Source organism: Centruroides vittatus, unplaced genomic scaffold (assembly GCF_030686945.1).
Source record: "Centruroides vittatus isolate TY-2023 unplaced genomic scaffold, ASM3068694v2 contig_900, whole genome shotgun sequence".
Classification (NCBI taxonomy): Eukaryota; Metazoa; Arthropoda; class Arachnida; order Scorpiones; family Buthidae; genus Centruroides; species Centruroides vittatus.
Window position 1 is genome coordinate 923967 of NW_027122591.1, and position 229735 is coordinate 1153701.

Sequence of the window (229735 nt, forward strand, 5' to 3'; positions counted from 1 at the left end):
GTGAATCGCCCCACTGTCGTGTACCTCTAAAGAAGCAAAAGGGGACCTTTCTGCTCCTGGGCTTCATACTAATCTTTCGACCGGTCTTTAACAATCTTGACTTATTTTTCGAAATAAATAATCATTAACTTTTTAATAATTGAAGATAGAAGAGAAAGAGCGAAGTCATTTATGCATAAAACAGTTGTTTCAAACACGTGAACAAAAATTACGGGATTATAATCATATATTTTGTCAAACAAAATCCTGAAATAGCTGATGTGTCGGATGCAGTTTATTTCTCATTTAAGAAAGTAATTGCAATTCTATTTTTTTTTTTTTTTTCCGTCGCATGAATCAATGTAAAATAAAATTATAAATAATAACCCTATTTTGAAACATCTAACATTTCCTGTCATACATGGCTGGGCAGACACAGGAAGTGGGATACACAACACTTGGAAATCATACACCGCGAAGCACCGAAATTTTAACAGAGAGTATTAATTAAAACTACTGGACGGCAATAATTAAAATTCACAAGTTTAGAAGAAACACTAAAATTAGAGTAAAAGTGTCTTCACAGCTCGTTTCCTTTCACTTATATATTGTAGTGAGGACTACAGTAAAGTCAATTATTTTAAGCATCTCTCCATCTCAATATGTAAAGATGTCTAAAATCTCTTTGCCGATGGCCCAATAAGAAAAATTATATTTAAATAAAACTTTAGGACGACAATAATAGACTTTCGTTTTCTTAATAATTTTCTTTATAAATTAGAAGTAAGTTCAATGCATAAGTTGGACTCAATATAATTAAAAAATTCTCTAATTTGAAACTTTATCCCTATCTTCAATGTATGATAATGTTTATCATTTTCAGGAGTCAGAAGTCAGTCATTACATTATTTATCATTAATGAATCTGTATTCATTAATATGTTTAGTTTTGAATTTCTAATTAACATCAAGTGTATTGAACTTGTTAAATAATCTCTCAAAGATTTTGATAACTTACAACTGGATCATTGAAAACAGTTCATCATTGGTTTTCAGGCAAAGCTTAGAATTACCAACATAATTTCCAATAAAACTTTTTCTATAAGAATAAACAAAAGTTTATGTGTTTAAAGTTAACAACTAAAATAATGTAATTTATATTATAATTGTAAATATGAGAATATTGGATTAACATCTAATTATTCACAATTTTTATAATTCCAGCATATTAAATCCACAGATATACATTATATACATAAATAAAGATATTTATTTTCATATGTCTAAAGTTTTAATTTTAAAATTGTAGATATGGAAAACAATGCAAGACAAAATGAATTCTGGAATCAATACATTTTATTGTGTGCATTCTTCAGTTGCAACATTAAAATTAATTAATTTAAGTTAATTACTTTCTCGGTTGTTATATACAGCATAAGGGAGGGAAGTATGGTGATCGATCAAAAAATGATTTCCCCAGACTTTTTACACTTTTGGACTCGAAACACCTTGAAACGTCGAGAAATGCAAAAAATTCGAGGGTTCTGTATGTATGGAAGCTATTGTGTGGGGAGAACGATTTTGTTCACTCTCTTTGAAGTTTAATAACTTCTGTCCTTTTTGTCGAAAATTTCTAAAATTTTGCAGGGAGCTTTATTTATGAGAGGGATTGATGCTATTAAATTTTGGTGGTTAAAGATTGACGGAGTGGGGAGATAAAGGGAGTCGTGTGTATCTCCAGTAGAGTCGACTTAATGACGATTTTACTCGTTATTTGCATTTACAATTTATAAAGTCCATCCATACCCTCAAAATTATATTTTTAACTATTAGAATGGCAAAAAGCTTAAAGTTTTTAAATAAAATATCATAACAGATGACGCCACCAAATGTCGCCGGAAAAGTTAAGCAACTCGTTATTATTTTTTTTTTGTTTAAGTGTTAATTTGGTGTATGTAATTACATTCACTATAGGGGGATTCATTTATTTTTCATGATGCAAAGTATTTTTTTTTTTTTTTGAGAAAAATTAATTAATGTTTCTTAATTATTCCATCATCATATAATTATTTTTAATATAATGCAATTACATTTTCAATTATTTAATACAAAACAGTATTGCTATTTACGTTGTGTGTGTTAATGCTATCATAGCCTGCACACTGCAAAAATTTGTTAATTTGTTAAAACTGGTGTTGAATATCAATATACTTCATATGCTATACAAAGAAAGCATTTTTCCCTTAAATTTGCCATTATAAAGATTTAGTTTTTCTCACAAAATAATTAAATTTTATATATTGTTTTAATAATTTACGACAACATAATTCAATCAGTATACATTCCAAAATACAAATCATGTTGCAATTAAATTGCAATATACTCAAGAAACAACTTACATTATTAGTAAAATTTTTAGTGAAATCAAGATAGTTTTGTCAATAAATGAAATGGCAAGATTTAAAATTACTTTTAATTTAATTTATTTATTTGTATTAAATAACAAAATAAATGACTAAAATATTTGACATTTTTAAAATATGATGACAATGCACAGAATTTCAATATGGCAAATTCATTGTACATTATAATGTAATGAAATTTATGATTCTGTACATAAGCAAATTCTTTTCTATATACATAGATGACATTATTATGACAATGTAAAGTCAAATGTTTTGAATAGCTTTTTAAAATCTGAAGCCATTTCCACTTCTTCATCTTTAGTATATTTACAAGCTTTCCAATCAGCACAATGTGGTATATTTAGTATTTCTTCACTTGCTAAAACTTCCCTGTAATATACAAAAAACACTTAATTAGAATCAATGAACCAGGCATACATAATTATTTTTTCTAATATATATGTTACCTGCCAAATTGAAGAGGAAACTGTGTTCTTATTCTATGAAATAATTTTTCACCAGATTCAAATTCAACATAGAAATATGGTTTACCAGGTGGAACAATCTAAAAAGATCAATTAAACATTACATACTTTTAATAAATACAATGGCCAGAACAATAATAATATAAAAATATTCAAAAATTAGAAGAAACTATAAATATCTTTATATTCTGTCTTGTTCCTGAGGCATCGAAAAAGGATAGGATATGAAGACATTTACAGTTTCTTCTAATTTGTAAATACTTTTATATTATACAGTATAATCTCCAAATAGTGGACACCATTGGGACAGAGCTATTTAGAGGTAAATATACTGTATGTTCTATTTGAAGGTTCTAGGGATTGTAGAAATGTTTGTTACATAGAGGTGTCCTATTCGGGAGTGTCCATTAATGGAGGTTTCACTGCATAGTGTATTTTATTAAAAATTATATAACAATGTATTTAACCTATGCAACTTATTAAATAGAGTTCAATGAAAATAGATATCAATATATATTTTACAAAGATAATTATTATTCTAATAATACCTGACTTAGTTCTGAATGTTTAGGAATTTCATCTAAATTTATATCTTTTTCATCTGCTTGAGAAAAAAAGACTGATTTAAGTCTGTCTATCATATGAAGTGGTATGGGAACAACCTGAAACAATATTCACGAGAATATAAATAACGTTACGAAAATTTATAATACTTGTTAATACTGTTATTCTTATATATAAAATGTTCTGTATAAGAATAACAAGTATTTTCTAACATTACACTTTATATTATTTAGAGAATTTTAGGTTTATACACTGAATTATTCACTGAAGCTTTTAATTTTTAAGTAATCTGGGCTAATAGATTATGATATATTGAACAATATATTATTTGATATACAGTCGAGTCCGCATAAGTCGACACCCCAAGGGGAAGTGAAAATGTGTCGAGTTATCCGATATGATGACTAAAGCATAGTTGAAAAAAACCACAATACTATAATTAGGAAAATACAGTAGTGCAATGTACCAGTACTTCTCTGACCATCCATCACTGGCACTAAAGTTGGTTTCTACTCCAAGTACCCCAGCAATTTCCATTGCCTTTTGTTTCAGTATCGGTCCCGAAACAGGAAGATTCGTTGAACGAATTTGCTTTAGCCAATGTACCAGAGCATCTTCGACATCTTTGTATGGCGACTTTCTCTGGCATTTTTGAGACAGCCGTGACAAATATCCAAGAAAAAGCTTATTAATTTCCTCTTTTTTCTTCAGGATTCTCACCAATGTTGTTTTAGAAAGATTTTTTTTTGTTTTGCAAATTCGGCTTATGAAGTTTTCTTACATTCAAATTCAGAAATAAGTTCATATTTTTCCTTCAGCGTAAGCATTGTTAGCTTTCTGATACTCATTTCTAATAGAAATATGAAATACGTGCTACAAATAACGCTTGACGTGAGAAAATGCAAAATCGGATTCTGCTGTGACGTTGATGTAGATTGTGTATTTTCTTTCTGTTTATTTGTTATTATTTTATATATATAAAAATACATAAAATGTTTATACATATTAATTAATAAAAATGCCTTTATTAATAAATAAGTTGACTCCCCTCCCGAAAAATAATTGAGTTCACACCGCACAGTGCAGTGTGAACTCATTTTTTTCAGGAGGGGAGTCGACTTATTGGACGTCTAAACGAGTGTGGGGCAGCAAAAGTATGTTGATTTATCCAGTGGCGATGAGTTAAACAGTGTCGAGTAAACCAAAGTTTTTTTTAACATTAATGCCTATGTAAGTCGGCCGGGACCACAGAAAACTGACTACTTAACCGACGATGTCAAGTTATACCTATTATGCGGACTCGACTGTATATTGAACAATATTTAAAAAGTTTTTACCTGAATCTGAAGATGAGAACTTTTATAATTTCTTTCAAAAAACACAACAGTTTTATTTTGAGAATGGAAAAACTTTTTTAAGGATTCTTTATATCTTTCTATTTCATGCAATGCATCTGGTGGAAGTTCAATAGTTGACTGATGATGGGCAATGGGAAGAATAAGTATATGATCATTTGTCAAACCACCTTTAGCTAATGCTAAGTAATTCTATTAAAAATAAATTGTTTATTATTATTTTAAATATTGACTACTTTTACAAAATAAATCATAACAAGAACATACATGATCTCCTACACTGACAACTAAATGTTTCTCCACTTCAGGACTTGCTAAACAAAACCAGCATGGTCCTTGAGGTTGATCTATAATGTTTTTAAAATATAATATCAACATTAATACTTTAGTACTTGAAAATATTTTTAATTATTAAATTTTTATCAACGTTATATATCACCAAAAATGCAATTTAATTGATTACATCCATACTGATGTAGTTAACAGATTCAAACTAAACAAAAAACTTTTTGCTTTTTCGCTGGACATTTTAACGAAATAAACGGTGATTGACCAAGTTTTGGAAACGACTACGCCTTTTTTATTTATATAAAAAACTTTTTAATAATGAATTACATTTATAAGAACAAATACAAATTTACAAGTAAATAAACCTGGATAAATCTTCAACTTAGTAATGTTATCAATAATGTTATAATATGTTAATAATGAAAGATTATTATAATTTAATCAACAGTAAAAACTAGCATATATAAATATATTTTCTAAATGAAACTGTTTAAACCAAATTGTTACCAAGCATTATATGACTCATTTTATCAAACAAACTAAATGTGATATTCAAAATTACTTTATCATTACAGAATAAGAACCGTCTTAATTCTCAAAAATTTCAATATGAAAGTATTGCATCAAAGTATATTCTACAGATAAATTTTTATAAAAAGTACTATAAAAATGAAAATTTCTTACGTTTCTTTGGACGAGGAGTATCTACATGACGATGTTTTCTTTTCTTACTATAATCATCATCATCATCAGTGTAATCCATATTATAAAAAAATTGTTGCGTTGCTTCTTTCTATAAAATTTTGTTATAAAAAAATATTTAACAATGAAATTATTATATACAATTAATGAAAGAAATTATAATTATGAAATACCTTCGGTGTGCAAATTGATTCTGGAAAATTATAAGGACTTTCAGTTACATCTAACGGTTGTTTCGTCAATTCAGTTCGTTCAATTGACGAACTTGGTTCAATAGAAAATGCATATAACCACTTAAAAGAAAAATAAAAGCATTAATAAATCTATAATTAATAGAAAATAAATATTTAAGTTAATATTGAATAAGTTACCTTCTCTTTATTTGGATTGCCAACTTTATTTAGAGCAATGAAACGAGTTACATTACAAGTAGATTCTGCTAAAACTTTATGATTTCTGTTAAAAAAAAAAAAAAAAGTAAATGCTATAAAAATAATTTTCAAAAGAGAATTCAAATTTTCATCTAAAACTATTTAGCTAAAAAGATTCAATAATCTATCTAAAAGTATACTTAGTATTACTTATTTCTGAACAGGACATTTAATTTATTAAAAATTTCAAGTTTTATATTTTTGATATTTATATAAAATCAATTTTGTAAATATTTTAATACATATAGGTGTTATATATATAAATTAAGAGCTGTCCATTAATTACATGTATGGATTTCGATCCACTTTGATTCCATCCTCCATGTTGTATACAATGATGTACTTTTGGTATGTATACAATACTTTGTGAACCACTGACACTAAAGAAATGTTTAAAAAGTAAATTTGAGAATAAAATCATAATTTCTAACTGAGAATTGCTGTGAGACAGTCTACCATAATTTTATGGATTACAAAGACATTTTACATTGAAATTGATTAAAAAAAGTTTTTTCTGAAAATATTTTCTAACTGATAGTGTCTTCACATGATTAATAATAATTCCTACAGCTCATGAGAACAAATTTGTATGCAAACAAAACCACACAAGTCTTCATAGAAAATGCCTCAATACCCCTCTCCTCAATGTGTACAATAATGTACTTTTGAAACCCCTTTAAACAGTACAAATACTTAACAGACAGCCCCTTATGTATAAATTATATATATAATTTTCACACTTGAATTTCATGTACTTTTGCAATAATTTGCAAAAGTTAATGTAATCCATTGAGAGTATAGTATTTTGCAACATGCAATAAATCAATCATCATGCAATATATTTTTGAAGAAATAATTAAATGGCAGAAATATATAAATTTCAGTATAACAACAGAAATTAATCATTTTTATAGTTTATTTATCTATGAAATATAACTTTGAACAAGGGAATTCAAAATATTTTATCTTGTTTGTTCATCATTTTTATCAAAAACTAAATAAATATTTATACAGTAATAAACAAAAAAAATAATAATAATTTACAATATTATGAGAAAAATTACAGTAAGACTGATAAAATAAAAAGCGTAGAAAAGTTAACCAACTTTTCTATGCTTTTTATTACAAATATAATTACAAATTTTTTACAAATATGAAGCAAAATTTTCATTTCTTGAAAATATTGTTTAATAAAATTTTTTAGAGGGATTAACAAAGACAAGCATTGCATTGCCTTTATTTTAAATTGTTAATTAGGTCTAATTGTAAATGTTCATAATTTTAACAATGATGAAATAATATATTATAAATTTTTTCTAAATTCCCAAAATACAGTAGAGCATCGATTATCCGACTTCAACTGGGGACTGGGGATGGTCGGATAACTGAAAAAATGGATAACCAAAAATATGAAAAAAATACATTATTAGTATAGTATATTAGTATATCGCTATTACTTCGCATTGAATTTTCATGGATGTTAATCCTAACAAAATTTTTAAAAATAATAATTGTTGCTATTGTATTGTTAAAAATGATTTCTTTATTTTGCACAAAATAAATACAAAAATAAAGAAAAAATAGAAAATTAAGCATGGTTTAAATACTGGCTTCCCATTCATGGTCAAACCAGTGTGGCCAGCAAAAACATGCAAAAATTTAACAAAAATAATATTAAAGTAGTCAAGACATAGCCAAATATTGTAGCGCCACATCACTAGCGGATGTTTGAATTTGCTGACTAGAATGCGGTCGGTTAACCAATGTGACGGTTGATCGAGGGTCGGATAATCGATGCTCTACTGTACTCCAATTCATATTTTTATATTGTTTTGCATTCAAACTGATGCCTTAGTTACAAGTGTTATATAATACTTTATGGAGATAGATCTTTATCACAGAGCATATAAAAGATTTTTAGAAAAAAATAAACTAAATAATTTTATCATTTTATAACATTTATAATTTAAAAGTTTTGATAACTAATTCTATCCCAGGAATGTAATAAGAATTTAATAATACATATATTGTTGAATTTTTTTTAACTTTATTTATTGTATTAGACTTGTATTAGCCATTAAAAATTCTACATAATTTATTTTTTAAACTCATAAATCAGAAAAACTTGATACTATTTTATTTAAAAGTTATTAGATAATTTCTGTCTAAAACTAATAAATTTCTAATAAATCTATAGTTTATTATTTGGAATAAACTGAAATTTTTAAAATAAAAAATGTAAATAAAAAGTATTGAGAACTTTTTTAACATTCAGAACATAAATATGTTTAGGCATACTAATTCTTCAAAAATACTTTATTTAAAAGTCACATATTTAAAATAATTTTCAATTAAACTTTTTGATCAATTTTAGTTTTTGGAATAATATTTACAAAAATATGATGATAAAATATTTCAAATTATTTACCATCATTTATTCTTTTAAATAAAAAATATTTATTTTTATTATTGTAAATTAACAATGTTAACAAATACAACTTTGGGCTAGTCCATTAAATATGGGTATGGTTTAAAGAGAGGACAGGTTCACAAAAAAGTATTAATACATCATTATTCAGGATAAGGAGAGAGGAGTTCAAAGGCAGCTCAAAAACTGTACATATAATAATAGCTCTTCACATAAAAGAATAACAATATTTTTTTCTTTATAAAATCAAATGCAACATTTTATTTATAAAATAAACTAAAAAATGTAGTTATTGACATTCACAAATACAGTAAACACCCATTAACTCAGACTAATAGAAGGTGAAGGTTGTCAAGTTAGCAGTGTATTTTCTCCAATGACATGGAAAATGAGGTGTGTGTGTATATATATATATATATGTTATATTAATAGTGATTAATAGGGCATTATGAATAATGACTAAAATGGGTGTGCAGTTTGATAAATATTGATTAATTTATCAAATTGACTGGTCATTATGAATACTGCTATCACCTAGTTGGGTAAAGTGATAATAATATCGCTGAGGAGTGATCATCCAACATACACTAGCCAATCAGCACTTGCATCTGAGTTGCACGTGCATATTGCATTTAGTACCAAATTTTAAATTTATGTGACCAATAGCTAATCATGTGCAACATTTTAATTTGATTTAAAAAACTCTAATTATCTCATTTAGAAATATTTATTTTTTCAAATTATTTCAAAGTATTTTAAAAAGAACCCGTAATCTTTTAAAACTAAGTACTTTTAACTATATTAATTAAACAGTAAAATTTTACCTATGTGCACCGTTATGGCAGTGGTCGTGATGTTTGTGATACAGACAGACTCCTCCCAGAGGGAAGCTGCCTGCAGGCTGCCAATTGTTTAATGTCACTAATTATTGATACATGTGTTCAAGAACTACCGTAAATCAATAACTAGTGATGTTAAACAATTAGTGACCTGCCGGTAGCTCCCCTCTGGGAGGAGTCCGTCAGGAGCACAAACAGTCACAACCACTGCCATGATGGCGTAGAGGTAAAATTTTACCAATTAAACTAATATTAACGAAAAATCAACTTACAGGAAACTTCTGGAATTTCATTTTTTTGTATAAATTATATAAAAAATTAAATGTTTTTTAGTTTATTTATTTGAGCAATTATGATTCTGATGACATTTGGAATTACATAATTTTTTTTCTTTGTAGCATTTGCATCTATTAGATTTGCAACCAATTTTGCAACAGCATCGACTATAGTCTTGGCCTCCAGTAAAATTAAAATGTCACACAAGATTAACTACTGGTTGCATAAATTTAAAATTTGATACTAAGTGCAATACACATGTGCAACTCAGATGCAAGTGCTGATTGGCTAGCATGTGTTGGATGATCACTCCTCAACGTATTATTATCACTTTGTCCGACTAGCTGATAGCAGTATTCATAATGACTGGGTATTAATCACTTGGTCCATAACATATATAGTGCAGTAATTTATTATGATCAGCTCTATACAGAAGTTTTATTGAGATTTAATAGATTTTGCTGCTGAATTTATGATTATAGGAAATTAACTCAAAAATTTCATACAAGTAGGGGTCGCAAACTGGTGGCCCACAGGCCAGATATGGCCCATTAAGACTTCATATCCAGCGCACAGCCTTTATGATTTCTTTTCTAAAAATCTTTCCTTGGTAAAACAAGGGTTTTTGTTAGCGCTCCTTTTTAAATTACAGTATGTTTCGGTTTACCGAATAATATTAAATATGGCCCGTGTCTGATATACATCTATTTGAGTGGCCCTTTGCTGTGTCTGAGTTTGAGATTCCTAGAATAAAATATACCGTATTTTACGGACTATAAGACGCTATGGACTAGAAGACGCACCTGAATTTTGGAAGCAATTTTTCGAAGAAAAAAGTGCGTCTTATAGTCCGTAAAATACGGTACATCATTGTACAGTAACTTATTAAATACAGTAATACATTGCACAATATCGCAAACACTTCTGGATATTGAAAACATTTATTAATTGTAATTTTTCTATTGTCAAGGAACTTTAAGTTAATTTGCTAATAACTATTAATTTGCTACATAACACATTATTATGATAAAAATCATAAATTATTTCTTATTATGTATACAACTGCTGTTTTACTCTAGTAAGTCCATAAGTTAATACTTAGAATAAACTATAATTTTAAAATAAAACATACCTGTATGGTAGTCGTTCATAATGTACTCCTTCTAGACCAACAAAATGATATCTAGGCTTTGTAATGTAAGCCAATTTAGAAATCATTTCTGATCCACAGTTTTCTAGATTAATTTCTTTCTAAAATAATAAATATGTATTATAATTTTAACTCAATTTTTATTATTATTTCATTGTAGTAATTAAAATTAATAAAATAAGAAGAAATAAGTGAATATTTACAAGTGTTACACCATATTTATCAATATGTTTTGGCCATTGAGATGTCAGAAGAATATCAACACCTTTTGAATTGAGACCTTCTGTGAAGTTCAATATTAAATCTTCAGCATGTTTATTTGTAAACTGATAGTTTTCACATTTATTACTATCAGTGTGAATGCCACTTAAGTATGCAATTTTAAGACCACTAGACCCAGTCAAAATACCTTTTCTACCTATAAGAAAAATTACATATATGTAAATTTAAAAAATATTTATTTTCGAATATAATAAACATAAAATATAATAATTAAATTGCTAAAGTTTGCAAATGATAATACATATATAATACTTACCAAGGTATGTAATATTGTGTGCAAGTTCACAACCATTTATATCTGGAAAAAACTGTTCATGTTCAGGCTTACAGGGTCCTAACACATATGTAGTAATTGGAGCTGTGTAATAAAAATTTATTTATATCTATATTTGTTTGTATTATAAAATTTTAATATTTAATGATCATATTAAAAAATTATATATATTGCAATTTGAAAGATGCTTTTACTATTAAATCATCAGAATGATCGGTCACTCAAAAAATTTTAAAAAGTAAATCAAATAAATTATTATTAATTACTTTTTAACATAATCAAGAAAAATAAAAGTAATATTTAATTAACATTAAACTAATTCAATATCCATTAAGTATTTTAATACACAAAGAATAGTCAGAAATAGTCATTAATTAGTTAAATTTATTATTACTGTAAACAATCTGTAATTTGTAGTTTTCTAAAATAGGTCAAAAAGTTTCATTAAACCTAAATTAAATAATTTTAAATTAAAACAAACTTTAATGTGGGACATAAATTTCACATATATGTAACTATAAAATCACGACTTTGTTTGACATAAGAACTATAGAAATAAACTTAACTTATTCAACTATAGAAAGATATTTTAATGAGAATCTTACATAAGCAAGATTTTAAATAAAGTACTTCTATTTATCAATTAAATTTTGCATTTATGCATACAATAAAATAGAAGCATTAAAAAAGCTTTTTTATTTTTTATTAATAAGTCTGAGTCTCTGTTTATTTTTTGTTTTAGCAAAACAAATCTATTAATAAAACTAATACTGAGGTGTTTTCAGGTACAATCTTGCATAAGATCAAAATATCACTTAAGTACATTAATGACAGTCATAAAACAAATAATTCTAACATTGCAACATTGCAATTATAAAGACAGAAATAAATAAACAAACTTAAACCTTACCACAACCTGTAAAGCTTATATATATATATATATATATATATATATAATTTCTTAAAACTAATATTGAAGAATTGAAGATTAAAACATATACACGTATATAATTTTCAAACCAAAAATATTTATAAAATTGTAAATAACTTAAGATTTTTATTAATTATTAAAATTACCCCAATTCTGGAGCCTCAGAGTTGATTGTCCACTTATCATAGTGACAAAACTTATTTTACTGATGATATTAGTGCTAACAATAAATCTTTCTAGTAGCATTAAATGCATTTTGTTTTATATTTAATTAAAATAAAAAACATCTTATCTCAATTGAAACTTACTGTATTTAAGCAATAAAATTTTACAAACATCTGGTTTTGATAATATATCTTGTTTGTTTGCTATTGAGGCCCTTCAAGTTAAGTTGTTGTTAATATTGTTATATATGTATATATGATAACATAGTAACAGAACTTGATCATATATAGATATATAGCAATATTAACATACACATATAATAAATGGATAATTATAATTCATTCAATTAAAACACAAATAAATTTTGCATGTAATTAAAATATCTATATTTATTAATAAAAATAAGAAATTCATTATTTTGTTTATTTTTAAGGCTGTTATTTTGTAATATAACATATTTTAAATGCACTACATTAAAATTATTTCTGAACAAATGTTCTGGAATCCCATCATTACATGTAGTCAGAACCTGAAGATAACTAGTTAAATTCAAAAACACTTGTTTTTCGAAAAATTAAATGCTGTAATTAATTATAAAGATTTTTGGTTTTTATCTAATAAAACTATAGATGATTTAATGAAAAAAAAAAAAGAATAAATAACTACATGTACTGTAAGGCAAATTCTCTTTACAAATTGTCTAATGAAACATCCACAGCAGTTTAAATAAGGAAAATGGAATATTTTGGCTAAATGCCAGAACACTGTTTATCTTAATTTGTAGACTATATGGAGTTGAAATAACTAAATAAAAATCTGTAACAATTGTACAGATGTAAGTATATTTAAATAAATTATAATTACATATATTTATATGCATATGATGTGCATAATATACTATTATGCACATCAATATAAATACTTAAACATGTGAATGTATCTTCTTCATTAATGAGAATTATTATTTCCTAGTTAATTTTTTCAAATTTATTTTAGTTATTTTGTACTATTATCAGTTATAATTATATCTGCAATGAATTACATTATCAAATGTCAAAATGCCTACCTTCAGGAAAAATTCTTTTATATTAATTGTTAGCCAAAATATGACATTTAATAATCTGATTAGTATAGAATATTCATTCTTGTTATTGATGCTAAGGATAAGGTGTTCTTCAAAATATAATAAATGAATTAATATTTATAAAATTTTGTGCTTTAAGTCATAAATTCAGAAAAAATTTTAAGACTAACACATTCATTATAAATATTTCTATTTTATACAGTCTATTCTAAAAATTTTTGATTAATGTTACCTATGGTAGCGAATGTGGCGGCTTGTCTCTGAAACAGTGGGACGCATGTTCTAACCTAATCTAACCTACTCTAATAAATTACCCTTATTCTAATAATTTGGTTGGCAATACAGGTACTCCTCACTTTACGACTGAGTTCTGTTCCAACGACTACATTGTTAAGCGAGGAGCTTGCACCAGAAATATAAGATCATTGTAAAATTATACAAATTTTGCAACAAACTTCAAATTTATTCATAAAAAGACTATTATAGTATGCTATTAGCCTATTATAGTACTATAAGATTATTATAGTACGTGCAAGCCTGTTATAGTATGCTTAGTGCGCATGTCACCATTCGCCACTGACTGACACTCAAGCTGAGAAAGGGGATTCCCCGAATTGCAGGTCCAAACTCAATTGGTCGTAAGTGCGAGTGGTCGTTAAGCAGATAGATCGTAAAGTGAGGAGTACCTGTAATTTATTAGAATAGGTTAGGTTAGGTTAGAACGTGCATCCCCACTGTTTCAGAGGTGAGCCGCCACGTTCGCTACCATAGGTAACATTAACCAGATTTTTTGTAACATTCATAAATTTATTGAGATAATTGATCTTCATCAAAGTAAATAATTCTCACACATCTTCAAAGACCAAATACATTTGATCTAAATGTCTTTGGAGTTTAAATCATATCAAATAGTCAATTTAAAAGTTTGTATCGCATTATAGTTAATGTTTATAATAATGTATTTTAATTTACCTTTGCTAATCTCTTTTTTATATAAATCCCATTGATCATTATTTTCTCCAAAGAAATTTCCTACACATACCAACATCTGAAATTATATTTATATAGATCAGTCATATATTGTTATTTAATGCTTAAACAAAAATTATTAATAAAACTATGTAAAAATTAAATTAATTCTAACTTATATTAACAGTAACAATTGATTAAACATATTTAACTAGAAATTCTCCCATCAAGCATGACAGACTACTTTCTATATGAGAACGTAGTGATTTAAAAGATATTCAAGAAGAGTGGATGATATTTCTACAAATAAAATAGCTTATACTGTCTGTCAAAACATAATTGATGTGTGATAATACATTTTAAATAACAGGCTCATTACATCATTACTTCCAACTGGATAATAGTATGTCATATGATTTATACAGAAAGTTTTCAAAGAAATTTGTTGTAAAAATGGCATAATGTGGCTATTTTTTTTAAATTTAACATTTAAATTTAATAAAGTAGGTTTAAAATTATGCCATTTGCCAAAATATTTAAAATTGTAACTTAAGGTAAATGATGTCACTGAGCTGAAATCGATAAAACCTGTTTTTATAGCTAATAGCTGATATTTCTGTAAATATGGCCTGATTGACATAGTAAACCTTCACTATACACAAATACAGACACTGTGAGAGTTTTTCTACAAAAAAACAAGAAACATCACAGCTACATAAAGCAGTATCTCTAGCAGATTCAAATAACACACCATTAAGCAATCGTCGGTTCAAAAGGCATCCATGGCAGACATATCTCTACAACCTGCCCCAGGCTTTTGTTGACAAAACTGTGTCAAACAGCTGGTTAGCTTGGGGATGCCTCTTTGAGGAGATAGAAGGATTCATGATTGACATTCAGGATCAGGTCATAAATACTAACAATTACAGAAAATACATACTCAAAGATACAACTCTCATAAATGACATATGCAGAAAATGTCACATCATGTGAGAAACTATACAACATATCACTTCAGGTTGCAAACTCTTGGCACAGACATTATTTACATAGACATAATCAAGTAGCATAGCAAATATAATACACCAAGAGCTTGCAAACAAACACAAATTATTAGACATCCATACAAACCATACTACAAATACATCCCACAGACAATATTGGAAAACAACACAAAAAATGTACTATGACAGAGTATGTATCTATGTACTGTACAATCACAGATAAAACAATTTCACACTTATTGACAAGCACAATAAAATCACATACATTATAGACATATCCATTCCAAACACTCACAATATACAAAACACATGCACTGAAGATCAGCAATTACACAGAACTCACCCAGTAAATAAGGTATCTGTGGAGGATGAATAGGGTGCTTATTGTACTTGTCATTCTCTCCTCTACAGGTGTCATAACCCCACACACTACACAAAAGCCTGGGAACATTACAATTGAATAGAAACACATACACCACACTATAGAAGGCCATACGTCATATTGTTAGAAAATTCCTGAATACAGACACATTTATTTAATTTTTGTTTTGTTTTGGTTATTATGCCTTGACTCTGGTCCAGCATGGTACATAGCAACTGCTGTCAACTGAGTATAACTCACTAAACTCAACATAATAATTAATAAATATTCAAGTTGTACATTTTTAAAATTGTTTTAATGTCAAAGTAAATAAGATCGGAATTTCCACTAATTATAAACGAATTTATTTATTCCACTTAATATTATCAATTGGTTATCATCATCATTCTCAATGTTCTTACAGTAAGTAGTTTCTACTATATTTGCTGATTGATGGATGGATGGCAATGTTGGTGTAAATATGGTACATACATAGATAATACAAAAAGTAAGGTAACAAGAGCTCTCCTGTACAAATTTTATTTCACAGGCAGATATAGTGATACAGATTATTATGGCACTGGTACATATTGTTTTCAACATAGTCACCATGCTTGTTCAAACATTTATTCCAACAATATACCATGGAATCAATGCCGGCAGAGAAGAAATCCGTGTCAAGTCCCTTCAGCTACATCATGACGGCTTGCTAAACTTCCATATTGGTTTGGAATTACCTACCAGGTGCATCTTCAATGGTCCGAAGAGATGGAAATCGCAGGGTGCCAAGTTGGGGCTGTAGGGAGGATGTTCCAGTACCTCCCACTTGAAATGCCGTAATAATTCAGTCGTGTTCTTGGCAGAATGTGGTCAGGCATTGTTGTGCAGCAACAGGATGCCTGTTGAGAGAAGTCCAGGTCATTTTCTGTGAATTGCCTCCCTTAACCACATCAGTGTATGATAATATGAGTCAGCATTCTCTGTTGCTCTCACACTATGCATTTCCACATTTGACCACGTTTCCGTGAGCTCAACCATCTTCCAAATGATATTGCGAGAGTTTGACGACATGTTTGCTCCATCTAATGCCTGTGCAATAAAGCCGTGGTCTTCTGTTGCTGCCCTAATGGGAAATTCGAACAGGAATATGACACCCATGAGAGCTCTTGTTACCTCACTTTTTGAATCAGCCTTATACTTGCCACATTGAATTTCAGATTTGAATCATCTATGTCATACATTCAAATTTTTCATAGATGATCTGTTCAGATATGATCTTATTTCTCCACTACTGGCTGCCCCCTCATGGACCTGGACAATGGCATACTGAAATGCCTTCTTAATGTCCACAAAGCAAAAAGTGTTGGAAAATATTGTTTGCAAGCTTTTTTGTTTCAAATGAATCTACAAATGCCATGAAAGGAATATCAAAGATTTCTAGATATAGTGATTTAAAAAAAGACATCTGTGCTTTCTGAATTTACATCATTTAATACTTGATTAGAAACAAAACTGAATTTCTTTGTATCATAAAAATAAATAGTTCCATATTTTTAAAATACTGAATACAAAATTCAAAATTATGTAAAATATAAATGGTACTTATCAGTTAGAGCACTGTATGTCTTGTGATATTGTGTGTTGCATTCCCATGCCACGTATGCTCTGTCATGTCATACACTGTCACATTGCTTATGAAACCATGCAGCCCAAATTGGAATATGAGTTCAAACAATGAATTTAAAGTGTAAAAATTGAAATTTAATTAAGAATTATTTGTTTCAAAAAGATTAAAAATATTTTATTCTTTTTGCATTTAAAATTGGATTAGTTATTTTTAATAATTGAATCATTTCACAAATAACCTACTGTTATCTGTTAGTACAGAAATCAATGATTTCAGGAATTTAGATTAGAGATACTGTTGAGGAGAATGATGTATTTAGTATTATTTTCAATTTGTTACAGTTGAAGAGGTTCATGTTCATTTTCTGTAGGAATTTGGTATATTACATTCTCAACATTTTTTATAGAAAGGGTAATAAAATAAAGTTATGTTAAGAGTATGAAAATCTAAGATGAAGATGTAACAAAGCAATTTATAGCTGTGTGGACTATTACATGGATGCACAGATCAACAGTTAGTTTTGTCTTTATCTTCAGATCAATTTTTGTTGTGTTAAGGAATAAGTGTCATCTAAGTTTTGCATGCAACATTTAAATGTGAACTGTTATTGTAAGTGAATGAAAGTAAGTTATTATTACAATTTAAAGTGATCAAATAAAAGATTTAATGTAACAATAATAACAAAAAGTAATTAATTGCAATATTTTAGAAAATTGCTCTTGTTAATTTGAAATAAATTTTGCTTTTGAATTTTTGAATTTGTGCTTTTTTTACTCTGATACAAGACAATACTATGCAAAGTGGTGTGACATTGAAACGAAATACATGACATAAACTGTGGGCTTTAACTGGTAAGTACCATATTGATTAATACTACTTACTTCAAAAGGTCCATTCTTTTTATTGACAGCAGTTACTCGGGAGAAAAGTTGATTGAATTTTCCCTCCACATCTCCACTCACCAAACTGAAAATCCAAAAGAAAAAATTATAAAACATATAGTTTAATTCTATTTTTTAAAATTGTTCAATGCAATTTTTAGGTATGTAGGAAATTTTACAAATAAATAAATAAACTAGAAATTAAACATTTCTTTAACATGAGGGTATTTCAATATATAAAGTAGCAAGAACTCTCATGCGAGTAAATTTCTTTATATATGTCCTGCCAGGGCAGATTATTTAGAGCACTGCTTCTTTCCAAGCCATCAGACTATGCTACCTATCAGCCATATTGTTCAACATTCATCTCCAAATGAAAATAGATTTGTGGTTTTGTGCAGTGTCTTCAATAATGGCAGGATACATGTCACAGAAGAGCAGTGACCAGGCCATCCAGTTACATCTATAATATGTGACAATGTTATCTGCATCAAATGCCTGAGAGGAGGACAGATACATGAAATTTAGTGTTATTGCTATTGTAATTGTTTGCAAGAAGTTCACAGAACACTGATCATCATCTCACTGGAAGCCATACATAACATTGGAGTATAGGAATGTATGTACTCACTGCATACCAGAGCAACTGTCAGAGCTCCGAGTTTTCATCTATTCGGTCATTACCTTTGCTTTGATTTTCACTGCCATATACGTACTTTCTTTTTTTTTTTTTTTTGAGTTAAACAAATTTTTTTAAGTTACAGGATCACAATCAACCAAACTTTTTCATGTAGGTTACACAGAACTTAGCACATGAATTTTCTAAATTAAAAAGTATTGTTTTGTCTCATTCTAAGTACACATCATTAAAGGCCTATAGTTAAATGCCATTAGCATGAATGGTTACAATAATTAAACAAGTATTTGTATTAAACATAATTCATGTTGTAAGTCACTATCATTTGTGTAAAAAAATAATTATAAAATAGATATATTTTAGTTTCATTTCAGAACTTGTTATATTATTAGCCAAAAAAATTCATGAAAATTTAAGTTTTATTTCTATTTTTCCAAATATGTTCATTGATTTTTTTGGCAATCTCAAACTATTCAACAAACACTATAATTTTTTCCTCATTCTTTTAATTTTTGATAAAAATGTGGGATAGCAAAAAGTATGTTAGTGCTATTTCTGTTTTTTTTTTTGTTTTTTTATTTGCCATTATCTATTTCATTCAAAATTTCAATTTTCCTAAAAACAAACTTTATTGAATTTTATAATTCATTTTGTACAAGATATAAAATAAACACTACAATGAAAGTTATTTACAGTAGAAGCACTGTCATATCACAAATGCACTGTCATATAACTTTTAATAAAAATTCCAAACTCTAAAAAGTAGCGATATTACCTGATGTTAGCCCAACATCGAAAGGTTTATGGTAAAATAGCATAAGTCATCAAAATCCATAATATCTCTATGCCAAATGCTAAAAAGATCACGCGATTATGCAAAAAGTAATCCAATTTTTTTATTTTTTACCCAGTCTACCCAAGTCAAACATAAAAAATGAACAAGTTTCTGATTATCTCTTTTCCGTGGGAAGAGGTTCATGTTTTTAAGGGAACAGAAATTAAAATTTGCTTTTATCTATCTGCATATCCAGAGCTATCTTCTGTTATAGTAGTTTTTCCCTTTATCCCATATTTTTAACAATGCAAACAAAACATCTCAAGGACTCCCTTTACTGAAATTTTCACTACATGCAAAATAACAGAAGGTTCAAAGAAAAAGTAAGTTTTAGTTTGCATCAAGAGAAGTTATTTTACTATGTGGTGGTGAAATTTTATTTTAAACAAACTGATAATTTTAAGAAAGTATTGTATAATCCATATAGAATTTGACCGGATCGAGAAATAGTTCACGTTAACATGATTTGTCTGTACTACATAACAAATACCATTATAATTTCAGTTGCTTCTTTGTTAATTAATATATTTGATTACCGTATTTTACGGACTATAAGACTCACTTTTTTCTTCGAAAAATTGCCTCCAAAATTCAGGTGTGTCTTATAGGTATTTTTTTTTTTTAAATTGCTTAAAAATTAAGGTGCGTCTTATAGTCCGTAGCGTCTTATAGTCCGTAAAATACGGTAATCATTATGAATTAGACTGTATTAACAATAAATAATGCACTTTGTTTACATGTTTCACAGTTTCTTTGTCATTGTTGTTATTAATTTCAAATTGCACTCAACAACATTAAATCAAAGATGTTTTGCATTTGTGAAAAATAGATATTATATTTTAAAATCACAGTTAACTTCAGAAATTCAGTATAAATCTTTGTGTCGATATTTGCAAAAATTTATTTTATTACATGTATTGAAAATTTCATTATTGTTCAAATAATACTTGAAACTGATTTCATTGGTTATACATCAATTTAAGTTGAATACGATGCAATCATTATCAATTAATTCTGTCTTGCGTAATCCGTATATCAAGGTAGTGGATTTTTCTCGACAGTCATAAAATTTTCCGTTATTAATATCAACTATCAACGACCTTTCTAATAGCGTGACTTCAATGAAACACGTGTCGCAAGATGATGAGCTTAACTGATAAACCTACAGACAAATTTACGATATTATTTATGGAATGGCTTTCTACTTATAGAAACGAAACTGAAAGTGGAAAAATTACGCAATCATCATCAGCTGATTTCTTTATAATCAAAGATTTCATAAAATAAACACAAAATACGTCACAAAGAACAATTGTATGTTCTGTACAGTACAATACAAATGTAACGTAGTGGAGACACGTGGTCTCCATAGAAATCGACATGTTTTAGTTTAAAGTATATGTTTCGTGTTTTTAAGTATACGTGACGTTTCCTTTGTATTAACAGGTATTAAAATATATTTTATAACAATATAAAATAAAATTTATATACATACATTTTTAACATTTTCTTGTTAGATGTCATTTACAATAAACGAAATTGATGTAGTACTTGCTTGCTTGCCGCCCTCTGGCGGTGAAGTTAGGCGTTAGCTACGTTAGCTATTTCGCCCCGTGTAGTTGTTTTTCCAGGTATGTGAGTGGAGTTGGTTGGAGACAATAGCGAGGTTGAGGCCGAAGTTTTAAACGCGAAAACGTGTACGTCGGACGTTCAGCGCCGCCTTCCTGTAAGCCTAGAAGTTTGACAATGGCGTTTGGAATGTCGAGCACGATTCCAGCTGACTTCCAAACGCCATTGTCAAACTTCTAGGCTTACAGGAAGGCGGCGCTGAACGTCCGACGTACACGTTTTCGCGTTTAAAACTTCGGCCTCAACCTCTCTAGTGTTTGTTGTCCGTTGGCAGACAAAATGAGGTGAAAAATATTAGATTGATTTAATAGTTGTGGGTATTTTTTGTATTCATTGAAAAAATCGATAAGGATTAAAGGCAAACGTCTTTCGGGTTTAATTGAAGGCAGTCGCTGATATTGTAAGATGATTTTTTGTAAGACGATTTTTTGTAAGACTTATTGGAGAAGATACTTCTCCTGATGTTGTCGAATTTTGAATACTCATTGAGGCGATGTGTGGTTGTGTCTGTTTCGCTTGGACAGTATTTGCAATGGTCGGTGATGCAGCTGTTGCGAGCATAAAGTGGTTCGTAAGCAAAGAGTTGGTTCTTGCGCGGTTCATGAGGACGTTGATGCGGCGGTCGGTGATGTCAGGAATAGAAATATCTGATGTGTTAGAAAGCCAAGGGTAGAGATAGTTTTCGGGGTAGGTGTTCTGTTGTTCATGTATTTCTCGTTGTCGGACTTGATGAGAGTGTTGAGGTCTTCGGGGGTTATGTAGTGGATGATGTTAGAGTTGAGGGGGTTGGTTTTGACGAGTTTCTCAGCTTGTTCGTTGATGGGAATGCCTTTGTGAGCCGGGGTCCAGATAAGTTTATTTTGAAGGTTGAGGATATGCCTTTGGTTGAGGATGGTGTTAATGATTTGAATTATGGTAGGGGACTTATCGTGTTGAGCGTGGAGAGCCTTAAGAACCGATTTCGAGTCTGAACAAATGATGGCACCTGACTTTTTGAGGGTGACATGATGGATCGCTTGAAGGATTGCATATCCTTCCGCAGTGAAAATCGTGACCTCGGGGTGGAGAGAGAAGTGGGCCGTGATGTTGTTTTTAGAGTCAACAAAAGCCCTCTGTCACGGTGGTGGTGGTTTTCGACCCGTCAGTGGCAACTATGGTGTTGATGCTTTGGCGGGCTTCCATTCCTTAACAAGGGAAGCGCCTGAATTCTTGTGTATGTTCTGAATAATGGATTGGAAGAGGGGAATCAGAAGTAGCTTTCTTGATGTAAGTGCAGTATTGTTTAATGATGCATTTATGGAAGCGGCGATCGAGGGAGGTTTTATTTGCTGCCTTGGAGTGTAACGATGTTGTTGGTAGAGATGGGGAGCCCAAGGCTGAGTTTGATGTATTGGGTTTGAATAGCCTCTAAGGTGTGAAGCTGTGTTTTTGGTAAGGGTAGCGATACTAGGGATGGTGTATGTAATGATACTACCAATGGTACTTTTTTTTGTTTTTTTGTAACACTTTCCGCCCTGTAGGCACTAAGAGGGCCTCTTATAGCAAGCCCATTATGGGTTCGGCCAGGCCCACAATGGGGCGGCCGGGTGGTGAGGGACGGGGACAGACATATCCGGATGCACCATCCCCCGAAAAATTCCTGGGATTTTTCGACCCGTCCGGATTCGAATCCCGGGTCCCCCAGGGCGGCAGGCTGCTAACCTTGACCGCTCGGCCATCCGGCCGACTACCAATGGTACTGTTAGCAATGCAGAGGAAGTCAGTAGGGTGGTCGCCTGTGTTTTTTTTGTTGCAGATTTCGAAAATGTTAAGAAGTTTTCATTTATTGTGGGTGTATTGAACGTGTGTATTTAAAGAAAGATTAGACGTGATAAAAATGCCGAGAGTTTTCGAGTTTGTTAACTTTGGGGGTGTTCTGCCCCTGGAGAATAATGTCCTGATTGTTATGGATATTGGTTGGGATGCGGAGAATAGCACATTTTTGTGGTTGGCAGCTGCACATTGATGCTGGCCCAATTCTCAAGGGAGTGGATGAAATGGGCAGTGCTGTGGCGTAAATTGAAAGGGTTGTTCTCGTGAATGATGACCGTAATGTCGTCGGCATAGACGTAGATTAGTGTGTGTTTATTTTCGAGTTTAAATATCATCATGAAGGGCGAAAAGGAACGGTAAGACCACGCTGCCTTGAGGAATACCTCTGCATTGGGTGAGTTCTGAAGAGGTATGACCTCCATTTAACCATAACCTGTCTGTTATATAAGAAACTTTTTAACCGTATGAGAGAATTGCCTTTGAAGGCTTTGGCAATGGCTTTGCGAAGAATGTGATGGTGTTTGACAGAGTCGAAAGCTTTGTGTATGTCAAGAGTGAGGATGTTGAGGAATTGACCTCTGTTGCGCAGTGTGTGTATCTGGATCATCATGTGGGTAAGGAGGTCTCTTGTCCCCTTGCCCGGGAGGCCTCCAAAGTGTTTATAGTTGAACCATTGTTGTTGATGGGCAAGGTTATGCCAATGTTTGATGACCATGGGTTCGAAGTTTCAGAGATTGTTGATGTCAAGGCAATCGGACGGTAATTGGCGACGTTCGTCGTGTCTTTACCTGATTTGCGTATGGGAATAATGATTGTTTTGTTCATTTCATTGGGAATGGTGCCTGTTGTCCAGATGTTATTGTATATGTATTGTTATTGTAAGATGTATTGTTGCCATATGTTTTCTGCTTTAATTTGCTGAATTTTGTTAGTGATGCTATTTGCGCCATCTCACATTTTTAAATAAACCGCCCAATTTCGTAATAAGTTTTGATGTTAGAAATTGTTTTAAATACTTCGAATTATTATTTAAAATAATTATTTGCATGCGAACTTTATTTTATTTGATAAAAACATACGTCATGTGGTATTACTTAGCGCGTAATTATAAATTGAAGTAAAAATTCTCTTTAAAATGAAGATTATTACACAAAAGTTTAATATGTAACGTAGAAAACGATTCGTAAATAACCTTGAATTTCTATAGTTAGACTGCAGAAATAAATTGCGTAACGCTTATTATATTTACCTTAGTGCGGCATTGTGAAAGTTTTGTTGTAATTTTAATAATTTCAACTTTTTTTTTACAGGTATTAAATTACACGTTCAAAATTAATAATAAAATTCATTATCTGGCTATATTTTAATGATAATTCATTATAAAATGTATGAAAAATTTATCTTTTCAGAATGAAATTTATTAAATATCAATATAATACTTTATAAATTTCGAATTACCGTTTCTAAATATTTACATGTCATCTAAATAGATACTGTATTTGCAACATTTTATATAAATTTACAAATATGATTACATTTCATTTATCTTCATTGAAAATAACTTTTAAAAATTACTTTAATATTGCATAGTACAAATAGCAATTATTAATAATCTGCCATACTGAAAACAGAAATATTAAAATTTCAAATAAATTATTTCCCCTAACTTAAAAATACTGTCCTAAAATATAAACTTAAAGCTTTAAAATTGTTTTTTTGTACCACACAGTTATTTTCTTTGTTTATAATATGAATACTTTCTATCAAAAAGTCCATTTGATTTGTGCAACTTTGAATATATATTTGTTTCTTCTTACATTAAACAATTTTTTTTTTTTTTTGTACATCTTGAACAAGAATTTTAATAGTTTTTTATAACCAGTTTAATATTTCAACCAGTTTTAAATTTTTAATTACTCAATAAAATTTAATCAACAATTTATGTTAACTCCTAATCTTTTTTAAAACAGATTTATGCCAGATGAGATGGAATGGCTTGCTGTGCTTGCTGCTCGGCATGGAAGTCATATGAACACTGTAATAGAAAACGTAATTATATAACTGATGACAATAGCATTAAAGACTAATAAAAAAAAAAATAAACATAATTAATTAAAGCTCAATTTTTATCAACATTACAATATTTATTAAGGTTTTATATATCTTAACTTTACTTGATATTAAATTTTATATCAAACAAAGTTGCCCATATGATTTACAAATTGGCATAATTATTTTTGGTCAAATGACTTTCATAAAATGTGTAAGATTTTTTCAGTTTAGTGTAAACAGATACACAGATCAAATTCCTCTAACTGTTAAGCAGACAATTGTAAATGTGCTAAGTGAGAAGGTTATCATGAAAAGTGTGCTAATGATAACAAATTCAAAACAATTAAGGAAGCAACAGATGTATAGAAAATCATTTACAACAATTGTATAATGTCAGATATTATTGTTATATAAGACGCATTAATATATACAGTAATGTGTGAAAAATATGTATTTGAGCCAAATTTTTGTTATGCATAGCTGATTTGAACACTGGCAAAAGTCATACACTGGGCAAAATAATTGCAGCAGCATACATTATTATTAAAGAAAACTTTTCTATTTGTAAAAAGTACATTGAAAAAATTACGTATTTTTAAAGAATTAAAGATGATGAAAAATAAACTGTCAAAATTATTCAAGAATCATGAAATTCATAATAATGAATATCAAAAATATTTCATTTGGAGAAAATAATGAAAAATAAATAAGTTTCTGAGCTGTGAAAGAGATACTCAAAATAATCTCTAAATAATAAAATATCTGAGTATTATTTAACAGTTAAATAATCTGAAAAAAATATAAAATAAATGTATTATTTTGTAAGAAAAATACATTAATCATCTGTTTCAATTTTTAAACTCAAGATTAGCATTTTGAAGCAAGTATATGTAATTGTTTAAAAGTTAAAAGATTAAAGTTTACATTTTGGAATATCTGTATCACACAAAAAGTCAATTTTAAAGAAATAACATACTTCACCTCCATTAAAATTTACTACACATTATTCTGAATTATTATTTTCAAACAATGAAACTAAATTATATTTATTTGTAACACTTCTAGTCCTTTTTTCTTTTCAGGTTTTTATTCTTTTATAGCTATATATTTTTTCGGTATTAATCCAGACTTATCATACCATATGGTATAAGTCCAGATTAATACCCAAAAATAAATTATATTTGTTAATACATTTACTTTATAAATATCCATTTTGTATGTACTTCTGTACAAGAATACAATGGAGAATGTCTCTTTTAATATCTAAATTTCATAACATATCTTCAACTGGTGACTATAAAATTTTTCTTATGTAAACATGTCTCAAAAATTCAAAATAACATTTTTAATAAAACAATTTGTGGAAAAATCTCAATTTCATTCCAATTAGAATTGATAGAAAGTCAGAATTGCATGTATATGTTTTGGAAAGTGTGCTGCCTTAATTTTCTTCAAGATTTTTATTGCTACCTTACTTAGTTTATTACTGGAAATTATCATTTTTTATTATAAATTTTTGTCTGCATTTTTTTCTAACAATTATTTAAATTTTGTATGTTATTTGTCATACCATATCTTAAATGTTTACAAAACAGAAAGCAGACTAAATGTTTCTGTATACAAATTTAACTGTTTGTGTTTTATGATCAGGAAATAATGTTTTATGCATTTTACATCTTAACATTAGTTTGTTCCTTATGTATACCCATTCTACCGTTTTAGTTACATTTTTAAAAAATGGTTAAATATTTTGAATTATTGTCATCAAGCATTGTAATTTTTTCCATTTAAAATAATGGAAATAAGCTTCTGGTTGGCATTTTTGGGAAGAATGTCTGATTTTCAAGAATAGATTACTGGTATTAAGAGATGCCAAGTTATGTAAACAAAAATCAGATGAGAAAATGTCATTCTTTTATTACAAACCATGCTTTTGTAGAAAACAGACTATATATGAATCTGTCAATTTGATAGCTATTCATTTCTTGCTAACATTTAAATATTTATAGATTTTATCTATAAGAAACATGAAAAAATAAAAAATGTGTATTTCTGAACATGTGTGCATTTGCATTTACAGCGGCATCTTGTGGCGAATAAAGTGCACAACAAGCACAATTATGTTTAATAAATTATTTTGCTTCATCTTCTTTTTGTATTTATTTTTTCATAAAATTGAAAACTTTCACTTTCTCTAATACCATGATGCTGTTTTGTAGGGATCATGAACCACTTACACATCTAAAATGTCTCACCAAAGATGAACTTTGTCTTATGGCTCAAGTTATAATTTGATAAAGAGATTAAAGGAGAAGTAAATAATCAAAAGATGAAGCTATACAAAAAACTTTGAATTCTATAAAAGAGCTGAACTGAGGAATCTGCATTCAGATATTGTGTGAGAGACAATGATTATGTGAAATGCATGTAAAGAACATACAGTTATGATCATCTCTTGTTCAGAATGCAACAATACAGACTTTGACAAAGCTGTAAAGTAGTTTCACATTAAAGTATCTTTTTATATATTTTCTTATTATTTTCAAAAATTTTAATTTGTTTAATATACTTACAAGTGTATTAATGTGTAAAACGTTCACACTTTGTTTAAAATATTGTTACTGGTTTATTAGGTTATTGCAGTGTTTATTAATTTAATGTGTAATATTTATTGAATACAACTCCATATTGTTTCCATAATTTTTGAACACTTTTTGATGTAGTGTAAATAATACACTGTATGGATATTTATAATATGTTTATAGGTATGTGAATTAATTAGGTATAATGAAAGATTTTTATTTAACTTTTAAAAATGAACATAAATAGATTTTTATTTATTCAAATAATCTGAAGAAATAATGTCAAATATCTCTTTTTAACATGTGCTAAAATTATTAACTGAGCAAATATTTAATTAATTTCTGATATTAATTTAAATGCAATGTCATTAATTTTAATTAAATTCTGATCTTAACAGCTAAAGAATACAGAGTACTTGCAACGTATTTTTATATTTAAATTGCTTTTATTAATCCTTTTGTAATCTTGCAAAGCATAAAAATCAATGAACTTATCTATGAACTAACTGTCAATTTTAAAATCTGAAAAACTACATTTTAAAAAATATTTGTTTTGCTCTAAACATCATATTTAAATAATCAAATTTAAAAAAAAAACAATTTTTTTTATCAACTATTATTTAAAAAATTGATTTTGAATATTACCTCTGCATTTAATTCCTCCTCGGATTTTATATTAAATTCAGGTAGAATAAACTAAATAAATAAATTTAAACACAATTATTGTTATTATTTTAAACACATGTACTAAATTGTTTAGATTAACTTTTTTACTTACTTTTGTCAAATTAAACAGATCCTTATATTTTGGATTGATATCAAATGGAATATCATCTAAAACTAAAAATAACAATATTTAATTATATATATTTTCATTTATGTATTCTTTTATAAAATTATTTATTTCCATACTTAATTTCAGTACAGCTGTGCTAATCCAAATCCCTTGTAATCTGAACAGCTACCATTGCCTTAACTATAAAATGTCAACTGTACACCTGCAGCTCACATGTAAAGTAAACTTAAGTTGTGTTGTGAGCATTGCTGCCCATTCTTTCCATGATCCTGTTAGACTTAACAATTCTAACCTCTATTTACTGCTATAAAGAAAAATGTTACAACAGTAAAAAGTGGTAAGTGGTCTTAAAGCATAAGGTTCACATATCCTTATTATTATACTCCCATTAATCCAAACTACCACCAGTCTAAATTAGTTCAGATTGGCATAACTGTACTGTATGTTAAACTTATTTAAGCAACAAACCTGAGCCAAGAGATCTGTAATTCTGACTATCTTTATTTGAATTGCTCCAATTAACGCTACCTTGAAAATTTTCATTTCCAGGATACACAGGATAAGGAAGAGCTCCATCAATACTAACATTTTTAATAAAATGTATGTTTTAATAAAAAAATGGCTAAAACTTAATAAGCTGAATTTATTACAGTTATTAGTATTATTATTTAGATTAGAATTTTATGTACAAATAACAATAATATATCAAGTTTACATATTGTTAAATTTTTATTTGAATAAAAAAAAATTATTAGAAATGTTTACCTTTTCTTTGGAGAACTTACACTTCCTAATTTATAACAAATCAGAAGACTATTCATTTCACTGTCAAAATGAATATATTAAGAATTAAAAAAGTTTACACACATATATATAATAAATCTGTAAGTTATTTTCATTATAATAAAATATGCTTTAAATTAATATTTTCATTTTTACCTGTTTTTAATACACATTATAAATTTACAGTAATTAAATACTAATTTCTTTTAAATATTAAAAAATTATGAATTTGTCTCTGAGATTTCCTCTATAAACTCTTAATCCTGGAAAACATAGTTCAAAATCTAATCTAAGGCAATTACACAGTATACATATAACAGAATTAATGGAATAACCAAACTTATAAATATGAATCTAATTATTAGTTGCATAGTTAAATTCTTTTGCTAGATTTAAAGGGAATTTAAAGCAAGAATTTAACAACATTAAAGCAAGTTTGATCATTGTTTTCTTCTTAATATTAAAGTTACCTATATAGTAGGTCCTCAATTAACAGAATCAAACTTAACAGACAAAAAGTTTGTCCTAAAAGAAAAATTGGGAGTTATTTACTGTATGTATGAATGTTACTGTTTGTGGGGAGCATAATTTTGTTTAAACAATGCCTACTTAATGATAAGCTTAAATAACTGTTATGCTTTATTTCTGAAATTCTTTAGGGAAGTTTGCTTATTAGGGGATTGATGCTGTTAAATTTTGGTGGTCAAAGGTCAAGTCGGTAGAGAGAGGAGGTCATGAGGTATTTCAAGTGGAGTAAGTCTCAATGAAGATTTTATTTGTTATTAATATTTACATTTTTAAAAAATAAAAACCTCATCTCTACCATCAAAATTAAGCTTTTTATCATTTTATAATAATTAATAATATAAAAAGTTTCTTAAAATAAAATCTCAGATAGTGCCATAAACAATTTTAATTCATGCTGGGAAAGTTATGCAACTCACTCCTTAATTTTTTTTTATTTGTGAATGAATCAACTAAAAGGTTGAGTCAATGACTCAACATTAGTTGTACAAACATTATTAGTTATATTGTATAGTTTTTGATGTTTGCTTAAAGTTTGCTTCTATTGTAAAATTTGTTTTTGTATTTAAAAAAAAATTTTTTTTTTGTTTTAATAAAAGAAAAAAAAATCCTGTTTTGTTACATAACTGAAGAAAAATATGTTTAAAATAATTTTTTACCCTGCTAAAGTGAATCCAGCTGGAGGTTTTTTCCATCTACTCAATACTATAACATCAGTTACAGCAATTTGAACATTATCCCTTGGCATTAATTTGTAGCATAAATGTTTCTTTCGTGTTGCTCTCTGTTCTATAAAAAAATTTAATGGAAATCATTTGTACAAACTATAAATTAATAATCAGACTACTTAATCATAATTATCACAAACAGTAAAACAGAACAAATGAGTTATCCAATATATAAATATGATGCTATGATGCTATGCTGTTTTGCTTATATTCACATCTTATCTATGTATTAGCTCGAAAAGAAACTATACTACATTAATATTATATTAAAATTTAACCATATTACATGTATTAGATTGTTACAAATGAAATGGCCATCTTTTAACAATTTAAACTTTCTGGCCTTGTAGTTCAACTTTTTTCCAAGTGAACAGTGCTGTATGTTTGCAATTGGAAGAGTACTCATAAAATATGCAAATTAAAAATATAATCTCATTTATATTGTGAGTTACACATGTTTAAGAGTACTTTTTCTGACAGCATGGAAAAAAGAAAATTGAATAATTTTCTTTTATGAGTAGAAGCAGGGACATAATGCAGCTGAAGTAACCCAAAATACTAATGAAACTTTTGTTGAAGATTCTATGAGCAGGCCACCAGGCACTGGTTCAAAACATTTCATTCCAGGAATACAATCTCTGTTTAAGATATGGTTATATTTGGAAGTGCCATATCCTGCCACACATACCGAGCAGATGGCAACAAGCTTAGTGTTGGTAGAGGCTTGTGTGGAAGGCAATAGAAAGACCCTTCTAATTAAAGAAGCTATGGCTGCATTAACATACTGTTGTGGTTGGAAAACCATGGCAGGGATTATAGGGGGAATATTACCAAATCTATGGAACACAGAAAAAAGGAACAGTTAATGCCATTCCTTTTTTCAATTTAAAAACCTGTTTGAAAAATACAATCTCAAAAATCAGAATTAAAGATCATCATCGAATCAGAATATCACCTGAATGTCTGGAAAATTGTGGAAAGGTTGAACATACTGGACATTACTCAAGCATTTCTCAACATCTAAACATGTTATGGAAGATCAAGAAACTCAACAAATGGGTACTACACAAACTCAGCGAGAGATAAGGAGCATCATTTGGAGATCTTCAGTTCTTTAATTATTCATCACAAAAATGAAAGTATTCAAATTAAATTCTTCTCTATCCATCTTATTCTCCAGACTTTTTGCCAAACAAACTTTCACTTTTTTTATACATTTGGACAGTTTTTTGGCAAAGAAAGTCTTCAAGGAAGAGGATGCAATAAAAAGTACCTTTATGACTTTTTGACTTCTCATTCTCATGATTTCTATCAAATTGGCATTAATGCATTTCTATTGCATTATGAAAAGTGTATTAACGTTAGTACATACAATTTTGATTGAATATGTAAGTTTTAACTTAAATTAATAAATTTTCTCAAAGTCAGAGGTAAAAATTGGCCATTTCATTTGCAACAACCTAATGTATTAAACATAGTAAGTTATTTTTATTTAAGGGTAACTGTATGATAAACAAGTAATGCAAGCATGAATATACAAAACAGTATAAATAATAAGACAAGTTAATTATAGAATTATAATATGAAAAAGGTTTGGTTATATATTAGATTAAAAATAATAAATGTTTAGATATTAAAGACTCTTTCTTTTTCTATTAATGAAAGGAATTAGAAAATATATAAATTCTTACCAGTATCTCGTGTGTACATTAATAGTGTAAAATCATCAGGAGGGGAATCTTTTTCTCCAATAATTGTTAGAGATTCTATAACTTCATTTGTTTGCCACTGAAATAAAAATTTTTTCTACTTTAAAATCATCATAATTTCGTTGTTTGAGTGTAAGCAAATATTTCTTATACAGGGTGTCCCAAAAGTTAAATACATTGAAAAACCAGATCATCAGTTTCTAGGTTTGTAGTTTATAGGCTTTAGTGTATCAGAAGAAAAAATTCAAAATAGCGATCATCTAGAGAAATGCATTTGAAGATCAATTAAGTGCTTAATATCTGACAAGTGACCTTAATTTTAGCTTGAATAGGAGAGAGAGATATGCATTGAGAAAGAAATGACCAATATATTAAAATATTTTTATAGTGTCAAATTTTCCTATGTATCTATCATAATTTTTAAGACACCCTTTGTTGTTTTAAATCAAATTTAAAAAATTATTAAATAATCACAATTTTACATAAAACTTTCTTTCTTCTCTCCCTAGTTTATTTTTTCATCATAAACTGAAAGCTGCTATTTTTTCAATGAAAAAGTCATTGACATTATAAAAATTCATTATAATCCACATATTTCATTAATTTGACAATATAATATTTTTACTTATAAATTATTTTATTCTCTTTTTCCATTTCTTTAATTATTTTATCATGAACTTTATATGTTTTAACTTTAATTAATCAAAAGATTTAATGTGTTTATATTCCATTTAATTTTCAGTGAGGAAAAAAAAAATCACTATCTTGCTTTTGCTATACAATAATACTTACAATTAGTGTAGCATTGAATTTTTAACATCATTCAGTATTCAGATATATTTGGCCACAAAATAACTATTAGGTATTTGGCTAAATACTAAACACACATTTGACATTTAAACTGAATACACCCACAAAGCCAAACTATTTGGCAAAATGATAACATTTCAATTTAGGGAGATAAACAGAGTCAAAAAAGGAAAAAGAAAGTTGAAACACAAAATAGAATGAAGACATTCAAAATCTCAGATATTTAAAAATATTGTGATTTATTCCTTTCCAAAACAAATATAGCTTTATTAATAAATAATATTTGCTCAAGATCATTTATAAATCATAATTTACATGATAAACTGTAACAAAAAAATATTAATGTTTCTGCATTCATAGGAAGTAAGTGATTTTTGTTGGTTGCTATAAATATTTGCAGCTTTGTTGAATGTACTGTACTTACATTCACTAAATACACAATTTTGTGAGGCTGCCATAAAGTGACAGACATCAGTGGTAAGACTTAATTTTTTAATTTTCATTACATAATAATAATTGTATATGTTTTTATTTTTAAACAATTATTATTATTGAATAGAAGATGCTGCCTTCCAACTTATTCTAAAGCTTAGAGTCTAAACCTTCTGGTTCAGGCAGTTCAAATAAATCAGCTAATATTTGCCCAAATGTTCAGTATTCAATAGTTAGAAATGCAAGAATATTTGAATTTGGCAACAGTAACAGCCAAGTAATTGTTCCTTATAAGTTGACAAAAGGCTATATCTCCAAACAACTGAAAGTCAAGTTGCACATTTATCTAATTAGTAACCTTTATTGATACTGCCCAATATCTAGCAAAAAACATTTTTAACAATTACAGAACGTTTCTCATACAGAATATTGATTGGTATTGATAAAAGATACTAATTAGATTTGATGACAGATGCACAACTTGATTTTCAATTTTTATAGAGCTATAGCCTTTTCACCTTTGAGGAGTGAACACCTTTGTGAACATACAGTTTTTGAGGGATATAATATACCAGATAGCAGAAAGCATAGAATTGGATCTTATCCTTTCTACTTTTGTTGTTTATACATGTACAGCAATTCTCATTTTTTTTTAGATAAACTGTTTGAAAAATAATTTGTTTTTACTTTAAAAAGCAAAAAATTTATATTACATTTATCCACAAGTTTCCAGAACATGTTTTTGAATTCTGCTACACAATGGCTACATTTTGGCAGCCATTAAGATATTGCTAGTCATTACAGTAGGCCTGCAATTTTTAGTTTTCCATTGGTGACATGCCTTATAAAACCAGTTCAGATAGATATTGTACAGTGGTTGGCTGCCATAATAGCCAGACAGTTATTTATATGTGGTTTAAAGCTGTATACGATACACAGAAAAACATGATGCATTGAGATTGTCCATCTATTCAACCGTTCCAGTTACATTCATTTCCACTTGATGAAAATTTAAGAAGGGAATGGGTAACCAGCTATGCATATACATCCAGCTAGATAAATAACTTTGCCATCATTAAACACCCAAGACCATACAAAATGATGATTACTTGAAAATAGGGTTTGTGATGGTTCTATTTTAAGGACACAAATTTGTAAATTGAAATTTCAACTACTTAGGTGAAATTTTAATTGATAAATTTTTCAACTGGTAAAGTTACCACTTGAAAAATAATTATAAGAGTCAAGACACTTATAATTAAGCATTTCTTGGTAATCATAGGCTTTACTTTTAATGAGGTATTCAAATATAGCTGGATATACCAAAGGTGGCCATTATCTTGTGTTATTATTCTATGATTTTATAGTACTATTTGGTGAATACAATGTCTATCTGAAAATAAATTAGAAAATACAAGTTTGTAGAATAAACTATACAAAATCCAAAAACTTTGCATTAAACTTAATTCTGCGATATTCTGTAAATATTTTGGACTACTTTATGAATTAAACAGTAATATAAATATTTCCTGAGAGATGATAATAATGGAATATTAGTAAAAATTATAAAAGCCAACTTTGCCATTTATTTTCTAGAGAGAAAAATTTTACAAATAAGATTTAGATTTTCTTAATTTTACTTTAATTTTTTTAAAAATCAGTTTTAAAAGATATTTCCCCACCACACAAGTAGCATTCTTTTTTTCCTTTATGTTAGAAAAAAAATTTAAACTTGTGTAATAATGATTGAAAATACTCTGTTTATAATTTAAAATATGAGAAACTCTTATCAATTACCAACAAAGGGATCATTATGAACAAATTTCTATTGGTTATTTCAAAATCAGCTTCATTCTCAAATGTATAGTTCTGCAGTTCCATTGTTCTTGCAGTATCTTAATGACAGTGCAATGGTAGTGCTACAGTACAGGAAAATACATAAACCATCTCTGGAAACTTGTGGATAGAAAAAATTTATTTTAAAAGACACAAATTATCATATTTTCTGTAAAGTTTATACTTATGTTCTGGCTAAAAAACTTTTATTAAATGTTTAATTAAATACATATATATTTACTTCTTGTTTTGATATACAGATGTATCGTGTAATTCTTCTGAAAAATCCATCTTTCCATAAATCAGCATCAGTATCCTGATCAAATGTCTTGTCTACCTACAATACAATTAAAAACACAAGTTCTAATTATCTAAATTATTTAATTATTAATAAATCCCGAAACCAGAATTTATTTTTATTTAAATTTGTATCAACATAATAAATGTTTAAAAACAAAATGATGTTTCTACAACAAAAATAAACATTTAAATGAAATATATTTTTTACTACAATGTTTGCAAGATGTAAAATACACAAAATAAAATCTAAAAATTAATTATTATTTTTAAATTATAGACATTTCATTAAGAATAAATATTTTACTTAAAAATTCACAAAAATATTAGAAGAAACAATATACAGGGTGTGGCAGAAAGAACATTCTGATTTGGCAGAAGCATTGCTTTGCTCATAGTAGAGGTACAGCAGTGGGCGTGGTCTCTTTTGAGTTGTTTGCATGTGCCATTTTTAGTTACTGCTATGGTGTGGAGCAGAGAGCATCGTGCTTTTGTTGTTGAAGAGTTTGTTATGAATGGTGAATCTGTGATAATGACGTAATGGGCCTTCTGAATAAGCTTTCCGCTTAAGCGTCATGATCCGGCTGCATCAACAATTTGTCATTGGGTTTCAAATTTTAGACAAACAGGTTCAGCTTTAAAAAGTCCTGGCCGCCCTAGAAGCATAATAAGACCAGAAGATGTGTCAGCTGCTAGAGCTTCCATGCAGCAGTCTCCCAAGCAATCTGCATGCAAACACACAGCAGCATTAAACATGTCTGATCGTGGTCTCCACAGACTTTTACACAGCTTGCTCCACATGCATCCCTACAAAATGATGGTCGTTCCAGAGTTGAATGATAGGGACTATCCAATCTGTAAAACTTTGTGTCAGGATATTCTGCAAAGCCTTCCCCCAACAGTGGTACTGATCTCCAGTGACAAAGCCCATTTTCATTTATTGGGGATGGTCAACAAACAGAACTTTAGGTACTGGTCTGACAATAATCCTCGAGAACTCCACTAGCAATCACTCCATAGTCCGAAAGTTACGGTTTAGTGTGCCTTAGGTGATTTCGATGTGTGGGGTCCTTATTTCTTTGAAAAGGGCATTGTTACAGTGACAGTAACATCAGAGTGCTATTGTGAATTGCTTGAGAATTTTCTCCGTCCATTAGTTAACAGTTTACTCAACGATCATGATCTGGAAGATGTATGGTTTCAGCAAGATGGTGCCACTTTGAATTCTCAGAAACTTGTTTCCGGGCCATCTTGTCTCTTTATGGGGTGAGATTGGTTGGTCACCACGTTTGCCGGATTTGGCCCCATGTGATTTTTTTCTGTGGGGCTATCTCAAATCAAAAGTGTACAACACCGACCAACAAATTTGCAAGAACTCAAGGCAGCAATTATGCAAGAAGTCACGGTGATTCCACTGGACATGATTTGCAGATCAATGCTAAATTTCCAAAAGAGACTTCAAAACTGCATTGACATTGACAGTCGCCATTTAACTGATGTACTCTTCAAAACCTAATGGATGACAATGGCATACTGTGTACTTATCAGGTATAAAAGATTTCTTTCTCTATCTTGCTTTGTATTTTTTTTTATTGTCATTCCAAATCAGAACGTTCTTTCTGCCGCACCCTGTATTAAAAATGTCTTCACATTTTGTTCTTTTTTTTTACATTTCAGGAAATTAACAGTTTTATAGTGGAGTTAATCTTTACCTTGAGGGTCTCATCTACATCAATGTGTAAAATGTTAAAAAAAAATCTCTCTGCTGATGGCATAATTATAAAAATATACTAATAAAATTTCCAGGAAAACAAGGAACTTAAAAAACAAAAATGCAAAGACATTTTTAATATATTGTCTCTCCTAACGTTTAAAAAATTTTTTTTTAAAACCTACTTATTATCCTGGCAATTTTATTAATAAATAATTTTGATTTTTAATTATGGTATCAACAGATTATAGGCATAGTAATATAAATGTAAATTACTATTAATCATCTAAGTATTTCAGATTTATTATTTGTAAGATTTTTTAAAATTAGAATAACTACTTTGATATCTTAAAAACAAACATTTTAAAGTAATAACTATTCATTTAACAAGATAAGTATTTTTCAAACAAACAATCTATACACTTGTACTGAATGGTTTAGAGATATTAAGATTTAAAAAATCCAGTATCAGTGTGTTAATTATTATTAATTACAAATGATAAACATTTTTTAATGGTAAAATTTTAGACACATGTTCATAAAGAAATTAAATCAAATGATTTTAAAAAGTTTTTTGGGTCTACTTAATAGGAATACTTACCTTTTAAGATTATTATATTTTATCAAAATATTATAATTATATCTAAATAAATTAAATTCCAAGATAATAACATATGTAATTTTAACTTCCTTACATCAAAGCATTAAAAATATTAGAATATTTTTCTCTTAACACTTAAGATTACAGAATATTATGTTTCTGATAACTTTACGATATTGAAGAGATCTCATGATGTATCTTTCCAATTTTTGTGTATCTGGCTGGAGAGATCTTGTAGCAATTAACACTTTTATCAGCATTAATTAAGTCAAATTAAAATGTAATTTTAAAAATTTGATATTTAGAAAGACAACAAATTTCAAAAAAAGTATACATATAAAATCAGTATAGTAAGGTATACATGTACAGAAAGTATACAATTAATTTAATATATTAGTTATTCAAAAAAGAAATATCATCAATGATTTCTCTTAACATACCACTTGAAATCCTGCTGGACATTTACCAGGATCTTCAACAATACAAATTGATGTCACTGGACGGTTGTCTGGCAAAGCTCTCATTAAATCTTCCATTTTGTTCTAATTTCAATAATAATTATCAGAGTTATAAAAATTCATAAAATATAATTCTGTACAATTAATAAAAATTCTTTACCATCAACAGAATAGATAATTAAATATATTCAAAATTTTTTCATGTATCAAAATTAGTGTCTAATAAATGTTTATGAAGTGTTATTTAGAAAATTTGAATTTTTAACAAATGACATTTGTTATTTACAAATGTTTTTATTATAACTTTGAAAAATTTACAAGCAGAATATCATAATTGAGGTGAACAGAAACCCTCTCTGTCTAAATGATTATTATGTAACTTCAATAACATTAATGACAGAACTTTGTAATATGTCTTAAAAAATTGAATCTCATTCTCCTTAACAAGTTCAATGGTGATATATGAAGTAATAAAGATTTCTTGTTTTCTTCTTTTTACTTGATGTTTGTTTTCATCCTTACCTATTCCATCTATGGAGTAAAGAAAAAACTTAAGTCATGTTTTTTTTTCTACTTTTACAACTAAAGGGATGAGAGGAAATGGTTTTTATTTTTTTTAAAAATGTCTATTAGTTACTCAGACCTTATATTATGCCCTTCAACTTCCTTTTATTCTGTCCTGAACTTCCTTGTTATAGTAGGCCAGTTTGTTAAAATTTTACAATTCTACATCAGTCTAGATTTAACTTGAACAGAATTAATTGTCTTAATGGCTGCCTGACTCAAAGAATATGAAAATCCTTTTATTAACATCATACTCTCCTATATCTATCTATCAGTCAACTTTTTTATTCTATCTTTCCATTTCCTTTTGAATTCTCATTCCAGCTCAATCATGAAGTCTGAATTATTTATTATGAATAATATAAAATTTTATACTAGCAATGACTCAAAGAGATGAATCTTAAGATGTAATTATTCTCAAATCTTTTATTTTCTTGTCTTATCTCAAAGAGTATAGTAAGTTTTTTAATATTGAATAATATGCAGTCTCGAACGAATTATCTCAAAGACTTAATTATGTCTGGAAATTGATCATTACATTAAATAAATATTTATAAAATTACGTAAAAATGCAAATTGTAACATATACATTATAACAAATTATTTCAGAAAATTCAGAGGAGAAAAGTTATAAAACTAATATTATGTGTCCTTTTCACATACACTGTTAAGTTAAAACCATGCAAGATGGAAAAAGTATAAGGTCAAGCAGCAATCTACAATAATTTAAAAAATGTAATACCTGTTGATCACCAATTATTAATACATTGATAATCTTTAGGTAATATCAATTATTATCCAAATCTAACAAGTTCTTAAAAATGACTCAAATATCAAAAATTCAGATATCAGAAAGTGTTTTCCATTATTTCTTATGGGAAAAAGTCTATTCATTCTCAGTTTATCCAAATAACATCAACTTATTTCTCTAATGACACTAAAACACTAAAAATCCACAATGTTAGCAGTATATTAAACATTAAAAACTCTAATTACCTTACTAACAATGATGCCATTAGATTACATGTTTGCAAGCAGTAACATAACAAACATGCTTGTTTAGTATTCATATTAGAAACTATATATGAACTGAATTTTCTTTAATATGAAGTAGACGGCAATGAAAATGTAATAACTCTGTACAATCTCTCTACACACGGGAATATAACTATATCTACTCTTCAAACCTGTTAACCAGAGTGGTTTCTTTTCTATAGTCGCAAACATTTTTGATTTCTCTCCTGGGATCTTCCTCAGGCTTTACCAAATAGGCCGTTACTGTTCGAATAAATTTTAAATGGTATTCAGAGGAAATTCACATTTAAAATTTATTCGAATGGTAATGGCCTATTCGGTAAAGCCTGAGGAACTCAGGAGAAGAATCGAAAATGTTTATGGCTATAGAAAAGAAACCACTTCAGTTAACAGGTTTGAAGAGTAGATATAGTAATAACTCTGTATATTTTATATAATTACCATATTAAAATAGAATACCAATATAAATAAAGTAGTGAATCTACTATAATAAACTGTTTAGTGTAATCCTATGAGCTTATTCTTAAACAGTATATTAAACTTCACACAAAATATTATATAACACTAGATACATACACTATCAGATGGTTTTTAATGCCATCTGACAATGTATATATTTAGAATTACACTAAAAATTTTTTTACTTTTAGTGTAATCACTTAACAGACAAGAACAAACATTGAGAAAAGCATCACTTTCTATTTTTTATTTTTACTGTACAACTTTCTCATTTTTTCATTAGATATGTTTCAAAGAGATTAATAATACAAGGATTCTTTGATTCAGATATCACGATGAACATTCATTGTAGCAGGAATTTGGATACAGTGCTTTCATATACTGAGATATAACTGTATGTAATAGACTTTATATAGACTAACAATTTATTTTAGACTTTAATTCAGTGCATTAAACAATTAAATGATGTTTATATTGCTTTCACTTGAAACAGTACAAGTTCAATAACTAAATAAGCTCAAATAAAATCAATTTTTTACTTGATAAATTTAATCAATCATATTGCTGAAATTATATAAAACAAACATTTCTAATCATGCAGTTTATATTACAATAATGAGTATTTCCTTCAACTTAAACTGGTGAAAATTTCTGTAAGCAACATAAACTAAAATACCCATAGATATTCTATAGACCAAGACTATGACCCGACTGATCAAGTACTTTCACATCAGCTGCAAACCAAGCTTTGGTCAATGCATCAGTTTTAAGTGACAGACATTTGGTGCATCTGGGAACAGATTGTCTGCCATTATGTTCTGATACTTTTTAGAATTTTTGCTCAGATAAAAATAACTGGCATAGCTCTTTGGATAGATAGCTTGGTTCAAACCATAACAAATCCTGCAACAAATTGGTTTGGAAAAATATGCCTTTTTGATACAAATGTTATACAGTAAAGTTTAAAGTTGTTAGGTCCATCATTGTTAAACTGTTTTTTGTCAAAGTGCATTATTTCATTTAATGCTAGGCTTCAGTTAAGGGTAGTTAAAACTGCATTTTCATATCTTTTTTTAACTCAAAGCCAAAGCATTTCTTATAATTCTGCTTGTATAATTTAACTGCATTTCCTTTATAATTACTGATAATCTTTTTGATATCATCACCAGCAAGACTAACTGCATGACTTCTGTCATGGCATTAATGACTATTCTCCTAGTTCATTTCTTTGTTCCACAGCAGTCTGAATCTCAAGAAATTGTTTACTACAGTTTTGAAGTAATTGAATTTTTCTTAGCAATTTCTGCTTTCCAGTCAATCTAGAATTTTTAAAGGCAAAATTTGTCTTTTCTCAATATCTATTAAATGATTTGATTTTTCTTTTTTTTTTTTTTTGCATTTAAAAACATACTTGGGAAAAGTGTAAGTACAAGCAATCATATTAAAACCCTCAATCTTATATTTTTTACAAGTAAAAAGTAATGCAAATTATAATTTATTTTTTAAAATGAAACAAATTTGTTAAAGATTAAGCAATGAACTGAATAAAATTCTAAAATAAGCTGTGCTATTTGTCACAGTTATTGAATTTTCAAATTATTGCTCTACCTTACATTTTTCACTTTTTGTTTTGAGTCCAATTGGCAATTTTCTTTCTCTAATTCTGAAAACAGAACTGAATTTTAATAATATTAAAACTTCAAAAAATATATTAAACTTTTTGAGTTAATAATATTAAATTTATTTTATTGTGTTGAGTTTGAAGAGAAAGAATCAGTGTTTGGTGATATAAGTTAAAATTATTCAGACAAATTCACAAAAATTTTTAAATCAGCAATTTCAAAATTTGAATCCACAACTGACACCTTTGACCATTTTTAATGGCTTTCATCAGACTGTTCTATAAATCAAACACTTTTTAAACATAATGGAACAAAATAGAACATAGAATTCCTATTATTTGAATCCTGAAACACAGATGATGTAAATTATGAACAAACACAGTTTAGCTAGTCTGCATGTCTCTAATCTCATGAGAACGAGAAAAACAATTTGAGATAGGTTGAGATACAGAAGTTCCTACATAGTAAACAGTAATAGGTTTGCTATTTAAAAAGGTTTCATCTTAAAGACATAGACATCTGCTCCTGCGACAGTACTTCAATCCAAGACAGTCAGCATTATCTATGGGACTGTGAATTTTTCACACAGGAGAGAGACAGACTCATGGGGCACGTGCTCCATGCCGGAAACAACTGGCCATGTCCTTACAGCAGACTCATGGAAGACCCGAACATTTATAAGCATCTCACCAAATTCCTGGAAACAACAGCAGCACTCAACCCATCATGCAACCAACAGTCTGCTAGTAATGATTGATCAGCTAGCTAACTTCTCCCCAACAATTGTTCCAGGCTTCCAACAGTTATGCTGCTCTATTGGCTGTCGCTGCACATACACAGACTGTTTCTTCATTATGTAACAGGGTAAATAGCACAGTTTTCTCTTGTGCAAATGTGCTCGTCCACTCTTGCTGTCTGTGTATCCTGTATGTGTAATACACGCTCGTCTACTGCAGTGCAGTATTATCTATATTTGTCTGTAATGTTTCTCTGTAATTCATTGTATATTTCGGACTATCACTCTGTATGCATTACTAATCTTATGTTTGTGTAACTTTTCTATACTCACGTATCATTACCCTATTCAGAGGTTTTGTACTTATCTCTGCAACTGTATTTTGTACAATGTCTATCATCAATTGTCAACTCTTTAAGCACTCACGATGTAAATTATTGTTGCTCTTGTCTGCAATGTACTACCTTCTGTAGTTACCCACTGTACTTTACTAGCTTTTCCTAGTATCTACACCACCTCTGTCTTGTCTTGCTATGCAAGCACTCGCCAGTAATTAGCGTATTTATTATGTACTTTTCTTTACCATTGTACTCTATTGTAATTATCCGGTTTTAATTGTATATTTCTTTTCACTTCCATGATAATTACTGTTGTTTAACCTGTTGTAATGCTTCCTGTAAGTGAAAGTTCACTGTACTGTGCATATCTTGTTCCTTTTATGCATGTTTTCGTTGTATCTTTATACATATGCATTTTATGTACTTGCCATTATCTGGCACACATCAATGTATTTTGGTCAATTCTTTATGTGTATTGTGTATTGTGTAGTGTTATGCTTTCTGCAATTGTGAGGCAGGTGCCATGTACTCTTACCTTTCTCCTGCACTTTGCCCCCTTTTCATCCCCTATCCTTCATTTCCCTCACTCCCGTTTCACCAACTTTTCTCTCCCAACCTCCAAGTCGTACCTATGAGTGGAACCTGGAGGCACCCCCCTTTATCAATTAAAAATGTAAAATGTAAAATAGGTTTGATTGGAGATATGGTATTGTATTAATACAATACCATAGCAATTATGGTAAATACCAGCATCAAATATTCATATTCAATATTCATTTTCAACATACCTTAACAGAAATAGTTTGTCAACAGTTTATAATGCCCAATTTTCTTTAACCAATAAGACACAAGGCAAACATGTAGCCAATCAGAAAAACAGTAATGCTAATTGCAACTATGTACTTTACTGCTACTACAATTTAGGCTATCAAAGTGTAGTCATTAAGCTTTTAATTTGTAATTGACACTTCAGCCCATAATGTAAAAATTCAATGATCTGCAACATTAAACATCTAAAACTTATTATTCTAACATTTTGTTACATTTTCCTTATTCTGTATTACTATTCTCAGATGTGTTGACATTGATTCCACTAATTTTTTCATGTAAATCAAATAAAATTGTTACCTATGCTCTTTTCAATGACTTTTTTTCAGATCATTTTTTTGAGACAGTATTTTTGGATTTTGGTTTTAAATTCTGTCCACAAATTCTTAATAATGTTTGTCACGTGACTTTAATTGAGCCTAGACAATTGACTAATTACAATGTATGTTTGGAATCATTGCTTTGGTATGCTTAGCACTCATAATTTCTATGCTTATTTTTTTCCTAAACACTTTTCAACTTCACTTGTTAGAGCATTCAGCTTAAAATTTTGACAATTTTTTGCACAATCAATGTTTCATCATGCAGTGTAAATATCTTCTTTGGGCTAAATCTTTGCTTCGGTTCAATTCATTTGTCTTTTTTATATGTCGAACAATTACTACATGCTTACTTACCATATCAGCTATATAGCAAATACTTTTGTTTTGTTCAAAATGAAATATAATCAGTTACAAACCTCTTCATTTGCAGTACGACATCCCATTTTAACATGAAATGTATTTATTGGTGAATTTGCTAAACTACGATAGATCTTCCAGTACGCAATACTCACATGAGACTCGTTGGCCTCGTTTTCGAATAAGCTTTATAAGAAATCCTTTCATTAGTTATTTTATTAGAATACATCATTTTTATTGCAAGATTAATTTTACATCATTCATCTTTACTTTTCTATCAAATCTCTCAAAACTGATTTTGTAAATAAATAAATTTACTAAAAAAAGAAACAATAATTCTCTTTGTAATTCTTATTTTGTGAACAATTAGTTTTTTCTGAGCTCATAATGTAATTTCCTGTTTCATGAATACAGTTTCATTTTCACTGTGAGCCACTATAGTTAATTTAAGACTGATTGTGTAAACTTTATCTCATGTAACTTTTACAAAATGTCTGAAAAATGAGTTAATTTGAAAAAAAAAAAATACATAAATTTTGTGTTTAAGTCAAGTAAAACAAACAATTGGATAACTTAACTGTTTAATAATGCAATCAGCTGTAAAACTTTTTTAATTAATTAACAAATTGGAAGGGTTTTAATCAAAACATTACCTTATCCTTTATAATTAATTCGCTTTAAAAAAGGATTTTATAATATTAAATTTTTGTTTCAAATGTACTTCCAACACCATTAAAATAACATTTAAGTTAGAAACCAAAATACAACTTACCCAACAGAGATGACATATGTAACTACGCCATCTACAAATTCTTATTATCTATTTTTCAATAAGTGAATATTTTTAATATGAATTTAGTTTATATAAAATAATTTTATTGTTTATAACATTAAAATATTAATATTATATTTTTACTAAAAATATTAAATTTGTAAACTAGAGAAGGGGGTAAAGTATGAATCAGATGATAAAAATAAAAAATATCCAATGCAAAAATCAGCGTGACTTTTCTTTATTTTGAAAGATACAATTACATAATCTATAGAAATATTTTTAAATAGTTGAAAAATTATTAAACATTTAAGCGATTTGGGAGAATGGTATGGAAAATCAAACAAATCCGCTTCGGTAATTCAAACAGTAAGTTATTTATTCATTTTAAACGTTATTTTGGATGCAAAAAATAGTTATTTTATCTTAAACCCATCCAAATAATATTACGATAATATATTTAATCACGCTACAAAGACAAGATTTGGGAAAAAATTGATTAGATTATACTCGATTTTGCGAAAAAATGAAGCGAATTCGGTCAAAATGGCCGATAAATGATCGTATTCGTGAATATTACTTAACTATCTTCTTACATAAAATTAATAAAATTCTAAATTATTTCAAATTTTAAGTTTGGTTTTAATTTTATTTTACTTTCAATTTAAAAAAAAAAGAAAAAGAAAAAAAGAAAAAGAAATTATTATGGTTGATCGTTTGTTATTGTCGCGAGAGAGCGTTGCAATGCGGACGATCAAAGGCAAAGACGTCGAACGAAGGAGGAGATTGGTGAGGATTAAAGATTGTGTATTTAGTTTAAAGAGGAAAAATGGAGAAGAAAAGCAAAACATTACTTGTTAGAAAAAGGAACGATTGATGCTACAAACTTAATTAACCAATATGTCGTCAAAAAATGAAAAGTCTGGTAAGTATCGTTGTTTTCTCAATGAAATGTCAATTAAGAGTTTAAATTGATTATGGAAATATATTTAATAAATTAAATCACAACAAAAAATGATTTAAATAGCGCGTGGCTCGATTAATTAATCTACTTAAAATCTAATCATTATTTTGTTCTCGTTTTAAACTAATATTTACTTGTGTGTGTGTGTGTGTGTATATTAAACATGCATTGTGTTTTGAAGAATTTCTTAAACAAATAAACCATTCATTTCTTTACTTGAAGAGTAATTGCTGCTCTATTAATAAGATTTGTATTGCAACTTTTATTTCTTAAAAAATGATGTGTGTATATGTATATATAAATTTAAAAAAAGAAATTATCAGTGTGGAAGTTTGTTCTTCAAAATGTAGAATAGTTTTCAATAATCTCTTATTAACATATACTTAAATTATTCTAATTCCGTAGAAGTAGAAGAAAAAAATAAACAAACAAACTTAGCCAAATAGACCGATTCATTTTAATAATTATTCCATGGAAGGTTGAAATGTACTTTTTTGTTTTCGATTCTTTTAAAAAAGAAAAGTAAATGCGATAAGTCCGTAAGAATATATTGTACACATAATGATATAATTTCTTGAGGGAATTGAATAAAAAGTGCTTCCTAGTTTTCTTCTTCCCTTAGGATAAATGATAGTAACATAATATCTTATTTTCCTAAATGCAATTAACATATTGAATAAAAGATTAAATTCTCTTTAGAAAAGATCATATTATTTGTTGCATGTGAAAAATTTACAATGTAATACATATAATTAAGAACATTACAATTTTTTATGATATAAATTTTTATTTTTCAGTTTATTATTTTAATATATATATATATATTTAAAAGTTATGACAAGCAAAATAATTATTTGTATCAAAAATAAAGCAGTAAATTAATTTTATATGCATGAGAAAGAGTTTATATATGATATCATAAACAGATAGTGATGTACCATCATACAGTCTATGGAAAGTTTTTTTTAATTTTTATTGCTATAATAAAATATGTATTTTTATGTTCTAGTTTAATTTGATAAATATTTAAAAATTTAGTGGGTATATTTAATTTTTAAAAAATTAATTTATAATATTTATTTCAAATGATTTAAAATGAAAATGTAGTTTTTAATATTTTAGTAGAAACTTAAAACAACAAAATGTGAAAGACAAAAAATAATAAAATGTGAAGTTATGATAAAATTAGTTTTTAATATTAAATTAAAATTGCTGGACAATTTTTTTTTATTTGTCAGATAAAATGGAATATAAATTGTCGAATTAAAATTCTATGGAAGCAAGGAAATAGTGACAATTGATGAGAAAAATTTAATGCTTTGAATGTGTTTATTTTTAATGCAAATTGATGGGTTTTAAATTCCAAACAAAATGGTAGCCAAAACAAATATTATATTGATTGCTTATATTTATTTTTAAAATGTAATTTAAATTTACATAGAAATTTAATTAAAAATTCAAATTAGAATTCATTTCCTGACATTCTTCATATATATAATTTATAAAATAAATCGTATTGTGTTTGTTTAGATTCATTAAAACTTTAATTGTAGACAAAATAAATACAATAGTAATAAATTTTAAAAGTACTACTGCATTTATGAATGTTTTCTTTATTAAAAATAAAACAGAACTTTTTTTTTCTCTTTCTTTAATATTCTCTTAGTAAATAGTTTTCCTAAATTACAAGAATTCTATTATTAAATATTTTTTATAGAGAACTTTAGAATCATTACATAAATAAAAATATAAATTTCTCATTTAAAACTCTTTTAACTGTAATTTTCTTAATTAATAAATAAAAATTTAATTGATTAAATTTAAATATTTAATAATACACTTATAACAAATTTAAATATGATTTAAATTCCAATGTTTATTTTAAACTATTTGAAAAGATTTTTTAATTAATTTTTGCTTCTATTTAAAAATTAAATGTTACAATTTATATGTCTTTAATATTTTTTTATTTTCTGATATTTTAAATTAAATTAAGTTTTTTAATAATGAATTAATGTTTTTTATTCTTTCGGAGGAAATTACATGGAAAAAAAAGCATCAGGGAGCAATTTTAGAAAGTTCTAAGATTCGGCTAATATTATTTTTATGATAAATTTAAAAGCATTAACATTTTTTCTGTTTTTATGCATTATAACTTAAAATGTAATTAAATATTTATAAATTTGAAAGCAATACGATTTAAATCTGATTAAATAAGTTTTTTTTTTTGTCTTAATACCTTCAAAACTTGTAGTTTGATGTTTAAAATTTCTAATTGTAATGAATTAGAAAATTTTAATATGCAGACATATAAATTTAAAAAGTATATCTTCAATACATTGTTTAATACATTATGCATAAGCTGATTTGATGGATAGATATGGCTTCACTCTGTAATTTGGATTCATTGATGATAAATGCTGATTGTGATATAATTTTTATTGATGGTAATCACTTATGTGGTGATGCAATGAGATTATCTGGAACCTAATAAAGTTTAAGTAATTATAAGATTTGACAATAGAAAAATTAATAGAATCTTATATTATATCTGATATACTAAATTTGCATTTATTAGAAGCTGAAGAATTTAAAATGTTACTTTGCTTTAAAACAGATAATATACTCATAATGCTCATATTAAAAAAAAAATATTTTATATTATTAATTGTTTAGATATTCAGATCTATAATTATGTAATATTTTGGATAATTTACAACCGGAACTAACATTTGCTTTAAAATAATTAATTTTCACTAATGACAAAACAGAGAATAAAATATATTAAAACATTTAGTTAATGACATTAATGCAGCAGGGACTCTCTCGATTATGAAATTAATTAAATTGTTAGGCTCCCCGATGACAGGATGGCCTGGTTGAATTGCATACTGCAGTTACACAAGTGCAGTTTGATGTGTTGTTGTGTATAATCGTCATACCTTGACCCAGAGGTCAAACTGTCTCCAATTCATTTATGTACGAGTTGATTTTTTGTTGAGTATTGAATCATATACCGTTTCTTTTATAACGTTTAGAACTTTAAATAATACACTCGATACATCCGTTTAATAGTGAATAAAAATGTTAAATATTATAATTTATATGAGAAATTTGTTAAGTTTAATTAATGGCTTTATGGTTAATTATAGAAAAAATCCCTATATGTTAATATAACCGATAAATTAACCGCAAGGTTAGTTGCTATTCAACTCTTGCACTTTTATGAACCGCTGTCCGGTTTATTAGATAAAAAAGCAGAGATAAACGCCGTAGACTGAGTTTTAACATATTAATTGCGAAATAGCTTTGTCTCGATTTTGTTTACTCGTATCTTGTAATCACTCTTCCTGACTAGATTATTCGGAGACTGTGGAATCTCAGACTGAAACATCTTAATTCTTATCGTGTTTAAAAGAAATCTGTCGCGACTATCTTTGACTCCATTCCGAAATCCTTCTTTCTATTGGATATTTGAAGATGGCACGCTCCCAGATATAACTTTTTTCTTTATATTTTTTGTATCGACCTAACTTGACCCGGGTGCTTTTTTTCCCTTCTACATAAGGCTGATGCATTCCTTTTGCACTTCCGGGAAAATTCTGTCGATATTCTCTACAAATTCATCTCATTATATATACAGTAGGTACTATATTTATATTTTAAAAATACGATTAAAAACAAACAAAAAAAAAGGGGGAGACTGCGAATATATAAATAAATGAACAAATCGCTAGCATCTTCGGGTTTTTTTTTTAGAATTAATATTTTTAACTTTCGAAAATCTTGATTCTAACGAAAGTTTAAACACTTGAATTGTTTATTCAGTTTTTTTTTTTTTCTTTTTAGTTCAGTAATACTTAACACTTTTCTCCCTCACAACGTCCCAATTTACTTAATGTCTGTAACCTTAACATATATTAAGCAATACAGTTAAAATAATTACGCAAGCAGAACTTTGCTGCTGGTTGTTTTACATTTTACAGCTATTTTGTATATTTTTGAGTATATGCTAATGCGTCACATCATCAAAACTAACCCATTTTAGGCGCCAAATATTTTTAACTGGCGCGTGATTCATCGTCACATCATAAACCGCATTTGTGTCATTGACATCGAAGTGACAATTTTTCCTTTTCGAAATTTTTACATGAAGGTGGAAACAAATTAGTCATTTAACTGAAATTCACATTTTCTAAACAATTTTCGAACGCCTAGTAGAATTATTTGATAGCGGTTATTTGACCTCATCCTAGGTCCAGAGATGTTCTAGAAGATCGGTAGTAAACTAAAAATAAATCCAGACGTCGATTTATATATAGAATGAATGAAGTGTCCTTTGACATATAATGAAAAACTTATGATAAACTCCATATATATATAATTTTTTTTTTTTTCTTCTTAAAGATATCGATTCATTTTCTAGCCTTTTGCATCTAAAAATGGATTAATAAAATTATTTACAAAATAAGGACACTTCGCGTCAATTCAACATTGCCAAACTTGGTTATATGAGTTTTTTCGAAGGTTACACCTGTACCAAAAAAAAAATGATCGGTTTATCACGATGAATGCCTTTACAAATGCTTCCCAGAATATTTTATTCTACATAAATTTAGAAATAGCATGTTTTTAATTAATTAAAATACTTGCAATTATTATTTAAAAAATTAATCTGGCGCTTATAAACAATAATATATATGCGTAAACCTGGACGTCATCCAAAATGTGTAGGCGAAGTGTAGGATTAAAGTTCTCAATACGTGACGCAAAATATGTTACCCACATGATATCTACAGCTGTATTAGTATAGTGATAGCATATCTGGTTCTCGCCGCATGTGTGATAAGTATGCGATATTTACCTTAGTTTAATCTTTAAAACGAGTTTTTTAAAATAAAATGCCTATCTTAAAAAGTTCAATTATCTAAGTTTTTACTCGTCTGCGAAATAAGGTCAGTATTGATATTTCAATCATTACTTTGAATAGTATTAACATGATTGTACAAGGTCTTTTACCACCTTATTACTTGCTGCTTGTCAATTGAGGTGATATGCGATTCTTTAACGGTATTTTCTCTGATAAGAACTTTATTGTTTTGTTGCTACATAATGATATTTTATCGCATAATTTGAATAATTTTTGCATGAATTATTCGTCCGTTTCGAAATAAATGATAGACGGGATATAAAAACGAAAATATACCAGTATAATCTATAATTATCAGTACAGTTTCAACATAAAACGGATGATCCTGTAATACTAGGAATTACTTTTTAAATAGTTTTATATATTTTAAAATTCTTTTTATTAATAAACAATTAATTATTAATTTAATATATATAATTTCATGTTATTTATTTCATAAATTTTTTAAATTAGGAATGAAGGAAAGAAATGCAAAATGTAAAATTAATATATCATTTTCTTGGGGTTTAGAAAAAAAATTCATTAATGATATGATGACTTCTTTAGAATAATAAACAATAATAATAATAAAACACTTTTTTATATAATAGGTTTTTAAATAAGTTTAAAGTTCCATCTAATGCAAAATAATAACTTCATATTAAATTAAAAATATGATAATTACATTGATTATGTTTCATTAATATTTTCTAACAAGAAATAAGACTATTTTGTCCATTGTAAGTTTATTTAATGGAAAATGCAAGAAAACTAATATGAAGAAAGTTAGAAGTAACTGACATTATTGATTAGATTAAGACAGTATAATTAATTAAACTTTCTTAATCTAGTCAGTATCATCAGTTATTTTCTTTATTAGTTTCTCTCTGCTGTATTTAAATTTAGTGTCCAAACTATATCAATACGGGGTTAAAGTTTTAAAAAAAGAAAATGAAAATATGTCATTTTTATTAAAATTTAATGGATAAATTCTTAAAAATCTTGAGGTGTCAGTTAAATAAAAATATTAAATATTTTTACTTGTACATTTAAATTATTATGATAGAAAAAAATAAAAGTAAAAATAATCAAAGTTTATTTAATATTAAAAAATTCAAGAAATTTATAATTATTTTTAGTATAAGAAATAAATTTATCTTTATCTAAATTTTTATTGAAAGTAGTAAAAAAAAATGTATGAAAATTAAAATTGATATTAAATTTAGTTTTCTTTTTCTTTTTGTGTCTTCCAAATATAGACAAAAACATGCCTTGGAGCTAATTTCAGAAATTTGTTTTATTTTCAAAACAATTTGAGTCATCAAGTTCGCAGATGTTTTAAGTACTGTAAATAAAAATATTTAAAATTAATAATGCAATTATTCATTTTTAAACACTTAAAACTCCCAATGTCATGTTTTTAAAGTTATCATCATGAAAATAAAATATTTTTGTAGAGTAACTTCATATCGGATGATTTTTCTATTCACTTTTTAATGTATATAATGTAATGTATGTAATTACTCTCTATTATAAAAAAAATTATATGTTTCAAATTTTATACATTCCAGATTATTCCGCTAACAAGATATTCTGTAGAAGCAAAGAAATTCATTAGTTAATCTTTTCTGAGAATTCCTTCTGTTCCTTGTTGAATAGATTTCATTGATTCCAATTTGGTGAATTCAAAAATGCCATTGTAATTATAGTACTTATTATGTGTTTGATATTGTAATTGATATCTATACAGCTGTCTATCGACTGCATAAATAATATAGAAATTTGAAATAAAGTTGTTATTTTGTTTCGATATAGAGACAATCAAAGAAATATTCTCATTATATGCTTATAAAATTATTGAAAATGGATATAAATAATCAGATTAAGTTTTAACTTTTGAATACGCAGTTGAAATTTTTCTCCAATTCGAATTTTCAATAATTATTGATACTAAAATTTGTTATTTTGTCATATATAGAAAATAAATATAATAATGAATCTGTTAAATAAAATTAATTTGTATAAATTTGTAAATAAATTGAATTACAAATTTCATAAAAAGGAACTAAATATTAGAGAAATTGTTAAGAAATTAGAAAACCAAAATTGTTGCAAAATTTTGAAAATATTTAATTTTCTGACTTTTCAAATGTTTTCGTACAATATATTGTTTATAAATTATCAAAACTTTTTACTTTAGCAATATAAAAAATATATTTTATAAGTAGAGAGAAACTCAAATAATTCAAGCTTATACATCTAGAGTTAGTGTAAATTTAATGCTAATAAACAATGTTATAGAACAAATCAGAAAACTCCCTGTTTATATGATATCATCTGAAATAAAAAACTTAAGTAGATTTTAATTTTCTTGGGTTGGGAAGTATGAGTCATTTAATGGAAATGCAGCTAATCATTGTTGAAAGTAAATTCACATAATTGGATTTTTTCCTTTCAAGAATAGAGATACATATACATTTCACTATCTTAAGAACCATCTGGAAGACATATGTGATATGTACATAATGGATATCATATTTCATAATAGTCATTATTATAAAGGTACTACATAGATTATATAATAAAAAATATATCAAATGTAGTGTAATAAAAAAAAATGTTTAATGTTCAGTGAGATGCTTATTAGCATTAAAGTACCTCATTATAAACTAATGCATTATCTCTAATTTATGAATATATTTTTGATATTTATTCTTATAATTATGAATATATATTATTTATAATTTTGTTGTTTTCGAATATTCTTGAATTAAAATCTGAATAGATAGAGGAACAAATACTTGTATATTCAAATCCAAATCGAAACATTCAAAAATAAAATATTAATTTAAATTAAATGAATTTTGTTAATTTTTAGTCTGTTGCCAAAAAAATTACAGAACTGTTGATTAGTCCTTTTTGTTAAATATAGAATAGAATATTCCAACAATGTCACATTGTATACTGTATCAGTAAGGTGTAACAGTTGCAAGATTTCAACTTGTGATAATGGTTAAGTTGTGATAACCACTGTTATATAGTTTTTTATTTGTCTAAAAATAATATGAAATGTAATGTAATGTCACACACGTCATATCTCTAGTGGGGTAGAACATAATTATTCTAACAATTTTTATAATTACTAAACAGAATTTTTTTGCATTCATTGTATTTATGTATTTTTTTTATAAATACATGAATTTAAATTAAAATAATAAATGTAGGATTTTAAACTTCATAAATATAACATTTGTAATTGATATTTTTAATGCAATAGAAGTTAATTAATTTGGCACCTATGGGACTGGAACAGTGCTAGATTATCAAAAATTTCAGATTATCATGCTGAACATGAACCAACATAAGAATGTCATGTTTTTGTATTTTTGCAAAATTTGATAAGTTATATGCATTCTGAAAGTTTCCAACATTTCATGTACCAGAAATGGTACTCTCCATTGATATACCTCTAGACTTCATATAAGAGGGGTCTTCAAAGTTGGAGGAGGAGCCAACATTGTTGTACATTTTGTACCAGCACACACTGATAAAAAAATATACAGCAATGTCCAATCTGACACAAATAAGATGCTTTAAACAAATGAGTCATTTTTCTCAATTATGATCGATCTCTTGACATGTAGCAGCATGCATCATCTTCACTTAAGTTTTTACTCACATTCTTTAGTATATCACATGTCCAAACAAATTCTGATTTGCAGAGTATTAGCATTCCAGATTATTATCAGGCAATTCCAGATAATCAGCTACTTTTCAAAGAGTGTCAGATCAGTGGCGTAGCTAGGGGGTGTGGTAGGTGCGGCCCGCGACAGGCTTATAGGGGCCACAAAATCAGGGAAAAAGACCCAAAAAATTTTTTTGGGGGCCCACAAATCTGGTTCCGCACCAGGCCTGGAGAACCCTAGCTACGCCACTGTGTTAGATTACCAGACATCACATGCTAGCTTAACAAATTTATGCTGTAGATTAATTTTTCTTAATGAATGTATTTGATTTGGCTGTGTAATAAACTAATCACAACATTGCTTTAAGTCTAAGATGAATCATGAGTTTGATATCAAATTTTAAGATTGTTTTTAATGGAGGGAAAATTTTTAAATAATCAATTTTATTAAATCATAAATAACGAGTTAGAAAAACAATATAAATGCCTAAGAACAGGAAATATTCAGCAACACTATTTCCATGCTCTTTATCATATAAAATAACTTTTCATTTTAATGCTGTATTATAATGTCATCTTGAAGGCATTTTAAATGTTAAAATAGAATTTAAATTAAATGCTTATTATCAATAAAATCTATTTGAACTGATGTGTATAACCATTGAGCAGTAATGCCAAGAACATCTGTTATTGATGCATAATGTATCATCTGATTTTTGTTTTGGAATTGAGATGGATTGATTATAAGGACATCTTCATTTTGAACAGAAAAAATGGATTTAAAAAAATACATCTTAGAATCAAGAAAATACAATAAAATAGTTTTGTGTAATATTGCACATTAATTTATTCTATAATTTTCAAATTACAGTATGCAAAATGATGATTTAAAAATTTTTGAATATTTGCTGATTATTTTGAAGTTGCTCTTGAATATATTTTAAAATAATTTATCATATTTTTTTAAAATTAAAATTTCAAATTTTTGAATATAATATAATCTTTTTATATTTGTCTGTAATTGTGATATTTAATAGAGAAGGACAAACTTAAGAATTAAAAACTTTCCAATATTTTAATGAACATTCCAAAAACAAAGAATATTTCATTTTAATTTTTTTTTTTTGTAAAATGTATATCATAATTTAAGAATCTGATAGGTAAATGAATAGTTGGAACAACTTCATGAAAGTAGGGATATTCTGATACCCTAAAAGCATCAATACTGGCGAGTATTGGCACTGGGTATTAAAACTGGAAATCTTGCTGCCCATCGCCGTTCAGTCTGTTGCATCGCATTCCAGTTGTTTTTTCTGCCAAGAAGGTATACCTATCCCTCATTTTTCACAGTGGATATGTTCCAAAGAATCCCACATAAAGAAAGTACAGTGCATGCTACCTGTAGAAAAATGCTCAATAGGATCCAGAACTTTGATGGAATGAAAAAATAATCAACGTACAAAGAAACATGAGGTTTTTTTATTCTAACATCATTTATTGTTGACATTATTTGTACATAACTATAGTAAACACCAGATGGCGTAGGAAACATAAAATTGACATACAGCATTCTCTGATGTACCTGTATTATTGTACTATACTTAAAAAAGGTAAATTAACTCTGATTTCAACAAAAACAGTAACTTTTTTAACAAAAATTAAATTAAAAATTTTCAAATAAACTGTTTTTATCTAGTGTAAAAAAAATTGATCATGTAAAAAGAGGATTTGTTTTCTTTGTCAACCACATTATTTCAAAATTGCATAAAAATAGACTGTGTGAAAAGAGAAATATGTGTATCGTAGTCAGTGGTGATATTCGGCGGGTTCGCACAGGTTCAGCCGAACCCGTTGTTAAAATTTTCAGTTTCCCGAACCTTGTTAAACACACGGAACATTTCTCAGTGGGTTTGTTTTTTTTTTTTTTAATATATTAAAATATGCATATTATACTCTGTAATACTACTAAACTAGAGCCTTATACCCCGTTCGTACCGAGCATTTCAATCTAGATTGTGAGCAAGGTCAGGGAGTATGTCTTGGTGCGATCTCTCTCGACCGTTTCAATCGAGGTTTAATCATGATCGATTCAAGAGAGTTCTTCAAAGTAGATCCAGTCATAAGAGAGATCTCAGAATGCCACGCGCGTGAGATAATACAAGATGGCTGTCAAACACGTGTGCCGCTATGGACAGCGAAAGAAAAAGTATAATGTATCTCGAGAGATGATGACACGTGTATTTCGAGAAGCGCCATTTCGCGGTAAAGATTACTCCTGCCTTAAAAAAAAAAAAAAGGTCGACAGCCCTAAAATATTATCGTTACCAGCCCTTCACCCATGGCTCGTTACGTTCCAAGTACGCCACTGATTGTTAGATATACGGTTGCAAGATGAATAGAAATAAATACAATATCTTAAAACGTCCATTTCGTTTGTCGGTGATTGTCAGGGAAAAATTTTCTGCTAGCGAACCCCTTGTTAAATATTTCGAATATCACCACTGATCGTAGTTATAATAAAGGCTGAATGGGCCCCAGAGCAGCAATTTATATTTTGTTGCTAATATCTGGTTCAGAAGTCAATGCATCAGTCAGTACTTCAGTTTACTTTCATAAGATGTGTTATATAGAGAAAAGAAACCCCAGATTTATACTCCTGCTAATGGAGTCTGTGGTACTACTGTATGTGAAATAGGAATAAATAAGAAATCATTGGTTAAAATATAAAACAGTGTCTTTAGATTGAAGATTCTTTATTGTATTCAAATTTTACAAATATCATGCAGATAGGTACATACAAATTATAGCTCATTTTAAACATCACTGGTGGTCCAAGTTGATTAAGAAACAAAAGTACTGCATAATGTTCAACTAAATATTTATTTATAAATAGTAGTCAGAACTCTAAGCATATATAGATTCTGGAAATGAAATTTGATATAATACATTTATTGATTTTTAGTCATTAATATGTTTTATTTGAACTGAAAATGGTGTAAAAGTCTATTTCAGTTTCTGATTTGGTTGCAAAATCTGGTTTTGGTTGGACTTTACCTGTTTGAGAAAAATATAACAATACCAGATCTGATACCTGAGAATAGAGTACTCAATATCCAAGGAAAGTATTGATATCAGCAGTATCAGGATGTCCCTATGACTTTCAGTTATAAATTTCATTTAGTGTATCTAATGTCTTTTTATATGTATTAAACAGACTTCTAAGTTTTTGTTAATAGTTTATGAATGGCTGATACTTCATTTAATCTTAAAATGTTTTAAATACATTTTACTGTTGATATTCTAAATGACATATAATTTATATAGACACAGAAATATTAATTCATTAAAAATATTCATTAATAAAATCATTATATCTTATGGAATTTATATAAAAATTTAGTAATGAATTTTTCATAAGATGTAAAATGAAAACATTTGCTAAACAATATGAAAATGAAGTGTGAAGATTTAACAAATGAAACAATTTTGGCTGGCTTCTACTTTCCATAGTCCATAACAAAGACTACTGCATAATATTTCATTAAATAAATCATTGAGTTTTCATATTTTTTTCTTAATATGTACTGTACAAGATGCAAATTCTGTAATATACAAAATTTAATTAGAAATGTAAACCATTTTATATACTGTACAAGTTTTTATTTTAATACTTTGGAATTTTTTTATAGAATTTGCATCAAACCTTTTACATTTAACCTTCAATTTGTTTACCTGTGAAATAAAATCTATTAACATATAAATTGTTTTTTGTTTAAAATTAAAATTGACCTTTCCTATGTTTTAATATTAAATAAATAAAATTGTTAAAACATGATATAAAAATGCTTGTATTTTCATATAAGTTTTCATACTGTGATTTTTATGGGCAATAAATTTAGTTGTTTTTTTAAAAAATAAATTTCAAAAAATAGTGAATTTAGAATATTTTGACAGTTTAAAGAGATTGTAATATATTTTATTTTCAATGAATATTATTATTTTGATAGCTTATTTATAAAAACAAGATAATTATTATATATTGACTTCAATTTTATATCTTAAATTTTTTTGTGTGTAATTAATTAAATATATAAATAATAATAATTGTGCTAAACATTTTCTAATAAATGTGCATGTAAATCTTATCTTATGATATAAATAATCAGATATATATTATTTAAAAAAATAAAAATTATTATATTAAAAGATTAAATGTCTTAAAAACCAAGTATCAAACTAATTTCTCAGATATCAAATAATAAATTTTAAAATAGCTGCTTAGTCTTGTTTATTTTGATTTTAGAAGTATTTATTGCATATAAGTATACTTTTTATAAAATCTATTTGTAATTTAAAATTTATTGTATAGCTATTTTAAAAGATTTATTTATGAATAGATACTGCAAGGCCAAGAGGTGGGCGTTTAGCTCGAAGAGCTAGATCTTTTAAGGAAGATTTCTTCGGAAGAATAACACAGATGAGAAGCCCATCGGGTACACGTTCTGGTTCTCCAAGTAAAACTCTTTATTCTAAATCAAGAAATAAAGGTGCTGCTAATGATTCAGAACAAGAAAATGCTAACAGTGGACCTGGAAAAGTAAATATTATACTTTTTTTATGATAACATTTATAAATATTTTTTATAATAATAATTTTAAAAATTTATATTTTATCAAAATAGCACTTTAAATAATTTCAAATTTTACAAGTAAATAATTAAAGAGAGCTTAAAACAATGAAGTAAACATTTGCTTAATTTATCATTCTAGCTAATCAAAGATTTATTTATGTAATCAAAGATTTATTTATTTTAGGTTTCCAATGATTATCTGCTAGTGTTGTTTGAAATAATAAATGTAAATGTTTGTAAAATAAAATGTTCTTCTGTATTAAAATTAATTTTTTTAAATAGTTTTTTCATGAATCATTAACCAATTTTAATTTTATAACTTGCTTATTTATCAACAAAATCTCATTTGTTATAAACAGTTGTTAGTTCTATTGTCTATCAGTCATAGGTCTGTTTGCTGATAAACAACATGTTTATAAATGTGATATAAGAATAAACGAATTCTAGGAAATTAGTTAAGTCTACTAGACACTGTCAAATATTTGATATTTTGATAAAACTGTCTGTTATGAAATGGAAAAATGATGCAGATATTTTTTTTAAAACAAATTACAAAATAAAAAATTAAATAATAGTATTTTTGATGAATTGCCTTTTTTATTTTATGATGTATGGTATTTTATATTTAATAATATAAAAGTTGATAATTTTAATATAATGTTAATAATAACAAGTTTTAGAATTTTAACAAAATCAGGTATTTTTTAAGACATTTTTTACATTAATTTTTAATTCATATTTAATTGAAGACAATGAATATGAAATATTCATAGATTATTGATAGAGACGTATTCATTTATATTGATTAAAGACGAATAGTTTGAGAAAAATATTTCGAATATATTATTCAACATGACTATTTGATTATATTAGTAAAGACAAACAGAATTATTATCGTATTAACCACAACTCAAACTGGTTGTATTTGCAAAGAATTATTATCTTTAAATAAATATCATTCGAAATGATGATAATGTTAATTGATGTGATAATGTATTTTCCAGATAGATATAAATTTTATAAATAACTGCTGTTGGTTAAGCACAGGCATTTAGAATTCAGTAGTTCAATTGTGCTAATTTGTTTCATAAGGTAAATTCATAAATTTTTGGATTAGAACTAGTCAGAAGCAAAAGTATTTTTAAGAAATTAAAAGAAAAATTAGTTTTTAATATCATTGAAACTATTTCCTTTATTGGATTTTTATCTTGCATAAAATATTAACTCAAAAGATAGTCAAAATGTTAAATAATAAAATATTTTCAAGATATTCTTAATATGTAGCTTGTTCTATCATTATATAATGACATAGTCCATTTAAAATTAAATTACCTTCTGAAGATATTCTGAAGGTTTAAAATGTTTTAATTGATTTAATGATCAGTAAGAATTTTTTCATCCATTTATTCTCTTAATCATCCTATGCATCCTGATTCTTCATTTTTTTTTTACTGTATTATTAATAATCAGATTATTTCTGATATCTTAATACATATATATTTTTCTTTATATTGCTAACTGAAGTTATAAATTTCATTTATTAGCATTAACTAAAAGTGATAACAATGAAATGGTTCATTAGATTGAACTGCTTAAGTTGTTTTGAAGATTTAGAAAGTTTTAAATTGATTTAATAATTATTGGAAATTAATTTAGGTTAGGATGTTTTAATTGTTATATATACCACTTTAAATAAATTTTAGTAGTAAATAAATAACTAATGTTTTTCCAATTCTATGTATTATTATTTACCTAATGTCAGGTTTTTAAGGTTTTTAACTATAATCTTGTTTACATATTAACAGTTGCATTTTTTTTAATTTAATAAAGAGTTATGCAATAATTTGTTTCAAATTGAAGACTTCATTATTTTATATATAAAAAAAAGATACAAATAATATACAATATATTTAATTTTTAATTTTAAAAAATAAACATATGATAGGCTTACATGAAAATGTGGAACTGTTATGTTATTTGAATTATGTAATTTTCAACAATTAAAAAAAAAAATACTTTGAAATCTGTATTACATTTAATTATTTAGATATAAAAATATATATAATTATATATTTTCAGAATGTTGCCAATTAAATGATAAATTAGAACTGTTATTAAAATTTATCTATGAATAAAATGTGAATCTGTGTTTAATTTTTTTAATCTAAAAATAAAATATAAAATTAATAAACTTGAATAGTTGATTTACCGTAATTCTCCTCTATTTTAATGAAAATACTTCCAAAGCTTTTACATCATAAGTTCTCTAATAAATATAAATTTTTGATGAATTTTTTCCATTTTGATATTGAAACTAACTCAAATTTTTTAGTTTCTTGATTATCTTAAGAATTAAAATGTAAATATAGGCACTGCTGCAAGACAGCGTAGCAGTGCCTGTATGAAAATGTAAGAACAAAACTATAAGGTCATATTTGAGCTAACAAGCATTCTGAAAATTACTTCAAATTTCATTTAGTGCTGCATTCTATGAAGCATATACTTGAAGTCCTAACTATTTAAATTATTCTTTAATGTTATCTCTCTTAATTAAGTTTTATCTATTACAATGAGTTTTAGTCTCTAATATTCATTCAATCTGTGTGTATTTCTTCACTTATATCTTTACTGCTTAATAAGTTTTTATTTTTCTCTTGTGTTATTGCCTTATCTACTATATAAGTTATTTATACTGCTCTCTAACATGTGATTTCTTTGATATCATATTTAATCAGTATATTTTTTTCTGTCATAGGATATATTTTCAAATTACTATCAGTTAACAGTTAAATTGTTAGAAATTTTAAAGAATAAATTTTCTTTTTGAATTTTACAATATATTTGTCACTGTAATTCAAATCTCCCCCAAAACTTGTTATAAAATACTGAAAAATAATCTAGTAATTGTAGAACTAAAGACCGAAACTGACTGATAAGAGTATACTTTTTAAAAACTTAATTTTAGAAAAGAAGTATTTATTCAGATGAGAAATTAACATTTTTGACAACTTTACTTGGAGGACTAGAATTCAAAAGAAAAAAAACTTATTCCTTTCTATAAAGAAGCAGAAGTGTAAAACAAAGTGTTTTATATCAGAGTAGATTATTTGATAACTGATGTGAAAATTTTACTTTTGATTTAGAAATAACGAATTGATTCAGATGAATACTTTTTAGGAAGAGAGAAAGCCTCAGAAGATTAAATTTTATGAAAGTAGTACCTAAAAGTACAGCAGAATTTGATCTGAATGTCTTGTCATGGAATTGTCAAGGAACTTTGACCACTAACTTCCTGGATTTGAATTTTTTGGAATTTTACTTTCCTGGCTGTTGTATGTAACAGATAAAGTATGGCAATGGGGGGGTCATTTTTTGACCAAAGATTTCTACACTTTTGGACTCGGGACATCTTAAAACATCTAGAAATGCAAAAAAAAAAATTGGGGGTAATTTCTGTATGTATGGATGTTAGTGTGTGTGGGACACAATTTTGTTCATCCTTTTTGAAGCTTAATAACTCCTGTGCTTTTTGTCAAAAGTTTTTGAAATTTTGCAGGTTGGTTTGTTTATTAGGAGGATTGTTGCTATTAAATTTTTGAGATTAAACATTGATGCATGGGGAGATAATGAAGGTCTTGTATATCTCCAGTAGGATCAGACCTAATGATGATTTTACTTGTTATTAGCATTTAGATTTTTATAAAAAAAAAACATCCCTAGCCTCAAAATTAAGTGTTTTGCAATTTATAATAGTTAAAAATATGAAAAGTGTTTTTTTATAAAATAATATAACAGATGGCACCACCAAAATTTTAAATGTTGCCAGGAAAGTTGAGCAACTTGTTACTGGTTTATTTTAATATTAAAACATACTAATGCTAGATTTGCTAGTGAACTAGATTTACTGTATATAGGTTCTAACACTCTAAAATTTCTTAATTCTCTGTCTTCTAGCAAACTAGTTCTTAGATATTTTTTCCTCCTATTATTAAGTTTAATAAAATTTTATGGTTTATTAATTTTTAATGGTCATTTTATAACAGATTTTCTCTCCAATTTTATATTTATGTTTTTCTTAGGTACTTCAGTTATTGATCTAATTGTATCAAAAACTTTTAATTTAATAGAGAATTTAAGTAATTTACAAGTTTTGTGTAAGTTTAGTTTCAATCATCTTCCTTGTTTTGCCCAAAACCGTTTTTGAAGATTCAGAGAATTATTAGAAACCTTCAAAGCTAGATGATTATTTGCTTAATGTTAGTTCTAGTTATGATGTAATTAAATAACTTCTTTTTTGCATTATTATTCAGCTTTGATAATCTTAATGTTAGAACTGTGATATGTTATATGAAAAAAATGTGATTTGACCATGATTGCTTGATATTAAAAAAAACTTACTAATTGTATTTTAAAAGCCTTTACGAAGGATAGAACTAAGAAAGCATTTGCAAATTATTCCAAATTAAAGAAAAGTTTTAAGTGGGAACTAGTCAATAAATTTAAAGTACAAAAATTAACTGATTCACAGCTGTTATGTAGAGTAACAAACACACCCAAACAACCTTAAAATGCAACAAAAATTTTACTAACCAGAATGTTTGATTGTTTTTTAATGACCTTCCTCGAGTAGAATACAAAATGGAATGTCAAACAGAAGTTTAAATGCTAACATTCTAGAAATGTTCCAGTTAGTAAAGTTTAGGTATGTTTGGTACAAAAATTATCATGCAATGTTGTTTCTGCTAAGAATGGAATGTGTTTTGAAGGAACATTATTTCGGTCCTCTCTTGGTAATTAATTTTGGTATGTGTACTGATAATTATAGTCCATTACTAGATGACCCAACTTATTACTCATAGAGGAACTGCACTTGTACATCTACCATCTCTACAGTCATCTAATGCAGTAAGAATTTCTTCACACAAATGTTTTCAATTTCGTACAGAACACATTTTATGGAAGAAATTTTCATTTTAAAAGCTCATATCGATAATAAATAAATAAATAAATATATATATATATATATACAAATAATAATTAAAATGTCATTCTATACTGCTTTACAGTAATGCTTCCAGTATTATGTTAATATCCTTGAAATTAATTGCCTGCTCCTTCAACATAGCTTTGTAAATGTGTCAGGCTTCTATGAATTTTATTTTAGCTTGATTCCATAGAACCAATCTAAAATAATATATGGTGCAGAGGATATAACAAATTAAATACACAGAAGCCTGGCACATTTTTGAATTATTGAAAATAAAGGTGTTGGTTACAATCTTTATTTTGTATGGAATTATTCAGCTAGTGTTGTCTAAAAAATTCCACAAGTTATATGTAGGGTTTATTGATCTAAAGAAAGCATTTAACTCTATAGATCATGACATGTTATGATGGTGACTCAACAAGTTGAGTATTTCCAACTCTTTTATTAAATCACTTAAACAGCTTTTTGAACACTAAACACATCATCAAGGATGGTTTTACCAGAACATATTCTTGGGCATTGAACAAAGGATTAATTCAGGGTAAGCCCCTGAGTGTTATTCTTTTTAATCTGTTTTCATAAATGATCTAACTTTTATACAAGTAAATAAAATGATGGGTATAGCATTATCTTCACAGATTAAGCTGAATTGTCTTTAGTTTGCAGACGAAATTATCTTGCTATTAAATTCTGTTGTTAGTCTTCAATTGAAGCTCAATATTTTAGTTGAATATTAAAAAAAAGAAAAGATTGACAATTAATGAAGATCAATCAAAGATATTGATTTTTTATAGAGGAGGAAAGCTTGGAAAAGTCAATAATCTCCATTTGTTGAGTAAAATATCAGAAATAGTGTTGAACTTTAAATATTTGGCCACTTACTTTTCTTCTTAAGATTTGTTTCCTTTCATTTTGAAAAGGTATTGCCAGATTCTAAACTGAAATTGTCATATATAATATTAATAAAAATGACAATATCTTCTGTTAAGAATTATTTCAGACTTTTAACTCATACTCAACATAACTATTAAGCTATATGTTCTCAATTTGGAATGCTAATTTTGTAGAAAAATTAGATAAGGTTCAATTATGGTTTTTTAAAAAGATTTTCCATTTAAAGCAGTCAGTTTCTGGATTATTGATAAGTTCTGAACTTGAGTAGACCACCCCTAACATTTGGCCTTATTATGAATGCTTTTTGTTGTGTTTTTGATTAAAAATTCTTGATTTACCAAAATGTGAATTTAGAAAACTAGTTTATAAGAAATTAATTATAATACAACAATTATCCTTTGTAGAGATGACTACTAATGATTAAAAACTGGTAAATATATGAAAACCCATTTTCATATATTTACCAATCTCAACTTTTTCTGTTGATTTTTACACTTGGTAAATGACAAATGTTGGTTAACAAGATAATATGCATATTAATTAGACATCTCTTTTCTTTTCTATGGACTATATACAGTAGAGAGTCATTTATCCGAATCAATTGGGGACGGGTTGTTCGGATAACCGATTATGTGGGAAAAAATATATTAACCTGTCCGATGTTGAAATTTTTCTCCATTATGTGTTGCTTCGTGTTGAATTTTCGTCGATTTTAAGCCTAACGAAAATTTTTATAATAATAATCGAGGCTATTGTATCGTTAAAAATTATTTCTTTATTTTGTACAAACAAAATAAATATATTGAAAAATATAAAAATTATACTTTAGAAGTAAATCTAGTATCAAAAAAGTTTGATTCAGCACGACACAGTCCGACTGGAAAGTGTTTGGATAACCGACGTTTCGGATAACCGGTGTTCGGATAAACGACTCTTTACTGTATTATTACTTATTATCTAATATACATAGGCTGTTTTTTTTCCAAGCTCCGATGGTCCATAAAACAAAGACAAGTGTAAATAACAAAATGAATTAATTACCAAAAGTTAGGTACAAACATGGTTACTTTTCGACATAATTACCGTGAAGATTGAGGCATTTGTCATATCTGTGGACGAGCTTTTCCATCCCCTCTTCATAGAATGTTGCTGCCAATGTTTAAAGGTGGTGAAGACTTCCACCCTTCAGACTTCCAGCCAGCTTGGAACTTTTTAATGTGTGAAAACTTCCACCTCTTTTCTGAACTGAAAACGTGGCTACCAGGGCAGAGGTTTGAGACTAATGATGATCTTCAAAACAACATTGTTAAGGCCATCTCAATTCACTGGTGGCAACATTCTATGACAAGGGGATGGAAAAGCTTGTCTACAGATATGACAAATTTCTCAATCTTCATGATGATTATGTCGAAAAGTAACCATGTTTGTAACTAACTTTTGGTAATAAATTTATTTTGTTATTTACGCTTGTCTTTGTTTTATGGACCATTGGAACTTGAACAAAAAAACCCTTGTAAATTATATAAAGACAAGCAATTATTTATTGTGACGTCGTCACAATGCCAGGCTGCAATTTTTAATTGTGTTTTAATTTAAAATGTATGCTCTCTACTTCAAATTAGTAGTGTCATGCTGGTAAGCTATCTAACTCCTTTCAAGAGAAAATTTTTGAATTGAAATAACATGACTTCTAATTTGCTCCGGAAGTCCTATATAGTTAATTGGTGCCTCCTGCTCCTAATCTTTCCATATCTGGTCTCAGCTTTCATCTATCTAATTCCATTCTTGAGATTAAGGAAAGACAGATGAATGGACAACAGTGGGAATTTATAGATCTACAATTTTTTAAATTGCAGTCTAATTAAATCTCTAGTGATAGAACTTCAGTAACTAGATATTCTTCTGCTGTTCAAAAAATAGTATAAATATTACCAAAAATACTAAATGTTCTATTTTGTAAATAAGTTGTCGAAAATATTAAGAACCATCTGTTCATTTCATGTGAACCTCTTGAATATCTAAAGGAATCTTTAATGGGACATCAATTTAACTTTTATTCTTTGCTTGATGGTAAATAGGTTCTATCATATTATACAAGGTATATAAATTCTTTAAAGACTAATTTTATTACAATAAATTGTGTTACCTAATAATTTAATTTTTTTTTTTGTGAACTTCATATAAATAGTAATTTTTACAAATAAGTATTGTTTTATGTATAAAACATACATAATGCTTCCTGTATTTATGGAATTTTTGTTTGCTTCCTTTCTTTCTTGTAAAAGTGAAAGCTAAATTAATAAAGGTTATATTTATTGCTAATCATTTCATTATACTGAATAAAATGAAACAACCTCCTAAATTTATTTTCAATCAGACAGATTCTTACGGAAAGTGATTTGATATCAGTCATTTCTAAAGATCCAAGCTGTCTAGACGAAGACAGAAATTGATGTATTAATTCACTAATCTAATTGCTTCTGAAGATGAATGAGAGAAGCAAAACCATGTAAATTTAGATAGATAGCTATCCAGTTTCAAATGTTAATCTATAGCCAATACATTCTAAGCTATAAGTTTTCATATATAAACATCCTACACCCGACAGTTATATATTAAAGTGAAACAATTGCTGGATTATATCGGGCTATATTATTACTACTGTTGCTGCATGCCATTATTGTATAGTTATAATTCATTTTATTTTAAAATATTATATTTCCCTTTCCCTCTTTTCTATTGCTATTATCTTTCCCTCTGGAATTTTCCTTCAACTCTTTCTTAACGGCATAACAGCAGGTGGTCACTTACAAACAATGGGACAGTATGCGACCCTCAGGGCAGACTATAGACCACAAGGCATTCTTAAGAGGAAACTGGACGAGAGGAGATGTGTGAAGGATGCTCTACAGCTTTTGTGGTGCCATGTGGAGAAGACAAAGAGATAGAAGAGAAGTGAAATCCCGATAGTGAAAGTACAAGAGTACTACTTCGTCCCAGTGTATTTAACTTAATAAGAGGTTTGATGAACAAAGCCAATTTTCATCTTAATTAGAAAAGGTTCATCCTTTAGATCTATTGCATCAATAGCACTGCTGATAATCTTGGGTGCCTCTCATTTTTTGTCTTCTACTTTCTTCCTTGCTCTAAATCTACCTATTCTCTTAAATTAATAGTAGTAAGTTATAAGATAGTTGTAAGATATACCTATATATTCGTATTTGCCCTTTGTAAAATATTAATCAATTAAGACTCAATTGTCACGATATTTTAATTTGTGCCTTGCTATTATTGTCGGTTATGCTATTAACATGTATTTGTATCAGGGATATTGATATTCTTATTTTACTAAACTTAGTTTCTTTGTCTAGAAAAATTTGCTCATATCTTAACACTACATTATTAATTAAATTTTAAGTAATGTGGCACTAGAGGCAGGCATTACATGCCATCTCTTGCTAAATTTAATAATAATTATTATTATTTTATTAATTTAATTATAATTATTAAATTTAGCAAGAGATTGCACCTAATTCCTGCCTCTAGTGCCAAATTACTTAGCATTTAATTAATAATAGTAGCAGTAATATAGCTCAATATAATCCAACAATTGTTTGGCTTTAATGTAAGTTTTCATTTTGATTAATTGTGGATTATTTTTGAATACTATCTTTATCTAAATAATAAATCATTTTCAAAAAATAATAATCTAAAAATTGTCTTTGAACAATAATTTTCATCATTAATATTCAGTTTTGAAAAATTTTTTCACTTGTTATCTTACATTTGTTTTGATTAAAGTAAACTTTACAGTGTGAATTTGTTTTAGAAGGAAAACTTGTGACCAAATTGGTTCAAAGTTACTTTCTATTGCTTTTTTTAGCTAACTCTGTTGTACACTTGCTATGCACTATATCATCACAATGTTCTGCAAGACAGAAGTGGAGCATTCTAGTAATGGCTCCAATATATGATAGTGTCAACCCAATTAGGGGGATATTTCCTTAGGGTATATAGTATATACCCCAGACTTCAAAGAGTGTAACCTTGTCTCAAGGAAATAAATGCATTTGACCCAGTTGACTAAATGTTTGAGCTTGGTTGGGTTGTCTTTAGCCAAGTTCAAACATTTAATAAATATGGTCAAATGCATGTTATTTCCACCATTCACTTTGTATTCTAAGAAGGGATTGGTTTTCATAACTCTGGCCATTCCATACCTAGATCCTACTTCGATACATATTTGTTGAGTCTTCAAGAAATTTGATGATATTTTGCCACTAGTGCTCCAGCCCACCTTATGTAGGATATTTTGTAATTATAGAGACGAGGTTAGACTCTATGAAAAGTCTGGAGTATATACCGTACCCTTGGGAAATCCTCTAATTTGGTTGACACTACTATACATTGGAGTCACTTCTAGAATGCTCCATTTTTGTCTTGCAAAACATCATGATGATATAGTGTGTAGCAAGTGTACAATAGAGATAGCTAAAAAAAAAAGTGATAGAAAGTAACTTTGAACTAACGTGCGAACTAAGGGAAACATGCGACCAAAGTTCGCATGTTTCCGTTCTAAAACACTGTGGGAATCTAAAAACATTATGAAATTTGTTTTTGAAAAATTAACCAGAAAAATTCTAGTACAGCGAAGTGTCAAAAATACAGACTAATTGGGATTGGACTCCATCTGAATTTTCAAATATGCATAAATTAGCATTTTACATACTGTAAATCAAGTTTAGATGTTCTAAGTCGAAGCCAGTATTTCACAGGAATGTGGGAATAGTTAAAGATTAAAAATATAATTTACAGAATTACAATACTTTTAAAAAAATCCATAATTTCCACATTAAAAAATTACAATTCTGAATGAATGTTAGAACATCTACAATGCAAGGCCACAAAAGGACAGGAACAACAAAGTTACCATTGAAATATTCCTTTTTTTTTGTTTTTAATGGCAAAATCTGAATTTTTGAGACTTCACTGTAATTCTTTTTTTGTAAATTTATATTAATCTAAATTATTATTGCATTTAAAATGAATTAATAAAGTTTTTCAAAGATAAAAATCTTGGTCTAGATAGAAAATAAATTATTAATACATACTGCTGAAGAAACTACTGTGTGCTTTTAAAGTATTATATTGTAAAATCAAACATATTGAATGGTTCAGATTATACTTTTCATGTTTAAAAATGATTTTGAATGGTGATCAATTTTTGAATTTTTACATATGATTGATCTTATAGTAGTGAAATTTTGATTTCATAGATTAATTTGAAATAATATAGACTTTTTTCTTCTGCACTGCATTGTGGTATAGTACTTTTCTAAGAAATCAATGAAAATACTAAGTAAATTTAATTCTTTGAAATAATCCTTGATACGTGAATGCTGTTGACGAGTCATCTGTTTTGTTTTATATTTTTAACCACTTTATTTCCAGTTAAAGCTAATTTATGGTGCATCCATTTTTAATTAACATTATTATACCTTTTACAGTGTTTAACTGAATGATTGTAGATGACACTGTTATAAGACTGAGTTCATTGGACTGACTTACAATTTAATAAATAGATAACTTCTATATTTTTAATACAAACATTCATGTTTTTCTTGGTAAGCATTCTCAAATAGTAAACACATCTTGTCCTTAAAGCTTGAAATAAAAGCCTTCGAATAGTAGCTGTCTATACTATTCAAGAATTTCTGAAAATTCAGGAAAACAATGTAAAATTAATAAATATAGTAGATAGGTATAGTATTTATATAACAAACAAACATTAATAGAAAAAAAATATATGTAAAATGTACAGTATAATATATAATACATATAATAGTCTAATTTAAAATTAAAATAAAATTCAGATAATTATAATTTTCTGATTATGATTCATATTCAGTTTTAAATAATTCCTATGGTTACAATTTAATAGAAACAAGTTACAAAATGAAATATTTTTATAGTAATTTTATTATAAATTTCAAAATATCATTATTATTACAAATGATATTTTTTCAATTCAAATTTGTGGGATTTGTCTTTAAATGTATATTACACTATCTGAAAATAATAAATCACAATCTTTCATATTTAAAATATGTCAATTCTGAATAATTTCCAAATCAAGATAAATTTTTATTTTAATAAAAATATTTTTCATTAATTCATAATTCTTTATAAAACAAGAAAAGAAAACACAGCTTAAAGTTGTGTATAAAAGAAAACAAAAATTTTTACAATTTTAGTTAACCACAAAATCTTGTATTAATGAATTACAATATAGATTTTACTAGATATTTTGCATAGTGAATATAGTATATACCAGGGGTGGCCAACTTTTGTGCACATAAGATCTACTTTTTATCGTAAAAATGTGTCGCGATCGACTTGTTGTCATAGGCATAGTCTAAGTGGGGAGGGGGAAGTGTGAAATACATACTATGTTTATACACTGTTTCAGTACGAAGTGCACTCATTGCTTATGAGTCGAGTCATAACTGCATGCACACAGTTGCGTTCGGTTACAAATATAATACATTAAGTCAAGACATCGCTAGCGATCGACCAAAATTGGCTTGGCGATCGACTTGTTGGCCACCCCTGGTATATACAATATTTCTTCTGCACTATCATAATAAAATATGTCTAATTGTAAGATAACATTTGATTCATATTGATTATAATCATCAATACAAATGCTATTTTTTTTAATAAAAATTTTATGCATAAAATATCTATTTTTAAAAAAAGTTCAAATTATCATGTAAAGATCATTAAATGCATTAAGTTATGAAATTTTAAGATAGTTTTTTCATATAAATGAATACATTTCTTTTAAATGTTGGACTTGTAAAATATGATTTTTAAAAACTTTTATTTTGTAATGAAACATAAATAAAATTTCTAGAAAACAAAAAATATTCAGTTAATGTTACCTATGGTAGCGAACATGGTGGCTCGTCTCTAAAACAGTGGGAACACATGTTCTAACATATTCTAATAAATTACTCCTATTCTAATAATTTGGTTGGCAATCATTATGGTAATTTATTAGAATAGGTTAGGTTAGAATGTGCGTCCACACTGTTTCAGAGACGAGTCGCCATGTTTGCTACCATAGGTAACATTAACCAAATATTCAAAGTATGAATTTATTGCGTTAAATTTTAAAAGAATCATATTAATTTTAAATTAGGACGTCGACTGTATTCTTCATCATGTTCGGCAGCTAGCAAATGCTTTAAGATATTTTCAGGATGTAGTTGAGAAAAATACATTAGAAATGTTACCCGGTTCTGCCAGTGTAGTTCTTGAAACAGTCCTTGCTATCCATTCTGTCCTTAGAAAATGTTTAGTTAATGAACAAAGGTAAGTTATCTTTTAATATTAAAAAGTTCTCTTTGGTATTTGAATTTGTTATAAACTGATTTTTACTTTTTAGTACCTTGCTACTTTCTGCAACAAACCAGGTATATCAAAGTCTTGCAAATTTAATACGATGGTCAGATAATGTTTTGCTTTATAATGAGAAAGCTCCAAATAAAGAAACAGTGCAAGATATTGTTAGAAATGTCCAAGAAGCAATTAAGGTCAGTACAGAAATACATATTTATAAATTATATTTCATTAATACTAGACTGAAAAAAAAAAATGTAATTTTTAAAATAAATGTTGGATGAAAATACTTTAGCAAAAATATCTCTAGTTTGATCATAGTGAAGTGTAGAATATTAGCATCAGTAAATATAAATTTTGAATCCTAGCAAGAATTTTATTTTGTAAATTGTGAAAGTGAGTACACTACTAATTTTCTAGTATCCCTGGTTCCAGAGCAGTGACGTAGTGTGGGTGTCAGCCGCCCGGGGTGGAGGGAAATTTCACCGTCCCCTTATTTAGGTATTATTATTATTATTTATTGTGAAATATTGCTGCCACCTGGGGCAGGCCGCCCCTGCCGCTCCCACTATGCTACGCCACTGTTCCAGAGCCTTGCTAAATTAACAGAATCACATAATAAACTGCACATTTGACCAACTTATTATGCTCAGCTCATGTTTCTAGAACAATACGAGTTATTATAAACACACTGATGTAAAAAAATTAACCGGGAAAAAAATAAATACTTATTTGTATCTTGTTAAAATACAAATTCTTAGCAATATTTCTGAAAAAAAGGAAGCAACTATTAGATCTACTAGTTTAATGTTTGTAAGAAAATTTTCATGAAGTTTGCACTTAGTCTACTTAGTGTTAGTAAAACTTCCCAATAAAGCATACACTATACACCAGACACAATGCCATTTGTGATTGAAGTGCAATTTTGTAATTCTGTTTGGAATAAAGATGTCAGACTATTAGTTGTGCCTATATTAAATAATTTTGAAATAAATTTATTAAAATTAAATTTGTATGTTTAAGAATTATATAAGGAAATATTAGTAACTATAGGTTTAAAAATTTGAAAAAAATGAGACATTAGATCATTTAAAAATATATTAATTACAATCTGAGCATTAAGGATATCAGAAAATTGATGACAAAATATGATAAAATAAAGGAAGCTTTTTCTGTGATTATATGATAAATTGTTGTTTCGTTACAGGATGTGGGAATAGCTTTTGATGAATAAACTTAAAAAAAGCAGGAAACAAGGCTAAAATTTGTAATTACTTGTTCTAAAAAAATATCAATAAATAATACATATATGATTTAATCATTTTTCAATGTCATGTTATTAGTCATTAATTTAGTGTTATACAAATTGAATAGATGTAATAATTTGAAAAAATCAGAAATATTCAAGAAGAAATTTTTATCAGTTTGCTTCTGGAGTATATTTGCTTAAATACAATATGTACAGTACATTTCTTTGAAAATCTGTCTGTCAAAAATTATATTGCATTTATACTATATTATAATTTTTCATACTCATTTAGTACATCTATTCTTGGAACCAAATATATTTTCAACATATGTATTTTTTTTCCTGTTATTTTGAAATACCGTGTTGTAATACAAAGTAATATATTCTGTTGAAATGTTAAAATATTTGGAAAATTTTAAAATGCTGCATCTTTGTATATTTTGTATAACAATTAGTTTAGTATGCCAGATAAAATTTATACAGTTGATATGGTATTGGCAAGTGATGAGAACTAAAAATACTAACAGTTAAATTGTTAACATTAATTTTTAATAATTGATTGTGCTATATTTGAGTGAAAGGATTAGAAGTCTAGAAATACACCAGGATTTTTTTAAAAACTAATAGAAATAGTATTTTCATTTTACTTTACAGACTAATATTTTTCCATAAAAAACTTGGGATGTGACATATGAAAAATTGTGTTACAAATGAAACAGTTTTAAGTAGCTTTAATATAGTAAATTCACTTAAAAGATGAAATTTATAGTCATGATGAAATATATATTGAAAGTTGATTATTACATTTTGAGAAGTATGTGCAAAAGGTGGTAGTAATAAAAATAACAAAGTTAATGAAAACAAGACAATTACAATAATCCAAAATAATGTATTTGTAGCTTTTGATATAAGAAAATTGTTGTTTGAGAATTTTAAAAAATTTTTTCTTAAAATTATTTATTTATTTATTTATTAAATTAAAATTTCAAAAGATTATAATAAATAAAACTGAATAATGAGTTAATTTTATTTATCATTCAGAATTGTTTCATATTTTATTTGTGTATTTTCCAGCATTTATTGAAGCAAATCTATATTTCTTTTATTCTAAAATGAATTCAAGTACTGTACTATATTTTGTACAGAATAACACAGGTACTTATCATGTTGTTAACATAATAATAACTATAATTTTTTTTATATATAATAGCTGAATTTCTGAAAAATATATATATTTTTTTTTCCAAAAATAGATCAACTGATAATGCAAAATTTGAATCAAAATTACTCTCAGTGCTGGAACTAACACAAATTAATCAGTTTATCTTGAAATTGTTTGTATATTTAAACTGATTTCATTGTCATTATTTTTGTAGACATTGGTGCAATTATGCATTGATAGGTTGCAGAATAAAGAGTCAAAACCTACTCAAAATACACAAAGTATTCAAAATGGAATATATTCTACAAAAAATGAAAAGTAAGATATAAAATATTACAATAATTTTTATAGGTAATTTTTATTTTTAACTAAAACTTATAAAATCTTTTTACTTTCAGCTCTCATCGAAATTCATTACCAGATATTCCATTAACACCTCGTGAAAGAGAAATATTAGAACAAACAAATTTCTCAGGTATTGGTAAAAATTCGTATCCTCATACTCAGTTACATCATTCAACATCATCAGATAGTATATTGAGTTCTGGAAATAAAAATTCAGTAAACTGTGAGCTTCCTCCACCTAAACCACCTTTACCCACTTTAAGAGATATTTCATTCTCATTGAGGTAGGTATATAATTTTTCAGTAAAATTATTTATTATTTAAAAAATTTCAAAACAATATTGCATATGCAAAAATTTAACAAATTTATTAAAACTTATTTATTCATAAGCAATTTAATGTAGCTTTTGAATTCAGGAATGAAATTTTTAACAGACTATTGCATACTATGGATGAAACTATTTTATTGTAAACAAAATTGAAATGACTGATAGTTTGTTCAGAGAACAGATTTTAATTCCTTAGCAGCTTTTTATGATGATAGTTGGTGTTAATAGTTTTTAAAATTCAATGATGTATGGATAAGTCACAAAAAAAAAGAACTACTTGATGAATATGAACTCTCATACTCCATCAGTTATGACAGTTGGCATTTTTCTTTTTCAATGGTGAAAAACAAAATTCTTACATCCACCTTTCTGCTTAAAATCAAAATAAAACATTATTTGTAGCTTGCACCAATTAACTAAAAAGAACTTTATTGTTTTAGCAGTATGAAAATTAAACAAAATATTATCTTTTAAATAAAATTAATTTTCATATTTGAAACTTTTTTAATGACAGCAGTTATTTCACAATTGACTGTTTACTAGATCAGAAGTGGCCAAATTATTAACTTCTAACCCTTGGCCATTCCAAAGGATAATATCAGAACTTTAAATTTTGTAAATCCTCAACGTTCATTTTAGAAACAGGAATAACAGCAAACTCTAAAAATTATATTGAAAATAAATATTAAATTTTGAATAAGCATAAAACAAAATAATTTTAAAATATTACCAGTCTATTGTTTTTAATGAGAACATTGTTCCTCTCAAAACTTAGCAACTCAAACTAATGAGAAATCATGTCAAAAGCAAGAACTCTCATGTTGTTTTCTTCCTACAACTGATAAATAAATTAATTTAACACTAGTTTTATATCTAATGTTGAAAACAGAATCTAAAGGTAATTTCATTTCTTGAACTACATAAAAGATCAAACTGTAATTATTTGTTTCTGGCGTGAAGAAGAGTTTGACTTTTTTGCATGGATATGCAAATATATATAGTACAAAGTATGTCATGAATATAGTGTGCAAGACTTGATGCCATATTCAAATTTCTCTGCAATAAAATCAGATGTGATTATCAGCAGATTACCAGATGTGTGCATACAACTGAAATCTTGATATTAGAATAAATTACATCATTTCTTGTATGATGATTTAGATAATTTGTAAATTAATGGAACTTTTTATATATGAACTCACCTTCCTAATCAATTGATTGTAACTGTTCAATATTAACTATTTCTAATGGTAAAAATGTATTGTTACTGAAGGATTACTATACAAATCATAAGAAATTACCTGAAGGAATGTCAGATCCAATCCATTGCTATCAATTACCCATCACAACATTAGATTATGACATTATTTATATATATATTAACATATTAATAAATGTCAATACACTTATTAATATTACATTTACATGTCATCATCATTAATAAATGTATTGACATTTATTAATGATGATGACATTGAGAGATAAGTAAAGTAGTAAATAAGCTATGTTTATTGGCTAAGAAGTGCTTTAACACTTACAATAACCTCCTATACGTCTATGAATTTTAAAATAATAAAATTCTTTTTTTCTCTTTCTCAGTAGATACTTATCCAGCTTTTGGAAAGATTAGATAACTCTCCAAAATGGATTTTAGTTACCAACAATATTAATGTAAGAGGAGAAAACTGAAGTAAGATATATGACAGAAATAGATATCCTTCTAGTACCCAATGCCACTTTTAAAATGAAACAACAGTAGAAAAAAAAAGAAACCATAAAATGTTTAAGCTTTCTGATTTGAACAGTAGATAAGAGTAGTCATGGGAATATATCTGACAAATAAAATCATAAGGAAAATTTTATTTCAAAGAAAACAAATTAACAACTGTTCAAACTGTCAAGCTTTTCATTTTATGTATCAGAATTAACTAATGAATTCAATGAGTAGAATAGAGACATGCAAATCAAACTTACATATTGAAACTCTTGATGTTTTCTCAATTAAAATGGGTTATCAGTTAATGAACATAATCCATTCAAAGACAATGTTTGCTACCCAAATTGTTCATTAACCAATTATCAATTTACCGTAGATTTTTATAAGAATTTGATTTAATAAAAAATAAATAAAAAATTAGATAATTTCTTACTGTTTTTTTTTATATACAATAACAAACAAAACACACTCCATTTTTTCAGGGATTGCACATCTTTGTTTCTCAGATGTGATTTTTGTTATTCCTTTATCTGCTTGAGTCTTTTTGATTATATCTTTCTTAGCAAAGATTGTGCCTACTGTAGACCTGGTCAAACCATACTGTCTAGCAACATCAGATATCTTCTGCCCACTCTACCTTGGCTATTATTTCTTGCTTAGTTTCTATGGTGAACACAGTTCTTGACCCTCCACTCTTTTTAGGTCCCATAATATTATCAGTTTTTTAAAATAAAAAGTTTAGAAAACCATTTACAAAAATTCAGAGAACAGAAATCAACTAGTGCAAAAAAAGTTATGTATACAATTGGGAAAGTCTCATTCCATAAACCATTCATAGATGCCAGTGAAATAAGTTTAAAAAATCTTAAACACAGCATTGCTTCTTGTGCTTGTTCTGTGAGGTGTTTGTTATCTGAACATGTGTTTGTTGTCCAAAGTACTTAATAACACCCACAAAAATCTTTTGCAAAAGTGTTCATTGTCTGATTTGTGCGCAGTCTGAACTGTTTGTTAACCACTGTAGTCTTTAACAATACTATTGATCCAGTTTTAGCCTATTAAGTAAACATTTTTGAAATTATATATGATAGCTAATAATGATAGAATAAAACTAATACATGCAAACAGGAGGTGATGACCTTTTAGTTGTTGTTATAAGCCATTATGGTAAATTGCCACATTCTGGGTATACTTGCTCAGACTACCCATGTGACTCTCAGCATATTAAAAGATAATTGTTAGCAAATAAGAATTTATAGTTATTATAGAAATAACTATAGCTATTTGTTGTGTTATTAAGTACTTTGGAAGCTTTTAAAATATTTCAATTCTATATTATATTGAAGGCTTATGTTAAATAATGTTGCAAGTGCTAAAATAGGGTTTCCACAAAAATGCACAAAACCAGAAAACTCCTAAACTACACTGGAGCAGTTGAAACAATGACTAATTTTAGTAAAAGGTGTAGGAATGACTTTGCTGCAAAAAATTGGTTTATTTTCATTGCAAAATAAACCAATTACTTTATAAAATGATAAAACATTCTGCTTAATGGAAAAAACATTGCACACATACATGTTGCATGCAGTGGTGATATTCAGTGGGTTCGCACAGGTTCGCTCAAACCCGTTGGTAAAATTTTCAGTTTCCTGAACCTTGTTAAACACATGTAACATGGTTGTTTTTTTTAAACAGTGGTTTTGTTTTTTTTTTTTTTTTTTTAAATATATTAAAATATACGTATTATACTCTGTAACACTACTAAACTAGAGCCTTATACCCCGTTCGCACCGAGCATTTCAATCTAGATTGTGAGCAAGGTCGGGGACTATGCCTTGGTGCGATCTCTCTCGACCGTTTCAATCTCGGCCGAAACGAGGTTTAATCGCGATTGATTCAAGAGAGTTCTTGAAACTAGATCCAGTCATAAGAGAGATCCCACGATCTCACGCACGCGAGATAATACAAGATGGCTGTGGAACATGTGTCGGGCTATGGACAGCGAAATAAAAAGGATATTGTATTTCGAGAGAAGATGACACCTGTCTGTTATCAGCAGTGCCATTCAGGGTGAAAAATTTCTCTGCCTAATAAAAAAAAAAAAGGGTCGACAGCACTAATATACTATTGTTACCTGGTCTTCGCCCAGGGCCCCTTACGTTCCAAATACACCACTGATTATTAGATATATCGCAAGAAAAGGTATTGTATTTATTTCTAGCCAAAACTTCCATTTTGTTTGTCGGTGATTGTTAGGGAAAAATTTTCTGCTAGCGAACCCTTTGTTAAATATTTCAAATATCACCACTGGTTGCATGCAGTGTTTTTCCATGTGATGTTTTAAAAGTTTAATATATTTTGGTTTCAAAGTGTGGTTATGCCTTTAAATACATATTTTTCTTGTAACCAATATCATGTTTCTTATTTATGGCACAGCATTTCATAAACTGCATATTTTGGGATACTTAACAAAAATATGTGCTAATGGAAAAACTTCTCTTGTGACATAATAGCTCTTGCTAGCCAAACATGAAAAGACCTTTAATGAAAGCACAGATTGTCAAATGAAAAGTTATACTTTGTTTGGATTTAGTCAGTGTTATTACTTTTATAGATCTCTGACAAAAGGACAGTATTTCCTTTTTGTCACTTTTTATTGGAAGCTGCCTACTGTATGCACGTGACAGATGGTTGTTCTAGAGTCCATTAAAGTGATTCAGAATGTGCACAACTTTATGATTCCCTTCATTAGCAGTAAGGAAAATGCATTCCATGGCTGCAACACATCGTGGGAGAGTCTTTCTTCTAATGCTTTCATTGGATGTAATATGATGCCACATTACTGAGGTAATTTTCAGACCTTTTGGCTCCACAAAAAATTTTCTAAAATACTGAGGTCCTTTATATCATCCTGAACTACCTCATGGTGATAGTTGATAGTAAGCTATTCCCTTCTATCCTTGATAATAGTGTCCCAGTCTCTTGACACAATTCATCCTGAAACAGACTTTCTCAATTTGAGTGAAGTCTCTGTCACATGGCAGAAAGTTGTGTCCTGTAGGCAGAAATTTTTGCTCTACTACAGTGCAAAACCTTCATTTTATGAGGTAAAGCTCATCACAAGCATCATTCAGTTGTTTTTGTTTGGTCCAATACAATGGTTTGACCATAAGATATGACTTTCTTTTGCTAAAGTATGATTTCAAGGAAAGAAAGTTTATATGAATGTAATAAAATTCACAATAAAAGAAGTTCTTTCTGTTGAATCCCTCTACATATAGATTCATGCAATAGGTACCTACATAGTGTTGTTCCTTGTGGCAGGCTGATTAACACAAAAATTATAACACATACTGCTGGAGGTAAACATGTCAGAATGCATGAGATGTGGCATAAATAGGACTTGCTGCATAGAAAACTATTTTTTAATTCTGTTGTGCACATTTTGTGTTATTCTTCAGTACTTTGTACTTTCATTCAGCTTTGACATGGTGTTCTTCACTTTCTTTTCATTATTTTTTCTTCATCTTGTTCAGAGTTGTCTGTTTTTAATTTCATAAAGAGCTCATCACATATGCAATGTACCAAGACTGACCAAGCTCTAGATTAAATTCAGCCTGGAAAATGTATGCTTAGAGCCGGTACTTTACTTGACACACAACTTTTATTTGCAAAAATAATTTATGTAAAATTTTTATATAAAATTATATTAAATATTTACATCAGGGTTCACATTCTTAAAATTATTATGCATTTGTGAAAGCATCAGATCAGGTAAAGTAGAACTGATCTGTAGTGGTCTTGTCAGCAATTCTCAAACTTTGAGAAAGAGGAAATACAAGCCATGATTACATCCTTTATCTTTAATGACATGAAGTCATTTCAAATTGTACCCCTCTTGTCAGTGAGATCAGTACCAAAAGTTAACTTTTGCTGTATAATCTAAAAACATCTTTAAATAACAGAAAATATGTCACACAGTTTTTACACTATTACAAATACTTCTTTCTGCTCACCATTGACATTTACACTATATATACAAAGCAAGTTATTGATGTATCAATACTTACATGAAACTGCATATTATTTTATTACTGTTTTGCATATCATCATGACAAACTTGCAAAATTGCAATCATGACAGAGACTAAACAATAATCATACCAGAAGTCGAGTTTTCACTGGGAATTTGTTTTTACCTGCCTTCTTATGATAGATATTGATTCCATTTATGCAGCAAGTAATTGTGTTTGCTGATTGTGCATCAATGTTCTAAAATCTTTGAACAGTTCCATTTTCTGAAAATGCAACATATTGTAACTAGTCTTTCTGCAGACGTTGCAGAGTTTTCAGTAAATTAACAGAAAACAGCACAGCAATAGCATGATCATGTGTGTGAATTCACATCTTGATGCCTGCAATGTTTTTCCACTCATCTTGCTTGGGAACTTTACAGCACTGATTTAATTTGCCCACTGTGTGACAATCATTCATTTCCTGTTTCCCTCTGCATTTTTGACTTCTTATGATTCCAATTTGCGGGTTGACAATGCCTTCTCTTTCCTAAATTTTGCAGCTCTGAAGAGGTGAAAGAAAGCACCTGCTCATCCACCATTTTGTATGCACATGCAATGTTTTTCCATATAGTTGATAAGTTGGAAGCATTTTTCATGGTAACCAGTTGGATTTTTTTTAGTAAAGATACCATTCTCTGCATTGTTTCACACTGCACAATTTATTATAAAAATCTCAATTTGGCTATTTTGATGCTTTCAACATTATTCAGATATTGAAGGCTCACGTCAAATAAACATGAAAATTACTGTACATTATTGAATTTATCATCTATTAATTAAACTTTTCCTTTTTTTCAAATGAGTAGATGGTCATATTTTTCATGCCTTCTTAATACATACAACAATAATAATAATATTTTATTTATATTTAAAATTTAATGGTAATAAAATAATTTTGTAACTTAAAAATTGATTAAAGTAAAGTAATAAAGTAGGAGTAAATATAATTCTTATCTTGTTTACTTTTATTTTTTTTTACAAACTTTTATTAAGTGAGTTTTTGATTATTTATTATTGTTTATTTTATTTCAGTGCTGATTCTCCTAATGCAAACAGAAGCAGTTCAGAATCAGCACCACCTCTTCCACCAAAAAAACGAGGTGTTACTACTGTCCAATATACAAGTAAAACAGAGAATCAATCTCTCTTTTCTTTTGGAAATAATAATTGTCCAAGCATAATTTCAGCAGTTACAACTAATGGAAAATTTCTTGGTCCTGATCTTAATCATTCTTGTATAGCTGACTGGACAAGTCCATTAAGTCACTCGTCAGACAGCTCAACACCTCTTAGCAAATCACTGACAAGTAGTCTAGATTCAAATCTGAATCATTCTGCAGATGACATACTTTCAGTGGGAAAAATTCAAAATGTCTTTCATAAATCACGATCCCAAGTAGATGCTTCATCCTGTGAATATGAATTTGTAACATCATCTCAAACTTACAGTTATGAATATTCATCATTCAGCTCAAAAACAGCATCTCATAATTATACTAGTAATGTGGATTCTATGTTACAAAAGTTAAATCATGTGAACACTAATGTTGAGAAAAGTGTCAGCAGTAATAATTCTAGTTTAAATTTTTCTATCAATAACAACAGTCCTTTAATACCTCCAGCTCTGCCTGTTAAACAAAGGCCAACGAGACACCGTACACTGTCTCAGTATGATAATATACCTCATTTGGTACTTGATGTTACTGATGTAAGTTTTTCCTTTACTTTAATTAAAATATTAATTACACACTAAATGAATATGAGAGATATCAATAAAATTTGTACATTGATTAATTTTATAAATTTTAATTTTTATATTTTCCCATATGTCATATATTAAATCTTGAATTAAACTGCAAGAAAACTGTTATGAGATTATAATCATCATCAATGATATTTATTGATGAATTTTTGTATGTTATATAGTCATGTGATAAGAATAAATTAAAATCAGAATTTTCATTGGATGGCATGCATAGCCCTCATTGTCCAAGAGCTCATAGTCCACAGCCTCTTTTGCATCATCAAAATTGGATTGCAGGAAATCACTCACCATCATGTCCTCATCATTCACTGACAACTGACTTTCATTCCTGTGAAGATGGAAAACCTCCTCCTTTACCACCAAAGAAAAAGAATAGTTAGTGGTGTTAATTTTTGTTATATTAAAAATATTTTTAAAAATAATTTAATTAAATTTGAAATTTTTTTAGTTATGGCATACATGCAAATGTTTGGAAGCTATTCTCAGCCAGCAGAATCTGAATTCTATAGGCATTCATTACATACCTATCAAGTTGTACAGGCCCAGTGGCAACAAGTAGAGCTATCTTTCATGCAACAGCATTCATTCACAACTAGTATAATTTCAAGTTCTGAAGATTCTGTATTTTCTGATGATCCAAGCAGTAGAAGTAGTTTAGATCGAAGCATTGGAGATGATGAACACGTATCTCCAGCTACAACACCTCCAGCTTTACCACCAAAGAAAAATAGAGTATGTTTAATTTATATTAAATAATTAAAGAATAGTACATTTTCTATATTTCAAATAATAAAAATTATATTTTTTCTGTGTTAAATGTATTATGTATTGTGTTCTTAGAGATTAATGCATTGTATTAGATATAAAATTCATATTATGATTAGGTATATTATAAAATTTTGACAACCATTTTATTAGTTTTTGATTTATTTATTATGAATTAAAGAATGTATAAGAATAAAAGTATACTAGGGCTTTTTAATACAAAATTCTGTGTGGTTAAAAATGCTAAAATTTATCGGTACATAATAGATAATTGAAATAACAACAGAGAATTGAATAAAAGTCAGATTTTTTTTCTTGGTATGTATTTTCACTTTCCAAACTAATACTAATGAAAAAATACATTAATTTTAATTAAAATCTTTATCCTTTATGATTTGTGAGGACCGAAACAAGGTCCAAAATCATATAAATTGCAGAATTCTTGTGTTTAAATTATAATGATAGATTATATAAGAGAGAGACAGGAAAAAGAACTCTTGATCTAAACAATGTGACAAAATGTAAACAGCGAGTTCCGGGACAACTCCAACACATGTTAAATCGACTTGTTAATGTCAAACTGAAAGGTTTGGTGACATTTATGCTTACATTTAACACTCTGACACAAGCACTCATAAATAGTCAATCTAGGAAAACAATTTCAGAAAAAGGGAAAAGATTTGATGGATAGAAAAACATTGCATATGATCGTTAAAGTTCCAAAATGACAGCATTTACAAACAATGGGCTAAATTATGGGCACAGGTGTTGTGGTTCTATCAACAATCTTCGAGCATAGTCAACAAAAAGGTGTCAAATAGACACCTCGAATCGGACCTCACTCATGACCGGAGTTGGTCTCTGTTTTCCCTGGGAAACAAAGGGGAGAACAATCGGGAAGCGAGGAATGGGAGGGACCAATCCAAAATGCGAATAGTGGAAGAAAAACTATAAAAATCAGAAGTTCAATGTCAAAGGACAGTCTCCTCTGGATTATGCTCACCGAGTGCTTTATATAGTGAATTGTGTTGTTGCTCAAGATGTCTCTGTGACTCTCTGATCATCCCCAACACCCAGTGACTTCATCTCATCTGCCCCAGAGTTTTAACAGAAAGGAAAGTCCTCGCCATCCCAAAGGACGATAAAGAAATGGAACTGAACTGTCACATAGATATAAGCATAAATGTCACCAAATAAACGGCTTTTTTGTTTGTAAAACACTTGTCATCAATTGCCTCCTCTGCCACATCCACATGCAAACTTCCCTTAGGTTCATCCTGACACGGGATTAACTTAACCCCACCTAACAGACGGCAACCATACTTTGGTGCCGAGGAGTGGGCTTTCAAGTTCCCTATCACCACCGGTCGGCAACTTTACAGATTTGAGATTGATTATAAGAAGAAATACTAAAACAGTTTCATTTTCACAAATACTGTCAAACCTTGAATACCATTCACTTATCTCATACAGTAGAAATTATTATAAGATTTACACACAAGTTTGAGGTTTTAGTTTGAAAATCACACAATTTGGTGATAACAATAACATTTGCAATGCAATATCTTACATTTGATAATTTAGTGATAACAAAGAATACTACTGTTTAATAGTTATGGGGAAAATCCATTCATGATCATTGTTTGGAGCTATACAAGAACAGCACTTTAAAGAAGAATGTTATATCAATGTTTGACTGTATTTGTACATTCTTTCAAATTATGTACAGCTACTGATACTGATTTATGTCTTAAATATTCATTAAAGATTTTCCAAATATACTTACATTAACTCAAAGTTTATAATAAAATTGATATTACTTTAACTTCAATATATTGTGATTATATCTAAGTATATATTTATTACAAATGAGTTCTTAGAAATGTTAAATTTTCTATTATTATTATTATTTTTTTTTTTTTTGTTTGTAATTGATGAATTGGCAAATTCACAAATATTTATTTATGAATTTTTTCTGGTCATTCATTATTAACATTAAAGTTTTTCAAAATTTCTCAATAATAGGATTTTTTCTTAGCAAATTATTAGCATAGATATCAATAACTTAACTTGAAAATGGTTTTTGATGCACTTAGTAAATCATTAATTTTAGAATATTTACTTTTATTCAACAAGTTCATCAAAAATTTCAGTTCTAGAGCCGAATTAATGGTAATTTTTTTCTTTAATATCTACAAAATATATATTTTTATTAGTTTCAACTAAAATAATTTATTATTTTATCCAATTTACTTCAGTAATTTCAATTTTGCTCGAATGCAATATGATTTCTCAATTTTCTATAACTTAGTTATTTATAAAGAAATTACTTCCTTTTAAATATTCTGCTAAAAATTATTTTCAGTAACCACTGCTATAGTATTTAAAAACTTGAAAGACCATACAATCTCAGTAATCTGTCATATATGGAACTGGAACAATGGCAGATTAAAGATATTGTTGGATTATTAGAAATAAGGTGAATTCAAATGGCACATATATGAATTTGATAGCATAGAATCAACTGTTAATGATGCAACAAAACACAAGTTGGGCTACTTATCAAATCATCTAAGTGGTTGATGTCATCTGAAATCAGTGTTCAAATTTAGTAGAAATGGAGTTTGAAATAGTGGAAAGATTTGCACAACTTGGCAGCATGAGTAATACCCAAGAGTGTACTAGTATCAAATTACTGAATGTGTTGAGCTAGCAAACAGTCAGATCACTGAGATTCTACTGTATATAATAAAATTTCTAAGTTTGTAAAATTGGATATTATTCTTATATTTAATTTAGTAAAATAAAACTAAAAATTAAAGCTTAATGCAAAATCAATATAACTAGAAATATAAAAGTAATGAGTAATAATGTATTGTAACATCTTCAATATTTTTATACGAGATTGTTTCAAAAATGATTTTAAATTAATTTTTTAGACAAGTGCTGGCATAGCTTTACCTGAAAAATCACCAGATTCTCCTGTTACACCAACAGTGAGTTCTGGCTTTGGAAATACACTCAGTCCTTCAGTAGATGAAAGCCAACTTTCTTCTGAAGGGTAAATAATAAAATGTAATAAACGAATTTATATAACAAAAGTATACTTTTAATGCATAATTATTTTCAAATTTTAGAGATTTGAGTATTGGTTGGACCTCTCCAAAGAATGACAATCACAAAGAAGAAGAAGAAGAAGAAACTGCTGAACAAAGCATATTAGATGAATTAGATGTAACTGGTTTAGTATTTAAAAATCCTGTAAGTGTTAACCAATAATAATAGAATTACATTGTAATGTTTTTAAAATTTATCAAAAGTAAAATTGTAATTTTTAATAAAAAGTTTGTTTTATTATGTCAAAAATTTTTAATTAAATGTTAAAAATTAGATTAGCTACTTTACTGTTTTTGTATACATAGTGGTGTAGACCCAAACATTGCACTAAGCTTTTGCGTCTACTATGTGATAACTGTATGATGCTTCTCTGACATGGGTGCTCAGAGCTATGCAGAGAAGCCTCATACAGTTTCACCACTCATTTTCTTGATGGCGTCCAGTGCCATAACTAGGATTTTGGACGCCTATGACCAAGAATAAAAATGGCGCGGCTTTTTAATTTTTGTTATTAAATAAAAATAAAAATGGTGGTTTATTTCTGAAATATATGTTCGTAGAAATTACAGATAATAAATACTATATAAATATAATTATAGAAGTTGTTTTGTGTTATTAATTTTGAATACATATTATTCCAAAACCTTCTCGTTGGCGCCTATGGCGGGAGCCATGTTGGCTATACCCTAGTTACGGCACTTTTCTTTTGTGTATTTTAACTGGACAAAAACATTTCGTAGTGATCTTGAGATGCTCTTTATAATTTAAATTTTTGTTTAGAGTAGTGATTTGCTTGTTGTCCTTACATTACTGTAATTGAATATGAGAGCACTAAGTTTTGGCTCTACGGAGGATTTATTGTCAATAGTGTGTGATAAGTGTTCCATAGAGCCAAAACTTGGCACTCACATATTCAATTAAATTGTTATCATCTTTTATATGATGAGAAAGGATTTACCTCCATGTGAAGAGAGTTGGGAGCATGATGTCCAAATCCCTTAATTACTTATACTCCAGTATGATTGCATATAGATATTATATAGCAGAAGCAGGGTTTCGCCTGGACAATGTTCGTGTCTACACCCTATATATTTTTAAATGTTGTTGATATTGGGTCTTATTATTTCAATATTTGTAATTTTATTTTTAAAATATTAATGTATAATGAATTATTATAAAATAATTCTTGGTTTTATATTAATTAATATATTATATATAAATCAAGACATAGTTTTGCATTATCTTTAGCTTTCCAAATTGAATGATTTGTATATTTGAATTTATTCTTAGTAGTTATTTGTTATTTTAGAAAGGATGGTTGTAATTTTTTAGCTTTATTTTTATTATAATGTAAATATTGAACAATAACATTAATTTTTAACATTATTATTAAAAAGTTATATAAAAATACTTCTTTGGTTTAATTTTGTTATTTAAAAACTTTAATTATGGTAATCCTTGACATATTTTGTTAATTGTTTCCTCAAATATACCATGTATACCGAACTTAACTCACGAATTAATTTATTTTCCACTGAATGTTAAATCATAGAGAATTCATCTAAAATAGTAATTTTTAAATTTACATTTGCTTGAATTGAATAAAAATGTGGAAAATGAGGAAATAGAATTTTAAAAATTATTAAAGAATTGTTAATTAATTAAAGATTTTAAACAAAGTACAGTATAGTTACATAAAAAATGAAAACAAATTATAAACCATAATGGTATTTTTTTGTTGAGAGGTATTTGCTATTTTAATGGTTAGTTTAAAGGAAAATGTGAAGTAAAAAATTTCAAAACCTAACTAAAATATTTATTGAGCATCACCTCCTGTTTGAGTTTCTGCATTCTTTTTTTCTTCATAAAGCAAAAATTTCTGTAAAAGCTGAAGAATTAAAACAGAAATGTTAAGAAGAAATTTTTTAGCATTTGATAAACCTTAACACAATATATTTTTTTATGCGGTATACTTTAGTTAACTTTAAGCTGGGCCAGTGGGGAAAGAGATCAATTTATTATTGCTAGCTCTGAGCTCTGTCAAACAGGCAACATTGAACTTTCCTCAGAACAAACCTTCATTAATCAAAACCATATATACTGAGGGTTATTTGTATTTTGATGCAAGTTATACAATACAAAAAGACATATGTATGTTAAAATTAAATAAGATGGAAGCCAACTTTTTATTTACATATTATTGTTTTAATTTAAAATAGTTATTTATTAAGAGATATTTACAATAAACTGTAAAAAGTTAAATTATTTTGAAAGTAATCATTTTTAAATAAAATTGTTCTGTTAAATTTTGTCAAAAGATGATAAACAACATATTAAAAAATTTACTTATTTATACATTCTATATACAGTATTATTAATTGAGATATTTCAGTCTTTTTCTTTGCCTCAATGAATTGATAAACATGATTTTAAACAATCTTTTTTATTTTAAATACTTATAACTTTTATTAAATATTTGAAATTAATTTGTATTTTAGGGAGATGATGGGCCTGATATCAGAGGAGGACACTTAGATTCCTTAATTATTCAAGCTACTAAAGCTTCTAAAAATGGTATAAACAATAAAAATTAAAAATAACAAAATTTTGAGATAATTTAAGTAGTAATATAAATACTTTTTATTAATCATTGGTAGATTTTATTTATCAAGAAGCTTTCCTCACTACTTACCGCACGTTTATAACACCTTTAGATCTTATACATAAATTGCTGTACAGGTATAATAAATTCATTCATATGTCTGATATGAGGCAGCGTGCTGCTAGGAATGCATTTGCTCTCCTGGTTAGAGTGGTGGATGATTTATGGTAATATTGAAATTCCAATTCCGAAATTAATTTTTATTTTCAGATGAAAATAAATTATAATTTTTCTTCATTTAGTGTTGGTGATGCAGATGAAGAAGTCCTTCAAGTGTTGATGGACTTCATATTTCAGTTAGTGAGTCGAGGTGACCTAGTTCTAGCTCGTGCTCTGAGAAAGAAGGTTGTGGAGAAATGTGAAGTTCGACAAAGAGCCATGACAGCTTTACCAGTTCTCTTACCTTCAATGGCTGTCACTACCCATCAAGCATCACTTCTAGATTTCAAATCTGAAACTCTAGCAGAACAAATGACATTACTAGATGCAGATCTTTTCCAAAAAATTGAGGTATAACTAAGATAAGTTTTGTTTTTATATCATATGAAGTGACATTAAATGTTTGTTTATATTTTTAGATACCTGAAGTTCTTCTTTGGGCAAAAGAGCAGAAAGAAGAATTAAGTCCTAATTTGACAACATTTACAGAACATTTCAATAAAATGTCTTATTGGTAAATAGCAGTCTTTTTAATAATAAAACATTTTGGCAAAGTATAATATTTCAGTTTTTATTTAGGGCAAGATCAAGAATTCTTGAACCAGAAGAGGCTAAAGAGCGAGAACGTTATGTTGTCAAATTTATTAAAATAATGAAATATTTACGTAAATTAAATAACTTCAATTCATACCTTTCAATTCTTTCGGCTCTTGATTCTGCACCTATACGTAGATTGGAATGGCAAAGAAATATCACAGAAGTAATAAATTTTACTTTAAATTAAAAAATTAACTTAAATTTTTCTTAATATTATGTAAATTATTTTCTTTGTATCCCAAATTATGTTGTTCTAGGGTCTGAAAGAATATTGTGCACTGATAGATAGTTCTTCTTCATTTCGTGCCTATAGACAAGCATTAGCTGACACAGAGCCTCCTTGTATTCCATATATGTAAGTTCTAAATTATAAGAGATTTAGTAAAAGTTTTTATGCTATATTTTTTAATTGTATAATATTTTAAGAATCAAAATTGTTTTTAATTCATAAATATATATTTTTCTTTTGATTAACAAACCATTATTTAAATTTGATCTTTCATTTAATTTAAGTCAGACTTAAGCTTATATTTAAGGTTAACCCTAGGTAAAATAACAAAAAATAATTCTTATGTAACATTTTAGGTCAAATCTAGTAATTCTTATTAAATTATTTTTCTTCTAGACATTTCAGTTAGAATTTTTCTGTTTATATATAGGAATGGCAGATGTACAAACTCCTCTATGTTACTCACTGTCAGATTTTCTATAAATACTTAATTGTTAATAATTACAAAAGTTAGTATTGCTTTTTATTACTTTAACACAATTTAATTTGAATGGAAACAATTATTATATAAAATATTTAAAGATAAAAAAAATTCCTAAAAATGAAATATTAGAATCAGTAAGTTTTTATATGATTTGTAAAAAACTCCAGATGAAACCAGATGAAAATTTAAACATATAAATCATACTGATTAAATTTAAAATAAAATGTTTATTTACAACTAAACAAATTGATTGATTAATTAAATTATACAGGGTGTTTCAAAAAGTAAGACATATGGAATAAAAATGTATAACAACATTTTTCTGAATTTATTACTGCTGAGTTTTATGAAAATAAGCTTCTTTTTTTTTGGATTTGACACTAAACTTTTTCTTTGTGGTTGTATGAAAGAAGAAATGTAAAAAGTTTCAGGGAGAAAACAAAAAACAACTTAAAGAATGTATTCTGCTGCAGCAATAATGTGACAGTACCAGTTGCCGGATGACAGTCAACATTCAGTTCATTGGCATGCTGAATGTTCAAAATATCCTCCTCTCGTGTGAACACATCTGCTTCATTAATAATTATCGAATATTGTTAGGCAACTTGTTTTGATAGAGTACTTTCTCTCTTGTTAACGTGGAGTATGTATTTGATTATTGTTCAACTGCTAATAATTAAAATTATCACATAACCTTTAAAACTCTGTCTTCACTAACCATAGCAAACAAGAAAATACACACACAAACAACCATTTCTATTGTCTTGTTTACCTTACCTTTTAAACACCCTGTATATTTAAAATGTAAAATACAGTTCTCTCTTCTACAGAGTAATTTCCTTCATCTAATAAAAAATTGTTTTATTTTGTGTTTATCTTGATTTGAATAAATAATTGATAAAAATATCTTCAGATATTCTTTTTTTTTTAAAAAAAATGTGTTTTAACAAAAACAGAAAAATATTTGAAATCACAAAAGTTTATTTTCAAAACTAATGAAATAAAAATGTAATGTTTAAATTTGTGAGTTGTTTCTCTAACAGTTCAATTTTGATACTAATATTTGAAATTTATAAAACTGTAATTAAATTAATTGCCTTAATAGATTTGCTTAAATGTTTCATTTTTTTTTTTTAATCAAGAATTAATTTTAATTATTACATGCAGTTATTATTTTTATAGTGGTTTAATTCTGCAAGATCTTACATTTGTTCATATTGGTAATAACGACTTCCTTCCCGACGGATACATTAATTTTTCAAAGCACTGGCAGCAATTTAACATTTTAGAGAACATGAAAAGATTTAAAAATTGGTAAGAATTTATTCTTAATGATTATATTTTTTTTTTTTTTACATAAAATTAAATTGTAAATTGCATCTTTTCATTCAGCCAATATCCATTTAAAAGAAATGAACAAATAATAGCATTTTTTAATAATTTTGACAATTATCTGTGCGAGGAATCAATGTGGCAAATTTCCGAATCGATTAAGCCAAGAGGAGGAAAGAAAAAAGATGTTTGATTTTTTTAAATTTATTACAATTCGTTAAAACAAAACACGAAAAAAAAATTATATTGCTCAGTAAAACGTAATCACGTGCCGAACATCCGTATTGTAAATCGGTAGTGTTATAACATTTTTAAAGAATCGTGTTAATAAAATTATGTTATGTAAATACTTATAGTCGCTTAATGTATATTGGAAGCAATGGCATAGTGTCAATGGAATCGTAACAGTTTTTAATATATTTAAAAAGGGAATATGTCACTGAAAGCAGCTCCTTATTTATAACTGTATGCTATCGAACGAGTGCTTACATGGTGCTTTATTTGCCATTCAAAGTTACAACAATTCTTTATATGCAATTTTTTTTTTATAGATCATGTTTTATAATAGTTATTGTTTAGTCAAATGAAAATGTGCCATTGTATTATAATTTTGAATGCAGTATTTGAAATATGAATTTTTATATAGAATTAGAATTTTTTTATGAAGATTTATTTGAGTGCCTCAAATTCGTTTTTTGCAAATCATGTGAGCATTTTGTAAGCTTGAAATTTTTTTTGTTTAAAAAGAAACAAAGCCAACACATGTTAAAGGCTATAATTTTTCAAAGAAACTTTATAGTAAGTTTTATTGTATTATATATTAATGTAAGTTTATATTAAAAGAATGCACCAAAGAGAAAAAATTACACGTGTAAATGTGTATGTGCGTGCGTGCCTGCGTATTCCAGATAAGCCATGGCAATCTATTTCTTTCTCTACTTTTAAAACCTGTCCACTACAAATTCGGCAGCTTTTAAAAAACTCCAAATGTTGAATATCGAGCAAGCTCATTTTTTAAGCTCAGGGATGAGTCTGCATTTAAAATTAAAAAAGAAAAGTTTATTTTAAATCAGCTTGGAATAAAAACAGATGTGATTTATTTACTGCCCTGTATAAACAAGGTGCATTTTATTAGATTGCTCTTCCTTTTATAACAAAATTCAAAATGTAATACGTATCGAAAAAGTGTGTTTAAGTTATTCTGTGAAAATTTTTCACGTGTATGTTATAAATGTCTTGTGATAATAAATATTTCATTTTGTGTCAGATTTTTTGGTGTTTAATATGAAACTTGACATATTTAAGTTAATAAGTATCATTTATAAATGTTTCTCATCGTGTGCTTCATTTCTGTGGAAAACATTGTCTAGTGCAGCGTTTCTCAAACTATGGGTCGAGACTCAATATTTGGTCGTGTTAAAAAATTAATGGATCGCAAAATGATACTACCTTCGCAGAAATAATTGTAATACACTGTATTTGTATTACTGAAATATACTAGAATAATAGACACATCTTGTTAAGTACTGAAAACTTACAAAATTAAGAAAAATAGTTATAATTGTCATTCAGTATTAAGATTATAGAATGCTTGTATTTGAAATTCATTTCTCTTTTGAACAACATCAAAATAGATATTTTACGAAAGATCGTAGTCACAAAGCCACTTAAGCTGCAATGGTTTTGAAAATATTTCCCTGTTTATTGTCCTACATAACAATAAATTATGCCAAAATCCATCCGTTATCTATTTATAAGTGGATCAATACATAATTTTTAAAGAAATTTTTTTGGTATACAGTGTATACAAAATGAAAAGTAATTTTAAAAAAAGAGTTCATTAAGTTTGAAAAATATTACACAAGTATTTTTATAATGTAACAGAGACCCCTGAATAATTTTGAAATTGACGATTGTAAATAAAACAGATTGTATTATTAAAAGAAAGTTAAAACAATTTCAGTTATTATTATTGAAATTTAAGTTATTTGTTACAAATCGAAATTGGCCTGAATCGCTCTTAATAGAAATGTACTCAATGTTACATTTTACACGTAGAAGTTTAATTAAATAAAAAATAATTTATTTCGTTATATAATATACAGTGACTCCAGTTTATAATATAAAATCTTTAAAAAACCTGATAAACATTTGGGTTGCGGAACCGTTACAAATATATCGCGTGAGCAAAAATTTTGAGAAACGCTCGTCTAGTGTTCGCTCTCTCCTTTAGAATTGTCCGGCAACAAACTCATCCGTCAGCAAAATCGTGATTTTATCTCCCCGCTTTAGGTTATTCCACTCCTATACCCATGGTCTGTATAAGAAGGTCAGAACACGCGTGACCTACTTCTTGAGCCGCCATTTTGGGGTATTCTGAGTCGCATGTTTTAAGCAAACTTGTACGAGCAGTCAGTTTTATACGACATTAATTAAACTAAAATTGCATAAATCCAGTGATTTCCAGTCAAAAATATAATAATAATTTCGGATGATTATGCAATTCCAATTTTATGTAACTTTTCGATCAAATAGTTTAAAAGAAACAATCATCTATATCATTTGCTGTCGTGATTAATTAAATAGGCGCTAAAACTGATGCAGTTTCAATTACGTATATAAGCACTTCGTAAAGTAATGCAATAACATAAGTTGTCCAAAATTTTATTTTAAAGCATTTACCAATACGATATTAATGCATTTAAAAAAAATAAATACAGGACTAACGTTTAATTAATGAACATTTTTGGCTTTACAAAGGCTTAAACGTCATATTTTTTTAATTACATAAAATTTAATCAAAAAGGATAATATTAAACACAATTAATTTAATGATATTTTTAAGAGTTTATCTGAGACGCAACTTCTCTCTCTGTAAACACACAAGATACAAATATAATAAAACACTATTTTCGGAGGTCAGCAGAAGTACGCATAAATGAGCTTTTGCTTCCATGCAGTTTTTTTACATTCAAAGTACTGTTCATATCTCTGGCAAAAATATGTAATCTCACTGACAGAAAAGTTGGGTGCCACGTAGCCCGTCTGCAGTTCTGCACCATTTCGCTTTCTTCTGTTTATATGCAGGAAATTAAACAATCGAACGTCGGTAGACTTACTTTTACAATTAGGTGCCACACAATAACCCATTGTTTAACGTTTTGAGTACGTATACACGTAATAATAGTCGACTCGCGCAGGAACCACGTGTAGTGAGGTCTATCGATAAGTCCCAAAATGGCCGTTGCCGCATAGAATCACGGGAACGTGTCCTGACTGTCTTAAACAGACCTTGATGTATAAAGAATCAGAAAGCGCCACCTAGTGAAAGACTAAAATGTCGTAGAATGCGTTGTGAAAGGCAAGAAATGGTAAATATGATTTGTTATTTTTCGTCTCCGGTCCAAAAGTAGGGTACCGTTTAACTCGTCGCGGTCCCCTCAGTTCAGATATATATACTCAGAATCCCGAAATTATACCGAGAGTAATATATACAACAGCTTTAAGTTTATAGTGTTTGATGTATATATGCATTTAGACCAGCGTTTAATTACTAAAAGTAGGGTACCGTTTTAAAATCTTCAACCAAATTAACGTAGTGCAGTATGCTTTGTTGTTGCTTTTCAGCCTCCTATGATTTTGATCCCGTGGCACTCAACAATGTGGAAGAATCAGAAATCGTAGTAGATGATGACAACGACGAAGAAAGAGATTGATTTGATAGGCACGACCCGCTGCTTGGTCTTGAATCCGAGGAAATATTAATAGCACTAACATCTTAAAATAAAGAATACAATCTGATGCATATCTGAACAGCTTTATAAGGAGAGTAACTGTCTCCTTTATAAACAAGTCACATAACAAATAACACAACATTAATTTCTTTTACATAAAATAACGTATTAATATTAGTTTTAACTACAAAACAATTAAATATTGTAAAACCTAACAACGGTGGCTCGGCCGAATTCATAGCGGGCTTGAAAAAAGCCTCTCTCTCAGTACCCTTGAGGCGAAAGAGTGTTAAGGAAAGCAGCTGTAACCCACAGCATGATGCTTGTAAAGCAGTTAGTCGATCTATTTTTTGATTAGATTGATCATCCCGCGTAAAGCGGGATTCCAAAAATTGCCTATAGGCTCATTGTAATGTTCCCCTCCACGGTAATCTTTAGTAAAAGGCGAAAGATTATCACGAGAGAATGAAGGGAAACCTGAGCTCGAAATAAGAATTTTTTGCCCAGGAGACTACTTAGGACCGATGCTTTCGTCTCTCTGGTGTCGTCGTAGTTACGTTTCTCTCTTTGCAAAAGTTTTAAACCATTTGTCAAATCGTAAAGCCGTTCGAAATAATCCGTCGAGTTACCGAATATTTCTTACAGACGTCAAACAATAGGTATTTTAACTATTTTTTTACGGCGTTAAGTAGGAATATTTTAGTAACTTCTGCACAGATGGCGCTAGTCGTCTATAAAACGGCGCGAAGGACGCTCAGTCGTTATATTTGTAACGCTTTTGTATTTTATTTAAAAATTACAAGCGAACGATTAAAAAAAAAAATACTCTACGAAACGTCCACAAAATATTATTTTTTAATTGGATTAAATACCTTTATTTTTACGATTGCGTCGTTTCTACCGGATTGATGTTATTTGGCCGAATTAATCAAATTCTCACATAAACCTATGATAAATCGATGATCGGATAGCGAACAAAGTCTTGGAACGGATTATGTTCGTTAACCGATCACTCACTCACTGCATGTCGAAAACTCTCATTTTAAGAGTATATGCAAAATCGTGAGAATTATGCAATAAATGATCTTGACCAGACGGACTTTAATTTGAAATTCAAAAGATGAAATAGAGAAAACATAATGTAAACAAGAAATTAAACACGAAAATAAATCAAATAAAATGAATATCTCTAAGTAATATGAATAAATAAAAACGAAAACAATACTAGTAATAATTAAGTTCAACAATTTTGTTTATCAAGTATTGTTTAAGTACAAAATATCACATTTTCTTTGGTGTCAAGATAATAAAAAAATAAACAAATAGCATTATTGATGTCGCGGGTCGTATCTTTGACATGCCCGTCTTAGCGGAAACGTCTAGAAATTAAAACGACCGTAGGTTCTTCAGATAGATGGTCGACTCCTCAAAACATATCGGTAATTTAACCAAATTATTGATCATTTTTGAAGCATCGTTCCAGTTCCTCTTAGCCAAAATTCCACAAATAAAAGCGAGGTTGAGGCCGAAGTTTTAAACGCGAAAACGTGTACGTCGGACGTTCGGCGCCGCTTTCCTGTAAGCCTAGAAGTTTGACAATGGTGTTTGGAAAGTCAGTGGAATCATTCTCGACATTCCAGACGCCATTGTCAAACTCCTATGCTTACAGGAAAGCGGCGCCGAACGTCCGACGTACACGCTTTCGCGTTTAAAACTTCGGCCTCAATCTCGCTAAAATTACATGACGAGAGTACGTTTCCTTAAGTAGTACTTATTCTCAATCATAATTAAGAGTAAAGTAATTTCTGCGCTCTTTTGATAGAAAAAAATGATTCACTTTTTTGTGCCTTGGCAGGGGAGAGTTTTGAAGATTTTTAATAGGATTTCATTCTGCGAATGGCTATAAAATTCCTGCGGTTTTCTTAATAGCGTAAGAGCAATAATTAAGTTACAACTTACAAATTAAGTCTAAACAATAGAAGAATTTGAGTTTATTCGGGAAAATTAAAGAATTTTTATAATCATTATTATTATTATTATTATTTAATTCCTCCTTTCGATTTTTGCTTAAAATTTTTTCAAGTTTCGAAACTTTCCGGACTTTTACATATTTCTCCTCTCAAGTATTTATCGCAACAAGCTAAATAAACGAAATGATAATATTAGAATGAAATATTTAATTTTTGAAAACCGACAATTTTTACTTACAGCAACAAAATAATTGATCGTCTCTTTCATAAGCATCGTTATCTTGGAGTATTTGACCACACGAACAACAATTTGCACAGTTTCTATGCCAAACCTTTAGAGAAGTGACATTGTTAAGATTATATTTAGCTGTCTATTTTATTTTATTTTTATTATTATAGTTTCTTACAGAATACGCTGTAATTAATCTGTCTGCACGGTATACTTTGCATTTACATTTATAGCATATATCTTCGTAATATAAGGTAGTCGAACATCCGGAATCTATATATCCCAGTGAATAATCGTCTTGATTGGATCGATCCTCTAGAAGGCTCCTATCTTTGTCCAGTGGTTTCCTATCAAAATATTTGAACGTGCATTTAAATTCTCCATATTGAAAATTTAAATGCACGTGTAGAGAAATATATTCGTACCACTCTGAAGTGGTTGGAGATGTTTTACGCTCTTTCTTCTTCATACGCTCTTTTACCGTAACGACTGTTGGTGGTATGCCGTATCCGAAACCACTTGGACCGAATATCAAAGGATAGCAGAATTTGCAATAAATTTCATCTTTGTGAACGGTTAATAGAGAGCTGTCAAGTGGGCGTCTACATTTTGGGTTTGCTGCAAAACAAAGTAAATACTTTTATTGCTTCGCTCATCTATCCTTAATAAATACGGTCAAAAAAACTTTCATGAAAGGTAAATAAAGTAATACGAAAATTATACACTGTATAGGCCTTATTGTAAATTAGAAAATATTTGTAACAGTATATAATTTTTGTATTTATTTACCATTTATGAAAGTTTTTTACGGGTGGGCACTAAGAAGCTAACATCCTAAATCGCTCGGCCATCGGCCCATCGTAATAAATTGCTGTATATTCACCTCGTTTTTCCGTGTCGTCCGAAAAAACACCCAGTTAACTCGGACAACCTCCATCCACTATAGGACGGAATTTGCGAGGGTTTACTATAAATAATTGACACTGCTTGACTGTATTATATTTTAACGCAATGTAATGTTTGTAGAGACATAAATCTTAAACCGAAGCATTTTATAATGAACGTCGTTAAAGTTTTCATATTTGCTGAACGGTTATTCGAATCGAATCTTTGGTGACTTTAAATTCTTACCACAAGTATAGCAGATGGTATGCCAGGCTATACCATCCGAACGCTTTTCTTCGTTGAAGAAAACTTTCTTTTTGCATCTTCCGCAAAGTGTAACGGTGCCTGTAACGTGGAGAGCTTCCTCCGCCATTGTCGCTTCTTCTTTATTTTTTCTGTAATCTGCATAATAATATTGTATATTTATATAATCTCTCTCTATCTATATACTATATTGTGTGGTTGTAATTAAATACAGAAAAAAACCGGCCAAAAATATTGCTACATTTTAAAAAATCCTATACGCTAAATGAGAATAGAAACAAAAGTTTCGTTAAAATGGGACGACGGTTTACCGAGTTATCGTTGTTTTTTCTTTTTAAATATACGTTATTCTGATGATGGAATGTTTGCGTTGTAGAACGTTTTTAATTTCATGTTTGAAAATTTGTACGGAAACGTTCTATTTAAATATTTACGTCACTCCGCCGACGGAATGTTCCCGTAGAATACTTTTTACTTTTAATTTATACCTCGGGTTCGATGGAACGGTTGTACTACCCGACGAAAGAAGTAAGTGACCCAATGGTCACGGGTAGTCAAGTATCACATAAAGCTACGAAAATTAATTGTAGCTGCCAAATCACAGGAATTATCCTTTTTGTAATATTACTAAATGCCGGAAAATGACTAAGAATGTTTACAAATACAGGTAGGCCTCCTACAACGCGGTACCTTTACAACGCGTTTTCGCTCCAACGCGGTTGGAAAAATGCGGAAATTTTCTTACAACGCGGTTTTGGGTATTTAGAAACGAATTATCTTTCACATAATAGAAAAATCGTAACGGGTCACATAAGTGCAGTGGAACTTGATGGAACAAGCTCAGATCTTGAAATAAGGCGAGTCAAACATTCTCGAACAACTAAAATAAGTGACGATGAGGACTGAATTTGAGCATAACATTATGTTTCTTTTTGATTTTGACTTGAAATCATAATCTTTTTAGTTTTTATATGATGTTGAATTTTATTTAAGCTTTTTATGTACATAAATTTAAAAAATGATGAAAATGTTACACCATAAAAGGCAGTTTTTCTCTTTTTAGAACTGAATCCCAGTTTTTGTATTAAGTTGGTGTCTCCTATAACGCGATTTGCCACAACGCGGTATTTTCAAGGAACGTATCTACCGCGTCGTAGGAGGCCTACCTGTAATATTCTTCGTTTGCTTAAAATTCGTAAATTCCTTAATGTTTTATATGGATTATTGAAACTTTTTATTGTTATATTACAACACGAACCTTTTAACACAATAGAAAAGTATTTTACAATTATTTTATTTACTTATTACGAGGTATCGGATATTTTATTTGAAACTCGATGAAAACGAAAAATTTTACTCTGTTCTATTTTTGTGTGTTGGGCCTACACAGAATATTTTAATGGAATAAACAGTTTATTCTCTAAAGAACTTTGAGATATTGAAAAACAGATTAACATTATCTCGTGATATAAAAATAGAAAATAATTCTATTTAAATAGCAATATCGGCCTATAATTCCGTGAAGAATCCGAATTAAATTCAGTCCTAGTCCATAATTTATCATGGGCATCGGCAAAAAATTTTCCAGGGGGGCAAAGCTTGGAGACAAATAATTACATCAATAAAGTTTTTATTTAATTATTTAATTTTTTGTGGTGTTTTCACGTGTATTGCATCAACGCATCCCATGATCGAGTGCGTGAGATTACGATTATAATTTGTGAAATTTTTAACTCGATCTCAGAAAGGGGTAAGTGTCCCGTTTGTCTCCCTCTGCGGACGATTATGAATTGTGTAGATTTATATGTTGTTGTTCATCTTTCACTCGTGTTGGCCGACTCGATTGCTGGTTAAGCTCACTTGTAATGGATAAAATTAGGTCTACTAAAAGCTTTAACATACTGATGCATTAACTAATAAACCAATAGCGATTAAACTTATTGTGTTAACTGTGTGTTATTGTTAAGGTCCGGATTTTTGGGTGCCGCACCCACTAGATTTTTGAAAGGGGCAGAATGTAAAAAGACAAACTAAGTTGGTTTTAGTGCAGTAGGCCCATTCATCGCCAAATTGTTTAGCACCAAAATGCACCCAAATTGTAAACCTGCTTCCAAAACAGTGACTAGCACCCAAACTATATATTTTGCACCCAGCTTCCCCCTTTTTTACATTTTCAAAGAATATGTCGACAATTATCTCTCTCTCTCTCTCTTTTTTTTTTTTTTTTTGGTGGTTTTTATTCATTCACTTGAGGGGGAAAAACAAATCGCAGACCAGACCACGTATGCTGAGGGGGAAAAAAATACGATAATTAGCTTACTCTCTTCTTTTGTTGGGAGAAAAGGGGGTAAAGCGAAATTTTCTGGACTAAACAAGCCTTAGGGTTGTTTTAAGAATGTAAACAGATTCACTGAAAATCTGCAACACGTGTTTTCTTTTCTAAGAAAAGAACAATCTAGAAAATTCTGTGTTGAGGCCACCTTACCCTGACTTGTGAGCGCAACAGTTCCAATTTCCTTTGTTCGGTGTCGGCGACATTAGAAAATGGAAAAATTGTCCGCATCTAAACTGATCATTTTAGCAAATAAGTTTAAAGATGAAGGCGTATGCACAGACGGAAAATTTCTTTGCTGTTCCATTTGCGATTATGTGATTTCGATTGATGCGAAACACCAAGAAACGAAAATCAGGCGACACGTAAGTTTGGAAAAGCATAGAGAAGGCAAGCAAAAAAGGAGGAATTTCGAGCATATATTTATAGGGGCACCTGGACGTTGTTGGAGACAATCCTGTAATGTTTATACTGGAAGAAACAACGGATTCCACAAAACGGTAAGTGCTGAACGTTCTTGTCGCACCACTGACCAGGTGCCATGTACGACCAATGTTGTTCAAAATGTACTAACTTGAAAATACGAACTCAACGAAATCTAACATCTGGTCATCCGTTGGGAGTCTCGGATAAACAGTGTGGTATTCTACTGCGAGAACTTCGAGAAAATTAATGTGTTTATCAACGAACTTCCTCCCGGTGATTCTGCGGCCGTCAACAGTGTCCAGAAACTGGTCGCCGATCCAGTAGTGACCATAGAGCTCTACTCCGTGCATTCGTACAAGTTATTGGTTGATAAAATCAACGAGCTGGAAAGACGTGAACTGAAATGCGGGTATGTTGTAAGTCAGGTTTTGATATACTGGACGGTTTTGCCCTGGACAAACTCAAATCTATTTATCAAATTTATCAAAAAATCCCAATTTGAAGAATATTCTGGATTGCACTGAACTAGAATTCTGAGTACAACTGAAACATGTCCCCTTAGTCTCCGTCGACGTAAAAAAATCTTTTTACTTATATAAAGACATTCTATCCTCCAAACGAGAAAACTTCACTTTTAAGAACATTGAAATGGTTACTGTTGTAAATTACAATGCTCATCTTTATGTCTAAATTGCAATAAACAACTATGTAGTTTGTAAATATAGTACATTTTGTCTTAATAATACAGCATTTAAAAGTACCCAAACTGAGACCCAAAACGGAGGGAAAAAAGCACCCAAACGAGCACCCAATCCATTCTAAAACTGCACCCAAAAATCCGGACCTTAGTTACTGTACGAACGCGAAAAAAAGTTAAACTGTGTATTTTTTTTCGCATTCGTCAATATTTAGTCAATTGAAACGAGCAATTATTGTGACATCGTCACAATACCGGGATGCAATTTTTAATCATATTTTTAATTTATTTAATTTAAAATGTGTACTCTCCACTTCAAATTAGTATTACGTACTGGCTTCCCCTGTACGTCATACTTTTCCCTTTAACAATAGTGTCGTGCCTGTAATCTAACACCTTACAGGGGAAAATTTTTGAATTGAACATGACTTTCGGTTTTCATCGGAAGTTCATATATAGTTAATCGGGGCTTCCTGTCCCTAAGGTTTCCATATCCGATCTCGTCTTTCATTTATCAACTCTGTTCTCGAGATTAAGGAAAGACGGGCGGACGGACGGACGACAGTGGGAATTTAAAGATCTATAATTTTTTTTCACGTTACAGCCCAATTATTGTTACATCGACTTAAAGAAATTGTTACTTACTTTAAAAATAGAGAACTAAGGACTTAAGCAAGTTTTCTCCATTAATAATCAGTGAAATAATTTCGTAAATACAGTATTTTAGATATTTTCATTATTGCTTTTTAATAATGAAAATCTATTTGTTTCTTAATTTTGACGTAATTAAGAAACACGTCATGAAATCACATTCAAATGGAATTAAGTATCACGTCGTCATTTTGCACAAAATATAATTTGTTAGCGTGATGTAAAATTAATTATAAGCTAATAAAGTATTGATACGTGCTTACTTTGTTATATTCAGTTTATGTAAATCATCACAATGAAACTAGATTATAACTACTGTATATAAAATAGGAAAATTAAAAATAAATGATTTTCTCAGATACAGTAATTGCATTGCGTTACAAGTAACTTATTTATAGTTTATGAAACTTTAAATGCGCAGTGCTTGATGTGTGCGAAACACAGAAATGAGTTTCTAGAACTTAATGGGACCAGGAATCCTGAAAGATCCCTGATCCCATCGAGTTCGGATAATCGAGTTTTCACGTAGACCTATATCGTAAAATTGGACAGACAAACAGTAACAAATCAGAGATTTATAATTCACCGAATGATTGCATTATTATAGGTTTCTTTGAATCTCATTTTCCTGTATTTCACCTTCCCAAATGTCATAGCACAAATTATATTTGATGATTAACATAATTTAAAGAATTTATAAGAAAGTACTGTACATTATCGCGCAGCGGAGAGAGAGACAGACAGATATAATATTATACATTGTTAGAGTGTCTTACAGGTAAATGGGCCGTCAGTCAGTCTACTCTGTTCGCCTTTATCGTAAATAAATCGTTTACGATAAAGTTTACCCTTTAATTATCGTACAACCCTGCGTTATACAATATGCAAAAAGCTGAAGTCGAAGTGAAAAGCCTGCATGAGGTACTTGCGGAAGAAACGTCGGCAATTATCTTGAAATCTTATTATTTAAACTCGGTTACTTTATACTAGGAAAAATGGAGCTCGATTTTACTGTAATTATTTAACTAACAGTACTTATTTAAATTAATAAAACTTAAATATTTTTTTGCTAAATCGTTTTTAAAAAATGTGTAGTAATAATAATAACAATAATTTTATTTCTAATTTATACTTTATTTCTTACATTACTGTCTGCAATACTCCAGTTCATTTTACCAGTGTTTAATAGTCTTTTATCTACCTCTTCAGTTAGATCTATTATAATCATAGTGTAAGAGGTCTGTGATAATTTTTACAGAAGTTTAGTAACATTTAATTATGTTATAAAATGTTTCTATGATTTGTTTTTCATTCTTTATGATATGGCTTTCGTTGTTAAATATAAATTTTAAAGAAATAAGAGCAAAAATTTTGTTTTTCTAACGTTTATGATACTATCCTTTTACTAGCTACTAGAAAAAAACTTAATATTTGACAATTAAAATTTTCTAGATCTAGGAGCAAATCCCTAGACCTGGCAACATTGACGGGATATCACACATTTTAATTTTACGAGTGAACTTTAAACTAAAAATAACGCTTATCGCCGATATAGATAATGTACAGAAAATATTAAAAGATAAGAGACATAACGCTATTACCAAAGGCGTGAATAACAACATGAGACATAACGCAATTTCCAACACCTAAGGTTTGGATATTTCAATTAAATAAAATGGACTATTTCACCGCTGTTCTTTTGTTTTCTTTCTTACTTCGAGTATCTTTGAGTGGTAAGTTTATTATATCTATTCATATATATGAGAGAGAATTTATCAAAAATTTAATTATCATCTTTTGACATTTCTACTTTCATTTTGTTTTTACAGCGTTTAAAAATTAAAATTAAAGCAATTTTTTCAAGCTTTTAGCAATATCTCATAGTTATATATATATATTTAACATAAAATTTATGTAGAAGGATGCAAATTAACTATAAAATAAGTATTTATAGAAGTGATTTATTGAATATAAGTTTTTACTGTTCGTTTATTTTTTTCAGTCAGTACTTTCAGCACTTTAAAAATATCACCAATATAATTCAAACATTAGAAACTTTATTCATTTGAAAGCATGAGTTAGAATTTATGATCTATTCGATTGGTATGCATTTTCTACTGTAATTGTATAAATACTGTACCCTTTAATTGGCCATTTCGTTGCAGTAGCCTATACAGAATCTCTCTAAAATACATCAAAGGTGATGTTATTAAAAGTGCGATTTACGATGGCTCAATGATCGTTTCTTGGAATCAAATCAGGTTTTAAAAATAAAAGGTTTACTACCTTTACAGGATGATCATAATTAAAGTTTTCCTATTCACAGCACTGTGAATAGGAAACATTAATTATGGCCACACTGTAGATAATCTAAGGATATCATATGTATTTTATATAAATATCTTAGATATATTCTTATAAAGTAAGAAAGCTTGTTCAAAAATAATACTTTATACCATTTTGTGGATGCATTCTTTTTGATATTACTCATTACAGCTTTTTATATAAATTAGTGACTTTAACGATAGCAAAACGTTCACGAGTAATGAATTAATAACGATATTCTATGCCCATTTATTTTATAGTGAAGTGATGCCCAACCCGTATTGGTCACTTATCTCTTTATTATCACCGAATATAAGTAACATCTAGTAGTAAATATATTAACTAAATAAATGACTAATGGAAAATATAGACAAAAAACTTGACAGATGACGTGTTACAAACATTTTTAAAAAATCAGGCACGATTAATGTAACTTTTTGATCAATTTATGAAGCTTGTAACTTATATGTTCACATTAATTCTCATTAGATCCGCCATCGCATGACAGCGATATGGTGTCATTTTACGACTATATAAATAATTAAAATCTATTTTAAACAATTACATAACAAGCTATCGTCGTTTCTGTTAATAAAGGATGATTTTGCTTCCTCTGAAACTAAAAATGCGCATAGAAAATAATGATACAGTGCATGAAATGAATTCATAAAACTTGTGGAGAGTACTAAAAAGAATAACATCTTTTATTGTCTCAAAATATGATCTTACAAACGAATAAATACATTATTTCATTATTAAATAATGTAATTGTTTGCGCAAAATAATCAAATATGTCAAGTTACAATTTTCAATATTAACTGGCGTACTGGTTAGTATCAAATAGAGAATATAAGATAAAACAACCCGAGTAATACATTTTTAGCCACTCTCCCGTAATTAGAATTAAAATTATGAAGATTTTACAAATAAAATAGGTGTACACGTTCAATAAATGTTAAACATTATACGTATTATATACATTAGTAATAATAAACACAAAATTCAATATGTAAGTAATTATTTGTCGTTGTATAATAAGTTATTTATCTTTTCCTGCTAAAAAGAGAGTCTTATAAACATCAAAATCACAATATAAAAATAATGAACTAATCAGATATTTTTCAGTTTTACATGAATAAAGTACTGCAGATGTAAGCCATTTCTCATGTACTACAAATTAAAACCGATTTATCAACACTGGATTGTGTAATCGATATCTGTGTAGCCTACTAGATCGAATGGGCTACTACTTCCTGGACTCTCGATACGTCATATACTATCGATCAACGACCATCTACTAGACCGAGTTAGCACATCATCTCTATCCCCACGAACACCCCCTTCCAGAATGAGTAATGGATGGGGGGGGAGAAAAAAACATATCCTGATTCGAATTATCCACAAGCAACTATTACAACATTCTTATATTTCCCTAGTGCAGTGGTTCTCAAAGCGGGTGCCGCAAGTACGCCACAAGGGTGCCGCGAAATTTTTAAATAATTAAATTAAAATTACTTAAAATAATGGAATTAAAGTATTAAATTAAATAAATAATTAAAACAATTATAAAAAATGAATATTGGTTTTTTTCTACTAATCTTGTTACGTCGCCACTTGTCTCGGTGACTCGGTAATTGGCGATACGTAAATACTAGAAAAAAAACGAACTAGTTACTAGTTGTCTGTTCTTCTGTTCCTGCAGCGAGTAGAAGTGCAATATAAATGCGTTGAATGCAGTAATTGTTTTTATTATTGTTATATATTCAGACAATAACGAAAAAGCATCATATAAAAATATTTTTCTTCTTTACAACAAGAAAAAATAAATTATTAACTTGTAATTAAATTTTATAATAAAATATTGAAGTTAATTATGCCGTTCAATATCGTGAATAATTTTTTCATTAAAAAAAGAAAACGTGAAGATTCTAATGATCAAGAAGTAGTTACTGGTAGCAAAGCTAAGGAATCAATTAGCACTAGTAAATCATCAAAAATTGTGAGCTCATTTTATCACCAGATACCTTTATAATAATAACTTTTGTTTTGAATGTTTTTGTGTTGTTTGGAAATAAACTTACTTACTTTAAAAAACTTTTATTTTTTTCAAAGACTTTTCATCTTTCATATCTTTACTAACCGTAAAAAAGCAAAAAAAGAATAAAATAAAATAATAATAATAATAATAATAGGGGTGCCGTGAATTTTGTTTAATAATTTCAGTGTGCAACCAGACAAAAAAGTTTGAGAAACACTGCCCTAGTGAAATAAGATGGAACAAATTATTAGTAAATTACAGGAGATAAACCAGGTATATATCGGTTTGATTAATATAATTTAATTAATTTTGTGTTTTACTACATTATTATATAAGTATTATATTATTTGTATAACAATAAAATATAACAGTGACCAATCAGTGATCAGCATGCCCTATGACTTGTCGGATGTTATGCGACTTTGCAGGAGGTTTCTGCTTGGTTGAGCGGTTATCCAATAGAGATCCAATGCCAACTGATTAATTGAACAGATACGCAATCGCTGATTGATTAAAGATGGCACCAGTAATTATATAAGAGACCTGTAATTAGCTGTTTCCTGATTAACTAAGACTGATTATCCGCCATCGGTGATCTAGGATTCGTGAAGAGAGTTATCCAGTTAAAGATATCGAGGATAGAAACATTCGGAATTGATTGATTAAAAGTCGCAGACATATCCCATAACACGGAATAGAGATTGGCTGTAAAGCGGTTGGAAAAAATAAGACAAGCAATAATATATATTTTTAATGTCCGAATGCACCACTGTATATGCTAATGTATGAAAAAACCAACAAAAAACAGGATGTAGTTAGTATATACATACGAGTAGGCTACCATAAGTCATAGATGGAGTTGCTCATCGATTTCAGCTGCTTTCTTTAGACGTTACTACCAGCGCTAGATTGTGTCGATAGACAACAGAGTTGGAGAATGTTTGGAGATTTATATGCCAGGTATCATTGAAAATTTGAACATAGCAGAGAAAATGAGCATGTGCTATGTGAAGAAGTGTGTATATAAACTAGATCTGTATCATAAACCGTTGGAGAACGGGAAAAATGAGTAAGTAGTGAATAGTTACCCTATGTGCACAAACAATGTGGAACAGTCTAGTTAATACAAGGGAAGTATTGTAGAAAGAAATTTGTAAAATGTTTTAACATGTTGCTGTTTACACGTTCTAAACACAGTACACAAATTATTTATAACACGACAACAACACTATTTGTAATTTATTTTCAACACTAGTGAGTAACATTCTGGCACTCCACAAGCGAGTAACACTCAGGCACCCGACAATTAATTAATAAAGGCACAACACTGATTCTTTGCCAGCCACACAGCCACACACTCCGGTCAGCACTGCCCGGCCACACCAAAGGGAAAGCACAATTTTTCCCTCTCTAGGCAGGAAGATCTCTCCCCGCATTCCCAAGTCTATAGTTACACAACACACCTGACACGTGTGACAGAGCTGTGGACTATACATCAACACTACGTAACATAAACACACGTGTTACAATTTTGTTAAATTGAATATCGAACTTAACAGAATTATTTATAAGAATTTACAGAAAACTTGTGCAGACCCAGAAACAGAGTACGGTATACCCAAGTCTGAAGAAATCTGCAACTTTTTGCACCACATTGCATCCAAAAAAGTTTGTAATAAAAATTTGCAAATAAGTTTTAGTACTTGCCGTAAAATCCGTTATTGAGCCATGGTCTTCTTAACGTTACCAAGTTACACAAACAACGTCTTTATTTGAATGTTTCGAATGTTTGAAAAGTTAATAAAAATACTTCGAATTTTTATTATTAACTTTCCAAAACCTCTGGAGCTACCCATTGAGTGGGAGGATTATTCTTAAAGGGATTCGTGTTTGCAATTCTGGGACTGTGACTCGATTGACGTCAATTCTTTTTAATTTAGTAGATGAAGTTAATAAAGAAAAGTCGTTCAGAATAAAATTTGGCAAGGCATATCAAACTATAGATGATTTAGTAGCTCACTTTAATGAGAAATGTTATGACAAAATCGGAGCAAACGTAAAAGTGAAATAATCATAAATGATTAATTAGCAGTGTTTAGGACTATTATTAATTGTAATAATGGTTACGCTATATAGCCAGGTAAATTTAGGCACACATAGGAACTCGTGATTGATTTACGGGAGGATGGAAGTTCCCATTACTGTTAATACTTCAACTTAATCTTAGTAAAGAAAACTAACATTAAGTTGAAGTTATCTAAAGTAGGAGAATATGAACATATAACGCAAATAAAGATTAAGAAAATGGAATTTTCGAAGTTATTATATAAAACTAATTATAAATCTCATATATGTGATTGCGCCCAATGATTACATATTTATTAGAAATTCTACCGTCAAGCGAGAAGGAATAATTTTTAATGAGAAAGTAGAGATTGAAGAATAGAGAAGAGCTTCAAGTCGAGCTTGACGTTGTGATGCTGTTTCTGCAGCCCTTGACAAAGCCATTCTTATTCGATGTTGATCAAGTCGGACTTCACGGGCTTCGGGGGGTCTCGGTTGTTCTTATTCTTTTAGATCTAGAATTTACCTGACTAATTTTCATCTTACGCTTTCTTCTAGGCATTTTTTTCCGACAAAATAACGAGTCTTTTTAATTCCACGTCGATAAAACAAAGATGAGTCGTACGTACAGTACATTAATTAGATGAGCGATAACACTACATTAAATCGTTACTTCCGATTGGATAATACATCACGTGGTCACTATGGAAAGATTGAAAAAAAAAATTGGTTATAGAAGTGACACGATTCAGCTATCATTTTTTAAAGTTTAAATTTAATGAAGTAAGTTTAAAATATGCCATTTGCCAAAAATATGTAAAAATGCAACTTAAAGAAAACTTCCTCGTCAAGCACGAACATCACCCGGTCACTGCACGTCACTGAAACGTAAGGGCGAACACCGATCCGAAATCGATAAAACGTTTATTGGTTAATGTTACCTTAGGTAGCCAAGATGGCGGCTCGTCTCTAATTCCAGCAAGGAAACAGTGGGATGCACGTTCTAACCTAACCTAACCTATTCTAATAAATTACCATAATTATTACCAACCAAATTATTAGAATAGGTTCGGTTAGGTTAGAACGTGCATCCCACTGTTTCCTTGCTGGAATTAGAGACGAGCCGCCATCTTAGCTACCTAAGGTAACATTAACCCGTTTATTCTATAGCTAATATTTTCGCAAAATAAGAAGCTTGTACTTTCTGTCAGAACGTAAAACGAATAAAATCAAAATTTCATCTGGATTGGACAAAAATTGTAAGAGTTATAAGGAATTCACACACATACACACCCACTCAACGGCTTTTATATTAATAATTGTCAACTGTAAATATTTAAGTGACAAGTATTTGTTTTCAATCGTCTGACATAATGAAACATTTGCATAATTTTCAGTCGTAAGTTACATACCGAATGAACTTTATAGAGATAGTAAATTTTATAAGCGAATTTTCTCTATTTTTCATGAGTAACTTTTAATTAAACAGGCCAGAAATGATATCATTTGTTAATAATTTTGAAAATAAATCAAATTTAATGTAATTGAGTTTCAGATTGTTTTTTTCAAAATTATTCAAACAAATTTAAAATATAATGGATATTCTGAAAGAAAAATGGGATTGATAAAGAATATATCGTGAATGAGAAAAGAATCCCGTCGTAAATGCATCAAAAATAATTTTAAAATAAACTTAAGCTAAGTAAAATGGTATTTGAATAAGTAGGAAGGTCATTCATCTAAATTTAACAGCTGATAAATCAATGAATACGTTACGAAAGAGTTAAGTCAGTCAAGTCCCTTTATTGAATTTATCAGAAATATAAATGACTCAATTAAACTTCACAAGAACAAAGATTTGTGTAGGATGCTCGACTATAAAAAGATATTTAACCTTTATGTCAATTGTTCAGAAATGAAATAAATAAATTGAATCGCACTGACCGAGTTTAATTGAAACGAAGGTTAAACTTCTAAGATCGGTGACAACCGATGCTTCGCTATTGTACAAATACGACATTCATTCTGCAGAAAATGACAAAAATATTAAACATTTAACGAAAAATATCAAATTGATTCATCACATGATTTAAATCTCAGATTTATTACATTCGATTTTACCTTATGCAATTCATTTGCATTCCATTATTTCATTTAATGTAAATGTGATTTTAAGAAAGTTAGGCAACTGCTTAGGTAGGTTTAGTTTCAGGAATTTATCGTCTCAAAAGATAATCTTAAATAAACCAGCAGAGTTACTCAACTTTCCCGGCAACATTTAAAATTTTGGTGGCGCCATCTGTTACCATATTTTATTTAAAAACTATTTATATTTTTAATTATTATAAAACTGCAAAAAGCTTAATTTTGAGGGTAGGGATGGGTTTTATAAATTGTAAATGCTAATAACGAGTAAAATCGCCATTAAGTCCGACCCTACTGGAGATACACACGACCCTCATTATCTGCTATTCCCTCGACCTTTAAAATCACCAAAATTTAACAGCATTAATCCCTCTAATAAGCAAACCTTCCTGCAAAATTTCAGAAATTTTCGACAAAAATCACAGGAATTATTAAGCTTCAAACAGAATGAACAAAATCGTGCTTCCCCACTCACACACACTAACATCCATACATGCAGAAATTACTCCCGAATTTGTTTGTATTTCTCGACGTTTCAAGATGTCCGAAATCCAAAAATATAAAAATCTTGGGGGGGTCATTTTTTGATCGATCTTCATACTTTTCCTTTTACATATAACAGCCGGAAAAGCTGTTATATAACAGTATTACTTCTTTTTCAGCTGTTATGTATAACAAGGGAAGTATTGCAATCATATCAAATTTGACCCTCCAAGTATTTTTGCAAATCTCCATGTTTTGAAACTTCCCGAACCCATAAAAGTAAATAAAATATTTCGTGGACGTTTGCGGGATCTATTTCGTTTAATATCTCAGGATGGAGTAATGATTAAGAAACGAAATTTGGCACGGTAGCTTCTATACAAGGGGGATTGATACTATTAAAATCTTAGTGGTTAAATGTCGAAGGAGTGGAAAGATAGAGGTATCTTGTTTCTTATCTCGAAAGAGATCGGGCTTAATGAAGATTTTACTCGTTATAAACATTTACAATTTTTATGAAACTCATTATTATCCTCAAAATCAAGCTTTTTGTCATTCGATAATAATTAAAAATTTAAAAAGTTTTTATAAAATTTCATAACAAATGATGCACATAGTTTTATTTATTACAATTAAAAATATACAGTAAAAGTTATTTTCTAAACAAAATCTCACAACAGCCGGGAAAGTTACGCAACTCGTTGCTGGATTTTTTAATCACCATCATCTTAATTGACCGAATTTTCCAATAATTAGTAGAATTAAAGCAACTGTATACCTTTATTCATTCTTCCAGTTCACTCTATAGTATCAAAACTTCCTCCTTATGCTGGAAATTTTATTTTTCCTTTGTCCTGATTAGTGTTTTCCACCTAAAGCAGTCTTTGTTTTCTCCAGGCCTTGTAGTTCTCCTTCCATTTCAAGAATGCATAATTTTCTTCCAGTAGGAACATAATTCGGATCTTTATTCAAAGTTGCTTTTTACCCTCAGAAGGATGTCATCGTAAACAATATATGGAGTATCTTAGGTTGTATATTGCCACCTCGTTGTTTCTCTGTAATCCACTGGAGCTTTTTAACTGTAAGCTATACTACTACTGTATAACTGTGCAATTTGACATTTAGACGTCGTTTTCAGTTACTGAATATATTGTAATTTTCCATTTTATATAATGTTGCTATATTTCAACGTAGGGTTTTGCATATAGGCTAAGCTAACACAAGCTACAGTTTAGCACTTCGATACAAAGCTGTAGTTTAGAACATCGTGCTTTTAAATATATGAAGAAGGGCTTTTTACGTTATAGGTTAGAGTCACAAGTTTAAATCCATATGCACGCACCGTACATTGGGCACTCAGGACATGTGCCCACTTTTCGTCTGGGTTGTCCTTTTCCTAATCCCAATGGGGACCTCAAATTTCATTATCAACAAATAATAGAAAATTCATGACTTCTAGAAAGCCTATTCTGAATACTGTATAAAAAACAAAGGAACGATATTTGTCTATTGTCCGTACAACTTCATCATGTTGACCAAAACCACATTCCCGGTTTTCAAGGCAAGTTAGCCCCTAGTGCAATCAGCACCATCTTATGGGAGCGCTGATTTGACGCTGAATCATAGAGTTTGAAGCTCCTTGCATAATGTACGATGCCTTTTTTTTACAGCTTGTGTCCCCCTTTTCGATAGTCTTCGGGCGCTGCTGGTACGCATCATTGAACTTAATGACAGTAGACCTATATAGTTTCTAACTTTTCTAAACATTTACTTTGTGCAAAAAATAGTAAGAAATACGAACAAAAAATACAATAGATTGATCAATACAAGTTACTATAATATAGAATATTCTGAACTATAATAGTTTAGAGAGAGATCTTGATATAGAGAAATGGACATTTTTCTTTCAGGCTAAATAATTAAAAAATTTGTTTATTATTTTAAAAGAAGAATTAAATTTGTAGGAAACAAATTTTCAATTATTTAGTCTAAAAGAAAGATGTTCACTTTTTTTTCGTTTTTGTCCTAAATATTCTATACTTTTCGAAATTTAAAAAAAAAAAATGATTACGTATGCATCGTGTCATCTTATGACATACATTAAAAATATATGTCATGCGATCTTGGAACGTCCAAAAACACTTCAAGATAACTCCTCTTTGGGAAAAGTGTGTTATTTTATTTATTGCCTATTAGCCGTATACTATTTATTAAAGTATATTAATAAAATAATTATTTTATATTAATATTCAATTCAAATTCATATTTCGTTTATTACTTAATTCAGATTAAAAATACCTAAAAATAACTGCAATTTTATAAGTTATTAGACCACACGGCTTGCAGTGCCGAAGTTCCATAGTGATGAACCTTGGTACAAAGTTTCTGTAGAAATGTTCTTCGTGTCCTTAAACATCACCATACGAAATGTGGTTCCATTTGAACAGTTAAATATTTCTCTAGACAGCATTGAACAGGGGTATCTTAATTACGATCATCCAGTATGTGAAATGTTTTAATTGTTTTTTTCGTTCTGTTCATTTTGTGATTTGCTGGATTGTATCCAAAATAAGCAAAAATTTAATACAGCAGTTAATCATTGGAAAACTTATTTATTTAAGAAGATGTCAAATAAATCACAGGTAAGCATAAAATTCGCAAAATTAAATTTTTAAGGGTTAAATTTGTTAACTCGATTAAATTCAATAAGCGAAAAAACAATTTAAAAACAAGTACAATATTTTAAATATTTCAAAACGTACGAGGTAAGTGTATATTGTAAAAAGTTTATTAAATACAATATCAATATCCTATTATTAATTATTATAGAATGGCACAAAGCTTAATTTTGAGGATAGAGATGAGTTTTATAAAAAAAAAAAAAAAATTGTAAATGCTAATAACGAGTAAAATATTCATTAAGTCCTATTCCATTCGAGATATAACACGCATCCCCCTTTATCTCCCCTCCCCGTCTACCTTTAACCACCAAAATTGAATAGCATCAATCGCCCTATATGAACCACCCTGCAAAATTTCTGAAATTTTCGACAAAAATCACAGGAGTTATTAAGCTTCAAACAGGGTGAACAGAATCGTGCCTACCACACATACTAACATCCATGCATACAGAAATTTCCCCGAATTTGTTTGCATTTCTCGACGTTTCAAATTCACCTGAATCCATAAATGCAACGAGGGTCCATTTAAATGTAAAAAATGTGAATCCATGACAAACCTATATATAACTTTTAAACTAAAAATGTATAAACAATCAATTCCGGTTTCATTGCACGAATAATTTACAACAATTACAATATTCTTTCTTAAAATACCAGAGGTCATTCATTCTACCTGCACTGAAGATGAAAATATTTTAAAACCGAAGTTAGAAAACAACAGATACAAACCGAACTCGGTCACATACTGGCGTATAATTCCATCTTCTAAACGAGAATCTGTTAGGATCGAAATGACCGTTAAATACATTGATATTGACAATGAAGCAGGAGATTATCTTCTTATTGGATCATCATCTAAGAATTATGGTAAAACAAACTTATTTCCTATTTTCTTTGTATCAAATATCCATAAACACTCAAAGAAGCTTAACTGTTAATATAGGTAATGAAAGCGACATTTTTGGAGGTCCTCCGCCTTTATTCCTAACAGAAAAATCGAAAAACAAGAAGTTATTAATAGCAACAGAATCGGGCAACACAGCTTATGTTGTTTTAATTAGTAAACAAAATCCTAAAAGAAATGCTAGAGGTTTTGAAATATCGTATCAATGTACCGGTAAGTTTGCTACAGTAAAACAAAATACAATTTAAATACTTACTACAAGCAAGTGATTTCTATTTTTCAGGTGTATCTGTTCCAGAAGAAGAAACTGAACCACCTAAATACGACCTGTGGAATAATGCTATTCCTCTCTGTGTTAAAGTTTCTTTAAATATTTCAGAGGTAAATATTACATACTAGAGATTAAACTGTAACGTAAATATAGTGAATAGAATAAGGCAACGCAATACACATGGACGATCATCCAAGGGGGAGTCCTCCCGAGAATACTTCCAATGGATAATTTTTGCTTCCAAATAATAACCACGTTTAAAAAATGATTGTAATAGATAATTATATAAAATTACTTTTATGATATCAGTCTGCCTGAACCGAGTGTTTTATATATGAAATCGTTCTTACTTTTTAAAATTGTATTATTTTCGGAAAATTTAAGATAAATACAAATGTTTTTCTTTATAATCTGAAACCGTGCTTCGTACTTTGTTGCTTCAAACACAATTGAGTATTACAAATTAAGGCATTTAGTTTTCCCTACATAAAAGGCTTGTATGAAGAAATTAATAAACAAACCAAAAAAATTAATATAAAATTAGGTTAATGTTACCCTAGGTGCCAAGATGGCGGCTCATCTCTGATTCCAGCAAGAAAACAGTGTGACACACGTTTCTAATTGCCTCGGCCTAACCGGTCATCAAGGTGTTAGCCTACCGCTGTGATGAACCCAGGACTGAATCCGGATGAGAAACCACAAATTTTTCGGTGGTTCTTCTGTCCCGGATAAGCCCGTCAATGCCCAAATGGATAAAACCACTGAACACTGGTAGTTGGTCACCGGCTTGCAGTGTTGAATTTTCTAGGTTTTCTTCATAAATCTAATCCCTAGTTTCCCATAAAAAGTATTCTCGGGAGCCATCCTCTTTGGCAAAGCGCCGATGTGTTGCATTGCCTTATCTCATAAATCGTAATTTGTTGTGAATACGTCGGGTTCTGTCTGTCACCATCCGTGCCAACTGTGGGCCTGGCCGAACCCGTAATGAAAAAGGCTCTTAGTGTGCACGGAGTAGAGTCAAAAATGGAAAAAATGTATAATTATGTTCATTATTATGAAATGTATATAATATTTTGAGTAGTATACCTATTATGAGTAGTATCGTTAAGCTAACGAATACGATAAAAACCAGTTTCTACCGGGACCACGTGATTCGCGTTTAATCAACTGTGAAAATGCTATTCCGAGCCGCACGTTTCGTTTTCGGTGCCGATAGCCACGTGCGATAACTAAGCTTTTGTTATCGGTCACTCTCGAGCTGCCGTTAGGAACGTAACGAAAGTGAAAACAACATGGCGTCTTTTCGTGTAAGAATGATTTTACTTCACGAGCAATTGGAGAGAGGGGACAGCAGTAACACCGATTAAGTTTAATACTCTTTCTTCAACTTCAGTTAATTTTTGATTAACTGAAGGCCCACCTCCTTTGAAACGTTGATTTTTTTTTATTTGTGAGGCTTTACTTTTAATGTTTGCTTTCCAGTCACTCCATGTTTATGCAAATAACATTTACATTTAATAAGATGTATTGCATTTGACATTTAATCATAATACTAATTCTAATTTGGTTATAAGGTTTATAGAAGTAGAACTTGTGGCAAAATTAAGTTTGTCATTTTATTCTTAATGAATGAATTAAAAAATACATTAATTACATGAAGTTATATAGAAATATACAAAGAAACTTAGACATACTTTGTATAATTGTAAAATGTTAGCATTATGTAATAATAGAAATCTTTATTTTGTAGATTTTATCTAAGTTTAATGTCGGCTTTAATTCATTAGTTTTAGTAAAAAAAAAAAAAAAAATACATTCTATATACGTAACTTAACAGTAAACTATACACTATACATAAATGACTGTCACATAAATTATAATTTTTAAAAACAAATATTTGCTTAACGGATGGGCTGACAAAATAGACCCAGACATTTTAAAACAAAACAAAACTATATCACTAGCGCTAGTACACAACAATGCTAAAAGCACGTGCTTCGCTTAGAAAATGGCGGGTTGCAGTCACGTGACAAAATACAATGTTAACTAAACTGTGATTGGTTAAAGCGTAATAGCTATCGATAGCATGGAACCCAGACGAATCTCGACCGACTACCCGTAGCGAAACCCACTTACCGTGGAGCACAGAATAGCGATTTGTCTTAGGTTCGTTAACTACCTTTCGCTAAGGGGACTTATCGAATGTCCCGTGTATCGCTCTCGTTCAGTTATCGGAAGAGCTCAGAATAGGTCCCCAGGTGCGTCAAGTGAAATGTCCGTTATTCGAAACGCATTTTCCCATAGAAATACATGTTAAAACATCTAATTCGTTCCGCAGCATAAAATAACCGTACTGTATCATAAAAAAAAATGAACATGGGGTGCGTTCTTTTATTCCTCCGCGTAACTCTGCGCGAACGACATACGTTAAAAAATTCCTGGGAACGCGTTCCCAAATTCCGGTGAGAGTGCACGCCGTCGAACGGCAAAAACGGCCGCTTGTAGCAGTAGTTTACGGTGGAAAGCAACATGGCGTCCTCCATGGCTAAGATAGTTTCGTTTCCGGGTCCATTGTGGTTTTATGAATGAGAATTTAGAAATTGTGAATGCGCGAGTTAGCGCACGCGGTGATGTGTCTTTACGAATTTTCTTTCGAGGCTATTTTGAATGCTCTTTTAACAAATAATCCAATTTATGGTTAAATTGGGACCCTTCTCTTGCCTTTTAAAGCTCATATTTAAGAATTATAGATTCCTCCATCACGATACTATTGATAGTGCGGGCGCCGCCTTCTTTCTTTCTTTCACCGTCGTTCCTAAATGCCTACAAACAGCAGCGCACTCCCGTAGTGGCGGAGACGCAGAGCGACCGCTATTAAAGAACACACCCATGGAGCAGTCACCAATTATGCCGGAAAGTCAGTTGTTCGCAGCCAGTCCGTTGCTCGAGTCACGTAACGGCCAAACAGACAGTCCGTTGTTCGCAGCGTCCGTTATTCGAGGCGTACGTTATACGAGGTACCACTGTATTTAAATAAACAATTTTAATTACTAAGTAAACTTGTCGCTGAAGCGAATGTTTCTCGAACTTTCTCACAAGTCGTTTTCATATATAAATACTACTAAATAACCGCAAAAGTTCGGTTTCCCCCATTGTTAGTTATTGGTATATCTTATTGTATTTTATTGTTTATTAAGTTAGTGCAAAAAAAAAAAAAAAAACTGTAGAACTGGTTAGGAAAAAGGCATTTACTGGTATTAAAAATCCTGAAATTTTGTTACAATACACTGTTTCCTGTATAGTAAAATACAAATTACTCAATAACAAAATTATGATTCCATCATAAGAGAGAAAGCTCTATTAGGAGAGAATAACCAAAGAAATAGAAGACCATCCCTACCTTTTTCTAACAGAAACAATACGGTGCTTGTTTTCTATGACGTTAACGCCTTCCATTAAAAGATAATTCAGTAATAAACTAACAGCGAATATCAGTATGGATCCTCTCTATTAGTTCATTATATAATTATCTTTTAATGATGCATAAATCAGTCTTACACAAAATAAGTATTTCGGCCTCTATTAACAAATTGAATAAATTTATATTTAGGCAAATTGATTACATAGATAATGGTTATTACGTTAATCTCAAGCTAAGAAAACAAAATGACGTTATATTAAAGTTTTCACTTAAAAAGCGCGTTTTTATCCATTCTTTATAGTTTTTTTTCATAACAAGAATGCTGCTTTTTTAATGTCCAAAATTCTTTACAGCTATTTCAAGCCGCCAACTAAATGTAAGAGATTTTGAAGCTCACTTATTAATAGCAAAAAAAGTAATTTGAATAGTTATTTAAAATAGCTATAGTGCGTTGTTAAATGCCTAAGTTATGTCGTACACGTGAAGAAATGTAGATCACGTGCGTGGTGGTAGACACTTGGACCTCCAATGTTTTATTCAATAGTTAATTTTGAATGTATAAAGTTTATTTCATGTTCGTTAAAGTAAAACATAATAAACTCGAAATTTTTAACATCCTGCTTACGAATAATAGCGTCAAAGTGAAGCATGCACTGTACTGTACAGTAATAACACAGTCACGTGAGAAAATATAAACGTTACAAATGTATTCGAAGCTTTATAGTTTTTACGAAATACAGTAGAGCATCGATTATCCGACCCCCGATTAACCGACCGCGTTCTAGTCGGCAAATTCAAATGTCCGCTAGTGATGTGGCGCTACAATATTTGGTTGTCTTGGCTATTTTAATATTATTTTTGTTAAATTTTTGCATGTTTTAGCTGGCAGCACTGGCTCGACTATGAAAGGGAGGCTAGTATTTAAACCAGGCCTAATACACTATACTTATAATGTATTTTTTCATACTTTTCGGTTATCCGACCAACCCCAGTCCCCAATTAAGTCGGATAATCGATGCTCTACTGTATACACGTTAAGACAATTAAATTGGAATGCGTAATATTGTACAACGCAAAAGATTTTAATAATAGATTACACGATACCATCACTGGGCACGTGACTTACCAAAAATTGCTAAAATCGTTAATAATTCGATGTCCTCCAAATATAGGCTATTTAAATTTTTTATAGTTTTCACCACATCTAGAGGTCGCAAGTTTTAATGTCGGACCTCATTTGCCGAATTTTATCAATAGGAAGTGTGTGAACTAAGTGACTTTGTTCGCTTTTAAATACTATACGGTATATAGATACGTATACAAAAAATGACCTGAAAGTAACTTCTTTTGTTTCCTTTGAATAAAGCTATCGGTTGTTATTTTTTGAGTCTTAATTCAAATTATAGACGAAAAGAACTTTCAATGTGCTCCTGTCTCCTGCTTGTCGTGTCATACTGTAAACTTCTTCTACGCGAATGACGTAATGATAGGGTATGTCGTCGTAAAAAATTTTGCTTCCGGGACACCCGAGAAGATTGGGTACAACTCTAATAATTTACCTGTAATAACACATTCTACAATGTTTTTTTAAAAACTCTTCAATGTTTAAAAGCAATGTTTTAAAAAGAGAGGTGTATAGGTATATTATTTTATCAATTTCTCTATTTTGTTTTGTGGAGTTAATCGATTTGAAAAATATACGGATCATATGTAGCTGAAAAATAATCTCAACAAGTAAACTAGTCGATTTATTTTATTCAGCTAGTTTTTCCCACGAAACAATTTCTTTTGTCATTATATTATGGTGTTGAGACAGACACTGTAGCATAAAATTATATTAAATAATAGCAGATTTTTGCAGTGTTGAATTACAAAAGTTTTAGAAGGTAGTCTTTCCTTTAAATATATTTTAAATAATCTATATAAATAAAAATGTAAATGTTCATTTGTTCAAAATCTCAAATCTCCGAAAGTTCTTCACCGATTGCTTTGAAATTTTGACATAACGTTGCATTCGAATACGCGCATTTTTATATGCCTACTATTATATATACAGATGTCACACGAAATTCCTCCCCGCGGGGGAGAGGGACAGGATTAAGGCTTACCGTGAATAACTCTGCTTCTATTATACTATTTTAGATGCGGGTTTTTTTTTGCGTTTTTGATTGCGTTTTAATAGGGTAAGTCACGAGAATGTACACTAAGAAGGGATTTTTCAAATTTCTCCCCCCATCGGGAGAGAGGGAAAGGGTTAAGGCTTATCCTAAAGAACTCAGCTTCTACTGTACTATTTTAGATGCAATTTTTTTTATTTTTAACTGCGTTTTAGTAGGGTACCACGTGGGGATGAAAGAAGTGCATGTCTTAACAATGGAAGTGTTAAGAGACGTGCAAGATTTACCACGCGGTTTTTTGCGTTTTTGCGGGAAATCGAAGATATTTTTAGATCCATCTAAAAATTCTCTAATTAGTCTGAAAACAGGGGGACCTAATTCTTGCATTCTGTAAAAACGGGTAAAATTGGCTTTAATGTAATAATCTTAATCTTCGTTATCGTTACTTTTTGCCCGAGCAACGCCGGGCTTATCTGCTATTAGTAAATAATTTTCTACGAAAATGCTATCAATTATATTAATACAACATTGTAAATCATCTTCATGCCAACTTTGTCTCGTCATAAATCATCTCTTGCAGTATTAAAATTGATCTGTAATTATCATCTGTTTATATTTATCTATTTTATATTTTGATAAAATAACGAACAAGTAGCCAATTAAAATGAAAATTTTGATCAATTTAAAGTATTTTCCCATCAAATAGAATTTCGTTAGAGAGCGTTCTCATTATGACTTTTTATTTAACTTGATTTAACTATTGATCTATATCATATTAAAGTTTTTATTTTCTTATTAATCTAATATACTTTATGCTACTAATGATATAAATATATTAAACACCACTTTTTGTGCTTATAGAATAATTTAAATATTTTAACGAAGCATTAATGTTTTAAATACAGTATTTTATATTCTATTTTCAAAAGTTTAAAAAAATTAACATTGTTATTATTTCTAATGACAAAATAAAATTCAATAAAAAGGATGTGGTGAAAGGCCACACTTGATTAGTGCCGTGTTTTTTTTTTTTTTTTTGCTTAAACATTTTCTTAAAATTGACTTTCACTCCAAATTCCACCGAGAAAACTTTGCTCATTTACTTACGTTTTTACTCCTTTTTATCGTCTAAATCTATCCCAAAGGAGGCCCACCGGTGGCCAAGCTGTTCCGTTTCCTGAACACTGTAGTGGGTTCGCGCCTCGCCAGGACGGGCTGGCCACGGAGTTTTCCGGGTTTTCTCCGTGTCTGTAACGCCTGAATAGGGGCCAGTTACCCTTAAAAAGACCTCCCGGAAGGCATTCTTCCTAGGCAGATCGCCCAAGTGTTGCGTTGCCGTAACTTAACTAAACAAACAAACTATCCCAACGATCTTCTACTGTAGATCGCAAAATCTTAATAATTTTGATAAATTTTTACATCTTGTTCTCCCTGATTTTAAGATTTGTTACCTGTTTCTATTTTATTTATTTATTTTTGTTTAAGGGATGTTATTTGTTTTTATGATATATGTTTTTGTAGGGGGCAGAAATCAAATATCCATCCAGCCTTCTCCTGTAAATTTAATGAAATAAAAATAAAATTTAAAAAATATGTTATATAGTTGACTATAATCTTTCATTTTGATCTCTAACGAACAAAACACAAAAAGAAAAAAAATTAATGTTAATTTTGAACATTTTTAAACAAGTTATCTTTTCTTAAGATCAATGATGATAAACTTAATTTTTTCCTGAATTTTTTTCTTAGAAAACTAAAATATTTTAAATTTTAATCGTCTTTCTCTGCTACCTTTGAACGTTTTGATAATTAATATATTATAAATAACTCTTATTATTATATTTTAAATTCATATAAAGCGGTTCAAGAACAGCGGAGAATGATGGACTTCTGTATATTTATTTAAATCATTCTTCATTCAGTTGCAATTCGTGCTAGAATACACTTACGGGTATATTAAAATTGCCTCATTCTCAAATTTCACGAAAATTTCCAATTTATTTAAACAAAACGTTACAATACAATTTTTTTCTAAAAACAATAAAAAGAAGTGAAGTGAGAGTATATATTAATTATATTGTGAAAATAATGTAGTTACAATTTTTACAATAGTTTTTACCGATTTTCTCCAATTAAAAAAATTCAAAAACCATCAATCGATCTTCGATTCTTAACTCTAAAACTAAGAATAATTGAATACGAATTGTAAAACGACTAAAATAAATTACCGTATTGAATTGTTATGGTAAAAAAAATATCGGATAGTAAAATGTCTGATATTGTATCTTAATTATCATAATTAATTAAAATGTATTCAAAAAATAATTAAGAAAAGTATCCAAATATAAAATAGACTGTTAATGTTACCTATGGTTCCAAAATGGCGGCTCGTGTCTGATTCAAGGAAACAGAAGAAAGAAAACAGTGAGGACACACGTTCTAACCTAACCTATTCTAATAGGTTTCTATTCTAATTTGGTTGGTAATATTATTAGAATAATTATGGTAATTTATCACAATAGTTTTTAAAAAAAAGAAAAAATGCAGATGCTACTGAAAAAAAGTGACTTGTGTCACTTTAAAAACCCGAAAACATATCAATTAACAGGAAATGTCAGCATGTTCGTTGTCAACTTACGTACTTCAGATCATAAATTTGAAGTTTACAGATCTTTCTCCCTGTATCCCTAATCATAAGAACACAATAAAACAAATATATCTTTTTTTGTTGTATGTTGTATTTTATAATCAGAAAACTATGTTAAAATATTGATCATTGCATATATTGCTAAATAAAATAAATAAAAGTATTTAAATTATATGGAAAATTATACTTTAATTTTTTATAACGTAAAATAAATTTTACATCTTAATCTATACTTTCTATAATTCAAAAATGTTTAAATGAATTATTTATTTAAAAAAATAATAATATTCTAGACATGTACAAATATCGGAATAACAGTTGAGTTTAATCAATACTAGATATAACGTACCGTATAAAATTTCGAAAGGTTAAAAATTTAATGTATTAAATTAGATATATTAATTTTTACAACAAACAAAATGCCTGTAACTTATTACACACAGATGATGGTTGATTTTATAAATATAAACAATTAACTAAATATTACACTGTATGTTATTAGTTTAAGGCATTGTCTGAAATAGCATAACAGTAAGAAAGAAAACAAAATTCTCTCACTCTAAACCAAATATAAATTGATATAAAGGATAATTAAAATGATATACGAAGAAAGGTGAATCGAAGCAAATTAATTTTAATTTTAAAGTATTCATTTGCTTTATTTTTTTAACCTGTTTATAACTATTGTCCACTTTATATCACACTTTCATTATTTCCCTCTCGATCAGCAACGAACAAGTTCTTAGAATATCAAGTTTATTAGCCTATAATATTTTATTTTAATGGATTAATTAAATATTCTAGATTTACCTGAATTTGATATAAATTTTAATAATTATTACATTTCAATCAAGGAAGAAGTGAAAAATGATGTAGTGTCGGGTATTATAACGTTAGCAGAACAATACATCAAGAAGAAAAGCAATCGTGCTACTATCAGATTTATTAGGTAATTTTTAATTTATCTAAATCCATAAAGCTTATTTATAAGATTTATACAATCTTTGTTAATCAGTGTCTTTAATATTTAAACATTTCGACTATTATATAGAGAAACCGCTATAAATATTTATACTTATGCAAAAAGAAACGATGGTTCGTTTTATTTTCTTTTTACCATTACTCATCCGAACGATGAAACCAAACCTTTATTTACCTCTGACCAGTTGAGAAAAATATTATACAATCAAGATTATGACAGCTATCATGTAAGTAATTTCATTGTCCTAAATTTAAATATATATATATATATATATATATATATATATTTTAAAAACTTAACGGTACGATTTTAGTTCAAGGATTGCAGAGAAATATTTCAGGATAAAACAGAAATGTATTTTATATACGCAACAATTCCATTTTTCTTCGTTTTCTTTCTATTCGTATGGTGGTGGAGATATAATCAATTTTGGAATTCGTAAGTATTCTAGATAGGTTAGCTATTATTTAATAGCTAACCTAACAGTTAAATTGTAATTCATACTGAATTGTTAAATATCTATAATGTAGACGATTCAAAACAGAAGAAGAAATAAAAAATGATACACCGATAACGCTAAATATTGAAATGTATCCAACTCAAATGAATAATCCCGTTTATCAACCCGATTCTCCTACAAGCATTTGTCAGTATGGAAAAGAATCCGCTTTTTCTTTCTCAAAACCTAGTTTTGTAAAGAAAGAAGCCCAACGAACAGGTAAAAATTTTCGTTGTTACTTAGAAAAATGCAAAATTGATTAAATGTAATTAATTTTTAATTTGTAGAATCTAACGATTCCTGGTCTGAACAGTCGGCTCGGAATAGAAAGATCAGTCGTAAAAAGTTCGTCTCTTTCGCAGTTCCTCAAATAGATGATGATGATGATGATAATGATGACGACGACGACGACATGTGAGCAAAAACTATATTACCATATTTAACATAGGTTATATTATTTATTAATGTAGATTGCTTTATTTCAGAGAGAAGAATAATGTTTCGGATACAACTTTAAAAACATCACCACCAAAACTTGAGGATACAAAATTATGAAACATTGGTTTTAATTTCTTTTAATAAGTTGTACATAAATAAAGATAATAATATCATATAGAGAAATCTGTCGTCGGTCCAGTTTATTTTAATTAATATAACTTAATTTAATCATCAGGAAAATTGAGAAGTTTAACAGAAAAAACAATTGATTACAGTCAATATATGTTCTAAAGCTTTCCAATAGATCATTAACGATGTACTGTACAGTACATACAAGCAAAATAATGACAATTGAAAAAAAAACTATGCCGACGTCAGAAAATCACTTGATAGCATTACACATTTTAAACATTTCCATTAAAAGACTAGAGGAGAAATAATCCAAATTATGTACAGTACTGTACATATTCAATAAAATAAATATTTCTTCTTTTGTAGTTTTCAACAAATAAATTTTAATCTAAATTCTGGGTGAGGGGAAAAAAATACTTTCGTACAACTTGGTATAAACCCTTATTAAATTAATCAAATCAATTAACTAAAAATAATTCTCATATCGCCGTTATGTATATACTTTATTACATTTCATTTATTGTGACATTTCTAAATTATTTATTAAATCAATAAATTTGAAATTATTTTTGTTTCGAATCCTCTTAAGTATAACAACTTCAGAAGATAAAGAAAGACGAAATTTGTTAAAATTTCGTTCTTATATTTGACTTTACATTAACAGATAGCAGTTTTAAATTTACAAGGAACTCCTCACTTCATGGAAGAAAAATTAAAAATAGAGTTTTCTTTGTTGTTTTTACTGTTTTACTTGTTTTTATTGAGAATGGAAACCAGTTAAAAAAGTAAAATAAACTTGAATAATTTTCAGGATTTTTTGAAATACTTTATACGATAGATTTCCAAGAAGTTACGCGTGTTTCTCAAGGTGACTTAAATCATAAAACATCTCTAATCGGATTTTACGTTCGCTAAAATAAATTTGTATGGGAAAAAACACCCGAAACAGTAATTTTCCGTAAGCTTTGTAATTCTATTAATCGCTTAGTTTATGTCTCATTTAAAAAAAAAAAAATACAGTAATAATAATGAATAAAAATGCTATTGTTTATAAACTGTATTGGAAAGGATTTATTTGCTTAATATCACACTTTTAGATCTATTTCTACTTTAAAATTTACGACTTGAATACGTATTTTTACTTTTATCTACTAAAATAAATCATTTTATATCTAAATTTTAACAAAAAATTAAAATTAAATTCACGGTCATTTTATTTTTAACTATTTCTATTAACCATAGACATCTTACAACTGATAAAACTATAGGTACAATTTTTAAAATTTAATAAAATAAATAAAATAACGTTTATAATTTTAAACTTTAAAAAACAAGCAGCTTATTGGTGTGTCGAAGAATGACGTAATGTTATCGATTAATCTATTGGTTGTATATTTAAGATGATGCGCGATTGGTCGGAAAACTCGATGATGTCATTGGGGTGGTAAGCGCGAATCCACATGTATTTATTTAATAAATGCCCGAATCAGATGTTAAACGGAACTAACTGATACTTTCTGCTACAGCTAATTTAAATTATGGAAATAAAAAAATGTAAACGAAAACTAAAGAGAAGCAGAAGCACAAAGTATGAATATAGAAAACTGCGATTAATAATTCCGTCCTTAAAGAGTTCAAAAAACATTTCAAAGGTAAATTTGTATTTATAATTTTTTAAATATTTAATATTTTTTCAATTTGTAATTTAAATTATCGTAACAGTTAACAACTTAGTTAATTAAGAAAAATTTTAATAATAAAATAAAATAAAAAGAAGAAAAATTTTATTTAAATTAGCTCATATTACAAATATATTTTATATATTTATGCAGACTATGATAATTGAAGAAACTATAAAATACATCGATCATCTGCACAAAGAACTGATTAATAAATTATGTAAAAGTAAGTTTAAATGATAAAAATCTTTTAAAATATATTAAATTGTATTATTTTCTTCTTATATATTTTCATTTTATCAAAATAACAAAGTGAATGCTATGAAAATTATACTTTAAATATATATATATATATTATAATATTTAAGTCCTATTTGTAAGTCTTTACTGTAAAGAAAAAGCAAAATATTTTGAGTTTTTTGAAACACTAATTTAACAAGATACTAATGAAAACTGATTTAAAAATTTATCATAGCTTATTTAGGCTTATATATATAAGCTTTATATCTTGTACAGGCATTGTAACTAAATCATGTATATTTCTATATTATATATACACACACACATTAATGCACTCAGGAATTTTTTGGTGGTGCATGCTTTTATACAAACATACATGTATTTAAAAAAAAAAAAATGTATACATTCAATTTGCTTTAATATGTATATTAGAGAAAATTGAATATCAATTAGAATTTATTGAATATTTTATGTTGATTTATATTATTATTTTCAACATAATTATTCATAAGTAGCTTAAATTTAACAATTAAAATACGCTATAAAACATACTTTCTAAGTCAGTCCAGGCTCCCTTCCCTGGGTACGTCAGTGATATACACATGTATTGTACACACGAATTTGAAGAAACTGCATGAAATTTTTACACTAATTCTTGTTGAATATATCTACGATGTTTACAAGTTAGATTTTCACAAAATAAAATTGATTTTTCCCTTCATCGTGTTACATTGGGGTGAAATGTTTTTCTCTGTAATTTACATATTAAGCATTTGCGTAGCGCGTACACAAACTGTTAAAATTTTAAGTAAATTTCCGAATTTCCCCCTAATATTTATATTAAAAAATTTCTACTTGATATAAACCTTAACTAAAATTTTCTATTAAAAATTTAACAACAAACCTTTTTAATATAGAAAAATTATAGCCTAAATTTATCACTGAAAAGTAACTCAATAGACTTGTCTAGTTATAAATTATGCATTCATTCTTTTATTCGGAATAAATCGAAGAAGCACGTGCCAATATTCACTCGCAAAATGTCACAGCCAGTGTAGCATTAAAAGGATGTGGAAAAGAATGAAGTCGGCTATCACTTTCCATTCAACTCTTATTGATAACAGCGGGTGGTAAAGCAAGATGAGGGCAAGCCCCGTGAGAACCACAGTTCTTCTAACCCCTGGCCTTTCATTGTTCTATATACTTCAATCCCATATGTTCCGTGACAATCGAGAATAAATGAAGTTCTCGTGTGAATGTTTATCAAATAGGGAGCTCACTCAATAAAAATCAAAGAGGCTCCGAAGCTTTCTAACAATAAATTGATGATGTGTAGCATTCTTACAACAGAGTAACAGACTTGTTAATCGGATTATTATTTATATGTTACTTCTATGCGATTAACTTTTATATAATTAAATACCTTATTTAATTTTTTAGTTACGTATTAAAAATTATGACAAATATTTATATTTATTATTATGTAAATTAATTTTTATATTTACTTATTTTATAGATTTGAATTCTGACGAGATGGAAAGACTGTTACATGCAATGATTAATATTAAACAGCCTATAAAAATTTGATTTAAAAATTGTAGCAAGTTTTAAATATTGTAAAATTAATCATTTTATGCTCTGTTTTTTTTGTAATAAAAATTTGTAATATTGTAAATGTTCATAATTAATTTGAGGTAAATAAATGTATTCTTTAGATAGTTAAATCTTGATAATGTTGTTTAGTCTTTCATTACAATTGTTTATATTTAATAAATCCACATTAATATTAACTTTTCATAATCTAAAAATGTATCTTATACATATTAGTAAAAATTAATTTGGTTAATGTTACCTTAGGTGCCAAGATGGCGGCTCGTCTCTGATTCCAGCAAGGAAACAGTGGGGACGCACGTTCTAACCTAACCTAACCTAACCTAACCTATTCTAATAATTTGGTTGCTAATAATTATGGTAATTTATTAGAATAGGTTAGGTTAGGTTAGAGCGTGCGTCCCACTGTTTCCTTGCTGGAATCAGAGACGAGCCGCCATCTTGGCACCAAGGGTTACATTAACCCATTTTTAAGAAGCTGAACAATATTCAACGATAAAATTTTTATTTAATCAGATTTATTTATGCTACTAATTACTATATGGTATATATATTTAAAATATATGCTTTCCACCTCAAATTAGTGGTGGCTTGCCCCTATAAATCATATTTTTCCTTTAACAATATAGTGGTGCTGGTCATCTATCTAACTCATTTCAGGGGAAAATTTTTGAATTGAAATAACCTGACTTTCAGTTTACACCAGAAATTTGTATATAATTAGTTGGGGCCTCCTGCCCGTAAGGTTTCAATATCCCGTGTTTCATCTAACTCTGTTCTCGAGATTAAGAAAGGACAGACAGAAACAGTGGGAATTTATGGGTCTACAATTTTTTTTTTTTTTTTTTTTTTTTTCAAATTGCAGCCCAATAAATATGTAAACAGTAGAATCGTAATTTAGAAAATACTTTAAAAAGAATCATTTGGGGTTACATTTTCAAATTTATTCTCAGTGTAAGATTATACCGTAGACTTCGTTTATTGTGATCATTGGGATTAGTCTAAACTGATGGTAACAGATTTATAACGTTACGCTAAGTAAATAAGACTGCAATTCAAAAAATTCTAATTTCATTGATTCTAATATTGTTTGTCCGCTACCAACTTTAACAAGAGCTAACGTAATCCTAGCAATTTAAACTATTGTATTGCGAACAAATAACTATTTAAAGCGATTTAACTTTAGAAAAGGAAAAATTAGCTAAGACTGATAATGATCGCATATCGTCAGTCGCATGAAAAGGTGAATAGCACAAAAAGAACTTAAGGCCTATTACCCAAAGATGATGACAATAACTGAATACTGATTAGGCCCTATAACAGGAGTTCCCCAACCTTTTTCGTGTATGGGCCCCCCTCATTTAAGAAACTTTTTCCCGTCGATTCCCTTCAATATTATATACATTATACAATATTAGCCCTTTATATAAAATATATACCGTATGAAACAGTCTCTTACGTAATTTTTAAAAGGCATCTTCCTTTATTTATTTGAGAGCAAAAAATGGGTAATATTTTCAATATTTAAATTTTTTTTTTAACAAAGTTTCGTCGACCCTAATTGATTAATCAATCAATCATTCAAATATTAAAATTATGACAAATATTTATATTTATTATTACTGTAACATACTACGTAGTATGTTACAGTACATTACACAATACATTATACAAGTACAATACATGTGTACCTAGGTAGTCCAAGATGGCGGCTCGCCTCTGAAACAGTGGGGACGCACGTACTAACCTAACCTATTCTAATAATTTAGTTGGCAATAATTATGGTAATTTATTAATATAGGTTAGGTTAGTACGTGCGTCCCCACTGTTTCAGAGACGAGCCGCCATCTTGGACTACCTAGGTATACATTAACCCTTGTATAATGTTAAAATATAACAAATTCAACTTACATTGCTTTTTTTCAAATACTGGTTTAACAGGATAGCCATTTTTTATCATATACTTTTTAGTCGTTCATGGAACTTTATTAATTTGGAAAATAAGTTTTTTATCAACTACGAATTCGGAAATATACCAATTTAAATGTTTTCACGATGTTCCACGTTGAACTTATGCCTTTTCCATGTATTTGTCGGTATACCAGCATCACGCTTACATTTGTTATTTTGTCACACCTCATCTTCATTTTGGATTTTTTCACTGTAAATCTAACTTCATTTTATGATTTTTTTATGAAATCTTAGAGAATATAGTATACCATATTCCTTTAGAATACGAACACCAGCTTCGGACGTAGGTAAATTCTAAATGCTGGATGAATAATTCATTGTCCGCAAATTGTTCCATCAACACAAATTCTCAAATCAAAGACTAATTTGCATATTAAAGCGTAATATTAAACACTGTGTAATACGTTTTATTTCTTAAGAGGTAATTATTCTGATTTGATTAAAAAATATATATTTTTAATATTATTGAAACATTAATTATATCTTTGATTTGTGCGAAATTTACTTACTTTGTGCACCCGTCTGCATTATTTTCGTAAGCGACATGATAAAGCGCGGCGGATACATCAGAATCAGATGCGACACACGCCGCGACGCGACATGCGGGAAAATAACTCAAAAGTATCAAATATTCATTATACATTAAACTTTTTCAATTCAATAAAAGAAGTTAATTAATTGATTTGAGAAATTAATTATGCTCGTTTAAGTTAAATAATGGCGTGAAATTCTCCATAGTATCGCGTCGCTAATGGATTACGAAGTAAATTTTTCGCTAATTATTGAAGTGGATAATTTTTAGCTAAGTAAAGGAGAAAATTCATTGTTGTTGTTATTTTTTATGGATTAAAATACAGAAACTATTAGGCTACATGTAATTAGTAATATTAAATAATCTTATAAAAATTCCCTAAGAGGAAATTAAATTTTCAAGATTAACATTAACATTATCAAAACTCAAATTTTTATTTATCAGATCCCAAATAAGGTTATGTTAAACCCCGCGAAAAATTTAATATTAGAAACTATAAACATTACCCTACATATATGTAGGCTGTACAACTTTCTTTGAATTAGAACTAGTGAAACAACTTAGACAATTATGTGTTATCAATCAGTTTAAATATTTCATTTTCTAAGAAACAATTTCTTATTAATTTTTGTCTGTTCTGCAAATTTCCGAACACAAGAATTTTTTTAAACAAAAGTAAAAACTCCAACTTAACTCTTAAATTTAATCCGTTTATTAGGCCTATTATATTTATTAAATGATAACCTACCTTTAATAATATTTTAGTAGTAAGAATAGGCAAATATAAACAAATAGTAGCGAGAATCAGCATTATTTTTTAAAAATTTTTATTCATTATTATTAAACAAATATCCCGAAATATAATTTAAGAATGTTAATAATGGAAGTTTGAATATCCATAAAGTATTTTTGTTTTGTATGAAACGTTTATAAAAAAATTTTAATTGAATTTAATTTGTTATAGATTTATATAATGCATAAATTATATTACAATTATCTCAACAATTCTTTTAAATTATTGAGATAATTGTATTTAACAATAGTCTACAGTGTAACCTACAGTGTATAACAATAACGTTTAAAATGAGAATACTACTTACAGAAAGTGAGAGAAGAATTATTGGTTTTTGCATATTATTTTTACATATTATTATGTGTTTTGTTTATTCTATAATTCTACTTAATCGCCATAATCAAATCGAATACGTGGAAATGAATTCTCTCATTGGTTTAAACCTTAAAGATACAGAAATTTTCGCTACAACTCTAACACACATCAGCATTATTTTACATTTATCGGGAGCTTTGATAAGTTCAAATTATAGTAACGCGTGGAACAGATGGATATTTCTAAATTATTTTGGCTATTGGATCCTATTTTATTTTATGTTCTTCATGAGCGAAGTTGTGTTTTTACTTATACTAACCTCACACTTTTGGGAGTTGAAGCCTCCGTGGAAATTCGATATAATCTCATCAATGAAACAATATAGATTATCTGAAGATATAAAAGTCATGTTAGATAAATTACAGATTAATTTGAAGTGTTGTGGTGGTAAAGGATTCGGAGATTGGATGGATATAGCTTGGATTCCTCGACAAGTTATCATTCAAAGAACTGGCATCGAGTAAGATATCTTGATACTATTTTTAACATTTAACTGTATTATTTGTAAAATATGTTTTCAGAAACAAGTTAACGGCTGAATGGGTACCTGAAAGTTGCTGTAATTTAACATTTGATGGTCCATGCTATCCAAAATTTGTTTTTAAAGAAAGAAAAGGAATACTAATGCACTATGATACTATAGAAATGTTCAATAGTAAAGGTTGTAATGATGTTTTACCGCAATATCTACTTCTTCTTACGAAGAAAATAATATGGTTTATAGTAGTGATAATGACAATACAGGTAATTTTAAATAAAAATTAGTGAAAGGAATAATTCAATATTTTATTGGATTAATAGAACGATAATTTATATTTGAACAGTTATTCATTTTTATATTATCTCGATACTTACTGACATCGGGAAGGGAAGCTCATAAAACTGATGATCCTACGAAATCTCATATCGGATGGGTTTTCTTTTATGGTGATCCTGTGATATATTTCAAGGAAAGGTTAGAAGGAAATAGAAAAAGAAATCGTTCCGAGAAAACTGTAAGGAAACGAAAAGGAAAAACAAATCCCGAACACATTAAAAGAACGGATGAAAATCGGGATAATTTAGTATCGATATATTCCGAAGAAGAAAGAGAACGTCTTATACATTCTAACAAAGACAGCGGATAAATTAAACAATAAAGTATAAATAATTGTGGTATATAAATTATTAACAATATAATTATGAGAAATCATTAACTCAGAATTGAAAAAAAAACAGTTTAATGTAATGTAGTAGGTTATATTATAAATAGGCGTATACAGTACACACATATTTCTGCTAACGGAATCAAATTTTTCAACTCATTAAAAATACATTTATTTATATTATTACTAAATTAAAACATTCCCACAACCGAATTCTCGAAGCATTCTTAGTCAACTTAATATAGGCTATTATATCATTTCATACAGAATATATTTTGGGCTAAAAGAATGCTGCAAATGTAAATAAATATAAAATCATTTCAGAATTTACAATTTATATTAGGGAGTATTTAAAAAAAATAAATAAATTGAACACAAATAATACGGTTTGAATTATAATTGGGCTGTAATTTGAAAAAAACTGTAGACCTATAAATTCCCACTGTCGTCCGTCCGTCTGTCCTTCCTTAATCTCGAGAACGGAATTAGATAGATGAGAAGACGAAACCAGATATAGAAACCTTGGAGGCAGAAGTCCCCGATTAACTATATATGAACTTCTGATGAAAACCGGAAGGCATGTTACTTCGATTCTATGAAAGGAGTGCAGGCTCGACGCTATTGTTAAAGGAAAAATATGATGTTCAGAGGTAAGCCAGTATTAATTTGAGGTGGAGAACATAGATTTTAAATTAAAAAAATTAAACATTGCAGCCCGGCATTGTGACGATGTCACAATAAATAATTGCTCATTAGTCTAGTAAAATTTGCATTAATTTTAGTCATTCAATAATATAAAATTATACTATAACCCTTTCAAGATGATGATGATAAGTTTACATCCCAAACATTGGTTAGTAAGAAATTTATATAAGCCTATATAGTCGATCCCTAAGTACGACTGCCGAAAGAAATGAATTAAAAATTAAAATTAATCAAGAAATTCAACATTTATTGAATTTCTAACTTTCGGATCAACTGATTAATTAACAGATCAGTTAAAATTTACGGATATTAGAGAAGCACGAGATGTAGTGAACTTTTTACCTTCTAATCTAAATGGAGAAGCATATTTCAACTTAGGCCTACGTTAACATATAGACCTATTTTGGATACAGAATGGGAAAACCCTTAAGGGAAAATATTTTGGAAAAAATTATTTACATATACACTTTCAAGCTTAATGTTTATAATATGTTATATATAGAAATTAAGTGAAGAATCAGATTTATTTAATTAAAAACCAAACAATTTTAATTGACAATTTATCGTGCAAAAATTATACAGTCTTTTTACTGTGAATCTTATAAAATGACCACAAATAATAAATGTCTTATATTTATTTTAATTTTTTAAACTAATTTATATACTATATTTCAACTATTATATTTCAAATATTATATATATATTTTGTAAATAAGGTAAAATTAGAAATTTTGGGTACTCCTACCTGGCATCGTCAGAAAAATGTTTGCTCTACCATCTGATAGATATTTACATTGTTCTCAGTCAGTATGATTTTTGATTTCTTTTAATGTTGTTCTCCATTGAAATGTCAGTGAATTTTTAAAAATAAAATATTATAATTAATTAATTAAAGCACCATCTTTGTATAATTCGATTAACACAGTTATTAAGCATACAAGTGAATTACAAACATCACAACAAACGTGTAATTAAATGGCAATACCTGTATATAAGATTATGCGCGACCTTGGGAATCCTGCTCCATTATTACCATTATGTTTTCAGTTCGATTTCATTTTGGAACTTCATTCTAAACTGGGTACATCTATATATATTACTAAGTATATTTTTTTAATATCAGATATGATTTTCAGATAAATTATCTAAAGAATATGTTATGGAGAATGGTATAGCTAGAACTGAAAAAAAAAAAAAAAATAATAATAATAAAATAAAGGGAATTTTGTAACCTATAATAATCTTATTTATTCTTCGATAATTTTCTAATTGAAATATATATATATATTTTTTTTCTGTGTTCTAGTCATATACTTAGTTAATAACTATAGCAAAGCTACATAAAAATTACTTTATGGATTTCGTTCAACATCTTGAAACTTTCCACAGATACTGTAATATGTTTATATGCAAGAGCGAATCCTAACCAAAATTTTTGTGCATGCTGAAAGTTATAATAAGAATAATAGGCCTAACTCTAGCACTAAACAATAGGCAAAAAGTTATTTGGTGTGAATAAAAAAAAGTATGGACTATTATAAAGTCCATTATATCTACACATGAAATATAATGAAAAAGTATTAAAAATTTATTTGTTTGCTGAGGAAAACCTCCACACAAGCATCGCACTGACTTAAAACGGCTAGCCGACAGCTGTCAATGTAAAAGCAAACACAATTGATAAAAGAGTTTACGCGTTAGGATAAATTATTATTGGCATATTTGTTCTCGTATAAAAAGTATATTGACAGTCAAAACTTTCTCTTAATTTAAGCATGTGGTGCAGGCTAAGCAAGCCTAGAGAATTCGTTCCTGTTTATATGAATATTTACGAACAACTGTGTATCTATAAAAATTGTGTATAACACGAAACAAACACTTATATGATTAAACATGTGACTTCAAATTTTACTTAATCTGGTATATTAAGGTCTACTAGTGAAGCGGTTGCTTGTGTCTATCAAAATCAACCACGTGTATTCAATATCTGTTAAGAATCTTTCCGGTGTTTTATATGACAGCAACGGGTTTGAGTAAGCAGCATGGCTAAAATCTATAAATGTCTATACAGTCAGTTAATAGAGTAGAAAGACTCTTAACTATAAATAGCAGAACGCAAAATTTCCACTAATTACAAGCATATTTTCGACAGGGTTTCGTTAATTTGTTATATAATTTCTGCAACAGATGGCAGGAGTTAGCCAAATGTTCAGATAAAAAGATCTAAATTTGCTACACATTCATTTTTAATAAGAAAATTAAAAAAAAATTTTATCTTATTTAAATTAGTTGGTTTTAAAAAAATTGATTACTTATATCAAATTTATTAAAACGAGAACTTTATATGTTATATGAACATTATTTTATTTTTATTTTTATTTTTTTCTTATAAAACTTTATTCAAATTAGTTTCATTTGCAATTCATATTGATTGCATATCTTGTTAACAAGGACAAAATATTTATTTAAATATTACACAATCTCAAAATATTTAATGCATTTTCTATCATTTAATTTGTTTTTTTTTTACTTTTTAAAAAATTTTGTATGCCTGCATCCAATTATAAAAAGTCAAAAATCAAAAAAATAATTGCGTTTCTTTCTTATTAAGTAAAATTTAACATTCGCTAGAGCTGTTAAGAAACTCATAAACAAGGTATTTTACTCAATAGAACCATACATGCCAACACGTCATTTTCCGAGAATTTCGTTCTAAAGTATTTTTTAAGTGTAGGCACATTCTCTTGTAATGCCATTCTCATTAAATAAGAAACAAGAACTTACTTAAGATTAGAAAATTTTTTATGTTTAAACCGTTAACTCTTAAGTTAATATTTAAAAATTATTTCTAAAGCAGGCTATAATTTCACAATGATAAATGACTCTCACGCACAATTTTCATAATTTGGAACAAATAACCTGCGATTTTATCATTTAATTTCCTTAAATAAACGTTTCTTTGTGCTTTTATTTAACCCATTTTTACATTTTAAAATCTATTTAAACGATATAATAAACGTAAATTAATTTTTTAAGTAATAATTTTATCATATTATCTATTTAGAACATATTAATTCGTTGCTTAACTAAACAATTACAGCTAATTATGGAACTTAATCAATATTATTCAAAAATAATTAACTGCTAATAGAAACAATACTACATTTAACATTAAACTGTAGCAAATTCTATTATCAGCAACTTCATTTTTACTCAACAATATTCTAGTTAACCTTGGACGTGTAGTCGATGTGGTAAAACACGAATGCCTACGAGATCCAGTTTGTTTGCAAATTAATAAAAAATAATAAAAAAATAAAAAGAAAGAGAGAGAATTTTGAACTTCTGGCTCACGATTATTTCCGGATCATAAGCTAATTTTGGTAATTAAAAAAATATAAAAAGTTATCTTTTTTAATTGAGATGTTCTCGTATGTCCGAGTTAGGTAATGTGTAAAGAGGATTTGAAAATATTTAAAGAAAGAAAAAAAAAACTGTTATGTCATGTCAGTAACATGATTCTTACAATAACACGATTAGAGTTAACTCGGCACGACAAGCATTTCAAGAAACTAAAAGAAATGAGAGAGAATGTATTGATATTGTAGACGATCATTTAGCACTATCCTATTATTTTTTAAATTAAAAAAAAAAACCTATATAATTCGATTAAAATTGATAGAAGTAATAAAGAAACTAAATAAACAGTATTATTTTCAGTTAGAAAAAGTATATATATAACATCGAATTTCTGTTAAATAGCTCTGGAATGTCTAAAGAATTTCACAGTTCAATAGACGTCATAGGAATGTTGATCCATGATTGAAGATTTTAAAAATTCTTCTGGCAGAAGAAAACTTTTACAACTTTCTTCTATCAAAAAAAAATATTTTATGTATTTTATTTTACTTTTATCGAGTTTAAAAATAATCTCGTGATTAATATATTCATATTTATTTTTCATAAATTATTTTAAAAATTACCAACATATCTGCAATACAAACTCTAGTTTAGAGATAAATCTGAAATGATAATATAATGTATCATATTCATAACAAAATCAAAATGCTATCAGTTTTCAAATAAAATTTTTAAAATTTTTTCTGAATATAAAATATAAACAAAATATTTATATTCTTTTGAATATCTTAAAAATAATAATAATAAGCGCATATAAGAATATATGAAAAGATAATTATTTTATACAACATATAGGATTTTAAGAGAGATTTTATCTATAATTAATTTGTTAGTTTAAGTATACGTTAAATTATATTTTATGATACATAATATAGACCTACAGAAATGCATTTTAAAAGAAAGGGGGGAAAAACGAAACACTTATAGATAACTTTTTAATATTTATATTATAATTTTAAGCTATTTGTCATTGGCGAGTCATATCCCATTACGGGGTAAAAATCTTACTCAGTTCTCTTAGAATTTGTCTGTATTTTCAATCTTGTTTGCAGCCTTATCCAGGTACTGTATATACTATTGCACTGTACCTTGTTTGCAGCCTTATCCAGGTACTGTATATACTATTGTACTGTACCTTATCCAGCCTTATCCAGGTACTGTATATACTATTGCACTGTACCTTGTTTGCAGCCTTATCCAGGTACTGTACTTTATATCAAGATGTATATACTATACATCTTGATATACTATTTACTTCCTGTCTTATGACTAATCAATGTGTCGTTATTGTAATTTGTAATTATCTTAAGCTAATTTTTACGAGAATAAATGTAAATAAATGAGAAAAAAGTAAATTACCATTTTTAAAAAGAAACTATTAAAATAAATAATAAATTTGGAACGAAATTAAAGTGACATTATTGCATCAATATATACATTATATTCAATGAATGTAATGGGGGTAATAATTTTCAATCCTTTCTCGTATTCTGAAGATTCAAAATAACAAGTTATAGATTTATTTTTTCTTTATAAATTACGATTAATTTTAGAATTATTTTAAAAAATTATAAACTATAATTTTAGTAATGCGAGCCATTACATATATTTAATTCTGAATAATCAGATATAAAAACGATAGTAATCTTTCTGGAAATTGTTTCGAAAATTGTAATAGTTACAAGCAGATTATTTTAAATTACAAAATACATTTTGAATTCTTTACGAATTATTAACATTCCTTTTTTTTTAATCTTTATTTGAGAAATAAAGATTTATATCAGAGTTTAGTATCTTATCCTAGATCAAATGAATTTCCTTTAGTTAAAAATGGCAAGTTAAAAACCAAATATTGCATCAATGCAATTTAATATCATTGACTTAGGATTTAAAAAACATTTAACATCACACGAATAAGAGTGACATCATCCTAGCGAATAAATTACAAAAACTATCATTAATAATTTATTATTTATTAACTTAATTTAAATTCTTAATTAGGTAATTTAATTTAAAACATTTAAATGCAATTTTGTTATTAATAAAAATGACGTTTAAAATCTTCGAATAGCGTATAAAATTATTATTAAATTTAGAAACTGAAATTAAATTTTTGATTAAAAAAAAAATTAAAAAAAAATGAATAGATTTTACTGATTTTAATTCTTATTTTCTTTTTATTTTAAAGTTTACTATGGGGACAAACATATCTTTGTGAACCCATAGGCAAAGTTATTTCTAGAATTAATCTTATCACAGTCAAGGTGGAGAATGTGACACCCACAGATGAATGTAAATCATGTTCAGACTGAGTGGGTAAGCCGTGTCTGATTTGTTACGTTTCACAGTTGTTCCTAAGATCTAATTACTTCCACTCAAACGGAAAAATTAATTTATGCATTTAAAACTATATAAGAGCAACGCATTCAAACTTATCGAATATAAAAAAATTAAATCACGTGATCTGCCTTTTTATAAGTGAATTTTTACATCTTAAATTTTGATAAACAGCAGAACATATTCAAGTGGGAAGTATTAGAGGGTGTTAAAATGGGAGTGGCGTAAATGAAAATTCTTATAAAAATATTATCTAGTATTTTTTTTATTTTTATTTTAAGTTGATTTTAATCTAGAATTTTATTTCGCTACCGTAACTTTTTATAATAATTTAATGACGTTTCTATCGAGTTATATTTCTATAAATCACTTTAAAATATTTGAAAATACAATTTTACACGAGAGAATTTATTTTTTCTGCTTTATTAACGCTTTTAAATAGGTTAGATTCAAGTAGAGCATGATAATAAACGAATAATAAGCTTTATCGATCATCTACGTTTCTTTCTTATTAGGGCATTTCATTTTAATGGAAGAAAATAAACTGTTACTATCAGTTTAAAGTTAAAAAAAATTAGAGATAATTTTGTCAATAAAATTTCAGGTAATTTTCCTCCCTTTTCTTGCCTTTTTTAAAAAAAAGAAAATTAAAGCAGAATAATAATTATAGTTATTTGTAATCACATTATTATATTTAATTGCAGAATTATGATCAATTAATATTTAAATTCAAAAAATTAAATAGGTTACACTAAAAAAGTGATAAGAATAAAATTTTATTGTTAGCAAAGAGGCTATGATTAAGTTATCATTCACTTTATGTTAGGTTAAAAAAAATTAATATTTTAATGTTTTATGTATAAGTTTCTCCTATTATATCACCATATAATGAATATTAATAATCAAATTTTTTAAATAAATAAATAAAAAAAACAGACAGAATTTTGATTGATTTATCGTGTTTCACAGATTTAATTGCAATTCCAATATGTTCTTAATAATTCAGCCTTGGAATAAAATAAGAAGACACCGTTTGATAAATTAAAAATTGAAAATTCTTGATACGATATCGATAGTCTCTTGTCGCTTTTAAAGATAATTTATGCTAAACATTATCAATATTATACAATATATTATAACGTCTAAAAAAATAAAATAATAAAAATTCATTATTTAAGCTGTTTTATAAAAAAAAATTAAATTAAAATATAAAATAATTTGAAGTTGAAAAATATATAATAAATTCATATTAGTATGCTTTATCTCTTCGAGTTTTCATGCTTCTGATTTTGTTTTTTATTTTAATGATTGTTGAAAATATTTAAAAATAGAATAAATAAAAGATCAAGAGATTATATTTAGAAGAAAAGTAAAAAAAAAAAAAATTATGCTGATCAAATGAAAACGTTCATTAAGACATCTCTTTCAATTAATATGCCGACAGCTAAGAAAAAGTTTTCTATTGTTTAAATACTGTCTCGTCTTATTATAAAAAAACTAATAAATAAATAAATAAATATTTTATATTACAATGTTTAAAATAATGAATTGAGCATAAATTATGTTATCTTTTCTGAAGTTAAATAAAATTTCCAATAATTAGACTTATCTGTTTATAAAGAATGTATTTTATGTTTCAAGTGGTTCCTGCGACAATTAAAAATTAAAATCAAATAAGTAATAAACAAAACTGTAACTCAAAACTTGCTTAGGAAAGTGTAAAATTATCTGCTTTGAAGTTTCGTGCTAATGCGTTACGATCGATGCAACAATATTATTGATATATATATATTTTTTCTTTAAAGATCGATTAGTAGTTGTGCAATATAACTACGTTGATCAAATAACTACCAACGAAATAAAAATATTGCCCGGAGAAAAATTCGATCGAAACGAAAATCTAAAAAGAAAAGGCGTTTCGCCATATTTGGCCTAGGTTTAACATATTAAAAAATAAATAAAAGCTTAATTAATTACGTAGGCGGTAAAATCTAGAACGAAAATATAATAAAATTTACATTAAAAAACTAAATATTTTATAACGTAGCGTGCTTTTCGACGTTCTCGTATCATTTCGAAGGTCGTTGGAAATTAAATAAATGTTAAGAAAAAATAAGTAAAAATTATCTGTTAAAATACGTTTACGATTTTATTTTAACATATCGATAACTGCAAATGCTCCAAATAAACAAAGAAAGTTTAACAGATGTTATTCGAATTGTCTGCTTATACTAGCAGATGGCACGGAGTTGACCTCTTAGCCGATCTGGTTACTAAAGAGAAAGACTGTAGCTTAGCGATAATTATGTTAACACTTTTAGAGATATTTTTTAGCAAACAATTCGAGTAAACACTTCTTTATTTAAAAGCCTCAATTGCGCAATTACGCTATGTAAAAATTACAATAGGCATGTGTTTATAATCCAATATTTATTAGGTGCGTTATTCGCTGTTGTACTGTACGTAGGATCGTAAAACGTAGGAAAATGTAAAATAAAAAAATTGGAGTTGAACGAAATTACATAATTGCCGATAGCGATGTAAATAATGTGCGACTGCTCACCCACCTACTTCTGAACAACCTACTGAGCTTGCGAAGGAAGAAAACTTGTTTTTGTGCGGAAGGCTGAAAGGAAAGTATTCTCATAACGTAAATAAGCTTTAACTTATCAGAAAAAAATATATATATTATATATATACGAATACGAAGTACTTAAGCTATTAAGAGCGTCAAGTTTAGTGTTTACGAAAATTCAGACTTTAAAAAATAAGAAATAAAAAAAATAATAATCTACGGTAGTTAAAACTAATAAAATTTGTCGAATAATAAATAATACGCCATTTTAAAAATATAATTTAAAAAAAAAATTAATTTTGTGTATGACGAAAATTTGATTAATAGTTTAGTCATATTCGAATATTGTATAGCACGCGCTTTAACAGAAGAAAGACGTCTATTGGTTAGATTTCTCTGTATTTCTTACACAAATTGTAATAACTGTTTTAATTGGTCGATTCCACCTATCGCCATTTTGTGGGTGATATCGTCTGTAAGCGAAACGCGAGTCGAACGGTTTATTAAACGTCTTTACTTTACGGTGGACGTTTATAATATGGCTTATCAAGGTCCCGCTTACGGATTAAGTCGAGAATGCCAATTAAAGGTAAGTTTTACTGATAAAACAGCGGATAAATTAAGTTTGTCTAGAAATCTTGCAGGTGGTTGCCGAGTGTGCGACAAACATCGTTTGGGCGTCACCTTTTCACATGGCGATGCCGTTTCTCAAGAATAGCGAATTAAATGCAAAATAATATTATTTAAAAGTGCTCTAGACGTATTTAACGTGCGGAATTTTCTAGAATGTGAAACTCTCGGTTTTCCTTTTTTTTCCGGAATTTTCTAGAATGTGAGACTCTCCCGTTTTCCTTTTTTTCCCGTTTTGCCGTGATCCATTTAATAATTTCCTTGATGTCTTCTCTTGAATGATTGTGAAAGAGTTGAAAATTAATCGAATGATTTCCCTTTCTTTACTAAAAGCAATTGTTTTTAATGAGGTTACTTGGTTATTTAATATTTCGTTGATTATTCTGTTTTTTTTCCCTCCCTACATTTTGTATTGTATAAGACACTACTTTTTTGATACTTCAAATATGTGTATTCTGCAATATCATGTGTCAATTTTTAAAATATATAATTTTTTGTTTATGCAATTTTTGGTTTCAAAATATATTTTTTTCGTTTCATATAATTGATTTCGAAAATTTTTAAACATTTCCAACTAAATTTTATATCAGTTTTTGTTATTTTTACAGTATCAGGTAAAGATGTTATAATTTCACACATCATCAAATCAGTTAAGTGATTTGGTAACACTTTATTCACTTCAAAACAAAAAAAAAATTGTGTTGGATCAGTTACATAAACTTCTAATTTTAAAATATGTGTAAATTATAAATCTTTAATATTATTTATTAATCTTTTTAAATACTATATGCTGTTAGTTCTGAAATAACTGATAAGCTATGAAGCTTTGTTGGATGTTAAATTATGACCAGTGAAAAAATCTTGTTGGAAAACAGTCTTGCTGTTCTCAACTTTTTATTTTTTATTTTTTTTAGTCTAGTAAAAATCTTTAATGCAAATTTTTCCATGTAAATAAAGTTACTTACAGTTTTAGGCAAAAAAAAAAAACTACTGATTTGTGGATATGTTTTGGAAGAATGTAAAAACAATTGAAGCAAAGACAATTGAATAAAAGATTTAAATAAAGGTTTAATTATATTTCAGATTCTTATTTTTTGTAGTACTTGAAGTTAAACTTGTGTTATTTAATACCAATAACATTACTAATAATTAATCTTATAATGACTCAGTTTCTAGCATTTTTAATATAATGTATAAATTTTTAAAGTATTGCTTTTTCTTTATACTAAATTTTCAATAAACATATTGCTAATATAATATAATAGTAAGTTACTAACATATACTGTAATATAATTTGTTACGTTAATGAAGATGTTTGATATTTGTGTGTGTACATTTTTTTAAAATTACATTATTTATAAACTATATTTTTTATACATGAAATTTTATAAGTCTACATGCATCAAAATGTTGTGTTGAAAAATTCAGATGTATATATGTTGTTTGAAGAATTAGAAAATAAAATCTTTAATATTAAAAATTGCCAGCTGAACTATTGCAGAATTTTTATAGTTTAGATCTGTATTACCCAAATTATGACCCTAGGCTAAATCTGGCCCACAAACATATATATCACTTATGAATGATAGGACTATTTCTATCTTTTGTATGTATGGAATATAAAAAATATTTGAAGCCCACCAATTGAAAAGTTTAAACACCATTGGTTCAGATTTTTTTTCTTCTTACTATTTCCACCTTGTAGGTAGCTGATTGGTAAAGGACAGGGCCTACTATATCCAGGACAGATCATCTATTAAAATTCCTGGGTCAAATCCATATGAACCCCAAGTTACCAGAGCAGCAGAACTGGTGCTTTTACTGCCTTGGCCATTCAGCCAATTATAGTTGATCAGTCATGAGCAACCCCTGGCCTGCAATGTTCTAAATATATGGCCCCAGGATTTTGGTAACAATTTTATTTTTCTGTTTCTATCTTGTGGCAGTATGCAATTCTAATTAAGCTGATTAGTCATGATGATGAACATTTAAACTAAACTTAACTAGTGAAAAGATGATGATAAATTATATTACTAGTTTGCATATCATTAGCTTATATTATTTAGTGTAATGGCAGTTTGGTACTTGGCAGACATAAAGCCAGTAGCCTATGAAGTTTTTCTTGTGGCCCTCATCCAGAAAAGGTTACTCATCATTAGTTTAGATTAATAGTTTTCAAAATATAGTAGCATTTATTAAAGTCAGATTTCAGAAATGCTGAGACATGTTTGGAAAAATGTATTTGATATCTTTTTAATAATTAAATATACAATAAAATAAAAATATTTCAAATTATTCTCAGGCAGAAGCTTTTTTCCTACTTGTTAAATATTTAAATGCATGAACATAACAAAGAATAAATATAAGATGAATAATTCTGTAAAAAAACTTGAGCATTTTTTCTCCCCTTTTTTAATTAATGAAATTGTAAATATAGTTTTATTAAACTTGCATGTTTACAAGTATAGAGATATAGTATTCCAAAACTAGGAATGATAAGTATAAAAAAGATTAAAACAATAATGTAAACATATATATATTAATAAAAACTTTACATAGATATTATTTTTTTTAATGTAAATTGAAATAAAATGTTTATCCTGTTTAAATATTTAATTATAAAATTACTATCAATATTATATGCACACTTATCAAAATTAGCAAGTCTTAATTAATTGAATTTTTATAGAGTTAATCTTTTTGGATAAATATAATTTTTATTTGTATGATATAATACTTGATACTGAAATAAATCAAGCATGATTATTGAAACTAAAATCAAATTTAATTTTTTGATTTACGTTAGTATCACTTAAGTATTGTGTGTTCATTCAACCAATGTATTTAATTGCATTTTACAGAGCTTGTCATTTTGTCTTGGTCAAATTTTATATTTAATCAAGATTTGATATGACATGACTTTTACTTCTGAATTTCATTTGTAATATGAAATTCTGAATTTTATATTAAATGAAACTTATATTTAATTTTAGTCATTTGTTTATTGAATAAAAAACAATTTTATGTAATATGCCATAAACCATACCAATTAAGATTTTTATAGATGAGTTCAAAGCTTGGTCTTATAGTCTGGCTATAGTACTGATCCAGCTGGAACTTCAGAAACAAGCCTTTTCCTCCAAATCCAATTATATCTCAGCTGTAACATTTAACACCATTTAAATTAAATCTAAAAATGAGTATGATTACCTCAAAATATACATTCTTGTGATTTGAAATTATACAAATACATAAGTTTGAATTCATAATTCAGTAAAAGCTACATTTCTAAATGCCAAGAGGAAAAACTATACTTTCTTGCATACTTTTCTATTAAGTTACTTCAAAATACTTCCATCTATTATTGATGTGATAAATATGATCTATTCATTTTATATTTATTCTAATTTGTAAAATTAAAGTGTTGAGCATTATTGTTAAATATTTTTGTATATTAGAATATCTTGGTAAAAATCAACTAAAAAGATAATTTTTTATAAAGAAAAAATTTTTCTTCATTTTCAGTTTACTAGAACATATATTTTAAAATAGTTTAAAGTTAAATGTTTAGTTAAAGATCTCTTAAATAATAAAATATTAAAATATCTTAAAAATTGTTTTAAAGATGAAACTGTTGTTAAAGTAATGTATCCTACAAACAAAAAATAAAAAGAAATACAAGCAAACAAAAGAAATAATAATTTTCCCATTTAAAATATTTTCTTTGGGTATGTTATATTTTAAAAAATCTTAATGTATGAAGTAAATATTAGTAAAGATGTTTAAAACAAAAATGCAAGGATTTCTATATTAGTGGCCATAGTAAAATAAAAATTACTTATGAAACTTTCATTTCTTTCTGTAATTAACAGTCCATATCTGTGATAGTATTGTCTCACACAAAAGACCTTAGTAGACTTTTTACTTATAAATGTAGTCACAGAATATTGAAAGATTCAAGTGGAATTTAATATTGCTTTCTTAGCTTCATTGCCATACTTTCCCTATACTAAAACTGTCTTGTCCATTAACTTAATATTTAGGTTCAAAATTTTATTAAAATACATATAACTTTCATATAACTATTTTTATTTCTACTTGTCTAATATTTGATTCTTTCCAGAAAGGACTGTTTTTCTGTTATAGTTGTCTAAGTTTTTTTGTTTTTTTCTTTTTTCTTAATAAACAACCATTGAGCACTTGTTTGGGCCTATAGGTAGAATAAGCCCTTTTTGCTGTGTTTTATTTGAACAAATGAAATGCTAGACTGTTTCTTTATTAATTAAACACACTTTTAAAGAATTTTAGTTTTTGTCAATAAAAATAAAATTAATTTATAGGGATAGTATTACTATGGTCTCCCATGGTTTTTCTGGAATCCAGGCTTAAAAATTCCCAGCTCTTTCTTTTCTTTAAGAATTCTTTGTTTATCAAAAGTACAGTAAAATCTTGAAAGAATAAGCTTCAGAAGAATGGTATACTTTAAATATTTTTTAGAATCCACAAATTGAAGAAACCAAATTCCTAGTTATTATTTTATTACAGTGCCATTAAAATCACTTGGATAAAAATGAAAGAATTAAATAAAAAAGTTTTTTCAAATTTTAGGAAATGAATAACATATCAAAGTATCTTTTTAAATAGAACAATCAAAAATATAGTTTTTAAAAACTAAAAAAAAGATACTGAATAACTGATTCTGTTTTATTAAATACTTTTTTAATCTAAAAAAATTTTGAAAATATATTTTTTTTTTTATATTGTATGTATTGAGTAATTGTTTGCTAATTGTTATTTGTACTAATAATCATCACTTGACAATTAATTGGAATATTTACTGTGATTTTTGGAGTAAATAATCATTTCATCAGAAAAACATTACACATTATTTAAATTTAAAATTATTAAATTAACATTTAACAAGTGATTGTTTAAAGAAACAATGACTTTATTAATAATAATTCAGAATAATCATGGTGACACATTTTGTTCTGTTAGAAATTGCTGGCTTTTTGTATTTTCAACCTAAATTTTTATTTTAAGTGATGATCTGTATCAATAAATTTTTAGATATTTTTTTAAGAAATAAGCTTCAGTGTTATTCACGCCCAATTATTACATCTGATTAATTTTCAGTACTACCTGTTTATTTTTGAAAGCAATTTTTTTGTTCTAAACAAGTAGTTTTTATTACCTTGACAATTATTTCACATTATTATATTAACTACATTGTACTTAAATGTATGATGTGTGGAAATAATTGTGACATAAGTCAATTGATTAATGATGGAAAAATGCAACAGCCAGAAATATTAATTGTCTTGCTGATTTGTTCAAAATGACATCAGTATAGAACTGCAAAGAAAAGTCTATAACTATCACATATAATCCATATTCCATGTTAAAAAGATTAAACATTATCTTGAATTAAAGTCGAGAAACTTAAGAGGGGACAGCATGATGTTAGGGTTACCGATTTTGATCAAACTAGGTGAGGTTGTTTTAAGTAACTGACTTAAAACAACTTGACTTGTTACTTAAAACAGAGGATTTTATTACCATTTATTGTACATTTGTAGTTTTCTAAAAATAAATCAGTTTTTCTCTCTGACAATATAATAAAGTTAAAAATTATTATTTTGAATGAAAAAAGAATACATTGATACCACTGAGATCCGAAACACAAAACTTGCGATTATGAAACTGGCACACCCCCACCAAGTCACCAACCACTCTACAAATGATAGAAATTCTAAAGGTTTTAAGTGACTTGCAATTTTTAACTTCAGTTTTCTCCTTTAATTTTGAGTATTACACCTTACTGCTTGGCACATATTAGTTGTTAGGGATGAACTATAACTTCACCAAGTTTGATCAAAGTTGGTGACCCCAATGTCTTGCTGTCTCCTTGTTAGACAAATAGTTAGCATAATGAAAATTTATCATAATAAAGTAATTAGAAAATTATCACAGTATGTTATTTGGATGACATTGAGCAGTGGGCAGTTCATTTCAAAATTGGTAGTTAGTAACTCTAGCTATTACAGATGATAGGTGTTGTTTTTTTTTCCTGTATTTTTACTTTTTCTATCCTTGGCATTAAGGACTATTGTTCATGTTCACTATGGATTGTCAGACCAACAATGGGAGTGAAGAAAAAAGTGATGAGGGAAGGGGATTTTAATTATCTGGATTAGATCCTGGGTCCCTGAGCAGTTAGTTGTGTTTGTAATCCAAGGGATAGGTGGTGCCAGGGGAATTAAAAGAGCAGAGGAAGAGAGTGCAAAGCACACAAGTATTTTTAATTTAAGAATCCCAAGTAGCTGATGAACATAGTTACAACAGTTTTTAAATTAATTACATAGATAATTATGCAGTCTCCTCCTTAGCATTTTGCATGTTAAGCAAACAAGCTTGCTAGATGGACAGGATGCTAACTAAATGAAAGACCCTGATTTTCCTTTGGACCTATTATGTGATTATAAAAAACACTAATTTCTTTATTGCAGTAATATGATCATATTGCACATTTGCTAGTATAGTGAATAAACCAATAGGGTTTGACCAATGGCAATGAGGAAAAAGCGATAAAACAATCAAAAAATAAAGCACTTTTATATATGAATTTGAATGTATGATTGCTAAAATTAATAACAGAGAGGGGCAAATATCACTTTTCTCAAATTCAAGTATTTAACCAGACCTCAAAAACTTAAATACCTGATTACTTAGTGAACTTAATTTTAGTTCATCTAAGTATTTATGTAATTATCTAAAATAAGTTATAAATTTGTTGTTTAACTTTATTAATTTACTAATATATTAAAATAAATAAAACAAGTAAAAAGAAACAATTTTAGTAAATTTTAAGAAATGAAACTTCAAGCTTTTAATTTTGAGTATAAAGTATCTTTTTCTTTTTTACGTACAGCGATACCTTGATTTTTGTCTGAAAACAATTGGCGAAATCCGAAACCGATGAAAACGGAGGCAATTATTTTCATATAAATCAATGTAAATCCAATTAATTCATTCTAGACACTCCAAAATACATACCAAAAACACATTTTATAGAGAATTAATATAGTGCTAAATACTAAAAGCAAAAAAAGAAATTAACATAAAAGACTAATTAGCATAAAGATAAAAGCATTAAGATTAAAGATAAGATAATTAGCATTACGACGAAAGCAGTGGAATTGTTCGGCTAGATACTTGGGGTAATGTTTTGTCTCGTAGAAGCTAGTTGGACATGAGCTACTAGCCTATATCACCCCGTGGTAAAGTGTTATATAATTGTCATTAATAGTAGTTGTATGTGTTTATGATGGTCTTACAGAAGGGAATAATGCCTTCTGGGAAATTCATTTAAGGGTAACTGGCCCCTATTTGGGTGTTACAGATGTGGAGAAAACCCAGAAAACTTTGCGTGGCCAGCCCACCCTGGTGAAGCGCAAACCCATGACCAAACTCCCAGTGTTCATGGAATGGAACTGTTGGCCAACGGTGGGCTGTTGCGGGGTTATATTCACGCAACAAGAAATAACGCCACACTGTGCTGGAAAACGCATGGGTCACTCTTTGTTTCACAAAATTAGCAGCGAGGTCACTTGAGCATGCTAATGAAGTCTGAGGCAATTGACGAAAACCGAGACAAATTTTTCACAGAAAAAAATCGACGAAAACTGAGGTATTACTGTATTCTTATCTCAATTACAATAGATTAACAAATAACTGTTCTCATTCTCACCTCCTGCAGATTTTTATTTATGAAAACAAGAATTCAAAACATTCAGGATTTAATCTACTTCTCTTCACAAATAAAACCAGATCTAAAGAGGTACTGTCTGTATGCAATAGCAGATACAAAGGATATTATGGACACAAAATAGAATTAAAATTTATTTGTTTGAACATCAAAATGTTCCTAGGAACATTTGCTGGTAAATATTGTTTATCGTTGTTGTTGTGCACATGTTAATAAAAGGTACTTTAATTATTCAAATATTTTTAATTTATTATGTTAGCCCTTTTCTGAGTACTTCTGGATGTGCCACTGCAACTGTAAGCAATGGCATGATATTGTTATTTGTAATACAGTAAGTCCTCTACTTGCGAACTTAATCTGTTCGTAGTGGTCGTTCGCAAGTCGAAAAGTTCGTAATTCGAAAAGACGATGTTTGGCGCAAAAACTCAAATACAACGTTGTTTTTACAATTATGCAATGTTTAGGCTACTTGAATAATGTTGAATTAAGATTGTTAAAGGGAAGTATAAATTCAAATCAATCACTAGTACAGTACATTATTTATTAAAATTACTCACTTAAAACAACTACAAATGTACATATGTATGTACTGTAAACGTTTTAACGTAAAACTTCAAAAATAAACTTGACTATACATAAAAAAATAACCAACTGCACTTTAACCTGCCAACTGTCGGCTTTGTTCGTAAGTTGAATGTTCGTAAGTAGAGGACTTCCTGTATTCAAATTAATTTTTTTACATTATTAATAATCGAGATTGAGTCTCAAATATTTCCTAGTATTAGAGTATTCATGAATAATATTTACTCATCTCAGGTAGTAACCAAGCTTGATCAAGGATGATGTACAAGATTGGATCCAAAAAGAGGTTACAAGGGTAATAAAAAGTTACTTGGACTATGAACCCAAAGTTGAGTTTTAATTAAACACTTGGCTTTATTTCCATCTTTATTTAAAGCCAAGTGTTTAATTAAAACTCAACTTTGGGTTCATAGTCCAACAATCAACAAAACACTCTTTCAAAGAAGAAATAAAAAATTACTTATTAATAATAGACAGAAAATACAAAAGGAATCAAGAGGCATACTTCCCAATCACTTTTCCACATAATCACTAAATCCTATTTAGGCATTTATCTGAATGCAGGACCAACTTGTATAATCCGGCTTGGTATAAATCATGCCCTGCCCGTTGAGCCAGTTCTCGGCAGCTGTTTTCACATCACTGAAGAGAACCTTGTTTCAGATAAGTGTTCCTTCATTTTTGGAAAAGAAATAGTCACTGGGTGCCAAATCTGGTCTGTATGGGGGGGGTAGCTCCAGACTTCCCAATTGAACTTTTGCAGCAATTGTTGAATCTTGCAAGCAGTATGGGCCTGGCATTGTCTTGCAGGAGGATGACACCATCACTCAATATGCCAGGGTGTTTGCATCAGATGCCCATAAGAAATGAATCACAGCTCGCACCTCCAAGCAAGACCACTTTTCTAAACGTCTTACCATTTCAATCACTCTGACGCATCAGCGAACTTGCACTACCTACCTGCACAACCTATGTAAGACAACTAGTACCATCTGTCACCACTTTGGGGAAAAAATATTCCCTTCACATTAATTACTTTTCAAATGCTGCTGCTTGTAACTTTTTTTTTTTTTTAAATCTACCTATGTATGAAATTATTCAAAAACAAATTAAATATCTGTTGGTTTTAGTTTTTATTTCTGGTTTAAATATTTACATATTTTAATTGGTAGATACTGAGCAAAACTATTATTATAAAAGATAGAAACTAAAAATGCTGTTATCTTTATAAAATTTCAGTTTTTTTAATGTAAACATTTTTTAAAAATAATAAGTTATTGATTGTTCATTTGTTAATTGGCTAACTTGATAATCATTCCATTCTTACTATCTACAGATAGCAATATTCTAAAATTAAAAAGTACAAATGCTTTCTTTTAAATGTTTCATTTTTATCATCATTCATCGAAAGTCTACATTATGTATTTTTATAAAAATTCTTGAAATAACCAAAAAGTAGCATCATTCCATTCTTTCAAGACTTTGTTGTACTGTACAATGTACAAATTTTTTTTTTAAGGTTAGGTAACTCTTTCTTCTAATCTTATCAAATGTAACAGTATTTGGTAATAAAATAATGTTGCTGCATATTGCTTACTGTATCTTACAGTATTACTATGATTCCTTAACATCTTGGTTAACAATTTCTCCCTCTAATCTCTCAATAGGCATTTTTAAATTCCTCTTACCCTCCATCTGTATTTGCTACTTGAATTCTTTTGTTATCTTATATACTAATCTTTGTATATTCTCATTGGAAGCCTATAATAATCTGTTAGTTCATTGATATTCTGATTTAATACAAAAATTTATTTTTGAATTAAATCAGAATATCAAAGAGTTGAACATTATTGTAAATTTATTTTTAATGGAATATAAGAAAAGTATGATTATTGTTTCTTTCCCATTATAACTAAGATCTGTAAGAATTAACTGTATCTGTGAAATTTTCCTTTAGTCTTTTATGACAGCAGGAATTAATACTGAGTTGCTCAAAGGATCTGAGGAAATGTCAAAATTGATCAATATCTCATTGATCTCTGTAGAAGATTATATTCTTTATAATTTTCTGTTAATCCTAATCTTGAAACTAATTGTTTTACTAACTTTCAGTAATCTGCAACTCTTTTGAAAATGTTTCTACATCTCTTGAAACCATATCCTGCTATACAGAGCATCTGAACTGATAACATAGGTCAGCAACCTTGTAAATTGTTTACTGTGAGATATCTATACTGTATAGAGTGCAGATACAAACTATGTAGCACAGTATTTTTTTTATTGATGATCTTCTACTTTTGTTTGACAGGATTAATTAATTGGAACTTAATAATTGCATAAGGAAACTTTTTTATTGTTATATAAAGGATATAAAACTTATGACCAGACATGTTACTTTGATTAAAGGAAGGAAATGTGGAATTGAAAAGTAGAATGAAACAAATATGGGGGAAATAAAGCTTGGAAATATAGCAAAGTTTAAAAGAATTAATTTATACAAACTTGTAATAAGAGAGACTTTTATCACAATGACTAAATAGACAAAATAGCTTAGGAAATACAAATGTAAATAGAATGATAAAAAGAATGAATTGAAAAAGTAATACTAAATAAAAGGCAGTGGTAATCTAAATGTGCTGCTATAATTGTAGAAAAAATTATTATACTTATTTTATATAAAATGTTGATTCTATTAGTGAAAGATATCATATTCCAAGAATTTTTTATTTTTTCCCTCTCTCTTAAGATTGATTTCTTAAAATGGACACCATAACATGTATTATGTTTTTTGTCTTAAAAAGTAGTCATTAATTACAATTTTTTGTATTTAAAATGTAGTTTTCATTTACATATTTTGTCTCTTTGTAATTTGCTCTTCTCACATAGAAGAATGCTAGTGCCTGATCTACCTAATGAAGCCCAAAGTCTATCTTTGTGTATATCACTGTATAAAAATAAAAAAAACTTAAATTATAACTTTAGGAATTGTTTAAATAATTCAGATCATATGCTACCTTATCTTACTTAAAAATTAGCATATCTAATTTCTTATTCAAAATTAATTCTGAAATTTTTTTTTAAGATTTGAAATAATACTATTAATGTAGGGAAAAAGACAAGGCAAGCTCAAACTATAACAACAATTTATTTAAAAAAATTGAGTGTACAAACTTTGCAGTTGGCAAATCAATAAAATTCTCCCTCTCCTCTTTTTAACTGTTTTCATAGCATAGCATTTTTCCCTGTTCACGGGGAAAAAATGCTATGACAGCAAAACTCTTGTTTATTCTATCCAAAGATGCTGGAAACTGTCAATTTCACATCAGTTACATTTTTTTAGTTTTAATGTAAACATTACATAAGTACAATTAAATTTCTAAATATAATAAAATATTTTTCTTTCCATCTTATTTTATATTGCATTGTAATATAGATTGAAAAATTTTGATCTAGTTGAGATATGATGTGAATTCAAAGGTAATAAACAAAGTATTTAAACAATTAATCTCATCTGAACATGCTACAAAACAGTGACTATAAACTTTTGAATTTGCATTACCGTTACAGATTAACCCAATAGTACTACTAACTGTAAGTCCCCTTTTAATTTTACAAGAACTTCAATGCAACACAATATATAACAAGCAATTATTTATTGTGGCATTGTCATAATGCCAGGCTACAGTTTTTAATTATATTTTTAGTTTATTTAATTTAAAATACAGGTACTCCTCACTTTACAACCTATCTGCTTAACGACCACTCTCACTTACGACCAATCAAGTTTCGACCCGCAATTCGGGGAATCCCCTTTCTCAGCTTGAGTGTCAGTCAGTGCCGTATGGTGACATGCGCACTAAGTGTACTATAATAGGCTTGTGCCTACTATAATAGCCTTATAGTATTATAATAGGCTAATAGCATACTATAATAGTCTTTTTATGAATAAATTTGAAGTTTGTTGCATAATTTGTATAATTTTACAACGATCCTATATTTCCAGTGCAAGCTCCTCTCTTATCGACCAATTCGCTTAATGATGTGGTCATCAGAACGGAACTCTGTTGTAAAGTGAGGAGTACCTGTATGTACTCTCCACCTCAAATTATTACTGGCTTACCCCTGTACATAATACTTTTCCTTTAACCAATGGAGTTGTGTCAGTCCATCTATTAACTGCTTTCAGGGGAAGTTTTGAATTGAAATAATGTGACTTCTGGTTTGCATTGGAAGTTGGTATATAGTTGATTGGGGCCTCCTGTCCCTAAGGTTTCCATATCTGGTTTCATTTTTTATCTATCTAACTCTGTTCTCGAAATTAAGGAAAGACATATGGATGGACAACAATGGGAATTTATGGGTTAGTTGCAGCCAAATCACTTAAATTATCTGCACAAATATTTGCCTACTACTTACCTATACCTAATTATTTTCACTGATGATAATTAATTTCTAGAGAGTTAACAGGTTGTTAGGAAAAAGAATTATGAAATATTTTAATGTTTTTAAGATTTAATATTTGCAAAGTTAATAGTTATTTTGAAAGTTTAAGCAAGAAACAAGAGAGCTTTTTTTTATTATTTTGTTTTCATGTATTGAATACTAATCATTCCTGCAAATATTGAAATACATTCTAATGAATTTTGTCATTTCAGATTTCATCTATACTATATAAATTATAAAAATAGAATATTAGATCAAATGTTTAACAGTAGTTTAGTGCTAAAAATATACAAGATTTACATTTACATTTATGATTAATTCCATGAATAATACTACAAATAATGCAAATTCTATCAAATATTTATGGTTAAAAAATATTATGTTATTCATTTTTCAAGTTAAAATTTATTAAATGTAAGTAGTTATAAGAAATAAAATATTAAGTAATAATGATTTTAATTTCATCCAAAAAGTTAAATTAAGCATATTATAATTTGATATCAAATCTGAATATCTGAAATTTGATTTATTTTGAAGCTATAAATTTAACATAAAATTTTGCATTTTTTTTTAATTTTCAAAAATGTTTATGTAGAAAGTTTTTTAAAGTGTTATTTTTTTTATTGAAAAATGATGATAGGTGATTTCCTTAAACCCTCATTTTTTAAATTAGTCTTGTTTAATATGAAAACTGATACTTTACATTTCCCATAAAATTTTTATTTCATTTTTAAGATAAGTGCATTTTTTAAATCTAAAATAGAAAAAAAAAATAAATTACAAGCATAAATTTCACTCCTTCAAATTTTAATTCTTTATCTTTAAAAATTAGAATAGTTGATTATTTCTATTTATAAACATTAAAAGTTTCAGTTGAGACAACTAATCTCTAATTGCCTTGAGAATAATTAATAATGAAGTAAAATTACAGTATTAAAAATTATTATAAATTGTTTTGTATTTTCTGAAATTTGAACTTTTTCAATATAACAATTTGTCCCATAATTGTTTCTCTCAAATTAAGTAATATGAAATTGAATAATAATAAAAAACTTAAATTAATTAATTTATGTTTTGAGTGATTATTAATGATGTTTTTAGTATAAAAAATATTATTTTTAATGCTTGTTGTACTAGATTAAAATACCGTTTTTACATTTTGAAAATCAAAAATACAGTTTATATAAATGTAAGAAAAATTTTCTACTTTCTAATTTATATTAAAGCACTATGTTCACTAATGTGGCATTTAATCCACTTGGTCTGTTTCTTTTTATTCTTACTATTTTAACTGAGTTTCACCTTCTGGTCCCTTACTTTGAGGTTTATTAGCTATATTTTTTAATTTTTATGTCTGAATTTGACTAGATAATTTTATGTGCAGAATTTTGTATAATGCAAAAAAGATGACAAACTGATAGATTTGGTGATTTGAAGTTTTGTGAAGTTTGAATTTTTGAACTTTTTATTTCTTGAATTTTTTTTTTCTAATTGGACCCATTTTATATGATAATGGTTTGTTGTATGTTATTTAAACCAGCCAATATTAAATGATAAATATTCATTTAATCCATAAAAATAATGTATTGAATAAAACTGTTTTTCTTTTTGTACATTTATTTTTCTACTATTTTGAATAAAAAATGTTTTAATAGTTGTTTTTATTATATAGGCCCAAGCAAAATTTGATATGCAGCAAGCTCTACAAGCACTTGAGTGGATAAAGAATGTTACAAATTTAGATATTGAACCTCCTAATCCAGAAAAAGGATTTAAAGATCAACTTGATTTTGCAGACTGTTTGAAAGATGGAATTGTTTTGTGCACGTAAGTTTCTGTACAGTAGAAAAGCATAGATATCCAAAAGAATTGGGTCAGGACAATTTTAAATAACCAAAGTATTTGTTTTTGTTAATGCCAAATGATTGCTTGATTACATTTCTAATTACTGATGTGAGTAATTAGTGTGGTTATATCTAAATAAATAGTTCTGAAAGTGAAGATTGAACAGAAGTCCAGGTAGCATAATTGGCAATGCATCTGCAATCCACAGCAAATAGGAGTTATGTTCCACTTCAGACCAATTTTTTCTTCCAGAACCTTCTAAGTTAATTATTAAATATTAATTTAATTATAAGTATTAAATTTATTAAGTAATTGTGCCTAATGCATACCTCTAGGCCAAATTACTTTATACTTAATTATTAACAGTAGCATTACTATAGCCCAATGTAATCTGGCAATTGTTTGGCATTAAACTAAATGTTTATATTTGTATATTTATTTTTAGATAACTAATCACATTTAGTAAGGAAAGAATAAATGATATTTTTTCTTAAGGTATTTTAATTTTAGTAAGATGATAAAAGATTAAGGCATAGAAATTTAAATACATAAGAGTGATAAAAAATAATGAAAAATCAGTCTAATTTATCAAAAAAAAATAAAAGCATAGGTCTTTCATTGCAATCTACATTATTCTTTTTAATTCTTCAATTTCATTTTAAAACTAAGCAATATTAAAATTTTTCAAATTGTCTGTTAAAATTGACAATAAAATTTTAAAGATTTATAACATAACATAAAAATTTTATTGAAAATATTAATCAAAACAATTTTGTATAGCTGAGTAATAGAAAATTTGTGATAGTTGCCATTTAGTTAGCCTAACTTGTCATCATATTTATATAAAATTAACAATAAACAGGCAGAAACAGATTTTATAATCTTAGTTTTGACTGCATATTTAATTTTAATGTAAGAAAAATTTTTAGGTAAATGCTGGAATTCTGATTATCAAAAAAGACAATAATTTTAAATTACACATGATATGTAGTCTTCTTGCTTCAATATATTTTGATAATTGAAATCTTATTATACATTTCAAAAATCCACTGATGTAACATAACACACATTTTTTTTTTTTTTTGAAATGTGTGTTATGTTACATCTGATTTCAGTATAAACATTTATAAAAATTTAACTAGGAAAAAACAAAATACTGTGTTTAGATTTTGGATGTCTTTTTGTTTAAATATTAAAAAAATTGATTAAATAGAATTAGTAATTCAATATTAATCTATTTTATAACAAATATTTTAACATCAGAAATATTCAAGATATCTAATATGCTGACTTAAACTGAAGACACTTATTAAACAAAAATTATAGCAATTTTAAGTTGTGAAATTTTTTTACAGGTTAATAAATAAATTAATGCCAGGAGCTGTATCAAAAATAAACACAATGAAAGCCCCATTTAAGCAGGTATGATGTAAAACTTTAAAATATTTTATGAAGTATTTATTAAGTAATTCAAAAATACTGTTATATTTATTTAAAATTTATTAACTTTCAAAAAGTTCATTAAAAAAATAATTTTTTGATAAGTTGCAAGTATTTGTATGTGTCTCTCAACAGGTAATGACAGATTTGAACTGTAGATGATTTTTGTTGTGCTATTTTTTTTTACCATTAATATTTGACATCTGACATACTTTGTTTAAGCATGTCAGAAGGGGGAAAGTAGAGTGATATACAGTTGCAGAATACATCACTGATTGTTATTGTTGAAATATTTTATGAAAAAATCTTTAGTAATGATGCAAAAAAACTTGCATGCTTTTTAATAAGAATTATGTGCTCAATACCAAAGGAATCCAAAAGTTAATTGCAAAATTTAGTGAACCAGTTCTATGGAAGATAAACTAGTGCTCATTGATCCACAGAATGGATGCTCTGCCAAGAATATTGAAGTGATTCAGTTGACTCAAATACTTCTTAAAGTATTCAAATAATTTTTTCAGAAATAGCCTGTTATGCAAAAATATCTTGCAAAACTTTATCCAAAGAAAATGCATATATATCAAAGAAGCAGCTATTTAACTGATGTCATATTTCATGTGTATTTTTAAATTACTCAAAATACTTTTTGAATAACTTAAAAAACTAAAAAAAAACTATCTACTGTATCACTTATTGAGACACTACATTTGTGTATGTGTATAAATATTTTAAACATGTAATACACAAATAATTATTAAAAGGAATTTTTCTTAATAATAATATTATTATACAGTACTTACATTCTTCAAAATTCATAAAATTTTAGAAAAATCTGTGTACACTCGCATGCATACATGCTATTATTCTGTGTGTGTTTTATAGGATATTGCATTATAATTTATTTCATTATGACTAAAATTTTATCTATTTTTAAATATATTTATTAAATTATTTGCTTTTTAAAAATTGTTAACATGTGCATAGGCATATATTTACAATTTTTACTGGAATGATGGTTATATCAAAAATTAAATATAAATAAGAAAATATAATAAAACAAAAATATCTTTCATCCAAATTGTATTTTTATACTCTGTATGCACTCAATTAGAACTATAGGCTCAAATAAATCCATATCCAGGACTGTTGAGAGAGAGGGAGCTAGGGATTTTGCTTCTAACCTGGAGAGAACTTAAGAGTCAATAGTGATTTCAAATCATATAAATTAATGTTATTTTACTAACAGAAAATAAAATCTTTAAGACTGCTTTTTGTTAATAAACATTCTAATCTTTTATTTATTCAAAAGACAAATGCCAAACAGGCCTACTCTATCCCTGGGCTCCATACAAGCTCTAGACAACCCTGCCTATATTCCAATTGAATTTTTAAGAAGTAATAAACCTGCTGTACCAGAATAAATCTACATGTGGGTTTATTGGAATCACATTTTCTAGGCTTTGGATTATTGCAAACAGATTACACAAAATTTTGTGTAAATTATTGCATCACATTTCTTGTCATCTGTGTTACTTTTTAGAATTATTTTTGGATGACCCCCTGTGGCCAGTCACACCAACACATATCAAAAATTAATTATAAAGAAAAAAAAAATTAAATTCAAATTAGCTTTACAGGATTGAATAAACCCATACCTCAAACAGATTTTTTAAAAAGTAGACTCACATTAAGTCTAATCAAGTATGTACAGCATATGCATCATATGCCTAAAAATTTATGTACAATCCAATTTCTGATGTTCTCTTAAATGATACTGGAAACTGACTAATAAATTTTGAATAATTTATGTTTATTATTTATTAATAAGTAAAATACAACAGACAAAACATATATGCAATTGTTCTATTGTCTTTAATGTATTTATATATTTTCAGAGAGAGAATTTAGAAATGTTCTTAAAAGGTTGTATCAAATATGGTTTAAAGTCTCATGATTTATTTCAAGTGAATGATTTATATGAAAGAAAAAATCTGTATATGGTAAGATTCTTTTTTAATAAATGTACTACTATTTATAAAGAAATGATGTTATAATGTAATTTGATTTTATTAAAGAATTATGTCGAGTGTGTATGTGTGTGCACAAACCATAAAGTTTTCAGTTTAAAGTACATTAAATAGACAATGCTAGTTCAGTCATCTATACTCATAAATTGTAAACTTCATGACAGGCTCATTAAAAATTAGTTAAAAGAAAACAAAAAAAAACTGTTTTATTATCGAATGTAAAATGTTGATAATACAGTTAAGATATGATTCATTTCTGATATTATTTTTGTAACAATAAACAGGTGTTGTTTTATTATTATGATTTCAATATTAATTTTAATGGAATAATTTTAATAAATATACAGGATATTTCACATAGTGTTTAGTCAATTGCTCAAAATATCAATTTTTTTTTGATTAGAAGGCTAAGAATAACTGTTTAATATTTCCAAAAGGGTCTTTTTAATAAAACAACTTCTCTCAGAATCACTGGAAAGGATAATATACAGTATATGGTTTCCCTCAGAGACCACAGATTCCAACGTGATCTAGTATACATTGGATCCATGAAGCACTCACTAAGCAAAAGAATATACGAGCACGGGTATGATATTGCCAACCAAAGGCATACCACCATCGTAGCCGCTTATGCCACGGACCCCAAAATACAAGCCAGCCTCCATACGTTCAAATTAGTGAAAATGTCACATCAGGTTGAGCACCTTTGCAACCTGGAAGCTTTAGAATTATGCTAAGCTGGACTGGCCGACAACTTATTAACATAAAGGATACTGCTGATGTTTCTTATGCATGGAGGTGGTAATATGAGAAAAACTAGCAACATTAGATACCTATTCTACACCATTAAGTACGTCTTATTATTTATTTGTTGTGGTGTATGGATGTTTTATCACTATGATAGCACATACAGCTAAAAATTATCTTCTAACTTTTAAATGTTTGGAATTTTAAAATAATTTAAACACAGTGTTTGATGTGTTCCATATTTGAATTGTACTGGTCAAAAGCCTGAGGAAGACCATGATTATGGTTGAAAACATTAGTTTTAATTAAAATTTGTCATTAGTGGGATATAATAAGGTTCTCGTGAGTTGGTCTTTTTAATATTGTAAATAAAAAGCCTCTCCCATTCTCCCCTTCTGAGTGGAACAGGGGCAACTTTGAAATTTAAGTGAAACCACCAATTTTTTAATTTTGTTTAAAATTAAACTATTTTTGAAAATGTTTTTTACAAAACAAAAAAAGAACATTTTCAGTGTTAATTTTAGCACACACATCGCTTAGTCTTTGTTTCATATCTTGAATCGTTGTTGTTGGACAAAATTTGATCCTTATGAAACTCCACAGACTTTGCATTTAATATTATCTTTCAAAACACCAATAAATATAATGATTTTTAAAAGTTATTAGCATTTTCTTGAATAAAACATTTTCAGAGTTTAAGAGAATCCATTGGGGTTCTATTTTTGAAATTTCATTTCACAGGTTTTTTTAATGCTGTAAACATATTAAACTTTTATTACTATTAATTCTTTGTTTGTATCAGAAGCATATTTTCCAAGTTATTGATTTTGTAACAACTTATGAGAAACATTCTCTATATTCATCTGTTGTATTAATTATTGCTTACCACAAACTTATAAATGATTACTAATCCAATCAGCAATAAGACAGTAAACAAAATTTTAAACAACCTGTTTTTATATTAATAAATTAAACTGGATAGATATGGTTACAGATGAAATGAATAATAATTATTCCTTACATAATGAATTTATTCTTAACATTCATATGTTATGTTCATAAAGTGTTGTTATTTATTTTGCCAATTCAAGCAAATATGTTAGCTAGCTGATATTATGCATAAATATGTATATTTTTTTTCAACAATGTTTACTTGATTTATTAAGTTATGTAATAATTTTAAATCTATCTGAATAATAATAATAACAACAATAATGATGATTATATCATGACAGGTTTAAATTTTGCACATTCCAAAAAAAGTTCAAGATTTAATTAAACATTTTTTTGTTTAACAAACAAACATTATTAATCTTTACTATTAATCTTTACAAAAGTTACATTAAGAATTATTTGGATTACAATAAAACTGCTGTAAGAGTCAATTATTTAATAAAAATGTATGTGCAATAAAGTTCCTATTGGTTCACTAGTTCTGTTTTCCCTCATTACTGTATAAAAGCAATTGCATGTTTATTTTTAATTATATTATTAGTAATGAAAATTTCCAATTAAATTTTTAACTGAAGAAAGTAATTCATTTAAAATTAACTAGATTAATTATTAATACATACATGTATGTAGTATTAATAATTAATCTAGTTACTTTTAATTAATTAATGTTTAATTAGATCTGAATTATTATTATTATTATTATTATGTGCAAATTTAAACTTGTTGTACTTGGTTATTGTAGGAAATAGTAACACCTATATATAAGTGGAGTCAAAATGTTCCAGAACAACTTGAAATATTCTGTGTATGTTGAAACCAGAGGCACTCCACTGCTATTTAGACACTTGTTCTAATGAGACACCTGATGTCTAATATCTTTCTCGTAGAATTTGTATGATTGCTGTTGGACCAATTGTTACTCCTTTACCATATTGTCCAATTCAAATTCCTGTCCATTCAGTTTAGTTTTTTCTCATTGTGCCAAATGTGAAAATCGCATGATAACAGGTCAGGGCTGTACGAAAGATGGACAACACTTCCCACTTTCCAATAACATTTTACCAATAGACTGTTCAATATAGGGTCATGCATTGTTATGCAGGAGTATCACTCCCATCAGTAAGGAGGTTCGGATGTTTTGATTTGATGCTCTATACAGGACTTTGAATATCTTGCAGTAACATTCTGCATCGATAATGGACCTTCTGAAAAAAATTTAAGTGGTCCTTGGTGGTAAAAAAAATTAACATAACCTTTCACTTGCTTTGTTGAGAGGCTTTCAGCTTTTCCTGTGACCAGTGATAGGTTTGCAAGCAATAAGATTCATTGCCTGTGATGATCCTTGACAAGAACTATTATCTTTCTGCATCATGATGCTAAAACAGATGCTTCTAAAATCAAAACTATCCACACTTTTTCCAGCAAATGGATTCATTCCTTAAACAAACATACAAACATTCAGTTTTCAATTTAATCTATAAATCTGCCTCAGATTTAGTTTCAAACTATGCAGTTCTGAAATTCCAAATTGGAATGTTTCAAACATTTGATGATGGTAGTACAATACTTTAAAACATTTATTAAATATCAAGTACAGAAAGATATATTTGAAAGTGCATTGTGTATATTAATGAAATACAGAGCAAATAAAATAAAATAAAAAATATATATAAATATATATATAAATGCGAATAAACGTGAACAATGATCTAAAAACGTGCCTAAGTCTTTTCATGCATAATCTCTGTAGTATCATTATTGCATATATTGGTCTTTTGTTTCTTGGGGTTATCAAAGAAAGAAGCAATAGCTAGGGATTCTGAGTCCTTATGGTTAATAAAAGCATTTTTCAATGTGGCTTTGAATGTCTCCAATGTTTTAAGCCAGGAATGGGCAACCTTTTTTCTATGTAAGGGCCGCATTTTAAAACTTGAACTGATGCAGGCCGCATACAAGAGAAAAGAGGAAAAAAATATTGGTAAATCACAATTATTTATTTATATAATTATAAATTAGCATATGTATACTTAATTTAGCTTCTAGAACTGATGTAAACGTAATATATCGGAAATATTTGGTTAAATATTCGTCACTGTTAGTTTTAAATTAGTTTTGATGTGTCTGTTACCTGGTTTCTTGTTTTAATTTTTACTGAATTCATTGCAGAAAAACTATTCACATACATGAGTTGTAGAAATAACATTTGAATTTTTGCTGCATACTTCCTTAAGCTGGGAAATTGATATATTAATTCACATTTTATGCAATGCGGGCCACAAAAAAATAATGCGACCCGGGGGCCATGGGTTGCCCATCCCTGTTTTAAGCAGTGTTTGTTGTAGGCCAGTTTTATTTTTTTTTTTTTCTTTGTTTAGATTTGTGGACACCCTGGGCTCTATGGCATGTTGAGCAAAGTTGTTGGTTTATTGTTAGCTATGTCATATTTGTGTTCATTTAGTCTGCATTTTAAAGATCTAATTATTGATCTAATTTATATTATTTGGTGATTAAATTTTTCATTCACTATTGGGATTAAGTACACACTTGGTGTGTTGTCTGTTTCATCCCTACTCTTGAGTAGCAGTTTGTAGATTGTGGCATTCCTACAATGCATAATCTGGCATTTAAATTTATCAATTTGTTTATAAATCAGTTCAAGTCTTATGATCAAAATCTATAATTATTTGCTTAGTTGTTGGAAGATGAGGTTTACACTGGTGATCCTTGGGTGTAGATGCTTAATATATTTGTATTCCATTTTTTATGCCCAGTTTTGTATTAGTTTTCTATTCTATTCATGTGTTATGGTTATTTTTTTCCTATATGTTTTGGGTTCTTTCATAGTGTTTGTGATGTCTGAACAGTGTATATATGTTTTTCTGACTAGTACTCTGAAATCCACAATTTTATAAGCAAATGGGTCATGTGAATGGGAAGGTATGAATAACAGTTGATAATTTGATTTGTAGAACACCCACACAGTATTAACACATTCGTTTTGGAGAATCATAGTTATCAAGGAAGTTGGCTTCTGTATTACTGCATTGCTCAAAATTTATAATTAGACCACGGGTTATTAAAGTATCTAAGACCGTATTGCTGTCTGGTTTTGATTTCCATATATATTGTTGATATATCTGTTGTAAAGGATAATTTCTGATAAGAAATCCCTTAAAACTTTATTTTCAAGCTGTCTAAATATCAATTCACATAAGTCCCCTGAAAGGGCTTATGTGAATTGGTATTTAGACTCCTGAACTTCTGAGGCAGGTTTATAAATTAAACCAAAAACATATGTATGTTCATTTAATGACTAAATCATTTGCTGGAAAAAAATGTTAATGGTTTTGATTTTGGAACAGATCTGTTCCAGTTTTGTTATTGGGTTTTAGATTAAAGCATTCTCATTTATATATATATTATGTATTGTTTAATTATTTTGTTATTAATTGCATCTTATATTGTAGGTGGTTAACTGTTTGTTTGCTCTTGGAGGCTTGGTAAGTAACATATTTAGTATTTTATATAATTTATCTATCAAATACAAAACTAATTTTATTATTTGTACATCAAAGGCTCAAAAGAATGGATATAATGGTCCAACAATTGGTGTAAAAGTGTCAGATGAGAATAGAAGAAGTTTTGATAAACAAACATTGGAACTTGGAAAGACAATTATTAGTCTTCAATCAGGAAGTAACAAAGGTGCATCTCAGGCAGGAATGACTCCTTATGGTGCAGGAAGACAAATCATCCCAGATAGCAGATGAAAGTATTTCACAAAGCAAAAATAAATTTTCAGTTTATAAAATTCATAATGTGTACAAGATTATCATACATACTCTGCATCAACAGTGAAGAAACTTCATTTTGTAAAAAGAAATTTGCTTTAACTTATTTTGAATCAATTCCTATACCACTTTCAGTTATCAGGTTGTGCCATGAAAAGTGGTGGTTGCCATAAATCTTTCTTAACTAACAGAGGTAGCTATTATTTTGCTTTTGGAATATCACTATTTTTTATGACATTTTATTGATGCCAAATTGTTAATTTTGTACTTTTTCCTTAGTGAAGTGCCTTAATCAATTTAGCTCTTAGGAAACCTTGCAAAAAATACATAAATATATTATATATATATATACAATACAGTTAAATGTATTGGTTAAAAATGGTAAATAAATTTTATCCATTTATAATTTTTACATTTGATGTGTCAGTGTATGAATGAAATTCAGTTCAAATACAGTATTAATTTATTGTTAACAATGATTTTAAATAGCATTAATTGATAACAAGTAGTTTGAGACTAATAAGATTAACAATCGAAATGATTATCTGGAAAAAAATAGAGAATAACAATGTTAGTGTTCTGGTGGTACTGATCTTCCACCTAGAGATAAAAATAAAATGACGCTGCTTTTAGTAATGCTTCTGCCATGACATCTTTATACTAATCTTTTTATTCATTTTAAGATTTCAAAATTTTCCTTTGAAAAATAAACAGTTTGCTTTCTAAAATATTTATAAAGTAAGAGAGAGTCAATTCTTGTTTAAGTAATCTAGATCAGTGTTTCTCAAACTTTTTGGACCGCGACCCCCCCCTTATGCACTAAAAAATTTCAAAGGACCCCCAAAGAATAAGTGTGTGTCAAAAAACATCCCGGAGGAAGGGGGTTAGGCTGGTATTTAAATATTTATATTATGTTTATTATTTATATGTGCAATTTATATAAGTAAAAATTATTTTATATATTTTTTATTTCTATTATTTTTAAACATGAATCCATAGTAAATTTATAAAATATTCGAAAAAATTGATCTGGCATCAATTTTTCAGCGACCCCCCCAAATATATTTCACGACCCCCACTTTGAGAATCACTGATCTAGATGATTACAGAACAAAAAATTTCAAAAATTATTTAAAATTATTATTTCTATATATATTGAGAAATGAAAATTTTAGATAAACTTTAATATATACAGTCGAGTACAGGTATAACTAGACACTGTCTGTTAAGTAATCAGTTTTCTGTGGTCTCGGCCGACTTACATAGGCATTAATGTTAAAAAAAAACTCTGGTTTACTCGACACCATTTAACTCGTCACCCCTGGATAAATCGACATACTTTTGCTGTCCTCCACACACTTTTTTTTTCTCAGGAGGGGAGTCGACTTATTAAGGCATTTTTATTAATATGTATATATTAACCTTTTATGTATTTTTGTATATAAAACAACAACAGATAAACAAAAAGAAAATATACAATCTATATCAACATCACAGCAGAATCCGATTTTGCATTTTCTCACCTCGTGTTATTTGTAGCACGTTTCCTATTTCTGTTAGAAATGAGTATCCGAAAGCTAACAATGCTTATGCTGAAGGAAAATACGAACTTGTGTCTGAATTTGAATGTAAGAAAACTTTGCAAGCCGAATTTGCAAAACAAAAAAACCTTCAAGAACAACATTGGTGGGAATTCTGAAGAAAACAGAGGAAATTGGGAAACTTTTTCTTGGATTTTCGTCATGGCTGTCTCAAATGCCAGAGAAAGTTGCCATACAAAGATGTCAAAGATGCTCTGGTACATTGGCTAAAGCAGATTCGTTCATCGAATCTTCCTGTTTCAGGACCGATACTGAAACAAAAGGCAATGGAAATTGCTGGGGTACTTGGAGTAGAAACCAACTTTAGTGCCAGTGATGGATGGTCAGAGAGGTACTGGTACATTGCACTACTGTATTTTCCTAATTGTAGTTTTGTGGTTTTTTTTCAGCTTTAGTCATCTTATCGGATAACTCGACACATTTCCACTTGCCCTTGGGGTGTAGACTTATGCAGAGTTGACTATATATATTAATGTAGAATAGAATCTCTATGGTAATTGTCTTCAAACTATTGATAACATTAAGGGTAAGTGTAGTGAAAAATCTAGTTTTATTAACTCTGACATTTTAAAAACACAAGTTAAAAAAATAGAATAATAATAAATCTTTTAAGTTATAATTATCAGTTATTATAATGGTAATTCATCCAGTCTATAATTGAAATAACAAATGCTAGCAATTCAAACTACGGTACTGCAAGCAAATTGCAGTTAAAGCAATAAATGCTTAATGTTTAAAGCACTAGTGTTTTCTATAAGAACCGATTAGTCCTAAGCAATGCTTGCCTTGTAAAATACCTTTTATTTCATAAATTGTTTTTCTATAGCTGTAGATACATTTTGAGATCATCTCTGCTATGGTTGGTAAATAGTCATAAATAACAGGATAATCCCAATTAAGAGGTTCCACGTCTAAAGCGAAACTGTTAATACACTACCTTTTTATGAATTACAGCACAAGAAAACTTTTAAAAGATATCAAAAACAAATCATTTTTAATACATGTTGTTATTTAACTTCAATGTGAGACAAACTTTTTATATTAAAATATAACTATAATAACACATAATTTTATTCGTATTATACGTATTAGCTGTATAATAAATGATTTTAAAAATTGTTCTTTACACCTTAATGAATTTAATTATATATAAAAAGAGACTTACAGTTAAAACTAATATACTGTTCCACATAAACCTTTTGTATTTGTAATTTTTAATCCAAAATGTCTGGCTGCCGTTTTATCCAAGATAGCACTGGTCCACATTGCCTCGGATAATCAAGATTCTACTGTAATATTTTTATGTAACTATGTAAAAAAGGCCAATTTCCTACTTTAAATATCGTAGTTAAATAATAATTTTAAGCGCTAGATGTGAATACAATAAGGTTCTCACCTTATTTGATTGCTAATTCATAAGTAGTATAGAAATACGACACAACACAATAGTATAAATGAAAAATTTAATTAGGAAAAATATCTTTGGAAAACTTCCTAGTTTTTCCATTTTCCTTTGCAGATACCAGGACCCTTTCTCTCCCTTCTGGGCATGCCACTGATTTTAATAACAAACAGTTGATTGTTAAGTAGATCACGACGGTTGAATAAATGGTAGAGATTGCTGGGTGGCCGAGCAGTTGGTGTCAGCCTAGAAGTCTGAGGGTTCCAGGAATTAATCTGAACGGGTCAAAAACCTTAGGAATTTTCGGACCGGTTCATCCCAGATATTCGAGCTTTCGTCCCTCATCACTCAACTGCTCCATTATGGACTTGGCCAAGTCACAATAGATTTGAAAAAGGCCCTCTGCCTACAGAGCAAAAAAGAACCTAAAATAAGAGGATTCTACTTTTATTTCAGTTTATAACATTTTGTTAACAATGAGCAGCAAATTGAAAGTTTGAAGAATTTCTTAAGAAACCAGTTCACTTGATTTTATGCTTGTTGATTTTTTTTAAAACTAAAATTAAATTCATTTAAGGAAAGTTTATGCTCTATTAGACTAGACTTATTATTATTAGAGTTTTGTTATGGCGTGTTGGAACCGGCTCGAGGGAGCCGGTTGTTAAAATTCTTCAATAATGGATAGATAGTAAAAAATAAACAGTGTTTTACATATTAATTACAAGCAATGACATTTATTAGATAAATACACTTGACTCTACGAAGAATTAACTTCACCGTGGAAGGAAGGTGAAAATTAGATCGATAAAATAAAGTTTTGAAATTCAAACTAAATATAAATGATTTCAGAGCTGTTGTAGATAACACTGGAGAGGGGAAAATGCATCAGTTCCTGAAACAATAAAAAAAGCTAGAAAAATAATCGATGTCCTAGCAATTAATAGCGCAGACTCAGTTTCGGTTCAATGAATGTATTATGTACAGTACAGTACAGTACAAAAATAATTGTTGAACAAATATCTGAATTTATGACAGCCAATTTACTAGGAAAAGATTGGGACGCTTTAACTTTTATAAAATCGTGGCTAAATACAAACCATAGATTGGCCACACACTAGAATACACTATAAATCGGAAAAGAATTTGGAACTTCTGTTTTTGTTTTTTTGTTTTTTTTCTATTAACTCCTTCCTCCCGCTCTTTTCCGCGTCGCGAAACCTGCAGTCCGATCGTCCGGTTAAAAATTTACCAACAAACACTCGACCCAGATTTAAACCCGAATCCCCGGAGTGAGTCTGACGTCTTTACCGACTCGGACGTACAGTACAGTACTAACAATAGCAAATTCGAAAATTTATTTCAAATTTTACACGTTAACGTGTAGAAAAATCAAAAACATATTCTATTTTTAATTTCACAAGGAAATAATGATTTAAAACCTGGATAGTGTTGAATAAAGTGGATGTGTCAATAGTTCCAGGTTTTAAATCATCATTTCCTTGTGAAATTAAAAATAGAAGTTAAAACAAAATAAATAAAGTGTATTATAATGAATGTGTTTTTTTTTTAAATCTGTTTTCAGTACAATTAATCGTTATGTCTTAAATATGATATATAGAATTATAATTTAATGGTGAAAGAAGAAATGCTTTTCATTAAATTATTAACGTGTTGCTTATTAAATAATTATTGCATATGCTAAAATTCAATATCATCAACAAGTTAATGCATTATATTTTTAAAAAAGTGACGTTGGCGTTACGAATATTTTGAAATTAATTTATTCGATTCACGTCATTTGTTCCAGAGCGCGTAATGTAATTCTTTTTTCTGTTCAGAGAAAATCGAAAATTAAAAATGGGTAAAGAAAATTTTCTTAAAACTCCGTATGGAATATTCAGATCTATGGAACTGGTTAGTATCAGTTGTGATTACAGTAATTATTTTCTATACAAAATTTACAATTAATGTTTATTACATGTTCGTTTCTTGCTTACTTTTCGCATATAGAATTTTAATTTTCAAATTAAATTTTGGAGATAAATCTAAATATTGAAATGCTTTGGAATAATTGTTTCGGCTCCTTCGCCTGTAGGCACTAAGAGCCTTTTTTTTTTAACAGCCCGTCGTGGGCACAATGGAGTGATGGGATTGAGGGAAGGATATATACGAGAAGACTACCCATGAAAATTCCTGAAGTTGCTCTCCCGAATTCGATTTCAGGTCTCCTGGACCTGCGGGCTGAATCATCCGGCTACTTTTGAATTATTATAATTCCAATTTTCAATTTATTAAATCGATAGACAATTCAAATTGTCTTAACAGAATTTGATTTGGGGTTTTTATTCTGTCATTTCTTTAAGAGTCTGTTGGGTTTTGTTCTTAAATCAAACTTCTATAGCAACTTCTTGTAAGGTACAAATATACATAACCCCCAATTGTGCAATATACGTAACTGTTATTCTCGAATCCTTACGGGCAACATCAGGAATTTTTCTTGGCCTGTCCAAAATATGTCAGGCCCCATCCCCTACCACCCGGCCGCCCCATTATAGGCCTGGCCGAACTCAGGACGAGTATGATTAAAAAAAAAAAAAAAGGTCCTCTTAGCGCACAAAGGGCAAACAGAAAAAAATGGAAAAAAAAGAGATATTCTTGTCTTCATTACTTTAAAAATATTCTGTAGACATTCGCAATTGGTGGTGCTGTTTCAACTGAAGAAACAAAATATTGTGGTGATACATTCCAGATCCGATTCTTTGAATTTGTTTGCATTTCTAGTTTGATATATATTGCAATATTTTTTATAATTTTATTCTTTCGCCTCTACGAACGACTTCAGAAATATTTTAAGATACCAATTTTCGTAAGTATATTCCTAAATAATACAGTATATAAAAGAAGAGGGTACTTACATAAGAGTTATAGTCGCATTTCTATCTTTACAGTTACTTGTAAGCGATCTGATATTTACAGTACTGTATGCAGTATCCAGTGCTTTTATAATTATTAACATAATTATATGTCCAGAATTAACTGCAGCGAGAAGTGTTACGTCTGTAAGTTGTTATATAAATTAAATTATTTTTTGGTATATTTTTAATTTAGTAATTTAATTAATGCATATTTTACAGGTACTCGGAATATTGAATGTTGTATTTTTCTTCTTCTCCACTGCAAGTGATTTTCGTTGGGTTAAATCTGATATTCCGCCATTTTGAACAGTTTATAATGCATCAAAACTGTCTAATTTACATGTAAATCTGTAAAACAAAATCTTGAGTGCTTACTCTTAGTTTTTAAAATATGCGTTTTTCTGCTTTGTTACAATAATTTTAATATATTTATAATTATTATATTAAAATATATTTTTAAAAAGTTAAAAAATGCTTTTATTTGTAATGTTTTTCGATTGGGAGTGGGGCCATCAGTGGTGGATCAAGCAATCGGGGCCCCAAGCACAACATAGTATTTAGAACAAGGAGTCTCAAAACTAAAGTAATGCTAGCAAACCAATTTTTTAAATTTAAAAAAATAATCATTAATCGTTTCTTAAAAATAAATCTCTAAATATCTACATGAAGATTGTATCTGTGCCTGAGGTTCGCAATGTTAAATAATGTTCAAATTCCACCATTCCTAAGTCTTCAAATCCCTTTCCATCTTCGTAATCTTTTTTGAGAATTAAAAAACGCGTCTTTTTTTTTTTACAAGAGTTCAGGAATTTCACTCATCTAATCCCCACATATTATATACAGTAGAGAACCGAAAATCGTAATCAATTGGGGACTGGAGTTGTTCAGATTAGTGATTTGTTCCGATTACCGATTAGGCACGAATAAATACATTAACCTGTCCGATGTTCAAATTTTTCTCCGTTGCGTGTCGCTTCGTGTTGAATTTTCGTCGATTTTAAGCCTAACGAAAATTTTTATAATAATAATCGAGGCTATCGTATCGTTAAAAATTATTTCTGCATTTTGTACAAACAAAATAAATATATTAGAAGTAAATTTAGTATCAAAAGCGTTCGATTCAGCACGACAATCCGACTGAAAATCGTTCCGATTACCAGCGATTCCGATTAACGAGTCTCTACTGTAAATGTAAAATACAGTAAGACACCACTTAACGCAGGGGATGCGTTCCTAGACGACAAATCGTTAATCGAAACAGCATTTTAAGACCGAGTAAATACGAAAAGGGGACACGCGACCAAAATAAATTGTTATGCAAATTAATATAAAAACATGTTAAACAACACACAAACGTTCATTTTTTGTGATGTGGAAGGATAAATCAGTTAATTCTTGTCAAGCGAAGTCGATATTGCCTGTAGCATCCATGCTGTTACATTCCAAAATTGCACCAAACACTAGATTTAAGTACAGCGCTACGACGAATTACCTTATGGCGATTGGGAATATAATATATACGAATCAATGAAATGCCGCAATACCTCTAATCGGCGTAAATTTTGAGCTTTTTAGGCTTCGAGCAGACCGCGTTATTTCGAATCAGCGTTAAGCGGGGTCTTACTGTATATTGTAAAAAATTGCATAATTTTATATAAAATTTAAACGTGGGATAGTAAATAGTTATTAATCACTTAAAATATACTTTATTATAATTAGATTTTTATGCAGTGATTATCAAAATAACTTTTTTGGTTTTTTGATTACAATATTATGAATTTTGTGTAGGTTTTGACACGAAATGATTTGAATTCAATACTTTGTATTACTACTTCCGGAAATAAAATTAGAATTAAACACCCGTGCCTTTAATTCTGCGTTGCATATAACATTAATTTCTGTAAAAAAAATATATGAAGTCTGAATTATGTTCAATAATTGCTTATTTTCTCGAGCAATGGCTTATAACAATTTTTTTACTTTCCAAAGTTTCTCGTAATGTTTAAATACGAATTTCGGCACTAGACATTTATAACGATGTCGTCTACAGAAATTTAATCTGATACTCATAAATTCCATCACCTAATTTAGTTTTCAGCTATAGGCTGATCTCAAAACAGTAATAGTATTAACAGATAAGGAGTCTACTCGATATTGTTAAAGGAAAAGTATGATGTACAGTACAGGGGCAAGACACTACTAATTTGAAGTGGAGAGCATGTATTTTAAATTAAATATGAATAAAACTTGCAGTCCAGTCACAATATATAATTCATTTTGATATATTTTCTTTCAAACTCCTCTTTTTCTGAGTTCAGAATATGTAAATACTAGATAAAAAGGTATTTTAATTAATTAAAGCCTACGGAATGTTAGATATAACATCACTAACATATCTGATGAATTTCAAACCAAAACAATTGTTTGTTGCTATATTTCATTTCATAGACATTTTAAATATTTTCTGGGAAAATTCACCCAACAACTTTTGTACTATAATTCATGGAAAAACAGATACCAATGTTATAACAGATAATGTAATGATAAAACTCTTCTCTGAAAACTATTTGAATTGTATCAAAAGGTGTAAAAAAAATAAAGAAAATTAAATACTAAATGATAAAAATAAAGAGACACTAATTCAAAATGTCATTTTATTTTATTCAAACTTTACTCCTGAAAATAAAAAAAATACACATTAATAAATTAGAGTTGAGTTGAATACACTAAACACATGGTAATAGTATACTCACTTCTGGAACTTCGAGCTCCTTGGCTTTGATTTTCTCAATAAGATCGTGAGGATGGCTACCATCTATCGTGCATCCGACGGACTGGCAGGTACCCAAGATTTCCTTCACCGTGCCGGCCAGATCTTTGGCCATGGAACGTGGTCTCATAGTACGAGCAATGGTAACGATGTCGTCAAAAGCAAGATTTCCATTGTGTTTTACTGCAAGATAAATTTTATCCACATTTTAGAATATTTTGTTACATGGTATATGTTACAAACCACACATGATAAAAGCCATTGTGCATACCATGTTTAACTTTCTTTCTGTCTCTTGGAGGTTCCTTCAGAGCTCTGATGATGAGTGAAGCAGCACTAGGAACAACTTCGATCTGAGCTTGTCTGTTCTGAATAATCAACTTGACTGTGATTTTCAAACCTTTCCAATCTGCAGTGGCCTTGGCAATGTCATCTCCAACTTTTTTTGGTGACTAAGTAGAAAACATTTCAATTTTAAGTACAAAATTAAGTACAATTGAATCAATAATAAAAAAAAAATCGGATGCCCTCAGATCTCATAATCTTCAATCAATGGGACACATCCGTTACTAGCCATTACTAATGCCGCCACAAAAAGTGAGGAAACGGATAAATAGATTGAGACAAAGATGTAAAAGTGGGGAAATTAGGATTAGAGTGAAGCAGCACTTTCACAGTGTTCACGGTCTCCCTCAAGATTTAGTTGTAATCATTGGGCATCAAAATATTTAATTTATGTACATTCATTAATAATAGGTGAAAAAACTAAGTTATATTGATGTAACTATCTTCAAATACAGGTAAACTTCACTTAAATGAATTCTTTTCTTGGAAATATTTCATTAACCTTTGCAATAGCAAGGTATTTTCTTTTGCATAAACTACCAACAAAGGGGAGGGAGCATTTTGTGACCATCTTTGAAAAATAACTATAGTCTGTATTTTTTGCATGAAATAATGTCAGACTGAATGATAAACATTTTTGCAGCCAAGAACATATATTTACTTACCAATTTAAATCAAAATACAAACAATACTATTAGTGTATTCCTAAAAAATTGCTCTGTCAGTACATCAATGAGCAAACCAACAATGTTAATAAATGCAGTTAACTAATAGTGACTCATAAGCACTCTCAATAAGAAACAACAGCCTAAAAACAATCATTTACAATACTACCAGCTGAGAGCATATGTTTAAACATTACTTGTATCTTGTACAAAGGGAATACTTTGCAAAGAAACTGCAACATTCAAATCACACAATCATAAAGAATATACTTAAGCTCACAGTATTTCACAAAGCAAAAATATTTTGGGCCGATGCCCGAAACACGCGATGTAAAAACGCTCCAACCAAATAAAAGATGAAAATTTGCCAAGTGTTTTAAATCTACTGTCACTGCATTGTGTCTTCACAAGAATTGTAAGTGAAGCATTTTTTCGTAATAAATAAAGTTTGGTAACTTTTTAACAACCCTTGTATTCATGACGAAAGGGAACAAGGACGCAACAGAAGACATTGTTGAACGAGTTCACCAAGTGATTAGAAAAAAAAATGGTTTACCATAAGTGAGTTGTGTGTGAAATTTCCTGAAGTTTCAAGATCATCTGTTTATGGGATCGTAACAGACCACCTACACTACAAAAAAACCATGTGCTCGATGGACTTCAAAGATGTCTGATGACCACAAAAGTTTCCGAATGGCAGCAGCGCTGACATTGCTCACCCATTATAAGACTTGGATTTAATATGCCACTCCTGAAACTAAACAACAGTCATGACAATGGATGCACTCAATCTTGCCAAACAACCTTCAACAACAGGAAGGTTATAACTATTGTGTTTTGGGACCAAAAAGATGTGTTACATGTTAAGTTTTTGGAATTGGGGACTACGATCGACGAGGCTGTTTATTGTAAGACTTTACGACAACTGTGGAGAGCCATTCAGAACAAAAGAACAGACATGCTGACTTCTGGAATTCTTCTGATTCACAACAATGTCTGACCTCACAGTGCTGCTGTAACCTGACAGCTTCTTCAACAATTTCAATGCAAACTTTTTGAACACCCAGCATATAGTCCTGATATAACACCAAGTGATTTCCACCTCTTTCCCGAACTGAAAAAAGAGCTAGGAGGGCAGAGGTTCAAAACTAATGATGTTTCATGAAGAGGAGATTCATGGAATATCATTAGTCTTCAAAACAATGTTAAAGCCCATCAAGTCACTGGCAGCAACGTTCCATGAAGAGGAGATTGGAAAGCTTGTCCACAGATATGACAAAATGCCTCAATCTTCATGGCTATTATGTTAAAAAGTAACCTAACTTTTGGTAATAAATTCATTTTGTTATTTACACTTGTCTTTCTTTTATGGACCATCGAAGGTTAAAACAAAAACCACCCCTGTATTTTAGTACAGTAAAACAATATCAATTTATTCCACAGACAGAACAGAGACAACCTTAATTTTTCATTTTCATCGCACAAAATGTAGATAAATTGCCTAAAAGTAAATTCTACCCAAATTTATAATTAACACTAAATAACATTAAGTCCTCATCTTAGATGCTTGTAACAATACATTAAATATAAATGTTCAAATATAAGAATACGTGCAAGACTTAAGGTAAAATTTTATCTATGTGCACAGTCATGGTGGCAGTCATGACTGTTTGTGCTCCTGATGGACTCCTCCTGGAGGGGAGCCGTCGACTGTTTAACGTCACTAGTTATTAATGTGTTCAAGAACTACCATGAATCAATAACTAGTGGCATTAAACAATCAGTGGCCTGCTGGCGGCTCCCCTCTGGGAGGAGTCCATCGGGAGCATCACAGTGCACATAGGTAAAATTCTACCATAAAAATTTCAGAAACTCATCAATTTTGATTAAAAAAACCACATAAAATTTTTCAGAAATGTGTTAAAAATCAGGATTATATTTAAAATTGATCATTTTACAGAATTTGTGAGATTTTACCTGTATTTCCAAATTATAAAATTGCTTAACTTCCTACATGTTACTGTATAATCAATGAAAACGTGACAATTATTCCTGTTTCACATTTCATTGTTTCAACATAACAGTATTTCATGTAGATACGTGTAAAATTGAAAACAACTTTACATTTAACTATAATACCGAAACAAAGAATACATTACTATGGCTAACGAGAAACTCATTGTTATTAAAACTTGAAACACTTACCAATCCTAAAGGACCGACTTTGGGTGCAAGAGATGACGTGGCACCAACTTCTCCACCCACTACTCTCAAATAAACTAAATAATGGGTTAAAAATTTATTAATATTTTGTATAAATTATATTCTGTACGAAAAATTGCATATTTGTAATAATTACAAATACAATTATTATTATTCATAAAAATAACATAGCGTAAATGTACCACGTGGTAAGGTAATTTTCTAGAAGATTAACGTATAAAAGCAATAAACGTTATATATAACAGATATTATTATAAATTAGTTTTAAAAACAAACAAAATTGGCCATTATTTACAAAAGCTAACATTTTCTTACCGAATTTCCGAGTAATGGATTATGGCGGCTCCATTCTTCTTCATAATAACGAGTTATTTATATAGTTTAAAACCTAACTTACCGATTTTAGTTTCGGTTGGATCAAATTTTGGTGGCATTTTAAAGATGAAAATGGATTGCAGTTGATAGTGTTGGATGAGTCTTGTTAGACACGACCAAAAGAGTTGCACCCCAACTGCTACTTACGTAAGCGGGACGCACAATGCGCATTTACTCTCGCTACCGTATGTCGATAATTCGTTATAGCACAAAAGTAGCCAATGTCTAAAAATAATTTATAATTTTTTTAAAAATACCTTTTCAATAACAATAAATAATTTTATAATTAAAAAATATACATTTCGAATATTAAAATGAGTAAAATCTTTTGTATTATAAGAAATTCAATTTCAGAAATATAATTTTTGTAACGTTTAATATGAAAATGAGAAATTTTAATTATTTTTATTTATTTTATTTTACTTCTTTAAACAATAATTTCTCTCCTCAAAAATAAAACATAAAGATATTTAGTTTCTAAATAATTAGAATAAAAACAAAGTTTAAACAGAATAAAATACCTACAATACAAAGGTCACTCTCGATATTATTTAGAAATTAATTAAAATTGATCCCTCTCGATAATAATAAGAATAACACGTATAAAAAATTACAAAAAATGTGGCAAGAATAATACACGATAAATTTTTTAAAAACAAAATTTAATTCTGAAAGCATTATGTTAGAAACTTTTTTCATATCTCTTAAAATTTCGGCCAGGACCGAAATAGGGGTGGGTCGAGTGGTGCCTGACAAATCTGAATCAAATCATTCACAAAAATTTTCGATCGAACTTAAAAGTCAATTCCCAGATCGATAGATTGTGCATTATCCTATCGTACATTAGGCCACCATCCTTCACCACCCGGCCGTCCGGGTGGTGAAGGATTGTGGGCCTGGTCGAACCCATAATGGGCTTGCCATAAGAGGCCTTCTTAGTGTCCACAGGGCGGAGAGAAAAAATTATATCGACACACAAATAATTTTAATGAGTAATTCTGATTAAAACCTGAAGAGCTATCATCATCTACCCAGTGATTCTACGGCCGGATGGCCGAGCGGTCAAGGTGGCAGCCTACCGCTCTGGGGGACCCGGGATCGAATCCGAACGGGTCGAATAATCTCCAGGAATTTTTCGGGGGGTGGTCCGTTCGGATATGTCGGGCCCCGTCCCTCACCACCCGGTCGCCCCATTGTGGGCCTGGCCGAACCCAAATGGGCTTTCTAAAAGAGGCCCTCTTAGTGCCCACGGGGTGGAAAGAGTTAAAAAAAACCCAGTGATTCTAACCTTTTTTTCATGGTACACTTTAAAAATTTTGCGGCACACACGGTTACTTCGGTAAGTACCGCAGGACAACCGGTGACGTCATAACAGTGATTTTTAAACGCAGTTGGTTATTTAGGTCACGTTTTATAGATAGTTACCGGTAACACTGGTTACAATTTCCAAACACGCCATAGGTAGGTAGAACTAATTGAACTACTTGTCTGATGTCGCTTATGTATAGGTATTTGCAGTGGCGGCACACTTCGAAAATCACAGTGGTCGTGGATCACTGATCTACGCCATTAAAAGTAATTATACGCAACAAGCGATATAAATTTGTTTAAACCAAACGATAAACTATTTTTATTTTGAAATGATCTATCCGAAGTTTGGATTGCAAACTTTACTCTATTAATTAAAAATAACGAATGATGTACTGTACAACAAATGAACTAGATCAAAAAGTACAACAATCCCTTGATTAACGCGGTTAATTAAAATACGGTATCTATGTTAAGTAAGACAACTGGTAGAGCCACGTAAATTAAAACTTCTGCCGCGTAGGTATAAAGGGATTGCCACAATTAATTTCATCCATTAATCAAATCCCGCGTTATGAAAAACTGTGTTAAGCAAGAGATACTTATCTATTTTGTTCCTTTTTTTTTTATTCTTTTTGCCCGACGGCACTAAAACGACTTTTTCTTCAGGGCCCAAAATACCTTTGTTCCGGCCACAATGAGAGCAATCACAAGGGACAGAGCCCAAACTATAGAGGACAAATCACCCTATGAAAAATTATAATATAAAGGACCTACATTTGAATTTAAGTTGTCAGAATGGCAGTCAGGTATTTTTGCTGCCTGAATTAGCTAGATGTTCCAGTAGCTAAAAGTAGCCTTTAAAAAAAATTTCTGAGTGCAAATTGCCATAATCTCGAAATTATTTTTGAATTGATATTCAAGTCTTTTAACACGTGGTTGTGTTTCCCTCTAACTTTCCATTTTGTTTGATCAGCTAATCATATACAATATACTACATTATTGGGCTGCAATATGAAAAAACTGTAGACCTATAAATTTCTATTGTCCTCCGTGCCTCTGTCTTTCCTTAATCTCAAGAATGGAATAAGATAGATGAAATCAGAGACCAAATATGGAAACCTTAGGAGCAGGAGGCTCGATTGACTACATATGAACTTCTGGTTTGTACTGGAAGTCATGTTATTTCAATTCAAAACTTTTCCTCTGAAAGCAGTTAATAGATGATCGGTATGACTCTATTGTTTAAAAAAGTATGATGTACTGTACAGAGGCAAGATATTACTAATTTGAGGTTTTAGGCCCTTTACCACTCTGAGAGCACAAAAAGGCCAGTCACTAATTTGAGATGGAAAGCATATATTTGGAATGAAATAAATTTAAAATTACAGCCCGGCATTGTGACAATCTCACAATGAATGATCGCTCATTAATGATTTATATTACGGTATAGAGATACTTTCTACAAGCGACAGAAATTGCACTTCTCATTCTTTTTTCATTTTAACCACTTGTCATCTTTAACTGCAGCAAAGACTGTAAAGTAAGAAATTGTATTGTGAGCAAATAAATGTTAATTGTTTTGACTAACATTTAAAGTACTGGTTAAGATCAATAACAATAACTGATGATAACTATGTCAATTACACATTAAAGCTGATATTGTGAAAAGACAGCTACTTACCTGATGAGAATAACAACCAAAGTTTGGTTACAATAAGAAAAGCTTTTATATTGTATTTTATCTTATATTTACATGCTAATTTTGATAACATTAAAAAAATGATAACAATATCCATAATTACAATAGTTATAGTCTACTGCATTTATTGATAAAATACAATATAGACCTATTTGAAAAAATAAATCTGATTATTGCCAATTCATTAGACAAGGTTAAAAACATTTGAATGAACTAGTTCAGTATCCAAAATATTTAAATATTACTGATTATTATAAATTAAGATGTTAAATACTTAAAAATTAAAAAGACATAAAACAAATTTCAACTCTGTTTATTATTCATATAACATCTTTCTGAAACCCAATATAAACATTTCACACTAATATTTATACATATATTACACACAATTTAATATCCATCTATTAATGTCTGCTTATGAATAATTTAGTAATTGTTTTTTTTTTCTATGAGTTTAAAATAGGAAATGAATTTCCTAGATTATTTCAAAATTATCTGGAAATTTAAATCAATGAATTCCATACAAAAATCTCATGCTAATTTATAATAATAATATAGTTATTATAGAGGTTAGGAGTGCTTAAAATTTATATTCTAAAGCTAATATTTAGAAATGTACAGTTTATATTTATGTCATGATAACAAATTCAATGAAAACATATAACATGAGTAACTAAACAACATATCTTTAATTAATAATAAATATAACTCGTATTTTTGAAAAATCTTTTGATTTTTCTATTTATGGCTCTTTTAAACAGTTTAATTTCTTATTTGGTATCATTTATTCACAGAATTTGAATATAAATGAACAATTAACAATATAGAGTAAATTATATTCATAAAATTCTTGGAATGATAAATTAAATTGAATTGACCAGATGATTTTTAAATGGAATAACTTGCTTGACGATTCATGAAGTATTGATGTACAGATACAGCCAAAGAAACTGCAAAAAAAAATAAAAATAGAAGTTATTATTAATGAAAAATCAAATTTAAACTTAATTTTATCAATTTGCTTAATAAATGTTTATTTGTAAAAATCAACAAATTAATTTAAAAAAGTACATAAACATAATATACAATACACACACAAACACACAAATGAGCAATTATTTATTGTAACGTCGTCACAATGCAGGGCTGCAACTTTTAATCATATTTTTAATTTATTTAATTTAAAATACTGTATATGCTCTCCACTTTAAATTAGTAGTGGTTTGTCCTTGTAAATCATCCTTTTCCTTTAACAAAAGAGTCGTGACAATCATCTATTAACTGCTTCCAGGGGATAAGTTTTGAATCGAAACAACGTGACTTCTGGTGCAAACTGGAAGTTCATATATAGTTAATCGGGGCCGCCTGCTCCTAAGGTTTCCACATCTAATCTCAGCTTTCATCTAGCTCTGTTCTTGAGATTAAGGAAAGACAGACAGATGGACAGAAAACAGTGAGAATTTATAAGTCTACAATTTTTTCAAATTGCAGCCCAACATATTTATCATAATTAAAGTACTCCAATACTATTTTACCATCTAAATGCAATGAAATCTAGTATGGTAAAATTTTAGGCCCTCTAGTATCTACACAGCAGTGTTGAAAAATGAAAAAGTTACAAACAATTTATCAATTCATTGTCATTTCTTAAACAATTTTAAAAGTATGATATTTGCTTTAACTAGAGATATTAGAAAAACTGATTTTAGAGATTCTTGTTCTCAAGGTTTAAGTGTTTGGGAATCCTGTTTAGATAGTTGGGAAAGATTAAGTAAATGAAATTTCTATTTTATTAAAGTTTTGAACCTATTAGTTTTATTTATTTTCATTATAACTTTTTAACATTGTCATTTTCACTATACTTTATTATAACAAAATTTCATTTTAACAAGTGTATTTTCATGATTCCACACTTTCATTACACTCATATTTTACTGTAATCACTTTATATTTTTAAATTTAAAATTAAAAAAAAATTCAAACTTTTTTATTTTTCAAAACACTCTTTTAAAATAATTAATAAATATAACTATTCTTAAAACTTTTATAGTACAACAATAAACTTACTTATATATAGACAGGCAGCTACCCAACAATTATATGCAGCTTGTTTATAAAGGTTATCAGCATTTAGTAGTAATTCATTTCGTGTGGTATGGTTTTTTTCGTCAATAGCCAAATCTTCAACAAAAGCTACACTTTTACAATACAGAAATATTCCCATAAGCACCTGAAATTGTTAGACATATTATATTTAATATTATGTATATTTTGACATTTTCTTCTTTTTAACAAAGTACAATAAAAGTTTTTTTCAAAGATTTTATCACTGCAAGATATATTTGTATTTTATTAGATTTGTAGCTTGTAGGTCATGTCAACACAAATAAAAATCTAGAAGAAACCAGAGGTGGATTCAGGCATGGTCTTTATTGGCTCCATTTCAATCAAAGGGACCCCATCACAGTCAAAAAATAAAAACAATTTAAATTAAAAATTTAAGTAAACAGTAAATTATACAAAATTTTTTTTGTACTTAGATAAAGTTTAAATAGTTGGTTTGCAACTCTAGTGGATTTTAATAAAATATCAAATATCAATGTTGTAAATGACAGTAAATAGTAAATATGACTCTCTTCTCTCACTTCTGTTGGTAGTCAGTAAAATCAAAATATGCTTTTCCACTTGTCAATTACGTAAACGATGTGGCAAGTCTTGCTCCTATCAAGCATGTTCGCTTAGCATAGCTCTCACCATTTGACATTTGAGGTTATGTATAGTACAGTGTAGTTAAATATTAAATAGTCATTTGTTTGGCAAAGTGTACTGTTCAGGTGCTTCATTTCTTCACTGGTACATCTTGGCAAAGTTTCCTAAACACTAAATAAATATAAGTTAAATCACGCTCCAAAAATCTTTTGTCAGCATGTGCATTTCTTCAAAATAAGCCATAATAAAAGTAACAGGACACCATTTATTTGAAGTAAGCGATAGGCATTAGTAAACAGTGTAAGCTATAAGCTTACATACTTGACAATAACAACTAATCTAATATGGTGGCAGATTGTTTTTTACATTTTTTTAAAATTTCTTTTCACATTAAATAAATACCTAAAAAAGTGTCTGGTAAAAAATATAAAAACAGAGCTGAAAAACAAAAATACAATTAAATAGAGAAAAATAAAGAAGTATATGTGCCAAAATTTCAAACTTTTTATATTGGAAAATAAAAATGAGAATCTAAACGATATAGATGCAGTAATAAGTGAAAAAGAGAATAACTTAACTGAAGAGAAACAGTAAAAACAACAAAATGTATATAACAATAACAAAGAATTACTAAAACTAAAACCACAACCAAGAACCTCTAAAATCAATGTTGACGTTGACAGACATTCAGTACGAGACAAATATATAAGACCTAGATGATGACCAGCTCTCTGAAGTCTGTGCTGTTTTGCAAGAAAAGAGTGATAAAGAGGTAGAAGAGGATTCTGAAAATGCACAGTTGCTTCCTAAATATGTTGATGTAGGTTTATGGCCTACACAGCTAAATGATAATTTTATTAATCACTGTCTCTCACATGAAATGACTCATTTCTGAAATAAAGATCCAAAAAAACATATATCAAGTTTCAATAAGTAATTATAAAAAATGGTCAATTACTGGAAAGATCTCGGTTGTGCAATTCTACCAGTATGAAAATTGTTTTTTGTCTAAAATCCCTTTTCAATACATAACTGGATTCTCTGACTTGAAACATATAGGACCTTGTTTAGAAAGTCATGAAAATTCTAATGAACGTAATAAATTGTTGTTAGTATGGTTAACATATAAAGTCTGTTGTTGACAGGCAGTTGCAGGAGCAACTAAGACAGGATACAGAATATTACCCACAATGTCCTAAAATGTGTTATTGCAGTGATGAAATATTTAAGTGTAAGGGGCTTAGCATTTAAAGGTCATGAGGAAATATTTGGCTCTCTGCACAATGATAATTTCATGGGGACTCTGGAATTACTAGTAGAGTTTGATCCATTCAAATGCAAACATATCAAACAATGAGAATTGCAACCAAAGCTTTTCACTTTGTACTAATCAAAAACAGTTTACAAAATAATGAATTACCACATCTACTTGACTTAAATACTGGTTAACTTAATACACACTCACTTCGTTTAACCTTAATATCCGGTACTTCTTGATCGTCCAAACGAACGTTTTCGTCCTCTCCGAGGACTGCCTCAGGTTATTCGAACAAAAGAATACATTAGAGCAGGATTCCAATTTTTTGAATTAATTTCTCGAGAAACTTTCAAAATATTTTGAAAGTTTCTCGAGAAATTAATTCAAAAAATTGGAATCCTGCTCTAATGTATTCTTTTGTTCGAATAACCTGAGGCAGTCCTCGGAGAGGACGAAAACGTTCGTTTGGACGATCAAGAAGTACCGGATATTAAGGTTAAACGAAGTGAGTGTGAAATAATGAATAATAGAGATTATGAGAAAACAAGTAATAAGAAGAATTATAGCTGAAATAAATAGTGATGGACCAACTAGCTAATACTGTAGTATGATATTGTTTTGAGGGAAAAGTGTATGAAAGATGCGTATCTTTCATCAAAATTAGTTATCTTCATTAAATTCCTTACTAGAATTTCTAAAAAAAAATAAACAGCCACTGGATAATTGTAGAGGACAGTCTTTTGACAATGCTAAAAATAAGTTTGGCCAATACAATGGTGTGCAAGCACATCTCAAACAAACAAATAAATGCACTGATTATGTGCCATGCACTGTGCATTTCCTAAATCTACTTGGTGGAGAAGCAGTTAAGAAAGTTTTCATGATAGAAACCATTTGAGCTAAAATATTATAATCTAAATATTTCATTTTTTAAAACATTAATTAAATTTTAAAAGTACATTACTTTTTAAAAGTATTGTTCAATTTTAAGGATTCTTAATAAAAATTTTTAATGTGTTGTTTAGTTTGTTCACTTATTGAATCTATCAACCAATGAGGATGGAACCTTTCACTACACTAAAAATATATTTTCATATAGACCTAGTTAACTAAATATTGGCTATTCATGAATATTTTGCATCCCTTCCAGTACAGTGTTTTTCAGAAAACATTTCATTTATCCATTAGCAGACAGCATTACCAATAACCTATTAGTTACTGTGACTAAGGAGATAAACAATTTGACATATTGTTTCTATTAAGTTAACAAAACTGGAATATGCGAGGGTATAAAAATACTCAAAGGGTGTGACTATGCTGATGTAAGCGAGCGAGAACATGTGGCGAAAAGAGGCAAGACGCAATAAATATCAAACCCAGTCAGATATGTGCGAGAACCAGAAATTTTCTCTCGAATGCAAGATTTCTTGCTTCTCACTTGTGCACAGTTTTCCTTTGCGAGAACTATATCGCTCACAACCTCTCACTCACTACTATATTCGCATCTGCATAGTTGCACCCTTATTCCTCTTAGGTTAATGTTACCTTAGGTAGCCAAGATGACGGCTCGTCTCTGATTCCAGCAAGGAAACAGTGGGACGCACGTTCTAACCTAACTTAACCTATTCTAATAATTTGGTTGCTAATAATTATGGTAATTTATTAGAACAGGTTAGGTTAGGTTAGAAATTGCGTCCCACTGTTTCCTTGCTGGAATCAGAGACGAGCAGCCATCTTGGCTACCTAAGGTAACATTAACCAAAAAGAAAGTCTTTTCGTCAATACATTAAGTATAAAATGTACTGTACAGTACCAGAAAATTTAAAAATGTCGCATATTTAGTCTATCATTTAATGAAGGACGGTTTCTACACTAACATGAAGCTCAATCATCTATTCATTTCTGTATAATTTGTAATTCAATCATAAGCGATATAACTAAATTACTTAAGATTGTATTTCATTTGTAAATCATATTATATTATGTTTTTAATCATTTCAAATAATTTTTAGGTTAAGTTCTTTAACTTTCTTATTGAAATTTGAAATGACTTACCAACATTATTATTCCCCAGATGCTTAAAACTGAACAACAGACAGATAATTTCGGTCCGCATATTCTAAACAGAGCCATATTTTGTTATATTTTTTGAAATGCAATAGATTACGAAAATTTTATTATAAAAGAGCCGATATACACAGAAGCACCTGACTTTAAAGCGCCACCTAACGTATTTAATATATATTTTATATATTTGTTTATATTTATTTTTAAATTGCTTTAATCTAAGTTATTTCTGTCAATTCTGTAATGATTAATAAGGAATCAACTCTAATACATGCTTTACGAAAATAAAAATAATTAATTTTTTTATTTTTTGACTTTCTCTGCCATGGTTCATCTACGCCCGCAATGTGGCGATCGAATGGTGTAGGACGGAGCTCGATATTTCTGGGATTGATCGTCCAGGAGAAATTCCTTGGGTTTTCCTCCCGGATTCGATCCATGGTTCCCTAAAGCGGCAGGTTAAGGCCTTTACCGTATAAGCCGGAGGTGGGCAAGCAAGAGTTCAGTGGGAGCCGAAATGTAGGTTTTGCAAAATGCATGGGAGCCGCAGTTCTGTACTGTCGTGGCGGATGGTATGGTAAGGCTGGAAAGGATCAAGGTCATAGAATATATTCTAGGACCTTGGGGAAGGATAGCACTTTCAGCAAGAGCAGCATTTGCCCATGCCTGGTATAAGCCATCCAGCCAGCTATAATTTTCTGCACAACGTAGACAGAACCACTCGTACCATGCTTAAAAAAATTTTTAAAAAAGAGAGAGAGAGAGATGAGAAATAATACTCCTACTCTAATCACTCATTATAAATCACAAGGATCCAAATTTGATTCAAAGTTGCTCAATCATTCCGTTAAGAATAAGAATTGAAAAAAAAAAACTTTGAAATAATGTTTTCTAAACTTCACTAACTGAAGTAAATGATACGTTACAATGAGAATAAATTAAAATTGGTTAGATATAGAAGAGATACAGTAGTACCTGGTTAATTGGAATCGGTCGAGGAAAAAAATTCGGATTTCTAGTTAAAGAGTTTTGAGTTATGGAAGTTTGGCTAAAAATCAAGATTTTGTGGGTTTATTGGTTTATTGGTGATTCATAATAAACTATCCGTGTGATATTTCTATGGGTCTTACTAAATTAGGCAAGTGTTCCTAATGTAGTGGTCATTCAGTGTAGAATAATAATGGTATATAACCCAATGAATAAGATAAGATAGTTGGAAATTGAAAAGTCCCGAAAACATTTGAAGTCATAGCACGTAAATAAATTGAATGCTAGTCTTATGCATTTACATGCTATTTGATGCTCAAATATGCAACATAAGCCTCTTGTTATCGTTGGATAGCAAAACACCAGTACAGTATTAGCCTCCCGAAAGCATTCAAGACCCCCAAATAATCGTGAAAAAATGCATTTTTCAAAGTTTCGAAGTTAATTCATCTGATGATCACATCTTAGATTTTTTTCTGTAATATTTAATAAAACTTGATTACGATTATAAAATTAAGTCTGAGTACATTTTATCAGCATTTATTAATATTGCCAAAATTGATAAATCGTATTCTGAATGTCAGTAAGATTACCATAGCAATTGCATTTGCCAATTCGAATGAACTAGCAGTGAATCTTGATCATAGTTATCTACGTTTTATTAAATGATTATTTGAAAATTACTACAAGTTTCGGCTGAGAATATTATGGTTATCACCATGAATTTTTATATTAGAGGTGCTACTTTATCGATGGCAGCGTGTTATCTTGTAGTTAATTCCATTGTAGTCAAATTCTGTAGACGCGTAAGCACGATGCGAGCATAATTCCCAACAGACGCGCTACATGTCTGTGGGGAATTATGTTGACAAAGGTCGCGTTTCTTTATGCAGCGCTCGAGAAGCGCTTTACAGCGAACACACTGAAACTGGTCTCTAATTGGCCAACACTGTTTGCGACGTCATTTCGCTACACTCTCGCTGCAGAAACGCGGCCAAAGTGATCAGTCAGACTCCTCCCTTTTACCTCCTTGGAGGCCTCCACTTACTGTTCACAAAGGAAGAAATTCCAACGAAACAAATTTATATAATTACTTTCGTTAAAATATAGATTATTTTATTTAATAATATATTCTAAAATTGTTTCATTAATTATTTTAGAACTAATACAAAAAAATCAAATAACGAATTAAAAAAAATTTCACATGTGTAATACACGAAAGGCGCCATCTATCAATAAGATTTCATTGACTAAAGTAGAGGTGTAAGCACGAGAAGAAAAATAATCAAGAATTATAGTAATTACATCTTGTTATAATTATCATGGCTGTCAGAAGTAAATGACATTTGCTTAATTAAGTAAGCAAAATAAAATTATTTGCGTAGTAAGTTTCTGTTGAATACAGTCGAAGGAGTGGTCTCGCGCTTGTCAAAAATGGTCGATCGATTGGGTAAGCTTTTATTTATTAATCTTTAACTTGGTCTCACTTTCTATAATTCTCATCTAACTTAATTAAAGTTCCTTACAAAAGACATGTCTTTCCTGTTAAAGTACTTCTAAGCACAGTATGCTTGCCTAGTTTTCTAGGAATTAAAATCGTGTATAATCCTGGTAATCATGCACATGGTTGAATCTGTAAATATCTATCAAAACTACTGAAAATTACGATGCCAGATGAATTTATGGAAATTAATTCATTAAACTTTTAAATAAACAAGTAAGTAAAGTTGTAAAAAGATTAAATTAATATTTAAATAAAATATACATAGATTTAAAAAATGATCTTAAAAAAGATGGGTGTTTTTATTTATTGTATAATTAGTGTTCATATTGTAAACATCCTTATTAAAGTGATTTGAATAAAGAAACATTATACTGTATATGCCATGTCTTAAGAATTCTTTGTTTACAAAAATATAATTTTACAATAAATTGAATTGTGTTTTCTCAATTATATATTGAGACAAATATTTCTATTAGAGTAGTAGATTTAATAAAATTCAACTTTTGTAATGATTTTTAAAATTTATACTTATTAGGCTTTTGTTTACATGATTATATAAAACTGTGCTGTCTTTTAGCATTTGTTGTGCTGCCTGTTCATATCAAATATCAACAGTTATACATCCTTTATTCTACAAATATTTTATTATCAGTAGTGATATTGAAGTGTGATAATAAATTAAAACATTAAAACAATAAATACAACTTTACCAAAAACTGGAACTGTACTTGTAGAGTCGAAATAACACCTAAATTCAAACTTTTCAGCAAATAAAAGTAAAATTTCAAAGTTCGAACGTTTTCGGCCACTAATTTTATCGGCCCTCTTCAGGAAATATAAAATGGAAAAAACCGTTCTATAAATAGAATGTAGCTGCCTTGTAAATTTTTAAAAGATCAAAAACGGCTGTGACGTATTGTGTATGACATATATTATGAGTCTAGATAGTATTTCCATGCATTTGATACATGAATGACATATGAGTTGATGCGGGTTCCACTCCTGCTTGCCCTGTAGGTCTCAACCGCTTCTAAGATTCTAAAATATTGGTCGAAAACCTTGTGTATTAGCTTGGCCAGGTCCCAACGGGAAAAACCTCCGGATCGCTGGTGTAACGTGCTAAAGCAGTATTGATGTTTCCTTTTAGTACGTCGTATTTGTGACTCTTTAGTCTGGCTTGCAGCGATCTGTACGTTGATCCTAAGTATGAAAGTATTCTGTCAAACCTCTCGTCATGTAGTGGGATGTGGTAAATCCTCAGCACCGTCCTTCGCGTTAGACAGAAGGCGGAAAACACTGGGTTTTCTTCTGTACGTAACGAGTACGTTTAAATCATTTGCAATCCTTCTACATATGCGAAGCAGCAACAGTTCATAGTTTAGGACTACCCGATTTGTTTCTGCTTTGTTAACATTGCTAGATGACTGAACCAGATATTTGGATGCTAGACTGTCGATAAAAATGTGGCCATATCCATGGTTGGATGCTACCTATTTGAGATGCTCCAGTTCCTTGTTGGTATCTGACAATTCTGTAAAATGGGAGTAGGCTCTGGCTACTAGTGCACAGAATGCAGATGCCTTATATGATTATGGGTCCACTGAATTGGCAGGTATGAATAGACCGGCATAAGTAACTATGCGGTAAATTGTGGTGTTGAACTTGTTACCAGTAACTTGAATCTTGATGTCTAAGAAATTAATGATATTACAGCATCCAAATATCTGGCTCAGTCATCTAGTAATGTTAACAAAGCAGAAGCAAATCGGGTAGTCCTAAACTATGAACTGTTGCTGCTTCGCATATGTAGAAGGATTGCAAATGATTTAAACGTACTCGTTACGTACAGAAGAAAACCCAGTGTTTTCCGCCTTCTGTCTAACGCGAAGGACGGTGCTGAGGATTTACCACATCCCACTACATGACGAGAGGTTTGACAGAATACTTTCATACTTAGGATCAACGTACAGATCGCTGCAAGCCAGACTAAAGGGTCACAAATACGACGTACTAAAAGGAAACATCAATACTGCTTTAGCACGTTACACCAGCGATCCGGAGGTTTTTCCCGTTGGGACCTGGCCAAGCTAATACACAAGGTTTTCGACCAATATTTTAGAATCTTAGAAGCGGTTGAGACCTACAGGGCAAGCAGGAGTGGAACCCGCATCAACTCATATGTCATTCATGTATCAAATGCATGGAAATACTATCTAGACTCATAATATATGTCATACACAATACGTCACAGCCGTTTTTGATCTTTTAAAAATTTACAAGGCAGCTACATTCTATTTATAGAACGGTTTTTTCCATTTTATATTTCCTATATTTTATATTTCCTTTCCATTTTATATTTCCAGGAAATATAAAATTAGTGGCCGAAAACGTTCGAACTTTGAAATTTTACTTTTATTTGCTGAAAAGTTTGAATTCAGATGTTATTTTCAACTCTAAAACATTAAAATAACTCAAAATGAAATGTGCTGTCTTACAGAGCATTTATATGTAACACTAGACAATATGAGTTTTATTTGTACTTTATTAGGTGGACTGTATTTGTTTTTTTTCTTTTTAAGCTTATTGTTAAAATAATTTCCAAATTTGGCTATCACATCACATTCTTGGGAAATCGTCTATAATAATAATATATTTGTATATATATAAGTTCTAAAAGGAATGCAAAATGTTGGCTGACTATTGCTGGACATTGATTTCAGAAACCCAAAAGTGCTGAATATAAACAAAAATTGGCAAGAAAAATGATTTAAATCTTAATATACATTTGTATCTATTTTATTAATAATATGCAAGTTGGCTTTTATTTTCTTATCCTGATGTAATAGAAATTTTTTTTTTCTTAGTGTAATCATGAGAAATAAGATAAAATGAAATTATGTACAAAAGATCAAGAAAAATTAAGAAAGTTCAAATTTGTTGTCTACTGTAATTAATCCTTACTTGTAATAGAAATGTCATTTGGTATGTGATTATTATAGTTTGAATCTACAAATCTTGTAGCCCTAATGAAAAATTTGATACATCATCGTTATTAATATAGGATATGAAATATTAATTTGTCATTATTATAATAATTTGTTCCATTCCATAAATTAGTTTGCTCTAAAATGTTTTTTCTTTTATTTAGTTGTTATTTTTGTGAAATTACTTTTACAGTCTGAAATATTTTTGCATTATATGTTTATTTATGTAAGTTACTTATTCTTCAAGGAAAGATATCTGTTTAAAATAAATTTTGGCACTTAGTCAAAAAATACTTTACCCTATATAAAAAAAAATTAATTACATTTAATAGTTTTAGAACACAATAGATATATATTATTTTTACAATCTATATGTTTATACAATTTTTCTTATCATAGTTTAATCAAATTACAAAAGTTGCAAATTGTCATCTAGTGACCAAAGAATTTAACACACAATAATATTATTAAATAATGTAATTAAAAGAAATTTACTTGATACTTGAAATACTTTGTCTAGTTAGTCATAAGTACAAATTTACAAGATTTACATCATTTTAGTAAGATGGGGGTATGGCAGTCCTTTCTTCAGTTCTATTTTACAAAACAACATAACACTAAACAAAAAAAATATTACATAAAGCAGTTGAGAATAGTATAATTTTAATAATTGGAACTAATTTGAAAATATATATGTTAAACACACTTTGTAGTAATATAGTAGCAAAATGTACTGAAAATAATTGAACAGAATCTCTCTATAATCTTTTGAAAACACTGACAAAATTTTTTTTATTAAACTAATGTTTCTATTCAATTTGGAAGATACATAATAATTGGCAGATTTTTCATGAAAAAATTAATTTTCTGAATTTTTCGAGAATGTAAACATTACATTAACTTAGCATATACTGAAATCATGTTAAACTGTTATTTTTAATATCAGAGACATTAAGCTCTATTAGTCAGCAATTTTATTAATTACTATTTTTTAATCATTTATTTATTATAATGATCACTCAAAAAAATAATAAAAAATATATAGATTAATTTTGCCTTGATTGTTAAGTGATAATTTTTAAAATTAATAAAAAGTGAAGTAATATCTGATGTTAGAAATAGCCTTGATCACTTTGTACTTTCTATCAATCTTTACTTCTATTGAACTTAGATGTTTATGGATAAAATTTTGCATGCAACACAATTTTTTTTTTATTACGAATTACTATGAACCGATATCCAAAAGTCAAAAGTACCATTTAATTGAATTAATCAATGCATCATTAACAGTAGGTGACCTTTCAGTTTCACCTACATTTATCTAAATGCTAATTTTTAGAGTAAATATGAATAATTTTCTTGTATCGTATTGATTTAACTAAATAAAGAATATTAAGCTAAATGTCAAATTTTATTAATTGAATGCAGTTTAATAATTTTATTAATATATAAGGTAATATAAAATAATAATTTGCCAAAAACTGTTGATTATTTATATACTATAATACCCCGAACTTACACGATAGGTGGGACCGAGCGATAATCACGTAAGCTGAATTTGCATAAGTCGACGTATAATTTTGCATATAAATGCATACAAATTATTTTTAATTGGGGCCGGAGACTAAAGAAAACAATAATTAGGAAAAAATGTTTAATAAAATCTTAGATAATACATATGTATAACAAATTATATTATTAAAATCGTAAACTGAAGTTATTTTGATGTAGAAGGCTTCATAAAATCTAACAAATTTGTCTGATGGCTCAAAGATTGTTTTTTTTTCTCTTGCAAAATTTCCTTGTAGCATGCTAATAATTTTTTATTTCTCGTTTTGTAGAAATGCGCTCTGCATTGGAGTCTATATTTTCTAAAATTTGTAACCCCTTTTCATTTTTGTATCAAAATCTTTAATAATGTTAACTTTATATTCCAAAGATAAAGTTTTTCTTTTCTTGTTTGATGCAGAAGAATCAGTTCTACTTTGTTTGGATGACATAGTAGTCTTTCAAGTTTCCGTAGATATAACAAACACAGAAATAAATAACACAAAATAAATTTGTAGCTACACGTCGATTCTATGCGACACATTCGAACATGTAAGCTGAATAATTTTATTTAATGTACATATTCATAAATTTAATTGTTTTCACTGGAAACTTGCTAGCACTGTCTTCCTCTTCCTAGTCTTTCAATATCTGGATTCAAAGACTGAGAGCATTCTTCATTATTGCAGATAGATGTTTATCAGTTAATTTTGATCTGTAAGCTGTCTTATTTAATTTCAAAGCATCGTGGCTGTGGGTGATGAAAAATCACATCGGGGGACTGCTAGTTTGACATCTCTGGTTTAGAGCATCAAGAAAAGGGAAAAGGCAGCATCACAAAAATTTTTCATTAACAATTCTACCATGGACTATATAGAAATCATGCAAATGATATAGCAGAACCAGGGGCCCTACAATAGATGAAAAAATTAAACCAGTTTTTGGTATCATTCATTTTGAAAAATAAATTTTTTTTTATTACTGTTTGTATTCTGAATTTCATATATAGTATATGGAGGGCACAAAATCTTTTAAGTGCTTAGGGTCTCTAAAAGTTTTTATCCAGCCCTGGAAATAGCATAAATTATTTCATATACTAGTTTATTCCATGTTTTCTAATATTTGGTTGCCATAATTTGTATCCTTTCTTCTCTCTCAAATAAAATTTTTGAAAATATTGTGTTAAAAAGATATTTGGTTTGGCTACTTCATTTATATACAGTGAAGTGTCAAAAATCCAGACCAATTGGGCCAGACTCTATCTGAATTTTCAAATGAACTGTATAGTACATGTAAATTAACAATTTTAAGTACTGTAAACCCCAAATATAGTGTAATTCAAGTTTAGAATGCTCTAAGTTTAAACCAGTATTTCACAAGGAATGTAGGAATACTTACAAAAATTCAAATTATAATTTACAGAATCACTATGTTTAAACAAAAAATACACTAGCCATAATTTCAAAATTAAAAAATTACAAATTCTAAATGAGAACATCAATAAAGGAGTTGCCATTGAAAGATTTAATATCTATTTTTTGATAGTTCAATCTGGATTTTTCACATCTAGATTTTTGACACTTTACTGTATTTACAAATTTTTGCACAGATTAAAACTGTTTCATACATTTGAAGTACTTATAGTTACTTTTATAATTGTATAATAATATCATTTAATTCAAGATTTATAAAATAGGAACATTTTAATTTAACATTTACAGCTTCTATGTATAACCTTAATATGAAAGTTTTGCTTTTATTCCATATGGAATAACAACAAAACTCTGCATTTAAGTTATAACTTAAGTAGCTATGTTTGATGAAGAGTGGATACAGATAAAGAATTAATGATAATTGGAGAAAATGACAGAAATATTTGATTACTTCATAAAAAGTAGCAAAATTATAGCTAACATAAGAAAGAAATTAAGATGAACATAAAAAGGAAGAAATTAGAAAATGAAGCTATTACAATCTGCTTGAACCCATCAATACTAATTTAATACTAATTATGCTATGATCACAGGTTTTCTTGACACAAGATTAGTGAAATTGTATTCTTCCAAAAGGAACATCAAACTGGCCATCTTTAAATTATCCACTATTTATTGTCTTGTTAGAAATAAAAAAGATGCAATAGATTTAAAACAAGGAGTTTAAAAATTCCTTTAAAATATAAAGGTTATTATTGAAAACATTACTAAATAGGATAGGCTTGTTTTTAATTTTTTAGATCTAGGATCAAAGAATATCTAACAGATTTGAAAAAGGATAGAATTAATATTATCTTAACAGAGGACGCACTGAACAAGAATATCAAAATTAAATGGAATGAGGCTTCATTGATAGAAAAACAGTTTTAAATCAGAACTGGTAAGGAATTTAACTTGCTTTTGTGATATCAAAAGACTTAATACTAAACAAGAAAAAAAGATTCATTGATGAATCTCTGGTTTAGAGTTCTACGTACAAATCAAGAATAATGGATGAGGCATAAACTACATCTGTTAATGCACTAATGAAACATTTACTTTTCTGGTATTAACTAAAGGTATAAAGTTGGGGTCACACTTAAAAAAAACACCTTTGAAAACATAAACTGAAAACCAAATCCAGAAAAATTTTATGTCCACGCATAAAATTTCTGGAAAATCAAGTCAAGAGGTGCTCAGTGGAAATTTTTTCTGGTCACGTAAAATGTAGATGTTGACCAATCAGATCCCTGGGAGTGATAATGTGTTTACAACATCACAGATATTGCTGCCGTGCTGCCTGAGACTGAAAATGAGAAACTGCGTGAACTGCCCAGCTGCCATTTTGACACCTCCACTGATAGTTACGTTGCTGCTTCAAAATCATGGAAGCTCAAAGAAAAAAAATCAAATGAAAACCATGAAAGAATCCATGTTTAGCTTGAATTGGCAGAATTCGGAATGAATATAGATGTAGCACTGCTAGTAATGTGAACTGGCACTAGATGGTTGAGAAGTTTATTTTTTTTATTCTGTTTTTTTTTTTTACCTGCAAAACACTGAATTCACACTGAACTGAAAATTTCCATTACAGTTCAGTGAACTTTTTTCTGTAAGTGTGACACCAGCTTAACTGAAGAATACTGTTATTTTAACTCCAGAAAATTGATAAATCAAGACTTCAGTGTTTTTTAAAATGTTTTAAACTTTGAAGAATCAAGTGTTTGCTCTGATATTTTATAATTAATATATTGTAAATAGAAAATTAAATAAATTGTAATTAGTCTGTATTAGGATCATTAGGCCTTGAATTTTAAGGAAATGTTATATATTTTTTCTATGAGTGATTGAACTCCTGGCTTCACAAAGACATGTTTCAGGTCATGTGGAGTATAAATGAAAGATTTTTATAGATCTTATAAAGTCATATTTTGGCCAAAATTTTGAAATAGGTTTTTTTAAAACCAAAATATGGTATAATGTCTTTTTTTTGTAATTGTTTGGGGATTTTGTAGCCTTTTCCCATTACATTTTGAAATTGTCAGGTTTTTTTTGAATTCTGTTCAATGTTGCCATGTCACACTACCATCACTGTATGCACTCCTTGATAAACAAACTAATACGTGTTTGCTTGGGATTGTATCCATTTAAAGGAGTTGTCCTTAAATTTTAACCCCTATTTTCTGAGTAATAGTAGAATGGTCTGAAAAAAACCATATGTTTGAATTACTCTATAGTTGAAGGTTGAATCTGACTTTGCTTACTAGGAGAAGAAAATCTATTCTTCTTAAAATGGAACATTTATTACAGTACTACTTTTTATTGTTTATTCTAAAAAATGTAAAAATCAACCATAATTAGGCTGCAATTTGAAAAAATTGTAGACCTATAAATTTCTATTGTCATCCGTTCACCTTTCCTTAATCTCGATAATGGAGTTAGATAGATGAAAGATGACACTAGATATGGAAACCTTAGAGGTAGGAGTCTTGATTAACTTTGAATTATTATATCTGTTACAACTATATATGAAGTGCTGATGCAAACCATTGGTCATGTTATTTCAATTCAAAAGTTTCCACTGAAAGCAGTTAATAGATTATTGGCTTGACTTTATTGCTAATAGGAAAAGTATGATGTTCAGGAGCAAGACACTACTAATTTGAATTGGAGAGCATATATTTTAAATTAATTAAAGATATGATTAAAACTTGCAGCCAGGCATTGTGACAATGTCACAATAAATAATTGCTTGTTGAAAATATGGTTATTTCTTGGGGATTGTGAAGATAACTAACAGTTTGATTTAACAAATTCTGATAAAATTTGTGCTTTATTGCATGAAAATTAATGTTATGACAATGGACAAGACAACTGCAAAATTTACTTTAACATGGATTTTGTTTTATTAGTATTTGTTTTATGGTGAGTCAACTGTAATTTTAAAATTGCATAAAGTATCAGTATTTGTCATATGTTATATGACAAATACTGATACTTTATGCAATGCTGATACTATATGCAATATCATTTAGGATATTGTTAAATGACCACCTTTATCTATATTATTGGAGTCATCATATGATAATAAATAGCATGGCTTGTGGAGCTTGAGCCCACCCAATAATTTGGACTCACAGAATAATTCATATCCTTGTAATTTAGAGCCATTTGTACAGTTGTGTACTTCTGCAATATTAGCAAGATTGTCCTGCCATTCGTTTTATTGAGTCATGTGGCTAATTTTAATGTGCACAATGGCCCACAATAAAAATTTTTAGATCTGGAAGAAATCTGTGATGAATTTATAAGAAAAATTGTAGCTAGGAGAAACACATTTGCAACATAATGTTCTTTAATGATGATTGATCAATAATATAATCATTCTTAGGACATTAGTAGAGGTTTTAAAGCTTTAATATCCTAATTTAGTAAAATAGAGGTGCAAAGTTACAGGTACATTTTAATTTGTGAATTTGTAAACCACAAATGATAGAAAACACAGAGGAAAATTGCTTATCATTTGGAAACCATGCAAGCCACTGAAGACATGCTTGAAGTTTAGGATTCTGCAGTATTGTTTCTATATGTAATAGGACTTTTTAAGTCAAACTGGTTACAGAATATAAAAGTGTTATTTTATTGTTTTCAGCTGGAAAATTATAGCATACTAACACTGACAATAATTTAAAATCATTCTTTGTATTAAAATAATTTAAATTCTATAAATTAACTACTTTTTCAACATTAAATTTGTGAAGAAATAAAATTAGAAATTAAAAAGTAAATTTAAATAATAAGCAGAAATATTTATGTATATGATGCCATCTTTACATTTAAAGTTTAATTTTACAATGTTTAAATCTGATATAAATAACTTTATTTGTATTTTATAATTTAAATGAATATTTGGCATAAAAGTAAAATTTTTACTAGTTAATAAATAAATAAAAATAGAATGCATTCCTACAGAATATTTTTATATGCATTTTATTATATCCTAATAAAATATCTGATATTGAAATAATATGAGAAAATATTAATAAATGAAACATAGTTATAGAAGATGTCTAAAAACTTTATATACATATAGTTTACAAATGATATTTAAATTTATTTTTACTTTTAATGTATCCTATATTATAGCAAAATTTTTTGAAAATAATATCTACTTTTTGATACTTTCTTTGAATCATTCTTCTAATTGACAATAGATATCATTAATTAAATAAAATAGCTCATTGCTGTCTATTGAAAGTCTTTCAGTTCATTCTCATTTATTAACTTCATACTGTTACATTCACTAGTTATTAACAACAAATTTCTTTCAGTTTATATACTTTCTTAGAAATGTTTATAATAATTTATTTAGTTTATATTATCATGGAAGGTTTTTAAATAGACTTTTGTTTTATCTGTTACTAGATTAAAACAAAAGAATTATTATATCTGTCTTAATAAAAATTCGGAATTATTAGTATATAATAGAATTAGTTATACAGACATTATTAATAAATTATCACTTGTGATGTTATGTAATTATTATTATAGAAAATATTGACGGATATGATTGTTACAGTACTGTTCTTTATTTCAGATAATAAATTACAATATTTTTATTTTGCTATATTGTTTATCAAATTATAATTCTAATATGTTTGAAAGTATGTTGTTTAAAAGCTTACTAATTTCCTTATATTAACTTAATTATATAAATTTTAAAATTATTTTGACTTTGAATGTGTCCTTGTGATAACATAAATTATACAGGTGATTTGATCCAGAAATTAAATATTATATATAGAGTAGTGTATACATTTGATTTTTTTTTTTCATAGAAAAATTATTCTACGTTGACAAATAAAGAATGCTGTATTTAAATGAAAAATAAAGAGTTTTAAGTTAAAAATTCATATTTAAATATACAGTTATTTATAAATATTAAAATAACAATATTACTTTGTGCAATTATAAATTAATTAGTAATAAAATAACATGGATTATTTAAATTAATATAGATAACTTTTAATTAAATAGGCTATGAATGTTATTCAACAGAATATAAAATTTATTGAAAGTATATATAAATAACAATTTTATATAGTTTTGATGCTATACATCTTCAATTCAAAAATAAAAAATGTGATTAAATAATGTTAATTTTAAAGCAACTAATTAAATTTGTTCTGAAAATATTAATATAATAAATTCTAAATAGATCAACTTAAGTTTAAAAATTTGATGTTTTATTTAAAATTTTCACATCTTGCATTTTCCAGCAATATTTTATTAAAAACAAACATTTTCAGCCTAGCTTATCAGCCTTCCTCAGGTTCTACACATTCAAACTGAACAGTTTACTGAGTTGTATGAACAAATGAAAAGAAGTCAAAAACATTCATTTAAATAATTAAAGAATTGCTGAAAAAAGTATTTAAGGTGTTGTCAAGTTGAATAATTGGAATATTTTTAATAAAAAGTATAAAGTTTTTTAATTTATGTTATAAAGTGTAAAAAATTTTGTTTTAGGTTAGGTTGTTGTTTATATAACAATAACCATGCCTAAAACATAACATATTTTTTATATATATATTATGATACAGTGGGTGATTGGTTAACGAACATAATCTGTTTCAAGACTTTGTTCGCTATCTGAATTGTTCGTTAACCAATTCCAATTTACCATAGGTTTTTATGGGAATTTGATTAATTCATTCTGGAGACTCCAAAAAATAAAACAATATATACTTTCTTACTACGTTTGTTTATATGTAATAGTAAAAATACATATATACTTAGTCTTGGATTTTTATTAGTCATGTTTTTTCCATTTGTGAGGTTAAAGAATATGTCTAATGTTGATTGCTTTACTCTCTTCTTCAGGAGTTTTCAGAAGTAATTAACAGCATTGTAATTGTAGAGATCCCCAAGCCTATTAACCTCATTTTGGTTTGGATGCCATTTGGATGACCGTTGTTTTGACATCCTCCCACTTCTTCAATAGCAGATGTCAGCATTGGTCCTCTTTAATCTTTGTCTTTTTCAAAAGAAAACACATGTCGCTGAGTTTCTGGTGTTCTTGGAGTTCTTCTGTCGTCACATCAGTTTCAGGTTCCATTATGAGCTCTTCAATGTTCTTTATTTCTCAGATGTGATTTTTGTTACTCCTTTAGCTGCTTGAGTCTTCTTGATATATCTTTCATAGCTAAGATTGTGCCTACTGTAGACCTGTTCAAGCCACACTGCCTAGCAACATCAGACATCTTGTGGCCACTCTACCTTGGCTATTATCTCTTGCTTGGTTTCTATGGTGAGCACAGTTCTTGACATTCCACTCTTTTTAGGCTCCATAATAATATCAGTTTCTTTTTTAAATAAAACGTTCAGAAAAGCACTTACAAAAATTCAGAAAACAGAAATCAACTAGTGCACAAAAAATTATTTAAATGCAAGGCCCATATGAAGTTCGAAATTTGGTACTAAAAAGTTAACAAATATCTGATGGGACAGTTAAACTCTCCCCTTTCGTAAATAAAAACCAATGCAAAACTTAATGAGTACCTGCCCGACAATCTCGTGAAGACTATAAAAAATTATTTGTCAGAAAGGTAAACAAAAAGCAGGAATTACATGGAAGAGTTTCAAAATTCGGAGAAATACTATCCAATTGGTATCGGGTTGAGCATCGATATTGACGTCTTCAGCACTCTGAAAGTTTCGAATTTTAACCTGAAGACAAGGGAAGACCAATCAGTATTCACTATTGTACAGATTACAATGCATGTGTGGAGTTCCAAGTTTTTACATTGGAGAAACTAAATGGAAGTTAAAGGTCAGACTATCAGAATGTCTCCCTGCGGTACAATTAAAAGTTAATACTTCTCCGGTATTTTTACATTGTAATGCTGATAATTGTCAAATTAATATTAATAGAGTAAAAATTGTATACAAAGAAAAAAATATGGTTAAAAGAAGACTTAAAGAACATTTTACAATAGTTATGCAAAGTAACTCTGTAAATCTGAATAATGGCATGGTGCCAGTCGAATGCTGGGTAAATCTTGTCGGGTATATAAGTTGTAATCATGGAGTGAGAAACTAATAATGGATATTTATCATAGTTGGCAATTTGAACTGTATTGTGTATTTAAAAGTAAGCTCTACTGAGGAGGCCAGTTTACTGGTGAAATTGGACTTAAACGGCATTTGTGATCGTCTTCTACATTTGGAGATAAGCGTGGAGTAATAAAAGGTGTTTTTCTCTCTACAAAAAACTGGTTTTTTAGCCTTTTTAATTCTAATTCTATTTCATTTTTAGTAAATGTTTTAGAGTTGAGAAATCATTAGTCCTCCATAAGTCAGAAAGGAAGGAAAATTTGAATTTTCATGTACTTGCTTATAGTACAATTAAGTAAGATAAATAAATTCTGACTCCATTGTTTTAAATAATTTATTTATTTTTATAGTATTCACTATTTTATGTCACTTCTTTTTCTGTTTGTTCTGTGAAGTGTTGTCCAAATATAAAAATTTTTCGCAAAAGTGTTTGTTATCCGATTTGTTCGGACAGTTCGTTAACTGATTACCCACTGTATATCAGGGATGTAACTAGAAATTTCTGAGTGTGGGTCACTGATAGCTTTCTTACACACAGTACAGGTAGATAGATTATGTAAAAACATTAGTTCCAAGATCACTAGCAGCATATTATTGTGCAAGAAGCTGCCACGTCAGAAAGGCTTACATGTCCTATGCAAATCAGTAATGTACATGACAATGCTGAATAAAAACAAATAAATAAATGGTAGAACAAGAACAGGTATTAAATTTTATTCTTTATTTTATGGCTGTTTATGTAGCCTAGTATTTGAGTCTGATGTGCTTGTTTTCTGTTTCACCCAGTAATCAACTGCTTTGTGAATTTTTTTATGTTTACTTTTAAACTTGTATGAGGAAAGCAATGGGGGTTGACAGGAGTGAGGGGTGGGAAATGCTATCCCTTGCCACCCCATGTGGCTGCATCCCTGATATACATATATATATATACAGTAGAGCATCGATTATCGACCCCCGATTAACCGACCACATTCTAGTCGGCAAATTCAAATATCCACTAGCGATGTGGCGCTACAATATTTGGTTGTCTTGGTTACTTTAATATTATTTTTGTTAAATTTTTGCGTGTTTTAGCTGGCAGCACTGGCTCGATCATGAAAGGGAGGCTAGAATTTAAACCAGGCCTAATACACTACACTAATAATGTATTTTTTCATACTTTTCGGTTATCTGACTTTTCAGTTATCTGACCAACCTCAGTCCCCAATTAAGTTGGATAATCGATGCTCTACTGTATATTAATTTTGTTCATGTTCCATTTTATCTTCCATCAAAATGAAAAAGAAATTAACAAATTGTAGATTATTACCATATTAAAAGTTCTCTAAAATAGAAAATGTGCTACACATATTAACATAAATGTGTTTACCAAATACAATATAAAAAAAATTAAAAAAAACATGCAAATTTTTTGTTGAATTTGTTTTATATATGTAATTTGAACTTTTCACTAATATGAACCACTCCATATAGCAATTAATTCAGATTAGCCAGAGTTTATTGCTGTATATAAAATTTATATATTAATTAATTAAAAATAATTTGATTAGCACATTTTCCAGTTTAAATGTCTTTAATTACAGACATTTACGGATTTAAAATATAGAAAGTATTTTGTTAATTTAAAATTTTCTGGTGTTAAAGCAATTATTCATGTTATAAGAATGTAAAATGTTTGGATGAATTTTTGTAACATTTTTTATATTATACAAATACAAATAAATGATGATGACTTCAAAATTTTTACAATAAAATTTCAAAAAATTTTATTATGATGTAAAGTTTTATAAATATTTTTTTCCAGTTAATAGTGAAGCCAATGCTCAACGAATTGCAATAGTTGAAAGTTGTTTTGGAAGTTCTGGACAAGTAAGATATTTATTTTAATTTTTACATTGAAATTTTTTATAATTCATATAGTTTTATTAATGTAATATAAATGGATAATAATATAAATTATATTTATAATATGCAAGTTCTATTTTATTTAAATTAGTGGTGTTTTGATTGTTTATTTATGTGTTAATACAGTAAAATTCATTTATTGTAATCATTTTGGGACTTGCCTATATTGATAACAGTAACTGAATGATAAAATTATGCATAGCAAGTAAATAAGACTACAGTTAATGGAAATTTTGGTTTTATTGATTCTGACATTAAAACAACTAAAAATATGTATAATTTAAAGATGATCTGCAAATAGTGAAAAAATGCTTTTCATACAGTTGTTGGTTTTAAAATATTCAAATTATTTTAATAATTACAAAATAATGTTCTGGGTCAAATACATTTTCTAATAATTCAGTGGATTATGTATGTCCAAAAAAATTGTGAAAAAAATTAGAAGCAGCAAGATAAATTCACAACGTTGAGTTTTTTAATCTGGATGCCTTTCTCACTCATCAGTTCCTTACAGGACTTCATATCATCAGGTCTGTGCCATAAAGTATTATGTTGCTTTTCTTCTAACTGATAAGTCAGTGAAGTTACAGAAACAACAAAAATTTTCAATGGAAACTTCTTATGAAGGGAAGTTGCCATTGAAAAATTCAGGTTAGTAAAATGTAAATATTGAATTTTTTTATACAGTCTCAAATTTTCTGATTTTTCTGTAAAATTGCTTAAAATTGGACATATGACCATCTGTCAGACACCTGACAACATATGACAGACATGGAAAAGTTTAAATAATGATTTCTTATAAAGTACTGCTCATTGGCACAAGTTACTATGCATTATTGGAAGGGTGTATAACAACATATTAAAATTTCAACAAAATTCAGGATGTTAACGCTTGGATGAAGACATCCAAGCATTGACATCCTGAATTTTAGATGTCTCCATTCAAGTTTTGATTTACATTTTAACTAATCCAATTACATCTATTTTAGCTGTGCTATATATGTGAACTGTGCAAGCACAACAGAATGTACAAATTACATGTAGAATGTAAAAGTTGATAAGAATAAGGAACAGAAAATTCAAAGCAGACTAAAGGTTAAAATTCATTAAAAAAAAAACTAGAAATTATATATAAATGTCAATTTACTTACAATTTGGCATTTATATGTAAAATTTTATCATAAAGTATTAGAAATTTAAGAAATATAATTTATTACATAATGCAATCTTAAACATAACTTATATTTAGCTTTTTGATCTGAGTTTAGTTTGATAAAAATTTCAATAAAATGCAATAGCTTATTATTTGTATTAAAAGAATAAGATTATTTAATTCTAATAATTAAGAAAATATAGTTATTTAAAAAGTATTAATTATAAAAAATTTTTAAATTTTATGAAGCCATTAGCAATACCTGGAAGAGTATTAATTGGTGATGGTGTTTTAACAAAAATGTGTAGGAAGAAACCAAAACCAAGACAGTTTTTTTTGTTCAATGACATATTAGTTTATGGCAATATTATTATTGCAAAGAAAAAAGTAAGTTTTCATTATCAGTTGCTTTTTAGAAAAGTATTAAGGAAAATTTTTAAAATTAATGTTTAGTTGTTTTTTTGAATGTTTAGTGTAACCTAAATTTTTATTTACATCAATAATAAAAAATGTTTAAAAAATGTGAAACTCTTAAACATTAAATGAATATCAATTCTAAATGTTACATATTATATTAAATTATTTCAATCATGACAATGGATGACTTGATAATTATAACATTTATTTTCTTATATGTGTTGTTCATTTATTACCAGAATTAAACCTATTTTCTATACTATGGCAACTCAAAAATTTCAAAAATAATTTACTCAGAGACCTGCTACTTTATTAATTTATTGTTCTATGACATACTTCAGCTCTTGTTCTCATCTGATTAAAAAGTTCATAAAGTTACATATAGCAATAATTTTTGTGCAGGTTTGTTAAATTTTTTCAAATATATTTACTGAATATATTTGTCTTTGTATTTCATATAGTGAAACATAAAATGTTTCACTATATGAAATAGGTAATAATGTTAATTGTTGACATTTTGCCAACAGTAACTTTAGTAGCATATTTTTTTTCTTTTTTATAGTGATTGTTGAGTGACCTTAGGCTATTCTATACAATTGTTACTGGCCATCTTTATAAGTTGAAAGTTGCTATGAAATAATTGCTTACTCATAGTAATATTAATCCTTTGTCTACACTTTCTTCTAAAAAAAAATTTTAATGAAGTTATTGACACACTGAACTTGAAAACATTCCTTTAGATATTACTAAAATTAACATTAATCATTCTTTGAATTACGGATTTGTTACTTAATTATAAATTTAAGTAACAATTGAATAATTATAATTAAATATATATATATATATCAACCTATTAACAGATAGTAATATATAGGATCTTTCAACAAGAGGTGTCATTTTAAATCAACAGAAAAATGCAATATTTTCGTGAAAAGTGGCGATATTTTTATTTTAATCCAAAGTACACACACTGAGGTTAGTAATGGAACACAATATCTGCGAAATGTTCGCCTCGGCTCTTCTTACAAACGGTCATTCTTTTGATGAAATTTTTCATCACGTTTTTGCATAATAGCGGCTGTATTTTGCCAATAGCAGCTGTAATTTGAGTGCTTTAATCGTTGCTGGAGCATTGGCGTAGTCTTTATCTTTAATATAGCCCCAAAGAAAAAAGTCTAATGATGTTAAATTGCATGATCTCGGCAGCGAATTGAAGTCTCCATTTCAAGAAATCACACATCCAGGAAATTTTTTATTCAATAGAGCCATTGTTTCACAAGCTGTGTGGCAGGTGGCGCTGTCCTGCTGAAAATAAACATTGTCCGCATCCATAGCATCAATTTTAGGCCAAAAAAAGTCAGTCAGCATCGTTCGGTAACACAATCCATTCACTGTAATGGTCGAACCAGCAGCATTTTCGAAAAAGTATGGCCCAATTACACTGCCAGCCCAAAAACTGCACCAAACTGTCACTCGTTGTGGTTGGAGAGGTTGTTTGACTATTTCCCTTGGGTTTTTGGAGCCTCAGATGCGACAGTTTTGCTTGTTTATGTACCCAGACAGATGAAAATGAGCCTCATCACTCAGAATAATTTTGTTTAAAAAATTATGATCTTGTTCATGCATTTCCAGCACCCAATCAGCGAATGTACGGCATTGTGCGTGATCTACTGGCTTCAATTCTTGTGTCAACTGCAACTTATAAGCATGTAGGCCAAGATCTTTATGCAAAATGCGGTGCAAACTGGCTTGTGATATCCCCAATTCCTGTGATCGTCTCAAAATGGACAAACCTCGGTTTTCAGCCACACTCTCAGCTACAGCAGCAATATTTGCAGCTGACCTTGCTGGACGAGCACGAGTTAGTGTCTTCACATCACTTACTTGTCCAAGACGTTCAAATTTATTGATTAAATTCACTATAGCTGTGCGAGAAGGCACTTGATGAAGACCAAAGCAGTATGAACTTTATGAACTGTCTCCGCAATATTTTCACCATTTTTGTAGTGAATTTTCACTATTTCAATGCATTGTGCGAGCGTATATCGATCCATAACTGAAAACCTCCTAGTTTTTACTTGCCAAATGTCACCACAATGACACCTATTGTTGAAAGACCCGTTATAACAGCTTTAATGTTTAAAGAATGCTTAAATTTATTTATTATTTGTTTTCAGACATTTAAATTTAAAGAATTAATATAAATTACTTAATTATTAAAATTATTTGTAAAATTTACAAATGAGATATCATTTTCTAGAAGGAAATAGTTATGTAATGTTTTAAACATTCTCAAATTTAATTTTTATATTAAGAACACTAAATATATATGCAGTAAGTGTCGTTTATTTGAAAGCCGATCAACCGAAATGTTGGTTAACCGAAAGCTTTCCAGTCGGACTGTGTCGTGCTGAATCAAACATTTTTGATACTAGATTAACTTCTAAAGTATAATTTTTTTGTTTTTATATTTTTTTATATATTTATTTTGTTTATACAAAATAAAGAAATAATTTTTAACAATACAATAGCCACAATTATTATTATAAAAATTTTCATTAGGCTTAAAATCGATGAAAATTCAATGCAAAATGACTTGCAGCAGAGAAAAATTTCAACATGGGATAGGTTAATATATTTTTTGTACATAATTGGTTATTCGAACAACCTCAGTACCCAATTGATTCAGATAAATGGTGCTCTACTGTATTTTATTTCTAAATTTATCTTGTTACAATTCTATTTTTACTTATTATTACAGGATAACTTTAGAAATAAATTATAGTTAAATATGAGAGGAGTCCACACTAACATTTATAAATAAAGAAAATATTTAATATATTCCACAAAAATTACATACTTTTGTTTATTTTTCAACATAATTACCCTATATTTGCCCATAATTCTGGTCTATACTCTACATGTCAAATCAAACCAAACTGTGGTTGGCACAGTGGAATTGGGAGGTCCTGCAATATTCTCCTTATAGTCCAAATTTAGCCCCCCATTGGATTTTCATTTATTCAGGCCTTTAAAGAAATTTTTGGCATGGAAACACGTTGCAGATCAGGAGGAATTGGAAGACCCTGTTCTGGACTACTTCAAGCAACTTGACAAGCAACAGTACTGTGAATGGATATTCAAACTGGTATCATGCTGGGATAAATGTCTCAACGTTTATTGCAATTATGTCAAGAAATAAGCAAAATTATGTAGTTTTTGTGGAATGTATTAAATACTTTCTTTATATATAAATGTTAGTGTAATTTTGGCCTGTACCTTTAATGTTGGACTCTCCACATATATATTGCATGTGTATGTAAATATAAACACTAAGTTATTAAATATTTGAAGAGTGGGTGTAAAAGATGGTAAATATCATTTCTATTAGTACATTATAATGTGTGATAACAACTAAACAGCAATGTACACTCATTGCCATAAAAATTAGCACACCAAGATGGAGTTGTCAGAATTGAAGAAATTGTAACAGTGATATAAGTGATTACAAAATGAAAGCAAGAGGATTATTTATTACAGGAAAAACTACAAATGAAAGGAAGTTCTAGTACCCTGTTGGGCCACCTCTAGTGTGAATACACAATGTGTTACAGATAGGCATGGAGGCACACAGGTGCTGTATAATGTCCTGCAGCATCTCAGTCCACAGTTGCTGTAAGCAGTCCTCTAGTTCAGTCAAACTCCTAGGCTGTCCAACTTGGCATTCCAGGTGATCCCAAACATGTTCTATTGGTGATAGATCAGGGGACCAGGCAGGCTAGGAGGTGTTGCAATGTGGTGGAGGCAGTTCTGTGACATCCTTGCTATGTGTGATCAAGCATTGTTCTGTTGGAAAATGGCTCTTGGGACCCTGCCATGAGAGGCAACACATGTGGCTGCAGGATGTCACTAAGATACTGCTTAAGATACTGGGCTGTCATGATCCCTTGGATCACTGCTGTTTTATGTGATAGTACCCCAGATTATCACACCAAATGCAGGGAGGTGTGCTACTCCAAAGCATAAGCAGGATTGAGGAATTCACTACAGGGCCTTCAGACATAAACATGACCATTGTCAGTGCCCAAACTGAATTTGTTGCTGTAGATGACCTGGTTTCATTCTGTTGCAGTCCAATCTGTTTGGAGCAACAGCACTCTAAACAGAGGAAATGGTGGGTCACTGTCAATAGCAGCACACATAATAGCCACTGCAATACCAAATGTTCCTCATCCAGATGCCTCAAAATGGATGGACAGACAAGTGGTATTGTCTGTCCAAACCATTTTGAGGCACCTTGGTCTGTAATTATGGCACCACCTGTCTAGATAGCAGACAATATGATTGGTTGTGTATGCGCTTGTTGGAGGACCAGGCAGTCCTCTCAGCTAGTGGTCTGCCAAGGGTGTCCTGAGTCTGGGTGCCATGTGTGCAAGCTCTTTCTTGGCTACTGGCCCCATCACCTCACAGTGTTCTCAGAACAACCTAGGTGTTGGGCTATTTGGCAAGATGACCATCTGGCTTCTCTCAACCCAATAAACCTTGCCCTCTCAAATTTAGTAAGTTGCTCCTATAGACTTTGATTGCAGTGTAACAGCATCTCTAGTGATACAGTGTCCCTCTGCAACAGGTAAACTACAGACAGGATGCTGTTGCAGGCTTTTTTTAAAGATCAAGAGGGGTGCACTCCATCTGCTGGAATTATGCGATGAGCCAAGCACATCTAATCATTACCATATCTGCTTGAGACTTATCTGCATGCTAAGTTCCACAGCAGTATGACACTCCTCCTTGGTGTGCTAATTTTTATGGTGATGAGGGTATTTCAAATTAAATAGTTTATGTAATTTTCAATTATAACATGCACTTTATTTTGATTAAAGAAAACAAAGCAAAAAACTTCATAAGACATTTAATTTTTTTATTTTCTCTGAATTTTCATTAATTATTTTTACACCTGAACTTTTTTTGTTAATTATCAGAATGCATTACATATGTAACAGTTTGATATAAATGTTCAAAAATAAATAAATATTTATTTACTTTTGCATTTACATCTATACTTTAAAATTGTGTAACATGAATAAAATTGTGGATATATTTCTTTTAAATGCTAGAAGATAAATCTGCTATTTATGTATATATAAATATATACATTATTTAATAAAATATTATGATATATTTCAGTATAACAAACAACACATCATACCTCTTGAAGAAGTAAAATTGGAAAATTTAGATGATGATGGAGGTATGTATTTTATTCTCTATATTTATTCTCTATATAATTCATTAAGAAAAAATGTTTAGATTTTCAAAAATTTTTTATGATTGAAGAATATTTTGTTTTATAAAATCATACACTGGCGTGCAAAACTTAAGCAACGATTGGTTTTTTTTTGCTGTAACTTCAAAAGAAGTCACCTGGAGACATGAAATTCAGAATACAGAGACAGTATTTTGTACTTAAAGGATGAAGAAAGCATACTAGTGCAAAAATGAATAGAATGCATACTGTATGGAATCAAACAGAAAAGGCTTTATTGAAAGAGTTGCATTGGTACACGAAAGAGTTGCACGCCCTCATGTCACCTGTGATGTCTTCTTTCTGACATTTGTATATGAATCCCCTTCCTACTGAATCGGGTGTTCATTGTACTGCTTGCAACAAGCTCTTTTCTACAATTTCATAGCTGTCTGCTTAAAAATTACATCATTGCTTAAGTTTTGCACACCAGTGTATTTCTAGTATAGGAAATATCAAAAATAAAGACTCTAACATATTTATAAAAAAAACTGTTCAACAAATTCATTCTTATAAATAAAATTTGATTATCCTTACTTTTTTCCATTTATGTAAATCTCAATGTGAATAAATTGTTGCTTATCTAATAGTTCTAAGTTTTTTTATACGTTCACCCTTATTTAATCTTTTCTTTATCTACACCAAATTTTATAACTTGAGTAATCATTCAGAGTCTAACAGATTTGGTAATTTTATTTTATTAAAAGCATGAAAATAACTTGAAACAATATTATTATTCAACTATAAAAATGTTTTCTAAACAATTTTTGTACAAAAAGTAATAAATGAAATTATTTACAAATTCAAATTTATTTGCATTGTTGACAAGACTATGTCTTGTTTATAAAACTGTACTGCTAGTTGGCTTACCAGCTTAGAGATATGAAGGAGTACAGTACATGTCAGGAGTTGCAATTTGGCACAGAGTATTAAGTGCCCAAATCATGCGCGCATAAAAAAAACCAGACTTGTAGGTACTTGGGACCAAGAACCAAGTCAAAATAAAATAAAAAATGGCGACATTCTCTACAAATAGGCAGTAGTGTGAGATTTGTGCATGCATTACTTGTTGGAAAGTTGGAAATGTGAACGTTGTGAAATCGAATTTCGACAAATGCCTGCATTGGGAAGTTCGAAAAGCGAATGTTGCTAAATCGAATTTTGACAAACGAATCTTTGAAAACACTTATTTACCTGTCTCGTGTTATTCCCGACATATCTCTAATCGCCATGTGCTGACCTTGACCAGTTGACCAGAGATATTTCATTTCATTAGAACATTTTTGAAAGTAGATGGTGCTAGTTGTTATAATTTTATATTAAAACTAACTTCCGAAATATAATTTGTTTTATTTATATATATATATATATTATATAAATCTCAATGTGAATATATTGTTTGTGCAAAATAAAAAATAATTTTGGACAATACAATAGCCAGGATTATTTTTTCAATGGGAAATGGGAAATTTTTGTTAGGCATCGACAAAAATTCAACCCGGGGTGACATACAACAGAGAGAAATTTCAAAATTAGATAGGTTAATTTCACCGAAAATGCATTGTGGATGATGTCATGGTCATGACTGAGGCCATTGAAGTTTGAACAATCGTGCTCAAAACCAGCGATACTAAAGAAGATTGGAGAATGAGAACAGGACCTGCCTTGAGCGTCAAAGTGATCCTGTTTAGTAGTGGGTCTCTGAGACATAGTCTTGTCCTAAATACAGCTTTGCCATTTTACTTGTATTATTTTTAAACCAATTTAAAAGAATTAGAACAGATTAACAATATGAAAAGCTTTGTTTCACTCTGTGTACAAGTGAAAATGATGAATAATGTTGAGGATTTGGAAGACATTTAGTTTTTATGATCATGTAAATGGAAATACAACAAAAGTGCATTCTTTATCTAGAAACCTTTCTTGATTGTCTAATTCTAGATGGGAGAATATATACCCATATTCATCGATGTCTTAGAGAACAAGGATCATTTTCTGTGATACAAACATGTAGAACACTACAAAACAATGACAATATTCTAAATCAAGTAATAATTGAACCTTGTATTAGTTCAAGAACTTTTGTTTGTAAATAAGCTTTCTCAAACAACTGTCATGTTCATTTTTAATGAAAATCATCTTTATTTCTACTGTTTTTAATGTGCCCATGCTCTGACATTTGATGTTTTCTCTCTTGGATTAGAGTACTGCCAGTGAATCTTGCAGAAATTTGTGGAAAACCTTGTTCTTGTCATATGTTCTATTCATGATAAATCAATGTTTATAAGGAAAAGGATTTTCAGTTTTCTTAACCTGCACAATTGGGCTGAGAACAATCCAAGTGTTGTTTTGCTGTCTTGACACCAACACTAGTTTTTGTTTAATTATTGTTCAGGAATCATTGGATACGTTTTGCCAAATATTTTTAACAGAATCACATTGAGTCTTCTTGGTAAACTTGATAGAAAACTTTTTTCTCGAATTGTTAAAGGCATTCCCTTAGCATTGAGAACAACCATGTGGTTCTTGCGTGATGGAAGACTCTCTTATTTTAATATTATAGCAAGACAGTACCTTGATCAGAAATTTTCTGAGAGATGGATAAGATGGAATGAACCAGTCAGTTGGGCCAGCTATCCCTGATTTTTATTTTTGGGATTATTTGAAATTTCTTATCTACTCTAAACCAACTGTAACTTTGGTAGAGCTACAAGAGTGGGTTGAGAATGTATTAAATGCTATTAGAAATCAGCCTGAAAATTTAGAGTGAATGAGGCAGTTATTGTTATGGCATCTCATTTAGATTAAAATATCCATACACTTTTATTAACAATAGTTACAGTTTACTCTGTATAAACACTTCATATTTTTTATACAAAGAATTCTAATTATGAGAGTATATTATTACATTCTACCAATTTATTTGTGATATTCCATTCACATTATACAAATAAAATTACACATTCATATAAAATGCATAACAATATATTGTATTATATAAATATTTTTTAAATATTGTGCACATTTTCTTGCTCTGGAATGTGCTTATACTTAGTTACAAACAAAATGTATTCCTTCATGTTCATCAATGATTTTACATTATTAACTATTTTTAATGACTATTATTAAAACAGAGTTTATGTTGAGTGCATATTTTAATTTATTATAGTAAATATAAGATTAATTTCGTTTGTAAACATGGTTAATAAACAAACACTTAACCCAGTTTTATATTATTTAGCCTTGAAAAATGGATGGCTGATTAAGACTCCAACAAAATCATTTGCAGTTTATGCAGTTACAGCTACAGAAAAATCTGAATGGATGGCTCATATTAATAAATGTGTTGAAAATCTTCTCGAAATAAGTAAAAAAATATTTATATTTCTTAAAATAAAAATTAATAAATAAATAATTTTAATAAATTTTCTTATATCTGTCAAATTTAATTCTTTTCACTGCACTTTTTCCCTAAAATTTAAAATTATTGATTTTAGCTGGTAAGAAGCCTACCACTGAACATGCAGCTGTATGGGTTCCTGATGTTGAAGCATCAATATGTATGCATTGCAGACGAACACAGTTTACATTTATTAACAGGAGGGTAAGAAAATAGTTTTTATTAAATTTTATTTTTTATGAAAAATAATCAAATTATATCGGTATTTTAATTTTTACCATTTCCTTCTATAATTACATAGTTAAAAATATACAGGAGAAATATTTTTATCAAAAATATTGATATCAAGATTTCAAATGATTTGTATATTATAAAATTCTTTATGTATGATTCTATTAGTTCTTATGATTTATACCTTTATTTATTCATCAATAACTATATCTAATGAGCAATTATTTATTGTGACATCGTCACAATTCCAGGCTGCAATTTTTAATCATATTTTTAATACGTTTTTAATTTAAAATATGTGTACTCCACTTCAAGTTAGTAGTGTCTTGCCCCTGTACATCATACTTTTTCTGACAACAACAGTGTCATGTCAGTCATCTATTTATCTCTGTTGAAAAATATTTGAATTGATCGTGTGACTTTCAGTTTGGACCAGAAATTTGTATATAGTTAATTGGGGTCTCTTGCCCTAATCTTTCCATATCTGGTTTCTGCTTTCATCTATCTAACTCCTATTACTTTTCAAATGAATGAATTTTCAATGGAAGTGAATTGATAATTAAAAATAACTATTATTATATACTTTTTAAAATTTTCGTATTATTTAAAATTTTTTAAATTTAAAACAAATCTTTTATTTTTATAGCATCATTGTCGTAAATGTGGTGCTGTAGTTTGTGGTCCTTGCTCCAGTAAAAAATTTCTTCTTCCATCCCAATCTACAAAATCTCTTCGTGTGTGCCTTAGTTGTTATAATATGCTGTCTAAAGCTAGATGTCCAATTTCTTCAAATGAAACAGCAAATGGTATTATAATTTAATTATAGTCTCTATTTGAAATAATGTATATTATTATTTCGACTTTAATTAATTACAATTGTTCTTTTACAGTTTCAGAAAATATGAACAAATCGGGTTCATTTGATTCATCAGGGGATGATGATTCAGATGATGACATTGATCAGATGGGAAAAAATTGTGAATTGAATTCTGTTGTTGATCAAATGCAAATTATGACATTTGAAGAAAAGGCAAGAACATTTACTATTAAAGAATATAACAAATTAAAAATTTTGTATTATGATATATGTTAAAAAAACTTTATTAAAACAATTATTTTCATAGTTTTCCACTATTCAAGTTTTTTCCATTATACAAATTTTTGCAAATCAAAAAATATCTAAAATTTTTGAAGCAAAATTTTAACTTTTTAGATCTCTAACTGCTTTATCTGAAATAAATACTTATATATTATTCAAATTTTTTAAGAATAATACCCCTCTTTAGGAATTGAATATATAATCAAAGAAAAATAGATCATTATTCCATGGAAGCATAACAATGAATTATCCTAGAAAACTTTTCTAAGATGATTCATTATTAGAATCCTAAAAATAAAACACAAACATAAAATAATAATAATAAATACACGAAATTAATTAAAAAAAAAGGAAGATGGAAAATGTTTAAAAAAACCTTTTGCATGTAACAAGTCACATTGACTATTTTGTTCTTGATTTCTTGTATAAATTCACAGTAATTAAGCAGTTCTGGATTCTCTTCAACATTCAACTTTTTAAATATTTTTGTATAGTTCAGGAAAACTAATTTTCTTATCCAAAGTATTTTTAAGTATAATATTTGTAATTTATTTACTCTAAATCTTTACTTCCAAATATCCAATAATTGTTTTTATGAGTTTAGAGTAACTTTACAAGATCAACAAAAATAGTTCAAATTATTTAAGTATATAGATTTAAATTAGTTGTGCTTCTTTTCTGTATTTTTTCAGATCAGAAATATCTTCTCTTAAAGAATTTTATCTCATTCTTATTCATCCTTACACTATGATGGTCCAAAGTATCAGATATATTGCAGAGATAAGAATACTTTATGTATGAATATTAAACATGAAAAATATGAAAGTACAGTAAGACCCCGCTTAACGCGGGGGATGCGTTCCTAGATGACAAAGCGCTAAGTGAAACAGCGTTAAGCGAGACCATTTTAACATAGAGTAAATAGGGATAGGGGAACACGCAACAAAAAAATAAGCAATTTTACTATAATTTTAAGTTATTTTTATATAAATTTTTGCATAATAATATATGTTAAATAACACAAATACATATGCTCACAGAATTGTAAAGATAATTTTTTGTGACAAAGGTCCTGGCTTTTCTGAAATTCTTTTTTCTTTGCGATGAAGTCATGTAGTTCCATTGGTCGCTTTCTTTTCTTTCCATAAGCAAGTGTTGGTAGCAGAAGATTGCATTCAAAACGCCTTGTTTTGCTTTGGCCATCCTGTCAAAATCTGGATCATTCGCTACAATTTGATCAACGATTTCAGTTATCTTTACCAAACTTTTACTAAGGAAATCTGTAGAGAAATTTTTTGGGTATTCATTTTCAAAATCTCTATTTTCCAGTTTTACATGAATTCTTTGTTCTGCCAGTTCTTGAAGTCATCGTTACTGCATACGAACAGGATATTGGGGAGTTACTGCAGGTTACCAGAAACCTGCAGTAACTCCCCAATATCCTGTTCGTCTACATCTTCTATATCAATTAAGTTGACAATTTTGTCAAACTAACGATACAACGATAGGCTCTTCTTGCTGAGAATTCTTGGATACCTCCAGCCATAACTTCTTCCACACCCCATTCATGCATTTATCAGTTAATTTTTGCCAAGTGAAGTCGATATTTCCTATGGCATCCATGATGTTATATTTTTTCCAAAATTGAACAAAACAAACATAGATTTAAGGGAAGTACAGCGCTATGACGAATTGCCACCTTTTGCTGATTGGTTCATGTTTGGGAATAATCGTATTTAATACAAATCAATGAAATACCACGTTAATTTGAATCAGCATAAATTTTGAGCAGTTTTTAGGTGTCAAGCAGACCGCGTTATATTGAATCAGCATTAAGCGGAGTCTTACTGTATTTTCATCTCTGCAAATATATCTAATGTTTTTGCTTATGTAGTATTGCATTCTAAGTGTAACCATATGTATGAGATGACTTTTTCAGGAGGAAAATGTTTTAGAGATAATTTTCTTCCTATATTTTCTTCAATAGAAAACACACATGATGATTATCATTTTAATAAAATTTACTGTTTTTATTATTGCACAATATCCAATACTTTTTAACAAATATTTTTTATCAGTTGTTTAAAAATAATTGTATTTTGTAACTAAATGTGATTTTTATAAGCAGTTTTAATGTCTGTTGTTTAATACAGTGGAAATTCACTTAACAAGCATAATTCGTTCCAGAATGTTACTTGTAAAGAGAGACACTCATTAAGCGAAACAGTTTTTTCCATATAAATTAATATAAAATATGATAATGCGTTCCATGCCAAAAAAAATACTCAAATATTTTATGTATAATGTTTATTCCAAAGAAAATTATACAATAAACATTGTTAAGGAGCATGAATCATCATCTTTTCTTCTAGTGCAGAATGAACCAACCTGAAATGCAAATTTGATTTGCAGAAAACAAAAATCGAAATACAGTAATTTCTAAAATATAATTATAGCCTTTACATAGTTCAAGAATTTGTTTGGCATGTTTATTTTATAACAGATTATGGTTGTTGATGTTTATATATATATATGTCTGAACACAAGTTTAGAAAAATGTGTGATCATAAGTGACACTAAGACGCTAGCAGAACAAATGCTAAACACATACTGATGTAGCATGCACACAATCCAGGACTTCCCCTCTCCTCATCACTCATTATGCAAAACATCGCTCATTAAGCGAGTCATTTTTTACAATTTGCTTTGCTCATTATGCAAATTACTCGTTATGAGAGGTGCTTGTTAAGTGAGGTTTCACTATAAATATTGCTAAAAGTTTTAAACTTGATATTTGATAAAATTGCATAACAGTTTACAATTATTATTTAGATACCCAAATGTACAGATAGATACCTAATATATACATATACAAGAAATGTAAAAATTACAAAAAATACTTTTACAAATATAGGTAAAAAAAGTCATAAAATTTAAATAAAACACGATAGTATATACAGTAGAGCATCAATTATCCGACTTAATTGGGGACTGGGGTTGGTCGGATAACTGAAAAGTCGGATAACTGAAAAGTATGAAAAAATACATTATTAGTATAGTGTATTAGGCCTGGTTTAAATACTAGCCTCCCTTTCATGGTCGAGCCAGTGCTGCCAGCTAAAACATACAAAAATTTAACAAAAATAATAATAAAGTAGCCAAGACATAACCAAATATTGCAGTGCCACATCACTAGCGGACATTTGAATTTGCCGACTAGAACGTCATCGGTTAACCGATAAGTTGGTTAATCAGGGGTTGGATAATTGATGTTCTACTGTATTATGAAGTGAAGAGATAACAGCAAATGAGAGTGTATTTCTTGGCATAAAGCTCTGAAGATTTGATTACTAAGATACATTTTTCATATAATTCTGTTTACTATTGTGACCGTAGGGCCGGTATCTGTTTGATACCATGTCAGGATGACACCACTGTATCCTTAGATTGATACAGAGATCGTAGATTCGCGTGAGTGGTTACGTATGTGTTAGACCCTGAATGGAGTGAACGGAGAGAATGGCAGAAGAAAAGCGCACAGATTTTTTTATAAATAAATAATACCCATTTATTTAGACATAATTTCCGTTAGGTACAGGTTATTTAGTTAGATTAATTGCTATATAAATTTACAGGTTCTCTGGATGAATATCATAAGTATACATATTTTAGATGAGAACGCAACCATAGTCAACTTTACAAGAGAATGAGAGAGAGAGCTCACAATTAGCTGTGGGTTGGATAAAATACCTTAAGATATGTAGTCAAATGTCGATGTAATAATAGATGATATCCTTATAGGTTGTAGTAGGTGTTCAGTCCAAGAATAGATGATCTTGTTGTAGATTGTGGGTAGTAACTCTGTCCAACAACAAGTAATAGTTGTTCAGGTAGGAAGTGTAACGACGACAGTTCGGCGTGAATATAGGTGATGAGGGAGCATCGGCGGCAATGGGTAAATATTTTTTCGAGCGCGCGCACACGTTTAGTAACAACTTCTACATCCTACTCATTGTACGCCCTTTTTATATGGAGAGGTGTTTTGCAGGCCCTTCCTTGATTTCGTCAGAGGAGATGATCTCCTTGGACCAATAAAGTGATGGGTGACATAGTCGTGACACAGAAATTTTACTCATCTTAACAAGGAACTCAACTCGTGGGAATCGAGTTTTAACCGATCTTATCAGAAAGTTTTATCAGTTGATTTCCCATTAAACTAACCCTTTTTGGTTTACTTCATTCTGTTTTTGTATAAAATGTAGTTAAATATTTTAATTAAAATTATATAAAAATGTTAAAGTCCACAATATAAAAATTCTGATCTTTACACTATTGTATAATTTATATCAATATTTTAACTTAAAACTAGCCTATATATCTTATGTCTAATATATATATTTAAAATTTGTTGAAAAAATTATTAAAATTAGGAATGTTCAATATCCAGCTAATAAAAAATCCAATACCTCAGCATAAGGCTGCATTGATAATGAGTTTGGTATAGGTATGAACAAAGAGAAATTTTCTTTATATCTTATTGATGTCTAATTTACAGAAAAATTTAATCTGTACTAGAAATGTCCTTTTATGTAAACATATTATAAGGAATATATGTTATTTTGCAATAATTAAATAAATTATTGAACAATAACATACAATAATAATCACAAATAAAAAGAATATATCTAATTCAAAAAGTTTGTTATAGAATGATGAAATACATTTCTCTAGTAAGTCTTTTACTGTAAAGTTTTTTCAACAACAATAAATTACAAATAAACAATGATAATTACCATTTTAAGCATTGGAATATTTTTTTGATCAAATGATGTATATGTTATTGTATATCTTCTATTCTCTAAACTCTCTTTAAATATAATTATAAAATAGTTTTATTGGAATTAAAATATAAGTCTAAACCAAACTTTTTTTCACAGCAGGCTAGATAACAGAAAATGACGAGCATGGGTCGCATAACCATTTTGTTTGATACAGTATACTGAATACACAAAAAATAAAGACAACTAATATATTTATTTACCAATACACAAACATGATGGCTGCAGCAAGCTTGTAATCTCTTTTCTTAGAAACTTCATTGCAGGTACTTACACAAAAAGTGCTCTGATATCCAAATTTGTAAAAACTCACCAAATTTTTTATTTCACTGATTTTCCTAAATATTATATTACTGTCAGATGTAAAAATCAGATTTGACCAATTTTGGCATTTTTACTTAAACTTACTATGTAGAAAAATTAAAATAAGTTATCTGTTATAGACAAAGTGATTAATACGGGCATTATGAATAATGATCAACAAAATTGGGCATTGTAATAAATTTCAATAATTTATCAAATTGACTGGTCATTATGAATACTGCTATCACCTAGTCGGGCAAAGTGATAATAATAAGTCGAGGAGTGATCATACGACATATGCTAGCCAATTGGCACTCAATTGTGCGTGCGTATTGCGTTTAGTATTGAATTTGGCGGCAGTCGCAACTGTTTGTGCTCTCGACAGATTCCTCCCGGAGGGGAGTCGCTGGCAGGCCGCCGATTGTTTAAAATCACTAGTTATTTATTCACGGTAATTCTTGAACACACGTATCAATATCTAGTAATGTTAAACAATCAGCGGCCTGCTGGCGGCTCCCCTCCGGGAGAAATCTGTCGAGAGCATAAACAGTTGCAACCACTGCCAAGATGGTGCACATAGGTAAAATTTTGCCATTTAATTAATATAGTTAATAGTACTTAGTTTTAAAAGATTGCATATTCTTTTTAAAATACTTTGAAATAATTCACAAAAAATAAATATTTCTAAATGAAATAAGTGGAAGTTTTTTTAATCAAATTTTAAATTCGGTACTAAACACGATACACACACGCAACTGAGTGCCAATTAGCTAGCGTATGTCGGATGATCATTCCTCAACTTATTATTATCCCTTTACCCGACTAGGTGATAGCAGTATTCATAATGACCGGTCAATTTGATAAGTTAATCAATATTTATTACGCTGCCCGCCTTTTTGGTCATTATTCATAATGCCTGATTAATCACTTTGTCCATAACATATCTACAATCTACGATACTTCCATATAAATACAGTGGACCTTCGTTATAGTGCTGCTCACTATACCGTGCACTCGGTTATAGCGCGGGCGATGTTCGTGACGTGATAAGCTCAAACACATTTATACAGGTCCGTGCGGCATTAGTGAGTAGCGCATTTTATTGTTACTGCATATTGAGTAATTGTGTATGTATTGAGTTCCTGCATGTATTTTGAATAGTGTTTAATTATTGTATGCATGATGAGTAAAAGAAAAGCTTACAGTGTGAAAGAAAAGCTTGACATTATTACTAAACTAAAGAGGTGAACCGCGTTACACCGCTCCGCTCAGTATGACGCGGGTGTTGTTTCCCACCCGACATGCGCATTATATCGGGGGTCCACTGTAATTATATTATATTTTAGCTCATTTGTGGCACAGTGTGGCGGCAGGCCATGGTTTGGTGATCCCTGGTCTAAATGAATAGAAATTAACCAGTGGAAATATTTCAAACATCTCATAGACTATAGTAGTATAATTATACTACTATAAAAATGTTTTTTAAAAATTTTCAATTTTTAAAAAACATTTATCCATTTATTTTGATAATTATATTGTTATTGATATTAGATAATTTTATTCTGTTTTTTATTTAAATTTAGAATTATGCAAGTAAAAAACTATAACAAGTACAGTACATAACTATTTTTAAGGGAAATTGTTATTTTAGCTTTAGTTTGATTTTTAAATTTACTTTTATTAATTTCATCATTAATAAAGTATTTTAATGATAACAATTTAAATATTTTAGCCTACCTTTTATGGAAATGATGAAAATTCAAATTCTTCTCAAGATGATGTGCCAAACCAAACTACAAATGCTCAAAATATGAATCTTACTTCTAAGGAAAACTCTACTACAATTAGCATCCCTTCTAAATGTTAATTGGTTTGTAAAATATTATTTAGTGAAAAATGGAGGATTAGAAACTCTCAGATAAGCATTTTTTCTTGTACTATACAATACCCTAGTCAAAAATTTGAAATATTATGTTACTTTAAAATAAATTTTAAGTTTACCAGATAATCATATACCATCCTAATTGGGAAACAGGTCAAATCTGATCTATAGAATCTCATAATTCAGTTCAAGATGCTGGGCAGTCACTCTTCTGAGTGATTCTCTGTTGTAATGAGTAAAATAAATATATGAAATATATTTAGCTATAGTATTATGCAGCTATTTTAACACTTAATTTAAATAATAGTAGAGAAACATTTTTTCATGTACAGTACAGTGAGTACTTTGTACTTCAAATGTTTCAAAGTTCAAATGCTAAATTCATGAGAACTTCAATCCAGAGTTGTAATGATGCTTTTGTGTTCAAACTGTGAACAGAGTGAAAAAATGCACTCACCTCACAAATGCCATTTATTGTGTGCTCAAGTCATTTCTTACTCTCACTGTGAAAGTATCTGTTGTATTATGTTCATGTCTTTTCAGCACATGTTTTACTTTATTTTTGGTATTTAATTATATATGTAACCCCTTCCTATTAACCATTGCAAGTAAGAAAAGTATGGAAACAACAAAGTGTAAGAGGAGGGCATAGTATTGACGATTGACAAGGTGAACATGCCTGTGAGGCATGAAAGTGGTACACGTGTGTCAGTTTTTTTTCACCATGTTTAAGATGCAAAGTTGACAGTGTGTGACTTGTACATGCAATTTTTATTTTGTTATATAATAATTACATATTTTATTCATTATGTAATTTTCGTATTTTAATTTATTATGTAAGACAATTGTATTGTTTCCACTTTAAATTATGTATATTTGCTGTTTAAATTTATCACCCAAATTTATCTGTTCCCAGACCCCTGTTTGGGGTCTGGGAACAGATGAACTCACTTTCCATTATTTCTGATGGAAAAAATTTTTATTTGGACTTTGAACAAATCAGTTTAATGGCCTCCTGAAACAAATTAAATTTGAAGTATGAGACACTACTGTACATCACTCCATGATTTCTGCTGACTTTTCATTAGCTTAAATTTAGTCTGTAAATAATCAGGATTTTGAATGCATTTAGCTAAAAAAACAGGCTATAGTTTGTCATATAAAGCAGCAATGTTCCTAAACAATTTTTCTTAAATTATCAAGAAAATATAAACCATTGGGAAACATTAAGGATCTTTCAGAAAGTAGAAAATTATATAAATAATACACAGGAAGATTGTAATTATTTTAATCATTTTAATCATATTTTTCTAAGAATATGCATTTTAAACCAAGAGAAATAAATAAAGAATAGAAAAATGTGTGGAAACTATCATTTCTGTTTAAATAGCAAGACACTGATTAATAGGAAAGGCATCTAAAAAATTCAAAGGGAAGCCAATTATGATTCAGAAGGATTCATGAAAGTTGATGGATTTTTAATTACAAAATTTTTTTGTTAAATTCCAATTTAATTAGAATTTTACAGTTTATGATTTGATGAAATAATGTGTAAAGGTATAGACAAATACTCCACATACAGAAAAAAACCTTCACATATATAAACGAACATCTATATTAATATAGATTTTAAAAGTTTATGAAATTTTTATTTTTAATATTTCACATGTGCTTGTTTAAGGTTATGCTGATGGTAATACTTTCTACCTTAAAGCACATACTTTGAGAAATTGTTTTATTGAAAGAATATTCAATAAAGTCATCTCCAAATGATTCAGACTTAAATTTGATTGAAAATGTATGAAACATTAACATGTCATTAAAAATATCCTAAGTACGAACATTCCAGAAGAAACCAACAAATTTTGTAAATTTGAGAATGGCAACTTTATCAAATTAAAAAATAAATAAATAAATTCAGAGAGTTATGTAAAACACTCTGCAAGGAAATATATATAGTACATAATGTTAATTTGGACTATTATGGATTTCTAAATAAGTTATAAATTATAAGTCTTACTTTAAAATGAACTTTATGTATTAAACTTAACTAAAATGGTACAATTGTATTTTATAATTAAAAATAATCAAACATTTATTATGAGTTTAGAAATATAATAGTTGTTTGTAATGTTGTATGTATTGCAGATTTTTGACCAGGGTTTGTATATTGAAACAACTGTAACTGTTAATATAGATAGATGTAGAACATTTCTTTTTGTAATTAAAAGTATTCAATTTTTAAAAATTTTTAATAATAGATTAGATATTTCATTTGATATATCTTTTATAATTGAAACCAATTTTACAGTTATTATTCTGAAGTAAATATATGTAATATTGAAATATATATAATGCTATTTTTAAATGAACTAAATCAAAATTATAAGACCACATTTTAGTATTTTAGTTATGGATGCTTCAATCATTGAAAATGTTAATTAGAACAGTGCCTTACATAAAGTTGGCATTTTGTAACAGAAATTCTGTGATATATATAAAATAGTGATAAGGCAGCATGATATAAAAAAATGCAATTTACAGAATGTATTTTTTGTATACACAGCTATATCTAAATAAAAATAACTTTCAAACAAATTGTTGTTTTCACAAATGTTACTTTATAGAAAAAATTTCATGGCATAGCATTGAAATTTTAGAACATTCAGTAAAGGAACGGTCTGCAAATGATTTAATTATCATTTTAAATTAAAACTCAAAATTAATTTGAATACAATTACGTAAATTGGCTGAGAAATCTATAAAAGTATATACCTTTACTTTATGAATTTTATTAAATTATTATCCAGATAAGTTATTTAATGTTCAAATTATTTTCCAAAAATATTTGATATAAATATTAATACATTAAATTTTTCCATTACTTGTTTCAAAATATGTTTAAATTTCTGTTTTATGTATAGAATAATTCAAAATATAAATAGTATAATTCTTATTTCAACTACTTGTATGATTATTTAAATATAGTAGTGTTTATTGGTTACTGTATGATTATAATTAAATTATTCCTATTCAGTACTTCTGGAGAGATTTAGCAGTCCAAATGCAGCCAAGCCTGTTATGCCGACATTTTAGGGGA

At 28.8% G+C, this 229735-nt stretch overlaps 10 protein-coding genes, 4 long non-coding RNA genes and 1 other non-coding gene across 22 annotated transcripts; 8 read left to right on the forward strand and 7 right to left on the reverse strand.

Annotated features, from left to right (window-relative positions):
• Window positions 1-2444: 2444 nt before the first annotated feature.
• On the reverse strand, window positions 2445-21516 carry LOC136984060 (CWF19-like protein 1). Of its 2 annotated transcripts, XM_067280985.1 has the most exons (14): window positions 21447-21516; window positions 18480-18564; window positions 14610-14685; window positions 11440-11541; window positions 11105-11319; window positions 10884-11002; window positions 6149-6233; window positions 5951-6070; window positions 5760-5868; window positions 5055-5134; window positions 4770-4979; window positions 3417-3530; window positions 2851-2948; window positions 2445-2773 (listed from the first exon to the last, which is right to left on the reverse strand). In XM_067280985.1, exons 1-14 carry the CDS (start codon window positions 21473-21475, stop codon window positions 2632-2634), a joined length of 1584 nt encoding a protein of 527 aa, XP_067137086.1. In that variant the 5' UTR covers window positions 21476-21516; the 3' UTR covers window positions 2445-2631. The 2 variants fall into 2 exon arrangements, with proteins under 2 accessions (XP_067137086.1, XP_067137087.1); XM_067280986.1 differs by lacking the exons at window positions 14610-14685; window positions 18480-18564; window positions 21447-21516 and adding an exon at window positions 12535-12714.
• Window positions 21517-25274: 3758 nt separating this feature from the next.
• On the reverse strand, window positions 25275-45790 carry Mvb12 (multivesicular body subunit 12-like Mvb12). 4 transcript variants are annotated; one of them, XM_067280918.1, is made up of 11 exons: window positions 45761-45781; window positions 42384-42445; window positions 38695-38796; window positions 35887-35982; window positions 32550-32646; window positions 30790-30919; window positions 29588-29647; window positions 29291-29403; window positions 28805-28866; window positions 28672-28722; window positions 25275-25427 (listed from the first exon to the last, which is right to left on the reverse strand). In XM_067280918.1, the coding sequence occupies exons 3-11, from the start codon at window positions 38788-38790 to the stop codon at window positions 25365-25367; spliced, it is 768 nt and encodes a 255-aa protein (XP_067137019.1). In that variant the 5' UTR covers window positions 38791-38796; window positions 42384-42445; window positions 45761-45781; the 3' UTR covers window positions 25275-25364. The 4 variants fall into 4 exon arrangements, with proteins under 4 accessions (XP_067137019.1, XP_067137015.1, XP_067137018.1 ...); XM_067280914.1 differs by lacking the exon at window positions 45761-45781 and adding an exon at window positions 45034-45056 and having other exon boundaries at window positions 42379-42433; XM_067280917.1 differs by lacking the exon at window positions 42384-42445 and having other exon boundaries at window positions 45747-45790.
• Window positions 45791-46435: 645 nt separating this feature from the next.
• On the forward strand, window positions 46436-94474 carry C3G (C3G guanyl-nucleotide exchange factor). 4 transcript variants are annotated; one of them, XM_067280911.1, is made up of 20 exons: window positions 46436-46671; window positions 53191-53318; window positions 59702-59901; window positions 73020-73192; window positions 73266-73413; window positions 75845-75948; window positions 76029-76259; window positions 83129-83804; window positions 84023-84236; window positions 84310-84593; window positions 87566-87687; window positions 87764-87887; window positions 90242-90317; window positions 90401-90572; window positions 90648-90915; window positions 90984-91078; window positions 91144-91324; window positions 91419-91516; window positions 93057-93188; window positions 93267-94474. In XM_067280911.1, exons 3-20 carry the CDS (start codon window positions 59782-59784, stop codon window positions 93397-93399), a joined length of 3351 nt encoding a protein of 1116 aa, XP_067137012.1. In that variant the 5' UTR covers window positions 46436-46671; window positions 53191-53318; window positions 59702-59781; the 3' UTR covers window positions 93400-94474. The 4 variants fall into 4 exon arrangements, with proteins under 4 accessions (XP_067137012.1, XP_067137010.1, XP_067137013.1 ...); XM_067280912.1 differs by lacking the exon at window positions 46436-46671 and adding an exon at window positions 51357-51665; XM_067280909.1 differs by lacking the exon at window positions 53191-53318.
• Window positions 94475-97305: 2831 nt separating this feature from the next.
• On the reverse strand, window positions 97306-97425 carry LOC136984094 (U5 spliceosomal RNA). The gene has a single exon (XR_010882148.1). It is a non-coding gene; the product is annotated as a U5 spliceosomal RNA (small nuclear RNA).
• A 1327-nt stretch (window positions 97426-98752) lies between these two features.
• Window positions 98753-99506, reverse strand: LOC136984066 (uncharacterized). Its single transcript, XR_010882145.1, has 3 exons — window positions 99318-99506; window positions 99149-99242; window positions 98753-99080 (listed from the first exon to the last, which is right to left on the reverse strand). It is a non-coding gene; the product is annotated as an uncharacterized lncRNA (long non-coding RNA).
• Window positions 99507-99615: 109 nt separating this feature from the next.
• LOC136984092 (uncharacterized) lies at window positions 99616-104478 on the reverse strand. The gene is made up of 3 exons (XR_010882147.1): window positions 104385-104478; window positions 100271-100419; window positions 99616-99757 (listed from the first exon to the last, which is right to left on the reverse strand). It is a non-coding gene; the product is annotated as an uncharacterized lncRNA (long non-coding RNA).
• A 1555-nt stretch (window positions 104479-106033) lies between these two features.
• LOC136984009 (uncharacterized) lies at window positions 106034-127583 on the forward strand. Its single transcript, XM_067280913.1, has 10 exons — window positions 106034-106127; window positions 116788-116997; window positions 117074-117247; window positions 117318-117415; window positions 126345-126439; window positions 126542-126698; window positions 126786-126910; window positions 127003-127190; window positions 127259-127385; window positions 127457-127583. The coding sequence occupies exons 1-10, from the start codon at window positions 106070-106072 to the stop codon at window positions 127524-127526; spliced, it is 1302 nt and encodes a 433-aa protein (XP_067137014.1). The 5' UTR covers window positions 106034-106069; the 3' UTR covers window positions 127527-127583.
• A 1415-nt stretch (window positions 127584-128998) lies between these two features.
• LOC136983984 (uncharacterized) lies at window positions 128999-131088 on the forward strand. Its single transcript, XR_010882131.1, has 3 exons — window positions 128999-129193; window positions 129374-129446; window positions 130977-131088. It is a non-coding gene; the product is annotated as an uncharacterized lncRNA (long non-coding RNA).
• A 3556-nt stretch (window positions 131089-134644) lies between these two features.
• Window positions 134645-135935, forward strand: LOC136984035 (peripherin-2-like). Its single transcript, XM_067280950.1, has 3 exons — window positions 134645-135202; window positions 135264-135486; window positions 135567-135935. The coding sequence occupies exons 1-3, from the start codon at window positions 134658-134660 to the stop codon at window positions 135867-135869; spliced, it is 1071 nt and encodes a 356-aa protein (XP_067137051.1). The 5' UTR covers window positions 134645-134657; the 3' UTR covers window positions 135870-135935.
• A 5537-nt stretch (window positions 135936-141472) lies between these two features.
• On the forward strand, window positions 141473-143410 carry LOC136984013 (uncharacterized). The gene is made up of 3 exons (XR_010882138.1): window positions 141473-141522; window positions 142201-142328; window positions 143319-143410. It is a non-coding gene; the product is annotated as an uncharacterized lncRNA (long non-coding RNA).
• A 1906-nt stretch (window positions 143411-145316) lies between these two features.
• Window positions 145317-169178, forward strand: LOC136984063 (calponin-2-like). The gene is made up of 6 exons (XM_067280989.1): window positions 145317-145513; window positions 160020-160174; window positions 161548-161614; window positions 163528-163632; window positions 168828-168860; window positions 168936-169178. The coding sequence occupies exons 1-6, from the start codon at window positions 145463-145465 to the stop codon at window positions 169128-169130; spliced, it is 606 nt and encodes a 201-aa protein (XP_067137090.1). The 5' UTR covers window positions 145317-145462; the 3' UTR covers window positions 169131-169178.
• Window positions 169179-173932: 4754 nt separating this feature from the next.
• LOC136984061 (uncharacterized) lies at window positions 173933-175463 on the forward strand. The gene is made up of 4 exons (XM_067280987.1): window positions 173933-174068; window positions 174841-175020; window positions 175103-175213; window positions 175289-175463. The coding sequence occupies exons 1-4, from the start codon at window positions 174012-174014 to the stop codon at window positions 175373-175375; spliced, it is 435 nt and encodes a 144-aa protein (XP_067137088.1). The 5' UTR covers window positions 173933-174011; the 3' UTR covers window positions 175376-175463.
• A 2246-nt stretch (window positions 175464-177709) lies between these two features.
• On the reverse strand, window positions 177710-181628 carry RpL12 (ribosomal protein L12). Its single transcript, XM_067280881.1, has 5 exons — window positions 181470-181628; window positions 181055-181128; window positions 178111-178291; window positions 177823-178022; window positions 177710-177745 (listed from the first exon to the last, which is right to left on the reverse strand). Exons 1-5 carry the CDS (start codon window positions 181504-181506, stop codon window positions 177740-177742), a joined length of 498 nt encoding a protein of 165 aa, XP_067136982.1. The 5' UTR covers window positions 181507-181628; the 3' UTR covers window positions 177710-177739.
• A 3126-nt stretch (window positions 181629-184754) lies between these two features.
• On the reverse strand, window positions 184755-190643 carry LOC136984065 (ribonuclease kappa-B-like). The gene is made up of 3 exons (XM_067280992.1): window positions 190480-190643; window positions 186525-186687; window positions 184755-185407 (listed from the first exon to the last, which is right to left on the reverse strand). The coding sequence occupies exons 1-3, from the start codon at window positions 190555-190557 to the stop codon at window positions 185346-185348; spliced, it is 303 nt and encodes a 100-aa protein (XP_067137093.1). The 5' UTR covers window positions 190558-190643; the 3' UTR covers window positions 184755-185345.
• Window positions 190644-192715: 2072 nt separating this feature from the next.
• Window positions 192716-226938, forward strand: LOC136984048 (pleckstrin homology domain-containing family F member 2-like). Its single transcript, XM_067280970.1, has 9 exons — window positions 192716-192928; window positions 207907-207971; window positions 209410-209547; window positions 214765-214828; window positions 218124-218249; window positions 218380-218486; window positions 219160-219319; window positions 219404-219543; window positions 226486-226938. Exons 1-9 carry the CDS (start codon window positions 192913-192915, stop codon window positions 226618-226620), a joined length of 951 nt encoding a protein of 316 aa, XP_067137071.1. The 5' UTR covers window positions 192716-192912; the 3' UTR covers window positions 226621-226938.
• The last annotated feature ends 2797 nt before the right edge of the window (window positions 226939-229735 follow it).

Coding starts and splice junctions, on each gene's coding strand:
- LOC136984060 (XM_067280985.1), bottom strand. CDS start 21,475: ATGACATCTAACAAGAAAATGTTAAAAAT. Junction 6,234..10,883: donor TATGAACGACTACCATACAG/GTATGTTTTATT, acceptor TTTTTTTAACAG/AAATCATAAAGTTTTAGCAG. Junction 6,071..6,148: donor GCAATCCAAATAAAGAGAAG/GTAACTTATTCA, acceptor TTTTCTTTTAAG/TGGTTATATGCATTTTCTAT.
- LOC136984048 (XM_067280970.1), top strand. Junction 218,250..218,379: donor TGAAAATCTTCTCGAAATAA/GTAAAAAAATAT, acceptor TATTGATTTTAG/CTGGTAAGAAGCCTACCACT. Junction 218,487..219,159: donor TTACATTTATTAACAGGAGG/GTAAGAAAATAG, acceptor TTATTTTTATAG/CATCATTGTCGTAAATGTGG.
- RpL12 (XM_067280881.1), bottom strand. CDS start 181,506: ATGCCACCAAAATTTGATCCAACCGAAACTAAAATCG. Junction 181,129..181,469: donor TCCAACCGAAACTAAAATCG/GTAAGTTAGGTT, acceptor CCCATTATTTAG/TTTATTTGAGAGTAGTGGGT. Junction 178,292..181,054: donor AAGTCGGTCCTTTAGGATTG/GTAAGTGTTTCA, acceptor TTTTCTACTTAG/TCACCAAAAAAAGTTGGAGA.
- LOC136984063 (XM_067280989.1), top strand. CDS start 145,463: ATGGCTTATCAAGGTCCCGCTTACGGATTAAGTCGAGAATGCCAATTA. Junction 161,615..163,527: donor TGAAAGCCCCATTTAAGCAG/GTATGATGTAAA, acceptor ATATATTTTCAG/AGAGAGAATTTAGAAATGTT. Junction 163,633..168,827: donor AAAGAAAAAATCTGTATATG/GTAAGATTCTTT, acceptor CTTATATTGTAG/GTGGTTAACTGTTTGTTTGC.
- LOC136984009 (XM_067280913.1), top strand. CDS start 106,070: ATGGACTATTTCACCGCTGTTCTTTTGTTTTCTTTCTTACTTCGAGTA. Junction 126,911..127,002: donor TATAATCAATTTTGGAATTC/GTAAGTATTCTA, acceptor TCTATAATGTAG/ACGATTCAAAACAGAAGAAG. Junction 127,386..127,456: donor GATGACGACGACGACGACAT/GTGAGCAAAAAC, acceptor GCTTTATTTCAG/AGAGAAGAATAATGTTTCGG.
- C3G (XM_067280909.1), top strand. CDS start 46,647: ATGTCGTCAAAAAATGAAAAGTCTG. Junction 75,949..76,028: donor TATTCTACAAAAAATGAAAA/GTAAGATATAAA, acceptor TTTTACTTTCAG/CTCTCATCGAAATTCATTAC. Junction 87,888..90,241: donor GTTTAGTATTTAAAAATCCT/GTAAGTGTTAAC, acceptor TTTGTATTTTAG/GGAGATGATGGGCCTGATAT.
- LOC136984061 (XM_067280987.1), top strand. CDS start 174,012: ATGGGTAAAGAAAATTTTCTTAAAACTCCGTATGGAATATTCAGATCT. Junction 174,069..174,840: donor TATTCAGATCTATGGAACTG/GTTAGTATCAGT, acceptor AATATTCTGTAG/ACATTCGCAATTGGTGGTGC. Junction 175,021..175,102: donor ATTTTAAGATACCAATTTTC/GTAAGTATATTC, acceptor CTATCTTTACAG/TTACTTGTAAGCGATCTGAT.
- Mvb12 (XM_067280914.1), bottom strand. Junction 38,797..42,378: donor CAAAAAGTGAAAAATGTAAG/GTAGAGCAATAA, acceptor TATTGAAATTAG/AACAAAATGGAAGATTTAAT. Junction 25,428..28,671: donor AGGAGGAATTAAATGCAGAG/GTAATATTCAAA, acceptor TTTCTATTACAG/TGTTCATATGACTTCCATGC.
- LOC136984035 (XM_067280950.1), top strand. CDS start 134,658: ATGAGAATACTACTTACAGAAAGTGAGAGAAGAATTATTGGTTTTTGC. Junction 135,203..135,263: donor ATTCAAAGAACTGGCATCGA/GTAAGATATCTT, acceptor ATATGTTTTCAG/AAACAAGTTAACGGCTGAAT. Junction 135,487..135,566: donor TAGTGATAATGACAATACAG/GTAATTTTAAAT, acceptor ATATTTGAACAG/TTATTCATTTTTATATTATC.
- LOC136984065 (XM_067280992.1), bottom strand. CDS start 190,557: ATGGCTCTGTTTAGAATATGCGGACCGAAATTATCTGTCTGTTGTTCA. Junction 186,688..190,479: donor TCTGGGGAATAATAATGTTG/GTAAGTCATTTC, acceptor TAACAATTTCAG/GTGCTTATGGGAATATTTCT. Junction 185,408..186,524: donor AGCTGCCTGTCTATATATAA/GTAAGTTTATTG, acceptor TTTTTTTTGCAG/TTTCTTTGGCTGTATCTGTA.